Here is a 240,063-nt window from a genome sequence, read left to right on the forward strand (position 1 = left end):
CAGGTAGGCCCACCCTAGTGTAAGCATTACGGACTTTATATCTTTTCACTAGAACATTACCTTCTTTGCAGAATGGGGTAGGATTCGTCCAGGATCCATCTGCGCCCGATCGTTTACATTCAGTATATTCGCTACCGATGAGATCAAAACCAGCGTTGCAAGTAAACTCGCACACGGTGCCGAGTTCTCCCACGCCGTTGCATTCCGTATCACCATTTATCGGGAAATCCGGGAGAGGGTCGCATGTCACTGTAACACGTCAATGATATCGTATATCATTTGATGGGCCTCCTCTTCAGGGCATGCTGCCATAGCGAGGCAACTGCAGGCTTACCTATTCGGCAGGAAGGCGTCTCGAATGACCAATCAGCATCCTTCCCCTTCAAATCGCATGAAACCGATGACGCCCCGTAGAGCTTGTATCCGTGGTCACATACGAAAGAACACTGAGTGCCCACTTCCCCGCGTCCATTACAGAATTTAAAGCCATGTTCCGGAGTTTCCGGAAGTGACATACATATCGCTGCAAATCCAAATCACACAAATTACTGGGTCTGTAATTTTGCTCATTTTGAATATATAGCATCGCACGTTCTCTTTCACATGTTGGCGCGGGTCTGTTCCAGACGTATCTGCTTCCTTGTTTGAGACAAATCGTAACTTTATGCCCCTCCATTTTGTATCCCTTGTTGCATTCATACTTGCAGAATGACCTCGGCCCGTTATCCCCGAAACATTGTCTCTGTCCGTTTTCCGGGATTTTCGGTCTGAGACCACATTCCTCTGCGGGGTGTTAGAAACGTTAACCTTGTTATGAAACACTATGGCATTTTTTACCACAGGCTTACTTTTCTCAGTTGGTACACGGAGCTCCCCGATCTCAGGATTCCGCAGAATAATTGGCGTAGCTGGGACCTCTGAGTAGATATAATCAGAAAAATGTAACCAACGATCATAGGTGGTAGCCTATATCAATAAATATACATACTGCAGAGAAGATATCTGCTTCCTCGGTTGCACATGCTACCAACACAACAACATCTGCATACCGAATTGCGTTCTCGGTCGTTGCATTGCGTGGGAGACCATGCTGCCCCACGATTCTGCAATGAATTTTTTATTCATTATAAAAAGTATGATACGCGGAATCGATCGAATTTAACGAACCTGGTTTTTGTTACTTGTGCACGCCGTGTCTTGCTTGCAACCCGTCTTAATCATCGCCTCTCCCTTGCTTTCGTGAAATCTTATCTCTGTTTGGCACGACTATGTGAAAGAAATCATACATTGACAGTTACCGATCGCATACTATAGAACAGGGGTCATTTAGCCTACTTGTCTAACTCCGGGTCGACACTTTTCGATTTCGCCATGTACTTTGCAACCTCTCAGGTTCTGGTTTTCGCATTTCCAACAACGCAGTGGGCCCGACTTTCCCATCTGTCGTCTTTTTCCAGGAAGGGTGAAGAATGCCGATGCTACAGCAATGTAGGACAGAACCGCGATCGCAAGCTTCCCTCGGTTCATGTCAAGGCTTATACTTTATAAATAGATAAACTGCAGGGTGACAGATGGAAAAAATCTCAGTATATAGTAACTACACCATTAATTTGCTTGTTGAAATTGGAATGGAGTGAGGAAATCCCAAAAACACGAAGATGCATATCCTGACCACGCATTGCCACATACCAGCAGCTAATTTCCATAAAAAACATTCATATTCTATGCACAAATAGCGATATATAGGCTATGTGTACTATAGCCTATTGCAAACAATGTTACATAATATTACTTGAAAGGCGCTTTAGCCTATTGGTTTTCCCTATCATCCACTACGAAGCTCATATTATTGGTAATTCACAAGATTGTCACTTCGACGACTTTATATATGTTGTGTAAAACTGTCAATTCACATCACTTGCGTAAATAAATTAGACATCGGAGACGCATGGAAAGTGGACAGTCACGACAAACAATGATATCGTGACGTTGAGAATGGTGACATGGTGACGGAAGTCGAGAAACCGCTGAAATCGCATTTGATAAATCGATCAACGTGACTTGGTAAGGAGAACGTTCGTTATGTCCAGCACTACACATTTCGCTTCCTGCCAGAAATTGATTCGACTATTATCTTATCCAAAGAACAAAGCATCGGACGTATCATGTTGAGAATATCACAGTTCTATGTGCAATGTGCGAGGACACGATGCGGTCGTTTCAGTAATGCGGAGATATAGCTGTTTTCTCAATTATGAGCAAGGACACTGCACACGAACTAGTCGATCGGCAGATATATGCCGTTAAACGTCTGCAGCACATTTGCTGCTCCTTGTAATGGAGCAAGATATTATATAAAATCAAAATTCGTAAGATTTTGACAACCTGAATAGATTTCACCACTGTCGCGTCCATATGACAGAAAACCCGAGGTTTTTTTTTTCAAAAGGGCTTCCCGCCTATAGTCCAGGAGTGATTATCCCGGTAGATTCTTCCAATCAATGTTGCAATAGGACGCTAATACTATTTTAATTTTCTTGATATCGATCCTTGATTCCCTACGCTCGGAACACTCGTATCCGGTTCTTATATCCATTGTTGAATTGAGGCTCGTGCAAAACTGGACATTCTCCCAACTATTGTCATCATACGGATAGGCCTACTTATTTATATGGTATGAAAGTCGTTTCACTATACCTTCATATAAATATATAAATGGTGTGATTATACATACACAAATGAGACAACAAAACGTGCCAATGTGTAGTTCTTAATCACATTTCATTCCCACTGGTGGTTATCTATATCCATGTAGTATTCATTTCTTATGTAATTTAATGTGACGTTCTCAAGTATAGACGCACTGTCTATTGCGGGGTCGCATATTTATCATGCGGGCACTCTTGGTCTGACGTTGCCTGTCACTTTTGGTTTCTATCCGACTTCAGAAGCGATCGTATCATCAGACCAATTCGTGACAAGACTTTGGGTAGGCACACACCACACATCGATACATGCGTGGATGTCAGAGAGACGTCCAGTTTCATATCGATCTTCTCGTGTTACAGACATATTTCAATCTCTTCCCCGCTTCTTTTAAAGCACTCATTTCAGTTCACGAATGTAAACAACCCGATGTTATATTATACCCTATGACATATATCATTAATATTATATAATACTATATCGTCCCTGGAAATATTGCATTTAGGAAATTCGGCATTTGTCCTAGGTTGTATTGTGTAATGCAGTGGTGCTGGAGGTTTATCTCTGCTCCTCCTCGCCACGTGATCCGCGTAAGCGTGTCTTATAAAAAGCTTAAGTAGGCCGTGATACAAGTCGGTAAATACGGAATCATAATAAAGATTGTCCGTCTGGCGTGAAATGACAAATCTAGTCGAAACACCAAGAATAACAAACAACAGCAACAACTAGGCATGTGCAAAGTTTGCTTCGGGCTCGATATAACGATTGGAGAACACGAATCTAAATTCTCAGTGAGAGACGATTTCTGTCAAGAATTGAAATCATTTGCCATAGTAACAGCGGTTTTAGCTTTCTTTCCTTACCACCGTCGAAACCTTTAAATTTGAACTGACGTATAGTACAGTGGTTAGTGGCCACTGACCAATCAATGTCAGTATGTTAGTGACCATAGTATCAATAACATGTAGCCCAGTGGTTCCCAACCTTTTTCGACCCATCGCCCCCTTTTCAAGGTCAACACCGATCATCGCCCCCAAATTTTTTGTACCGAAAATTGGGCATACAAACTGTAATCACCGGCGGGTTGACTAAAAAAAAAGGTCAAATTTTCGGCTCGATGTCTAATTTGACACACTTTTGTAACTAAATTTCCGTGGGTTGACTAAAAAAGAAGGTCATCAGTTTTGATGCGTCATCGCCCCCCTATCGCCCCTTCGCTATTTTCTCCCCCCGTCGGCCCCTTTGTCCATTTTCGCCCCCTAGACTGCCAAATCGCTCCCTGGGGGCGATATCACCCACGTTGGGAACCACTGATGTAGCCTATAATGGCACAAGACTACGAAAAGAATGCATGTTCTCGAAAACGACTTTTATTACGGGAAGTATAGTGATCCAACCACAACATCGTCGCACAGTGCTATTAAATGATATATGGTCAAGGAATACCAGACCATTGTTGAGCTGGTGTAACCATAGGGCTTTACACTGATGGTCAATAGAGTGGTTCGAACAATATTGATCACTATGTATTTTACAAAATAGGACTGGTACTTACTTATGTGAGCTGAGCAAATTGAGTAATGAGTAATTATCTATAGTCGTTCTCAAAGTGTGGTAGGCTTGTTAGGTGGTACGCGAAGACTGCTGTGAGTATTGTCGTACCTTGAATAGGTGCGCTTCTGCATAAGAAACAGTTGCAATTATCTCATTAAATGGTACCTTCTTGATATCCGTTGGTGTTGCGGTATAGTACTAACAGGAATAACCAACAAACACCGGTACATTCAAGTAGAATAATTAAGTAATTCGGGTGGTACGACCTGTAGTGAAAAACAAGTTAGTGGTACGCCGTGTGGTAAAAAACAAAAACAAATTGGTGGTACGCGATGGAAAAAAGTTTGAGAAACACTGAATTAGACGAAGAAATGCCAAAAGATAAACGTGACCTTGCTTCACTTGCACATGTCGATTTGGAGGGGCGCTCGCCGATATACCGTATGCCCAGAGATGGTCAGTAATGAAGTACTTCTACTTTTTCGAAATACCAAAGTAGTTTTCCTCTACTTCTGGTACTTACTCAAGTAAATCTGATTTTCGCTACTTCTACTTCTACTTCGTAATATTTTGTGATCTACTTACTTACTTTTCGCTATTTTCAGTTTGTCAAGTAGAAGTAGTTTAATCCTCCAATCAGGAAGATAGCCTGAAGAATTTCGGGGCTGTTTTCACGGAGTATCAACATTTAATTTTCAGAAAAGTTGAATAAAGCCCAGAATTTTCGTCGCGCTTCGCGCTCAGTGGATACGGAGTAACCAGTATGATTTCACGAAAGTATCGGTGAATATAACTTAGGTATCAGGTTGGCGTGGTTCCGTTCACACCGCATTTTCGCCCTTCAGGCCTTGACCCATATGAGATATTTCATCATAGTATATACGGCTCATCATAACGTTTGAAACTGACGTTTCCCAATCTAGCATTTACTTATCATGTAGTAATCTAGCAGTCCATGACTTCTCCTAATCTGGAAAAGTGAACTCTCACTTTTTCTTTAGTTTTCGAGCTTTTTTAGCATACCGGCTTCGAAACTTTCTGGACTAAATACATGGAATGCATTTTCCGCTTTTAGAACTAGCATTTATAATTGGCTTTCAATTCCCAGTATCATATACTTTGAGTTTGAATTATTATCAGTTCTTTTGTCTCGACAACATGCACGTTGAAGTATAAAAGCAAGTGTAGTAATGCCTTTAATTTCCGGAAATGAATATACACAATATGGCATTTTTAGAATCCACCATAACGTTTACTAATCCCGCAAAGTGTTTACACTGTATCCTACACAACTTCTCCGTATTGCTCTTCGACTAAACTACGGGCCTTATAATATGGGGGAGTGCGCCATACCATGATATTTTTTAAAACGTGCTGTTCGAGTATACAGAGGATTAGTATAGCATTTCCATATCAATACCATCATTTCATCCCATGATGCGGGCGAATGCTTATGCTGTCGCAAATTGGATAACTCCTGGTATGCATCAATAAGAATCCAGCTTGGCACCTTTCGCATAGCTCAATTTACACCTTTTGACAATCCATACGAACGAATTACGATCGTTTTCACAACTACTTACTTACTTGAGTAGATTTAAAGTCAGTCAATTCTACTTCTACTTCAAGTAGTTTCAGGTTGTTTATGAAAGAAGTACTTCTACTCGTACTCGAGTAGAATTTTTCGTCACTACTTCTACTTTTACTTGAGTAGCTTTGATAATAGCTTTTTAATCTCAAGGCCAAATTCAACAGTGCGTTATAGTGTGTGCCTGTGAATTGGAATTCAATTCTGCGCATGATCCTGTATTGCTGTAAGGATCTGCGAACTTAAATAGAGAAACGCATCCCAGAACGCCGCTTTAGTCCGCGAACAATTTTCGCGATGCGAGCTAGTGAATTCGATGCGTGAACCCCACAGTGTTGGATATAACAGAGAGGAATTAGCAGAGGTGGTCAAAGTAGTCAAAAAAACTACTCATGTAGAAGTAGAAGTAGCGACGAAAAAATCTACTCAAGTACGAGTAGAAGTACTTCTTCCATAAGCAACTTGAAACTACTTGAAGTAGAAGTAGGTTTTAACTGACTTCAAATCTACTCAAGTATAAGTAAGTATTAGCGAAAACGATCGAGATTCGTTCGCATGGACTTTCAAAAGCTGCAAATGGAGCTTTGCAGAAGCCATAGAAAGCTAGACTTATATTGATGCATTCCAGGAGGTGCCAACTTTTGACAGAACAAGCAGTCGTACACATCATTGGATGTAAATGATGGTATTGATTTAGAAATGCGATAATAATCTTTTGTTTACTCGAACACCCCGTTATAGAGAATATCATGACATGGCGCCCTCCCCCATATTCTAAGATCTCTAGTTGAGTAGAAGATAAATACGGAGAAGGGGTGTCGGATGCGACTTAAACACTTCGCGCGTATAGTATACATTAATTAAAGATATGGCAGATCGAAAAATGCCATATAGTGTATAGCTTTATTTTAGGAAAATATAGGGCATTACTACACTTGCCAATACTTCAACATGTATGCTCTCCTGAAAAAAGAACTGAAGCTATAAATAGAACTCAGCGTATACTACTCGTAATTGAAAGAAACTACATGTACTACTTCTAAAAAGCGGATTATATAATTCATGTCTTTTGTCCAGAAAGTTTCGACGGTGGTCTGCTAAAACAGGTCTAACGTTAAAAAAGTAAAAGTCCACTTTTACAGATTAGGACACATCATTGGCTGCTAGGTATAATAGCTAATTGCTTGATTGCGAAACGGTAGTTTAAAACGTTATGGGAGCCATGCTTACTGTGATGAAATATTGGATATAGGCAACAATGCGGTGTGAACGGAACCACGCAACCCGGTACCTAAATTATATTCGGCGATACTTTCGTTTGAACACATGTGTCACTCCATATATACTGTGCGCGAAGCCCAACGAAAATTTTGGGTATTACATGACTTTGATGAAAATTAAATGTTAGTACTACGTGAAAACAGCCCCGAAATTCCTTAGGCTATTTTTCTTACTAGGGGAATAAACTACTTCTACTTGACAAACTTAAAATAGCGAAAAGTAAGTAAGTAGTTCACAAAATATTACGCAGTAGAAGTGGAAGTAGCGAAAAAAAGATCTAATCAAGTAAGTAGCAGAAGTAGAGAAAAATTACTTGAGTACTTCGAAAAAGTAGAAGTACTTCGTTACTGACCACCTCTCGGAATTAGTGATTGAATGCGCTCTTTTCCGTATGTAATCATCTGTTTTGTGCATTTATTCTTGTCTGCTTGAAATAGTCCTATTCCTGAATTATGCTCGCAATGAGCGTGTATACATAGTTTAATTCGTTATTGACAGGTGCACTGCATACCAGATTCTCAATGGCACTAGTTTTGCATTTATTCGGTTCTTTTGAAGGATATGCCAGTAAACTTGATCGACACCAGACGTCGGACCAGCGCGGTAACAAGCGCATCAATATGGCATTTCAACCCCGGGTATCTGGTAGAAAGCGAATTTTACTGACATGGTCGCGACATGCACATTTGCTGCGCTTGGTTTACTTGTGGTTCACAATATGTATTTAACCTTCCAAAGTCATCCGCACCGTTAAAACGTCATAAAGAGTGAAACATAAATACTCTACTGGACGACACGGGCTCGGATTTTTATCTTTATCTTTAATCAATTATGCCAAGCTCTCGCAGCATAGGCGTCGAGTTGGCGTTTCAGTTCAGCCTAGCTCCAACGTCCCAGATCAAGCTCAATTAAATCCATTTCGTAACCGACACCATTTGAAATTGTGACTTTTACGTCGGTAGCACGCCCTTGAGCAAAGGCGTGGGATACTGAGACCCTTTGCACAGCGAAAGAATATTTCATTTAACTTTGACAACTCGACACTCGACTTATGCCCTAATATCGTAAATATCCTGTAGTCTGTAACAAAATTGATCACTTAGCTTGTGATGTTGATGAAGTTAATTATGGTTACTTATCGTTTTTGCAAGAACTATAACATGATGATGTTAATTAATAGTGATTATAAAAGCACGACCCAGGTATATTACATGCACTAATGTGCAAGCCTTCGTGACTAGGGTTGCATTTGAAACAAACGGGTTTTTAAAACGGGTTTTTAAAACAATATTTTTTCAAACGTTGTTTAATTATGCCATAATTGTGTAAATACGTCCGAAAAACCCTGTAGTATGAGCCTAAGGACGATTTGGACCCAAAATAGTCGACCTAAACGATGTGGGGTGGCAGGAACCCTCGAAATCGCCGTCGGTTCAACAGTCTTTGCACGTAGATATAGATAATTGGTACGAAATGGGTGTTCTGATGATGATGACCGTCAACCGTAAAAATGATGCATTACGATGCAGCGCCGGTTACAGATATTTTGGTCTGTTTATGACAGTGCTCGGAAACCCTTTTCGTCGGAGGAGCCATATTTACCCTATATTTTCAACTGCCAATGCTTATCCACTGTGACGTCACAATTAAATATTCGTGGCGTCATGGCTAAAGTACAACAAATATGTTTTAAACAAGGCCTTGTTTCAAACACGTTTGTTTTGTATTGATTTTTGTTTTACATGCAGCCCTATTATTCGTGACGGTGTTGCGACGACTCAACTCAACGTGAGCTGACTTGACTCGAATCCTTTTGCAGAACTCACTTGACTTTGACGCGGCGTTCCAGAAATGTAGGATGACTCAACACTCAAAGCGGAATTCTCTAGTCTATTTCAAGTCAATTAAGTGATCGGTATAGCTCAGTTTTGTACGGTAATCATTTCTGAAGATCCGCAATTTTTTACATGCTTTCCTTGTAGACTGGGGATACCAACGTAAATTCGACAAGTCATTTGTTTGTTTTACTTTAGTTAAACTGACTATAACGACCAACGGACGTTAAGTCTATTCGATAAAGTTTTACGTCCGCATAATTATGATAACGCATCAGTTTGTCACGATTGCTGCGATTTCCACAATGTTTATATTTCCCAGCGTTTCCCTTGCCAATAAAATTGAATGCAAATTTATTGTTCAAGTTGCGACTGCATATACTGCAGCCCTTTTTCTGCATAATTTAAGCAGTCGCCGATGACTATTTATAGTGAACATCCCATAATACATTCTATTTGGAATGCGATTGATCAATCATGTTTTCCTTTGCTAACGGTATAATGTATGTGTCTGCTTGGAATTGGTTGTTATTTTTAGTGTTCATGGTGTTTTCACATCGATGGTCATTCGACAACAGGAGCATGTAGGAGTGTTGCAAGGCGCAGAAAGCCTTACAAGGCTATTTCTGTACATCCCTTGTCCAGGGGCATATGTAGGCTACCCATATGCTGGTATGGATATGCACAGATCGTATGTATGTATAAAATGAGTCGGTGTATGGGCCTAACTGTTTACGACGCAAAACAATCAAGGACAAAATATATAACGTCCTATTCCTATTTTCATTCTGCTACTATATGCTTCGTTACCGGCCAAGTTATAGCACAGCCAACCGCTATTCTACATTTGTAATACACCGCGTATGCGGATCGTTCGATAATGAGGAGCCTATAAAAACCTCCGGACTTTAGGAAGTAATTCTGCAGTCGACCTCGGTCGGCTAATCGCATAAGCTACGCTACTCGCAACCAATCTGCTTGCCATTATTCTAAATAATTCCAGAAATTAGAATTTCTATCATCGCATTAGGCATTGATTCTTAACGGAACGCCAAACATTGGACTATGTTTGGTTCGTAGTTCATACCACGATGTGCGACAAGCTTGTTCCTAAACTTATACAGTTTGAAGTATCTGCAAAATAAGCCGCTATTATCTCGATTAACGAAGCAAGGCATAAATCCATTTCAAACATCCTGTATACCTGCACATTCGGCAATATATATACCCTAATTTTCATTTGCGCGACTGTGCTGCGTGACTTGTCCTGACATTTCTCCTCCAACGTGCAGTGTGCACCTCCAATGCTATTGTAACCCGGGGTGACTTTATAAAAAAAAATTATTTCACAAATAAAATTAATGGATGCGGTAATGTTAGTTGCAAATCGCCACGTGCTTATAGTGCATATTGATCCGTTTTATATGCCGATTTGCTGTTGGTAACGCAACAATACCAAAATAATAAGTTTCGGCGAATCACATAATTTAATGTATCGTTTTTTATTTAGTTTATAATTTCTTTGAATATGTTTCAAATTAGGACGTGACAATATTTGGCGGTGCCGGAATTATCACTTATGATAACCTTATTTATTACTGCGTGAATATTTTACCGCGGCAATTATCCAAGTCTTTTGCTAAAGAAACACGATATGTTAGTGTGACCGTCGTTGAAAATTTTTTATGATCCTTCTGACCTGGACCGAAACACCATTTCGCCATCCCCCCAAACGTTGGTCTTGCTCCCCAGCGGGATTAACTAATCACCTATCTCAAGTCTTCTAGACACCTAGACTGCATTATTTTGAAACTACCTAGTGAACGTGTGGTCTAGTCGCGCCAAGCGCGAATAAATTTTCAAATTTATAACTAAATTTTGTCGATAGTATGAGACATTGCATATATTTTTATTCTCTTTTATCTCACGCGACCAGACCCATAGAGTTGAGGGGATGGTGTATTCGAGAAATTTGAGGCCAGTTAATTATGTATGATACTAATAATAATAATAAAAATAGACATTGTACCGATAGTCATTGGCGCTACAGGGGACGTAAGCAAAAAACTCATGAGACATATCCAACAGATTCCGGGTAACGTTCGATTCGACATGATCCAAAAGATCACGTTATTGGACACTGTGCATATTCTTCGGAAGGCCTTGAATGCACAACTGCACTAAAATTACACTTGTGAATCACAGCATATTTTCTGTAATTTCGATTCTTCATTTTCAATCCCTTCTACCTCTGCTCTGTAATCCTTGCCAATTCTTCATCTACTGGAATTCTGTAATCTGACCATGTATTGCATAGGAATAACAATTTGACTGTATTACTCAAAATTTTAAAAATTTACTCCAATCTCGCCATTTTCTCTTGGGGGCAGGTTGATCCCCGGATTATGTGTGTATTTACCAGTTTTACTGTGAATATAGAATATAATAATTAATTATTCATACATCTACAGGTGGATAGTTGTTATTAATTACTCTGCTCCATATTGTTATATGATGACCTCCGCTGTTATATCGTCAAAAGACATCGGAATCGCTCAAACGTGAGAGACTGAACTGAAAGAAAGGCTTATATCGCGAGAAGCAAATGATTCCAGGTTGACAGTTCTCCACGGGGTGTATCATATTCTCAGATTGCCAAGACATAACTCTTCGACGCCGGCCATTTAGGCGCATATATGAGCATCGGACATATGTCGAACGTCTCGGCCAGTATGCGGCGGTCATTTTCGGCCGACGGCGTTTTAGGCAGCACACTTCGCGGATCTCATGTTGGTGGAAACTTCATTTGTCTTGGTGTGTCGTGGCGCGGTAAATGAAGACAGGCAGCGACATTGAATCGCGCGAAACGTTAAGACGTTTTGAAGTTTTGTAATATATATTTATTTATAACATTATAATTTTATAATTATATAAGTAACATATTATATAATATTTATTTATCTTATTAATTATTATTGAAACTCAAAAATTTATATTCATTTACGAAATAATTTTAGGACTTCTTCGAGCTCGTCCCCCAACTGGGGGGTGCGGCATTTAGGGCCTTGCCATCATCGCGATTGCATTGAGTCGGCACCATTATTGGCATTCAATGTTATCTTCTGAAAATTGAAGTTAGATTTTGGAGCTTGTTACCTTGTACCATGTAAGTCACGTATACGGCATTCCATATTCACAACTCAAACTATAATATAGTTCATGATTTAGAACAAATCATCTGTGTTGTGTAATTTGATTTTTAAATTAACCGATGAACCTGAGATTTTTGGAAACAGATTATTTCACGATCATGATCTGTTTTTGTTATTAGACCGAAGTGATCCCTATCACGATATCATTGTGATACCAGCGCAGTTCGATTATACAATATAGGTCATAGGATATGACGCGACTATTATCAACCATGAAAAGTTGGAACACAAATCCTCTGTACTATCAGGATCCCAAATTAACGTGACAATGTCGCGTACAGCTTTCTTTTGGCTTGATATAAAGTTTCGCTTGGTAGGAGAAGATACCAGGATCTGATATGTATGAAAGTACACGCACTGTTACACATCCGTTGCTTGCATCGATTCCAGGATCGTTGCTGTAAAAACGTCTCAAATCCAGCAATTCCAGCCGGTACGCTGACGAAACTGCCACGGGAGGTGTGGTATCTGACTTGGCTATATTATCCTCGTTCGATTGTCAAAACAAATTGACCATAATTCGTGACATTTAGCGACGTGGTTAGAATGGATTTCGTATCGAGTTTTAGACACGTTTATTGTGGTGATAGTTTTTGTCTGCGCAATTGAAGCGACGTTTCCAACTGGCCGATCGCTTTCGTGTGTGTCTGCATGCGATAGGTCACCTTCGATCATGCATGCTACGCCTTTGCCAATAACATCAGTTAATACCCCGCATGCTGATATACATAAACTCCATATAATAGGTAAAGCATACCTGCTCAGAATTCATGCCAGGCCAACAATAATTATCGATACACCCTAATTTCGTCTAAATTCAGAGCGGTGTGTAACTACGGATGTGAACCTTTAGATGTGTTCTATAGCTTTGATTACAGGATATGCGGACATGTCCTAACGTAACACGGAACCGGATGTGGAATTTCAGAACAAATTGGCTGAGCTGATGTCCTAAAGGAAGCAGACATGCAGACATGACACTATAATAACAAACGATATAAGACAAATGATACATTATATTGGTGTCACGCAATTATGAGCGATAATATACACGGAGCGACATGGGCTCTAGCATGGGGAAATACATTGACAGAATCCATAATTAAAAAAAATAGTGTTGCTCGTTTTGCTTCTCTTTCAAGTCGTTCAATCCACTGATAAAGCTCGACAAATGAGTATCTCCACCCCGCCAAAAAAAGAAAGAAATATTATGATCCATCACGGAGCGAATCACACCACTCGGTCGGAAGCACGAATATAATCCATGGTCATAAGATAAAATATATCCGTTTTAGTCAGAAAATTAACGACGTTCTATTCATGCATACAAATATTTACTTCGTCTTTGAAACATGCCTTTATTTGTATTCTTCTTTATTACCTCACGAATTCATGTCTTCTTGTAAGACATTTATTTGCTATTTGAGCAAATTCTGAGGACAATAACGTGCCAAATACTGTTTCATGTTCTGATTCTTGTTGCTAGCAAACATGTCGGCTATCAATGAAAGACCTGACGGGGGATGTTTTGTGCTATCTTCGTACTTAAATTTCGTCAAGGGCCTAAATACTTTGCGACCGAATAGGCCTGAGTGCGAGTAGAAAAGAAGAGATCCTGAATTTGCGTGAGGGACCGGTGGGATTACTTTTGAAAATATTATTCGAGTATACAACTATCCGGAATTGTAATACATTTTCTATATACAAGGATCATTACTTTGATAATATTATTGAATAAAAATAATGAATATGAACGAGGAAAAAGACTTCAAAATTGTGCAAGTTTGGCCTAACCAATTGGTCCGTACGCGAAAATATGAAGCTGCTTTGCAAGACAGAAATGAAGCCATCAACAGGTTGGCATAAACTATTGGGTCTATTTAATAAGAATGACGCGGTAAACTCGGCAGGACTGCAATCTCTTTACAAATGCTAAATGTTCAGGGAAATCATAAGGGCAAGAGAAGAAGACTTCTTCATTTCAAGCAGAACGTCGTCGCGATTAGGACGCAAAACAATAAGCATCCCATCTCGTCGACCGAGCGTTGTATCATCACGACGACCAAGTCTTGACCCTTCTCGTAAAATGTCCGTGGAATTTTCCAAAAGGTTTGCTATATATGTATTGTATACAGATAACGGCTGAAAAAGTGAGCATGTTGAACAAGGGTGTATAGTGATTGGAGATGAAGAAGCATTCTCCGTAGAACAGAGCCTTATGTTTAGTTCAGTAATAGCCTTTATAATATGAAAGGTATGGTTCAATCGTTATTGGATGACGGATATAGGCTTTCGTTACAACACAGGTCTTGAAACAGCCCGACGGACGGAGCTCATGATTTTGAGCCACAGGGGTGCGACAAAACGAAGGGTTGATCGGATGGCGACAGCGTTCGATGGGAGCGATAGGGGGAGGGGAAAACTGAGAGAACATTCAGTTCATTTACTACGTAACAAAATTGGATAAAAATTTTTCGTAAGGCTTGATATTTTAACTGTTTCTGGATAATTTGAGGGCATTGATTCCGAAAATGTCATTCTCATTATATTTCCGCTATCATCGATAATTATAATTAACCCTCTGCGAGGGTAGGGTGGGGTATGGGTGGAGATAAACTGCACTACATATTGAATAGCGTAAATCTAATTTAGTATTATGTCATCAATGTTGAGCTGTGGGTTCAGTCACCCATACATAGATTTGACGACCTGAATGATTCTAAAGCTCAGTTAACTCGTACACGCTGCAATGTTATTGTAATCTGCAGCAGCAAGCTATCTATTTCTTTGTTCAAGGGTCCGATACGACAGCACATGTTATAATATAAGAGTTACTGTTTTTAGGTGTGGTAACTTGTCATTGCATAATTAATTTAACATATTTTTATATAGAAGTCGCACTTTGTAATAGACGTTGCAAAATTCGCCAGATTTGTGTTGCTATGTTTGTGGATATTTTGTTGGTAGAAGACACATTTCTATTAACATAGTAAAAGACGGCAAGTAGTGGACAGGTTATAGACTGCATAGTGGGATACTTAGTGACTGCTGGTAGGGATGGTGTAAACCTCTGAAAGATTCAGGTTCGTGTGAACGCGAACCTTTTTGAAAGTTTCTGTGTGAATGTGAACGTGAACATGTGACGTCATATTGTAAATTCTAAACCTACATTTCAGTGAAGTGATATATTAATGTAGGGGACATGTGGTACCGATGATACACTGGGACCGAAATTCTCTGTGATAATCCCATGCTTACAGTACGCGACTTTGTCTACAATGGCATACTGGCACAATCTTTCCTCACATGCAAAAACTTCGACCTGGGGGTCTGTGACAAATGATTTACGTTTTAGGGGGTGTAAAATAAATATGACCGACACATACATTTTTCTATATGACCTTCCAGACTAACGAACCCGCAATGATTTTTGATGTGAAGTATAGGGCTTGTATCAGGGTATATAATGGCACATATTTTTTAAATCAATACCATCCTCGAGTGGACTATTTTCAATTCAATTACAATATTTATAGGGTGGGGGACCTGGTACCAGAGCCAAATCACTTAACAACAGAAACACGCCTACATATATAGAGGTTGTAAATCATAGTTACCTGTAGTGTTTTATCGCTCTTACGAGGTATTTGAACGTCAAAATGTCGATTTTCCGGTAATATGTATGTGGCATTAATTATGTAAGTTTCGGCGGAAATCAAAACGTGATGTTATCCCAACATTTGCGTTGATATAATCTATTTTATTCTTGAAGGTGGCGACGAAACATTCTTCATTGGCATGCTGTAGCTTGGATTATATAGTAGTCCACTCAACAAAACAAGTTGAAAAATTTGAGTTTTAAGCGTATGGTCCCATGGTCGTGTGCCATTGGATCCACCGGGTGAGGACCGATGATACGTTCGAGCAACAAATTTTAAACGTTTATAAATATTTTTTGAAAAGAGTGACAGCAAAAGATCCGCTATTATCGGCTGAAGATTTGAGGGCCAGAGATCATTTTACAATTTTTGATCCATCGGTACCACTTCTCTTCTACATGCTGGGGACGACTCGGGCCACTTTATGTCACAATGCTGAAGTAGCCTACATGCTGACTCGCAAGGGAGTATAAGCTTGAGCCTTAATGGTCGAGGCCAGACCAGACAATGTATTCGTCGTCTGACTATTGCTACATTGCTATTGAGCAGAGTGTAAAACGGACTTCTATACTTTCTTTTCTAGTTGAATAGTTTATTCGTATTGAAATGAACCCGAATATTTTCGGCTGACACTCGTCAGGGATAATCGTCAGCAACTAGTAGAGAATTGGAAATAACATTGTATATCAACAATCGTATCACAAAATATGACGTCACCAGCAGGAGCAGGAGTTCGTGTATCACCTAAGAATAGTACATTGAACGCTCTCTCATTCGAAATTTCATGCTGGTGACGTCATATTTTGTGATACGATTGTTGATATACAATGTTCTTTCCAATTCTCTACTAGTTGCTGACGATTACCCCTGACGAGTGTCAGCCGAAAATATTCGGGTTGATTTCAATATGAATATACTATTCAATTGTATATTGAAGTTCTGTACCTCCAAGAAGCTCTTCAACTTAGAGAGTTCAAACGAAAAATCGTATATCATCAATCGTATCCCCCCGAAAACTTTCTTTTCTATACTCTATTACCCTATTAACAAGTTAAAAAGTAGATGATACCCTAATCGCATCGATTTGGTTTCAAGATGAATCTCCTGCGCCTGCTAGATCTTTTGCATTAGACAACCATGTATTCTTTACATCTCATCATTATTTCATTGATTTGTTGAATAAGCATCATTCACTGACTACCTGCATGTACAGTATTTCACTCTTGATATTGTGTGATTTCAGGTCAAGCTCACAGCAGAGAGTCACTAAATATTCACAAATAGATTTCTGGATATTTCGAGTACACTTTTGTAACAAAGCAAGTAAAAATTTTGACAATGGTAAAAGTGCATTCTCGTTTAGGGTAGATTTTTTTTATGAAACCAGCGCCATGAATAGAGTGGTATTAAGATCAAATGCAAATAATTTCAGCCAAAGATGTTTTCATGACGTGAAAAATTGTAATATATGAAAAGAGGTTCACAGTGCAGAACCTACCAAGGTTCGTTTGTGAACGTGAACCTCTAAATTTCTGAGGTTCACACGCAGAACGCGAACGTGAACCTCACGTTCACACCATCCCTAGAGACTACCATAAAATGGGGCTGGACACCAGACGTAACATGTGGTAGATGTTGATATTATCTTGAAGGTCGGCCGAGGATTATGTCATTATGTCGGCATTATGCCATTTGCCATTCTAATAGTTCGGAGAGAAAAAACATAGTCGAAAAACAACTACATACAGAGGAAGAGGCACCATAGGATTTATATCTTTAATAAAGTCCTTCGCTATTGCAAATATGTGAATGCTTTGTTTAATGGTGATTCCAAGTCAAATCGACCAGATGGTCACCATTGGGTCTCAGATTTACATGAACATTTTCGGGTAGGTTTGGTATCTAGCACCGAGTGCAGAAAAATTAACTTCGTCAAAATCGAACAGTCGATCGCAAAGTTATCGCATTTCCAAAATGGATATTTTGTGATCATATAACCATGAAATTCGATTACTTACATATTGCATGCGACAGTAACGGCTATAAAACAACGGGGCTGTGTCGTTGTGATCAATTTATAGTGTGTAAAAATAAGAAGAAGCTCCCGATGCTGAATAGAAAATCTTTACCCCAATATAATGGGATCATGGATCAAAACCAGGTTTAGCACGTAACACTTTTCAAAATCAGTCATGCGTAACATGAATTTCAATACAGCACACTTTAGTCTTAGCGAAAATTAAAAAGTAATATATCATAAGAAAGCTGACTTCAAGGCGGACCCCCTGCAATTCTTAGTTATTAATATTTAATTCCTATAGTTGGTCTTTACACAAACACCACTGAAGCTACGTATTTTTCCGAAGGGTGAAGGATGAGGGGGGAGGGGGTGATCAATTGAAAAGTATCGCCACCCCCTAAAATATATAGTTGCAGCAAAAAACCAAGTCAAGCAAAAATGCTGTTACGTAGTGAACTGTTGCTTTCTTGCTCAGTTCGATTTATAATATAATCGAGGCGGCTCAATGATATTGACTTATCTCAGTCCACGAGTGCTGAAAAGGATAATACCGGGAAATTTTGCATTACATCAGACCAGAGCTTCTCAACATTTTTACCTCACGGCACCGTATAAAAGCGAAAAATAGTTCACATAACCCTGTAGCAATTCGAGTGTGGCGAGTAGTGTAGTGGTAAGTTGCACCATTGCAAATCAAATGGGTTGCGGGTTCGAGTCTGACCGAGGTCGACTCTAGAATCCCTCCCAAGTGTTAGAGGCTTATCTAAGTTCCTCGTCGCCCTGCGATCTATGTATAAGCGATGTCTTACAAAAACTCTGGAGTGAAAGTGCGCCGTACTATATCAGTTGGCATTTCAGAAACCTATAGTAGTACGCAATATCGGTCAGGTGGAAAATGGTCATGTCACAATACCATAAAGACTAAAAAAAATAACTAGTACGATAAGTGCAAGATTTGACAAGAAAATGACTGAAATAGAAATAGAAAAAAGTCATCAACCCACGTCATGTTCAATGTTCACTGTTCATTAGGGCTGTTCAAAAATAACCTTTTTTCATGAATCTTGCTGATTACTTGATTAAATCGTTAGGTTGCCCTAAAAAATGACGCACACCAAATTTGAATTCATTCCAACCAATATTCGCGGATTTCGTAGAGTTTGAAAATTTTGAATTTGCCTGAAAATGCAAAAAAAAATTTTTTTCAAATTTTCCTTCCAACCTTATGAAATTGTTGCGCTGTCTTTAAAAACGATGGAAAACAAATTTGACTCAATTCCAAGCTGCAGAAGCGGAGTTATTCAAGTTTTTTGATGATAATTCTGGGATGATCCACCAATCAAGGATAATCCTAGAATTATCAAAGAAAAACTGAAATAACTCCACTTCTACGACTTCGAATTGAGTCAAATTTGTTTTGCATCGTTTTTGAAGACCGCGCAACAATTTGATGGGGTTGGCAGAAAATTTTGATCAATTTTTTTTTTGCATTTTCAGGCGAATTCAAAATTTTCAAACTCTACGAAATCCGCGAATATTGGTTGGAATGAATTCAAATTTGGTGTGCGTCGTTTTTTAAGGCAACCTAACGATTTAATCAAGTAATCAGCAAGATTCAGGAAAAAAGTTTATTTTTGAACAGCCCTACTGTTCATGTTCAGTCCTTGCTTCTGATGAGGTTGACTGGAAAAACAAGGTCAATACTTTCAGCAAAACCTCAACAGTCAACATCACGGTAGAATTGCCCGAGAAATGACCTTTTGTTTAGCTATCACCTTCCCAAATTCTATCATACGTGGGAGGGTTGGCGTTCCACCCACATTGACGGTGGAGGCCCCACCCCTCGCTATGCTCACAGTGTCGTTACAAAAAAGCCCAGAAAAAGACCCGATCGAGGACGAATTCAAGAAGGAGAATGACAAAGAGCGATGAAGACTAACAAAAGGAAAACAAAGATCGAACACTGCTACATCGGGCCTTAGAGTGAGGAGGTACATATTGAGAGACCGTGTACTTCAGAACTGGGCAAAGTGCGGCCCGCGGGCCAAATGCGGCCCGCGAAGCCATTTTGTGCGGCCCGCGAAAGGTTGCTTCGAATTCAAAACATACAACTTGCTTTTTACATGACTAAAACCATAGTCTGTATCAAATGAACAGGAAATTCGTTTACTTTGGAGCCTGTTCATTAATATGCCACGATTAAGCTGCCTACTTACCTCGCATGCGTAATCCAGATTCAAAATAAAGGCAATGCGGCAAATCATGAGTAGCAATTGAAGTCACAAAAAATCACTCTTTCCATTTCGTTTAGTTCAAACCTTCGTTGCCATTGTCACTGTGACATTGACAGTGACAGTGACAGTGACATTATACGGCATGTGTTTCAAATTGTTATGTGATACGTTGCCAAATCCCTGATTCCAAAAACAAGTCAATCAGAGCTCGAGATTACGATACGACTCGTCATATCTATCACCCATAAAGGATTACCGAGCATGCAATAAAATAAAAGCCGTAAACTGAGATTCCAAGAAGGATTAGGTTTAGGTTACAGCACTAATTATTTGTATACTGGAGTCAGGGGGAACCTGTCATTTTAGTTTTTGCCGAGCATGTCGCCGAGATTAAGGATATTAAGTAAAGTCGGGCTACTTAAACTGCACACTGCTCGGATTTACCACCATCATCTCGTTTTTGCTCTGTGTATTCCCCGAATTTGATATTTCAGAATTCTGCCATCAACAGCGAAAACCTTCCATTCCATCAAAATATCCGTTGGGATTGCTAGCATTCTCGTTACACTTTTAAATATTTTGTTATATTATGATAAGGTGGACGCGAAATTTGCCACTATCATAAAGGAAGGCGTGCCTAAAAAAGCTTGAGAACCACTGTTTTAGAATCTTAATTGAAGAACGAGGACAGGGGTTTAACATTGTTTCCATATTCACTGAGCAACATTTACTAACAATATAATTTAGAAATAAAATTACAATACGCGGGCAAATATAATTAAAAATTTTCACTCGGCCCGCCAACGTTTTTTCTACTTCTCATTTGGCCCGCGGAGGAAAATAATTGCCCACCCCTGGTGTTCTAGGTCGTTTTGACATTCTCCTATCTGTTCTTTCACATTGCCTTGCACATTGTGTGCCCTTGAGCGGGTACAAATAATAGAACCACGCACAATGTCATAGTCATAATTATGATTTCTTAACCTTTGTATAGCCCACGTCAACCTTATTTACCACATTTACAAGAGGTCCCCCTGAGCAGTCCAATCGGCCCACTAGTGTGCCGCAGCACACCGTTCGAGAACAAGTGCATCACACCGATTGAACTTGTTTATACTATGTTTATATTCTCTCAACATCGTAGTAACGCCTCGTTGAATAATTCGGCGAAGCCGTGTTCTCAACGCAAATGGCATTGTGATGACAATATCAGCTGTTTCTGCATAGGCAAATGATATTTCGGCGCTAAGAGGGATACAAAAATAGGATATAAGCCAGTAAGTCTGAAAGAGCCCTTATGTTACGGTAACTGAATATATTTTCAAATATTTCACTGTATATTCGTATAGTGTGGTTAGTCATTAAGCATTCGTTGCGATTATGAACACGTGTCATGACATTTCGAGGGTGGCCACTGGCCACATACGAGTTATAACTGCTAACAATATACAACTCGTCGACTAAATCAAATTTTTTGAACTACTTGCTTCAGTACTTTTCATATCCTTAGTTTCTACTTCTACTTCAAGTAGTTTTAAAATATCCTTACATTTACGGTATTACCCTCTATACTTCTAAATGAGTGGCAACGCCGACTGTACTTTGCCCACCTCAGCTGTACCCTACCTTAACTAAATAGCCTATAGCCTGAACCTGTTCTAGCCCGTCTGACGATTCATTCACTCATAAAAGGAATTCAAATATTGGAAAAACTGTGTTTCACTTGACAAAGTTAACTATGGAAAAGTGAGTATTTTACCATCCGAAACTGTGGTGTGGAATCGGGAGTGTATAAGCACTTCGTTACTGATGACCTGTGACTTTCAGGGGGGGCGATAGAGGTATGTCGACCCATAGAGCTATAGATATATTCGCCATCGCTCGTCGTCAGAGGAGGCGATGAAATTTTGTAGTGAACGCATATGGGCGTACCACATGGTATTGGCCGCATATGAGCGTCTTATCAAAATTCTTGTATCTTGCCGAAGGCTCGCATAAAACTCGAGCAATGCTTAGCCTATTTGTTTGTAACCATATAATAAAAAAAGTCACGATTAAGTCGAGCCTACGGCACTATAGAGATGAAGGACTGTAAAATGTTAGAGGGTCATCCGGCTCTCAGTTGCCCCCCTAGCTGAGTATATACCCAGTGGTGGCTTTTGGGGTGGGCGAGGTGGGCGGTCGCCCGGGGCCCCCCTGGTCAAAGGGCTTCCCCTATTTGGATTATGCGCTTTTTTCAAGGACAATAACGAATAAACATGGAAATATGTGTACCGAGCATGAATATGATTCCGTACAGATGTGTCAATCATCATCAAATCTCTGCATTTGTTAGAAAAGTCCCGTATCCCGATAATCATCACGTCTCTGCATGCGGTAGAATTACTTAGTTTTGATGTAGTCTATCCTTGCACGCATGCAATAATAGACATGGCCGAATCCAGCACCTTGGCAGACCTTGGCGTGGTGAAAGATAATAAGAACAGATGCGAAAGGGGGGGTCTGGGGGGCGAAGCTCCCCATAACTCACGGTTAGCCCCCCCGGTAAGTCTCGCCCAGCCCCCCCCCGTTCGTAGGGCCACCACTGTATATACCTCTCCGTGCCAAATTGCACTGCAAACTTGAGTCTTGATATGGGTGGAAAATCCGTAAGGATCTGTAATAACCGCCTGGCCTGCATGTTGTAGAATGATTTTGAATATGGCAACGTCGCGATAAAAAAGGAACTGAACTACTCTAATCTAGTTCATTCCCAGTAATAAAGAAGTAATCCTAGCCAAACTATATTATAATAGGTCATCGTCATCGTATTGGTACGGGTACGATGAGTGGTGTGCGTTGACTTTTGGTAACCATGCAAGTCTGCCGCCAGTTCTCAGATCAGCAATCAGCATGTCAGCGTACACACTCGTCGCTCGTGCTGTGTGTGATGACCGACAAGTTTTTTTTTTATGTTCACGGCGTTTCGACTACATTGGTCAAATGGTCATTTTACACCAGGCCGATATTCTTTATTATGATTCAGTATTTACAGACTTCTAGCACGGCCTACATCTGGGCTCTTTTAAGACACGCTAACTCGGATTTCGTGGCGATGAGGAGCCTAGATAACCTCCAGCAGTTAAGTATAGTAATTCTGGAGTCGACCTCGGTTGGACTCGAACTCGCAACCCATTGGAATGTACCACTACGCAATCTCGGTACATGACCGAGAGTAAATGCTAATGCATCCATTCATTCAGACCCTCACCCATCCATGTGTTATTCTGATGCAGCAATAGCCTCAAGGTTTCTAAGAGTTTGTGACACCTATATTGATGTTCGATATGACACGGGTGCGTTGTTCTGCGCTGATTGGCACTGTATGGAAGAACCGCGAGCAATTGCGCTCTAGAACAACATAAATAGACATAAGTTTTTTGAGTTACGATTGGTTTATACGTATGTCTAAAGCGATGTTCTATTCATGTATACAAATATTTGCTTTACTGTTTAAACATGCTATTGTCTATTCTTCTCAGTATAGCCCGTAAAATCTCATGTCTTCTTGTGAGGCGTTTATTTGTGTACAAACGAATTTTGAGGACAATAAGGTGCAAAGTACCGTTCCCCGAGTGAAGTTCTGTAGCTAACGAACAGGCTTGTCTGCGGTGATTAACTTGGTGGGAGGTAGGGCTAGCTTTGTACGTCCTTCACATACTTCAAAACTGTCAATGGGATTTAATAGCCTAATATTTCGCGATTGAATGGAGATGAGGGAGTGTATGAATAATGGAAACTATAATTGCGTCATTGCCGAGAGTGATTTGTGTTGAGAAATTGGTCCAACGCTGAGGCCATCTACATCATATATCGATTTCAAATCACATAGTTTTATCACACATATAATATTTATGACAAGGAATAAATGAGTAATGGGGTTACCGAACGTGAATGAAGGTAAAGACTTCAAAATCGTACAAGTTTGGCCAAACCAGTTGGTCCATACGCGGAAGTATGAAGCTGCTTTGTACGAACGAAGTGAAGCTATTCGCAGGTAGGCATATAGATACGCAGAACGGGCCTATATCGAGAGTTGTAGCCTACAATGGACTTGACAAGATCGGGCGTGATCTCGATTTACGTTATATTCAGGGAAATTATAAGAGCAAGAGAAGATGATATTCTCTTCAGCTTAAGCAGAACTTCGTCGCGTATAAGTCGCAAAAGACCAAGCGTCGCATCTCGTCGACCAAGCTTCGACCCATCGCGCAGAACGTCAATGGAATATTCAAAAAGGTTTGCATTATACCGACAAAGGCTATGTGCAACTGTGTATTTTAAACAATTAGGTATGGAGAAATTGCTGAAGAGGAGATATTCGCCTACACTTAAATCACGATAGTGAGGTTACAATAGGGTTACCAATTACCATACTTCCTCTTTCAAGAGGATTTTTCACCGGTTTTGCAAGTTTGAAAATTTTGAAAAAGTGTCCTCTATTCAGATTTCCAAAATATGGTAACCCTAGGTTACAAGAAGTAATATTAGTAGTTATCCTCAACATACAACTATCGATCCTTTAAGCAAAACAGTCAATTGGCTCGATTTGTGCCAAATATATTCTCGAGGCGAACCATTCCCGGCCCGAAACTGAATAGCCAGATCGCTCCCAACTCTGCACCTGTCGAGATTTTTGATCCGTGAAACTGAATCATACCTATTCTCAAAATTGGCACGGGGACAAAAACGTGTATACTTGCTGTTTGCCATTATTGTTTGAATATAATAATGAGCGAGAGAGAAGTTTTTACCTATGGTATATAAACACTATGGGATGAGGAAAGACGTGGAAGTGGAACTTACAAATTATATAAAATATTCGCTTTTTTGGCCCCTGAATATAGACAATATTGGACATATGAATTCAGTCAATAAGCATTGTCGCATCCTAGTCGCGGGCGATATGCGCAGGTCCTTAGTTTATCATGGAGTTATAAATCATCGAATATATTGCCACCGCGCTGCAAAAAGGCCAGATTTAACCACGATGATCATTATAAACAGACTGTTAAAAGCATATAGGCATGCAGAGCATTTCGGGAACCAGCAGCTGCCAAAACTGTCAAAAATTAAATTTTGAATATGACAGAGATGAGGATTTTTTAAAAGTAGATTTCTATGAGTGTATAACTATAGCAGGGGTGCCGGCCATCCTTTTCGTCCAACGGGCCGCATGCCATTTACGAACCATTGCAGGGCCACTTGAATGATAATGACCCATTTAGTCGTCCGATAGAAGCGAGCCGGATTAGGTAACGATGAAAACACGACTTATCTTATTACGCATCAAAATTGATAACATTTATGTCATGAAAACTCAGGGTGTGTAGCTTACAGAGTCCAATAACTTCAGTCCTGGCCGGACCAGGCGCGAAAATTCTTCAAAGTTAACTAATAAATTCGGTCAGTAATATTGTTACTTGCATATATTGCGGGTCGCTTCTGTATGCCGCTGGGCTAAGTTTGAAAGGACAAGAGTAACAATATCAATATTGAAGGTTTCGACCAACTTGCATCTATTAGTTTGTGCCAAGGCTTCTTCGTTGACGATCTTTCTGCGAACGCGCACCCGATGTCGCATGTTAAACGATACGTTCCCTCATAATTGCTAATATAGTTAGACTCAATTCTATAAATTGACGTATTTTTAATTTTCGACAGGGATACCAATATTAAAAGCAAGAGATCGAGGGGCAATAATTTGCGCGATTGTCGTTTTGAAATCATATAAAAAATATACTCATCATTACTATAACCATTGGATAGGTAGTGGAGACTGTGATCTGAAAGTATCATCAAAACTTTTTTAATGGTATGATAAGCAGTATTGTGATGATATGTCTGTAATTTTGACGGACACAGACATATTCGACAATTGCAGCAGCAGTCGATCATTTTGTCTCGAGATAATTTGCTCTGCAAAATCATTGTTAATTTAATATTCTATCAATTTGATATTCTATATGTTGTTTTGGGCACTGAGTGGATATTACACGTTTTGTCATTTCTATCTGATAAGATTGGCCAAACTAAAACGGTTTAAAAAATGATTAATTTGAGTCTGCCAGTATTATTATTATTATTATTATTAATATGTGCTATACTGCCAAAATAAGCAATTGGCATACCTATGCCTGCATATAGCATATAAGCACAAGAAAATCGTAGAAAACATCATCGACCCAAATAGCAGACCCTGGTATTAAATAGTCCGAGATAATAGTCATATCATTTGTCTGTACCTTTGTACCTTTTTCAGGCGTCCATCGAACGTATCTACGTCATATAGGCTACCCCGATTTCCAGAGACGCAGATGACACCTGTAATTAACGAGGAAACCGAACCGGAGCCTTTGCATTTTATATTGCCTCCGCTGCTTCTACCGCCTATCCATCTCGGGAAACCTGTCAATTTAAAAAACCTACAGGCTAATAAATATATCGCGCAAACCTAATCGCTCTATCTATGCATGCAATATATATATGTTATGTGTATATTATATATGATAAGTCACCTGATTGTTATTGCCTATTGCTACGAGTGTAATTTTGGAATGCAGCCTATATAGCTTACACAAAACGTATTAGCTCACCTATAAGCCTAAAAAATACCGATAATTATTCACCAACAGAAGAACTTATTTAGCAATGGCCATTAAGCGGGAAACTTTTTCGAATTGAAGTGTTACTTGTTCGTTCTTCGATTACATGTATCTCGAATAAACTGTGTGAAAGACTATCTCTGGGATATCCAAACTTACTGGGTTGGTTGGAATTGAGTTCTTGGATGATCAATGAGCAATGCGCCTTAGTGAAGCCAGGATATATTCCGCATAAAAATAAAACATATTGCTCACGATGCCGTGAGGTCACAAAAGCAGTCAAGTTTGAAATTAGAGATTCGAAGCTTTTGCGGAACCCCAGGCAAAGTGCCCTCCTCCCATAATGCTATATAGTCAGATATTTTTTTCTATCCGTGGGAGGTTAAAAAAACATATGCTGCTACACTCCTGTGCATGGGGATGGGGGAAATTGATCCACATGAAGCGAGAGCTCCGTTTATTGCGAGCGAAGTTAGTAACTGACGAGTTAACCCATCAACATGCATGCATTGAAAAGGGACGCGGAAACATTCACAAATTGGCAATCAAATAATCACACGATCGACGAGCGCGTCTTGTAGAGCCGCTACACCATCCCCCTCCAGCGGCGGGGATCCTCAGGAACCGTAGCGAGATGGAGGATGCCTGTTGCGTTTCGATCTTCTTGCATTTTGAAGATCGCGCGGTTGCTCGATCTCACTTGGTTGCCGCGGTGGTCTGCCCCGTCTTGCAGGTTGTGCTACTTCCACTGGTTCGTTTAGATCCATATACGCCGGCTTCAGACGATCGACGGACACCACTTCCGTTCTGCCGCCCATGGATAGCGTAAATGATTTCGTCGATTTCTTCAGAACCTTGTACGGTCCGTCGTAAGGTTTGGTCAACGGTGGTCGGTGTGCATCCTTTCGAATGAACACGTATGTGCATTCTTTCAAACTTCCGGGGACTGCGGTTTTTGACGTGCCGTGTCGTGACATAGGACGTGGAAGGAGATTGCGAATCTTTTCCTGCAACGTTGGCAAATCCCGATGTGCGCTTTCTCCTGAAAAAGAAACAAAATCGCCGGGAACCGTCAATGGAGCACCGTACACAAGTTCGGCCGAAGAGGCGTCCAAATCCTCTTTGGGTGTTGTGCGGATGCCTAAAAGAACCCATGGTAGCTCATCCAGCCAGTTTGGACCAGTGAGTCTTGCCATAAGGGAACTTTTCAAATGTCTATGGAAGCGTTCCACGAGGCCATTGGCTTGCGGGTGGAAACTAGTCGTTCTGTGTAGGATCACGCCTAGCAGCTGATTGAGTTGGGCCCATAAATGCGAAGTAAATTGCGGTCCTCGGTCGGAGGAAATGTGTGCTGGAATACCGAAGCGTGCCACCCAGTTGGCGATGAATGCCCTAGCGCACGTTAATGTCGTCGAGTCCTCCATCGGTATCGCCTCCGGCCAGCGAGTGAAACGATCTACTACTGTCAGCAGGTACGTTTTACCTTGTGACATTGGCAATGGTCCCACGATGTCAATGTTTACCGACTGAAAACGAGAAGTTGTGGGTGGATAATTCGCTAGCGGTGCCCGGATGTGTGTGTGTACTTTAGCGCGTTGACACGGAACACATTGTTTTGCCCATAATCCGACCTCTTTCTTCAACCCATGCCATACAAATTTTGATGCCACCAGTTTTCGTGTTGTTCTGATCGAAGGATGCGAGAGTCCGTGTACAACTTCAAAGACTTTCCTTCGCCAAGAGCGAGGGACTACTGGACGTGGCGTACCTCTAGAAATGTCGCAAAGTAAGGTAAGGCCGGCCGTTCCAAGCGGAACGTTTTCGATGCGTAGATTTGATATTGCCGTACGATATGCTTGTACCTCCGGGTCAAGCTGGGCTTTCGCCATTGCCTCATAATCTTAGTCGAGTAACGGGTTCTGTACATTAGAAATTGCAATTCGCGAAAGAGCGTCAGCTACACGATTGTTTTTCCCATCAATGTGCTGAATATCTGTGGTATACTCAGAGATTGCCGACAGGTGACGTTGCTGACGCGCCGACCAAGGCTCTGATATCTTCGCAAATGCGAACGTCAGTGGCTTGTGGTCAGTAAAGGCTGTAAAGTTGCGGCCCTCAAGAAAATACCGGAAGTGTCGAATGGCAAGGTGCAGAGCCAACAATTCCCGATCAAAAGCACTGTACTTGAGCTCCGGTGGTCGGAGGTGTTTACTGAAGAACGCTAACGGCCTCCAGCGTTGGTCTATGAATTGCTCCAAAACTGCTCCAACTGCGTATTGCGAGGCATCGACCGTCAAAGCAGTCTTTGCATCTGGTAAAGGATGATGGAGAAGTGTGGAGCTGGCTAGAGCTTCTTTTGCTTTTGCCATTGCAGTGTCCATCTCAGTTGTCCAAAGTAGCGTTTTTGGATTTCCAGAAAGAGCACCATAGAGAGGCATCATGACTTTCGCTGCCTCGGGTATGAACCGATGATAAAAATTGATCATCCCCGTAAATTCCTGAAGGCCTTTCACTGTTGTGGGCCGGGGGAATTTCAAAATTGCGTCTACCTTTCCGGGTAGTGGTTTAGCACCGTGATTATCGACCCGGTGGCCAAGGAAATCTATGGCGGGTTTTCCGAACTGGCATTTATCGATGTTTATGACAAGTCCGTGCTTGGATAGCCTTCCAAAAAGTTCAAGAAGATGTCGTTTGTGTTGTGAGAGTGATTCGCTCGCTACCAAGATGTCGTCGAGGTAGACAAAGACAAAATCAAGTGACTGGCAAACCATGTCCATCATTCGCTGAAATGTCTGCGCTGCGTTTTTAAGCCCGAATGGCATGCGTAGGAATTCGAACAATCCGAATGGTGTGGTGATGGCCGTTTTCGGAATGTCATCCGGTGCCACGGGAACCTGATGGTAGCCTCGTACCAAGTCGATTTTAGAAAAGACATTTGATCCCGCGAGACGCGCGGTGAAGTCTTGAAGATGTGGGATGGGGTAACGGTCTGGTTGCGTGGCGGTATTAAGACGCCTGTAATCTCCACAAGGCCGCCAACCTCCGGAACCCTTGGGCACCATGTGCAAAGGCGAAGACCATTGACTCGAAGAACGGCGGATGATTCCCAACTCCAGCATTTTATTGAACTCAGTTTGTGCGATGGCGAGTTTATCAGGTGCCAATCGTCTTGCACGAGAATGAATAGGCTGTCCGGTAGTTGAGATGAGATGCTCCACCTTGTGCTTGGGTTGTACATGCGTAAAATGCGGGGTAATAATCTCGGGAAATTCGGCTAAGATTTGCGCGTAGCAAGACCTTCCCGTGCTGACAGAACTAAGCCCAAGCGAAACGTGTTCACTAATACCGAGAGGAACGCTGGTTAGGGAATGCAAATGAATAAGGCGATGGTGTTTGACATCAACCAGCAAATCTTGCGCCCTAAGGAAATCTGCTCCCAGCAACGGCTGGGACACGTCAGCCAAAGTAAATTCCCAACCATATTTGCCTGACGGGAAAACCAAAGAAAGACGCTTGGTTCCGTAAGTACGTATGATGCTTCCGTTCGCGGCCGTAAGCAGCGGACCAGAGGTTTTGTGTCTCCGTTCGAGCCTGGTGGGTGGGAATACGCTCACTTCCGCCCCGGTATCGACAAGAAAAAGGAAGTTGGACCTCAGGTCTTGCAGGTAAAATAATTTATTGCCGGTTGCCCCGTTTACTGCGGACAACCGGCTTTGTCGTTTTCCTGCTGCCAAGCACAGGGAGGGCAACATTGTCGTGCCTTCTTGCCAAATCGTCGATGGTAGAAGCACAAGTTTGAAACCGTTTCCATCGTATTAGGACTGGTCGGTTTGTTCTTACTCAATTTACTAATTCTGTAATCGCTGGATCTCGATAGCCACATTTGATCAGCCCGCTGAGCCAAATCTCGGGGGTTATCTAGATCCTCTTTTGCCAGCACTATCCGTATGTTTTCCGGCATTTGCTGTAAGAATAAGTATTTGAAAAGGAAGCAGGGGTGATGATCTCCTAGCAGTGCGAGCATTTCGTCCATCATCTCTGTCGGTTTTCTGTCGCCAAGAGGTGACATATTTAACAGACGTGCGGCCCGCTCTGGTGGAGACATGGCGAAGGACTGTAATAACCTGCTTTTGATTGTGTTGTACTTCTCTGCCTGCGGAGGATTGTCCAATAGTTCTATCAGACGTTTTGCTGTGGTCTGATCTAAAGCTGAAACTACGTAATAGAATTTGGTTTCATCCGCAGTAACTCCTTTCAAGGCGAACTGTGCTTCCGCCTGTCGAAACCAAACTCGTGGTTCCTCCGCCCAAAAGGTTGGGAGCTTAACAGCTACTGCATTCTGATTGCCTGCTTGCTGATCCATGCTCGTAGTGCAGGAATACGTTCCTGCCTGTCGGGGTCACCAATGAAGCGAGAGCTCCGTTTATTGCGAGCGAAGTTAGTAACTGACGAGTTAACCCATCAACATGCATGCATTGAAAAGGGACGCGGAAACATTCACAAATTGGCAATCAAATAATCACACGATCGACGAGCGCGTCTTGTAGAGCCGCTACACACATGTGATTTTAATCGGACTACAAGATGCAGGTCCCAGTCGAATTGAATCACTCTTTTCAAGTATTTTTAAGAACCGAAATTCACAGGAGCAGCCAACTGAACTTAAATAAATGCGGATTGCACATGTACAGGCAGAAGAGGTGGTCAGTAACGAAGTACTTCTACGTTTTTGAAGTACTCAAGTAGTTTGCTGCTACTTGGGTACTGACCCAAGTAGTACTAATTTCCCGCTACTTCAACTTCAACTTCGTAATATTTTTGGATCTACTTACTTACTTTTCGCTATTTTCAGTTTGTCAAGTAGAAGAAGTTTAATCCTCCAATTAGAGAGATAGCCTCAGGAATTTCGGAGCTGTTTTCACGGAATATCAACATCTAATTTTCATAAAAGTTGAGTAAAGCCCAGAATTTTCGTCCACTTCGCGCACAGTATACTAACATGATTTCACGAACGTATCAGTGAACATTATTTAGGTAGCGGGTTGCGTGGTTCCGTTCATACCGCATTGTCGCCGATATGAAATATTTCATCACAGTAAATATGGCCCATCATAGCGTTTGAAACTACCATTTGGCAATCTAGCATTAACTTATCATATCATAATCTAGCAGCCCATGGCATGTCCTAATCTGGAAAAGTGGACTCTGACTTTTTCTTAGCTTTACACCTGTCTTAGCCAGAGGTGATAAAAGTAGTCACCGTCGCTACTCAAGTAGAAGTAGAAGTACCGCCGGAATTTCTACTCAGGTAGAAGTAGGAGTGGTGGTTCACAAGTAAGTAAGTAAGTAGGTATCCTACGCTTATTTTTGCCTACAAAACTAAAAACTGTCAAGTAGAAGTAGAAGTAGTCTAAAACCATAACTACTTAAATAGTAGTGTGGGTAGGAAAAATCTACTTCAAGTACTTCAAAAAGTAGAAGTACTTCGTTACTTTCCCCCTCTGGTCTTAGCAGACCACTGTTTAAAGTTTAAACTTTCTGGACAAAAGATATGAAATATGTTTCCGCTTTTTTAGAAGTAGTATTTATATTTCTCTTAATTCCCAGTATCATACTTTGAGTTCTAATTATTTTCAGTTCTTTCATCTCGAGAACATGCATGTTGAAGTATAAAAGCAAGTGTAGTAACGTCTCTATTTTCCGAAAATAAAACTACGCTATATGACATTTTGACGATCAGCCAGATTTTTTATTAACGTTTATTAATCGCGCAAATTGTTACCGCCGTATCCGACACCACTACGTGTTGCTCTTCGACCAAACTACGGGCTTTATAATATGGGGAAGGGCACTATACCATGATAGTTTCTAAATCGGGGTGTTCGAGTAAACAAAGGATTAATATCGCATTCCCATATCAATGTTACCATTTTCATCCCATGATGCGGACGAATGCTTATGATTTCGAAAATTTATACCTCCTGGGATTCATCAATATGAAACAACCTCTGCACCCTTTGCATAGCTCAATTTGCAGCATTTGACAGTCTATGCCAGTGGTTCCCAACCTTTTTGGATGTCTGAGCCACATTTCAAGCTTCAGAGTACGTATGGAACGGCTTGAAAACACTCGAGTAGGCTACTTATTAGGAAAATATAAAGGTAGCTAACCTACCTCTGGATCTCACCATCCAGCTAATTCAAAAGCTTGCATATAGACTTCTATAGATTTATGTCGGTTATTTTGGAATTGATAAACGTAGATTGGCGAGTGCTATGCATTGAAATAAACTGAAATTGAAAATACATAACATTTCTACACCATACTATAGGCTATATCGCTATGTGATAGTTCTTCATATATTCTAGCACTTAATGCTCGAGTTTGAGCTGTTATTTTGATGTTAGTAAAATTGTGTCGAAATTTACTCTTAATAGATAAAATATATAAAGGTCTATGACCGGCAGAACTCAAGATATATCCTTCTCTAACGGGTAGGCTTATTTTCTTTCTCTTTACTGGTTCTCAGAAGCGGCCTTTCACGGCTTTAGACATAACTAATATCCCTCATTTTAACATTCATACACATAAATTGACTATAACCATTCATAGAAACAAACAACAACTGTCGTATATATATATAATATTTTTGTGGCATATTTAAGGGTCAATCAGAGTCGCAAGGCAAGAAGGCTACCTTGGAGCCGCGGTTGGAAATCACTGGTCTATGCGAACGAATTACGATCGTTTTCACAACTACTTACTTACTTGAGTAGATTTAAAATCCGTCAATTCTACTTCTACTTCAAGTAGATTTAGGCTGCTTTTAAAAGAACTACTTCTACTGGCACTTGAGTAGATTCGTGCGTCGCTACTTCTACTTCTACTTGAGTAGCTGTCTTGACTACTTTGACCACCTCTGAAAGCCAATAGCTTTGAGTTGCGAAAAGGTAAAATTGAGCAATAATGTTCAAAGTGATATACACATAAATTGCTACAGTTTTAAATTGCACCTCACTAGGGTTTAATGTGGCCCTCGATTCCATCAGGGTATATCCAAGAAATCTTTGTATAAGTTCATATTGCGATAGGCCTACTCGATCCACAGTCATCCTGGGTAGGCTCAGTGAATGAAGAGTAACGAGGCTGATGAAATACAGATATTTTATAATTTATTTAAAGGATCTATAAGCGTGTGCTTTAGACGATGAAGTTACTGCCCAACGAAAGACGCGGCGAAGTATGCATACGTGAGAGAGAATGAAAGAGCGAGGGTGCGTCAATAGAAAAACAGCCGGACCTTGTTATGTAGAACAAAACTCTAGTGAAGTAATGCTAGTTGGCCGAGGTAGATGTTGTATTATAGAGATTGTTGTATAGTTGTATGGTATTCCGCAGTTGCTCGCAGGGTTGTAACCAAGTCACAAAGCTCCGAGTCCAAGTCATCATGTCGACTGCTCAGTTTCCAGTTAAAGTCTTGTTAAACCCACTTTTATAACTCTGCTTTGTGATATCGAATGGTTCGAATTTATAATATATTGATTTCCCTCACTTTTAACAGTTTTTGGTCGCATTTTCAAATACCAGTACCAATAGACAAAATTCCAATATGGTGGTTACCTAACTGTTCTTCGAAATTACAATGAAATGTCGATCTTGGCCGTCTCAGTCTCGAGTCATATGACTTGGTTCGAGTCATGCGCAATGACTCGAGTCCAAGTCGAGTCAATACACAGATTGACTCGAGTCGAGTCGAGTCATTTTCGTATTTTGAGAAAATAACTCGAGTAAAGTCGAGTCATCACAAAATCGTGACTTGAGTCTGACTCGAGTCATTACAACCCTGGTTGTTCGTTTCGACAGCATATTGTGTTTTGTGCAGATTAAAATTCTAGCGCCGATGGTTTGATGGTTTAATGCTTGACTGTTCAACCGCGTATTTCGTACACCCTCGGGTGTACCAAAACTTTAAAAGGGTGTACCACTCGGATGGGGTGTACAGGGGTGCACCAGGTCCGAATAAAAGTAGACCGATGACTATAGCTATCACGATAAACTGGCAAGTTTATGCTTCAAAACATGTCGACCGGATGTGCAATATCGTGTTCATACAAGCTGTACTGATAATCTGTAGGTTTCATTCTTTTGGTGATATCATAAGCAAAAGTTTCTCTTCATTTAAACGTTGGTAATGGACTTCTTATTGGTTTAATAATCCTGCGGGGGTGTTCTGCTGCTACGATCGAGAACTTATATACACAAGGCATATCTCAAAAAATCTGTGATGGCGCAGAACACCACAAGTCCCGCAGCGGTGCGAAGTTTCCCAGTAGCCAATTCAATCAATCAATCAGGTTTATTGATATTTTCATCGTTTCAAAACATCACAAGACTGCGATACAATGAAAAGAAAGGAAGGTGTCGAAACAACTTGGAGTAGCCATTAAGATCAGACACCCACCTTAGCCTATAGGCGAAGGAAATAAGAGGCATGCACACTGAATGAAAAGTAATGCAGAGAATATAAGACGCAAGCGACAAAATGAGGTGGCATGTGGCGGAGGGCGAGGTCGATGTTAGGTCGTGGTCCGGTAATCCTGAAGACTGGCTAGTATTAATTTAGAAGAAATTGCTTGTATTTCGACTTGAATGCGGACATGCTCGACGACCGTCGGATAGCCGGCGAGATGCTGTTCCACATTTGGGGTCCGGCATACTTGATAGAGCAATGCGTTTTCTTGTATTCAGTCCTGATCATATGGTAGTTGTTCTTCGATGACGCGCGTGTGCTGTACTTGTGCGCTTTTGTCTCCGAGGTGAAGTAGTCGTTGAAATTTGAGGGACATTGACCGCAATGGAACTGATACATAAACTTGGCAATTTCTAGCTTTCTCATATCTTCTAAGTTTAGAACACCAAATCTTAACATGAGCATTGAGCAAGAGCATAATTATGACGTCCAGATTGGCCATGACGAGTATCCGCCGGAATGCGGCCGTATGCTATAAATGGAATCGAAGCACGGCTGTGAATAACAAGGAGGTTGAACTCCCCCGGATAAGGCTTACTATACGCAATCAGCGAATTATCTGGTCAGGGGTGTACGAGTTTCGAGTAGACGTTAAAGGGTGTACCACGACGCAAAAGGTTGAAGAGCCCTGGTTTAATGCACACGCAATATATCTTCAAAATATCGTGTTCATATCGTCTATATATCTGATAATTTCGAATGTCCCCAGATATTCAGCTCGACTCAATCAAAAAATCTTCAGGGTAAAATCAACGTATCAAGTATCGCATTGTATCGCATTTTTGTGATGTATTGACCTGATGAAATTGCTAATAAACCAATGATAATGATGATGATGATGATTAACGGATTCAATGATCCTGTCACGATCCTGTTTTTCTATTTTCGTTTTTTTACAAACCACCATAACTAGTAAGCATGATTGTAGGGGAGATGTGGTACCGATGGATCACTGGGACCGAAAATACTTGAAAAATTCTCCATGATAATTCCATGATTACACTCCGTAAATTTGTCTACAATTACATGCTGGCAGAATATTTCCTCACATGCAAAAAAAAATTCGACCTGCGTGAGTTATGGGGTCTGTGCAGTGTTGGGATCAAGTCACTACCTTCGAGTCACGAGTCAATTCGAGTCATTGCACATTTTGACTCGAGTCAAGTCAAGTCAATCGATTTTTGAAGGTGACTCGAGTCAAGTCAAGTCACTCGACTTTTGGAGGTGACTCGAGTCAAGTCACGAGTCAAGTCACAATTCAAGTCAAGTTGCCTTTTCGGAATATGAGGCATGATTACATCATTGAATTTTGCTAGATGTCTCAAATACGTATTGAGTGGTCATTTATTCTGAACCGATGAAGGGATATAGACCTAAATATACACGCAAGAAGGGGCTGTATCGCTCACATATTCGTAGCACTGTCAAACTACGTAAGTAATTGCATAGCCTCAGTTATAGTTACCAGGCGAAATAGAGAATAGAGAACCGAATGGATAAGATGCAATACATACCCCTTTACAAATTGACATGATACAATTCGAGCCTACTCCAATGGTTGAGGACTATATAAACTATATTCCAATTCTATTTAAATAAAACATGAGGTTTGGAACAGAGAACAGAAATAGTCATTTTGCTATTAAATTTCTTTACTATACTAGTTTACGACAACGTAAGCTGTAAGCTTCGATCACTTCATTTGCGTTCAATTTATTTGTGAGAGAACAATGGAGGCGTTTCGCGAACAATCCGAACATATGGAAGATACAGTGATATTTATCGGCACCGATTACTTGATGACTTGAAATTGACTCGTGAATTTTGCTCCGAGTCACGAGTCAATCCACATTTCTGATACGCCGAGTCAAGTCAAGTCAAGTCATTTTAGCAAAGTGACTCGAGTCAAGTCAAGTCATACGAAAAAGGTGACTCGAGTCTGACTCGAGTCAAGTCATGACTCGAGTCATCCCAACACTGGGTCTGTGACGAATGATTTACGTTTTAGGGGGTGTAAAGTAAATTTGGATCGACATTTGCATTTTTCTGTATCACCTTTCAGACTAACAAACCCGCCATAATTTTTGATGTGAAGTATAGGGCTTGTATCAGGGTATGTAATGGCACATATTTTTTGAATCAATACCATCCTCGAGTGGACTATTTTCAATTCAATTACAATATTTATGGGGCGGGTGACCTATATGGTACCATAGCCAACTCAAGCAAAATAGATGGACCAACTAATCACTTAACAACAGAAACTCGCCTACATACATATAGGCTGTAAATCATAGTTACCTGTGGTGTTTTATCGCTATTACGAGGTATTTGAAAGTCAAAATGTCGATTTGCGGGTAATATGTATGTGGCATTAATTTTGTAGGTTTGAGTGTAAATCAAAACATGATTTTATGCCAACATTTGAGTTGATATAATCTATTTTATTCTTGAAGGTCGCGACGAAACATTCTTCATTGGTTTGCTGTAGCTTATATTATAGTACACAACAAAACAAGTTAACAAATTTGAGATTTTGAGCGTATGTCTCATAGGTCCCATGGTCGTGTGCCTTTGGACCCACCGGGTGGGGACCGATGACACGCTCGAGCAACAAATTTTAAACGTTTATAAATATTTTTTTGAAAAGGCGGATATTCATGTAAATGTCCGCGATAGGTAGAGCTTGTATCGAAGTGTTGAGGCAGCAAAAGATATGCAATTCTCGGCTTAAGATTTGAGGGCCAGAGATCATTTTGCAATTTTTGATCCCTCGGTACCACATCTCCACTATGTATCTATATACTTGTTTCTAATCTCCTAGGTTCCGGCTTGACATGAAGATCGCCGGCACCCTTCTATACCGTTATAGAGCCAGTTACACGCTATTATTACTGTGTATGTGTTTTTTTTTGTTTTGAGTATTTCTTTTGCATACTCATACTCATTCTGTATATTCCGGTTGACGAAGAAATAAATCTCTCTCTCTCTCTCTCTCTCTCACGGTTCAGTAATTTGATTGACACATCCTCCGATCATTTGCAAACCAAAACATAACATTGCGGATTGAAGACGAGATTCGGAAAGGGCGGATTTGAGTTTTTGTAGATGGAATATTAAGGGATTGTTCTTGAGGCAATAAATCAAGGCATAATTTTAGATATATCACACCATCATCATCACTGTTTATTCCTCTGTCTTCGCCCTATCTTCATATATGAATTTGAAGTTATGCTTATTGACATGATCGGTCGAAAGTATATGGGGATGGGCTAACGGCCTAGCGGCTAGCGCTAGAACTGTCACCAGTTACTGTTGCGCCATTGTTGTGGTATTGGAAACGGAGAAAACTTATGATGAAGCGGGCACAAATCTTTAAAGACACTTCTCGCAGCAAAGGAAAGGTACATTTTGAATATTTGATTCATTACAATGGCAAAATTTCTACAGGGTTGGTGCGATGACATGCAAAATAAGGTCAGTCACATGCAAAATAAGGTCAGTCGCGACATGCAAAATAAGGTCAGTCCGCGCATAAATCCAAATCTATACTTCTATTACAAATCCAACTTTTTTGTTATGAAAATTGAAAAGTAAATTCAAAATATCTTTCCTGTATAGCAGCCTACTTTCAACATTGAAATTCCTTATCTATATCCTAAATCCTAAGATGTTTCAATCAAAAGATAATCATGATTATCTTGATTACGAAGTCAGTCGCATGTAGAATATTATTATCAGTCCGCGCATAACTCCAAATCCACACTTCAATTACAAATCCAATTCTTTTTTTCTTATGAAAAATAAATTCAAAATATCTTTCCTATATAGTAGTTTCATGATTGACATTCCCCATCTATATCCTAAATCTGAAGATGTTTCAACAAAATGTAATCAGACGATTAGTACGATTACGAGGTGAGTCGCATGTAGAATATTAACAGTCCGCGTATAAATCCAAATATTTACTTCAAATCCTACTTTTTTCTTATGCCACTGACCTTATTCTGCAATCTGCATGTGGCGACTGACCGTATTTCGCATGTGACTGACCTTATTTTGCATATCATCGCACCAACCCTCCTCCAAAATTTGGCCAATGAATGGATCGATTGGCCATGGATTGGGTAGGCCGATACGGTTATTCAATATCATTGGCCTGGGGAGATCGGACTGAGAATCTCAGCCTGCGGAATCATCAATTAGCATTTGAATCTAGGCCCAGGGAAACCGCGAATATATTTGCACTGTGGACTGCATGAGAATGCGTGAATGCTCGCCTGCAAAAAGAAACGGATACATATTGAATACTCCACCAAGTTAACTTGATGTAATTCAAAATTTATCGTTACAATTACATGATAGCAAACATGTCTGAATGTCTATTACTTTATTGTTATTTATTTAGAAATAACATTCCCGTGAATGATGAGTTTACTAATGGTAGTTGTTCGTTTTAACATTACTCTATTAAATTGATTTGGTCGTAATCCCGTAATTTCTTCAACCAAGAATCTAGCATCCAAGCTAATGTAGAAAAATGACACAACACAAGTTATAGTGTTTACTTTATTCAAATGTCTTGTGATGGTTCAGGGGGCCTGTAAACTGTTGAAACTGCAATTGTTAGATGCTCTCTCCGTGTGTGTGAGTGATGGATATAGACTTTTCAAAGAATTGGCCACATATAAATTCTGTACGTCATACATTTGAACAACAAGACGATTCAATTACGAGAAGCATTTGCCAGCTCAAATATTTCGCATGCATCCTTGCTGCGTATCTGGTTGTAACCAGATTCACCGGGATGATTTACAGAAATTTTATTTCACATCTCCATGGCCATGACTAAAACCGGGAAATTTATATTGGGTCAATGTTGTCTCATGTATGTGCCATTTGAGGTGGCCTGAAACAGGCGTAATTGATTGGGTAAAGTGTGAAAATAGCAAGAGATAACCCTTGTTTTTTAATATAGTAATGAATTTGTTCCAGATTTAGTTGGCACATTCCATCTTTTACAATGTGATATTGAGCTGGAGCATACATAGATCAATAAGTTGCATGTCAGCGCCAGTATATTCTAGGCTTTACCCTATACCGGTACCGGTGTTTTTCAGGTGTTTCCAGTTTACCAAAAAGTAGAAGACTTATATGCTGCAATTGGTAAATGGTGTGGTGCGTCAGTGTCCGGTCTTTACACAACCGATGGTGCGGAGATCACCGATGTGGATGTAATAAGGTATTCGCGTTGAAATACAGATGTGTGTAATATATTCAAAGCTGACCACAGCAGAGACGTTACGATGTAGCTTGTGAAAGTTGGTATTCTCGCACACAACCGATATTTATGATTGATTTTAGTCGCAGTATCTTCATTGTTATTATTTTGGAAGCATAGTTCTTTAAACTGCTCAAATTCAGCTGGCATGACAATTAAATTTTAACATTAAATTGACCAAAAAAGGGGACTAGTGAAATTTTCCATTTTTCTGAAGATGTGGTTGGTATGGAATGTATGATATTATTTAGTGTTTTCGAATTGAATGGTATTGACTTCTATATCCCTCTAAAGGCCTCACTCAACTAATATTTTTCAGGGACAATGAGATATTATACATTTCCAAACCTCATCGTTCATCGTCGATGCAATCTGGTAAGCAGGCCCATACTTAATACTTATATTTCTGTCTCTAAAATCAATAGATTGATTTGATGCTGGAATCAACCAAGCGTTACAAACGGGCAAGTTTTGATTGGCATCTGTTATGGTAAGGGCGTTTTTTTTTACCTAAAAAAGGAAAATTTTGACCAAATTTTGACCTAGCGTATGTAAATTAGGTGTTTTCCCAACATAATGTTAAAGATGTACCACTTATTTTCATTTCTGGTTGGAACTGGCTGTCCTAACGAAGTAGTTTGGCCTGTAAAAACGTTTTTGGCTTGGAAACAGGCAACTTTTTACATGAAAAAACCAATATTTCAACGAAATCTGGCCCTATGAAGAATTCCAGTGGTTACAATACGTATTATGGTAGAAATAAATAATAATTTTTTTGTAGCACGAGGTATACTTTCCTACAATATTGGGTAGAAAGTGCATGTCCTTACTAAGATCCTTGCCAAGGACGTTCAACAGCAGTTGTTGGCTCACAACACTCAAGTTGTGCCTACACTGCTGGTGACACACCGTGTTGCTTCATTCTGACAATGTTGTCTACATCACAATTTTTCATCACGCTCTTCTTAATATAAGAATGATGCTATGCCCAAGAAGTCTTTCTTCAGTTAGGATATTGCGGTACGTTGGCCATAACACCATGTCCACTAGGGCTCTTCAAAAATGACTTTTTTTCTCAAATCGCACTGGCTACTTGATAAAATTGTTAGGTTACCTAATTTAAGCCTACACACCAAATTTGGTTCAATTCCAACCAGTAGCCGCATTGCTACAGGAGAAGAAAGTTTCTATTTATTATATAATAATAAATAACAAAAAATTTGAAAATTTTCTGTTCACCCCATGAAAGTGTTGAGTTGTCTATAGAAACTATGTTCATCAAATTTGGTTCAATTCCAACCAGTGGAAGCGGAGTTATCGCCGTCGAAAAATTCGGATTTGAATAAAATAGTATTTACGGTGACCAATTCTTTAATTTAATTATTTATTATAGTGGTGCCCACCGTAAATACTATTTTATTCAAATCCGAATTTTTCGACAGCAATAACTCCGCTTGTACTGGTTGGAATTCAACCAAATTTGGTGAACATCTTTTCTATAGACAACCTAACACTTTCATAGGGTGAACAGAAAATTTTCAAATTTTTTGTTATTTATTTTTATATAATAAATAGAAACTTTCTTTTTCTGTAGCAATGCGGCTACTGGTTAGAATTGAACCAAATTTGGTGTGTAGGCTTAAATTAGGTAACCTAACAATTTTATCACGTAGCCAGTGCGATTTGACAAAAAAAGTCATTTTTGAAGAGCCCTAATGTCCACCTATTTGTTTTATTTGGCCATTTATGATTCACAATGAGCAGACAATTAGCCGTTTACAACGGTAGGCCTATAAAGTAGGCTACAATCTGTAAAATATCGAATGATAAGTTCACCGAAAGTGGAAAATCTACGATACAAACGAAATGCAGACGTCAAAACAATTTTGACTTTATAAACAATTTTGACAAATCTTGACCTAACGCTACAATTTTGACAAATTTTGACATCTAAAAAAAACCGCCCTAGTTATGGTATATTTACCCTTTCTGATTCTGCTTAGATCCAAGCAATCTGGACCAGTTGGACTAGTATCTTGCCTTTTTGAGATTACCCTGATATTTGGGTTTTTCCCATCGCTTCTGTTCAGTTTCCATGGGAAAATTGGAAATTGAAATGTCGTGATTTTAACGGGGCCTCTGCAGACAACCGAGGCGTGAAACAATTACTGGCGGCGCAGGTCAGGGATCATTTGCAACGATTGCCCAATTTAAGTGCAATGTTGTCGCCCATTGTTCGATTCATCACTACATCAGTAGCCCCGCTGAACTTATAATTGCCGAAAATATATTTGATTACGCAGTTGATTAAAAGACCCGCGGCAGCTCCTAAGCATCGCATCGCTGCGAAATGTTTCTAACTTTGATTGCAATTATTGTTCAATCTGTACCTCCAAGACCTTATAATTTGATTACGCAGTTGATTAAAAGACCCGCGGCAGCTGCTAAGCATCGTATCGCTACGAAATGTTTCTAACTTTGATTGCAATTATTGTTCAATAAAACTGTCTCCGTGTCTCTACTTGTCCTATATTGCCATCTAGCGAATATTATACCGACGATTGAACCAAGCATACGTAGAAGTCGTTCGTTTCCAGCTTTCCCGCCATTTCTCCCGTGCCCGCTGACGTGCAGTAGACGCACAGCCGGAACACATCTGAGAACGATTCACGCACGGATCTTGAGCGTGCTTGCAATAAGAGCTCACGTAATATTCTTGTGGTACAGCAAAGCAACACAGCAACAGATGCAATCCATATAATCACGCCAACTGGAGCGTTCTCGAGTATGTCCACATGTTAGTCGTTCACCTTGCATACCAAATGTGGGTTTCACTGATGTGAAACTAGCCTGCGTTTTGAGGCATGCGGATCGGCCTTTGACAGACAAACTTCGCATGTAACGTTTGCAGTAACATACCTCTTCGTCTTCATAGTTTGATCACCTTGTAATAAATCCGTAAGCTATTTCTAATTCAGTGTGTCCTTTGCTCTTTTTAACACGTTCTTTCATTTTATCACTAGATTTGTAGCCAAAGGTGAGAGTTTGATTAGTCCACTTTCATACTTGGTACTCGAACAAAACTACTTAATTTGTACACGTGGTTCAGGGATCAGTTAACATCGTTTTTATGAGCAAAATTGTCAGAAGTACCGTGTGATATAGCTCCGGTATCACGGTGACGTAATACATATTCGAAGGTTGCACCTGTTCGTAGCATCATTACTTGTGTAACGATGGTCCTGAGTACACCCTGCAATTTCGAGAGCGGTCACCTCCGATTAATTGTTGAAAGTATCCGACCTCGCGACCGAATCTACTCTTTGAAACTACTTGAGTACTTCTCGGACGTTTGATTTTCTATTTCCAATGGAAGTCGTTTTGATACGCATTGGAAACCGCTATGTCTAATGGTAATTATGTAGAAATTTACGTCCATACTTCAGTATCAACTTACTACTTTGCAGAGATGAGCGTGCACTAGAAATAGGATTTGGCAAAACCGGGTTTGCGAAATTTGGATTGGATAAGGATTTCAGTTTTTTTTTTCATCTTCGATGGATTAGGATTGGATTTTCGGGGAGATTGATGTCCTGTGGCGAACGGCGACAAAGTTTCACGTCCTACCACAGTTACTTCATGTACTTTGTCACTCATTTAGAGTATATTTCTTTTTACAGAATTATAGACATAAGACGTAGGCTCTCTAAGTGGATTTCTAAGTTTGAATCGGATTAGGATTGAAATATACAAATTTCTGGATAAGGAATAGGATTTGAAGCTTTGGATTGGATTAGGACATGGGAATTTAAAATCCGCTCATCTCTGCTACTTTGACCGCCGCTTTCATTTAGATCCGGACGCGGACCGCTGCGAAGACTGGATCACACTAAACGTCGGCGGCAGGACCTTCTGCACGGCCAAGTATCTGCGAATCGGATTCCAGCCGATTTCTGCATGACCGTTAATACCCGCCTTGGTTTTTGTTTAGGAGCACGCTGGTCGCCGTGGAGCCCGAGAGCATGCTCGCGAAGATGTTCGACTCCAAACGTGAGTTGCGACCTCGGTGAACTCGGGCCGCTGCGTTTTTCGCGCGCTCCGCGTCACGTGACTAGACGCCATTGAATTTGGGTCGGCTTTGTTCTGTTCGAGTTTCCCTTTCCGATCGGCTGTCAATCGCGGCTTTCGGCGCCATTGTATCTCGCTCCGCAATGCATTTGTGTAGGTTTGAAGTTTCATTCCGGTTTTGTAATCTTGATATCGCCACGTCTAGTTTTTTGTGTTGGGAAAGGAAAGGACGTGGTATAGGAGCAAGTCCGCGGGATCGTTTGAGTTCGACTGCATCGAGTTCATTACTGTGATAACTTGACATCGGACGCATTCGACTTTCTATTCTTACTTACAAAGGCTTCCTCATTTAGAATATGATATTCTAGGGATGTGTCGTGTGTGATTTACGATACTGTTGTGATCTTTCTGATTAATGTTTAGCCCGGTGTCAAGCGGGTCAGCCGCGTCCACGAATGTCTCGGCGCCGGGCGTGACTGTGTTGCGATGAAAATTTCCGTGAACACGCGAGACGCTATTGTTTCATTATGTTCAGTCGCAAACCCGATGACACGTTATATTATTTCGGCACGACGATGCCCCCTGTAGCCTTCCACTCTTTCCGATGTCCGAATGTCATATTTCGTACTGTTCATGTTCAAAGAAGTCACCGATGGTGCTGAGGGGGAACTATTACCGTAAAATTATGCGGAGACGGTAGTAGAAGCGGATTTTTCCAATACAGGCTGAAAGTACATGGCGCACAAGGGGCGGTCAATGAATTCTGAGAAGTGCTACTCAGGTGAAAGTAGAAAAATTGAGTCAGAAGTAGCATTCCAAAGACATGGTAAAACTGTTTTAGGTAGAAGTTGGAGACGAAGATCTGTAGAGTACTCGAGTAGGTTAAAAATAGTAGATTCGCTCGACGGATCGCATGCTTCTGGCAGGAGGCGGCCACTTTCGAAATTTCACTGTTTATCGGCGCCACTAACGCAAAACGACTAAGGACACTATACAAACAGGCGTGATTTTCGAAAATATACACATTCCGTGATACAGGATACTTTCGCTCGATTGCCTAGACAATTTTGCTCACAAAAGCGGTGGGAGCATAACCGGTAACAACTTTCTTCGTTACAAAATCCAAAGTCTAAGAAGTTTGTAGTTTTACCAAAAAACTTTATAAGTAGGTAAACCCACAATTATAGTACTCCGAAAAGGTATAAGTAAACTCGTTTCTGGCCACATATGCAGAGTACTAGAAACCGGCAGCGTTGCCCAGTAAGTAGTTTGAAAAGTAATTTACGACTACACGGCTCCAAGACTTTAAACTTTTCAATGCAGTCCGCGCAACTGCGTAGGCTGAGTAGCTTGCGATGCTTCGAATATTAGTTTTACCTCATGTTCCCCCTCTGACAACTGTCGGTGCCGAATACCACATCTAGGGTTGCATTTAAAGCAAATGGTTGTTTAAAACACAGATGTGGTATTCGGTATAATTGTGCAAACACTCCCAAAAACATGTTGTATGAGCCTATGGACGATTACCACCCGATTTAGCCCACGTATAAAATATGGAGTGGTTGGAACCCTCAAAATAGTCGGTTCAGCAGCTGTAGCACGTAGACATTTCGTCAAAGGAGCTATATTTACCCTATATTTAGAATTGTCAATGCCAATCCCCTATGGCGTCACAATTGAATATTCGTGACGTCGTGGCTTAAAAAAACACAATAAAAATCATGTTTTAAACAAGGGCCTTGTTTGTTCTAAATTGATTTTTGTTTTAAATGCAACCCTAACCACAACTGGCTTCGCACATTTATTACAATCACGGTCAATACTCGGTATCGTCAACCGTTGGTGTAAACCTAAAGTCGTAACGTTGAATTCGCAATGCCCTTATAGCGACTCGGGCTTGCTTCGAACGGCAGTAACCCGGGTGAAGTTATTTGCTTCGGAATCTTCGACACGACTCATATGCATGCATTATATTCCGGAAGGTGGTGGTATTGAGTCGCCTCCGCACATCCCACTATCACAAAGCTGAAATGATTACAGAAACAAAAATAATTCGCCCCTGATTAGACAATGACTTGTCAAATTGTTATTGAGCGTTGTAAAATAACTTGGTCGTCGTTTCATCTTACATTACATCCATTTGTGCAGCCGCTCCTACATGTCGCCGGCAGCAAATTGAACTGTTTCGATTCGGCATTTATATTTTGCCCGCTGATTTAGACCGATGGGAGAACACGATAGACCGGTCCGGAGCCTACCTGCTCGACAGATCTCCGGAATATTTCGAAGTCATACTCGGATACCTGCGGCACCGACAGCTGATCATAGGACCCAGCGTGAATCCGAGAGGTGATTTTCATCCTTGTTTGCTCCTACTGAAACCAGTTTTTCCAAACAAACCATCGGTTGATGAAGTATAACGCTATTACGGTAATTTAAGCACCTTGACTAATAGACATCCTGATTTGCTTATAAAAGAGGTGCTTTCGATCCTGGTTTTGCTTTCTAAGAAGGCTATGATAGAGACCATTGATTTCATAGTCTGTTCCGCTGTCAAGTCGCTATATATTTGGCGATAGTGTCCTATTGAAGTATCGCGTCACGTTTTTAAACGGTAGATTTCGAGTTGTCGCACGCTCACCTCACAAGCGAATCCACAACAAAGCTCGTATAATTCATCACGCCCTATTATTCCAATAACTAATAGCTTATTTACCCGGTTCTTACCTTGTTGACTCTGGTACAGATTTAATTGCTTTGGGTGTTATAATCAACTGTTTTGTAATTATCCCCGGCCGAGGCTAGCCTCGCTACAACACAGCGTATAGCGCGTTTCCTTGATGCTGCATAACTAAGAGGCCTATCTTGGGCTTAGACGCTGTCAGACAATTGTTTATTGTCAATAAGCGGCGTGGGCATCGGCGGGGGTCCTCGTTTTTGGCCAAACACAACATTTGTTTAAAGTAAACGCCCGCCCGATAATGTTGTTGCATGCATGTAATTGTGTTTGCGCGCTCGGTTTTCATAACAGATCCCGGCGCTTGGTAACAAGCAATTATGATACGTCACGCCGGCGATGACGTGGCCCTGCGCGCGCAGGTAGATTGCGAGCGCTTTTCGCGGGCGCAATAAATTTCGTGACGGAATTTTTTCTTGCTCATTAAAAATCTTCGCCGAAAAGGCGCGCGCCCGATCGGAATGCGACTTACGGGGGCAGCGTTTTCCGAGCGGGTGAGCACGGGGGTAATCCAATCTCCGATAAATGTTTCGTGCGATGGGTTAATGCGGCGCGCACACAAATTCCGCGGTCCGTCATGCGCTTTTGTGCGTTTAACCCGCGATGCGAGATAACCGCGTGCCGCCCGGGGCCCGTAATTTTCGTGAGAAAGCGCGCGGCCGGAGGAAATTTCTAATTGCCGTGGTTGTTATGGCAACAACGGGCTTCATTGTGCGGGTGCTTGGCGCGGTGATTTACGGGCGAAACCCGAGCCGGGGTTGAGTCGACTCAGGTTGGAAACGAATTGGCGGATGAAAAAAGAATGCCAATTTCCAATTTCCAATTTAGGTGTTTTGGAGGAGGCCAGATTCTTCGGTTTGGACAGCCTGATGGAAAAACTGGAGACTTTGGTTGAAGTAGGTCCACGACCTTTTCCTTTTTCTGATTACGACAGGAAAGATAAAAGCGACTTTGTATATGGTCACAAATTTGCGCCGCCCGCTGGAGAGTTGCGGGGTTGGCTTGTTTACCATTCGTGACTTTGGTCCGGATGGGCTGAGTCACGGGTGTGGGATCTTTCGGGATTGGACTGTCCCATGGTGTCGCGAATTGTGATATGTCTTTTTCGACAGGAGTACCAGCCAAAGACGGATCACACGCCGCTAACTAGGAGAGAAGTCATCGGAGCTCTGTTGGTGAATCAAACCAATTGCGAACTTCGATTTCAAGTAATTTGGTTTTCTGCTGGTTTGTGACAAAAAAGAACGGGCCCCGTTATGCTGTTAATGGGGTTTCGGTGACAGATCAGTCGCTTTTTACATTCGTTTATTGTTATTTGTATTGGTTCAAAACACCGCAAGACTGCGACACCAGGAAGAGATGGAAGGTCTCGAAACGACAAGGAGTAGTCTTTAAATCAGACACCCACCTTGACCATGGCCTGGAACATGCAAACAAGAGTCATGCGCACTGAATGAAAAGTAACAGAATATAACACAGATTAACACGTTCTCGGGGGTCAGGACACGCAACCATGACCCTGAAATGCTGGAGACGGGGTCCGATAAACAACCCTGACCAATCGGCAACGGTTGCCGTGTTTTTCCCGCGTTACTAACCGCCGATATTTGCATGTTACTTTTACGTCAAAACCGCGTCCCCTGTTTTGCCCATCGAAGAGACTTTTCGGGGTATACAAAACTTTAATACACATTTTAGCAATACACTCATAGCGAATATATATTTAAACGTGGGCTTTTCGAGATGAAACTCATCACGCGTAATCGTTGGCACATGAGGAATTTAGCGTAGAACTACATTGCATATAACCATTCATGACATCACATAACCAAGCACAATATAAAATGCACACAGACCGTCAGCGTATTGCTCAGTGCTTAGTTTCAGCTTGATCAAAAATTCCTCCCGTTGGCATACATGCGTTGTGGATTTTGTTGCCTATCGGTAATTGTGAGGGGTATGGCTATTTTGAAAAAGGGGATAGTTCGTTTGCATTTTGACGGCGGAATGTGTAATCACGGGAAAATGTCGATCGAGCTTAGCGATAGGTAAAATCCCGGAATTGATTGGATTTCAGTTATGACGCCGCGATGTACTTGTTTCGAAAAGAAAACAAATTCGCTCGCAGGCACCCGAAAAGTGACCCGTCCTTTGTTACGGCGGAGTTATGTAGACAGAACGTTGAATAACAACGAACGATCACGCGATGACAAACCGGCCGCACTGCATTCCGCTCTTACACGACAACCAGGGTTTTCAAAATCAACCTTTACGAAACTGTAAGACTGTGCACTATGATTCGAGAATTCGCATGCGAATCGCGCATAAATTTTAATGATTGGAGTTGTCTGGTGAGATACATTTTTTTACGTACTGTACCATACGCCGCTAACCATTAAGAGCTATCTTATCAACGAGAATTATAGTTTCGATATTTTTTACCACGGATGAAGCCTTCATACCTCGATTGGTCGTATCACGGCATCCAAAACACGCAGTACAAAGCTTTAGTTGGAAAACATTTTTGTGAAGTCGGTGTCAACCCGCAGTAGCATTGTCGGAAGGTGCAACGAAATAGGCCGGGCCGAAAAAATGCCAAATTTCCTTAACTGGCATTTTCTTCGTTGTGGTCGCATAAAAGTTACGTATTTGAACTTCTCGCATCAGCCATACTCTCATGACGTTATTATGACTGATACGTGAATCCTGGACTCGACTCCAAGCCAATTACTCGATTCGTAATCGAATCACATGGGTATTCGATTTTGCGTAGTCTCATACATAACCCGTCTCTAAATCCGCGGCAATCAACTATACCCAATCCGTTTCGACGCGACCAGCGGGCGCAGGTAATCTCTCCGTGCAAACAGCGCATTTCCGAAAGCTGCGCACCTGCGCTCCGGCCGGGAAATGTAATCGCGTATCCTTAGCCGTGATCTCATGTTTCATTTTTAGCGCTCGGATAGATTTGCGTTTCTGTCTCTTGCGTAGGGTTCCCGTTTGATGTATATCGCCGACTGGAAATTATGATGGATGGCCCGTTCCCTTCAGCGTATCATCGCGGATTCGCCCGCTCGTGATGGATATTGTCTTCAGTCGAGAGCTTCGACTCTCATTCCCAATCGGAGCCTTGTTACTAAAAGCTTTTTATGGGACGGCGTAATTATGAAATTATACAGCGCGCGCCCCCCGACTTTGGCCGGCTTGTTTTCGAGTCGTTGTTCCAACGCCACTTAGAGTGCATTATGCTGGCGCTGCTTAGAAGCGCGACCGCAAAAATGTGACTCCGCCGACCGCGCACAGACGGAGTTGCGTATAGCACGCGATTTATTGCGGTGTTGTTATTCGCGGATCGCGTTCGCACTTGAGCTGTCGAGTGGGTGAGTATGACTTTGTCTCGTGTCACAAGTCTACGCAAACAATCTCCATATTGTAGACGAAGATCTTATTTCGCCAACTACCACCCTGGTGCAAACGAGACAAATACACCAGTTCTTAATGAAGATATATTCCCAGGGGTGGGTTGGATCTGTTTTCAATGTGATACACGTTAACATAACCCACGTCCGTGACTGCACCTCTAGGTTAGATCTCCATAAGGATTAGCTTATTTGATTCTTCACCAATGGGTATGACAGCAAAATTTTGTGCCAGAAAGTTTCAATGGCATGATTTACGCACTTCGCCATAGTGGATCTCTGGTAAATACAGCTATGTTCCACCCGCCTAGAGCAGGGCAAAGCAGTCGACAGATATTTAATTCTCAAGACTGATTCCCGTAACCCATGTTATTGCAGCGCCCAATTGGGTCATTACCTGGCTACATACTCACAAAATTGACTGGAATTCGTCATCTCAAACCTTGCAACCCAGTTTTCGAAGCTTAGATTCCTTCTAACCGCGCATGTGTTCCCAGGGCATGAACTTTTCCGGGGCCGATCTTTCGCGCCTTGATCTCCGTTACATCAACTTCAAGCTCGCCAACTTGAGCGGGTGTGATTTGACGAAGGCCAACCTGAACTCGTGCTCTTTCGAACGGGCCAACTTGACGCACGCTGTTATGGATGTAAGTGCTGCGAGTTCAGACTAGTATAGTAGCCGTGCGACTAAAAGGGGTGCGTTACCAGAAATTTCGAAAATCGTTTCGCAATAACACACTGTGTAACAACAGGCCACGATTTAATACGAGGCATACATCACTTCATTTGTTGCTTTGCATTCTGCTAACGAGACGGATAATTAGGCCGGTGCTGCTTTTGATTACGTCACGAGCGCTGGTATTTCAGCCGCTAACATGATTATGCACGCTGCACCGATTTACGATGGCGAATGAGTTCAATGAAAATCCATCAACGAATTTCGCTTTTCTCAATCATAAGAGATCCGCCAAGAAGCGGAAGTGAACTTCTTGACTTACATAGGAATAAAGATAGCCATAACAGCAGGAGGTGTTCAAAGTATACTCACCGTTGATTCTCAAGTAGAAGTAAAACAATGAAATATCAATCAAGTACAAGTATAAGTGACGATGTTCATGACGTATCGAGACTACTTGAGTGCATGTCGAAAATGAACGGTCCGGGAGTACTCAAGTAGTTTCGAAAAGTATGTTTTTGTGAGCATTTTACACGCGAAAGTGATACAAAGTCATCCCGAAACTACTACTTTTCAAAATCGACATTACAGGGTTGTAATGACTCGAGTCATGACTCGACTCGACCATGAAATCGCGACTCGACTTGACTCTAGTCATTTTTTCAAATGTGTGAAATGTGTATCGACTCGACTTCTACTCGAGTCATTGCGCATGGCTCTAGACTAGAACGGCCAAGACGGACAGTTCATTGTAACTTCGAAGAATAGTAAAGTTCGTCTATCAGTCCTGATACTTGGAAATTACGGCCAGAAACTGTTAAGACTAAGGAACATTACTATATTATGAATGTGAGCCATTTAATAGCACTAGATCAAAGTTGAAAAAGTGTGTTGAACCTGATCGAACTGAAAACTGAACATTGAACATAATGACTTGGACGCGGACCTCGACCCCCCACTCAATTACTTGGACTCGGTCAAGCGGAAGTAGTCCAGAATTATAACCACCCAAGTAGCGCAAGGTCGCAAAATCGACTTGGGTAACTGAGAAAAAGTATAATACTTCATTGCTATCCACCTCTGTAAAACACTTTGAGTGGTGCAAGCACAAAAGCGATTGCAGTCCCGGGGTCAATCCTTGTCCGTGGTCTAGTCGCGCGAGCGCCTCATTGTCGCGGGCGCAATACCCGATTATATCTAATCCACTTCGCTCGCCTCGAAAGGGCGCGAACGTGCAAGGCGTGAAGATGCTGTGCTGCAACGCGGAGGGCGCGTCTATGAAAGGTTGCAATTTCGACGACCCGTCCGGCTTGAAAGCGAACATGGAAGGTGAGCGCTGAGCACTGTGCGCAAGGTTGTAAACTAATGACTCTAGATGTCAAATCATTCGTAAAATAATTCCAGATTGACTGCAACGGCATCAAGTCAATGTTAATGAATAAAATATCCCTCTGTATCAGTGCTTACCACACTTGTTGTATGCGCGTACCAGTTCGAGTATTTTTTACTGAGCTCACGTACCACCTCGTTTTATCGACTGGAACGCAGGCAATTGACTCGAAAGAGCTGACGGGCCATTCTTTTTAGCTTGATCACAAGCTAATGGTATCAAGATCAGTTTGGCACAAATGGTTTGCTGCGAAGAAAAGATTTTGTGCGAAATCTTTTGAAATTGTTGATAATTAATAATCTCCATATAGCAAATTGCGCAAAGCGCAGTTCTTGCGACATATAAAATAAGCGTTATGAGCTTTTAATAGTATGAAGATCTCTCCCGCGGTTGCTTGACTAATTAATTTCAACCACGTGCCTTGATTGAACCGCGATCAATTGAACATACTAGATTGTTTGTGCCATCCCGTCATTTTTACTACATTTAAGATTCTCTGTAACTGGGAACATGAAGCCCCCCTGCGTCACTTGAAAAATCTAGTTTCGGTAGACCCAGCGGTAATTGCATGCAAAGCAAATCTGCATATTTTATTTTTCAATACAGAAATTTGTAGGTTCGCTGAAGCTACAGGCGTGTAACACTTGAGATGCTCCCGCGTATACCACAATTTGGGAACCACTGCTCTATATATAGAAAATGAGTTCTAGCAGTTCAATTACCCCCCGGAATAGGCTTCAGGAAAAAGCTTGCATCTGGGGGAATTCAATAATGTCTTCGTATTCGGTGGTTGAGTTGAAGCAGCCCCATCCACATTTCTCTGTTCCGTCACGCGGAAGAACCGAAAGAGACGTACTGTAATATTTCTCAATATCCTTAAATACGACAGCCAAATTCCCTTGGAGCACCCGCTACTCATCTGATATGAGCCCGAAACAAGTTCTCACTGTGATTGTTGTAAAAGACTGAAAGTGCCAAAATAGAGAAGAAGGTCAAGGTATATAGTCATCGTTGGTACTCTCGTAGAAGTAATGTCAATAATTTTGGCCCGATTAGAACTAGCGATTTCGAAGTAAAGAAAGAAGTATTCTATACGCTTGGTTTGACTGAAAAACTGGAAACGGTCAAGTAGAAGTAGTACAAAATAGTGTAAAATCAAAACCATTTATGGAAGTAGTGCAAGCAGGGAAAAAACTACTTGACTACTGGAAAATGTAGAAATTCTTCGATACTGGGCGCCTCTCCAAAATAGTACCAATGTGCCAAATTAATATCATGGTGCTCAACAGCTTAAAATGGACTTAAAATTTGGAAATATGGCATCAGAACGGGCTAATAGGGAACGCTGAACGTGAATCGAGCAGCCACCACATTTCACAACCCCGACCGCAGAAAGGGCCGTCTCTCCCGTTGCGGCCACGCTAATTTGTTTACCAGCACTTTTCGGCGATCGAGCGGCTACTTTGTAACTGCGCGCGTTCCGCCGTGTTGCGCCAACAAACAGCCGCGGCCGCGCTAATCTCGTTTTCGACAGGTGCCAACATGAAAGGCGTCAATTTCGAAGGCAGCCTGATGGCCGGTGCCAACCTGCGCGTAGCCACGCTGAAAAATTCAAACCTGAAAAACTGCAACCTGCGAGGCGCGGTGCTGGCCGGCACCGATTTGGAAGTGAGTTTCGTCGTTTTCTCGCGATATTTTTCGTGGGGGCCTAACCCAAAACAAAGTGGCGACCCGAAAACGTCGCGTAATATCTGGGACTGGCTTGTCAAGCTCGCGCTCTCACGGTGCTGGCGTTCGATAAGTAGTCGGGATTTCCACTTGGCCGGTTCTCGCGATTGAAATCGCAGTTTCGAGCGACAGGATAATTGCTCTCGCGACCCCGATGCTCGCCCCGCGCGCCCTACTCTATCTCGCGTATTCCGGCGCGTGTTTTGCCGTAAACACAGATGCAATATCGTCAAAGGCCGGTTGCACGGGAAAGGTTAATCGCGCCGGCCGTTACAGCAAAATGACGAGCGCTGCTGAAAATAGCCGCTGTCTTTCCGTTTCCGTAGCGCTCGATCCAGTTCCTTTACTGTAAAATGGATTCTGCGACGTCACGTCACGTCCTGTCTTTGGCTTGTCTTGATAGATAATGCGCGGCGCTTTGCGCATGGCCGCTCGGGTGAGAAATCGAATCGCGTCCCAACCGATCTATCCTCTGTTAGCTATCGTTACGCGCAAGACAGATTTGCCGTTGGACCCTTGCGCTTTGTTGCCGTCGAGCGCTCGGGATTGATAAGGATTATTCATCGGGGTGAGTCACACTTTCGGGGGCTCGATAGCGCGTTCCCGGACGGCGTTGTCATTTCTGCGTGTTTGCGAAAGGGTGCCGTGTTCGGGGGACCACTCAAGGCCCGGTGCCGGACCCGCTTCTGATAAGAACACGGCGGCGTATTAAGTGTCGCTGCCAAATTTAATGGGATTACCGGATCAAAATTAGCGTCACATGTAGACTTGTACAGCCGCCATCACTTCAAGCCCTACGCTTTTCGCTACACGCCGGCGATGTAAATTGTTGCAAAAACAGTTCCGACACTTTAGCATCTGATGTCGTCCCGTTAATCCCGGTTTGAGTAGAGGCGCATTACTCATTAAATCCGGTATGTGTTTTGAGCGTCCGCGTATCCCGGGTGTAACACTAATCGACGCGCTGTTGATACAAGGACGACGCAAGCTGACTGCATTAATGTGGCGCGCGCTCGACTGGAAAAGACGAACGAGGCTAATGAGATGATAGAGCCCGTAAATTACCAGCGATCTCGGGAGCCGACAGGCGAGGCTCGAGTGCTTCCATCTTTGCGATGGGAAGATTATTGCTGTGAACCCGTGCTTTTTCCTCGCAGCGCTACGGACCAGACCGTTTGCGATTCGAAACGCCTGGCGCGTTATCAATTAATCTTACTTACTATGTATTGCTGCCGAAAGATTATGCCGACGCGATCGTTACTGCGAATCATGCGACCAGAAGTTATTGCAAGTTTTTGCATCCTGGCGAGAATCCGCATTAACCCAGCCCCAGCCATCGCTAATAATTGATGTCGTGGAAGATAATGAATAAAAAAAAATCGATGTCGGCTACCGAACACCACGCGATTACCTTAGCCTTGCGGGAATAGGCCATAGGCGAAGCTCACGCTAGGCTAAAATGACAACCGAATTTAGTGGTTTGTGACGTCACATTCGCGATGACATGATTTAGTTGCTCGCCCGTGTCATCTTCCGGGTCTGAACCACTGAGCTATATAAACGCACGCGTCCATCGTAAGTTTCGTGTAGCTGAAATTCGTTTTATGTCGATAGTTAGTCGCCTTGTGCTGTATAATTTGCGTCAATTATGTCGTATTTATAATCTTCATAAGTCAAACGGCTCTCAGCTCGCGTTTTCCCTCGTTATTTGATCTTGAAAGCAGTCAAACGCTCCGTCTCTGTATATCGGTTCGGTGGCATTTTGCGTTGTCCAGACGAAGTGCTGTGCTCAGAATATTTCTCTTTATCACTTAGAACTGCGACTTGTCCGGCTGCGATCTGTTCGAAGCCAATCTTCGGGGATGCAACGTGAAAGGCACCAAATTCGAGGAGATGCTCACGCCGCTGCATATGACACAGACTGTACCATGACGCGGTCTAAATTTGTTTTCTGTAGCGCGCTCGTTTTCCGTATCTTCATATTATTACAGATCTTCATGTACATTGTACTTGTTCAGAGTTTTCTATATTGTGTGTGCTTGTGATTCGAGACAGTCGTTAGGTGGCGAGAGATAAGCATCCTGCAGTAGGGCTCGCCATTTTGCTGAAAGCGACTTTTTTATGGTAACGTCACGGAAGTAACGCATTCGCCGAAATTGTGTGTGCTTACGCCAGGTTTATTAAAGATATATGTTATTACCGGCGTGAAATCATCGGAAATACTGCATCTAACTACGATACACGTACAGATACACTTCTTGCTATGGTTCACGCTGCCGGCAGGTGGATACTGCGTCAACGTGCACTAAATCACTTTGATCTAGGGTTAAATGTTCAGCCGAAGGCATCGTAGCTTAAGTTAGTTGAAAGGTCAGTTGCCGAATTCGATTTTCAGACATCTGGCCGATACGATTTTTACGAACTGCACACACACAGAACACTCGAATTTGTTTGTGCAGTTGTGTTGTATCCTTGCCGCACAGAATGTATACAACCGGTACCCTGAGGTGTTACGTTATTTTCAAAATAATGGTATTGCGTCTTTTCGATGTCAAACCATAAATGTGCGCGTAATAATTGTTTTTAGGGGCATAATTTTCTAGTATGAAGGTCGGTGAGCACTGAGCATATATCCCATCCGCAGATTGCGCTAGCCACGAAACATCTTATAAATAGCCATGATATAACCTGTCTATACCCACTGGGAGCAACGCGGGCGTTCCTAAAATCTAAGTCTTTCCTTTCTCTGTGAATTTTGGCAATTGCAATTATATTCGAGCGCTTTGGAGTCTAGCACCATTGCGTATTCGTTCTATAGTTGCATTCACCAGACTTTTGTTATATTACGCTCATTCCGTACTCACGTGCACTCACACCATAGCACAGATTGGCGTCAACTATCCAGTAGGCTAACCCTATAACAAACCTTCTATTTTAAATTATAGCCTGAATAATTTGCTATTAGTCGACCATCATTCAAGTCCTATTTGCTCACGTTGTGCTAGTTTATTATGGCTTAATATACCGGATTACGACATGTGCCCACTGCCCACTTTATGCATCGGACTTCGGTAACGTAATAGGCTAGCTAATCAATTAATTGCATATAACATACAGTGAATTATGGCTTCTCCGATAACTCCAACTCTGCTAAAGGTCATGCAGGACCGAAACTTGCGCACCCCAAATTAGCCTAAATTATAGAGTAATATTTTGATATTCATATCAATTTTTACAAATGTTTTCGCGCTTTTCCGCGATTTATTGCAGTTAACTGTATTGATATTAATATGGGTACCACTCCCCCAAAACAAGACATAATTTTTTGAACTAGGCATTTCGGCGTCGACCATTTCCGCGTCACGGCACACCAAGACGTTGAAAATGACGTTTCGGCCAACATGCGACTCTGCGCTGTGTGCAGCCAAAAGCTCGGCTTTTTTCGAATTTTCCCTGGTCCAATGTCCATAGGCGCCTAAACGGCTGGTATACGCACTGGTATTGAATGATAAAAATTTTTAGCAATATATTGAAATTGAATTGGTGCCTAATATTCTTGTTCTGGCAATATGAGCCCCGCGTTACAAATGTGATCCGCAGAGAAAAATTATGCGTCCCGTGAAGAGATGTTCGGAGTTGAGTGCGTCTCACGAAAGAAGTTCATCTACTGATCGGGTACGTTTGAGTGATCCCTAAATCTTTTGACTATGTAGCAGAAAAGGTCACGAAATAACAACACACAACATGAGAACGGGCCCTAAATATTCAAAGACATCAATTCCGTCCGTTCTAACCGGAAATCGGGTGATCACGTGGGCATGAGAGTATAGTGAAGTATTTTACAGTAATCCACAAAACTACCAATTTCATTGGCCAAATTAAAACATGAATTTATTTTATTTTCGTGCTTGATGCGACTAGACAATAGTAGCACGTTAACCACCGATAACGATATACATACTGATGTTAAAGCCTACGACGCAAAGGAGTCTGGGGGCGAGGCCCTCGGAAGTATGGTTTATCACCCTATGAGGGGCCCAAGACCAGCGTTTTGGAGGAGGGGGCTGACGAAGTGCTGTTACGGTCCTGCCAAAGGTTATGTAATTCTATTCTTCATATAGTAGTTGTTGTCTGGTGCTGCCATGTTCTGACTCCGAAAGTGTTTTCCAAGTATTATAATATTGTTGGTACCACTGTTGGTGGGCGTTCTCTGCTGATAAGAAACTGGAAGCATCATTTAGGCCTAGTATGGCCGAATGAGTAGTTCATAATTCAACTGGGTTGATAGATAGAGCCTGCAAGTCTACGACATTAAGACTTAATACGCTTTGTCATGAGTCAGATAAGTGCGTTATAGAACCTGTCATACCATGAGCGACAAGACCCATATATATAGGGTCTGCTGTACAGTACAAGTGTAGGTTGATTTTGGAATTTGAGTATTGTGACATCATTACGCTTATTAAAACCTGACGTCGCCTCGTGGCTTCTTCTCTGAGTTCCCTAACATCATTTTCGTGAACTGCTCGACGTGCCTGAACAACAATACGCCAACAATATTGTATTCTAAAAATTCGTAAGATTTCGAGGTTTCAACTCTATAACTATAATCGCACTCGAATATCAGGAAAATACTACAACACGCAGAGTACGTATATATGTCTCAATAACGATGACATACCGGTCAGATCACGAACAAATGTTTTGTAAATACGTAGAAAAGTCCATTAACGAGACGACGAAAATTTGGGCATACGTAAACATTTTGCGGTGTATATGGACGGAACATCGAGTGGTCACTGGCCAGAAATGAACTTGAGCGGTATTCCCTCGACGTGACGATAGTGTAACCTGAATTTTTCTTAATTTATAAAACAATTATGATAATACTTCGACACAGCCACGGCACTAGCAACCCCCGAGCCTTAGATTTCAATTTTATCCAGAACTCTGGTACTCTAGCGTCGACATATCTAAGCTTTCTACCCCGGATTTTACTTCGCTGTGAAATGAAATTTTTGGGTCGCGACGCTAATCGTCACACACTTGAATGTCTCTTGTATACACCTCTAATACCCTCTGTTTATGAGATTGTGAACCGCGAACGATGGATGACCCGACGCGCCCGGTGACGAGACACTTGAGCTTCGGCTACCGGTATCGTAGCGACTCTGTTGGCGGTTCAAAGTGTTGATCATGTGTAGCGGCGACTCATACATGTTCATACAATCCGGGTGTACTTGTTCGTTGATCGGCTCGGACATCAGTCTTCCCGGCCTGCCTCCGTAATAATGTGATTCTGCTCGAGACGACACCTGTGCGGGAGGACTAGCCTGTGGGCCACCGGGCGATATCCGGCGATTTCGCACAGTATCCGGATAAATCTCACTTTTTACAGGCATGCTTTGCGAGCGGTATAGAGATTCGTGTTGTTTCAGGTCGGTACTGTGTGGATGAATCTGGTCCAACGTCTTTGTCGGGCTGGCGCTACCAGACTGAGGTCCGCCATTGTTTTGAATTGAATTGAGTAAGGATTCAGGGGGCGGAATCTGCGGTAGGTTGTAGTCTGGAGTGCTGCTTTTCGATTTCTTTGGAGACGCACATGCTGGCTCGCGACGTTTCCTTTTTCTTCTGAAAAAAATAGAGTAAATGTATGCTGGCGTAGATAGTCATATATATTCTAAGGGGTTTAGTAAAGGGGATTTTTTTAGCATTAACGATATTCTCACGGTTATCATTTCAGTACTTCTCTTTGACGGCAGCTATGGCGTATGTTATTTGCATTTAGCGTGGAGTTCAATAACTTTTTGTCATGTACGTTCAGTGACTATTATAATTATGTATATTTAATTTGCCACCAATTCCATGAAATATCAAAATAATGATGCTGTTCAAAGAAATTCGTTGTGATGCTTCTTCTTGAAGAATCGTAATAACTGTATTAGTTATGGCATAGTGCGCTCTACAAATTTTCGTTTAACATTATCGGCGTATATCTTCACAAACCCCACCTACATAGTTATGTATACAGCGCGACCAATAGAGTAATGTTGTGATGGGATAGTAAAATGTTGGTGGCAAAATACGCGCAATGCTCATTGCCATTCTAAAAACGAGCAATGAAGCGAGGCTTTAGCTTTAGCGGCGGTACCAACCGCTGCCCAATCAGAGTGAATGGTCGATTCACACAATCTACAGTGAGGTATCAGCCATGGTTGATCTGCACCGAGTCCCAACAACACGTATCATGATATTACGCGATGCATTTACTTTACACTATATTATAGTAGGGTTGTAATAAGATTTACCAGCAACAGTTTAAGAAGTGATTTATTTGCTTGGTGTTGGTTGGTAATATATTTCAATAAAGAACTCGAATATTGTCTATCAACAATATTGTTGTATTGCCCGGTAAATCCAAAGATTATCATGAAAACTGATAATTTCACGGCGGTTCCGTAATTAATACATTCGCACAGCTCTGACGCCACACTCTCTCCGTCAGAAGCGGCGTTGACTTGACTATTAGCGTGCTTTCCAAGTGCAATGATAATCTGGCATACCTTTATTGATAATATTGATAGAAGCATGTCTTAAAGGTGTGTCAATACGTGACAAATGCAGAATAGCCTCACTTGTTGACTAATTTGCATCGTGCCGAAAGAAAGCCTGTTGCTGCAACAAGATATCTCTCGAACAAAATGATCGAGTGGAATACAGACAATGGGAGACTGCGATACTGCTGACGTAACAGCGGGATGGTTGACAATTTCCGTTGTTTGTCTCGAAGATATTCGGGCAATGAATGCTTTGTGCAGAAACTTGATTGACGGACGAGAGTTCGGAAGCGGAGGCAGGCGTGGACTACCGCTAGTGAAAACGATTACCCAGATCTTAGAGGCACAACGGGACAAATATCTCATTCTCAACGAATTGCCACGTCACAACTAAACCTTGAAATCGATTCATTGCGGACGTCGTACCACCAGTGAAATGTGCCTGCACAAATGCTGATCCGCAGAGAAAGAGAGTGAGAGAGACAGACATCATTTTTTAAAACGCCATATATAAAACAATTGCCTGAAACAATCTCATGAATTGCGCACATTAGGCTGTTCTTCTATCGATCTACTGCCAAACAATGTTTTGGTTGAGAAAGCTGTAATAATATTATTCGATATAAATTCGAGATGGGTTCGGTATTATCCTCCGAAATACTACCAGTCTTCCAAGTTTCGAGCTGTTGTAGATCGTTGAAAAAACTGAAGACCACAAACGCGATGAAGGTTAATGGAAGGTGCTGATTAAGAACTGCCGGCGCGACCTCGGACTATCCTTCACCATTCAGAATATATTCTCATGGTCGTGTGTGAGTCGCTGCATGTGCCGTAAAAATATCAAGGACAAAAATAAAAAAGCATCCTATTCCTATTCACTAATGATTATGTATTAAAGCAAAAATACATTACAATGTAATTTAGTTCATTTCAATATACATCCCCCCTGTTTTCGGTTGCACACCTCTCGTACAGTCCTGGTGAAAAAGAACATTGTTGGGGTATGCGTCACTCAACTTGTTTCTTGATACACATATATTTGAGGGAAACTATTATAGAGGCACGTGTTCCTTGCACCGAATTTTTGATTTCCTGCATTTTAATTTTATCTCACTTGTGGAAAAAGCAAAGGCATTTGTAATATCGGTTCACGGCTCTGTACACACAATGATGGGGTGTACAGTACATAGCTAATAAAATGTCACGGATATGATGAAACTCTTCTACAATATAGCGCTTGTCTTTCAAAAATATTTCCGCCTTCATTCGAATGTTACGATTGGATAAAAACAACAATATGAGTCAGAAAATTCTTCTAATAATCATTTTCATATCCTATCTGTTGCTTTACAAAATTTCTGTAAGTGTAAATAGTGAATTACTGCGATTTAAAGCCACCGAATTTCTCACACATATATATTCCACGAAAGGTTACTGGATCAAGGGAAATTTTGATGGACAATTGCTTTGTTTCTCGAAATATTTCTTAACCATTGGATACATAAACATCATTCATTATGCACGAAACTGCTGTTGTAGCGTAGCGACTAAATGGATGTTTTGGGTGTCATCATAATCGCCCTAATGTAGCCGTATTCTATTTCAGCTCCTCTGCTTTCGCTTGACGCGTGTCAAGATGTGTAATGACCATTGAAAGCAGAGTTTCACGCGGCAGGCATTGTGACGAGTGATGAATTATAGACATGCCGGAGAGGAATAAAAAAAAACGTACCGAAAATTCCCGTTGTCGAACATTTTTTCACAGTTGGGATCCAACGCCCAGTAATTGCCTTTGCCCGGGTCGTCTTCGTCGCGTGGAACTTTCTTGAAGCAGTCATTCAGTGACAAGTTGTGACGTATGGAATTCTGCCAGCCCGCCCTGCTTTTCTTGTAAAACGGAAAATTCTCGGCCACGTACTGGTAGATTTGCGCCAACGTCAGCTTTTTGTCGGGTGAATTTTGAATCGCCATTGCGATAAGAGCCGAGTACGAATATGGCGGTCTCACCAGCTTGAATATATCTGACTGGCTTGACAAGGATAGCCACGGGAAGTCTGACGCGATGCCGTGGGGGCCGAAGAATTGTCTTTGCGCGTAGGAAGCTGGCGACATGTAAGGTGGACTGTACGGGTTACCGGCTGCGGCGCTAATGCTGGCGGAACCTGCAGCTGCCGCGTTGAACCATAAATACGGACTAGAAGCGCTCGAAGAGTAGTCTAACGCCGACGGGTATGAATGGTGGCCGGTAGCGGCGGCGCCTGCGCTTGGACTTCGAGCTGATACCCCTGCGATTGAATTTTGGTTATAAAAATTTTCGTAAATCGGCGGCGCCGCTGGTCCGATCCCGGTACCGTCCAACAGATCATGGTGGGGCGGGTAAGGGTGATGGTGGTGTGTCGGCATCGAATTCATCGCACCCTCCAAAGGCTTCTGATCAGTCGCGCGTCTGTTGTAGAATTTATCAATGGTTGCTGTTGCGGTGGCTTTGACGATCCACACGTTTGGATTCTCCGGCTCGCAGTAGTCAAAACCTCTCGATCCGAAACTCTGGTATACGGATTCCTGGTTGCTTGGAAACGATTCCGTGTAGGCTTTCGAGCAGAATTGCAAAATATCTGCAGATTGCTTGTGTTCTTCCTCTGTCTTGTATAGCATGCTAGATTCTGCCAATATTGTATCCAACCTGTAATGCCAAATCATAGCCCCATGGGTATATATGAGCGGCTGATTAGCTAATCGTACTTGCTAGTCAACAAAATTATATAATACTAACAATTAGTTTTTATGTATTATCATTCATACTAAATATTGTTGAATTGCAACGTAATATGATCCGAAGTATTTACCGGAATAATCCGTGTTTGCCAAACCGCTACATACAATACAATTCCCTGCTACGTCGAGTTAACTTTGGGTGCAAGTATTCTCGAAAGCCAACGGGCCGCAGAAATTCTCCTTGCTATTGGGCGCCTTCGCTCAACTGAAGTATTTCGGTGCGCTCTTGCATCGGGTAAACATCGTAAAAATAAACACGATATAGGTGACATAACAAGCCGCGATGGTTTATCCAAAAACCCGTTACAGCCGAAATCCCCGTTTCTTGTATTTGTGGTAAAAATAACGATTGCCGCCGGTTAGTTTGTGTTTGCGACTTTTAGAAGGATTTTCATTAAAATCCAGATGAGCTTTATTTAAACGTAAGACAACAGCGACTTAATTTGGCAATAGCTAAAATTGAATATTGCGGATAGCAAAGCTTATTATGATACATGTATGATTGTATAGTTACAGACGGAACATCTTACAGCTAGAAGCATAAAATCGGCATAACATTCAGAAGACTTACCATTTTTTGTTAGCTCGATTCTTCAAATTTTTAGCAGTCGGTTTGAAGAAAAAAACTTGGTCTCGCCGTTTCGATGAGTGTCAAGCAAATGGTTTATATTAGTGAGTGGCAGGATATCTGCTTCCATTACGGCGCTTAGGTGATACGTTGCTTTTTTTACGGCTCGCGATCGGAGAGAGGTTGTTCACAATTGAGAGAAAGAATTAATTACATGGGCCATTCTAATATCATTTTCCCTGCCTTTCCGTATGGCCCTGCCTGTGATAATTGTATAATTTTTTTCATAGAAAAATCAACAATTGCCAAGTGCAACTATACGATAGTTGACTAACCGCGCGCGTGCGCAACTAAGTAATGTATTCAAAATTTTATCACGAGCACAAACTATTACCATTGTATAAATGTAAATACTGCTTATGTGTGAATCGGAAAAATCAAAATACACCAAAGTCTGGTTATTTTGGGATACGGGAGCTTTTCATACTTTTGTGTAGCTGTGATATCCAACAAACATTCGACTTCGTGGATACATCAACTTTAGTGGTCATATTTTGGAAATATATTTTCAGCGCGAAAAACTTCTACTGGTTCGGATCGGATTCATTATGGCCGTGATCTAGTCAGGAGCACTGGCGTGCAGTGTAGGCCTCAATCAGACGATGAAGACCTGAATATTTACGTTTCCGGTATTCTGCTTTGGGTGACTAATCTATAATCCGATAAGGTCGTTATATAAACGTTCGATATTGAAATTCTAGACAGTGTCTCGGGCTATCTTGTTTATAAATCAAGGTGTTACTAGCGATATCATAACTTGTTCTGGCCTGTTTCGCAGTTCCACTGATTATTAGATTTCCCCGCTGATACCGAGTATAGTCCTATCACCCTAATTATCAGACAATCGCCGTTGATTGACAGATCGAGGAGGTTATGTGGCGAATAAGGACATCGTAAAACTGGGAGATATGGTAACTGTGCTGGTCTTTGCAACGATGCTTCATCACAAGTGTTCAATATATTTGTTGCGATCGAATTAGTAACATATCGGAACGCATCTATCTAGCTAAGACGAAAGAGAAGGGTAGTACTCTACTCCTACCTAATTGTTAATTGCAGTACTTCCGACTTTTGCAGTCTGATTGATGAGTGGCCTTAGTTGAAAATGACTTGAAACATTTGTCAGATTCGACTTCTGAACACGCATTGCCTTGCCATAAATTCACAGTATTTGTTTCCGATTCGTTGTTATTGCGATGGAAAAATAATCTACCCGCAATCAGGTGATGCGGTATAATAGAGCGGCGATACTTTTCTTACTCAAATGCATGTGGATGTGGATGCATACCATATTTTCGTGCTGCCCAGTGGTGGTGTAGGCCCCGTATCGAGACATATGTGACGATCGAGCTCACGGGAAGGGTGTGATTCGCGGCATGAGATGCATATAGATGGTTTATGATATCTTGTTAATACTGAGTGGAAAAGACAATATTATTATTGTTGTGATATACATTCCAGTGGGGCTAATAGCCTTTCTATAGGCCACCATGACACCACGACATTGGTGTTATTAGTGAACTACTTTCATGCACGCACTCTTCCACTCACTCGAATCCTTGTCTCTTATATGCATCCCACTTTGGTATCTCAGCTGCCGACTCCTTAGCTCTAACATTCTTACTATGGCCGTTTCAACGCGCTGTTAGAGGCGCAGGCAAACCTTCGACACACGGAAACTTTACAGGGTCGGAACCCGACTTAACATACAGACTTGAACAACTAGAACATTTTCAGCTTTTCCTAATAAGATTGGAATTAGAATTAGAGCTACACAATTTTTTCCAAATTATATTAGAATTAGAATGGGAGCTGCATAGTTTTTTTCCAAATTAGATTAGAATTAGAATTACTGAATTCACAAAAACTTGGAAATTGAATGAAACTGTGAATGGAAAATAAATGCAGCCAAAACCAGTTCATATCAAACCACAGTGCATCCCCATAACAATGAGAATGGTTGAAGTCTGTACACCAAGCTTGGCCCGTTTTGTACTGTACCAGGGGTCACCGCAATCGCGCCCGGTGATCTGATGTGGGATTTTGGAAGAAATGAAATGCTAAAAATGATTTAAGTTTCAAATTATTATTGTTGTTATTTCAAAATAAACTATTCGCCTGTGCCCAACAACACTATTCCACACTAGCTGAAACGGCTTCGGCGATGGTAACAGCATATTCCATCGATGGAGAGTCAGCTGATATCAATAAGCATATATTGCCTTGACGTGCAATGGCCCAGATAGCATACTGCCAAAGCCGAGACGCGTAGAAATCGGCATAGGATGTCCCGACAAGACCAATCTTTAGGATGAGATAGTCTTTCAGCTAGCAACATGTCTCACTAGCTCCAATATATATCCATTAGTCGCTGGAAAGCGTTGTCGGGTATCGTGCGCAGCTTATAGTTCAAAATAAAATTAAAATGACGTTTATGATGAGGATATTTCTTTGTTGTATTTGTATTACTTTAATAAAATATTACTTCCTTCGTGGTAACCACGAGCATCGCCCATGTTAGTCTCTTAGTCAGCACGGCGTTGTACTGACGCAAAGTTTTAAAAACTAGAATCGCATAATGTTGTTCGCAGACTACAAGCTACTATATGCTAGCAGGCTATTATTCGTCACAATACCTACTATGACTGTACAGTGTACGTACATGTGCAGTGCACTTTACACTCTGTACGGTGTAAGTAAGGCGATGGCGGCTCCTTCTCGCCACCTCATCCACGTAAGCGGTGTCTTACAGAAAGACTAGAAGTGGGCCGTGCTATAAGTCGGCAGATACGTCATAAAAACGAAGAATATCGGCCTCGTGTAAATGATCATAGTAGTCGACAAACCCCATAAATACCACAAAACAAACAAACAGGCATGCTGTGCAGTGCACTGTACAGTGTACAGTGTACACTCTGTACGGTGTAAGGCGATGGCGGCTTGGCAGTGGATTTCCCTGCGCGAGAGGATATTCTTGGTAACTCGCTGCAATATGCATCGGACAAATAGGCGTTTTCAGGAAAACGATAAATTAGATTAGAATTAAAATTAGAGCATAGAAACATTTCGCAAATTAGGTTAAAATTACATTACTGGCATTTCGCTCTAATTTAGTGAAATTAGACAACTAGAATTATCTAGTTGTCCAAGTCTGCTAGCATAACCATTTCATCGAATTCAAACATATAATATAACATTCGTAAAGTATCGAAGACATTATATTTGCCCCGATGAGTGACACGTGTTCATGACGAAAAATACTCTCCGAGTGACTTGTTGCATCTTTCAATGGAATCCCAATATTGGTAGCAATTCAGCATCACATCAAAATATTTTGTTTCACCTATTCTAATACGGCGGGCATTTTTTAAATTTGAGGTTTACAGTGAACGACATCTCACGGAGGATAGTGACATTGTGGTTATATCCCTGATATGGCTATGATTTGTATGATTATAAATTAAACAGGCTTGTGCCAATACGCTTCGCTGAATATATTATATTCTAGAGTTTCAGCACGTTTTGATTTGGGACGTGTGTGCCTCTTGAGAATTCGTTAGCATTATCTCATAACATTCGGAGTGGGTGGAAATACAGTGAAGGGAGTTTTCGATGGTCACGTCACACTATTGCAATGACAAACCGCAAACTCTACGAGCACATTGAAAGAACTGCACGGATACATTGAAAGTGACGTCGCAGCCTGCGTGACGTGTCCGCGTATTATGGATATCTCCAGCCATTTTCTGGCGTTTTCAAGTCACTTATCGGTGACTTCATTATGAAATTGTGTGCAAAACAATTGGAATCGCATCAATCCGGCGCTCCTATGTTCGAAGGTGCGCAACAGATATCTCACACTTGGTGAAAATTTAATGAGGCTTATTTGAACATCTCGGCCTGTATGGCAAAACCTTCCAGTGACCGTCACTTTATCCGACATTTTGTCACGTGAAAAAGTGCTGCTGAAATTTTAGAATTCACTGATTGGTAGCGTTTCAACGGCATTTCGAAATTCAGAGAGCTTGTTTTTTCTGTTGAGCTTATTATACCGAAGCTTCAAAGTCCCGCCGCTTTATAACATGATGTTGAAACTAATGAAGTAACGTAGAGATGCCAATACATTATACAGTCGCTCATGGACGTGTTGTCACCAAAAACGTTTTTTGTAATCTTTGTTGACATCGCGGGTTGCAGCTATAATGGGATTTGTTAATGATGGGCGTCTGGTAACACCCTTGTTTGAATCGCAACAGTTATTGGACAAAGAGAGACTCGAATTCCTCCCACCTTCCGGCGGTACCTCAAAGAAACCGCGCAAGCAAACTGTTGTGCATTAGTTAAAATCTCCGTTGAAGTTTACTTAATCTTCATCGGAATTAATTGGAAAGGTGACAGGAGTGCATTTTGCAGACCGACAAACACGACAAGTATTTCGGACATTCTCAGCGATTCACCATTTTTGAATTTCCCAAAGTGAAAGAAACATTGACTATTTGGGTTCGCTCTATGCGACGTCCCCCGCATCACGGGAATATTCGAGTTCAGTGCGCCAATGTTACCAACGTTGGTGTCTAAGTGGTTTGGGATTTGTTGAATTTCGGCTGGTTTATATCTGTTTTGACTGTGTGTTATTGTGATTGTGGAATACTATATTTTAGACATTAAAACAGCATGGATATATGTTGTCGTGGATGGAAACTGAGAATGATCGGTGTCGAGCGTCGCTGAAGAGATGATTCACCCACAATCTGAACATCGTTTAGTCGGTGTAATCCAAGTATGCTCGACAACACAAGTGATCCAAGACATCATTTTCATCGAGTGCAGGTTCTGTTGTGCTTTCAATAATAATTATGCGGTTCTGCATCTATTCAGCGTCGGTCGGAAATTACCGTGTGATGACAACTTGATATACAGTTCTTTTTCCTGCTGTAAGTAATATTATTGAGGAATTCAGAATTTATATACTTATGACAATCTATTTAATTGAAATGCTATGAAATTTGCGATCACTAACAACTAGTTGAGGTATATACCTTTAAAAGCGTGGATTTGTCGCTAAAGGATTGGTACGACCTACGTCTGAAGTGAAATTGTAACTACATGCGTATTACACGAAAACCTAATAACTACAAAATATAAATTAGTAATACACTATATAACACAAGCAAATATATAAAAATACTTTCATACCATTATTATACATTTCAAAAAGGAAATGGAGAACCTTTGATGTTCTAATGCTATTATATCTTACGGATAGTAACGCTCACGAGGTCCTATTACTGTTTGGTGGTAAATCGCGATCTGGGCTTCCGCGTAAACTAAAAAAAATTTGTCAACGTGAGCACAATCGTTTCTTTGTGGTGAATGTTTCTGACTGATATATTTCATTTGATGGTACTAATTAATTCCCTAACACGCGTGTAATCTGTAGAAGTGGAATGCTTTTGTGACAACGTGGCTGTCGTGATAATTCGACTCCGTGCGTTCCTGACAACGTCGAAATCATCATGTTTTCACTATCGCGTGTCGTTTGGTGTAATCACTGAGCAGTTGAATGTATGAATTCATTTTGTCGTTACTTGTAATTATGTGAATATCCAATTTGGCGGATATCTATATCCGGGTGTGATTAGTGGCGAAGAAAAAGGGTACAGCAATTTCACGTCGTTGAAATTTTGCGGAAGAATTTAACGGTCTTTTGGCGAAAGCATCAGTGGTAGACACGGACGCCATTGCCACCTGATCGGTAGAATATGCTTTCAATTGGGTACATCCCAGATAGAAGAGTTTTGCAACGATCGATCCCAATTTCGCAGCAGTCCATTAAGAAAGAGAGATTATACCTGATTGTTTTTGCAATACACGAATTGCTGTCCTAGCTATACTGGGGATGGCGCGAACCCCTGAAAGGTTCTGTGTGATCGCAAACGTGAACACAAACCTATGACGTCACATGACGTCAAATTGCTAATTCCAACAATACATTTCGGTACAGTGATATAATAACATACACGATACCCAGCGATGACTCAGGCAGCGATGACCACGATGCTAAAGCACATGCCTACTTTTTAGACGTCACCAAATGTATCAACTGGAACGATCGAATGCTGCAATAATTCCCTGAAATCAATATCTTTCGTCGCTTTGCCAACAATTTCGACGAGGACTATAGGCTGGATCGGACAGATGGCGCATATAGTCAGACTATTGCTGCATTGATATTGATCAGAGTGAAATACCGGTCTCTATATACTTGCGCCAGATATTATCTCTAAAACATGTTATACAGTAGCCAACTCTGCAATCGGAAGGATTTGTTTTTTATGATACAAGAAGCATATCAAATCAAGATAGATTCCGTAGCCATTAGACAGCGATGCATTCTTTATATCAATTGCATTGATGTAGCCTAAATATAATTGAGTGGTTGTTTAAGCATAATTCGCTGACTTAACTTACATGTAGTGTATTTCGTTGTTGTTATTGTGTGATTGCGGGCAGAGCTCACAGCAGAGAGTCACCAGATATTCACAAACGGAAAGCTGTATATTTCAAGCAAACTTTCGAGCAAATATTTTTTGAAATTGGCAAGGTCCATGGTCGTTTAGTGCTGAGTATATTTACATGCTGCCAGCGCCATGCGGACAGTGGTCCGAAGTTGAAATGCAAAGAATTTCAACCAAAGATGTTATAATTACATGAAGAATTGCAATAGATGAAGAAGGTTCACACACCGAACGCGAACGTGAACCTCACGTTCATACCATCCCTACCGTCTTAGGAAAAAACATTACATTTTAGCCACGTTCGTTACGCCTCGATTTTGTCCTCCTCCAGCTATTGCCCACTTGTCGGTCTGTAATGTTTGATTATTGCATTATAATGCGTTATTGAACTGTTTGTGCGTGCACGTTGAAAACCAGTTGCGGGTGTTACACCGCAATTGGCTGACTTAAATAACTAATTAGATTCGGACTAGTAGTTGTCACATCAACCTCATAGAGCATCAAAGTTTTCTTTCATCAGTGACTTAATCTCCATCGAAAGTTTGGTGTGAAGTCAAATTGTGGCCAAAGCATCAGTTGAAATATCTTAATCACCAAATCAAGTCCCTCAAACTTCCAATCGTTCATGAATAATTGAATACACAAGTTGGCGACAAGTAGGCATATGACTTTTCGACCTTTGAATTTGGAAATCAAGCATATCCGTGTGAATCGGTGATTCTGATACACGCGAAACAAGATATAACTTCTTACCATACTACTACAGTTAGCAAGTGTTTATGTTCGTGACATCAAAAGTAGCGGCTTATATGAGTCTTTTGATGACTCTATGTTGAAATCTGGATATCCAATACGGTATTATATCGCTTGAAAGAATGTGGGGAATCTATTCGGTGCAAAACGCCGAGGAAGCTTGGGAATCATGAGACGGACCCACGCAATATCATATATTGGAATGTATTCTTGCTTTCAGGCAACCCGCTCGCGCGGTCCAGTGTGGCGGATCTAATTAATTCAATGTTATAAGCTATTGTTCGATAAGAACGTTGCCAAGGCAATCGATGTTACGCACTTCCAACTCGTAACTACAGATTTCCGAATAATAAGAAACTTACACTGGTTAAATGTCAGCCATATTTTAGGGTAAGGTGATGTGGTGATGTCAGGGTAATAAGACACTTGAGCAAACCAATTTGTAGTCTTATTTTACGATTTCTGACACCTGGGCTAAATGATGCGAGGCACTGATGCGAATCAAAATCGCCTCGAAATGGCTCAGAGCATCATTAGAGAGATTGGTATGTCATTCCGTAGGCGATGTTTGCATTTGGCACCTGCTGTTTACAAAGGCTACTTCCCACGCGAAGCGGACCTTCCTACAAACTAAAATTATTCTCAACTAAAACATATTATATCCCCAAGCCACGGAATAAATAGCCACCATATGCACAGAACGCTACATCATATAAACATGTCGTCATTATTCTAATTCAGTATCTATTTGAGGTCGGAGACAGCTGTCAGAGACCTATTTACTTAACTGTTTGCTATGTTGCACTAAATCAAGTATACATCATAGTATTGTTACAAAACTACATCATACTTAATTAATTACAATACTTTGTTGTTGTTGTTTTTGGTATTCATGGAATTTGTCGACTACTAAGATCATTTACACCAGGTCGATATTCCTTATTTTTGATTCCGTATCTGCCGACTTGATTAGCACGGCCCACTTCTAGGCTTATTGTAAGAAACCGCTTATGCGGATGAGATGGCGAGAAGAATAATACTTTGTTGTTTCCCTTGAGAAAATGTCATTACAATTTGCATAGTAAGACACTCAAAACCAGGGGTGGGCAAATATTTTTCTACGCGGGCCAAAATAGAAGTAGAAAATTCGTTGGCGGGCCAAGTGAAAATTTTTAGCTATATTCTCCAGCGTATTTTAATTCTATTTCTAAATTACATTGTTAAGAAATGCTATTCAGTGAACGTGTTGATATTAGGTAATGAGAAAGTGACGGTTAATTAATGAAATATCTATTTTCCGTCATGATTCGAAACAATGTCAAACATGATACATTTTTAACTCTTTAAACCCCTATCCACGTTCTTCTATTAAGGCTCTAAAACAGCGGTTCTTAAAGTTTTTTAGGCATGCCTCCCTTTATGATAGTGAAAAATTTCGCGCCGCTAGCAATCCCAACGGATAGTTTGATGGCATGGAAGGTTAGGGCTGTTGATGATAGAATTCTGAAATATACAAGTCAGACAATACACAGAGAAATAACTATTAGCTAGAGGTAAATCGCGCCCCCTCCTGCTTTCGCGCCCCACAGTTCGAGAACCACCGCGCTGAAATGTACATGCAGTAATACACAGGGGTGGTCAAAGTAGTCACCGTCGCTACTCAAGTAGAAGTAGAAGTAACGCCGGAATTTCTACTCAAGTAGAAGTAGGAGTGGTGGTTCACAAGTAAGTAAGTAAGTAGGTATTCTACGCATATTTTTGCCTACAAAACGGAAAACTGTCAAGTAGAAGTAGAAGTAGTCTAAAATCAGAACTACTTAAAAAGTAGTGCGAGTCGGAAAAATCTACTTCAAGTACTTCAAAAAGTAGAAGTACTTCGTTACTGACCACCTCTGGTAGTACAATGCTTATTTTCTTGGTCGCTGCCTTCCGAGCAGTGTGTACTGTGCAGCTCAAATAGCCTCAATGTTGAGCGAAGCTTCCAGTTTTTCTGAACTTCGCCCTCCCTTAACTGAGTGCTTCGTGTTTTTGTCATAAGACCGACTCTAATTAAAATCCTTAATCTCGGCGGCACGATCGGTAAAAAAGGACGGGTTTACCCCTGACTTCAATATACAAATATTTAGTGCTCTAAAGTCTAAACCTTCTTTGAATTTCAGTATTCGGCTTTCTTTTTTTAGCATCCCCGTTAATCCTAATTATGGGTGATAGACATGATGAGTCATATAGTAATCGCTAGCACTGATTGACTTGTTTTATGAATTAGAGATTTGGAAACGTGTATCACGTAACAATTTGAAACACATACAGTATACTGCGCCATGTGACAAAGGCAACAAAAAAAGGTTTGAACTAAACTACATGGAAAGTGATTTCTTGCGATTTTAATTGTTACTCATACTTTGCCACATTGACTTTATTTTGAATCTGGATTACGCATGCGAGGTGCGTAGGCAGCGTAATTGTGGCATATTAATGAACAGGCTCCAAAGTAAACGAACTTCCTGTTCAGTAGATACAGCCTATATGGTTGTAGTCAGTCAAAAGGAAAGTTTATGTTTTAAATTCCAAGCTACCTTGAGCGGGCCGCACAGAAACGCTTCGCGGGTCGCACTTTGCCCAAGTCTGCTCAAAACCAAATTTCATTGTTTCGAAAAACATGCACTATGCAGTCACACCGATTGTTCACTTCTGGTATATAGGCCGTCATCCACCGCGCGTGCGTAATGGCTTGTTTCTGCATATCATATATTTGAAACGGAAGTATATACAATTCAGCGTCTGAAAGTTGCGCAAAATGGACGCTCTGACAGTTACGCTACGTTTATTTTCGTTTTCGTGCTTTGGGGCTCAGCATCTGCTACGCATTTCCTTTCAGTATAGGCTACAGTATGGCCTATGGCTACAACGCGGGCACGGTAAGAAAATCGGATTTTCTCTGGAGAGAATAGCGCGGTTTCGTTCAGCCTTCGTCAATTATTCGGCACACGTTCAAGGCTGCAGACACTAACATCACAAGAAACCGCAAAAGGCTATCGCCCGAAACGTAAACAATGAATTTATCAACGAAAGTGGAAAACTTAACGACCTCAATATGTCTTTTGTTTGATACGCTGATTCGCGGCGACATTGGTATAATTTCTATATCCACCAGGGTCATATAGTCTCTATACATACCTAATCCCGATTGTATCAGGTTCGCGTCAGAAATAAACACTGCGAATATTACCCGAAATTACCGATTTTCTCTAACTGCTATTTGGAGTTTGTTAATAACAACGAGGATTAGAGCCATAGATGTCACGATGCCCTTGGTTAGACCTTTACGAAAAGGGCAATCTTCATCCAAGTCGTCACAATGCCGTGATCTTGATTCTGAGTCCTACGCCCGCATCTTTATAAATCCACAGAGGGCAGGGTGCATTTGGTAGGTATTTTCGTTCAGAAAACATACTCCGCGTTACATCAGGACCCCTCCCATAACCAAAAGCAATCACCTGCAACTGCAAATAGATCAACCCCACAAGCGGACTGATACGAGATGAATGCAGAAGTGCAGATTCATAACCAGTATAGCGTCATTTCATGTTTGGTTAACTGAGAAAGAGAGGCGCAATAAGTTAGTAGTCGGGGAAAGAGTTTGTGCTTCGGTGGAGAGGCTATTTCGCGACAAGCACGCGAACGAAGTGTATTCAATGTCTTAATGTTCTATATAGCCTAACTGCGAAGAATACAAGAATCGGGACATCAACTTTAGCTATTAGCAATATGCATTTGAAACGAAAGTATGTACGAATGTCATTTCAATATGAATATACTATTCAATTGTATAACGAATGTCATGGTAGCATGCGTTACTTCATGTGACAGCAAGAATACATGAAATATAAATTATATCATATAATAAATAAATCTTCCAGCATCAGACATATCAGCACATATCTTAACTGAAATAGCACAAATAACTCTCCAAATGCTACGAGGACTGAAACACGAGAAAAGCTACAGATCCGTGCTTGCGGATGTCTGGTCGGTGGCTTAACGGGTCAGGGTACAACACACATTCAATGATACATTTGCAGCGAAGACAAAGTACGGATGTCATTCCCCCTACAGAACCTGCGCCGTACAATCGAATCATGTGCTTTAAAAATCCAATCACAGATCGACTGAAGTGTAATGCCTGACACACTCTGAACATAACTTGCTGTGGAGTGAAGAATTATCTCTGTGTGGTCGTCGGCAGGACTGGTCAAAATCGAGTGCATGGGTCAAGTATTCAGCTACGGACTCGAGTCGGGTATTTGAGTGTCACCTACTTTGACAAATACTATAGTGGTAATGTTGTTGTTGTTGTTGTTGTTGTTTGTAGTTGCAGTTAAACGAAAGACCAGTAAATGACAGAACACAGGGTATAAATACAACGCTAGGCACACGAGGAAATAATGATTGGCACTAATTACTAGTCCTATACAAAATAGAGTGAAACGATACCAACGTAAATACACGAACATAACAGTATTCATGGTGTTTGTGGACTACTATGGACATTTACGCCTGGCCAATTTTCATCATATTTATTCCGTAGCTGCTGACTTGTAGCCACTTACACGGATGAGATGGCGAGGAGGAGCCTAGATAAACCTTTAAAACTAGGTAGGAATTGCGGAGTCGACCTCGGTCGGATTCGAATCCGCAACCCGTTGGTGTTGCAGCTGTAGATTAACTACGCTAACTCGCCACTCGACTTGAAAGGTTCAAATATACATTTTTGCGGCCACAAGGAACATGAATCCACTCAAAATAATTTTATGTTTTTATCCTATGATTATTTCGTTGCGCTATGCTACCACGGCGAGAGCCGATCTTTACTTCGCAGAAATTTCGTTCCGTGAATGTTACATGCTGAAGATTTTGTGACAATGACTTGAAAGGTCCAAATATACATTTTTGCAGCCACAAGGAACATAATGCCAGTTACACGTCATCCAAAATAATTTTATATTTCTGGACCATGATTATTTCATAGCGCTTTGTTGCCATTGCGAGGGCCGATCTTTACTTCGCAGAAATGTCGTTCCATGAATGTTAGTAGCTGAAGATTTCGTGTCTCGAATCCTCGTGCCCAGCCCTAGTTTTGGCTTGGTCATTCTGACGTTATAATGGAATGAATCGAACCTGAATCGAGGTTATTCATGCATTACCATAATTTTACAGAAATATAATTCAGGACTTAAAGAGAGATAGAGGGAAAAACTTGCGTTGACGTCTATATTGCAATATTCTCTATGGTTGCCGACATTTGAGCATGTGACTTGATAATCTCCAAACTAGTCTTATCAATAACCCGAGTCCCGAAATGAACACAAACCCTAACCCTGCCCAAATCTAACCCTAACCACAACTTTAATCCACATAAGTCATTGTCGCATACTATTATGTCGCATGGTCATATGTCCACGGACCATTTTCGACATCCGTATCGGTCGAAATCGTTTCCAGTAAGTTGTCAATCACTAGTCACAGGAGCTAGCCTATTTGGATAATTGATTCACTGTTTGACCTCGATATAACAATGGCGTCGCCACAAGAAAACGTGCCCAATGTAGCATTTTTAGATGGATTAGCGAATCTTAATTTTTCCTGTTATCGGACGATTTTCAGTAAAAAATATGTTCCGGGCCGTTTATCTGATTCGATCTACACGTTGTTTGACGAGCAGCGCATTCCTAGAGAGACCTTAACTAACGTCACCGTTTACTCGCCAAGTTGAATTTTGTAAGCTGAGAATGCGTCTGTTTATATTAATAGGACGCCAATGACATTCTGCTTACAACGGGCCAATCGCTAACAGACTAAATCAATTAGACATCCTCCATGTTCTCGCGTGTTTTATAAATCATCGTCGCGCGTTACGATTTTGACTAATTTGCGCCGGCTGGAATTCGACTTAAGGCCATTCGCGGAGATTTCGTCCAGACTGACGGAGACACCGATGCGTTTCCACCAACGGGTAAACAAAGCGCCGGATTAGCTGAATTTATTTAGATTACTTTTAAAAAATCGCGACCTGTTTAACTGCGGCAAGCCAAGCCTAGCCTTGAGCTGCTTTGCAGTATTAAAATGTCATCGGAGGGACAGATAAATAACAATAAGCACATGTCATCCGGAACATTTTTCAATGATAATGTTCGGAAATGGCGATTACATATTCTCATCAATGGGTTGAGTTATTATGATTGTTTCCTCGAGTCTGCTGTGGCTTGATGGTGATCTTCCTCTTGTCCGTGACTTTCAGTTAACAATATCAAAATCTCGCTCGAATTGCGAGTTGCAATCCCATAAAATAGTCACTAAACACCAATGATCGTTTCGTTATAATTCACTCACGGAGCTAAATAGAACAATCAGCAGTGGCTTCGTTGCATATTTTCACCTGCTTCGAACCATCATCGTGATGTCATCTCATCGATTCCTCCAACAGTGCCACCAGGCGGATATTCATTTTCTGTATTCACCTTCAACACAACGCGACCGGTGTCCGGTCGCTCGTACGCTAATCTTCTGATTTCTAACTTAGCAGCGAATATGCGATGTGATCATATCACAGCTTTAGTAAACAATCAAACATTTCGTATAGCTCTCTTGTCTATTCTGTCAATTATATAATCATGTAATCTGTTGTCGATTAACCGCTGGAGCTTGTTGAAATATGATATGCCGGCCCGATTAAAACAGAGCGCAATGGGATGGCATGCGTTAATGAGGGATCCAAAAGGGGTGTGTAATGGGTAGCCTAATTCGCGATAGATTTTACACATATGTCTGCTCACTGTCGCGAAACAAACAGACACAAACCAGAACTGTCTGATTTTGCTCATGAACTTTTTATATAAGTTAGCTTATGGGAGTGGGGTAGTATTCAAAATTCTACTTTATAAAATTCCTAGCACAACTTGCCATCACCGATCGAATACGAAGCAGCTGAACGGTAAAAAAACGCGACCCTCGTTTTTGTAATACCAATGACCGTATTTCATCTTCTGGATTCCTTTATTTGTTACTTCGTGCAGAAACCTACAAGAAACTATATGGTAATTGGAAATCTGCCTACGATTTATCAAAACATATCGAGCAGAATATATAATAGAATTATGCCACCCTGGTATACTAGTAATGTTAACTTCTATATTCCATCAATTTATTAATACCATTACCAAATCGACTTTTGAAAAAAAAACGGCAAAATAAAACTATTTTAGTCGGTTTCTGCCGTAAGTAACACTGCCATCGCCCCGTACAGACAGCATTAGCCCAATGTAAATAGTTACAATTCATCATACGATTCGCTGTTGCCGTGTTCTCTCTTCCAAACGCACCCGATGATGAATGATTAGTGACGGAACACATGATCATCCATATCAATTATGCAATTCTCGCTAAGGAGATGTTAAGATGATGTTAATTTAGGAGCAAGACAAAATTCCGTAAGGTCCAGTCCCTACGTAAATTCCGATTTTAGGCTGTGACGTGTTACTGTCGATGGCGTCATCATCGAGGTATACGTCTATTTATTCTAGAAAAGAACCCTCACTTAAAAATATGTATTGTCTGCGCCTTCGCGTGACAGCGAAGAACACCACACGTCTATTCTTCAGTTTCGTACTAAGCTCGCGTATCATTATATTAGCAACTTACCGAAAATTGTCAACGTTTCGTTAACCTATCTAGAATGTAACAAAACACCTGCTATCGGATTTAAGCGCTGCATGCCCCATCAATTTCTACATATCCGTGAATTCTATATCTTGACAGCGCTCCGCGTAAAATGGTTGTTGAAGATCCGTCTCAAGTCGATGCACCATTTAAATATAATGTTAGTTATACAACCTGCATACCTGCATAAGGACTACTGCATACTCTGTACAAACTGTATAATATGCACCAACCTCTGAAATTCTATTTCCAGCAAGCACCTTTCTTTGTAGCTTCGTTTTAATGAAACCATTGATTTTGAGTGAAAACTGGCAAGGAATCAATAAAGCAATGGCACAGAAGATATAAAAATGCAGCAAAATTCCCTTCCAGCCAGCACATTGGATTTACAGTTACACACGATCACGATCGTTAGACTTTCGGGACCCTAGTGATTAGATTATTCACACTAAAATTGAACGCATTGCCCTGAGTGTTATTGGGCGAGTAGTGGTGCGGGAATTGCCCGTGCCCGTCCACATTGCTGCCGCCGGTCGTTGAATAATTAAGAGAGGCCGATTGAGGGTAATAACTAGGATTGGTCGCGTTATAAAAGGCCTGGTATCTTGAAGATTCGTATCCGGGTTGAGTCTGGTTTGGCGAGTGAAAATCTCCGGAACTACCGTTCGGACGCGGTCCGTTCGGATGTATTGCACTTGGCGTGGCGGGAATGCCTGGGTTTTGGTCACGGGCGATATGCTGCGACGGCTGTTCCTGGGATAAACTGTATCTGTGATGATGACCGATTGCGCTTGACGACATATCCACCGCAGAGCCCTCGGATGCCGCTGTATTCGGCGACGCGATGTTTTGCATTTCACCGCTTTTCATGTCGATGTCGGAATTCGCGGACTGTATCGGCGACGTGTGAGAACGCTGGTGATGCTGGTGGGCGGTCTGTTGGTGGTGGGGCGTTACCGGCTCGGAATGGTCGGACACATCGGTGGAGCTATAGTAGCCGGAGCACGCAAGGGAGGTGTTAGATGTCATCGTCGAGGCCGCGGTGTCGTAGGTGTATCTGTCGGTTAGAGACGAGGCCGCTAGCGACGCGGCAGTGGAGTAGTGGTGGGGAATGTGAGGTAAATTGAAATCGTGAGGTCTCTCCACCTTGCCCTCTTGGCCTTGGTTCGGATCCCGCCTTTTCCGACGTCGCCTGCGTTGAACAAGAAAGTGTTGTTTTAGAAGTTGCGAAGTTATAGCCATCAGAATGGCGTACTGAAAATATAGGCGACCACTTTTATCGCACGAACCGTAAATTCACTAATCGTAAGAGCCGAATACGCTGTAAATGTATATGGCAAACAAACTGACTTATACATTTGTTCATTCGGTTCGCTTTTTAACGTGCATCAAAACGTGAGTTCTCGACTCACAGTCCAGAAGTATAGCGGGCACCGGCCAGGAATTCTTTGTCATTCTAATCCAGGACTTGGGTATATCACGCAATGAATTGAGAATTTGTCGCGAAGTCGCGTTTGAATCCACACGCAGACACGCACCTGAGGTGCTGGTATCTTGACGTGGAAACGAACATGGCAATTTGCACTCGCATTTGTAACACCGAGGTCCCTTTTAGAAATATATAAGATGTGCGCATTTCAAACCAGATTGCGACAAGTCAAGTAACCCAAAACGGTTTACATATCATGTCAGCCAAACATTTAGCAACTTCTGCGTCTTCGTACACTTGCGGATCCCGTGTTTTAAAGCTGTAATCGGATTACGGACCGTTTCTTAGTGCCAAATCGGTGTGAATCCGACACCGTATCGGTGTGATGACCATTCCGCGAGGAGAATCATCCGAACGGGCGAATATGCCCGGAGAAAACCGTTGTTTAAAACCTTTCGTGAGATACCTCGCGATTGTTGACATGTTTTCTGGTACCGTCGTTTATGAAACACGGCGATACCTGTCTTATCTTTGATTTAATCCTGTCTGCTGAACTGCAGGTCGGATTATGCAGATGTATTTGCCGATGGGCCGTTGACATATTTTGCGAGGTAAGCCGAAATAGGATGACAATCGTTTCCTTTTTGCGCTACTTTCACACGTTTTAACGAAGATTCGAGAAATAAATCGTACTATTCATGTCACATAATTTACGAGTTTTTGATTTTAAAGTCCCTTGACATCATAATACACACTCGGCATACCATAGACTTATACGTAGGGTTGCATTTAAAACAACAATCAATTTAAAACAAGCATGTTTAAAACAAGGCCCTAATTTTAAACATGTTTTTTATTGTTTTTTCATATCTTTTTTCAAGTCATGACGTCACGAATATTCAATTGTGACGTCGTAGGGGATTGACATTGACAAGTGAAAATATAGGGTAAAAATAGCTCCTTTGACGAAATATATGTACTATTGCTGTTGAACCGACTATTTTGAGGGTTCCAACCATCCCACATCGATATACGTCGGCTACATCGGGGGGGGGGGGGTAATTTTCCGTAGGCTCTTACAACGTGTTTTTTGTAAAGTATTGACACAATTATGGCATTATTTTATAGCTTAAAAAAACAATGTTTTTTTTTTTCAAAAGAGCCTTTTTTAAAACACCGTTCAAAACATGTTTTGAACAAAGTGTTTTAAAACACCGTTTGTTTTAAATGCAACCCTACTTATACGTTGCCATATGCCATAAAGTTAGTAATTTATAAATTAAAGGTTACAGTGCAGAATACTGTATAACTTATAACAAAATCTTTAGAAGATTATTTTACACAACCGGTTGATTACGCATGGCTTATAATCTGAATGTAACAGTGTCATGTGACTAAAGCCTTTATGTGAGAGCCACGCTCAATTAGTTTTCAAAATGGCGTAGCGGTATAACCGACGTAGAGCTGGTAAGCTCGGGTCAGTGTCGTCGTAATTATGGACGGAATTTTCGTTTTTAATCAAGTATACTCGCGTATACGGCCATCGCACGATACAAAGGACTATATACGAAATTTATGAAGAAGCGCAAATTACAATAGGTTGATTGTGTACACAACATCGACCGGATTAGTGGCTAAATAAGTGAAATTAAGTCATATAAAACCTACACGCCCGTAGGAACGAATTTGGAGGATATTTTCGCTTTGATTCATTCGGCGCGTGATTCCGCAAGCGATTTAAATTGAAGTCGCGTAATCTCATAGTATTGAGCAGCAGAATGATATGATTTTTCGCGAAAGAACATATGATTTTAGCCAAATGTTGCGTCAATGTGTGACTACCACCTCGAAGACAACGACAGTGGGCGATGGAAAAGTAATAATTTGCATATTGCGATTGGTTAATGATAAAGCAAAAAATTGTGTGCTATTTTTCGTTGGAACGATTCTGATTAAAATAGCCTTACCATGACTTCTAGACCAATCAATAACCCTTTTAGTTATATATAAATTCATGTGCCTATCTTTGAACATATTGTTTTCATTGGCGAAGTCCAATCGCTCTAAGTATTTCTATCCAAAATTAATCATCAGATTACGGGCCATAATGTTGTTAATTCCTTTGTGGAGTCATAAGGAATGTCGGTTATCAAAACAATTTCATTATTGGGCGATTGCTAACAGCTCCAAATCAAGATGGGGCATCATTTTCTATCTCCAGATCATACAGTGGGGTATGGAGGACATTGGGAATTTATATGCATCATACTATGATTTTGCTTTGGCGCCCAAGACTGCACCACACAGCGTATCTTCAAAATGTACGGAAATACCAAAATTCGGTTGGGAAAGATGCATACTGCATATAATACTTGCCAAGTGTGTAAGCGCAGGAAAAGGTATGGATAATGTAGTTTCGGTTGTTATACTGCACAAATGACCCAGTTTTGCCTTTGTCGAATAAATCCGACCACCGAAGTATCTTTTAACGCATCATTTAATTTCACCCGTGAACTCGGGTTTGAGGAGCATTTTATACTGAAAGTTTGTTTGTTTGTTGTATTCATGGTGTTTGTCGACTACTATGGTCATTTACACCAGGCCGATATTGTTCATTATTTTTCCGTAACTGTCGACTTAGAGCACGGCCCACCTCTAGACTTTTCGTAAGACAACCCTTACACGGATGAGATACTGAAAGTGATGTATTCGAAGACAAATGTACTTGCGCTGCATCGTTTCTCCCGAATCGACCGGGCGCTTATAGTGCGCAATCTGAATGCACTGCTCTCGGGGTTAGCGCGTGATGTCACGGGCGAAAGATATAACCAGCGGTAATGCGATTATTTGCTACAATTTCAAGGAGATTACTGATGCTGTAGAATGGGGACTTTATTTTGATTCGATACGGTAGATTTGACTTCAATATAGTGTAAAATACTCTCGAAACAAACGAGATATGTATACTAATTTTCAGATCGGCGCTTCGTTCAAACACGATAAATCATGCTAAACATTTTGCGTTTGCTATTGCTGCCTTCGTATGATTCGCTATCAACAACAGTCAAAAATGGAACGGACTCTTAGCTGAATTGGGTATGACGCGCGGAATTTGAGATTTTGAACTATTTGCCTGAATTGTGGGAATAGATATCCCGAGATTTCTTCGCGTAAACATCTGCCGTGCCGTTTATTGAATTTGATTCGCCTCGCATCATGCTGTTGCTAATGAAGGTAAACAACAGATATTGGGGAGGATTCAATTTCAAGGCGGTTGCCGTATAGGTTCTATACCGTCTCATGCCCTGTTAAACAATCGTGATACACTTCTAATCTGAAGGATTGTAACCATTGTACGATCGAGCCGTACAGAGCATCCGTAATTCGCGAATTCAATGCCGTATATACAAATGATATTCATCCGCTGTCTCACACACGTTAATCGGGCGTTAGCGCACGATTGCCGTGCACTCATTTTTATAGTTTTCTACTTTGACGCGATGAGTACATAAATAGGAAATTGAGATATAAGTTTAAGCCTGTATACAAGGTGATTCATAATTACCGACGCGTAATTGATTCCATGCTTTCTACTATATTATCGGCATCGCGACTCAGCATGAAATTAAGTTTGCGCGTCGAAATCGGCCGCTACGCATATGACCTTTTCCCCGCCTTTATAATTTCTTTAAATTTAAGTGAAATGTACCGAATTGGGATGTGCATTGTGAGCAATTTCCGGAAATCTATTGATTGTAATGCAAGTGTAAATTACACATCGTAAACGGATAGTGGATATTGCTTTCAGGAAGCACGGATGTTAAGCTGTTACGAAAATCAGTGTCAAGTTCGGCGAATCCAATCCGGACGGAGCCCATCGAGTCTGTTCCGTCGAATTGTCCTTCAACCTCGGCAGGAAGCGTATTTCGAGAATTTGTAAACATTTCCAAGTTATATACGAAACGCGCCAATTAATCCTCGTCACTATCTCGACACAGGCTAAAATCAGAGATGCTTATCACTTTTTGCAGAGCAGACGCTTCGATATCAACAAATACAACTAATGTCACGGCGGTGATCATCCGAACGGCTATTGTCACGGAAACAATATCCAACGCCAAACCGTGACAATGCACGCATGTGGTGGATTCTGCCTGCGCTGACACTGTGTTTTCTTGATAAAATCTCGATTCCGACAGCGATCGCGTAAAGTCACCGCGTCTATTATTACCGACGGGCTAATTGACGTTTTTGTCGGCCGACCGAGATTAGGGCGAGGCTAGAGACGAAGACGAAGATTTAGCGAAAGCCTCGGCCCGCGTCGCCACAAAATGGCGGTGTTTTTCGCCTGATGTGGATCCACGTTCCGCGGATCCGCGTTTATTATCAATTAATATTTACCTGAAATTTCCGTTGTCGAACATTTTCTCACAGTTCGGGTCCAGCGTCCAGTAATTTCCCTTGCCCGGGTCGTCTTCGTCTCGCGGCAGCTTTTTAAAGCAGTCGTTTAGCGACAGGTTGTGTCGGATAGAGTTCTGCCAGCCCGCCCTGCTACGCTTGTAGAACGGAAAGTTGTCGGCGACGTACTGGTAAATGTGCGCCAGAGTCAGTTTCTTCTCCTTCGAATTCTGAATCGCCATCGCGATCAGCGCCGAATACGAATATGGCGGACGGACCATTTTGAAAAGTTCCGTCTGCGTGGACAGGGACAGCCACGGAAAGTCAGTCCCGAAGCCACCTGCGGCTGTGGCGTGCGGGTGATGATGCGCCCCGAACAGGGACCTTTGATTCGCAACCGCCGGATGATGCGGGTGATGGTTGTACTGCAGGTACGCGGATGGTGTGTTGTACGGGTTAGCGGCTCCAATTCCAGCCCATAAGTAAGGGTTTGTGGTCGCTGCCGCGCCCGGGTAATCTAGCGAGTAATGACCGTGGTGGGCTGCGCGCGCCCCCGGCATGTGCATATTCCCGGCCTGGTATATGTTGTCGTACATGGACGGGACGTCCATTATGTCTTGCACTGTCGGCGCGTGCGGCGGGGGTGGGATTGACGAACTCATCGCGGCCGTGACTGGACTTTGCTGGTCGCCAAGCACCATGTCTTCAATAGCGACAATTCAACTTTCTAGCCCGCTTACGAATATCGGATACGTCGTAGTGCCTGAAACATACATCGATAAATGTTGGTTATAGGGATCGGCGATGTTTGCGCTTTTTTGATACTGTCTGATTTACTAATTCGAACTACGTACCATTAAGCAACAACCTAATTTCAAGAGCAGTTTTGAAATGTCAATACATGCTCTGCAAAAGCAGGAAGTTTTTTGTCCCTTTCCTCATATTTAATTATCCCTGTTGCAACGTCAAGCATCATACTAATTACGTGATTACATGATTTACATGGTTTATACGAATCTACTCCACTGCTTCCTGATCTCTAAAAGAAGCAACCGTAGCTTCCTAACCCCTTTCCAGAATGACCCAAGTCAGTCTCTCACCCATAGCACTTCTCTCCCGTGAGATATCACGGAGCAAGATATTTCTCGGAATGAGATTTGTGAGTTTTTTTTCGCTGTTTCAGATTTATTACAACGGCGCGTGGTGCTATTGCTCGCGTGCCCCATCTAACGATTATACTATGGGTGTGTACGGGTAAACGAAATTACTATTATTACCGGCTGTTTACGCTCACTAGCGCAGTCTGGGTCGTATCCAGAATGACAATTAAGCGGGACAGCGGAATATATTTTCTGGTGAATTGCTGTCACAGATTCACGGTCAATTCTCAGAAGTGTTAGCACCATTAGTCTTCAAAATACAAAATGTCGACGTAAGACCACTTTTGCCTCTCTGACTGGCCAATGCCACAATCAATCGAAAATATAACTGACAGAAGACCTCATTGACACAGACAATTGTAAATACACATTTCTGAATATGGCTGTATGATGCTCGGTGCTATTCAGTTACCACTCGGGTCCATTTTGAAGAAGAAATTACAGCCTATAACAGAACAGGTGTTTTAGTTATGGAATTGTCACATTGTGCTTCGACTTGTACGGTATGGATAAAATTCTAAAGTCTGAATTATGCATTGGAAATGATTCAGGAATTTGGTAGAAAAATCCGTTTTGATGTCGGCCGCTTACAAGCGATTTTCCGTAATTGATTCATTACTTCGGCGCCTTCAAACATGGGCCGCACAATAACGATCAAAAGAAACGTGTAAATGGAAAAAATCTGACACTAACACCGTCACTGTATCAACCTGAGTTAGTTGTATCAACCGATAAATCACCGCTCACTATACCAGCAAAGAAGGCCCGCCCTCATACTTTTGTTGCTTTGTAACTTAATCGGTCTAGTTTCAAGGTGTGCGTGGCAATATTTCTCTGATCTGAACGCGGTCAATGTACGGGATATACTAAATGAGCTGCGTTTTGTCTACATATAATACGTCCCGTGACGTAGGACGGCTGATGTCAATTTTGCTCGAATAAATTTTCTATGATATTCGAGGTACTATCAGGAAGCAGAGTATACAAGACTATTAACGAGCAGTGTTGGGATCAAGTCACTACCTTCGAGTCACATGTCCTCTTCGAGTCATTGCAAATTCTGACTCGTGTCAAGGCAAGTCAATCGATTTTTGACGGTGACTCGAGTCAAGTCAAGTCACTCAACTTTTGGAGGTGAATCGAGTCAATTGAAGTCCAAGTCAAGTCGAGTCACGAGTCAAGTCGCAATTCAAGTCAAGGTGTCTCTTCGAAGTACGAGGTATAAGTCATTGCAGTCGCCATTTATTTTAAATCGAGGTCCGGTGGCGAGATAACGCAGTGGTATAATCCGCGGCTGCAACACCAATGGGTGCTAGTTCGAGTCCGACCGAGGTCGACTTCAGAATTCCGATACCTAAGTGTTGGAAGTTTACCTAGGCTCCTCCTCGCCACCTCACCGCGTCAGCGGAGTCTTACAAAAAGCCTAGAGGTAGGCCGTGCTATAAGTCGGCAGTTACGGAAAATAATGAAGAATATCGGTCTGGTGTACATGACCATAGTAGTCGACAAACACCATGAATACCACAAAACAAACAAACAAATCGAGGTCCGAATATAGAATTAAATAGACATGAAAAAAGGCGTTGTACATGCTCGCGCATGCGAATAAGAATTGCAAAACTGCGTAAGAAACTGTATACCCTCCGTCCGACCGAGCCAGACTCCAGAATTCCTACCTAAGTGGTGGAGGTTTCTCTGGGCTCCTCCTAGCCATCTCATCCGTTTTAGCGGTGTCTTAAAAATACATAAGCGTGCCGTGCTACAAGTCGGCAGTTACGGAATACAAATGAATAAAATTGACCTAGTGTAACTGACCGTAGTAGTCGACAAACGCACCATGAATACCACAAACAGCAACAGCCCTCCGTGTAATATTATCCGCCAAAGAGAGAATAGAATATCAAACCTCAGATAGTTGAAACGAACTGATATAATGCACTACCCAATAACATATCCATGGAAAACCTGCGCCAAGGGTTGACGAGCATTATAAACTATATTTGGATGCAATATAAATCATACCAGAGGTCACTGACCAGTCTACAGAACAGAAATGGATACTTTTCTATTATAGTGCTCTCCTACTAGTTATAACTAGGTACGGTATGAACGTGAGGTTCGCGTTCGCGTTCTGTGTGTGAACCTCGGAAATTTAGAGGTTCTCGTTCACAACAGAACCTTGGTAGGTTCTGCACCGTGAACCTTTTTGGTAAATTGCCATTGTCGTTTCATTATAAGATCTTTGGTTCAAATTTATTGCATTTCAACTGCGAGCCCATCTATGCATTACGCTGGCAGCATAAAAAATCAACACTAAACGAGCACACCTTGACAATTTTAAAAGTTTTACTTGCTTTGTTACAAAAATTTTCTCGAAATACCCAGCTTTCCGTTTGTGAATATTTAGTGACTATCTGCGGTGAGCTTGACCCGCAATCACACAACATCACGAACGAAATACGTAATCAGCGAATGATCCTTATTCATTTATTCAACCAATCAATGACATCGTTATCGTTTTCTGATGTAAAAAATCTAGCAGGCGTACGGTGTCACTCTTGACTTCATATCTTTACTGTATCATTTAAACCAAATCCGTGCGATTAAGGTGTTGGCAACCGCTGTATAACATGTTGCTGTTTGTGGTATCGGTAGGCAGTATAGAAACCCGTTTTTCACTCTGCTCAATATCAATGTAGTAATACTCAGACTCCGAATACATTGTCCGGTCTGGCCAAGACCGTTAAGGCGTAAGCTTATATTCCTTGGTAAGTCCTCGTCGAAATTGTTGGCTACGCGACGGAATGTATTGATTTTATGGGATTGTTAAATCCTTGATTCCTTAATTACCGCGGTTGATACATTCTGCGACGTTTAAAACGCCAATATGTACTTCAGCATTGTGGCATTATGTGGCCCGAATCGTCGCTAGGTATCGTGTACATTAATATAGGCTATCACTTCATTGAAAGATAGGGTTAGAATTAGCAATATAACGTCACGTGACGTCATGAGGTTCACGTTCGCGATCACACGGAACCTTTCAAAAAGGTTCGCGTTCACACGAACCTGAACCTTTCAGATGTTCACACCATCCCTAGTTACACTGTTACCGAGAATGAATTCAACATCAAGTTGTAGTAGGCCGAGGCCTAACGTATGCCTTTCCTCTTTGTTAGATTCATGCTGAATGATGCAGTTAAGTTACGTCTGAGCAGGTTCGAGTTAAGTTTGAGTATAAAACAAAGTTTACGAATCAGAATATAGCAGATGCGTTACTTTCTGTAATGTGTGTAAATTGGCGATGACTAAATTTAAAGCTGTACTTTGACAGTGCATTTAGCTAACACAGGGCTGATTGGTGACCGGGGAGGACCCCGTAACACGTGTTTCTACCGTAATACCACAGGTAAAAGGTATTGTAGGAATAAGTTTCTACTTCAGGTATGAGGACATCGCATATTTTATGGTGGACACCAGTGGAGACATTACACTGTATTCTAATGCAGTGGTTCTCAAGCTTTTGTGACCTTCACTCTCCGAAAGGGATAAATATAATTTGCGGCAGAGCACTTTGAGCACTCTGAGCGGCAGATTTGTGAAACTGATGACTAAAAAATGTCACCAACCCGGAACAAGATGATTAAAGGTCATATCACTGTTCGGCCCCAAATGCTGATGCTGGCGAGAACAAAATGATTGCGACTTTCGGTCCAGCCTTAATCACGGCCTCATTTCCGTGAGAGCGTTTTTATTGATGACCTTTTTATGTCATTAGCTTTCCAACTGCCACTCGGAATTTGGAATCCCTTTATTATTATTATATGCAGGCGGTAACTCTCATTACCTCATTAGTTCGCGACAAACTTGATCAGTCCATACGGCACCCCGGTCGGGAACCACTCCCCTAATGTGTATATGCAACTCTTACTTCCCGTACTGATTTTAATGTTTTTAGGCGTGCAGCAAAATAGGATGAATAAACAAAAAAATCTAGTTATTAATACCGAAGAATCTTAACGATGTGGGCGCGTATATTATTTTCAATTGCACAGATACCGTGATCGTTCAGTTTAATTTTCAAAGTCTGGACAGCTATAACCTGTTCGTCCCTTGATTATAAGAAGCCATATTTAAGTTACTCTGTAGCTACACCATATTGTGCATGTAAGTAAATTAAAAATACACCTTGATGCGCATTATACACACTCAAATACGAAACCTTTTCCGATGGGAGATATCATACGCTAGCCTGCATTCTCCAGTTGGTGTGAATGAGCCAAATGCACTATTTCATATGGAGACATATCTCAAGGATAAAGTGGTTTCTCCATGCGTGCATCACTTTTTGCGCATTCTCGTGGAATGAGTGTCCTGCCTCAGTGACGATACGAACATACGGTTACTTGATGGGACAACTCACTCGACCAGTGGTTCTCAAATTCCAACGTGGGGGATACCGCCCCCCATTAGTGGGTGATTTTGAGAAACAAGGGGTAAAAAATACCGAAAGGGGTGACTGGGGGGCGAACATATTAGAACGTCCAGTGAGATATATTTAACATGGCCAAATATGCATATGAAGAGAAAATTTACTAAAATAAGGGTCAACTCAGCGGAAACTGCTCGGAAAATGACCATTTTTCAATCAATTCACCAGAGATAAGAATTTAGTGAATGAATATCCCGTTTGTATATACTCTTTTCCGAATCCGTAAATATATGGGGGGGGGCGAAAATTTGTGTCGAGTGTGATAAGGGGGCGATGACCCAAAAATGGTTGCACTGCAATGGACCGTCCCAGAATGTGTGGCGAGATACCGCAGTGGTATAATCCGCGGCTGCAAACCCAATGGATTGTGGGTTCGAGTCCGACCGAGGTCGATTTCAGAGTTCCTATACCTAAGTGTTGGAGATTTATCTTTGCTCCTCCTCGCCACCTCATCTCCGTGAGCGGTGTCTTCCAAAAAGTCTAGAATGGGCCGTGCTATAAGTCGGCAGTTACGGAATAATAAAAATGAAGACTATCGGCCCGGTGTAAATGACCATTGCAGTCGACAAACACCATGAATACAGCAAAAGCAAACAAACCGTCCTAGAATCACTTCATATACTTTATAAAAATTTAAGATTCACGCAACTTCGCGGTATATGGATTTTATCGCTTTCGTGGTGGATTACAGTCCTTTTTTATTGGAACTCATGTATTAGTTTATAGTTTTGCCTTTTGTGTATGGATCCATAAATTGTATTCATCCTCCCTGAATATAGACTACTTCACACGGTATCACCTTATATTGACGAATCTTCCACGCCCACGTTTGTTCAGAGAGCGGAGCCTCGACCGAAAAACACTGTAATAACATAATCAATCGTGCACTACAGTGCATTCTTAGCAATCGTGTAACAAATACACAAATAGTAGACAGTAGGGATGGTGTGAACCTCTGAAAGGTTCAGGTTCGTATGAACGCGAACCTTTTTGAAAGGTTCTGTGTAAACGCGAACGTGAACCTGATGACGTCATAATGCTAATTCCAACCCTACATTTCAGTGAAGTGATAGCCTAAATTAATGTACAGTACATGTAAATTGTACGGTAGTACACGATGCTAATTCCAACCCTACATTTCAGTGAAGTGACAGCCTAAATTAATGTACATGTACATTGTACGGTAGTACACGATGCCTACCGACGACTCGGGCCACATGATGCCACAATGGTGAAGTACATGCTGTATTTTTAAATGTCGCCAAATGTATGAACTGGAGCAATCAAATTTAATATCTTTCGTCGCTTTGCCAACAATTTCGACGAAAATTTGCAATGGAATATAAGCTTACGCCTTAACTGTCTAGGCCGGACCGGGTAATGTATTCGGCGTCTGGAGTGTCGCTACATTGATATTGAGCAGAGTGTAAAATGGCTTTTACCCCATCATCAAGTTATGCAGCAGTAGCCAACACCCCAATCACACGGATTTGGTTTTTATGAAATAATAAACATGAATGAAATCGAGATGAATTCCGCACGCTTGCTGTATTTTTTACATCAGACAACGATATCAATTTCATTAATTGGTTGAATAAGCATCATTCGCTGACTATCTACATGTAGCGTATTTCGCTTTTGATGTCGTGTGATTGCGGATCAAGCTCACAGCAAATAGTCACTAAATATTCACAAACAGAAAGCTTGATATTTCGAGAAGAACTTTTGTAACAATGCAAGTAAAATTTTTTGAGATTGTCAAGGTGCATGCTCATTTAGTGTTGAATTTTTCTGCTGTCAGCGCCAAGCATAGTATGGCCCACAGTTGAAATGCGATAAATTTCAACCTAAGGTGTTATAATGACGTGAAAATTGTAATATATGAAAAAGGTTCACAGGGCAGAACCTACCAAGGTTCGTTTGCGAACGTGAATCCTCACGTTCACACCACCCCTAATACTAGCAGACAGACGTGTCACGTAATTTCTCTGTGAGTTGATCGTAATGCTTCGAGCGGTTCGTTTCTGCAGTAGGCCTACCTACCGAAACTTTAGGAAACATAATAATGTCTGAACAAAATTTTACTATTTGATTCAAACCGGAAACGAGCACATATGTACTGAAAAAGACGTATATAATAGTCTGAATAGGTCAAAGCTAATATCAGCCAAAACTGCGGGTCATATAACACTGAATTAAACGCAGCAGAATTTAAATGACGTGTAATGATAAGATATAACATTTTTGCATACATTCCAGGTAAAATCCCCTCCCGTGAAAAGAGGGTGAGCTGAAATAGGTCGCGGGATCGTAATCGCTGCGATTTCACTGTTTGATGTGTATCTAACACTGAAATTGGAATGTGTCGTTATTACTGGATTTCGCGGGAGTTGTAACACTAGGTTCTAATTGGTGTTACTTGTTCAGAGATATAGGCTATGCAGAGTTTGCTCTGAAACTAGTATGTATGTATGTATAACTAATCGCCGAAAAATAAAGGATATACACGAAATTGCAACTGACGCACCAACAAATTTTAAGACAGCATGATGTATAATGCATGCTTTGTATAGTAGCCTGTATAGGTAGTCTTCAAAACAGACAAAGGAAAGCGTAAAAGGCAGTGAAACTATAGTTACACGCGTACAGTATTTTTCCACATAATACGCGTTGAAACACTGAGTTAACTGCAGTTAACTGTTGAAACATCGAGTAGTATATGGCCCGATAATTCGCTATAGCTTCGCAAAACTATAGAATAAATACTTCGAGAGCAGCTTTGCACTTGATAATTTACGTCAGCATTTAGTTAGATCAGACACTATGATCGGGTAAATAATTGCACGTGCTCGAACCAAACGTAGACGCCGAATCATGCACGTCAAAATCATATTCCAACAACGACGGCGGGCTGTAGCTCCTGAGCCTGCGATGCGAATTCCGTTTTAAGGGTAGACACGTTCGAATACGACTTAGTCTCAAGAGGAAAATTCGGTGTGGCATCACTGTGACTGCGATGCCGGATTTTGCTGTAGTCGTCGCATTCGGGTGATTGTCCGGTTGTCGACATGTCTGTGACGTCACTGACACGCCTCGCCGCGAAACGGTATTCTCGAATTTCCGTCCTCCGCCGCCGTCTTCTCCTGTAATGTAATAAAACTGGTAGGGAGATATCACGGAATAGAGCTGCCATTTGTCAAAAAAGGTCTAGTGGTAGAGCCTACAAGGCACGAGTAGCGATATAATTATGGGCTTCGCGGGGCGAGTATAGGGACAGTTGGTTTCAGTTCAGACGCCGCGTTTCCTGGTGTCGGTGGTTCAAATGATCATGGTCACTAGTGATTTGATTCCTTTACAAAAAGCCCAGAAGAAGACCCGCAGACGGGCGCAAAGAGAGGAAGAGAATGAGAAAATGATGGAGCATCGAGATATTAAAGATCCCGAACACTGTTATGTTATGGTTACCATACATCCACTTTTACGAGGATTTGTCCTGTTTTTGGGCTTTTTTGAAAGTGTCCTCGGAGGACGTCTAAATGTCCTATTTTTTGAGAATTTTTCCTGTTTTTTGAGAATTTTTGGGAAATGTACGTGGAATTTGGAGTGAGATACAGGAATTCAGCGGCCAAGTAACGGAACGAGGGGTTTTTCATGACTTGAGCCAGAAAAAAATGACCTTTTTTTAGTCAACCGACCACAAAGCCGGATAAAATTTACCATTTTTTCAGGTTTTCACTCCAGTATTGTAAATCTGAAAATTTTGAAAAAGTGTCCTCTTTTCAGTGTCCTCTGTTGGGGGGCTGCCAGTAAAACTACACTCGAGCCACCACAAAAACTACAACATAAAGAACTCCGTATCATAGCTACGGCCCCAAAGGGGCCTGGTTATCCAGTCCATCCAACAAGTCGCTGCTGAAAAGATTCGGTGTCCTAAACATAAAAGATATGCGGAAACTAGAAATCGCGAAGTTTATGTATCAGTTCCACTGCGGTCATTGACCCGAATATTTCAATGACTTCTTTACGTCGGAATCAAAAGCGCGCAAGTATGACACACGCGCATCCACGTCGCCCAATTATCATATGATCGACCAAAAAGATCGTCGCTCTATCAAATATGCCGGACCTGGCGTGTGGAATAGTATCCCGCCGGCCTTCCGACTGTCGTCGAGCATGTCCTTGTCCACATTCAAGTCGAAATACAAGCAATTTCTATTAAATGGATACTAGTCCGTCCTCAAGATTACCGGACCACGACCTGACCTAGCGATCTCGCCGTCGGTGACATGTCACCTCATTATTGTCGTTTTCTTTTCTATATTATCTTCTTTTACTTTTCATTCAGTGTGCTTGCCTACTCTTTAAATCGCCTAGGCCAAGGTTTGATTTCAAAGACTACTCCAAGTCGTTTCCGCACCTTCCAATCTTTTCATTGTATCGCAATTTTTGCGGTGTATTGAACTGATAAAAATTGCTAATAAACCGAACAGAGCGGATGGAAATACTAAGAAGTCTGGTCTATGGTATGCGGGAGACAGAAACCTGCCATTTTGTCATCGTGATGGTATCGCATCTCTATTGCAATATTTGAGTTATTTCAACTTCTACTATTTCCGAAAGCGTGTGTTAGTCACAATGGCTGGACTAGAGTTTTACGTATCAATGCAATTACAACTTTTGTCAAACGCGACCGAGATCATATACGCTCGGTACGGATATTCAATCGCGTAATGATCCAGTTTTGCAGGAGGCAGCACTTTCCGGAGACGATAAGCTTGTAGTGCGCCTCGCACTAACCTCGTGATATTTACATTGAAATCTCTACAATTCAACGAACTTTGTGAGCCTACAGGAGTTTTCCTCGGTGCAGCGCGGTGTTCAGCGCGGTTCACTGCTCAAAGAATATTTTTCCGGAAGTGCAAGGCTCGCGGACGAAGAAATATCAAGAATCGTCGAAACACACCGTACGAATGCATTACAGCGTACCATCATAGCTGCAGAATCTTATGCTACTTATTGTGCAATCATGACCTACTATAGCAGGGGTCGGCAACTCAAACGGGTCGCGGGCCACTTTTCATAGTCCGTAGAAGCCGTGGGCCACAAGAATGCAAAATATCGAGACAAAATAGGCCACACAGTTGAGCAACCGTGTTTTTAAAACTTGACGTCAGTACAGCGCCGTGCTCTCTAATACGGGCGATGGGCCCAGTGGCCACGAAAGAAGTAATGTTTTATTGAAGAAGTACAAATACAACCGAAAAATATCATAATCATCAACTTCATTTTATTTTGAACTATGAGCTACCCAGTGTGCATCATACCTGGCAACGATTTACAGCGACTAAGCAATAGATGTTGGGGCTAGCGAGACATGTTACTAACTGAAATACTATCTCCTCATAAAGCTTGAGATCCGAGAAGCCATAAGTGTATCGGTCTTAGCAGTGTCTGGGCCATTGCACGTCAATGCAATATGCCCGTTCATATCAGCTGGCTCAGTAATAATCATCAGAATATATTTTCATCTGCCCAATACACATACACAGTGTACAATGCGATGCACAGGACACACAATGCGATGTAATGAACAGATAGGGGGATGCCGAATGACCAGTTGGGGTCTCTTAAACTGGCCTTCACCTCGACCTATTGCCCGATGTCACAGTACTCTACAATGTCAATCTTTCGATGTTGTCGCTCGATGGATACTGTTGGCATCACCCAAGCCGTTTCAACTGGTGAGAAATAGTAATGTTGGGCACAAGCAAATAGCTCATTTTGAAACAACATCAGCAACAGCAACAACAACAACAACAACAATATTTTAGCACTGAAATCAATTTCAGCATTTCAAAATACTTTTACTTGGCGTTATTCCGGAATCTGAAATCGGTTCGCGGGCTGCAAAACTTTAGCTCGCGGGTCGCGTGGTCATACCACTACGAAATCTAGCCACGGCCCTAGTACTATGTAATTACGGGTCATGAGCAGACATGAAAATAGGAACAGATTTCATGCGCCCTTAAGACAGGATACACAACCGAAAACAGAGAATGTAATCATTGGAAAACTGGGAAAGTGTTATATATCTCGGTGTGAATGAATACCTGTAACTTGAACTGATGTTTCGGAATTGTTGCAAGCGTACTGATGCTGGTTTGATACCAACGCATATATTGGGCAATATCGCTGGCCAGCCAGTCAAATGCACACGCATTAAAAGATTTATAGAAGGAACAACGTATGAGACCTTACCTTCAATATTCCATGCTTTCGTAGCGAAAAGTGAGCTGTGACATTATGTTCATCACTTCGATGATTATTATTTTGTGTTGCACGAAATTTTGCAGGAATGAATATCGTTTTGACATCAGTTTTGTAAGAATTTGAATGGAGTTGAGCTAATGACGATTTTAAAACCTTCGTAACAATGCCGCAAGCGTCCAAGTTGTCAGAATTACTTCAGATACGGGCTGGGTTTGACCTTGAGTTTTTAATGTCCTGTTTCCATTGTTTCAATACCACCCTGCGAGTGGATATTTATTATTGGAGTTTTTCGGACCGGATTACGGTCATTTCGAGAATCCGGCTTAGGAGTCGGACCTGAGCTATAAAAAACAGTATCGGAGTAGGACCAGAGAATCTGTCGATCCGCGCCGCCCTACAAGGTGTGCTCTTGCCCCGCTAAATTGAGGATTAAAACAGTGTGAATTGAGGTTATTGGGGGTAACTATACTTCTACTCGTTGATTGTCCACCCCACACAGACGCCACATGTGCGCATTATAATAGTCTACACAAGATACCGGTATACACACGCAAGCGACGTTATTTCCAAAATGACGAGAGGTTTTTCCTCAACTACATCTGAAGTTAATTAAACAATACCTGTAGTTCCCGTTGTCAAACATCTTCTCACTCTGCGGATCTAGGGTCCAATAATTTCCTTTCCCCGGATCATCTTCGTTCCGCGGAACCTTGCGGAAGCAATCGTTGAGGGAGAGATTATGGCGAATGGAATTGCGCCAGCCCGGCTTGCACTTCTTATAGAAGGGGAAACAGTCCGTAACATACTTATAGATTTGCCGTAGTGTCATTCTCTTCTCCACGGTGCTTTGGATAGCCAGCGCTATCAGGGCTGAGTAAGAATACGGGGGTCTTGTGGTCTCGGATGAGCAGTTTCCCTCTAAAGCTGTAGGGATATCGCCGATCTGTGCAGACGATGGTAATGCGTTGGTGGCAGTGTATTCGTACCGGCCTAGATCGTTGGGCGGTTGCGAACTGTGTGGACTTGAAAAACACCCAGGTACGCCATCGAACTCGCGCGCAGTCTCGCGGGAACGTTGCTGTTCGAATCGAGGGAAGAAGTTTGACACATCGTGCACCGGGAGGGGGTGGAATACGCCATTGTCCTGACGATTAAATGTTGCGGTATTTGAAACACTTGTCCCGTCCGGAACCATCCGCCCGGAAACCGATTCGCAACGCGAAACCGCAGTAGGGATCACCGACTGTCCACCAAAAAAGTAGCCGTTCAGCGCATTTTGGCTATAATTGGACGGAAACATTCCCGAGTAACCAATAACGCCGGTCGGTGAACTATGATTGGACGATCCCGTTGAATAATTATTATTTCGGAACTTGTGAGATATTTCATCCTCTGGGGAGGATATTCGCTCATACTCATTATGATTGACGTTCTCGGATTTGGTTTTCAAGTGCAATTGCGGTGCTGATTGTGTGTCTCCAGTTGAGCCGGGCGAGTACGGATGCGATGGATGGCGAGGTAACGATTCTGCAGACGGGCTTTCGGCGTTGTACGTCTCGTGGCCGTTTAAAACCCACTTTTCACAGTGTTCGTAAGTCCCCGAATTTCCGGGATAGTTAAGATTCTTAAACGGCGATAACGGCGAGCTTTTAGGAAATGTATTGTGGGATGGCGGAACGATGCGAGACGCGTCATTTACGATATTGTCAAGGAAATCGTTGTGATAGATATCCATCGAGGCCTCTCCGTGGCCATTGTTTACGGCAGGTGTCAATCCATCGTGTGTCGGTACATCTGTAAGGTTTGGCCCGTGGCTACTTCTTTCAGGCGATAGGCTGAGAATGTCGTACACGTCTATCAAATTCTGGTTGTCCTTTTCGCAACTGCTTCGCAGCTTTGTAGCACCCGTATGGCCATGGACCCCTGTTAGCGATTGTTTATCTCTTCGAGATAGATAATGTCCGCATAGTCCCCCGCTTCTTTCCTGTTTTGCGGCATCAAAACGCAGTCTGTCGTGGCATGCTTCGTAATTCGCTAAAAGCACTTCATTGTCCGGTTGAGATTTTCTGTAATAGCTGTCCAAAGCCTCTTGCCCGGTATCGAACATCTGACTCTTTAGCTGAATCATTGGAGTATTCGGTGAAATCGTCGAATGATAAGGGTAGGAATAACAGCTTCCAGGCTGTAGACCTCGAGGGAAAATTGCATCTTGACTTTTTTGAGCGGATTGCACGCCTGTCATGCTTTGCGCTTCATTCAGTCGATGCGTCTGCTCCTGTTCCAACTTTCGCACCAGCTAGACTACGCTACTCTATAACAGCCTTCTGTGGTTGTCATGATCAAAGTTATAAGCTAGCCGTTCGGCTTCAAATCAAATTGCAACAACCTATTATGTCAACCGGAACTTACTCACTGCAACTGTGCGATAACTGCTTCGATTGCAACATGGTGACATTTGGCAGGTTTTGCACGGACGGATTCGCAAATGCTGTACCAATCGAGTGCTCTGGCCTTCTAATCCAGTTACAGGTGCCTGCTCCCCTTGATTGCACAGACTGGGCAAAGTATTGCATCCATATGTTCTTTGAAGAGTGGCAGCTTTTTTCTTTTCATCTCTTCTCTTGTCATTCTCTTTACGCTTGTCACTATTTCTCACTTATCAACCTACTCACTTCCGATGCGTCAGACCGACGCACCGGCATTGACGATGCAGCAGGTCTGCGGCGGTATGCTCAAATCAGTCCAAACAGCCAAGCGATCATTGCAACAATTTCGTCACCGAAACGTCGATCCCCAATGCGATGACCTGTAGGCTCCCAATCTCCCCTCAAATATCTTACGGGGCCCCTAACAGTATGCCCGTCAACGCTTTAGTTACGTAGGACCCAGGTAATTCTCAGAATCCCGCTGAGGCCTATATACAAATCTTATGTGACCATTGTCGTGTGCGAAATCACGTGGGAGACGAGGCAATTAGAGTCGAAACTGCGGACGGATGTGCTGGTACACACCACCCTTACCTACGCGGAAATGTTTAGCATCATTACATCGTGTTCGTTCAAACTACTGTTTTTTTAGTAACGGGAGCATGCCAATGCACGGAGGTATCAAACTTTGTGGAAGTCATTGTATACATCTTCGTCAATTTTAACCCATACTAATTAGACACCGATTATGGGTATAGCATGAAATCATCGCAATTGATACAATGAGATGCACCGACGAAAGAGGAGGCATATGTACGTCGTACGTACGCTTAGAAACCCGATTTGACAGTAAAGCTTCCTTCGTTAGCAGTATCATGATCCTAATTTCCGTTATCTCTAATCTCCATGCGTAAAGAATGGTTACTCATAATATCCTCGATTGCTTACTTCGGCATATCTTCTTCCTAATGAATTGGCTCTTGACATCACACAGGACAGTTGCTCGCCGGTGATCGTGATATGCATCAATTCTAAGCCGCAACTTACACTTCCTATCCAAGTCTTGATCGCTAACACGGCAACTTACCACATGTGTAAACACATAATAAAATCAGCGATATGTATCATTTATAGCCGCGTGACTGGTATGAATGACGCTCTCGAAATTCCCGTGTATGTCTTGCTCGCTAGCAATGAGAGGAACGTATCGAAATGCGATTGGACCAAGATGGAAAAGTCCAGACAAAATTAATTGTATTTTCCGACTGCTGCAAACTCCACCACAGAATCCCGTAAACCTACGTTTCGCAACAATTCAAGCTGCACCTGAGATTATAGTCGTTCGAATTAGCACTCCATATTGTCGCGAACAGGAATGCATATGCCATACAGTCGCTCGCTTATCATTTATTCATATTCGTGTGAATGTTGGAAATTACAGATCAACTCATCCAAAATGTGGAAGCAAACAGACATGTAAGATCATACCTTGACGCGGAGAAAACAGATTCCATTTATCACAGCACGCCGAGCCAACAAAAAACTTGATGATCGAAATCATCATTAGGGTACGGAATCATAATTAATAGGCTATACGTAATCATAATAAAGAATATCGGCCTGGTTTAAATGGCAATGGCAGTGGAGAAGCGTCATAAATACAACCACCAACAGAAACAAAAGTCATTATGCTACTTTGAGTGTGTCTAGCAAGAGTGGAGAAATCATGTCGACGTTCACTGCTAAGCCATGTTGCAAGGACCTGAACCTATTCATTAACGCGTCTCGGTTATACGGAAGTTTGAATTTGGAATTGACTCTTTGCCAAGTCGTAGATAAAGTAGGATTATACATATAGAGGTCTATCAGTCTAATGAGTGTGAAAAGTCCTATGATCAATAGTTGTAAACGCTGAGGGGCAACATCAAGTGATATTTCGATCCGTTGGTGCAAGATTGTTCCTAAGCTCCGAAGATTCTCTGAGATCTCTAAATGTTGCACCACGAATCCACTATTCGCACACATTCTTATGGAAGAACGCAGTTCGAGTGTCATCATCTGGATTTTGGGTCGAATTATCAAAAATATCGCAACGAATCTGTGATGTTATTGCGTTTTCGAAAACCTTCATCAAAATATTTTCAATCAAGTATTGTATATATCTTTATTCATTGAAGAAAAGCAGCCTTCGGCAGCATTGTAACATCACGTGACGTGATGGGTAGTGCTCACGCCTCAGGGATATAGTACATGAAGTGGATACCTTAAAGCAGGGGTGTCAAACTCAAATAGCGTCGCGGGCCGGATTCCAACCTTAAAATCGCTCGCGGGCCGGACCAGTCAATGACGTCATAATGCATAAAATACAATGATTGGTCGGTTGAATACGTCTATGAAGCTCTGAAAGAGTGACGCTAACGACGATATTAGATCGCCTATTTCTGCGCTCCCTTTGTTTTAGCCGTAATCCGGCGTTAGCACTGCGTATGATTTATGATGAATGCAAGAGATTTAACTGTAATCGCGGACATTAGAATTAGGTTTATTATTATTAAATCGCAGGTTTATCCGAAGTCCGGGACCTTTTGAACCGTAAGTGACAGAGCAATGCGGCCAGAGATATTAGAATTATATTATTGTGTATCTAATATATTATCCGTGTTAACTGCATATCACGGTTCCGCATAGCCGTTTTGGCTTCTGTGAATAACTGCTTTTTTTTTCATTTTTTCATAAAACTCCGAACATAGTGTGCACTTTTTTGTCTTCTCGACAGTGGGTGCCAATGTCACCAACTTGGTCCTAGCGGGCAAAATGAGTGAAATCACAATACCGCAGTCAGGTGTCTATAATGTGGCCTATGAAAATGAACATTGAACATGCTCGACATTTGCTGCCTTGAGGGATTATTTAATGGACGTATCTCTTAGAAAAAATTTAAACATTTGTTACACATGTGCTGTATAATATAAATAATCTACTAAGAATTGCTTCGCGGGCCGGATCAAACAGTCTGGCGGGCCGGATGCAGCCCGCGGGCCGGATGTTTGACACCCCTGCCCGAAAGTGAGTGATTTCATCAAGATTCGGATAACGGCTCTATCTATCAGAATGCAACTGTGCATGCCGGGTCACTGAAATGCAACTCACATACGCCCTACCGGCTGCACTATTGTTACTGTCATACACGCATGAACGAGGCAAGGAGAAATCATAAAAGTGATGCTTACGAATATGCCTACTCCTTGAATGAAGTGTTATATTACAGGTAGCAGGCTTCGTTACTGACCACCGAGAGAACACATTAATATCACTCTGCATCCGCACGCATTGCCGCGTCTGCATCGTGTTCCAGAAACATTGTCCGCTATTCGATATACGTTCTTTCATTTGCTACAAGATATCGGAGTGCGGTCTATTCACCATTTGTTGATGCAGTAGTTTTGAACGCTATTGATTGAGTGATGAACGGCACTGCATTAGTCCGACCTCGCAGTAGCGTTGAAAACGCTAAGCTTATCCTCGCCTTTGTTCTACGTTTCCTGCTTCGCCATTTCGTGAGGTGCGCTTCCGCACTTTGAACGCCGTCTCCTTTGCCGCGATGCGCACGGAATAATAATCATTTGAAAGCATACGATAGATTCTAACTGTCATCGCTATTCAATTTCTTGCTCCATTTTCGCTTCGTGGAATGTGCATGTGCAATTCCCGATAAAAGAATTAAACTCATTGGAGTGGTAGTAATTCTGTTTGGGCCGACGCTAGGAATCACATTTACGTTCTGTTTGATCAATGAACGGTATCAAGTTTCTTCGACTCATTTTTATTTTTAATGCAGTCACAATCACTGGATGATATTGTGTGGTACCTATACTTGCAATCACATGAGTTGATTGGAGAATCAATTTAGCTTATATGTTGGAAATAGGTCAGATATCATTAAAATCGCTGACAGACCACTACCAGGTAGGGTACAAACGACAGTGAGGATAATAGAAAACAAGTTTATTCATGATTCACAAGACATTCGATGATATTATGCCTGTTCTTCTTCCTGCCCGTGGGTTACGATGTAACAAAGAGATTTGTAGTCGAGGTTACCGGCGGCATCTATCGGCGAGATATTGAACATCTGTAAGACCTGATGAAAAAGGATCGAATTAACCTGATGAATTGTTCGTATTGAAACCGATCCATTCTTATCATCCTTACCTCGTCTCTCGAGAATCTGTCCGCCTGCGTTTGCATCATATCCGCAAGGCTGGAAAGCAAAATTCGATTGAGGAAGCATGCATTGTGCGGCGGTGCGCGAGTGCGCCCAAGGTCGCTGCCAGTGCGTTCGGCGCTTGGGCGAGTTCAGTTACCTATCGCTCAATATCGGAAACGCTATTGATGTATGGTTACGGGATTCGATGGCATCGTACTAAGTGAGAATGTCGAAAGCCAAACGAAGCAATGCTCCTATATCCTGTGGATTATTTTTGACTGGGATAAATCTGTTCCTCCGTCTGCCGCCGAGCCACCTATGTAGGAACTGACCAATGTGTACTGTAAATGTATTTCAACAACCACATTACAACTTCACTATAATGAGTTTCATGTAGATGCCTTAGTCAATGGGTAGATACGATTTCATTTGATGATACAGCATTACATCCGTGTTTTCATTCATCCAAATGCAGTGATTGTACGTTTCACTGGCCCTCCATTGGTACGTCACAAATTAATTGACCGCAAACGAAATCATCGCAGCTTACGTTGTCGTAGTAGTAGTAGATTAAAGGGACACTGCGCTCTAAAAATGATGTGCATGGTCTCAAATTGAAGGGCAAAACGAAAAAAAGATTTTCGCCGCAGCCATTTCCTTCAGAACGCCACCGTAATGGAGCTGTAATTCATTGAAATTTCCACAGGACCTTCACGCTCCAGCTGTCGCGGCTGCGCGTCATTCCTTAACCCGTTACATGACACGATGTCTTCACTGTTGCACTTGCTCGACGAGATTAGGCGTCACGCAAAGAAGGAACTTTAGATAGTTGTTGACATATTTCCTTCATAACATCGGCTGACAACTATTTAAAGTTCGTTCTCTGCGTGACTGCCTAATCGCGTCGAGCAAGTGCGACGGTGAAGACTTGACTTGCCCTGACTTGACTTGACTCGAGTCAGCTCCAAAAACGCGTGACTTGACTTGACTCGAGTTACCTTCGAAAATCGATTGACTTGACTTGACTTGACTAGAGTCAAAATATGCAATGACTCGAGATGACTCGTGACTCGAAGGTAGTGACTTGATCCCAACACTGTTCTAATGGGAGTTTTGCATGGTTCACTTGTGACATAATATACTTGACGCATGCTCCCCGAAATTGAATCCTTTTCACACACAAAACACGTTGCAATGGGGGAGGTGTGGTGTGGTGTGCTAGTCCTATAAACGTGTCGTCAGCGTCATATCGTATCGCAACGTAAAACAGGATCTGTCGGGGCACCGGTTCTGTCAGGAGGGATAAAGTCGCCTTAGTCTCCATCACGAATTTTCGATATCGATATTGTGACGTTATCGGTGCTCACTATAAGACACTATATGGATCAGTGACGTCAAGTCATTGTTGGAGAATTTTCGCTACGAGCAATTTTCAAATGCCCCTCCCGAATTTCCATCTTGGTTACGCCGTAGCTATAGTGCATCGACGGAAAGGTATGGAGCGCCGAGGTCACCGGATGTATTATGTTTCAAAAATTACGCTATCTTGTTAATTAATTTGAGTTAGTTATGGATTGGAGGGGCGTATAAATATCAGAGCAATCTGAAATCGTGAGCTCGGTGACAAATTTAACAACGGGATGTGTGGTGAAATAAAAAAATCTATTCAACGAAGTATTCAAGTTAAAACTTACTAATCTTTGTGCAAAACTCCCTTGTTATCGGGATCGAGAACCTTGAAGGCTTGCAAAATTGTTTCTTCGGGATCGGTACCTTGAAGATATCGTGTGTGTAACTATCGAATAATTCGAATAACTATATACTGCGCCACTATATAGCGTAGGTGCTGCATGCCGTAAGTGACAATACTATAGAATATATTGGCCCTCGGGGAAAACTAAATGAAGGATATCCTCATTCACGAGTGACTCGAATTTCAGCAACAGCCCGGAGCGGAAGCAATAAGGTGCAGTGCTGTGGTTATATTTATACCTATACTGTAGTTGATTGGCGTTGTATGCAAATAGCCCCTATGCGGTACATCAGCGATGCTATTTCCGCCAAAACGTTTGTGAGTTCATTCGCTTCGTGAAATGCAAGCCATGTGCGGATTTACCCTTGATTTTTTCACCCATCATTGACAAAAAAACGGTGAAGTTGAGCTGGCCCGGCGCGTCGTTCATCATTTCTTCTAAGTCTTTGTCACTTTTCTTAGCGCCTATGAGCGGCACGCACAAATGATTCGATGTACAATGGACATGCAATGTGGTAAGGCTTGAAACGTATTGACGAAAAGAAAAGTAGTCCTATGTCCTGGGCTTCGGGCCATATTGACAATTAAGAAAGAAATAGGCCAGCGAGGACTCATTATGATGCCTACAATATCGTCAAAACATTGTGACGGTTAAAATGCCATGACTCCCCCAACTATGGACACTGGACAGTGGACACACAAGGGCTTTTTTCTGACGGATAGAACAATGGATTTGACAGGTATATGGTTTCAAAATTGTGCATCAATGAGAAACTCTTTTATCGCAATGAACGCTGAAAGAATGAATGAAAGCTCATGCAGTTGCACACATGTAAAATTGGATGGACTGATGATACTGGGAGAATTCCGTGATATCTTCTCACCAGACAGTTTGTCACCAAGTAAACCAAGGAAAACTTGGAAGTTCAATGGTCCCGACGGCTCAGCAAGCATTTCTTTGGCCTTGTCATCGCCAATACTCCTACCTAAACATCGTTTGTATTTCCCAATACTTTGAACTCATCGGTAAGTGGCGTGGGGCGGGGGGGGGGAATTAGAAAATAAAGGCAATCGCCTGCTGCGTTTAAAGAGATCCCTACCTAGAGACGCGTACGTATCCTTCAAATCGTCGAGGTCGACAAACCCGTCGCGATTAGCGTCGATCATCGTGAAAGCCTGAAAGGAAAACCATATAATTTCACCCGGATTTTTCTGCGAAAACGATGCGAAATTATTTCCTGTAATCATCGGATTGGTTCATCCTCGTTAACTTGTGCGGAATAAGGATTAAGTAGTATATAGATGTGTTCCGATCTATATGACATTGCCGTCCGTGGTACTGGTACTGGTACTGGTACGTGATACTGGTACCCGTTAATTTTGCGACGTATAGAATTACGAACTTGTGAGTTCATAGCAATGCTAGGATAACTCAATCAGTGGGGACTACGGACGCCGCCTGCGATCATTGAGAGATTTTTCTCCCCAATAATTTGATAGTAGCATTTCATTATCAATATATGTGTGATGTCACAGCAGAGTGATGTCATTCTGTTGCCGAAATACTTAACTGCCAACCCAGATGTCCCTTAGAACGGGCTTTGTAATCGCAAGAATTAAATATTTCGATGTCAACATCTATGATGACACGACTGCATGGTCTATATTTTAATGCTAGGGTTTGAAAATATTTTTGGATGGTATATACGCGAGATTTTTGGAATTATAGTTCGTGTTTCATATATACATATGATCGCGAAGTAGATATTGTAAATTAGTAATGGTGCCGGTCATTAGCAGTCGACGTGAATTTGAATTGAATCAACCCCTCCTCATTACATGTGAGCAGTTAGCACGGGCGTAGATACCGTTGATTAACTTTTCGTAAGCTTTTTCTGTAGCACTGGGGCGTTAGAGGCTATACTATTGACTAGGGATGGTGTGAACCTCTGAAAGGTTCGGGTTCGTGTGAACGCGAACCTTTTTGAAAGGTTCTGTGTGAACACGAACGTGAACCTCGTGACGTCATATTGCTAATTCCAACCCTATCTTTCAATGAAGTGATAGCCTATATTATTGTACACGATACCTAGCGAAGACTCGGGCCACATAATGTCGCATTGCTGAAGTACATATTGGCGTTTTAAACGTCGCTAAATGTATCAACCGCGGTTATCAAAGGATCAAAGGATAAAATCAATACATTCGTCGTTTTGCCAACAATTTCGACAAGGACTTACCAGGAAATATAAGCTTACGCCTTAATGGTCTTAGCCAGACCGGACAATGTGTTCGGAATCTGAGTATTGCTACATTGATATTGAGCAGAGTGTAAAACGGTTTTTATACTCGCTACCGATACCATAGACAACAAGTTATATAGCAGTAGCCAGCACCTTAATCGCACGGATTTGGTTTTAATGATACAGTAAAGATATGAAGTCGAGATTGACCCCATACGCCCGCTCGATTTTTTACATCAGAAATCGATATCAATGTCATTGATTGGTTTAATAGGCATCATTCGCTGACTACGTATATCGCTCGTGATGTTATGTGATTGCGGGTCAAGCTCACGGCAGAGAGTCACTAATTATTCACAAACGGAAAGCTGGATATTTCGAGAAAATTTTGGTAACAAAAATGCAAGTAAAACTTTTAAGGTTGTCATGGTGCATGCTCGTTTAGTGTTGATTTTTTTATGCTGCCAGCGCCATGCATAGAGTGACCCACAGTTGAAATGCAATAAACTTGAACCAAAGATCTTATAATTAAGTGCAAATTACAATTTACCAAAAAGGTTCACAGTGCAGAACCTACCAAGGTTCTGTTGTGAACGCGAACCTCTAAATTTCCGAGGTTCACACACAGAACACGAACGTGAACCTCACGTTCACACCATCCCTACTATTGACTCTATACTGGAACATATACGACACGTGCAATTCAATATCAAACGCGTCGCAATAACGAATATTATTGTTAGACAATGCGGAGATGTCGTTTATGACGTATGCAGTGTTTATGAAAGTATAGAAGCAATACCGTGGGAATGTTATTTAGTGGGCGATTATACATGGTCAGCGACACTATGTTTCGTTTCGGGCAAAAATCATCGATGAATTTCTAATTTGTTACATATCAAGCTAGGCATTATTCAGATCGTTTAAATCATGTTATGACAGCTTAAGTAAATACGCCTTCCTTCCTGCAGATATTATCATTGAAATGCATTCGCGTCACGTCAAAGCGATCTGCCATTGAGGGCCTACGCATAGTCTATATTTTTAAGTGCCATGAAATAGACGGCCCAGTTCTTGATTCACGCACTGATTACTATATTCACGTTGATCCCGGACAAAATCTTTATATCGTACAATATTATTCGCTTAGAATAGTTCGCAATAATGGTATATACGACATGATGCAATTTTGTGGCACGCCAGTGTGAGATAATGACATGACAGTCACGGCTTCCTCATTCTCGAATTTCATTTTTTCTCAATTTTCATCCGAACAATAAGCGTTTTGAGTGTGTTTCCTGTGAAAGCGGAAATGCCGTTTTAGAGGAATCTATGAATTGCAGATCAGACGCGATTGCCTCAAATTGCAGAGTATTGCATTATTCTTTCGTGAATCCCATTGCTTCACGCCCCGGATTAAATGTACGATAAGCACAATTTAATATCGTGTCGTAATTGCTACTTGCCTTACAGTATATCGGGAGAAGGACCATTAAATATCCTGTGTCATCAAACTGCGACTGCTTTCTAAAACGAGAATATTGTTTGTCGCTGTATGGCCCGTTTGTATGTACATTGTACAGGTACACCTGCTAGCAAATTGCGCTCATGAACCCTCATGATGAACTCTATTTGGTATGAATGTCCGGTAAAATGTTGCAGCGTGAGTATCGAAAGATGTTGCAGAATGACAATTGGATGTACTCGCCTCCTTGAATTCTTGGATCTGCGACTGGTCGAACATTGAAAAGACATTGGAGGTGGCGCGCTGCGCGCGCTGTTTTCCTCCCTGCTTCTTCTTTGCTTTTCGGCTGGCCTGTGTGAATGAAACGTATGAGTGAGAACACCAGGCGCGGTGTCACGATAAATGGTTGGCGTAAGTCGCGAGTGAGTTGATGCTAACGCCGGATGCCTGGATCAATATTATGTTTCCTCTGATTCGGAAACGTGCGATACTTTTGAGTTTCACGGCGGCTAAATGCTACGTAATCTAGATCCCATCACGGCATCTACACACGGCAGCCTTTTGACATCCTCTTTTTTTGACACCCGCAAGCGTAGACGGCTTGGCGTCAGCCTTCCTGCTCACGCTGCACAGTGCACACCGGTAGCGGATTTTAAGAATCCACGCTACATGTTACGATTCGTGTAGCACGAGATGCCGAAGACGTAGAATTGATCAAACGCTGAAAACGCATCGGCCTCGCTTTTACTTACCATTTTTCTCAGTTAACTTGCTTGCTTGCTGATTCGCCGAGCTTATCAAGGCACTACGATCCCAAGGTGACAAGAACTACTTGAGTCTGTGATAAGCTGAAACCTTTTCTCTGCGTACGCAAGAGCTGTGCACTCTAGGGACGGGGATGATTACGCGATACCGATCGCCCAGCTGTTCCATACCTTATAAGGTAACGGAAAAGCGAGTTCATTCTCCCTTTCATTTGAAATCAGTAACCATCTACTTTTAACAGGTAGAGTGCAGTTTCTGTAGGTTGTTTGGCAAATTCATGTGGCCAAAAGTTATTGACTTATGAGAAGTTGAAAGTTTTTATGCAAATATTTGACGCCATGAAAAGCATCTGTCTTCATCCATCGGCTGCTCCCGAGGGAGGGAGAACTGAGCAGCCGTGTCGTTTCACTTTTAGAGACATGGTCGTATTTCTAGTAAGAAACCCTAAGGCTGTTTTGGTCTGTCTGCCATTCATTGGGTAGAGCGACGCGTAGTGGAACGAAGATAAGGATAAACTACAAATCTGGCGCCTTTTTGTACCGATACCGGACACTGCGAACAGTGATACGTTCTCGCATGTACGACACAAAGACACGGGAATATCGGATACGATTTAGAAGAGGTGATCAACACTCTGACTGGCTACTCGTTCAAACATCAGAATCCAGTGCTGCTGTTGCTCCGACATGGGCATAAATATCCGTCTTGGTTAGGTTATCATATATGACTACACATAAAGTACATTAATTCATTTTAAGAATTCAATATAAACAATTAATTCGAATAAAATAAATTACCTTTTGGCTAGACATTCTGCAGCTCTAGCAATGGAAACTCGCTATCACAAACCAACAATTCTACCACAAACCAAGCTCGTAATCACAAAATGCAGGCCGGTGACACGCTGTTTGGTTATATATCATTGTAAGTGCCCTTATCAGTTACAGTTTCTGTTATTTGATGTTAAGCAGACATGATAGCCGGGATATGCTCATTGCTCAATGCTCAATGCTCATACAATATCCAAGTATTCGTTTCAAGGTCATTCCATGACAAGTAAGCGGTGTTTATATCGGTACTGTCATACGACATATAGTTTGCAGAAGAGACGCAATTTTGGCACTATCTGTTTGGGCGGCGCATCAGCTTTGTGTTGTAAAGTTGTATGCATTATATCCACGTGGTTGAATTTGGACTCGGAATATTTACCATATGTGCCATTACTGTTCGAGTAAAATATCAACCGCAGCAGTTACTCTATTTACAAAAAGAATTAGATGAGTAATAGCAACAACCCTCTGACCAGTTAACAAGTTGAGCCAACACAGGCAACTGTTCATTGTTTCAACGCTGCACATGTCGTACATGTGTGGCTAATGCTCTTTTGATTTGGTTGAAAATAATGTTAAAAACAAGTTAAATCGTTTACACATCAAGATATTCGCGCGGAAGCATGATACTCGCTTTATTTCCTTTGTTAGGTCAACAGTCACCTCTACGGGTTTTTCGGGAGACTTTGTTGATACCGCATATCGACTAGATACACTAAACAGTGCCAACCCTCGGTGCCTTTTGTCTGGATGTTGATGCGAATTGAATTTATGATGTGACGATAGTGTAATGTTTCTAAAACAAGGTTTTTCAATGCAGAAGGAATTTTCAATCGAACCATATCGATGGCACCTGGATTTCAAATCGCATAGTATATTTACAAAGACAATGTTTTGGGTCGCTTTGCTCCCACAGAAACGGTCACCGGAACAATTAGAGACTACGAATTAGCGCCCCATGGCAGGATATCGAAATAACTCCCATCAATAAATCAGACAACGTTTATACCACAATAGATAATTGTTACATTAGTTTACCCTACAAACATCTTTCGTCCTACACGAATTACGGTAATGGCGAGGAAATGGCCCTCTCACGAATTGAAGACCCGCTATGTATCAATATGACTGTTAGTTTTCTGCGCGGTGTCGAGTGTCGGTCTTCAAAAGCCCTTCCGTATTGTTCCGCGGGATTGTTACTCGAGTCTTCTGACTCGTGAAAGCAGTTGACGGCTACCTTTTCATCGTTGCCTTGTCGTTCACTTCAAACGATTCGCATCTGAAAGGTGTACTAGACGCATTACACGATATCACTTGTTCTGACTTCGATTAGTGTTTCTAATTCCTTCATCTCACTCTATTCATGTATACCGGCGCTGTTCAGAATCCGCGCGCATTCTCGCGATACCATCGTGGCGCTATATCCCCATCTAGCGTTAGCAATGGAATATTGGTAAGTGGGATTACTATAAGAGAGAGAGAGAGAGAGAGAGAATCTTTATTCGTATACATTACATATAAACATAACACTACAAAAATGTAACAGTGAAATGCGACATGCAAGGTAAACGGGAGGCTCGATATGACATAGTCTTCAGAGCCGAGCCACCCGGGACAGGAGCAATTTTCACAGTCGATAACTAATGAAAAAGAAAAAAATTAAAATAAACTAACGAACGAAAGGAAAAATAAGACACAGTATCATGGACCAATTTGAAATACAACACACAAATACAATTTGGCGGTAGTTAGAGATAAGAGTATGAAAACATTGTTTTTTAAAAGCACAAGAGTCTAAATTGCGGAAATTAGGTGGCAGCTTATTCCAAACATTGACACCAATAAAACTGATTGAATTTTGTACTAGACTGGTAGAGTGGTGTTGCACAGACAGAGACAGGTTAGAAGAAAATCTGGTATGATGTTGGTGGGTATCTGAAGGTATCTTGAACAGATTATCAAAATATAGTGGCAGTTCACCCTGATGATAGCTATGCATGAATTTCATTACCTCAAATTTGAAAATGTCTTCCACTTTCAATATTCTAACGCTACGATACATGCTATTACAATTCTCATATCTAGATTTCCGACAGAGAATAACCATATCTACAAAGCTAGAAAGAGGTTAGTTCAAGTCCGTATCAATAGTAAAGTAAATACGAGCTTTTATTGAAGATCCTCTGTGAAACTATAGATTACTATTCTAATCGTAGGTTAGTAATCTATAGTAAAACGAACATGATCAGGAGCGGACGAATTCACAATGGTAATCGAAAATAAATGAATGTACAATGTGTACCATGACACTAGGGTTATGACTTGAAAAAAAATTGCCTGTAGCAGGAATTAATGAACATTTTGGTATAAATTAATAAAATTATCACCATTTTGTTCAAATGGAAAAAATGTCCCGCACAAACTAACTTTGATTTTCGACACTTGTCCAAATATAGAATAAATTTACAATTCAATGGTATTCTTTGCTACAAATTATTATCTTCAAATATATGTCCTTTTGTATTTCTGGTTAAGTTCATATATCAATATGACTTTCCTCTCTGGTATTATGTTAGTGTCACGGACATCTACGACGGACATATCCGACTTCCAAGGGGGTTTTAATTTAAGGCACGTTATCGCTGCACGACATTCGAGCGCAAAAATAGCAGCAAATAATCTTTGGTATATTCTAGAGCCCGACCGATATTGGACTTTTGGGTCGATACCGATAAAACCGATATTTCACACTTCGACCGATAACCCCAATCCATTCTGCCGATATTCAAAAGAAGTTTGCAATTAAATAGTATATTCATATTGAAATGAACCCGAATATTTTCGGCTGACACTCGTCAGGGGTAATCGTCAGCAACTAGTAGAGAATTGGAAAGAAGTTTGATATACAGAAGCAGATTTTCAAAGCTTCAAAGCATTTATTTCAACATCTTTACAGCCATTGTTATACTTGAACATGATATAAACTAGAAATGCTGCATCTGGACACTGGTAAAGTGTAAGCCAGGGCCGGCCAACCCGTGGCTCGCGAGAAGGTTTTGAGTGGCCCACGAGGTAATTTCCGAAATTAGTAAAATTATAAAAAAATGAATTGCACAGATTGTGAACTTGCAAGGCCAACCAAAAATTTGATTAGTCTGGCCGCAACACTTGAGATTTGATGACTAAAATATCAGTTCCGACGCATTGGCAGATCCATGAGCCAGTCACATTTTGGTAGATCTTCTTACACCACATTAAAGCAGAATAATTTGCGATATATTAATCATAAGTAAAAATTTAATACATGCTTCGCACGGCATGTTGTCACTCGATTTCTTGCTTTTAATATTGTTACCCCTTTGTGAAAATGAAAGAACGACTAATGTATCAGATTGAGTCTAACTATATTCGCGATTGCGAGAGAAAGTGTCGTTCAACATATGCGACCTTGCGTTTGCGCTCGCAGAAAGACCGTCGACTATGAAACCTATAGGCACAAAATGATTGACGTATGCTGGTCGAAGCTTTCGATATCGATATGTCCAGGCGCCCAATAGTCCATTCCTTGCGAACTGAGCCCAGCGATATACAGCAGGCCCGCAATATAGTCAAGTGACAATATTATTGTCCTATGAACTTCGAAAAATTTTCGCGCTTGGCGCGGCTAGTGGCCCGCGCAATAGTTCGTCAATCAAATGTGGCCCTTTGGCTGAAAAGGTTGGCCACCTCGGGTGTAAGCTATATGAAATATATCAATATTCTCAGTCTATAGCGGTCAAACGTTATAGTTTTCTGACTTCCTACCGCCATGTTGTGACGTCACGAATATTGCCGATAATTTTTCAGCTCCAATGGCCGATACCAATAATTCTTTCAAAGTGTGATATGGTCTCGATATTATCGGCGAACCGATAATCGGTCGGGCTCTAGTTTATTCCATCTTTAGATATCTGGTTAGAATGCCAACTTCCTGACACGCATTTGCGATGAATAAGCATGATATCTCCAGAGTTACTCTCCATCTGGGGATTTGGAAGTACGCAATCATGGCCCTTGAGCTCCATCTCGCATTGCGTAGAGATGAAAGTTTATGCCATTTGATTATTGGTAATCTACTATTTTCTTTGAAAGAGCGGCATGCTCTGCACAGCTCATAGATAAACTTAAAATCATCCCTCCATCCTCGGTTTTCTATTATTTTCATCTAAACTTCTGGCTTGGTGGATTGTACCAAGTTTTCGTAGTGTTTTACCACATCATCTCCAAATTTGGAGCTGAGAGTTGGATTTGTTGAAGACGTGGGATTGAAGAACTCTAATATATGCTTTAAGAATCGATAATATGATGTTGGCAACCAATATATTGTGGTTTATGAAACCCCTTGCTCATCATTGCATTTTGCAGTTTCGAAACAACGTCATTCCGCCGTCCAGTATCAACAGATGCTGTGTCACATAGGATACATGACATTTTCAAATTTTCCTATACATCATATTCTAGGCTTACCATATTTTGGAAATCTAAAAAGAGGTCACTTTTTCAGAAATTTGAGACTTGCAAAACCGGAGAAGAATTCTCAAAACCCGGTGAATTTTTCCCACTTTGAGATCGGTCGACTAAAAAAAAAAAAAAAAAAAAAAAGGTCATCTTTTCGCCCAGAGCTAAAGTCACCGTTTTTCACTCCGAAATGCCCGCCGGAGCGTCACTTCTGTGCTTATTTACGGCATTTCACTCGCAATTTGCTCTAATTCTGACCTAAATTTTCAAAAAAGAGGACAAAATCTCGAAAAAGAGGACAAAAGGGCATCCTCCGAGGACACTTTCAAAAAAGTCACAAAAGAGGACAAATCCTCTTAAAAGAGGACGTATGGTAACCCTATCATATTCCTGTAATCGGTTTTCTATGCCGCTGAAAATATCTTGAGTTGTTCTACTTTCGCTTTTTCGAATGAACACGCAGATTGATTTGTGTCAGACAAATTGAAATTATACATCTAAAATCGAAATAATACTTATTTATTAATTATTTAATTTTGACTGTAAACAAGAGCACCATAGGATTAATTCATTCTGGGCAATCGCAATTTACCAAAATACTATTTTAAATCTTCGCAATTGGAATTGTGTCAGTTAAATGCAAATTTGTCGCTATATATATTATATAGTCTGTATCTAGAAAAGAAAGCCTATCCTTCATACAATGGAAACTGGAAAAAAAAAATTGTGCGGGAAGTTTTTGTTCAAACAGTTTCGACTTTTGTGAATTTTGAAATCAGACCACAAAAGTTCATAATTTGCGACTACAGGACACACAACATTTTGATTTTTTTTCAAGTCATAACCCTAATGTACACAGCGACGTAAGACGATGCACTGCACTGATCCCATGAGTCAAAGTTACAAATATATAAACCTAAAATGGTAGCTGATTCAGTTGGCGACATGTTTTTTACTACATTAACACTCTTCACACGCACACTACATGAGAAGCTACTACATATCTACAATTGAAGGTAGGCATTAGACCAGGGGCGACCCGCGAGAGGGTTTTGAGTGGTCGCGAGGTAATTCTTGAGATTAATTATAATATCCAAAAAAATTAATTACCCAGGTTGTTTGTTGTTTTGTGGTATTCATGGTGTTTGTCGACTACTATGATCATTTACACAAGGCCGATATCTTCAATTTTTCCCGTAACTGCCGACTTGTAGCACTATCTCTCCCAGGTAATTTATTGTGAACTTGCAAGGGCAACCAAAAGTGAACGTGTCGCCCAACATGCGACTTCGCGTGTGCTCTCGCAGAAAGATCGTCGGCGATGAAACATTTGCACAAAATGATAGACGCATGTTTGTCGAAATCTTCAATATTTATATGTCCAAGCGGTGAATAATCCTGTCCTTGGCAAATGAACTCAGTGGTATACATTCGTGACCCACAATATGACAGAAACAATATCATTTACATAACTCATTCATTAACTTTAAAATCTTTCGCGCTGCGCGCGGCTAGATCGTGTGTGCATACTGCTTCTTCATGTCATAGTTGTTATCAAATTAGATGCGTTATAATATTAGTCTTGGTTTCACCGTTACCTAACCCAGTTCGCTCCTATCGGACGACTAGATAAGGTCTTCAACATTCAAGCGTCCCGCGCAATGGTTCGTAAATCTCATGCGGTCCTTTGGCAGAGAAGGTTGGTCACCCCTGTATTAGACCACAACATGGATATTCTACAGACTGCTCCGGCTCCAGCTCCGGAGCCGCATTATTACCACTGCTCCGGCTCCAGCTCCGGCTCCGGCTCCGGCTCTGAAAACTAACAAAGGTGACTGTCTATATCAGGGGCGGGCAACTCGCGGCCTGCGGGCCATATGTGGCCCGGGAGAAGGTTTTGAGTTGCCCGCGAGCTAATTTCCCATTATATTATCGAAATTCCATGTAATATTATCGAAATTGAATTGCTCAGATTGTGAACTTGCAAAGCCAACCAAAGATATGATTAGTCTCGCCGCGATACTTGGGATGTTGATGACTAAAATATCAGTTCCGACGCATTGGCAGATCCAGGGTCCAGTCACATTTTTAGTAAATCGTCGTACATTACAATAAACTAAAAACGTAGTAAAATTTTTCTTCACGCATCGCGTGTTTAATTTTCACACGATGTCTTTCTTTGTAGCCTACCCCCACCGAAAAATGAAAAAACACCTTATTTAGCCGATTGAGTCTAACTATATATTCTCAATTACGAAAGAAAGTCTTATCGTCGACGATGAAATGTAGGCACAAAATGATTGTCATATATTAGCGGAAATCTTCGATATCGATATTTCCAGATGCCGAATAGACCTGCCCTTGCAAACTGAGCCCAGCGGGCGGTATACAATAGGCTTACCAAATTTTGGAAATCTAAAAAGAGGACACTTTTTCAGAAATTTGAGTCTTGCAAAACAAGAGAAGAATTCTCAAAAACCGGTGAATTTTTCCCACTTTGTGATCGGTTGACTAAAAAAAAAAAAAAAAAAGGTTTTTTTTCCGCCCAGAGCTAAAATCACCGTTTTTCACTCCGAAATACCCGCCGGAGCGTCACTTCTGTCCTAATTTACAGCATATCACTCGCAATTTGCTCTAAATCTGACCAAAATTTTCAAAAAAGAGGACAAAAGGGCGTCCTCCGAGGACACTTTCAAAAAAGTCAAAAAAAGAGGACAAATCCTCTTAAAAGAGGACGTATGGTAACCCTAGTATACAGTCGACCCGCAATATACCCAAGTAATAATAATATAAACTTTGAAAATTTTACGCGTCTGGCGCGACTAGTGGGCATCGCACTCGTTCGTCAATTTCATGTGGCCCTTTAGCCGAAAAGGTTGGCCACCCCTGGTCTATATAGACTACTAATTTACCCGTAGGTTAGTTATCTATAGTAATCTAGAGTCTGTCAGCCGTCAGTAACATCGGATGCATGAAGACATAGGTGCCACCGTGCCGGCTTGTGTCGACATAATGAATACTGGTCAATTGTCGATAACATCATAGTTGCACTAGAACGCTCAGTACTCCGTGCCATTGCTGTTGTACAGCATTCAAATTCTGATGCGGCGTTTTAACACTGGCACTGTACTCGTTAATATTAAGCCATACAGCTCAATTCAATCTTTAAATGTGCGATTATTATTCAACTGTAACTGTAGTAAGAGCAATATGGGCGGATATAACGACGTGATCAATAGAAATTCGATTCGTACCAAATGGCCAATGGTTTGACGTTCGATATTGGTGCACTCGTTACCAGTCCATCCGGTGTCGATCAAGTTTATCGGAATATAATATTTTCCCATTGAAACGAATCGAATAATCGAATTAAACACTGTGCCATGCACATTGCGCCATGTCCATAACGGATTAAACCATGCAGTAGGCACATTGCATATTTACAAGTCACAGTGCGCGATAATCCGGGAATACTGGAGTATCAAGCAGACATCAAGAATGAATTTACGAAACAGATGATTACAAATTGTAAATCGCGTATCAAATCAGTAATTTGCCTCCAACATAAAATACCATGGGGTTTTGGGCTACTCTTCTGCCATCCCCTACTTACGCTCGAAAATCCTTACTGGAGTGAATGACGATGATGCGCAGTAATGAATTCCAATTAGCATGCATAATTGCACACTCAATAACACTGTCCAATTTCGATTCCGATTCATAGCAACGATGAGATGGAATTTCTCGGCTCGTACTCGTCATATCGACATGTGCAACGATATCGCGTTTTTATCCTCTCTCTCTCATTTCACGTAATACATAGTGATCATTATTTTCGAACCGTATACCAATAACAAGGTTATGCTGAGGATGAAATTGCGGGTATGCCGAATACACACAATATTCATAGGCATATTTTGCATACCGAGGTTCGGCACTCATGTATGAAAATTGAACATTGAACATACGACTGCTCTGCTGTTAAATCCCCAGGAACATGGTTAGTCGGAAGAGGTAGCGCCAAAGAGGAAAAGATTCTTAATTACGCGAAGGTCTGCTGTTAAATTATGTGAACTCAGCAGATATGGTTGTTGCATATAAGCATCTTATGAAATACGTCGGAGCCGGAGCTACCCCTCAAATAACTGGCTCCAGCTCCGGCTCCGGCTGAATTTTATGTAGAGCTCCGGCTCCAGCTCCGGTAAAAATACACGGCTCCGGCTCCAGAGCCCTGGGGCTGAGGTCTGTTGTCATCTAAGTTTGATGTTAGTGAGTGACATATATTTAGTTTCGCTGATACAGTAGTGTCCATTTCAATCTTGTACAAGAAGAGTTTGGACGAGCAAAGGACAATATAGAATATAAAGCGGAAATTAGGACCATAAAAGAATTATGTATTGTACAATTGCAACGGCTAACTGTGTTCAGAGAAAACGTTCTCGCCTACCCGCTTTCTCGTGCTGTTGTTGTTATTCACATCTTTGGTAATATTTATCAGGTAGCCTATACTTCACGCGTGTGTGTGAGTCTGAGTGTGTGTGTGTGCGCCTGTGCAGGGAGTCAGTGCGTCTCCAGGCATGAACCTCACCCCCACATCGCTGCAGTCAACAGAGTAACGGATATTGTCATTGCAAACATATTACATATTTAGAAACAAGATGAGTGACGCACATCACACTAATGTTTTAGCGTCACGACTGTACAGGATCGTATGATGACAATGTCGGTTGTGTGGAAAAATTATATTCGTAATACATTGAACAACACGGACCCAAGTAAGGCATTCGTGAGTGTGGCTGCGTTGAAGTTGGTCGCATGTTTTTCTGTACCTACAATTCCATTTGCCTGTCTTATTGTGTTCAGTAGGATTCGCGGCAGCTGCTATTGAATATCAATTTTTTTCCGAAAATGTTGCTCAAGATTTGGATTCTTTTGATGTTCGGATTCGTGATATATCCGCGCTCGTCAGGTACGAAAAATTCGCTTCCGAATTTCAGTAGGATAGTATTTTCTTTTTTGCAGCGAAATTCTGCATGAGAAGATACGCCGATGGTAAATGGATCTCAGAGGGGGATTGTGGGGTTGGTACAAGTAGTTTCACACTATACCATGTAGCCTTCTATTCTGTGATACGCTTCATGAAGGGTCAGGAAAGGATATCGGGGATAATGAAGGAACTTCATTCCAGAGCAGAAGGTGAACAGAAATGGATTGCAGTGGAAGGGACTGTGAGTAGATTATGAAATGATTCAAAGGTGAATCGTTTGCACTATGATAAGCAAGCAGACCCGACGTTCATCTCCATCGCCAAACGTGCAAAAGCTTCTTGTGTTTCCAGGACAATTCGCTGAAATATTGTCGGGAGCATTTTTGTGACTGGGACGAGACTACTAAAACGTACGCGAGATCGTGCGGATCATTTTCGGGTAAGAAAGATCCCTGTTCAGTGAAAGCGCGTTTTCTGCCAGCCGTAAATTTTTCTGTTTCAGCCAATCTCACGCTTGCCTGCCTTAACTGCCGCTACACCGTATCACAACCTTGTACGTCTTTCGAACCTTTTCTGTAGAAAACACGGATATAAAAAAGTTAATTTCCTCAATTGCCTAGTTGTCATGACGGCAGTAGATATATAGCAAGTAGGGCTGGGCAAAATCGAGTACCTGAGTGATTCGATTCTGCATCGAGTATTAGGCTTCAAGTCGAGTCGAGCATTCGAGTACCACTCGCAATAACGTCATGACAGTATGCAAGATATGGAGTTCCAGTATGCACCCATTTTACCACACCAAAGAATACAATGTCCGTTGTACACAACAGATGTAATTTGTAGAATTGTAATGCATGTTTTCTATGTTATTCCACGACCAGTCATGTTTTTAAGGCTAACGCAGAGGGAAATACTATCGGAATTATCATTTACGTTTGTTATGTTTTAATGGCATGGAATGGATAATTTTGGTACTCGAAAAAATATATTTTTGCCACTCGACTCGAATCATTGGAATTAATGCTCGATTCAGATTCGAGTACTCGAATCATCGTGCCCAGCCCTAATAGCAAGCATATCGGTCGTGTTACGTCACACCCGGATACGTTTCCTATTATAGAAGTTGCTGAGAAAGCACGTATCTTTCGTGACACTAGAAATCAGCAATTTTGCGTTTTCAAGTCACTATTAGTAACAAGTCGGTGAATGAACACCAAACACGGAGAAGGTGACAAAGTGCACAGGAAGTTTATAGAGTTTTCCAGAAAAGTCAACCGACAGGTTGTTTTTCACAAAGGCGAAAAAAACAATGATAAAACATTGTATGGAGGTTATATGGTGATCAAAAATATAATACAAATATATGTCTTGTCGCACTGAGATGTAGCCTAACTTCTGGCTCAAATATGGTACATTCTATCCATCAAATGTGCACTTTTAAAACAATTCTTCACATCTCCCAGACCCTTTAGTGTGGCGAGTCCGTGAATTGGTTCAGTGCATTGGAGAAAAATCTCTTTTCATGCCGTAACTCAAATCGTATCCGTGGATAGGTGAATGGTGATTACTAGGGCAGATTTTGGTTGCACTAAAATCGCGAGAAAGTTGCACTTAATTTTAACGAAAGTTGCATTTTTGATTTGTGTTGAATTAGTAGGGTATGGGATACTCGAAAGGTTCCATTGTATAACCTACTAGTTCTTGCAGAGCTGTCAAATTTGTTACTTCGCCATTTCATGGGCATTCTGGCGAGACCTCCAAAAATTACATTTTCCCAGGTAAACAGCATGAAAATTACGCAATGCGGGAATAATATCCCACCCAAAAGCCTAAAAGCATAGCGATAACCCCCTCCCGTAAAAATGTCAAATAACACTCCCCAAACACCTAGGTCTGCAAACTTGACCCAAGGCGTTGCAGAAAAACTCAATCCTGGCGACTTTAACAAAATCGATAGCCTGAAAAAGGTGAACCAGTGAGAATGTAATTTCCCGCGGTCTCGCCTAAGCGTTTGTGAACTGATCTCAAATTTAAAAGCGAATAAATTAATAAAGCGATTTATTTGCATATTTGCAGGCCCCTGTCGTGCTTGGTAGGGGTATTTGAACTTCTTGCACGCGAGCATTGCGTCATAGATATCAGAGAGATGCAGCTAATCCATCATATAGATCATCATTATGCAAATCAAAGATAATAGAAACATACTGGAAATAGTTTATAACATGTTTTTAATTCACTCCTTTACATTTTTACGCAATATTTGATAAAAGTTGCAGTAGAAATTGGTATGAAAAATAGGGAAAAGTCACAAGCAGTTTCACTATAAAATCTCCCCAAAAACCTTAAAACATCATAGTACATAGATTCTGAGTACCTAGGAAGCTGTAAAAAAAGTTGCAAAAACTTCAATGAGCCATATTGGTTCTATATTTCCGATTTTAATTCCTGATTAGCCATTGTCAATGAAAATCACTGCGATATGTCACAAGGGGAGATTAGTGACATTATACGGCATGATATCGAAGTCAATACAAGGGATTCGTCATCCGCACCGTATAACGTCTAGCAGTAATCAAGCCACGTACTCGGACTTCGCATCATCTCTGCTCGATCAGTACATGGTGCCTTCCAGTAAATCCCCGAATGTTCGATTCTTGTTCTTTCGTACAGGTGAATTCAATAGTAATTCGTGCTTTGGCCAACGACTTGAATAGGAATATCGAAAGCACTGATTATATTATTATCACTACTAAATAAATTCGGAATATGCAGGCACATGACAAAATAGCTCATTTTTACAATTTTCAAATATTATCGTCGGCATCGCTATGAATTCATATTTGAGCCGAATTTTCCAAACGTTTTGCCGCCACACCACCTTACCACGTCCCGGCTACCGACTAAAGAGGTCATAGTCAGAAAAAAGACAGGATTTTTATTTCTCTTGAGAGCCATGCGGCTAGCGTATTGAGCCCTTTACTTTAACAAGACAGTGGAAACAGACCCTACCAAAATTTGTAAATAATACGTGACACGGAAATTGTCCTTTCATTGTATTTCATGAATTCGACTTGGGGAATACGACAGATATCTACATAATTTATACTATATATACTTGATACAAATATTCGCCACTTTACAAGTCATTTTATAATATCTCAGAGGAGTTCTCAACAACGCAACTAACTAACTACAGCACAACTCCTCTTCATGCCACAAGGAATGAACTTGATTGCATTGTCAGACAATTCTGAACGAATTAGTTTCACTACAGCATCCAAATTTGAATGTTGCTAAAATGAAAACAAATCTACTACAGAAGATGGTCAAAGTAGTCACTCTAAACGTATTGCTGCTCCAGTAGAAGTGGTGCCTTAAATTTCGACTAATTTACAAGTATACAATTAGAAGTAGCGGTTTACAATACACGCCAGAACTAATTTAAGTATAAGTTGCAATTACAAGGCCTGAAAAGTACTTATGTAGTTGTCCCAAGAAGTAGGTTTGATCAAGTAAGTGGCGGGTTGACTACTTTCGAAATTTCAAGATGCATCCTCGCACAAGCGCGAGATGACTGATGACAAGGTGCAATTTACGAACATATATTTAGTCACCGTATTACAGGGACTGACGACACTACGAATAGAGCAATTTTCGAAAATGTAAGTTACGTTACCACGACACAGCGTATTTCTCTTGGTTGTTATGACTCATAAAGTGTTGCAAACCAATCCAAAAACATTTATACTTTGAAGTAGTTTTGCGTCAAAAGTAGTCGCAAAGCAGAAACATTTGAGTATGTAGTGAAAGTATGCAAAACATTTTTCTCTGCTACTAACAAATAGAAGCGCTTCGATACCGACTATCTCTGTATACAACGCACGCATCAGTTTGTATGTCGCGAGAAGATACGGACGAATTGACTTCCACATTAGCTTCAAAAATCTTCGCTAAACGAAATCTTCCTCCCGGGCCGCGACGGATTCAAACGCGGTAGACAACATTCTCGACCTGCGAGCCGCGGAAGGCCTGACTGGAGACGCCCGCCCGTCGACAGAACACGACCTTCGCTGTACCGGCGGTGTTGGACCCGTTACCTTCGTCAAGGGAATCTGTTTCTGTCTCCTATCAATGAAAGATTTCTTCAGTAATATGCTCTTTTCGCTTTCGCTACGTCGTTCGAACCTTGCCGCTGACGACAGGAAGGCTCTCGTCTCTTGTTCCATCACAAAGACGTCGTCGTGCAACGAAATCGCGTCGTTGTCTGCAATTTGATAATTTATACATCTTATAATTCGAAAATGCAGGATGTATCATGCAAAACTATCGCAAAATGACTAGGCCTGATGGTGGATAGATTCAGCTGTCATGATCGAAGGGCTATTTCACGCTGTTCTTGAGACAGTTTCCGTCATAAAAATAATGTAACGTTATACCAAAACGAAATTGTGCTTTTCAAAATCCAAATTGTACGGAGTAAGTAGTTTTTCCTGAAAACTGTTCAAGAAGAACTGATATCCGAACCACTTGAATAAGTAGTGAAGGTAGGCAAAACCTACTTGAGCACACCAAAAAAGAGACGCACTTCGTTACTAACCACCCCGAATGGCCAAAGGAGAGTGATAGGCGCCAGTGGCTTCGACCTGGACATCGTGTCGTTGTCGCATGCAGCGCGCCACGGATTTTCGTGGCGTCATGTTATGACTGTAAAAAAGTCCCCCGCCCAACTTTCATATTGGCTTCACCTGGAGATGCTTTCCCGAAGTTCATTCGAGTTTCACGATAATGAGCTTTCAAGAGATTTGTTGGCGACAATTTGCGAACAAAACCGCTCGCAAAATTATACACGGTCTTCGGTCAGTATATTGTAGCTTTGAAAGGATGGGTTTTTGACGACTGAGAGACATTAAAGACCGTTAACGGAGTTAATATTACGTGTGAGTAAATGGAAAATTCGTAACTGACATTATAACGAAGCAAAAGTCGTGCAGACAATGAATCATCTGCTACCAGGCTGACATACTACCTGCTGAAAGTTTTCATTGGAAAACACTACGACTCTCACCTAAGCAATCGTCCGATCCCATAGTGAAATCACCGCTGAAAAGGAAAGTCGAACGCATTATTCGCAACCATAACGCGGTTATCATGTCAACCATATATTCGCTTACTCTTTCGATAAATGAGTCGACTGCGTTGAAGAATCGAGAAACGACCTGCGCGATAGAATGCACACGAGTGATTACGCACTGACACAGAGACACGCGGTCTATACCCACCTAACGGATTTAGTAATCATCGGGATGCTCTCCACGTCACTCGCGTTCTGTGTAGTCGAAACGCTGTGGCGCTTGACCTTTGATTTCGACAGAGTCGGCCGGGATTTGTGTGGTTGCTGATCGAATCAGAAAGGAATTCATTTGATACGGCGACTCCAGTAATGCATATAGCACGATGGATTTATATCATCGGCTATATATTCATTCCGTATATCTAAATTGGTGAAATTCGACCGGGCTTGGTCAGTATCAAAGTACTTCTACTTTATAGGAGTAGTCAAGTTGGTTTTGTCTACTTCGAAGAATTACTAAAGCGGTTACATTACTATTTCCACTCCTACTTGTTGTTTAGCAGTTTAACAGTTTAACAGTTGTTTAGGAGAAAGTACTTACTTTGGATTTTGAAAAGTAGAAAGTAAATTTAGTATAACTGTGCATCAGTTTTATGGGTGAAGTTGACAAAAAACGATTACGATGACTACATATGTATACTTGAAGATTGCACCTATGCTTTGAGTGTCAATAGTCGTTTAGCGCGAGTCACGAACATGGATATTGCAATTTGGAAAGTAGCCGCCTTCGATTAACTGCAAAAACACCCTCGAGACCCTTTGATAGACAAGTGGGCGAAAATACCAGAGGGGACGATAGGGGGTGTAATGTTAGAACGTCCAGGGAGATATAATGAATTTGCACAGCCAAAAAATGCACGTTAATACGGCTTATTCTGCATATGACGCGAACAAAAGGTCAACTCAACGGAAAGTAGACGCAAAAACCGGTTTTTCGAGCATCTACTCGGAGAAATGAACTTTTTTTAGTCAATTCATCAGTGATCAGAGTTAGGTGAATACATTTCCCGTTTATATTTCCCCCTTTTTGGATCCGTAAATATCGGGTCGAAAATTTGCGTCGAGCTTGATAAGTGGGCGATGAGTCGAAAAAGGTTGGGAAGCGCTGGACTAAACCAACCGTTTGCGTGCGACTCCGTTTCAACGTTATGTTTCGAAACTGCGCCATCCCGCGCGCGTCCATCTCAGAAGCATTCTCTCTGTGTGAACAGATCATGCGAGTCACGATACGCGTTATTTTTATACGGTTCCATCACTGCGCATACCGAACAGACTTCATGCTGTCGGACAAGGCGCTGTTCGAATTTGTGCCGACGGAAGGACGTTTTGCGCGGGCGCCTGATTCCCCGGATTGTTTCCGGCCCAGTTGCATCACGGAGTAGCGAATCGATCTTTTTTCTCGGGAGTGTTTGTCCATCAGAAGCTGTCGCGAGCCGGCTGCAGAGAAATGCAATAAAAATGTTCGGATGGCCGCATTACTCATTTATCGCGCTGGCTTATGTTATGTTTTGAAGAAACTAGGCGGAGGGATATCAATAAAAGCAACGCCGTGCGACTGTACTCCAGTGTAAGTGGAAGTTACGATAAACAAGACATATATGCTTGACAAGTTGAGACTCGAGACAAGCTGCATGGACTTCGTTTAGTCGACAGCTTTATAGCGCTGGGAAAAACCGAGTACGCATGACTGATTCAATAATGAATCGAGATATGTGCTTTCAATATGTTTTCCCATCCTTGAAACCTCGATCGATCGTATCACAATATGCATAGCACAAAGTTACGCACATTACTGGGAATGCCATTTCTTTGGTGAAGTCATGTTCAACGCACAGCATTGTCACAAGTGATATGAAATAGGTTAAGCCGATAAAATAGCAAATTATCCTGAATGTGGTGACAAACTGGCAATATCGTCTTTGCGATTGTATAAATCTAACCTTTACGTAATCCATGCCCTTATGACGTCACAAAGATGGACACTCGAATTATAGACTCGACTATAGAAGCCTGTAATTACTCGATTCGGATTTGAATAACTCAGGTACTCGGTTTTGCCCTGCCCCACGTAACACATATCCCAGGTGAGCACTTAAAACCTACATGCCATTATATGCTACTTACGGGCATATGAAACGATTTGGGCTTTCAGCTGCGATACCGCCCGCTCGAACTCGAGGGTATAGTCCGAGATTTCAATATCGCTCAATTCGACAGTCGGAGTCTTTGCCTTCATCCGGTCTAACATGGTACCAGGGTTATACCCGTCTGGCTTTAATTTCGGCATCTATGACAAAATAAGTCCGAGTCTTGAAATCAAATGCGGATGCGCAATGCTTATCCAGAAATCTGAACCTGTAAGAAGCATGATAGCAATGGCAGGGTCGAATACTGGTAATTTCGCACTATACAGGAACCGGGCCGTTAATCATTACTATGATTACTCAGATACCGACGACTGCGGACACTTTCGTTCAAGGATTTTTTAAGGCATCGCGTTCGTTGATCGGGTTGTGATGAAAGAGGAGCGTAGCGGCATAGATGAGACTGCACGAGAAGGAGTGCCAAGTTCAAGGGTTTTGTTTTGAATTGGTATAGGCGATGTTCAAGCCACTTGTTTTTCAGCGAAAATAGCCTGTCATTCAAGTTAGTGATCATCAATAGTGAAAAAAGACACAATGCAAAACGATTGCCCATGTTTCCCGCAAAACTATAGCCGATGAAAATACATTAATCATAATTGGGTTATTCTGCCACGTGGTTACGTTTTGGGTATATATATCCCAGCTTCTACGTCACAGTTTTTTACTTTTTACAGTGTGGGTATTGTAAAGTAGGTAGTTTCAGGAAATTTTTGGATCCCTTTATCGCCTTATCAATTCTATCGTGGTATCTGAATATATTTTTGAAAATCGCACCTATATTTGTAGTGGTTATTCTGCATTAGTAGTGAAGGTCCACTCTATACAAGTATGCCATCGTCGATCAATTGCTAAAACTATTCGACCCCTTGACCAAATCTACTTTTTTCAAAATACTCAAGTATTTTGCAGGCCTTAATTTTTTACTTCCATTTGAAGTAGTCTTGAAGAGCCTTAGAAATCGCTACTTCTATTTGTAATTGAGTATACTTTTACAGCGTTATTTCTACTTCTGTTTGAGTATAGCGATGCTGAATACTTCGACCACCTTTGGTCAATTATTATTAGTCATCTTGTCATCGCTAAAATCGTGCATCGTAATACCTGCATCAGTACAAAGGGCCTCAAGTATAAAATCAACGGGGTGTTGAGCGACAGGAGATAATCGACGAGATACCAAGTGTCTTTGATGTCTGCAAACAAAGTTATTAACAAGATTCGCACGCAGTCGATGCGCGTGCGCCCACTGACTTGGTCGTTGGAACACAACCTTCTGCAGCGACGCGGCTATTCGAAGCCAGTGACGCTGCAAGTTGCCATGAAAGCAAGTGATCAGCACTTTGAGCAATAGCAAAGAGCTCTGGTGAGACAGTGTGACTCGTACGTTAGTTCCTGAACAAAACGCAGGCCGTAAGAGCTATGATTGCTTCGGAATGGCGCAGTGTAAACCTGGAGAAGCGAACGTTATCAATTGACTGACTCTGCTGTTCAAGCACCCCGCGTCGTTCGCCAAGATGTTGAAGGCGTAATCGAACATATAGATGACGTCTGACTCACGAAGAGGAAATCGCTCTGTGAAATAATCGCCATGTCGCTCGTCTATTGTGATGTCACACGCGCGTTACCGTCCGCTCCATAATTGACATAGTGTACCTAACTTTTGCTCTTTGATATCCTTCCGTGACGCCAGTGCTGATACGCTTATAGAGAGCGGTATAAACAGATTCAAAACCACAAAGTCCCTTCTCTCCTGCGGCAGGTCTTTTACGAGATTTTCCAGCGAGACGGTGGCGCGCGCGGAATTCAGATATGCCACTGCGGTACCAATGAATGCGTGACCATGAGAAACTAAAGCACAGTCCAAACAGTATTGGGTTTGCTATCATATAGGCGTAGCCAGGATAAAATCTGTATGACGACTAATTTTAAACTATGACGTCAGAGATTAATTGTGGTGTATTGAACATGAACACAGTTGACGTCGAACAATGACCTATAGTCTAAACTTTTCAGGTTCCAATAATAACGGTACCGCTGATCTAAAAGTGTCATGGTGCACACTATTTGTCATAAAATCCTGACATGGATAAATCGTAATGAAATAGGCTTACAACGATGCTGGATAACAATTATCCAGTAACTATCTTATAATATTTGTTCCACTGCTATCTATGCCTAGGACAAATGTGAAAATAACTCTCTCAGTACAAATATAATGTCAATAACGGTGGCTCAGGCTATGAAATGCTACACTATATTCAAGAAGGACAAAACAAATCAAGCATTTAAGCCTAGATCAATGCTAATTAAAAAGAAAACTAACAAATAAAAAATACGGATACGTGTGAATACCGAACAATGTGAACACTGAACAGGAACATATATCGTGGCCAACAATGAAACATTTATACACACAACACAAATTTACTTGTCAGTTGTAATATGACAGGCTCATAAAACTGAGGAACGTTCGCCCCGGTGGTGGCCAAGAACGTGTCGGATTCCGCCTGAGTCGCAGAGCCGATCAGGAGTTGTAAATTACCCTGGACATACATATATAGAGAGTGGGGAATGATCAGGAAAGTAAAAAATAATGCGATTTCAAAATCGTGTAGTAGAAAGAGTCTGCCGGAGCCTACGATATCGTCAGGCACGAGTCTGCAACCTGCTTCTGTAGGCAAAAAAGCAAAAGCATTTCATATCACAAGCCTATGGTTTGCTAGGACTGTAGCATGGACAAGGGCAATTCATTTGCGTTAATCGGCCCCACCACTCACCAATACGATTGCTTTTATGTGCGGGATCACAGACACAGCCGGGTGTTCGAAAAGGAGATTCGCCAAACCCGTCGTGATATCTTTTAGATAACTCCAGTCCAATGTCTCCCTGCTGAATGTACCAGCAAGTGATTATTTATTGATTCATGCGGCGATTGAACGAAGTCTGCTACAGCGATGACAGTATTGCTCCAGTTAGGGTTGCATCTAAAACAAATGGTGTTCTAAAACACTCTGGTTAATGCATGTTTTAAAAAGTGTTTTAAAATCTGCCATTTTAATAAGAACAATTTTTTTCAAATGTTGTACAATTATGCCATAATTGTGGAAATAATTTCGCTAAAGCATGTACTATTAGCCTACATACGATTTGTACCCGATGTAGTCGACGTATATACAGTGTGGAATGACTGGAACTCCCGAAATCGTCGTCGGTTCAACATAGGATAGCACATAGATATAAATCAATGGTACGGAATGGATGTTTTGATGATGATGAACGCCGTCCGTAAAGCTTCTGCATAACGAACTGTATAGTCTTGATCAAAGATTGTTTTAGTCCGTTTATTACAGGGGTCGGAAGCCTTTACCCTATATCAGAGGTCTCAAACTCAAATGTGCTCGCGGGCCAATTTCCTACTTTTTGATAGCACCGCGGGCCGCAGCACGAATAATTGCGGAATTCAATGTATTTCAAAGTACGCCTCATTTGAGGGGACCTTGCAGACTGACATTCCACACGCACCGTGAAAATGTGATTTACGAGTTACGATTGGCTCGAAAAAAGATTTTTTTTAGATATTTGAATAAAATTGTTGCTGTACTTGGATAGTTTGTCACAATAATTAGTTGTAGACACCATGCAAGAGTACCAATGCATCAGGGCATCGTAAAAGCTGTCGCATTATTATTTTGCAGCCGGTGGACAATCGACGTGTCGCAATTATAGGTAGAATATTAGAATTTTACAAAGATTGATCTGATATCAGAGCATTGGAGCAGTACAGTCTAATCCGGGCCTCGGGTATACGCCTGATAACTAGGCTATTGATCATGTCATTACCAAAGTCAAATTTAATCTGTGTTACATTTACCTTCAAATATTTGAACAAATCAATAACAACTTGAATATAATGATTACTGTGCCATAGCAATAGAAATGTCAAATCGCCGAAGAATCCATTTGTGTTACAGCTGTGAAGCGTAGACTGCGACTACTTTATACTCTCCACATTTAATTGGCGATATTAACATCATGGATAAAGATACACAAGATGATACAGGATGTAACCAACTATACATCAAAAGGGCAACATAATGCCACTGATTGTCATACCCTCCTGCTTAGATAGCTAAATAAGCTACGAAACGCAAGTTACGACCTTTCAATATTTTACTATTTTCCATACCAGTTTGATAGTTTGTTGCGTCCATGGTTGTACCAAGTAACGGCGTTCCGACTTCCGAGTCACAACAGTCCTTCTCTGATTGTATCTTTGGACGCGACTCAACTCGAGTCATTTTTATTTTATCACCCGTTGAGTCCGAGTTCGAGTAATTCCACAAAAGGTCGCGCCCAAGTCCAAATCACAATTTTCAATACGAATTATCAACGGGTCATGTTTAACCAACCATCATAAACAAGTAAATGTCACGTAATAGGTAATCTTTCACTGCGTCGTTTCTTTTGAAAGTGATGTAATAGTGAAGTTTGATGAGTAGTAGCTTCTGGAGCAGTTTTAGAGCGAATTTTAAGTTCTCAAATTAAGAAAGCAATTGGTAGTTAAATATTGCCGAATACTTCGAAATCCAAAATGACGTCGCGGGAGGCACAAAATGGTCTCGCGGGCCGCGTGTTTGAGACCTCTGCCCTATATTTTCAATTGTTAATGTTAATCCCCTGTGACGTCACAGCTGAAGATTCATGACGCCATCGCTAAAATAAATATGAAAACAATAAAAACAAGTTTTAACAAGGGCCGTGCTTTAAACACGTTTGTTTTAAATGCAACCCTAGTCCCTGTACAACGTCGCAATACGACAGCGTCCACTGAACCCGAAATTGGAAGCGTGTTAGGGTATTTAGATACACACAATCATAGCATTTACTTGTGAAAGTATATACATTCTCAATTGACTTGAGTTCTTACCGAAATGGAAAATGTTGATATCACATAAATAGCATCTAACCTCGATTCCAGCGTGGCATTCAATCTCTGAAACAGCCGATCAAGGCGCTTCAAAAGCAGAAACAAGGTCGGTCTAACGTCGTTATCCGACCAGTCTACTTTCGGCAGCATCTCCGTGAAATAAGTAATGAGACCGGGACACTTCAAAAAGTACTTATTATTCTCGCCGAAAACACCCTGAAACACAACGACGCTCCGTGAATTAGTACTGACAGGCGCGCAAATTCTTGCGGGAAGATTTTTACTTTCAGTGCCGATTGCGCGATCTCAGCTATTCTCATGTGGGACTTTTCGTTCAGTATCGGAGCTTGCTGAAGTAACGAACTAACAGTGAGTTCTTTGAGTCTGTAACAAAGACAGTGATATGTAATTGCATACGTGGTAATCAGATATGGTCAAAGTAATCAGCATTGGTACTTAGAAGTAGAAATAACACTGTCAATTCTATTGAATTACAGGTAAAGATAGCTATTTTCCAAAACACGCCAAGACTACCTCAAGCAGAAGTAGAAGATAGAGGTCTTTAAATTACCCAAGAAAGTAATTTCAAAAAGTACATTCGGTTGAGGGTTCGCATTGGTTTAGCAGAGGAGACTGCTATTTACGAAATTACAGGCTGCATCTTCGCGATTAATGCAAAGCGACCAATGGCACAACAAATGGGTGCAATTGTCGAAAATATATTCAAGCCATCACGATACAGGGCTATTTCGACCAGCAGTTACGATGATTCCACTCATAAAACGAAATGCACCTGCTTTGAACGGAGGTAAAATAAGTCGATACGAGTCGCAGTATCACGTCACGCGACGCCAAGAAATCAGCCATGTCTTTTCTGACGCGGCTCTCTTCTTCTTGCGCGTTTACGTTCTTCGTTCGCAACGCGTCGTCGTGAGAATTCCCAATAGGCTCTCTCTCGGCAAGCCTACCGCATCAAGTAATCATAGTAGGAAGAGTTTGTACGTAGAAGTAACGTGATGAATTTTCACTCAACTACAAGTGCAAGTGGAGATTTGTAAGACATGTCAAAATTACTTCAAGTGCGCGAAAATAGAAAAAAACTTGTATGTAATTTGAAACAGTAGATTTGTTCGATGAGTCGCATATGCTTTTGACAGCAGAACAGCGGTTTTTACTTCCAAAATGAGAAAATGCGTCTATTATCAACGAACGCAAATGACCAATCACACTGTTATCAGGTAAAATTTTCTAAAATTAATTCAGCTACCGTGATACAGGGGCTATTATCCGGTCGCTACGAAATTCCAGTCATCAACGTGATGCAAATATACCCCAAACAATTGCCTACTTCACACAAAATTGGAAGTATAACAATTTACCTTAAAAACCGTAGTAGAACAACGAAATCGTATATAAATACAACGCTGAAGTGGTTGCACGAATGGTGCAATTTTCGAAAATAAAGTCAGATATCCTGATACAGAGGCTATTCCACGCTGTTGGCAATGTCACACATTAAAGCGACACAAATATAGCTCAAATCAACTTTCTATTTCACGAGTCAAAAGTCACATTAAACACTGTAGAAGTCGAACAAGGAGCTATAGTATAAAAACATAAACCCCGAAGTAGTGCAAGCAGGCAAAGCCTACTCCAGTACTCCGATAAAGTAGAAGTACTTAGTTGCTGACAACCTCTGTTAATCAACCCAAGTCTTGAAGTAAACGAAATTTTCAATGCCTCACCCGGCTGCTGTATCTCCATGTCGGACTTGGTCGCCGAACGCGCCATCTTCGCGCTGCTTCGCGGTGGCGGTATGCGGCGGCTGTTGCGAAGGCGGATTCCGCACGAAGTATTCCAAGCTCACTAACAGCGAATGAACGCAAACGCTCACTTCCGTGAGATGCGTTATTTCTGAAACGGGTGAGAATCCAGCCTTGGTGTTTACTCAATTACAAGTATAAATAGCAATTTCCGAGACATGTCAAAACTACGTCAAGAGGAAGTAGAAAATGGTCTGAAAAGTAATCAATCGAGTTGTTTCAAATTGTACGCTTAGTCGAGGGGTCGCATATACTTTTTAGCAGTTCATCGGAGGTGGCTATTTTGAAAACTGCAGCACATATCTTCGCGGCCAAAGCAAAATGACTGATGGCGCTACACATAGATAGATCCGTCGAATGTATATTCAGTTGCCGTGACACGGAGGCTATTTCACGCGGCTTTAATGACAATTTCGCTCATAAAGTGATGCAAATCTTTCCCCCAAACGGCCCAAACTACTCTTTACTATTCAAAATCAAAATTGTTAAAAACAAGAAGCTTTGCCTATACAACTGTTCAAGTGGAAGTGGAAGGAGTCTAAAAACATAACCACTTGAGCAAGCATAATTTCTGTGATTTCGATTCTTCATTTTCAATCATCTCTACCTCTGCTCTGTAACCCTTGCCAATTCTTCATCTACTACAATTCTGTAATCTGACTACTCCATGTATTGCATAGGATTAAAAATTTGACCGTATATTACTGAAATTTTAAAGCGTTACTCCAATCTCGCCATTTTGCTTTGGGGGTAGGTTGCTCCCCGGATTATGTGCGTATCTACCAGTTTTACTGTGAATAAAGAGTATAATAATAATAAGCAGTGAAATTAGGCAAAACCTATTTGAGGAAAAATCGACTTGACTACGCCGAAAAAGTAGAAGTTCTTCTTTACCGACTACCATGATTAAGAGACCGCGCGAATTCGTACCTTGGTTTGTGTCGCGGACATCACCCTCCGTTTCTTTTTCGAGGTGCTTCAAATAGCAAGGAATGATGTGCTCGAGTGCCACAAGCATCTCCAACGCTCTGTCGCTTTCCGGAGTTACAGCGATCACGGTTATGCACAGTCTGTGATGAAATCTGGCATTAGTACAAGAAGATGCTTATATCTTACAAATCGGACTACAAAACACAAGTGGAATTGATCCAACGATGGGATCATAGGTCATATCCCTGAGATCATACAATCAGCTGCACCGGCGATTCGAGAGCAAGAAAAAACAAATGCAAGGAAGTGATAATAAAGCTACTGCTGGTAATGGGACTTGAAGTCATGCCGAATGTTAGTAACTTATGTAAAATGACTTTAAGTCTTCATAAATCTCGCGCTTATCCAGTCAGCTGCCAATGACAGCAATATGATTCTAACCTGCAGCAGTCCAATATTTTGATGGAACGACTGTCATTCTTGTAAAAGAAGTCAAACGACCGAAGCGGTTGCTCTGACTTCACCAGTTCCAAAATCTAAACAACAAATCCGGATATATCTTACCATCTAAAGACGGTGTAAGATACGCAGATTTGGTCAAAGTAGTCTGCATTGCTACTTAACTAGCAGTAGACGTACGAGTAGAGATTTCAAGCACACCCCATATAATCGCTTCAAGTAGATGTAGAAAATGAGAGGTCTGTAAATAACTTAAGTAAGTATCTTTGAAAGTAGATTTGGTCGACGTGTCTAGTAATTTTAGTAGTAAATCGGAACAGGGCATATTTTAAAAATTGCAAAATTAATCGTCGCTGCCACACAACACGACCGGTGACACTACGAATTGAGGACATTGTTGTCTGGTTGTTATCGTAATTCCACTCAAAAAGTGATGCAAACCGACCCAAAAACTGCTTGTCATTTCACAAAGGCCCAAACTGTAAAACCATAGTTGTTTTGCGTCAAAAACGGTTCGGTAGAAGTAGAAGTAGCCTGAAAACATAACCACATGGATATGGAAATAGAGGAAACCTATTTCAGTAATCCAGTACTGACCATATCTATAACACAATGGTTCTTAACCTATGTTTCCTGACCCAGTCACAAGGGTTCCGATGAGGTCAAAACACACACTAAACTCATACATATGATTTCTGATGACACGCCAGTGTCTTAGCCATCATTGGTTGCAGGCAATAAGGTCCGATCAGTAGACGAATCGTGATTGTTGTGAACTGTGGTGGTACGTCATGTGCAGCAACGCACACAGACAAGGTTGGGGTTTGATATCGAAACCCCGTCCTTCTGAAATGCCAATTCTATCTCCAATATCTATTAGCTCAGGGGCCGCCAACTCAAAACGGGTCGCGGGCCACTTTTCAAAATTTGTAGAGGTCGCGGGCCGCAAGACTTCAATATCGAGATAAAAATAGGCAAAGCAGTTTAACAGCCACGTTTTATTAACTCCAAGTTAGTAGAACACCGTGTTTTCTAACATGGGCGACGGGCATATAGTTACCACAAAGGAAATAAATACAAATGCAACAAAAAATCATGATCATCACTTTCATTCTATTTTGAACTATGAGCTGCGCACGAGACCTGACAACACTTTTCAGCCACTAAAGCAGGGATGGCCAACATTTTTTCTGTTCACGGCCGCATTTCGACTACTTATGTAGCCTACGGCCGCATTCCAGTGCTTAGCCGTAATGAACTAACTGGAGGCCAAATACCCACGTGAAGCTGTCCATGTCGAATTGTCCATTGCCATTGAGCTCCGGACTAAACTATTTACTCATATTGACTTACTATTCGCGGAGAAATTGTGAATAGTCATGTTATGAATAAACACAGTTAACCCTTGTCTACTTGCGCAAGGCGCAAAAATTTTTTGCTATTCATGAGTGCATTTCGTCATTAATATTAGTATCGTTTCACATATTACTTCTCAGCCCATGTGATCAGATTTACAGGTAGACTTGATGCAGCGGATGTCTTCAAAAATTTAGGTAAGGGATTAATGCTGTGCTGCATCTTTTGGTGCGCCAATTGTTATTAGTCCCCTTTGTTGAATGCTGCTATTTCTTGACATCCAATCCGGATTGTCAGTATCTTGAAAAGAAATTGGATTCTCCCAAACGTAGGCCTAGCAGAAACACATTTCCTTCGTGATGAGGTGAACACGATTACAAATTGGTATTTCTTTATGGGGCGGATCATTTTCCTCTGATGTTCGCATCTGTACTGTGGGGCTCAGATTACAAAGGACACTACCATTATCAAATCGAGCATCAAGCCTTATTGAACCTCGCGTAGCGCAAAGAAAATTTCAAGAATATTTCAAACCTCTCATTGATTAGGGAGTCAATTCGTACATATTGACATACATATTGACGGCCGCCAACTCATCGAATTAAGTGTCGACGGCCGCATCACTTCCGTTCTACTGCCGTAGATTGGCCACCCCTGGACTAAAGAATCGATATTGGGTTTGGCTATGGACACGGTAGGCAACTTGCTGGGAAACTATCTCCTCGTATGGCTTGAACTTTTGAGGAGCCCGAAGTCGTTTTCTAAGCGTCTTGGTCTTGGTAGTGGTTGGTGGGCCATTGCACGTCAAGGCAATATGCCAATTCATATCAGAAAGTTCTTCCTCCATGGAATGATATTACCATCGCCGAAACCGTATAGCAGCCAGTGAGGAATATTGATATTGGGCACAGGAGAAGAACCAACTTGGAGCAACAACAACAATATGTTTGAACTGAAATCAATTTCAGCATTTCAAACTAAGCGTTCTTCAGAAGTTTCAAATCAAGTCGCGGGCCGAATGCGGCCCGCGGGCCACTAGTTGGTGACCCCTGTATTAGCTCATTTGTCATTAAGCAATCAGCATCACGTTGTTGCGTTTTGACCCCAAAATACGATGACACTTCCCAAGCGAAGCTGATTCAGAATAAATATTCATTATAATGCTTTCGTTTTGTGTGAAGATCATATTTAACGGTGTTGTTCTTTCAACACTCTAAGGGCGGAGATAATAAAGTTAGCTGATTTCGTAAATACAGTGGTTCTCAACCGTCGGTCCGCGGGTATTGTGGAAGAAATAAAAAGTTTGATTACTGAAGGTCAATCACGGTAACTTCGAAATGTTTACCAAAATCCATTTTGATGATGTGCATAACCATTTCCCATAATAACTTCAAGATGAGCTGCTATATATATATGGGCTTTTCGGAGTACAGAACTTCAATATTGCAGCAAACAATACGTTCATCTATTGTTTGCGGCAATATATAGAAATGACCAGGCTAGAGGTTATATGTTCATAACAGAAAAAAATTTGAATTTTGGTGCGATATTTGGTGTGATTTTAACCAAATGTGTCGTCGGAAGCATGGCGGTAATATTACATTCGCCACCACCTATCTTTGTGGAAATGGATTTTCGGCACTCGTTCATAATAAATCGACGGTGCGGAATTTCAAGACACGGTCAGGTATTTCAATAAATGCAGTTGCAGAATTCGCTTTGAAATAAAAGTCAACTCAATTTCTACATAAATAGTGACGTTATTTTCAAGAAAAGTCATTTTGTTGCTGTTTATCACTATAGCCTACGGTTATTATTTAAACACGACAGATGACGATTGCACGATAATTGAGCTAAATTTGAACTAAAACTTCGGGGTGTCCGCGGGGGTCTGTGACAGTCCAATAGGGATCCACGAAGACAAAAAGGTTGAGAACCACTGCTGTAGAATGCTAATCGTGTGATTAAAAAACCGTTAATCGTTACGCATTATGGGCAAAGCTAATAAAGTTACCTGATCCGGAAGAATACTAATCGTGTGATTAAAAACTGCTAATCCGCACGCATAAAGTTTGATAAGGTTACGAGCGATGACGAAGTGAACGGGTAATGCGAGCTGACGGGGGATCGTTCTCAAGATTTTCCAACAGGTTAACAAGGTCCACAACGTTATTTCTGGCTATCTGCGATTGACGTGACGCGGAATTGAAGTCGTGTGTAATCAGTACGTAAACAGCGACGAAATGGCATGGATTACAGAATATAGATACATCGCTCTGCAATCGTGCTAATGTGCGTGCATAATTGGTTGATTGTTGAGTGGAGCCATATTACCTAGGAGACAATCGTCACGGTCATTATAGGAAATATGTGCGAGTACGAATGTTACGCAGTGTACACTGTACACTGTGTACATTTTGTTTATAGATACTAGTTATCTGTAGTTTGTTCCAGTTTGCTACATTATGAGATTAAGTTTACGCGCTGCGATCAACCGGCTTTCTTAATCCTGGGTTGTTAAGTCGTAAGGAGCGCGAGAATCGACTTTATCGATCATCGAACTTTATTAAGTCCGTGTATTATGGATGTGTAGTTAGATGCGTATTATGGTAGATTGTTGAGTTTATGACTCCGAGAAAAATCGGGGTCCCCGAAGGCTCGCAGATTAGCATACGTGTTCCCCAGATTATTAAAAGTTGAGAACCACTGATCTAAAATAGTCTCGTGTATACCTGAAGTCTGTCGACCGAACATTCCTGCTCCAGCGACTGCAATAACGAGTAAAATGTTCCGGCGTTGAAGTGTTTTCGGCTACGAGCGCCGTCTGGTAACTGAGAAAGGCGCAACCGCGATATGTTGCAAAAGAAAATGGAGAGACTTAAATATTAAATTCCATACCGACAAAATCGCAGCCGCAGTTGCCAAGAGCTCAAGGATGAACGGGTGGCGGTGAATGATGCAAAGCTGCTTGCACAAGAATTCAACGAAGTCTTTCACGCTGGGCATGTCAGAGTGCTCGCCGTAGACCTTCCGAACAATATCATTTACAAGAGCGCACACAAAGAGTCGATGTCAAATCTCTCAAACCTCCAGCAACGTAGGCAGAATCAGCGAATATCCGGCCTTTATGAATTGGTGATTCATTTGAACCGCCGCGTCTATTATAGAGGCGCCGTACATTCGCAAAATCGGCCTTTTCAACGGATGGGTCACCAACGCCGCGTTCCAGACGTTGAGAAAGAGCATAAGCTCATCTCCCCAAGGTACCTCCACTGCGAAATATTGTCGTAGCGATCAAATTGGCTGGCTCGCAGTAAACAGAGCTGGTCAAAGTTGCTAGCGTTGGTACTCACGTAGAAGCATAGTTATAAGTTTATATACTCAAGTATACAAGTAGCGATTTCGAAAACATGTAAAACTATGTTTCAAATGTGTATGGAAGTTTGATAAGCAATCATGTAAACATAGCTTCCAAAAGTAGATGGGTCGAGGGGTCGCATACTTTTAGAAGTCCGAGCAATTGGAGGTTTCTATACTTCCGAAATGTCGAATCGCATCTTAGCGACTAACGCCTACTGACTAATAATAACACTACAAATAGCTGAGATATTCGAAGACATATTCAGTTACTGAGATACAGGGACCCTTTCGACCAATTGCTATCACAATTTCACATATAAAGGCGATGGAAACATATTTCACTTTGCAAAACTGTAACAAGCAAACATTTTTCGTTTTATAAACTGTTAGGTAGAAGTGGATGTAGTCAAAAACAACCATTTGAATTGCAAGTGGGCAAAATCTACTTGAGTACTTTGAAAACGTAGAAGTACTTCGTTACATTAACCAACTCTGGTGGCAAATAACACTCACGAGGTAGATGGTGAAATATGGTGGACAGTAATTCAATCCATTTAGTTTTGTGAACCATGTCCAGATCGGAAACTTGTCGACCGAATTTTCCCTTGAACTGTTGAAACGGGGTTCGGATGGCCTGCGGAATTGAAAGAAAGAAACTTGTACCTAAGTCACCAACGGATTTCCGATGACAAGCCCCGGTCTCACCTTGCGAGGGAAACTCTGAAGTCGCAATAGCTCGACCAAAAGAAACGACGCGTTAACTTGCTTGTCGTCCAGTTTTCGCCTGCTGACGAGTAGCTCCAACGTGAAATCGAGTTTATGAATCTCTTTTAGCATTCTCAATATGGCGGACTGATTCAGTTTCTTGTCAGCTTCTTCGCGATCCATTCGAACAAGTGTCAGCTAAAAGGGAAGAAGTTTGACGGGTAGATGCTCACCGTATACTGCACTATATTCAATAGAAACGCGCGGGTGTTGATTTGAACTCTGAAACAGACCGGAAGAGCTTTTTGAATACGAATATTTTCATTTTCGGCATGAAATTTCAAATAATCGAGGCTAAGAGATCGTTTGAACTTAATGTACTATTTTAGATGGTGCACGAACTCCTTCTGTTGGTAATACAGTAGCGAATTTTTATTTTGATATTTTGACTTTGTAAAACAGATTAGTGTATGTTGGTTTAGATTTATCGAATTCCGCAACACCGGATTGGAATAAGTAGATGACATGGATATAAATAGGATTTGGAGATATTTAATCATCCCATCTCTGTACCGGACATGATTCATTGTCACATTATAGAATGCGTAATCCCGTCAGAAGTTACCTTTCAATTTCAGTTTGTTAATGGCGCGAAATCAAGGATCGCGACTGGCAAGAGCCTGCACCGCACCGGTTATGCAATATTTCTTAATCTTTTCAGCTTGCAGATCAGTATACTTCCAAAAATCAAAATCAAACGAAAATGTCGTTACGACAAGAGTATGCAGGTCAAAACAAAGAATTGATGCTTTCAGTCAATGAGAAAATTGCAGCTGTTTTTTTTATATTACACCGGTTATGCGTAGTGTTATTGAAGTTTATGCTATCGCAAAAGATATGTGAAAACTACCAACTCGATTGCGACTGCTTGGTATCTTATGGAAGGAATTCGGCTTCGCTGTTTGCTAGATTGTATTACACTGTCAAATGTCGCTCGATTGTACGTACAGTATAATTCCGTTCAATTTTGTTCAAGAAGTCATCAATGCTTTCACATATTACTGATCGAAACGAGAGTTGTAGGCTATATTTAAATAGTTTGATTCGACGCTTGCAACATTTTGACGTAGGACAAGTCGAATGTAGACTAGAAAGCGTTCTAAATTTCTAAATCAGTTTAAAATTTGGTGTTTTATTTCTCTACAATATATATGGGCATGACTTCAGCCTCTTACATTTGGCTATCAGAAAGATAATTGAAACATATTTGGCACCAGTCTGAAAGTTAACGTGTACCGAGACCGGGGCACATAAAATGCACTATGAAATAGTATATTCATATGGAAATGGACCCGATATTTTCGGCTGACACTCGTCAGGGGCAATCGTCAGCAACTAGTAGAGAATTGGAAAGAACATTGTATATCAACAATTGTATCACAAAATATGACGTCACCAGCATGAAATAGTTGCTGACGATTACCCCTGACGAGTGTCAGCCGAAAATATTCGGGTTCATTTCAATATGAATATACTATTCAATTGTAGATTGTTGATATACAATGTTCTTTCCAATTCTCTACTAGTTGCTGACGATTACCCCTGACGAGAGTCAGCCAAAGATATTCGGGTTCATTTCAATATGAATATACTATTCAATTGTATATTGAAGTTTTGTACCACCTATAGAAACTCTTTAAATACAAGATATTGTTATGATAGTAACATTATACAAACATCCAATGTAGATCTCCCGAAACAAACATCTCCAATGTAAGCGTGCGGGCCCGTTACGAAGTTATAGGTGTCGTTCTTCAATTGATAAGACGCCACGTCATCCAACTCTTCACCAGTGTGACCGAACACTTCCAAGATCACATCTCCAAAAGTGGTGTCGTCGTTCACTTCCACCTGTCCGCAAAATGCATTCGCCAATCGCGCGTCGCAAAAACAACAGCGTTTGTTGCGCACCGGTATCGGCAAGTAGTGTTCTCCCACACAGAATATCTGCAAATACTTCGGCGCCGCCGATGCGCTGGTGGTGAGCAGGCCTACTTCGCTTTGTTCCTTGCGCAGTGCCTTCTTCAGCGATTTGAATTCCAGGCCTTCCACGAATCGCGTTACGGCGGTCAGCACTCCGATACAAACCACAATGCTCCTATCGGAGCCAGGCATCCGCGCCGCTTTATTCATAATACCAAGCTTTTGCAAAAACACAAATTTGAACACTTGTCGCACATTCATTATTCAACATACACCTTCTGTGGATACTCACCACATTAACAAATATGGCGTGAGCAACGTGCGGCGATATCCGTCCTAATTTGTGCGGTAACTTTTTTAGCAGTATGGCGGTTTCTAACTGCTTCCCGTCCTTGCCTGACAAGCGCTCAAACAAATGGCGCAGGAACAAGTTGGGATCTTCGATCATACAGGATTCGACAACGTTCAATGCCACTTCGCCCACTGCAAAATTGTAGAGGAGTAGTTATATCAACGTCGTGATTGTTGATATTCAAGTACAAGTAGAAGTGGCAATTTTAAAGACATGCTTAAATCCCTTGACGTATGAGTAGAAAAATGAGGCCATCATGGTGATGACTGCGGTAGTAGTTTTGAAGAGTAGGTTGGGACAATTGATGTTGTTTGTTGTTCGTGGTAGTCACGGTGTTTTTTGACTGCAATGGTCATTTACACCAGGCCGATATTCCTTATTTTTGACTCCGTAGCTGCCGACTTGTAGCAGGGCCAACTTCTAGGCTTTTTAATACACTGCTTACGCTGAGAGATGGCGAGAAGGAGGAGCCTAGATAAACCTCCAAGACTTAGGTAGGAATTCAGGAGTCGACCACGCTCGGACTCGAACCCACAACCCATTGGTGTTGCAGCTGTGAATTACACTATTACGTTATCTCGCCTCGGAAGATTGGGACGGCGATTCGCCGTAATTTGATAGTCCATCGCCAGTGCTAAACACACACTGATGCAATTTTCGAAATCATATTCAGGTACTCATAACCATAGAGCTATACCGTCAAGTCCTAATGTGAACTTTGCACATAGTCGTGACACAAATCTGACCAAGCTATACTTTCTAATAGACAAGATCTAAAGTGTAAAAAATGAGAAAATAAACCTCAAAAACTGCAGTAGTTGATGTTTAAAAAGCAGTACCAATTGAGTAAATAGCGCAGATCTATAAAATTTACTGGAGTATTTCAAAGTAGTCGTAGTTCGCCACTGACGATCTCTGCATTTGTCTTGTATTTTTCATTGTAAATACTACCTGAAAGTCTCGAGTTTGTGATAGCCGTGTCATCGCAGGATTTCAGCAACGTAGGAATACAGGCCGCGATGCAAGGAGGAAACACAGCGGGCGGTCTAGCCGCAACCTCCCGACAACTTGTCTGGTCCTGGGTTTTGTGATCTGCAGATTAGGTATACGGTATGGTATGATTAGGTTCGCCTGCATGCGAGTAGAGCTGCATGACTCCAATATTAAAACTCAACTAACCGTCGTGTTCTCGCTTTGTGGATCGTCCGAATTGCCGGGTGGAATGTCTCGAGCTATCTGTGAACTTGAAATCCTTTGTCGACGAGTAATTGGAAGAAGCTATGCTGGGCGCGTGTGAATAACGACGCATCGCTGCGAGGCTGTCGGCTGAAAATAAAATTCCGAGCTTTTCTGTGATGCCATAGACACTGCATAACATATGCATTAGACATGCGGCCCTGCATATAATTCCAGTTGATACTTCTATGCAACATGTTCAGAGGGCAGAAAGACTTATATATGTTCAATCTGATAAGCAATGCAGAGATGTAGAAAACACACAGAGGTGGTCAGTGTCAAGGTCCAGTGAAAGTAGACGTAACGCTGTAAATTTGTACTCCGTCACATGTAGGAATATCGATTTCTACAACATATCAAAGCTACTTGAAGTGGAAGTAGAAAATTAGGGTTTCAAGAAGTAGATCCAAGGTGTTGCTGCTGTTTGTAGTATTCATGGTGTTTGTCGACTACAATGGTCATTACCACCAGGTCAAGTTTCTTCATTTTTCCCGAAGATGCCGACTTGTAGCACGGCCCACTTCTAGGCTTTTATAAGACACCGCTTACACTGATGAGCTGGCGAGGAGGAGCCTAAACCTCCAACACTTAGGTAGGAATTCTCGAGTCTACCTCGGTCGTACTCGAACCCGCCACCCATTGATGTCGACGCTATCTCGCCACTCAAATCCAATGTGGTTTCTTCAAAATTGCCGGGTGCATTTTCGTCATCGACGTGAGATGACTGATGGCACTACATAGGTCCCATTTTCGAAAGTATGCTCGTTTACCGTGACATAGGTGCTACTTCTTCCAGTCGATATGACAATTTCACTCGTTAAGCTGATGCTAACATAGCCCAATACTACTTCCTGCCCTTCAAGATACGAAGTCTGAAAGATAAGTAGCCTTGCCTAAAATCCGTTGAAGAAACCGTAAAAGTAAAAGTAGTCTATAAGAATAGCCACTTCAGTAAGTATAGACATTTACTTGAGAAAGTAGAAGTATTCCGTTACTGACTACCTTTACAAATACAGATGAGGTAACACTGACAATAAATGAATAATTGAAGTCACCATAGAATATTGGCTTCGCCAGAGGTCCTTCCTGTCCCGGTTGATAAAAGTGTTGTAGAGAAACTCACCATCTTCATCATCCATCACCGATCCAACCGATTTCTGTATTTCAGCGGCTGTCAACTGAATCACGGGCACGTCGTTCAGGTGGAAGTTTCGTCTCTCATTTTCGCGCTGCTCCTCGAGCCTTTGTATGGCGGATTTCATTTGCTTTTCTTTTTGATGAGCCCTGTAAGCAACAATTCAGAAGGATTAGTCACTAATGAACGATGGAAGCAATAATACAAACGGACGTTGTATCGGTGGTGAGCAACGCTGAGCTTTCGGTTACGGTCCCCGAAGCGGAAATCGACTCTTCCAAGGTCACGTCAACCGGCAGCCACGGCGCATCGGGAACAGGCGGGAACTCATCGCCGATTTTCTCTTTTGGTACAGTGTAGTTTATTCCAGAGTGGCAGTGCTAAAGCAAAGTGCCATTAACTAGGTTCAACTCTTATATTGTTGCTGCGTAAGTGTTCTATTAAGGCTTGATGCAATCTGGCGATGCCTCTGAGATTTCAGTGCGAGAAATCCTTTCAAACACGCTCCGGCCAGATAGGAATGAGCTGAAGTTCGAAGTGAATTAAATTGCAGTTCATTCACTTTGAACGATATTCGTGTGTTTCTATGATTTTCAACGTAGTACAGGGTGCAAATAAGGTAAATGACGATTTCTGATACAGAATATTGCTTCCACAGTCGTTCCAATGCGTGAGAACGAGTCAATAACTATGGAAGGTTTAAGTAGCTTATTTGTTTGTGTACCACCACAAGAACGTGAAAGAAGGTATTACAGAGAACCCGTTGCATTCCCAGTATGTAGCTTCATCAGGATTGTTGCATTTGGCTCGTTCTTGCCCATTGAATTGGGTGTAAAAGCGATAGTTTGTATAGTACCAGAAAGAGTTGATGGTTTGATTTGCACCCTACGTCACGGTGAAAATCTGGTAAGCATACCTACTCCCATACATGTATTTATAGTGAAGCAATGCATCAACTATGTGGAGGGCATAACATAATCGTCCTGGTGACCTAGCATAGCTATAGCGTAGATCTAAATACATATATCTCAACAATAATAGTGTGGGAGACAAAGGAAAATGTAGGACGCAAATGAAATAAGTACATTGCTTAAATTTGCCCGACAAGACCGTCTACTGTTAGTCTGTTACAGGTAAAACAATGACTAATGCAATTTATACTATATCAAAAATGCAATAAATAAGGTATCCAATTCAAACAATTACGCACTGATGGAATGTTCCATCACTAATATTCCAAGAAAAATAACCGAATTTTAGAAAAAATGCGACGGAACATTCTTCCAACGTTTGCGGATATGGTTACGTCTCCTTTCCGTTCCCGTGGTTGTAATAGGTTACGCAAGTTGTAGCAAACCTTCATTGACTTTGCAGCCCCATCCTTAGCACTGCTCCAAACTGCATATCTACAGCTCCACAACGCTCTGAACTTCAATATTGCGTCCAATCGTGCGTCCGCTTCGCTGTGACCAAGTTCGCTTGTGACCATGCTAAACGCTTGCTGAGGTGATCTTACGGCGCACAAGAGGAATAAGGACGCTGCAATAGATCGTTCGTTATGATTTCCTGTGTGTCCTTAGCGCCATGCTGTTCAGTGCGTGCGGATCAGTCAGCTACCTGCAGATACCGCGATGTCCTTATTATCATCGAGAATCATCTCCCAACAGAAGCTCTGAGCATCTTGTAGCAAGTCTTCGCTTAGAATCGAGACCGATTTTGTCAGCACCCGAAGAGGCGCGCACATGAGAGAAGATCCACTGGTTTTCAAATATCTGTAGAAAGATGACGAACGCCGAACAGTGTGTGACTGCGTGTGTGTGTGCGTGCCGCCCCCGCCCATATTCAGAGTGATTTATAAGCTCACCTTGTAACAAACGCGCTACTCAAGAACTGATACCGTATGGATTCCATGCAGTCTTGATTTTTCTAAATATCGAACGGGATTAAATGAGAGACGGATAGGGACAAAAACTCGATTGGGGTATCGAAAAGGTTGCAAAACTTGCTGTAAGGACTATATTTGCGTCGTAAATTTTTTTTAAAAAATCGTAACAAAGGCAATTAAATATGGTAACAACATCAAATGGAACGTAAAAACCTCATTCTTGCATTATTTCTTTGATATAATAATATCGTAAAATAACGTATACCTCCAAACTATGTTGAGTGTCATCCAGCACTTTACACAGAGAGTGTACCAGTCTTCCACACGATCTCACTAATCTCTGATGACAGTAGGTATGGCAAAAACCCCTGTGCTTACAAATAAAATTTTGCTGGCCGGCAATGGTCAGCATTACCTGAAATGAAAATGTTACAGTCTCAACACATTCCATTGAAATGATATGACTTCAACGATAAACGAAAAAATGGTACTAATATATGATGTTATTGATTGCTATTACGCAACGAAGTATAAGTATCAGTTTATTAATAATTTCATCATTTCAAAACACGACAAACCTGCGATTAAATAAATAGATAGGAAGGTGTCGAAACGACTTGTAGTCTTTGCAATCCGACACCCACCTGGGTCTAGGCGAAGAAAAAAATAGGCATGCACATTGCACACTGAATGGAAAGTAAAGCAGATAATATAAAAGGCAAGCGAAAAAATGAGGTGGCATGTGGCGGAAGGTGAGATCGATAAGCTAGGTCGTGATCCGGTAATCTTGAGGGATGACTAGTATTCATTATAAGAAAGTGCTTATATTTCGACTTGAATGTGGACATGCTTGACGACTGTCGGAAAGCGGGCGAGATGCTGTTCCACAAGTGAGGTCCAGCATATTTTATAGAACGATGCGTTTTCTTGTATTCTGTTCTGATCAATGATAGTTCTGCGAGGACGCGCGTCTGTTATACTTGTGCGATAATACCAAGAATTCTAGTTTTTATCCACCAATAGGCCTACAGAATTACTATGCACATAATAAACACCATCACCTTCAGCCAAGGTTCGTCATCAGATTTCGGTGAAATGCCATCGTTGCTGGATGTGATGCTTATGTTGGAAACGGAAACGTCGAATAACGACTCCCCGTCACACGCATCCCCAAAGTAAGACACGCTGCCCTCGGGAGACGCTACATTTTGAGCGGCAGACGGTAGAGTTGCAATATGCACCGGGGGAACGGTGAGAAAATTAGTGGGCGAATTGACACGCGCGCTCTCTCTTCTGTATCTAGCGTTATCCTTGTCGTTATTGGAGTTTGGTGGATAGACAGATATCAACGGGCTGTCTTCCTGCACCTCCGCCAACGCTGATCCCGTCGACGAGCTACGGGCTCTGTTGTCGTTGAGGTAATCTAGAATGAGATACAGCGTTACTTAACCTCTGAAACGCCATTAGTGCCAATTAGTGTCAATTCGTTCGTAAAATAATGCAAATTTAACTGAAACAGTGTCAATTCACAGTATACATTCTCGATATCCCTAAGAATGTGTTGCAGTAGTTTAATTAAGACTAAAGACTAGGGATGGTGTGAACCTCTGAAAGGTTCAGGTTCGTGTGAACGCGAACTTTTTTGAAAGGTTCTGTGTGAACGCGAACGTGAACCTCATGACGTCACGTGGCGTCATATTGCTAATTTCAACCCTTTATGGCCTATATTTTATGTAGGCTATTGTACATGTACAGTTGTACACGATACCTTGCGACGACTCGGGCCACATAATGGCACAGTGCTGTAATACATATTGACGTTTTAAACGTCGCCAAATGTATCAACTGAGGCAATCAAATGATATAATAATCCGATAAAATGAATATCTTCCGTCGCTTTGCCAACAATTTCGACGAGGACTTGCTAGGAAATATAAGCTTTCGCGTTAACGGTCTCGGCCTGACCGAACAATGTATTCGGCATCTGAGTATTGCCACATGGATATTGCAGGTTTCTATACTTGCTACCAGCATTACCCCACTAACAAGTTATACAACAGTAGCCAACACCCCAATCGCACGGATTTGGTTTTTATGATACGGTAGGCCTATACATATGAAGTCAAGATTGACCCCGTACGCCTGCTATATTTTTACACCAGAAAACGATATCAATCTCATTGATTGGTTTAATAAGCATCATTCGTTGACTACATGCAGTGCATTTCGCTCTCTCATGTTATGTGATTTCGTCAAGCTCACAGCAAAGAGTCACTAAATATTCACAAACGGAAAGCTGGATATTTCGAGGAAACTTTTGTAACAATGCAAGTGAAATTATTGAGATTGTCAAGGTGCATGCTCGTTTAGTGTGAACCAAAGATGTTATAATGAAGGGAAAATTGCAATATATGAGAAAGGTTCACAGTGCAGAACCTACCAAGGTTCTGTTGTGAACGCGAACCTTAAAATTTCCGAGGTTCACACACAGAACGCGAACGTGAACCTCACGTTCACACCATCCCTACTAAAGACTACTATAGAAAACATCGTGTGCCTTTGGGAATTCTTTCTATCTGCTCATGGTGGTTGAGTTGACGCAGCCTTAAGTGCACAATTATACAACCGGAGCGGCCAGAGGATGAGCTCAGAGCGACCAATCTTAATTATTCTGAAGAACCTCAAATACGATATCTCCCTTAGCGCACTTGCTCGGCTAACTATCCAAATTGTGCAGAAAAAATGATTAATTTAAACAAGTCTGAAAGTATCAAAATAGTGCCAACGTGCCGAACTTACAATTCTAGTGTGAAAATTCTTGAAACAGAGTCCTACTTTTGAAATTTGGCTCACAAAGGTGTTACCATAGTGTCCTACAATGGTGTGGACACAAGCAAATCTCACGGCTCACTGCGATTGGTCTACGTCACACTTTCCATTTGGCTAAAGGCAGTTTGACCGTAATTTTTGACCGGCTTGCCGAGCGCGAAATTTGATAAAATTAGTATCAATCGAAAGGTGACGAGATACTGATTACGAAAATATTTTTTTTTGTGCTCGTGGTCCTAGAACCGCCCAAAATCAGCCTAGAATTTTGATTGTAACCGAGTTTGGTATTGTGACGCAGCAATGCCGTGTGGAAGCAAGTGAGGAGCACCGCAAACCGCAAGCGTATTGGCCATTGTTGCGCAAACGATTGAGCCTTCACACTCTCACTCTCACTGCGCACTTGCTCCGAGCTGCGGCTGCTTGTTCCAAACGAGATTGTTGCGTCTCAATGAAAAACTCCGTTACAATGCAAAATGAAAGGCTGATTTTGAGGGGTTCCAGGAACACCAGCACAATAAATTTTATATTATCGTAATCAGTACCCTAGTAGATTTCGTTTGATACCAATTTTATCAAATGGTAAGCGGGTCGAAATTACCGCCAAATTGCCTTTTAGCCAAAAGGAAAGTGTGACGCAGACAAATCACAGTGAGCCGTGAGATTCGCCATTTCCACACCATTGTAGGACACTATGATGTTACTGTCAAATGACAACATTGACTAGTGATCGTCCGTGTGTAGCCGTATAGTTATGCGATTATTACGTCATAAATGATAATGAGATTACCGGAAACCGACGACGTCTTGCGAGGCCTCGGCGAGTGGAAAATCGTGCGTTTCAAATCGCTTCTGAGCGACGATTCCGGGGCGCTGCGTCGCGCCGCTTTGCTTTCGGTCGCACGCAAGCTGCAGCCGGAATGCTTGCGAAGTTTGTATTCGGGATCGTCGAAGAAAGTAATGCCTTTCCGTCCCGCGGAATGTGGCGAATGGGACTTCGGAATCGACGAATCGCCGGCTTCCATATCACCACTCGTCATAACTGTCACGTACACATAGATGGAAAGAGTGGTTTGATGCGTATTATATATTTATTTTACTGTTTTCCGGAATCGAACGATGTCGAACTTGCTTGCTGGCCATTGCTCTGCACTGCGGCGCCGCGTCCCGGATGAAAGATGTGATCTCGTAAAGAAGCTGACAGGCCATCATTTTGAGAGGAACAGGACAAGCCGTGCCTGTTCTATTTACGAAGTCTGTAGTGATTAAAAGATGAGTTGTGTGTTCGGCAAGCGATTTTTACGGCTGTTACACTTACTTTCGCAAAAGAAGTCTTCGCGTACGTCTGTGTCCCTTAACCGAATTTTTTCGGCGTCACTGCGAACGTTTGGTAGCACGATGGTTGCGCCGCTTTCAAGCGAACATAGTTGGTCTAGTTTTTGACCCAGTGCCTAAATTTAAATAGAAGTGAATATGTATGAAAAATATTGAAAACGGATAATGTGTTCTTACTATTCGGGAAATTTACGACAAAGTTGGCACCAATTAGTTCTTTCGTATGGTTCAGTTATATATCATAGATATACATGACATGTTTTTCCAGCACATTGGGATCGTCCTTCTCGTAAATTTACAAAATTGTACAGTTGATGTTACAATATAAGCGGGTCGCTTTTTGTACTCCAAAGGGTAGACATATTTTCAATGATTATTTTTGTCCGCCGATAGCTATCGCTCATACATTATAAAGTCTAATTCAGTGGTTCCCAACGTGGGCGATATCCCCCCCCCCCCCAGGAGGCGAATTTGAGAAACAAGGGGGCAGCAGGTGGACGAAAATGTAAGAACGTCCAGTGAGATATATTTAATTACCACATTCAAAAAATGCACGTGAAGGAGGCTTATTCTAAATACGACGCGGAAGTTGACTGTAAAAACGATCAAGTCAACAAAACGTAGACGCGTAAACTGGTTTTCCAGGCGCCTACTAGGGAAAATGACCCCTTTTCTCAAAGTAACATGAATAAATTTCCCGTTTATATGTTCTCTTTTTCGGATCCGCAAATAAAGGGGGGGGGGCGGGGGGGGCGAAAATTTGTGTGGAGTTTGATTGGGGGAGAGGAGTCGAAAAAGGTTAGGAAACACTGGTCTAATTGGTCGGATGTTGCCCGCCGACCGTATTTAGCCGGTATACACTCCAACATAGCTTCTCATTATGTAATCGTGTAACATAACAAAAGCCCATACTGAGATATCGATGACGTCATCTCTTCAGCAACCGCGCTCTTCCACAACTACGATTGTGTTATATTCCGTGATATGACAGCTACAAAAATGTAGATTATAACTCTTCGCTGCTATCAACCATTTTACGATGCCCCTGCCAGATCGCGTCTGCGGTAATATAGACTCAAAGAGTCTTATTTGGGGCTACCGTGACGGATCAATAAAAAAAATACTTTGCCTTGTTGACGTTCTGCTTTCATGTTGTTTGAACGTTTGAGGGCAATATTGGTACTTTCGATTTAAAAGCAATTTATGGGAGTAATCTGCTTTGAGTACGGTAGGACTGATCTACAGGCATAGTCGTGGAAAGTTGAGTTTACTCAACTATAATATAATATATGTTTTTATTCTATCAGTCATCTCCCGGTTAAGTACGCAACTTGATCCTGAGTAATTTATGCGAACTTATGTGGTAGGGCGTATTTAGCAGATATACAGCCACCTGGGGTACCAAATTCACAAATTTTGCATTTATTAACGTAGTCATTCACGGTGCGTTGCCCATGTGCGGTTTTGTATGCCATTCTTTTATGCTAGTGCACAGTACAGCACAAGTAATTTGATGGGTACAATTTTCTCGTTCACATGATGTCAGGTAAAGGTAAGTGTTGAAGGAAGTGAATCCCAAAGATTGGAAGTCAACGCCAAGTTGTGTGTGTATAGGGATTGTATTGTGTGCCGTCCGCTCCGAGTAGAAGACGTCTCGCAAGATAGTATGGCGCGAGTGCAGCTGCTATCCGAAAGATTTTGAAAAACCGGGAAGTTATTCGAAAGCGTTCTGCTTTGATGTCTGAGGAGACAACGACAAAGAGTTTCGAACATAGTTGGTCGGTTTTCTGAGCTGGAAGATATTCTATATTTTAGGATTGATAGCATGCACCGTGCAAGTTTTCCCGTCCCCCTCACTGGTCTTTGCAAAATCAAAACATCGCTCAACAATTATCGATATCAGGAGATGATTTTCAGGCATCGTGACAGTGGCTTAGCCGATTCATATCACATCAAGGATTGCAGAAATATCTTTTTCATGGCGAAGAAGCTGGGATAGAAACGAAGACCCAGAGCTTTTGGCTGCATCGAATGCTTTACATGTTATAATTGCACGTATAATCCTGAAAATGTCGTCTGCTACCTACATATACCTTGCTGATGCCATTCGTATATCTCAGCAGCATCCGAGGGAAGAAGAAAGCTGAACACCGTATGTCTCTGGTTGTTTGTGCAAATGCCACAGGAACACACAAAGGCCCATGCACATTGATTGGGACGCCTAACTCTCCGGCCTGAATAAGACATCGGCGATTCACATGCGATTTTGGGTGACGTGAATGAGGTGTTGGAAACGATGCAGGATGAAAACGACACTGACGATGACGCTGGCCCAAGCAACAATTGTGCACCTGTCGAAAACACCATCATTTTTCATGACTTTGTACAACTTTAAAAGAAATTGTCTCAAATTGAGGATCAGTTGAGTGTCCTGCCTTACAAGATCAAGCAGCAGATGCTTACAATAATCCTAAAAGCACTCTGGAATGCTTTCAGCGAATACTGTGACGGGTGACGCGGGAAGTCAAGCAATAAAGAACGCAAAATATGCATCAAATGACTGTGCACGATATGTTCAGGCAGTGAACTTTTTTTTTAAGTTGACTTTCAACTTTTCCTGACATCTAGTTCACAGTTTAAAATGAATGAATTGTTGAACAAGTTGAACCCAGAATTTGTGAATAATTTTTGCGTACTTATCTGGGATGCGAACTTAAACGGGTGCGTACTTAACCGGTAGTTAACTGTACTTCCGTTTTATTGTAAATAAATTAGGATGATACGGATGTCTTTTTCAGCAGGAGTGTAATCAATCAGTTTTATTAATATTTTCATCATTTCAAAACATTGCAAGACTGCGATACAATGGAAAGATAGGAAGGTGTCGAAACAACTTGGAGTAGCCTTGAAGATCAGACGCCCACCTTAGGCTAGGCGAAGTAAAGAGGCATGCACATGCACACTGAATGAAAAGTAATGCAGAGCAGGGTTGTAATGACTCGAGTCATGACTCGACTCGAGTCAGACTCGAGTCACGATTTTCGGATGACTCGACTCGAGTCATTTTCTCAAAATACGGAAATGACTCGACTCGACTCGAGTCAATCTGTGTATTGACTCGACTTGGACTCGAGTCATTGCGCATGACTCGAAGCAAGTCATTGACTCAAGATTCAGACGGCGGAGACCGACATTTCATTGTAATTTCGAAGCCAACACACTATTGGGATTTCGTTTGTTGGTACTGGTGCTTGAAAATGCGATCAGAAACTGCTAAAAGTGAGGAAAATTGATATATTATAAATGCGAACCATTCAATATCTCCAAACAGAGTTAAAAAAGTGGGTTTACGAAGACTTTAACTGGAAACTGAGCAGTCAACACAATGACTTGGACTCGGACTCGAGTCATAATACCATGACTCGGACTCGATCCTCTGTTCGCTGACTTGGACTCGGACTTGACTCGGTGGGAATTGAAAATGACTAGATTTGACTCGAGTCGAAAAGATAAAAGTGAGATTGACTTGTGACTCGGAGCCTCGTAACTTGGTTACAACCCTGATGCAGAGAATATAAGACGCAAGCGACAAAATGAGGTGGCATGTGGCGGAAGGCGAGGTGGATATTAGGTCGTGGTCCGGTAATCCTGAAGGCTGGCTAGTATTCATTTGGAAGAAATTGCTTGTATTTCGATTTGAATGCGGACATGCTCGACGTCTGTCGGATAGCCGGTGAGATGCTGTATTTTTCAAATTAGTGTTACTAATTGGTAGTTCTACTTTGATATAAGACGTATTTTGATATCGACAGAAAATATCGGTTCATCGAAAAATGTTTCATGACGGTATCGGTCTAAAATTCTGATAACGATCGAGCGCTATAGTCTGGAGCATTTCTAGACTCCGTGAGTGCGCATGAGCAAATATCGCATCTGCTGCGTGTCCGAACATGCTGAACTCGACTCACGCACAGATACCAGCTCCGGAGCGTCTGGTTACAAATAATGCGCATCTATCAAGTATACGAAGCGTATCTGGGTCCCTTTGATGAGTAGATGTCAGCTCTGGAGCATATCTGGCTACAAATGGCTTAAGGATATCAAATCCAGAGCCCGTCTGGCTACAACTCGCTTACAAATATTACCTTATGAACGATGTTTGAATCTATTTGAGATGCGCCAGTAAAAGGCTTTTGATATTGTATATATCTGGAAATTGCATTTTACTTACTTCGCCCCACGTCCTAAACAGGGACCCGGCCGTTACTTGCAGTTTCAGTATACTGCGCACTTGACTCCGCGAAAACTTGGTATTCATTTTAGACACCACAAGATCAGTCGACATCCATTGAGGCCAATCGAAATTCGTACATTTGTTCACGAAAGATGCAAGTTCAAGAAAAAACGCCGCTCGACACACGATCGGCGATTCCTGTTGAATATGAACCATTATAGAGTCCGGGTATATACTGAAATCATTAAAGTACTTACTAAATCAAGAACAGCTGCGACTAATCGCGCTTCGGGAACAGTTCCTGGAGGACAACAGTTCATCAAAAACCGCAGTATTTCCAAGCCCTTGAATATGTCATTTCCATCAACGATAAAATTCTTTGGTGGCTCCTTGTCTTCTTCTAGGACGTTCAGATCGCTCGCAGGATAGTCATTGTCAGAAAATTGGCTGCATACAGATTCTGCACGTCGTTTATAAAGAATTTCCGCGTCAGGGCGATATTGAATGTGCCAGTTTTCATATTCGAATATTACCTGTCTGGCTGCTTTGCCTCATCAGAATATCGTCTTCTGTGATACTCGTTTGCTTTTGGAGATCGTGATATTGACTTGTGTGCGATTCGATCGACTTGTCGTCCTGGGCAGAAATCAACCGATCTATTTACTTTACAACGTCCGATGAACATCCATTACACGTCGGATACTTACATCATCTTTATTTTTCTTCCAGTACGTGAGCGGAAGCTTTCCGAACACGGATCCCGTTCGTCCCGAATCTCGAATGACAGAGAAACTGTCGTGACGAAGCGTATTGAATCGATTTCTACATGAAAGATGGTTTGTACTGTGTGATAAGCTAGCTAGAATCCTTATAAGCTATGATATGGGCTACTTATATGTAATTACCGAAGCTTGGATGTCTTTGTCGCACCCTCATTTGCTCTCTGTGGCAATGGACTGTGCGAAAGGACAACTGCACCTCGCCTGCAAAGAAAATAATAAATGAATTACTCTGAAAATGCCGTTTGAACAAATGATAGTGTGTAACCTTCTGCTGTTCGTGCTTGGGTTTTTCTGAGAAGACTGATCGCTTTGCTTTTCGTTCGTCGATTGCGGATTTGCCTGATAATTGGAGAGAATAAACGAGAGGAAAGTTATCCGTTTTTAGCCACGCTATTCTATAATTAGAAGCTGGTCTCGTTCGGCACACAGGGAACGTTCATTACTAGTGTATCTCGAGTCAACCTTTAGCACCGTGATAAACTGTAGTAAATCTGCTCCCGAACTATATATGTACGTACAAGACACAAAGATGGCAAATAAATTTATAAAAATGCACACATAACAAAAATTGAGGAGATGCTTTGAAGTAGAGAATAGTTCAAGCTCCGCACTGGGAGGAACATCTTGGATAATATAGGTTGAACTATTAGCTCGGTAAGATAAAGCTACATATGTGTTTATCAATTAGAGCAGTGCTTTTCAACCTTTTTGAGCTTCATTCGCACTTTTGTTTGGAAAATATATTTCATTCGCACAAGCCAACTGAAAATTGTTATACAAAAAGATGAAGATACTTAAGCATATCTGTTCAGATGTGCAACAAATTGGCTACAATAGCTTTTAGGCCATGAAGTGTCTCAATAAAAAGGCAACTCATATCCCTCGTTTTGATTTCAACTAAAACGCCTCTCGGCCCAAAAAGGTGTTGGGTTTTGTACAATAACTTCTACCATATATAGTGCTTGGATAGCCAGGTCTTAAGAACTTTTCTGCACTCCTATCCTAAATACAGCGTACTTTCCGCGAATGAAAAACGCTTGCTGGTACAAATCATTTTTGAGAGATGACACAAAGGTCCCGGAGGCTTCAGTTTGTCGAAAGGGTGAAACATCCACATGCTTGTGTTGAGGCTTGTGCCTGATGTCTTGGAAAACAAGGTCCAATACCGTCAAGGAGAGTAGGCACAGTAGAGCTCGCTACCTCATGATAAGTTGCTCCAACTTGTGTTGTTTTTTTTTCTTTCGATTTCTCACTTTATGTCACGCGAGTATACGAGACGAGCATAGTCACCATACTGTTTGTTCGGCTCTTTAGCTCAATCTAACTTGCAAATTAATAACAGTTTATTAACCTTGAAGCAGCTTTTTAGACTACCTCCAAAATCTGAATTTTATCTCGCGACCCGAGCCTCACCCGCGAAAAGAAGTTCATTTTTAGTATTACAAGTATGCTACGATTTTACGGATATGAATGACACACAGAACGCGCACACCACTATTCTACCCAACACAGCTCTATAAAATATGTCTGACGCACACGATTTCAAATGAGGGTGAAGTAAATCCCTCTGCGTGTCGCATTTGTACTGCTGTCTACTCAGATTGCAAGAACGGGGACTATTCCGTGTCGACAACGGAGAATACCCATATCGAAAGGTTTGGCCATCCAGCGACGGTCATTTTTGGCCAAGGTTTTGTTTCCGCTGATGTTTTTGGCAACTTATTTTATCAGCGGCACCGCGTTTTATCAGCGGTATGTTGGCCAAAACTTCACGTCTTATGAGCCCCAAGGCAGAAGGGGTTGGCCTCGAAATGAATGAGTCTAACAGGCCTGGACTAGCTCGTTGCACACCCCTAAACTAGTTCATCCCAACGGTCTTCGTCCATGTTTTCCAGAAAGAAAACAAAAACATTCGGACAAATCTTATCATGAATTCAAACCTAAGAGCGGCTGATCCTCATTATCAAGCCATATTTTCTGCATGTCTCGCTTATTGACTACAGTACCCAATACAGTGACCTTGGATATGTGAAAACAATCGCAGGACTTTTTGCAATAAATTCAACAAATATTACATCCATATTAACAGATAGCTCTCGCATCGTGTCGACCCAAAATTATACCCATGCGCACCATACTTTAATAAACCATGAAGTGGTAAAAATTTGCTTTACACTAACTTGCAAATGTGAGACTGTAATGATGATATTTACTACTATCCTCGTGCCTCGCGCTAATCGAACAGTTATTACGAAAATGTGATGATTGTTTAGCGAAAGAACGCAGACAGTTAATTTGACGTCATTTTTCAGCCTGTCACATGCTCATACGGGCTGATATACTGTATGTCTGCAGCTACACCAGCTTCCAAACCAGGCGTTTCATTACGTAATGTTTATAGTGCGAAAATAATAATTCACTACGGCTTGTGAGAGCTACGATTAGTGGTGCGTCAAGTTGAACAAGTTTTTACAATTGCGCCCTTTAATTTCCTATCAGGTTTATTTGAATTATTCCACGTCAGAAAAATTAACAGTTATTCACGATTTTCATTCGCACTTATCCGGATTTTTCATTCGCACCATTCGCACCACCTTCGTTATTCGCACTGCAATTTTTTTTCATTCGCACCAGTGCGAACCGTCACACAGGTTGTAAAGCACTGAGTTAGAATATATGACTACATTTGTAAAATAATTTTTGATGAAATCGTGTAGAAATTATTCGAATCCCCATTGGGTATTGCTATATCTACAGAATTGAATCTCCCTTGCGCGTCTGTAATCCCATTTTATAGATAGGCTTACTGTCCGGGTACTATTGACTTGCCAACAAGTAATAAGACGAAAATTCCATTTAGGCTGTTGGGCACGTGTTTTCATACACGTCTACACGCAAACCTTTTGTCTTTTCCATCTCTTCAACTTTCTTGTTGATTCAAGAAGCACAGACAAAACATGTTGATTAAATATTGCGGCATGTTTCCGCTGCACATATTGGATCACTTCGCGTACTCGCACATACAGATCCTGTAATCAAACTTGGCTTATTTATTAGGAGTTCCAATCACGACAACTGGCTTTCTACCTCATTCTTTTTGTCGAGCAGATTATTTTCGGCCAAACACGCGCCTACGAAGTCTCCAAGTGTAGTTTGCACAAGGTCATGTATCACCTTCAGTTCAGGATTTCCTTCCGGGGACCCTCTGATCCAATCAAAATCATCGTCCAACCCTATGCATATACATTGCGCTACTAGACTAAAAATACATGTTTAACTATTTAAGAGTTTACAATCTATCTTATGTCACCCCTTAAATGACGAGAGGTGAATGAAGATCGCGGGAGAGAGTTTCAGAGGGAATTTCCATCTGTTTTTCTATATAGTAACAACTTGTTAAACCACCCACATTATTCCTGTTGCTTTCTGACCATGTGATCAATTTCCCATATTTTTTTAAAATAATTATTATTATTAGCAGACCTTTTAGTGGGGACCAATCAAAAACTTCAAGATTCCTTACAGTTAACTGTAGGCTACTTCACAACATTTCGTCAAAATCCATGCCATATGTTTAAGCAGAAACAAATATACGTAGTATGTATTTGAATAAATGCTCGATAGACAGTTATACATGGGATGCGGTGTCACCGGTGCGGCAATGACCAAATTAACATGAACAACCTATGACCTATATCAACATTCTTCGAGCTTGTGATGTCGATCAGGCTGGCTCACAAATATTGCGAATCATTTTGTTTCATTTTGTTTCATAATGTCCGTAAGTTGCTGGCCTGCCAGAAGTTCCATTAGTTTACATACTCAAAATATACGCACATCGCATAGGTGATTCTGGTAAAGGACAAATTCTGTTATGTAGCCACAGAAGAGTTCTTACTTGGGATTTCGGTGCTGTTAAATTCGTTCGTGCATACCACGTACAGAAGGTGCAAAAGCTCGGTGGAATCCTTCAACGGTAGATTCCGCAAAGATGATGAAATGTATTCGGATAGTATTTCTGCGAATTGAATGGCTATTTCAACAAATAGCGACCTCGTCTGGAAATAATTGAAGGACATAGGTAAATCGCCATTTTCAAGAAGTCTACATTAATGGCAGACCTTGAGACGAATACGCTCGCTAGCAGATTGTCTGTTTCTGATTGATGGACAGCATCTGACGCACCCTTGTGAGATTAATAACTTCACCGCGATATCGATGAGTTGCAAGACATCATTCTATAAGAGATAACAGACGGAGAGTACATGAAAATTATTACATCGATATTAACATTATATCACCACGGTAGTGCAGACAGGCAGATGACTATAGGTGAAGGTTTTAGAAAAAAGCGAACAATTAACCTTCATCTGCAAAACACGCTATTATATCGGCACTAAGATCGCCAGCAATTGAACTCGGTCTCAGATATAGTGCGGCAATAAAATACAGCGAGAACCGAATATATTCACGATGATGCAGCGTAACGGTTGCGCGATTAACAAGACCACGGTGAACTCATCGTGTTCGACCAAACGCGTGGTACGGATGCCACTTACTTTATCCGGCTCCGTCTTGCCTTTACCGAGTTTCACCATTAATGTTGCGATGTTACTCGACGCAGTTGAGCGCTGTAAGTGACCTTTCTATTAGTAATTATTAGGGATGGTGTGAACCTCTGAAAGGTTCGGGTTCGTGTGAAGGCGAACCTTTTTGAAAGGTTCTGTGTGAACACGAACGTGAACCTCGTGACGTCATAGTGCTAATTCCAACCCTATCTTTCAATGAAGTGACAGCCTATATTATTGTACACGATACCAAGCGAAGACTCGGGCCACATAATGTCGCATTGCTGAAGTACATATTGGCGTTTTAAACGTCGCTAAATGTATCAACCGCGGTTATCAAAGGATATAATAATCTCATAAAATCAATACATTCGTCGTTTTGCCAACAATTTCGACAGGGACTTACCAGGAAATATAAGCTTACGCCTTAATGGTCTTAGCCAGACCGGACAATGTGTTCGGAATCTGAGTATTGCTAGATTGATATTGAGCAGAGTGTAAAACGGTTTCTATACTCGCTACCGATACCATAAACAACAAGTTATATAGCAGTAGCCAGCACCTTAATCGCACGGATTTGGTTTTAATGATAGAGTAAAGATATGAAGTCGAGATTGACGCCAGACGCCCGCTCGATTTTTTACATCAGAAAACGATATCAATGTCATTGATTGGTTTAATAGGCACCATTCGCTGACTACGTATATCGCTCGTGATGATATGTGATTGCGGGTCAAGCTCATGGCAGAGAGTCACTAATTATTCACAAACGGAAAGCTGGATATTTCGAGAAATTTTTGTAACAAAAATGCAAGTAAAACTTTTAAGGTTGTCATCGTGCATGCTCGTTTAGTGTTGATTTTTTTATGCTGCCAGCGCCATGCATAGAGTGACCCGCAGTTGGAATGCAATAAACTTGAACCAAAGATCTTATAATTAAGTGCAAATTACAATTTACCAAAAAGGTTCACAGTGCAGAACCTACCAAGGTTCTGTTGTGAACGCGAACCTCTAAATTTCCGAGGTTCACACACAGAACACGAACGTGAACCTCACGTTCACACCATCCCTAGTAATTATCCCCAAAGCATATATGATGATGAGCCACTTTTATCATTACCGTATCAAGGAATATGTTAGCTGCTATACATTCCATGATTTGGAAGCAGGCATCACATATTTTGACTCCTGGTCCTTTGTCTAATGTTTCCCCGATCGCGCGAAGCAGCATATCGCATCGAAAATACCCATCATACGTGGCGTATGACGATATCGCCTCAGAATCGCTTACTTTGTGGTGACTGATTCGATCGTAATACACACACGAGTCTGACGCCCAGCGACGCCTCGTCGGTAGTGGCTTCTGTATGGAAAAGTTGTGGTAAAACCTGGCAACGTAGTAGACGCCTTGCTTTCGACACAATGACATGGGGGGGGGGTGGTGTCCACGTCTTGAGAGATGATGTAATAATTAGCAATCAAACGTACGATTTTGGTACAGATGGAACTATGCAAAGATTCCCACGACATCCAATATGAAAAATTAATCTCGTGAATCATAGTTTCTATTCAAACCTGGTATTCCTCCGGTATTGCGACATTTATCGAGTGCATGTCATCCGAGTTGGAAGGTCTAAGAACGGTTGTTCGGAGTTTCATGAAAACTGAATAGTGAAATAAATTGATAAAATATAATTATAGCCTTACTTTTCGATATCTTTCTCCGGATCAGTGGAATCTGAACCAATATGTAACATAGGTTAATTCTAGTCTAATATCATCTGTATCAATATAATAGTGCTGCTGAATACGGAATTTTCCTCTTGGAATAAACCTTCTCTGGTATAGGCCTAGTTAGAATGTATGCATGTAGATAGTAGATTATGGATAGAATTAAATATGTAATGCCCAAAAACTCAGGTTTCCCACGTACCGAAAACAAATGTTAGAAGCCCATGACAAAAAGGTCTAGATATATTGGCCCAATCTCGATTTAGGTTATATGACGTCATCACATAGATCAGGTATTCCATGCCTAAAATAAGCAACAAATGACCATACTATAGGTAAGCACTGTCCCACGCAGCGCTGGTCACTCCCGACGATTAAATCAGGTTTCGTAGTTTCTTGATTATGTATTTAAACATTGGCCTTACAAGGAACCTCCAAAACTAGTTCGCGAACCACTAGGGGATTTGAGGACCCCAGGTGAAAGCAAACCTCCATAGACTACTCCAAGTCTACTTCCTATCTTTTCATTGTATCGCATTTTGTGGTGTATTGAACTGATAAAATTGCTAATAAACCAATGATGGTGATGACCTGCCCTAAAATTAGTGTCATTATATGAAAAATGTCTTGTAGGCCTACAATTAGGGCTGGGAAAAATCGAGTACCTGAGTGATTCGATTCTGAACCACGCAATATGCTTCGAGTCGAGTAATCGAGTAGCACTCATTATGACTTCATAGCATAGAATGTAATATATCAAAGTTCAAATGTGTACCTTTTATACGACCACAAAGAATATAATGCCTGTTATCTAAGACATTAAGGATACTTTGGTATTTTTTCGACCTTACCGATTTCATTGCACTTTGTGACAATGTTGTAGGCTGACCATGACTTCGGAAATGTGCTATTTCCAGTAACGTTCGTAGCTTTGTAACATACGTTTCGTGCGCTACGATACGGTCAATCAAGGTTTCAAGGCTTCAACAGTGAAAATTAGTATCGAAACTATAATTCTCATTGAAAAATTAACTTTCAGTGACGACGAGCGTATAATTTCAGTACTCGAAAAAATCGCCTTTTATTACTCGACTCGAATCATTAAAATTAACAATCGATTCAGATTAGAGTACTCGAATCATTGTGCCCAGCCCTGCCTACAATTAATAACGGACGTTGGAATTGAAATGCTGATAAATATATATGAATGCGGACACCAGACAAGAGATATCTGCACTGTATGAAAATCCAATGCACCACGTCAATCCGATATATTCGTCAAATATGTAGTAACCGACGAACAATAAGAAAAGCTCACCGTCAAGATCTACTGATCTGCCCCGTTCCAATTTGTGTCCAGCCTTCTGTAGATATATTTATTATGTGTGACACAGTGACATTTGCAATAAGGAACACTTTATATTGGGACACACGTTATTGCGCGGAATAAAGCAGATTGGGGAGGGTTTTCAGGTTGTGTGTATCATGTCCTTATCCCACCAAGAGTTATTCAAAACTAAAGCAAAAACTTTTATACAGTAAGCAGACAATGGATCATTTCATGTTGTTTTACTGAGCGGCACTGAACTACGCTACGTTATAATACAGTGGTTCTAAAACTGGGGGTACGCCCCCCTGTGGGGCGAGGGGCGTAAAAGCGTCTGAAGGGGGCGCGAAGCTGCAGTCAACTGAAAAATCGTTCGAGCTTCGCGCGATTTACCTTCATTTCATAGTTATTGCTCTGAGTCTGAATGTCATATTTTAGAATTATCTCATCAACATTCATAACCTTCCATGCCATCAAACTATCCGTTGGAATTGCTAGCATTCTGCTGCATATTGTCATATGACGATAAGCGGGGTGCGTCATTTTTCACTATCATAAAGGGGGCGCGTCTAAAAAGGCTTGTGAACCACTGTAATAATAGGTACATGTAACCCATCCAATATGCTGCTCTATACAAGTGTGCAATGTACATTAGGGCTCTTCAAAAATGACTTTTTTTTGTCAAATCGTACTGGCTACTTGATAAAATTGTTAGGTTACCGAATTTAAGCCTACACACAAAATTTGGTTCAATTCCAGCCAGTAACCGCTTTGCTACAGGAGAAGAAAGTACCTATTTATTATAAAAAAATAAATAATAAAAAATTTGAAAATTTTCCGTTCACCCCAGGAAAGTGTTAGGCTGTCTATAGAAACGATCCTCACCAAATCTGGTTCAATTCCTACCAGTAGAAGCGGAGTTATTGCCGTCGAAAAATTTTGATTTGAATAAAATAGTATTTACGGTGAGCACAACTATAATAAATAAATAAAGAATCGGTCACCGTAAATACTATTTTATTCAAATCAAAATTTTTCGACGGCAATAATTCCACTTCCACTGGTTGGAATTGAACCAAATTTGGTGAGCATCGTTTCTATAGACAGCCTAACACTTTCATGGGGTGAACAGAAAATTTTCAAATTTAATATTTATTATTATATAATAAATAGAAACTTTCTTCTCCTGTAGCAAAACGGTTACTGGCTGGAATTGAACCAAGTTTTGTGTGTAGGCTTAAATTAGGTAACCTATAACAATTTTATCAAGTAGCCATTACGATTTGACAAAAAAAGTCATTTTTGAAGAGCCCTAATGTGCATACTGTATAGTGTATATCTATGATACGCTTCATCAAACTCAGCAATGGTTTTGAAATAGAGTAGGCTACCTCGAAGTGAGTAGTAACAGAAATATCGAAGGAAGCTTGTCTCACTAGTGTACGTCTCATCACGACTTCATATCTCGGCGGGTCATCCGAAGTCGCCTGTAAAATCACGTGGAAAGAATCACATCGTGCATTCATCATGGTATCAGCATTCATTTACGACTGATGACGCTTTCGGAAACTTCTTCCGATGAGCTGGCCCTCTTTTCGAGCTCATTCGCATCGACTTGTTCGACTTGGCCGATTTTTCCTCGGAATCTGACAGGGTGCCAGAATCTTTCGACGAAGAGAACCAGGGCGGTTTCGCGAGACTTGGCTTAATACGTGGATCGGTTTGAGTCTGATTATAAAAAGCAACGTAATTGGTGACCAAGACACAGGCTAGGCTACCTTCGGCTTGCGACGGAACTCGCTGATTCTGAATTTATCGAGGAATCGTTTCGATCTTCTGGTTTGACCGACGTCGCCTTGAATACAAATACAAACTTGCAATCAATTATAATAAAAGTTAATATAGATAGGCCCTACTGAATCCCTTATACGCACTCAGGGCCATTACCGAATATTAGGCTGCGTAAAGTACAATTGTACTGTACAAGTACATGTACAGTACATGTACATTGTACATTGTACACATGTACTGTACAGTTGGTAACAAAGGAATCGTGCGACCACACATGAAAGGTTCTGGTTCACTGTGAACACGTGCAAATTCCAAGCAAATATGGATTTTGTATATGATTTGTCTCTCATCGGATATATATAACTCTACTGCTGCACGGGAATACCAGGGATTTGGAAAACTGGATAGATTGATATATATATATATATCCTGGGGAATATATATAGGCCTAGGCCGATCATGTAGCAGCGACGGCTGTAAGCGAATCATTTTATTGTTAACAACTAAAATAACGGAGTCAATCTAAATCACGAATATCGGTATAATATATTACGTCACAAGGTTCCTCTCAGTTTTGTGTTGTATTTTGTTCGCTGGAAATCTATACATTTGATTAGTTCGCGTTTTCATGAATGATGCTAAGACCGCGATGAAATATATCGGTATTTCACAAATATGGTAATACGGTATACAACCTGACAAGTTTCATTTGTGAACGAGAATCTCTGAATTATCAAGATATACGCACCGCGCACGCGAACATGAACCGAACGTCAGCGCCATTCCTATTACTAATGAAATATAACCAAATTATCCACGTCTATGTCGGTGATGTATATTATATCATACCTATATACATACATATGTAACCAAATGTTTATTCGTATCTTACACGTTGAAGCTCAATTATATTAGAAGTGATCACGTAGTTTGCTTAATATCTATATGGTTTTGAGCCGTAACCTCGTTGCGATGACGAGAGAGAGAGAGAGAGAGCCTACGGTCAGTGAGATAAATATTATGGAGTGCATACACGTTTCACTTTTACACTTACGCTGTACCGAAACTATAATAATCAATGTCAAGAAAATACTTGCTGACCCAAATGCAACTTTTTGCCTTCCAGTCTCGCAGACGATTCTGCAATTGCGTCTGTACCTGAAGAACCTTTCGACAGCATGTTGTCCGCTACAGCTATCGATTTTGATGCGCACAAAGACTTGCTTCTCCGGCAATGAGTTCTAATAATTGTGGAGAAGACGTGTCGGGCGCAGGACTTTACATGAACTATCAGACCAATTATGAATAACCCACTTGGAATTGCGACCTTTATGGCGCTCTAATTGGTGGGGAAGCAGTCTCTTCAGTAAATACGTCATAGCCCATAGCACCCCATCTTCCGACCATCGATAGAAGAATAGGCATTTTAACACAGTGACATCAAACGCAGTCACCTGGTGCGATTTTGAGTCATCATTGTCGCTGTGACAAGAATGTCTCAATATGATGTCATCTTTTCTATAGTATGAAATCGCCACACCTATCAGTTTCGGTGTCGTCCGCTTGCATTTCAAGCACGCATGTTTCGATGTCTGGTGTGATGAAAGACTTCATTGCGGCTAAATCCGGGATATCATGGCTCCATAGCGGCCCCCAAATTTTCAAACCACTGAAAGAATGAACATTTTCCGTTACAGTGGCGGCGAGGGCTTCACCGAGAAGACTCACCTTGAAAGTTTAAAAGTAAGATCAGACTCTTTGATTGCGTTCGCCAGAGGCGCAAATAGATAGACGAACAATCCGATGTTGGATATGACGCCACTTCGGAGAGGAAATCTGTTTTCGTCGTCGCCTTCAGGCCGAGTGTTCATAGAATCCTGCAGTAAAACGTGGAGCGTGTGCAGCAACTTGGTGGAGGGTACATTCAGCTTATCTCCTTGACCTGAAAAAATGCGGCAAGAACGCTTGAAGCACGCATAGCTATTCTTGCAAATTTATTTCAAAATGTGAACACCTGGCACAAGCTCTCGACCAAGACCCCTTTCCTTCTCTAACGACATGGACCGAAAAGGATCCCATAGGCCCGGCGTTCAGAGCTGATGCACACGGCACAATGCACATTCGTTACATCAGAAATATGCTTTGTGCGCTTTGTCTACTGCAATCACTACAACGTTTTATGAGCCTATATACTTGAAAATATGCAGTGTACCCACTTGCTAGTGTTTGTAACTAACGCTTATCATTGATAATAATAATCGGCGATCGTGGACTACAAAGAACGGAATACAAATAATTCGTCCTGTATACGGGATCAGACTTTAATCACGTTCAGATTCTGAGCAAGATTAAATCATATTGGAAATTAGGATCACCCTTATCCTTTCGTGAATCCGCATCGGCAATATGGTGCTGACCATAAAAAAATAAAACAGCGGTAGTATCAAATTAAATCGCCAAACAAGGTCATTCGTAGTTCTATCAATACTCGCTCTCGGCACTTCAGTGCCAGGATTATACATATTCGTGATCATGGTGCGGACCAACGAAGCATCATCAGATGATGGACTACATTTAGGATAAGTTACAAAATAACTATATATCGCAGGAGTTTGCAACCTGAGGCCCACAAAACAAAAACAAAAATGTTGCCGCCCACGAAGAAAGTGTAAATTTGGTATTGTGTGCAGCCGGCCAGCTCTCTGTATGGAAAAAGAGTGGGACGAAAAGACGACTTTGCGCATGAATACTTTGACCAAATTTATTAAATAACCTTCACAAATGTCCGCGCCTCGCAAGATTTGCTTTCAGGAATCCACGTCCAAGTCGCACCCGATCGATGTTACTGTATGTGTGGTCCGCGGTGATCCTCAGTAATCGTATCTAGCTCGCGTAACAGCGAAGTTGCACACCTCTAATATAGCTTATAGTCCATGCATGCGGATTCGCCGCCACTGATAGCAATATTGGATTAATAATTGTACGGGATACATGACACAATAGACGTGTGCAACGGAAATTGTGTCTGGATGCTTGTTCGCATGCGATGCATCTACGAGGCGCATTCTTCGTAATGAGCAATCAGTTTTCAATCACCTCATACCAAGCGTAAGATTGATTTTCATTACTTTTTCATTAGCTACGGCGATCCCACGGGAGGCAAGTTCAACGTAGAAAGATTGTATTCAACACTGCCTGACATAACACATGTGATATATTGCGTAACGCCGCATAGATAGGTACACGATTGGTGGAAATCCTTCGCAGGAACTAACAGTTGCGATGCCCTTTCTCTGTTATTGCTTTCGTCGATTGCTATTCGATTTATTTCTCGTTTGTATTTTCAAATGAGATTCCGTGAACTCGGCAGGTGTTCGGTTCTCTTCGAATCTTGAAATTTAGGCGGCAAATTGGATTTACGTGAATCTGTATCGATCGGGCTCAACGTTTTGAAAATATATCACAGAGACATTTCGGAAAATGTAGATATAGCGATTCATTTTGAAAAGCTTGAAAATTCGTCATTATATCGACGATACCACCTCCATGTTGCGAGGAGAAATGTATATTTTCCTTACCACTTCCGTATTGCTGCACTGCATCTTATTCCGCGAATTAAATTGTGACGTGCTGTTATACACGCGCGGTTATCCTCAAATATTACACGATGCAATTGTAAATATACAATGTCCTCTCCAATTCTCTACTAGTGGCTGACGATTACCCTTGACGAGTGTCAGCCGAAAATATTCGGGTTCATTTCAATATGAATATACCGGGACCTACGATACTTATCATAGTATCGTAGGCCCCCAATATACTATTCAAAGATTGCACAGTATATTGTTTCTAGGGCTGGGCAAAATCGAGTACCTGAGTGATTCGATTCTGAATCACGTAAAATGCTTCGAGTCGAGTCGAGTAATCGAGTATCACTCATTATGACGTCATAGCAGAATAATATTTGTCAAAGTTCAAATTTGTACCTTTTAAGCGACCACAAAGAATATAATGCCTTTTATCCATCATATTAAGGATACTTTGTTATTTTTTTCGACCATACCGATTTCATTGCACTTGGTGACAATATTGTGGGATGATCATGACTTCGGAAATGTGCTATTTCCAGTAACGTTTGTAGCTTTGTACTTCATGTTTCGTATGCTACGATACGGCCAATCAATGTTTTGAGGCTTCAACAGTGAAATTAGCATAAACTCGTTGATCGTTGATAAACTCTTCGTTGATAAATCAACTTTCAGTGGTAAGGACCGCATAATTTCAGTACTCGAAAAAATCGTCTTTTACTACTCGACTCGAATCATTAAAATTAATACTCGATTCAGATTCGAGTACTCGAATCATTGTGCCCAGCCCTATTGTTTCTACAACCTACAAATATCCACTTCAGTGAGCTATAGCTGCGCGATCATCCTGATTTAGCTTACACGCGATGTCTGAGCGAGTATGAAAAGCATAGGTAAATAGGTATAGTTCGAACAAAATTGGCATAAACGCAGCCCATGCAGTCTCAGTATTGGGCCTGTACGCGAAATCTATACAGCGATAAAAGCCGTAAGCCCGGGAAGCTCCTTTACGAAATATTTACGCTTGATACACCAAACTAAAGCTGATACCTGATTCAACGGATTTGAAGTCTTGGAAGCAGATACCAGCAGAGCCTTATAAATCAAGATCTAACCTGTTTTGCCTACCTTCACTCATGATCAGGCCCCTATCTGTCGGCAAAAGCGGTTAGATTTGAACCGAACAGAAATAGAAATTAGGAAGCATCGTGTCGTTTTATCTTACCTAATTGATTACGTCTGCTCAATGTAGCGGCCACGCAATGCATTACGTACGGCAACGCAGCCTCGATTAGCTCGAGGATCGATGTCCTTTTGACCGCTTCGCACAGAGACGTTGAAATCCCGTGAAATTTATGCTCCACCAAGATCTGCTCAAGGGCCTAAACATGAAGCAATCACCTAGACATCACCCGGCCCACTGCACGAGAAAGTAGATATATTTATTACCACGCAAGCGCTATTTGACGATTTCGTGCCAACTTCCTGTTTCAAAAATGACCTGGGAGTAGAAATATTTGTGAAATCAGTACTTTCACGATGATAATTTCATTTCAGATATGTGATATATGATAACAGTTACATTTCGAAATGAAATCATACAATGATACCATTCCCAACTTACTTGGTTAGCCCCCAGAGGACTATTTCAATCGCCATGGAGACTGATGTGGAATCCGCGGTCGACGTCAAGAACTCAACAGGATGCTTGACCATTTCTCTTGTCTTCATGTGTTATGCCTCGCTGTAGTCGTATTTGTCAATATGAAATGCAATTCATTATTGTTGTGGCAGGTAGCGTGCTTTTTGGTATCGATAACGGTAGTCGAGTCGGTCATTAGTAAGGCAAGTTTTTGCAACTTTTGCAACTTTTTTTACAGCTTCCTAAAGACTCGTAAGATATGTAGAATGCTGTTTTAAGCTGTTTAAAGGAGTCTTATAGTGCAACTTTTTCGATTTTGGTGAAATACACGGCCAGATTCGACTGAAACATCGTAAATCCGCACCGAAGTAACGCTTTTACGGGTATTTCGGGAGCTGAGCCGGAAAATTGACCTTTTGTTTAGTCAACCGAGCAAAATGCAACTTCTAGAACTTTTTTCAAAAATAAATGCAACTTTCCACGGATTTAACTGCAACAAAAACTTGCCCTAGTCATCAGTTATAGGCTACCCCATAGCATAGCCCTATACATCGTATGAAGTTACTAATAAGACTGAATCAACTTTTCGTTGTTTTAGTTGTCAACCTTCACAGTCTTGTATCCCTATATCTTCTACCAGGGTGCCCAAATGTGTGGCACCGTGATAGCCCCTATCCACGTCCGCAAATGCAGCCTGAATACGGGCAATGGAACATGCAGCGGTATGTCTACTTCTAGCCTGTGAAATGTCGTTCCATTGCGGCACCGAATAATAATGACGAGTTATAGTTAAAGCCAAGGCTGTACCAATAGCCACTGCGCCTTGCAACTGTAATATATGGTAATTCTAGTAAGAACTCCGAAGCAATGAAATATCAAATAACATAAGTTCCAACAATCGATTCAAACAAATGCTGTTCTTCTCTACACAGCGACAATCATCAGAAGTCCAATTGTCGAATTGATATTCCTGACTGAATATTTCACTGTTAAATTCTTGAATCCCTTTAATTTCCTGATTTCGTTGGCCATTCACACAATCGCGTGAACGGGGCAAACGGTGGATCAACCGCTTGTGCAGAGTTGCGCGACTGACTCCCTACGCATTGGATTTGAAGTCTATAGTGTGTTTACCGAAGAGTTCGGCCCGCTCTGGGGAAGGTAAATAGAATTAGATCCGTCGGATTTCGCAGAACGTACGTTATAATTGAATGAAACGCTTTTTCGCTCGATGCGATCAATACAAGTCTCAGGGACGTTTCTCAAAGCAGGGCGTTTGAGTGAATCCTAACCATATTTTCCCATTACATAGAATTTGATATTCAGATGAAAGCGTGTCAAATCTGTATCGTACACAAATATACTAATGCTGTATAGTGGCTCGACCCAAGCCCAAGTCATTTTTTCTACCTTCCTTCGCATCGATTCTGCATAGACCTCGATCGATCTGTACGAAGCACCGGTGATACTAGCCTACATCTAATGCTCTTAATTCAGTGTCGCATTTGATAATGACCGTACAAGTGATCGAGACCAAATCAATAATATGATAGATTACTAAGCTACAATATCGCCTGGGCTGTTCAAAAAAACCTTCCGAATTTTACTGACATAGGAAATATATCGATAGGTTGCATAACTTGCGCTGCAAACTAAATTTGGCTTAATTCCAACAAGTAGCAGGTGCCCAAATCCAACTTGAATTTTTGAGCACTTTTTAAAATAGCAGCATCTGTGGCAAATTTGGTCACCTCGCCATTGACAAGCAACGTAGTGCTAGGCATGCTTGATATGAGCTGTTGATTTTTTCACGTGTTTTCATCTTCAGAAAGGATCAGTGACAAAGTGTGGATAAATACTTAGATAAATAATTACGCTGATTTGCTGGAAACTTCATTGAGATAGCCACGTTAAAACGATGCTCATAGAATTCGAAAATAATTTTATTTCCACATTGAAGTAGCCTACATTTCCCAAGTGATAGTCACTATGTGGAAGTAAGTTTTATCGCGGCTCTTCACAACGAATTCCCAGCAAATCAGCGTCCGAATGTTTTTCATTAATTTTAGCAATTTGACGGTGATTTTTCACGGGTTTGACGTGAGCGAAATTTGATGAAATTGGTAGCAATCGAAAGCTACTGGGGTACTGATTACGATAATATAAATTTTATTGTGGTGGTGTTCCTGGAACCCCTCAAAATCCGCCTTTCATTTTTCATTGTGACGCAACCATGCCGTTTGGAATAAGCAGCCGCAGCTCGGAGCAAGAGAGTGTGAATGCCCAATGAGCATTGCTCATGCTCAATCGCTTGCGCAACAATGGCCAATAGCAGACAACTAGAAAGTTTTCAGCTTTTCTGAATTAGATTAGAATTAGAACTAGAGTTATACAGTTTCTTCCAAATTAGATTAGAATTAGAGCTACACAGCGTTTTCCAAATTAGATTAGAATTAGACCTAAACATTTTTTTCAAATTGGATTATAATTATAATCACTAAATTCGCAAAAACTTGAAATTGAAAGAAATTGTGAAGGGAAATGAATACAGCAAAAATCCGTTCATAACAAATCACAGTGCGTTCCCATAACCGTGAAAATGGTTAACGTCTGTACACCAAGCTTGGCTCGTTTTTTACAATACCAGGGGTCACCGCAATCGCGGCCGGCGATCTGATTTGATATTTTGGAAAAACGCGAAATAAAGCATTTTGAAATGCTAATATTTATTTCAGTTTCAAATTATTATTGTTGTTGTTTCAAAATAAGCTATTCGCCTGTGCCCAACAACACTATTCCACACCAGCTGAAACGGCTTCTGCGATGGCAACAGCATTCCTTCGATCGAGAGTCAGCTGTATCAATAAGCATATTGCCTTGACGTGCAATGGCTGGCCCAGACACTGCCAAGACAGAGACGATTAGAAAACGGTATAGGACGTCCCCACAAGATCAATCTTTATGAGATAGTATTTCAGCCGGTAACATGTCTGGCTAACCCCAATATCTAAACTAAAGCGTTGTCGGTTATCGTGCGGAGCTCATATAGTTCAAAATAAAATGTCGTTCATGATCATTGATCATGATATGTTGTATTGTACTACTCTAATAAAATATCACTTCTTTTGTGGTAACCATGAGCACCAACCATGTTAGTCAGAACGACGTTGTACTAACGTAAGTTTTAAAAACTAGAATGTTATTCGCTCGCAGACTACAAGCTACGCTAGCAGGCTGTTATTCATCACAATAACTTCTATGATTGCACGCACGTGCACGGTATAAGTAAGGCGATGGCCGCTTGATTTCCATACGCGAGAGGGGTATTCTTGATAACTCGCTGCAAAATGTCTCGGACAAAGAGGCATTTTCAGGAAAACAATAAATTAGATTAGAACTAAAATTAGAGCATAGGGTCATTTCACAAATTAGATTAGAATTGGAGCATAATAACAGTTCGCAAATTAGATTAGAATTAGATTACTTGCATTTCGCTCTGATTTAGTAAAATTAACCCAACTACAATTATCTAGTGTTCCAAGTCTGGCCAATAGAATTGCGGTTTGCGCTGCTGCTCATTTGCTCATAGACGACATAGATGCGTCACAACACAATACCAAACTCAGTTAGCCTACTATGAAAATTGCGGATGGTGTTTTGGGGTTCTAGGCCCACGAGCACAATAAAATTTATATTTGCGTAATCAGTACATTGGTAGCTTTACCAATTTTATCAAATTTCGCGCTCGTCAAGCCGGTCAAAAATTACCCTCAAATTGCCTTTAGCCAAATGGAAAGTGTAACGTAGACCAATCGCGGCGAGCCGTGAGATTTGCTTGTGCCCACACAATTGTGGGATACTATGCTAACACCATGTTTATCGTTTAATTATTATGGCAAAGTAACGGGGAAGTTGCCACCCTACATTATAAGCAATGTTCCCTCTAAGCTGCGCACTGCTGACACGGTCTCTGCGCACAGAAAACCCGAAGTGATGACCTTTTTTTGTCGTTACGCACTTGCTGTTCAAGGGACCGCGCAGTGCGTTGGTGAGTGCGCGCAGACTCGTCAAAAATTAGAGGGAACATTGATTATAAGGTTGTGAAATAAACATATTTGCACAGTAGTCTCGTGAATTATTAGACCAATATATCTATAAATTATCGCCTTGATAATTTGACGCTGAGAAACACATTTGAAACCAACCGGAATTCAGTTCGGATAAACATTATACACGTCTCACCAGGACATGTGTTCACGCTCGCCAGATCCTTTCCAAGTCGTAAAAACCTGCCTACAAACTTATCTGCGGGCCTTTATGTACCCCTCCTATTCACACCACACTTATACGCCGAGACAGCTGCTCAATGAAGCAGTTCTCATCTTACACAACAGAGACGACTAGGGCTGGGCACAATGATTCGAGTACTAGAATCTGAATCGAGTATTAATTTTAATGATTCGAGTCGAGTAGTAAAATACGATTTTTTCGAGTACTGACATTATAGGTTTCTCACCACTGAAAGTTAATTTATCAACGAAAGTTATAGTTTCGATACTAATTTTCACTGTTAAGCCCCGAAACCTCGATTGGCGGTATCGTAGCATGCGAAACATATGGTATAAAGCTATATACGCAGGTTACTGGATGTAACACATTTCCGAAGTCATGATTATCCCACAACATTATCACCAAGTGGAATAAAATCGGTATGGTCGAAAAAAATACCAAAGTATCTTTTAAGAGATGGATAACAGGCATTACATTCTTTGTGCTGGCATATAGACGGTCTATATTTGATCTTTGACGTACTACATTCCGTTATGGCGTCATAATGAGTGATACTCGATTACTCGACTCCAAGCATATTTCGTGATTCAGAATCGAATCACTCAGGTACGCGATTTCGCCCAGCCCTAGAGACGACCCGATAGCACCCGCAAGTCCGCACGTTGAAGGTCCGGAAAACCAGCAAAAATTGTTCATGCTCACTTTGTTCACACTATCCTTAAGGCAACTTCGACATAACAAGCGATAGACTTTCAGAACATTGCACTCTTTGCTAGAGCCTGACCGATCATATCGAGTCGATATCGGACTTTAAAAGAAATATCGGCAAAGGCCATTTACCTCTAAAATGTATCAGCATTCTTCGTGCCGTCACAGAATTGCAGCAAGTGGTAGCAATACTCGGTAATTTCGACTGCTAGACTGAAAATATTGTCAAATTTGTGATAACTCACAGGGGCCTAGTTTATATCATATCCCGGCATATCAATGGCTGTAAAGCTGCTCAAATAAATGCTCTGAAGTTTTGGAAAGCGTTGCAAGCTTAAAGGGGCACTGCACTCTAAAAATGATGCGGTCTCAACTTGGAGGGCAAATCGAGAATTTTTTTTGGCCGGAACCATTTTCTTCAGAACGCCACCATAATGGAGCTGCAATTTATTGAAATTTCCACAAGCGTTTCACGCTCCAGCAGTCACGCAGAGATTGAACTTTATATAGTTGTCAGGCGATGTAATGAAGGAGATATGTCGTACAAGCCTAGGTGGTTTAGATACCGCGGTGAACGGAAGATGTCCAGTCAAGAGATTCATGTCAAAATCGGGCCCAGTGTATTCCATTTCTTTAGGACAGAAACAGATCATGTCCTATTATGATTTATAAAACATTGTTAGACATGAATCATTTCCTTCATAACATCGGCTGACAACTGTATTAAGTTCGATCTCTGCGTGACTGCTGGAGCGTGAAACACATGTGGATATTTCAATAAATTGCAGCTCCATTAAGGTGGCGTTCTGAAGAAAATGGTTGCGGCCAAAATTCTTTTCTCGTTTTGCCCTTCAATTTGACACCACATCATTTTTAGAGTGCAGTGCCCCTTTAAGGCCATATCATTTGAATATCGGGGTTATTGGTGAAGGCGCTATTTAACCATTTTATCGGTATCGGCTCAAAAATTCGATATCGGCCAGGCTCCACTCTATGCTACAGGCCGCGAATGAGTCGTCAATCGGCAGAAAGCTTCAAGTCATTATCAATCGCCTGTCCCCCTAAAGTAAAACGTTCCTGATCCTTCCGTTCCGAATTTACATCGCTAGCCTTAAACTCGCCAGAGGTTATTATCCTGCTGTCTTCGCCGTCGAGAGTGGCCAAGTCGGTCAAAGACGCGGCGCTGCTGATCATGGTCATGTCAATAGACGGCGGTCGCATCGACCGTTCTTTCGCCGGCGTTGTGACGGTGCTCATTCCGCCGAGCGCTTCACCCGGAGACGACGCATCTGCTGCCGAGGCCCGGTCAAATTCGGGAGTGGCGGAACGGCCTTCGGGAGTTTCGTGGTCACGTGAGGCTTTCGGCCGCCGCCGCAGAGTGTATTCATCGTCCGAACTGGATCTGGCGTCGCAGAACCAGACACTCCTTCCCGCCACACGCCGCCTGGTGCCCCTCATGGAGCCGACAGTCTCGGCGACAGCGGAGCCCACGTTTGTCAAGCTGCCCCCGGCTGGAAAAGAGGTTCACAGTCGTTTCCTATGTCTTGCTGTTACTTCCATCGGGTGTGGTTTCACTTTCTACCCCAGTAGAAGTAAATAAATTTCTACTCAACTACAAGCACAAGTACCAATTTCCAAAGCGCCCCAAAACTACCCCAAGTGGAAATAGAAAATGAAAGGCATGAAATGTGTTAAAAGTAGTTTTAAGATGCAGATTTTGTCGGGAATTTCCATACTTTCGGCAATTAATCAGAGGTGGCTACTTTCCGAATTGCGACTAAAGACGAATGCCACGACAAACTGGTAAAAACTTTGATGATATCTTCAGCAGTTACCGTGGTGGCTCTTTCACACGTTTTCAAACATACAAGACATGAGCAGATATATCCCAAATCCAATTTATACTTTGAAAAATACGGATGGTTTGAAGTAGGTGGTTTTGCCTAAAACTGTTCAAGTAGAAGTGGAAGCACGCACAAATCATAACCACGTATGTAGTGTAAGTAGGCAAAATTAACCCGGGTGCTCCAAAAAAGTAAAGTAAGTCGTTACTGACCAACTTGCCTTTCACACACTGTTGCTGCCTGTGGCGCTCAGCAACGAAGTACTTTTTTGAGGGGGTGTTAAAACAATAGTTACCATAAACGCGTTGCCTTCTAAAACTATGAAGTAGATTTGCGACGGGTTTGAATTGCATCTGTCAGGTAAATTGTTTCAGCTTTTGTCAGCGAAATAAATCATATCATCGTAGCGAAATATATTTTTGAAAACGGCTCCGTTGGAGTTGATGCATCTTGCAATTTCGAAAGCAGCCTGCTTCTGATTTACTGCTGAAGGTATGCGAAACCGGGCCAGATCAACTTCTTCGAACCACTCAAGTTCTTTTCTACTACTTGATTAGTTTTGGAATGTCACAGAAATTGCTACTGCTACTCGTAATTCGGCACAAAGATACGACATCACATCTACGTCTGCTTGAGTAGCAATGCTGAATACATTTGGCCACCTCTGGTCTTGCTATCGATTCACTTCTTCAATCAGAGCTTGTGAATCATTCAAGTAGAAGTGGAATTACTCTAAAACGATGGAGTGAACTTGTGTCAACATTTGAGCGAGTGCCTCCGTCATAAATCTCGTCACCTACCTAAGAACAGCGATAAAAAAAATCACAAAAATAGCCACGCACCCGACTTTGTAGCAGCAACAGAGGCTACTGGCTTCAATTTCTTCGATCTCTGTACCAAAATCGTCTTGGTACCTCTTTGCTCAAAGGGATCGATGACGCAAACATCTCCGGATTCCGATTTGGTCGCAGACGCAATGTCTTCGTCGATGTACTTGGCTGCTTTGCCCAGCAATACAATATTAATCAACACCTTGACCAGATTCAATCTTAAGACAGAAAGAGAGACGCCTAAATACCAATCTTATGAGAGAAGAGTGAAGGTATCTCACATCACGAATCCTAGGAAAACCGCGATCACCCCACCGGCACCATGGAAGTTCACAGATATCCGAATGATGTGGAACAGCTGGAAATCATTGCTGTTGTAATTTAAAATTTCCAGGAAGAAAATCAGTTCTATCTCACCAAAACTGATAGCGGCAGGGGTATGAATCCCATCCGGCGTGATATGACGTCATAATGATCAGAAATCGATCCTTTCTGCCGTCCGTTGACCAAGTCATAGGCTAGAGTCGTTCTGTACTCCATGTATGATTCCAAGGGAATATGATTGAATTTTAGCACAAACGCGTGTTTGAACCAATCAACTAAAATGGAAAAACATGGTTTCAAAATTAATAGATAATGATAACTTGGAATCAGAACCATCCATAAAGTGCACAGTGCGATTGTCACAAGTATTATCAATACCACAAAATACATTTTTTCATTTGACGTTGTAAAAAAGCAAAGTTAATGCTTGTTGAAGAAGTCGAGTCACAGTTGTCTCTTGACTGCATTGCACAATGCACAGTACACACTTTACCCACATTGTTTGCCATTGCAAATCACCAGAAGCTTGCATGTATGAGTCGTCCATAGTCACTATAGAATCCACATTGGACCGTGGACATTTATGCCCTGATACACAGTGATAACTGAGTGATATGCTAATACGGCTTCGTCAGCAATACAAACCTAGGTATTCTGCAAATATCACCATAAGCATATGCGGCATAATTTCCGTGAAGTGTTCATAACTCCATGAATATTGCTGCATGTTCCTAAGCAGTACGACGAACAATAAAGCATAGTAATGAAATCTCTCACGAACATCAGAGCACGATATCTGCAAAGATAAACATCTGGCTTTTGAACATTTACGCTCAAAGATGTGTTAAACTAATTGTCTTACCTGAAACAGGTTATTTTTGTCATACTTCTTGAAAACAGTGCCTTTGATTTCAACGAAATTATTAGCCATCATGACAGTGAGCAGAACCTTGTTGTGAGAGTTGAATGCACAGTTGATAGTAGTGGCTTCAAATAGTACCAAAACTGTGTGAAAAACTGATGATGCATTGTTGTTAAGAACATAACAATTCCAATTTCCACTATCGCAATGACAGGCGTTGGGCAGTAATGTCTTGATAACCAACTAAATTCTAAACATGACAAGTATTATACAAAATGAAACAAAGCGACCTCAGCTGATTTTCAAGGATACAGACATAGATCACGGCCAGAACAGTGTGAAGGAATATCCTTGGCAAATTATCCCGCGTGGATTCTGTCGCCGTCCAGAATAAAGCGTCTAAAATATCTTGCCCGAACGATGAGAACAAGCGATCAGCGACCTTAGCAAAAGAAACAGCGATGTCAAAATTCACAGAGATGAGATTAGGCTACCCTACAGTGACGTTTACCCACCTCCAACATATTGTAAATAATGTACAACTTGATTAAAGTTTGAGCGCGCACCAAATGGTAAATGAACGAAGTGTCGATGTATGACATCAGATACACAGTTACAATGAAGATGAAAGCCTTCAAAATATCACATTTCTGAGCTGGATCGAGAAACGCCGTCCTGAAACGAGAACCGGTACTGTGAAGGCTTGTAAATTCTAGGTGAATTGAACAATAAAAGCCTACCTGTTCCATCCGCTGCAGGAAAATATAGCCAATACTAATTTCAAGAACGCAAGTCCGATTCTGATAGGAAGCAGAGTGAATGTGTAGAGAAAAACATCCAAACATAAGAAAAATCCATACGTCATCATCTGTAAGTTTAGTACAAGAATTTTAATCCATGTGGGTATTCACACTGTAGAAAGCATATAGGCTTATATATTCGAACTATATACCACAAAACTGTACCCGCCTAATTACAATTGAATGTGACATACCTTTTCAATTTCTATGGGCTGTCGGAGGAATGTATACACTCGCTGCCGTCTCTCGGTGTATCTCGAGTCATTTTCATCGAGAAAATATCCGTGAGTCACTTCACGAGAGAAGTATTGCATAAAGGACATCCCTGAAAAAAAAAACAAGGCTTAAAATCCACATTTAGGCCTATCCTTATTGTTATAGAGTCCCATTCCCTTGTTAAAGCAGCAGGAATCACATTAATACCAGAGCGGCAATGGCGTAGAGACACTGCAATTATTAGCCACCTAGTCTATACAGTTGGTAATGGATACGGATAGAATGTAATACTTCATACTCTTTTATTTTCTATTCATCGTTATACAAATGACCTGATTTGTGCAGAGAGTCGTTTTTAGTGCTTCTATATTCGTAATATTTATGACTTTTTTGAAGATTTTACATGGGAGGAAACAATTAGGGCCCATCCAACTGGATTGACCGGAACACAGTCACTGACAAGTAAAATCTATTGCAGTACCAGGTCCTCGAGCCAGGGAAAATGTGCAGGGTTGCAGCAAGATGGCCATCCAGCGTAAAAAACTTCTGCCATGCTTTAGTATAATGCCCCTATGGAATCTCAGTTCCACTCTGGGTATAATGCAGATCCCTGATCTACCATAGCTCATAGCACCTGTATAGAATCGGTGTCATGTGCTCACACTCTTGTTTATTTTTTTTATTTTTTTTCATTAAATCACGGTACTTCAACTTGGAAAAACATCGCTGCTCACATGTAATATTAGGCACAACTTACCGACATTCCAGTATAGGGCCATAGCAATCCATACACGGGAAAAGAGGAATGAAAGAGAAACCAGATTGATTGTTGGTGCCTGTTTCTCTTGAATTTCACAATTTCTAGCCTCTATCAATAAGGTCTTGTACTCATGTACACAAATTCGAAAGTAAGCACTATATATCTTATGCTTTGGGGTTCAATCAGTTCATTCCTTTGATGGTTGATGTGTTCACCAAGCTGAAACACTTCCATCACATAAGTTTCTTTTCAATTTCTTCCACTTCGCGTTTTTACAGGTTTGCGTAGTTTCGCTACCAGAGTGGCAAAACAGAGTGGTAAAGTCATGCACTACGGGTACTATCCGTTTATTCACTTTAATGAAGAAACACGGGGTCGGTTTCTTTTCTTGGACAAACACGGGGTAATTCAGAGTCTGTTAACTTGCTGGCTGGGGTAAGGAGAATTGTTCGTAGCATGTCGGCACTTCAATACAAAATTAACGTAACGTAAGCAGTCTCCTAAGTCTTCGAAGCCTCGTGCCTCGATTTGGAACAACTAAAAATCAGTCTACGATTTCTTAATATCTTACTTTCTTTCATATCGTTTCAGAGTCTTGTGACTTATTCTCAACTGTACATGGCTATTTTGGTTCCATCCATGTGAAGAAACGAAGTCTTCTCGGGAAGAATTACGGTAGCAGCTACGATGACCCGACGACACGTCCGACCACCCGGCAATTTCAACGGCTTGAACGGGGAATACCCTATGTCGAGTTATCAGGAAGTTGCCTCTAGATAGGATATGGATTTCACAACGCTAGTCTCTACTCTCTATTCCTTCGGTACTGGAAAAATAATTTCCAAGGCTATTCGTCTGGCAGACGTGTCAGCCACCCTAAATATTAAAGTACGCGAGTAGGACACCCATATATAGGTAGAAGATATATATCGACACGAAGTGCTACGCTAGATTAGGGTTACCATATTTTGGAATTCGAAGAATAGTAAAATAGACACTTACGTGACCTTTGACACGGACCAATCAGGTTGCAGCAGGATGTAAACAAAGATCAAGCCCGGGCAAACTTACAATGAGCTCTTATGGAGAAAGGGTGAAAAATGAAGATTTTTAGCAAAATGACATTGAATTGGGGATAGCTGGCTTTGATGAATGGTAATAACGCATAGCTAGTATGTTTTTACAGTGTTCTAACCTAGAATAAACTTGAATGGTGGCAAGCACGCATCAGCATGGTGTGTCCAAATGCATGGAGTTTTGACAATTTTTCGGATTATAAGCAACGATTGTTGTATACTATACTCAATGATATATATACAATGATTGGAAACTGCCACGCCCCTTAACGCTATAAGATAGTTTCCCGGCGAAATCAGTCCGTCGCGGGATATGCTTGAGTACAGAAACGGGATTGCGTATGTCGACTGTGGTGGGGTGCTGCGATCGGCCTTGCTGGCATACTAATTCACTGATTTTCCCCAATCGGTTTAGTTTTTGTTGGTTTCTTGAGCATAGTGAGGCAGTGCTGCATAATAGGATGTAATACAACTTTTAACAATGCACATTTATCAAAGTACAGACTAGCTGCGAGGCATTTTAGCATCAGTTGCAACCATGCATGTACGACACAGCCTAAAGAATTTATAGATACTGTGGGTGAGCGTCAATATAGATGTGCAGAACCTGGAAGGATTGTTGAAAGAGGATTTGAAATTTTTCTGGCAGCATTTACGTCACCTGATTTTTTAAAAGAGAAGGGTTGATTACGATAATTGTGTGAGCAACTAAGTTGTTTTAGATAGTATATATTGTAATATTGTGAGGCCGAATTCACCAAGGGCCGAGTTAACTGGCAACTATTGTACCAATATAGCGATTGTACCTTCATAATATAAAATCGGAACTAACCGAAAACTATCATTGTACTGATTGCTAAAATGCTAACATATATAACTTTTTACTTGATCAGGCCGTTGAATCCACATCAATGATGAGAATCGGCATTGTTCCAAAGAATATACCATCGGCAAAACAATGCACTAGAACAGTGGTTCCCAACGTGGGCGATTTGGCGGTCTAGGGGGGGGTGAAAATGGCGAAGGGGGCGAAAATGGACAAAGGAGGCGATGGGGGGGGGGGCGAAAATAGCGAAGGGGGCGATAGGGGGGCAATGACGAGTTAAAACGGCTATGTTGGAGTCAAGTCAGAGAAATAACCTTTTTTTTTATTTTTAGTCATCCCACGAAAATTCAGTTGCAAAAGTGGAAAATTCGAAGTGGAACGGAAAAGTTGACCTTTTTTTTTTTAGTCAACCCGCCGGTGATGACTGTTTGTATACCGGTTTTTCGGTTCACAAAATTTGGAGGGCGATGATCGGCGTTGAGCATGAAAAGGGGGTGATGAGTCGAAAAAGGTTGGGAACCACTGCACTAGAATGACATTTAGGATAATCACTCCATAGTTAGTATTGTTCACATCGACCTGGCGTGATATGTCGTACTTCTCTCAATAGTTGAATCTTTCACACCGGGGTGTCCGAAAACATCTACCAATGCCCATTTATTCAAAATATACCTGGTAAACGTTTTGGCACTTCTTTGATATGAACTACCCGTTGTGAGGTGCTCCCCATGAATTGCCTGTAAACCTTGAAAATTAACATGGAGTACTCGTTAAGATTGATAGCTGGAAGGATTGTACAAAATAGATGATTTATGCATTTGCGAGCAACATTCTATGGTGTCTTATTCATTGAAAGGTTAGGAAATGATTTTGTAACCTTCGTCATTGTATAGTGTGTACGTCTATGGTTTTTTATGTATAACCTTCATAACTTTTCGCCATTTGCATCACGCTTTATGACCTGAGCATGAGCATCAACTTGCATTGTATGTGCTGCTACCCAGGTTATTTTTCCAGCAATGTAACTCCACAATCATCCAATGCAACATCTCTCTTGAATATGCACATTGCTCATATATATTGCATATGCGGCAGTACGGAAAATACTTGACGGATTGAATAAATAACTTGATTTCAATTGTAGTTGACTGGCAAAACTGTGACATAACAAATTCCCATTCTGTAAATGTCTAATGCATAAATTTTTTACAGGATCGTTAACATTTTTTTATAAATTATAGTCCATTTTAACTTTCAAGAAAAGATTGTTCGTGTATTGAAACAGCCGCAAAGCAACCCAAAGCCGCGAGGAAATTGAAAAGGATTCAGGGATCTTAATAAAAGTGCAAATCATTATCTTGTGGGATTTCGGCACGCCAGGCCGTCCATGAGAAGCAACCATGTCATGTTCCACTTTGCTTCAGACATTAAGATATTTCCAAAGATTGTAGTCAAAATGAATAATACTTTGACGAATGGTGCCGGATTGGATTGATACTCATTGGATCGATTGATGCAGAGAAAAATAGTCTTGCTGAAAGAAAATACATATTATTCGAGTACGAGAGGTGAAGAGATGGACACTACAATGCAACCTGTGGATAATTTCGTGTGCCTTGTGAATATGACAACCAAGTTCAGCTACAACTGCCATATTACATTCCAGATAATATTGCTTCACTTGTACTAGCTGGAAAAAGATATGCCGCTACTGCAAAACTGGAGATATTCTTATGCCGCAGAAACAGCAACGAAGTTCGTGAGCAGGGAAGCTTATCAAAGAGACAAGAAAACAACAACAATGATAAATTTGATACGGACATTTTTGCCAACCATCGAGCAGACTACCTCATTATCACCAAGAGATTGAGTCTTGATCCGTTATTGGAATCATTTTTATCCTGATCAGGAAATCTGGCCGCACCTGCGATATGGTAATTTTCAAAGACTAATTGATTTCTAAAGAGGCTTGAAACATACTAGTGTTCAAATGCCATGGTACTTGATGCTTGAATGCCCTCCGATGTTCAACGTCATGTGAGATCGCTGCTCTACCATCCAACTGCTGTCCTGTTATTGTCATTAAGAGAGGATAAGAAAGCTCGAAAAAATAACATTTGAGAATATATATTTTTGTTACGTGACAAGAAACATTGACGTTATCAACTACTAGGCACAGTTATTCGATTGTTCATAATAGCACAGCACAGTTTCACAAATTACAACAAAAATAGATGCAGACAGTACATTTATCGAATGGCTTAAACCAGGGCTGGCTGGCCAACCTTTTTGGCCTAAGGGCCACATTTGATTGACGAACTTTTGTGCAGGCCACTAAGTGCGAAAATTTTTTGAAGTTCGTAGATCAATAATATTGTCGCTTGACTGTATTGCGGGTCTGCTGTATATCGCTGGGCTAAGTTTGCAAGGATTGGGCTATTCGGCGCATGGACATATCGATATCGAAAGCTGTGACCAACATGCGCCAATCATGTCCTGCCTAGGTTACATGGTCGACGGTCTTACTGCGAGCGCAAACGCAAGGTCGCATATGTTGAACGACACTTTGTCTCGTAATCGCGAATATAGTTAGACTCAAGCTGATACATTAGGTGTTCTTCCATTTTCACAAAAGGGCAACAATATTAAAAACAAGAAATCGAGTGGCAACATATTGCGCTAAGCTTGTAGAAATTTTTACCTTTGATAAATCTATCGCAAATTATTCTGCTTTATTGTAGTGTACGAAGATATACCAATATGTGAATGACTGATGGATCTGTCAATGCGTCGGAACTGATATTCTAGTCATCACATCTCAAGTATTGCGGCCAGACTAATCAAATTTTGGTTGGCCTTGCAAGCTTAAAATCTGTGCAATCCATTATATTAGAAATTTCGGATATTACCTCGCGGGCCACTCAAAACCTTCTCGCGGGCCACCGGGCCACGGGTTGGCCGGCCCTGGCTTGAACATAGGTATATCTGATATTGTAATTTGCATAAACAAGAAAATCCCTTTTTGCTACATATTCACTTGACTTAAATGCTTTCCGTTGACTAGGATTTTGGTTCTTGTTATTCTGAATTTAGATGACAACAAGTCTGACATGATAACAAAAGTTGTTTATGCAGTTTTTAAGTGTTATAGTAAATGAAATATCCATACCCTGTATAAAATTTTCAATGATATTATGGTGTTGGTATCCTCATTGAAATTTAGACACGACTAGTATCAGAGCATTTAGGAGTCCATGAAGAGGTGAGGTATTTAAGCTGTTCAAAATCCTGCTTCTGTAATACCCATGCGATGACACATTGTTATGATGCTCGGATTCGATCAACTTCTTCCATGATCACCTCGACCGTTGAGGGCATAGATGGTGATGTGGAGATGGAGATTTGTTGAGTGAAGGGGATTGTTGGATAGTCTCTATCCCGTCCCATTCTTCGAAGTCACCATCTTGCAAGTCAACTATGACTGTAAGAGTTGACAAACTGGACTGGACATGGACAACATCACAATTTAATGACTATACAAAGTATATGCTGTGAACAATCATTTATAGATCATTGGCTGTGCACAAGTCTATCAAACCTGACATGGACAGTGGCAGGAACTTTCTACCTATTGTGGGTCGCTCTTGCGCACACATACACTTATAAGATATACCATCATATCATGGTAAATTGTACCGTAGTTTGAAAAAGTAGGTTAAGACCAGGTTTTGCAGACGTTTCTTAGTCAATTGGATGTTGAAATCTACTTGTTGAAGCAGAAAATGAACGGTCTGAAAAGTACTCGAGTAGTATGAAGAAATGAGTTAGACTTTACTTTGTATTCATCTGTTAGTCAATTGTATACTGTATCTACAAGCTGCTGACGATTACTCCTGATATGTATCAAACAAAAATATTTTTATTTTTATTCAATTGTATATATGAGCATTCGGATCACAAGATGAATCTCCGTAACAAAGGAATAATGACTATTATTACTTCAAAAACGTGATGCTTTATGCGATATCCTCAAGTAGGTTTTGCCTACTTTCACAACTTCAGAAGGCCTGACTTCAGAGTCAGTTTTAGAACCTGCCTGAATTGACTTGAAAAAATTAGAAATGACTTCGTGACTAGATTAAAAATTTGCAATGACTTGAAGATAGTGACCTGATCCCAACTCTAGCTCGTACTATGAAGTATATCCACCTTTATTTGATACTGCGAGACCACCTCCGATCATAGTGTTCATCACGTAGGCACACTGGTACATCAGTTTCGTCTGAATATTAAGCCATGCTACTGGTATTGGCCAAAACCTGTACAGTATGCACACATTTCACGTGCAAAATAGGTCTCGATAAAAAACTTTTCACTACATTAACGCCAGTTCCTGAAGAAAGATTGCTGGCGAACCGTTTGTTTACATCGATTTCATTCCTGTAGTGAAGCATGACTCGCGACGCGCTCAAACGCAGAGCTCACTGGAGTTTCCAATCATTGTATATATATCATTGACTATACTACAAGATTGTGGTAATGCGTATTTTGACGATTTCATAGGCTCAAGTCACGAGCAAAATTTTCAAGCTTATCTCGTGTTCAGAAATATATGGTAGAAAAAAATATAGCTGCTGCCACACAGCACAATTTTGGCGTATATTGATGATATGATGATGATATTGATTGAAAGCTACATGGAGAATCTATCGGATTTTTGGATTTGAGTGGAACAGTATTTTATTTTACCTCCGCGGAGAAATCTACGAAGTATTTGATGGAAGGCTACGTACACGAGGGATAAAGATTGAGGAGACAATCCTCTCTTATTGTGGAAGCAATATTCTATTGTGAACAGCCAATGTTATCACAATTTGCAGAAAAGTGAGATACCACACCCAATGGAAATATCTCAGAAAATGTAGTATTGATTCACCTTACACTTGTAAGTCAGGGTAAGTAAGGAAACAGACATTTCCTCAGAGACTGCGATGATGCAGTAGATATTGTAACCATGATTTATTTTCAGATTATAGGTTCTGATATATTATGGTTACCATACGACATACGTCCTCTTTTAAGAGGATTTGTCCTCTTTTGACTTTTTTGAAAGTGTCCTCGGAGGACGCCCTTTTGTCCTCTTCTTTTGAGATTTTGTCCCCGTTTTTGAGAATTTTGGTCATATTCATAGCAAATTCGACTGAGATGCCATGCACCTGCTCAAGTGAAGGAAAAAACAGTATTTTGGTCGCTGGCGAGAAAATTGACATTTTTTTTGGTCAACCGCCCACAAAGTAGGAAAAATTTACCATTTTTGAGAATTCTCATCCGGTTTTGCAAGTCTGAAAAAGTGTCCTCTTTTCAGATTTCCAAAATATGGTAACCCTATGATATATGCTATCATGTATATGCATGGATTAAGACGCTCCAACACCTGAAGCTACAAGGACTGAAAGACATACATTGTGATTTGCATCATCATCAGTGAGCTCCATCGTGATTGCCAAGCCATCTCTCGACCGTACTCGCTACCCATCAACTCCTGCCTCAAGGTAGATTTTGGTGTATCTAGTGTCTTCGGGTTCATAACATTTCACCCACACAAATAATCCTACAACATCTGCACCTGGAAAAATGTTCATTCAACAAATTGGGCATCTAAATGAGATTCAATGCACACCACTGGAATGAATAGACATGCACTGTTGGTACACACTGACCATGGAACCGCGCAATTAGGATCTGTAGCATGCTATTAGGCATTACAATATTCGCAATGGAACTGAATTTGCACAATTGCCAAATATGTTGCGTCATTCATTTTTAATTTTTAATCTTGAATTAGAGTAAGCCAATTAGTCCATAATTGATACACAATGTTGCATAATATGACAACGGACAAAATTTTATACTCCTTGATTCTTCCGATCAGTTGTTTAATATGAATACGATGTCTCGCCATCTTTCTTGTTGTGGAACAGTTTGGCCCTGACATTTGACGGTGTGTGGCAATCATGTGCAGGAATATTAAAATCTAGATTTAATTTCTTGATTTCAGACTCAATGGCAAATCCCTTTTCTGCCATGGTAGCATCTCTTGGTGCACCATAGCTCCATGTGAATAGTTCTCGCACAAAAGTTAGTGCACCACAATCCATCAATCCTTTTAAAGTTGTATGTAATTTTATTGTGAATGTAATCGCAATGAGCAGGGCGTTTTTTTCTTAATCAGTTCATTACAGTCAATAATCATTCTAGATTTGAGAATTCACGAATGAATCAAATGGTGCATTTTTAAGAACCACATCTTTACATAGCCAAATCGAAATTTCATGAAGCAGTTACATACAGTTCACCCAATGGTTTAACACTATGCTTACTACAATGATAGAAATTTGACTTCAGTAGGATAAGTCGGGCAATTCAGAAAGAATTTAATGTAGTCCAGTATGTAATTTCATCAGCTTCTCCACCTCTTTTGACACTATGGTGCTATGAGAGCTGAACTTCACTAGCAATAATTGTCCGTCAATTTGTAATTTTCTTGGACGAGTTTCCTGTTTTGTGCTTCTATACTTCTTCCAGAAATTTGATTTTCTTGCGTTTTATCCATCAACTTCCTCTTTCTGCAGCTTCATAGAAGATATCCATCAAACCTGCACAAAATATATAATATGTTTATTGTTTATTTTACAGAGCAACACTGCTGTGCAGGCACCTATCAAGGCGTACTCATCCGACTCATGTCGACCTCTACCAATGTCATCAACTATCCATCTCATTATTGAATATATTGCTTTCAACAATTTCAATCCATTGCACACCATCAAGCACTGGAGTGGAATAATATGACACACACCTAGTTTCAGTTTGGACTCATTTTGAAACGCAAAATTGTGTCTAAATGTGACGATTCAATATTTTTGGTACAATAATGCATACATCATTTTATTAATAAAATGAGAATTCAGATGGCTATAGAAAGTCCACATGCCTTTATCCAGATTTTACATTCTTCCGTGCATGTTATCGGCTCTAGGAAAGGTACAAGCGCACACCAGGAACGGTCTGGGTAGCAATCTCCAAGTTACACAGGCTATTAGCACAGTGTTTATGCGGCATTTAACCTGATTGATTCAATACACGAGCTAGAGCAGAAAATGACGATTTCAGCTGGGAACGGATCATGTTCCCTAACATATATTATATTAATATGTTGATTATTGAATATGCAGACAAGTGCCCAGTGTAACAGTAATTTGCAAGATAATGATACAGACTGGACTATACCATATACCAGGGTTGTAACCAAGTCACAAGGCTCTGAGTCAGAAGTCAATCTCACTTTTATAGTTTTGACTCGAGTCATTTTCAATTCACCACCGAGTCAAGTCCAAGTCATCGAACAGAGGTTCGAGTCCGAGTCATGGTATTATGACTCGAGTCCAAGTCATTGTGCTGACTGCTCAGTTTCCAGTTAAAGTCTTGTTAAACCCACTTTTATACCTCTGTTTGGTGATATCGAATGGTTTCCATTTATAATATACTAATTTTCCTCACTTTTAACAGTTTCTGGTCGCATTTTCAAGTACTATAGTACCAATCGACCGAATCCCAATAGGTTGGTTCCTTTACTATTCTTCGAAATCGCAATGAAATGTCGGTCTTGGCCGTCTGAGTCTTGAGTCATATGACTTTGGTTCGAGTCATGCGCAATAACTCGAGTCGAGCCATTTCCGTATTTTGAGAAAATGACTCGAGTCCTCAGAAAATCGTGACTCGAGACTGACTCGAGTCGAGTCATTACAACCCTGCCATATACGATTCTATAAATAGAACACATATAACACCGAGCACACATAATGAATACCCCACCTATCCTGTCTCAAGATTCCTCTAATACATGCTATTCGGTACGAAAATCTTATAGTATTGCATACGACTAAGGATAATACAGCAATAGTTGCTTCATCCTAGCGTTGTTAGAAATCCATTAATTTGGACATGCCATGCTTATGCGTGCTTGCCACCATTCATGTTTATTCTGGGTTAGAACACTGTAAATACATACTAGCTATACGTTATTAACATTCATCAAAGCCAGCTATCCCAATTTCAATGTCATTTTGCTAAATATCTTCATTTTTCAACCTTTCTCCATAAGAGCTCATTGTAAGTTTGCCCGGGCTTGATCTTTGTTTACATCCTGCTGCAACCTGATTGGTCCGTGTCAAAGGTCACGTAAGTGTCTATTAACCACGCTATTGATATTTCGTCTACCCGTACTGGTACATGAAAATGCGGCAAAAAACTGCAAGAAAGTGAGGAAATTTAGTATATTATGAATGCGAAGCATTCGATAGGACCATTGAGAATTGCAAAAAACGGATTTTTTAGACTTGAACTCCAAACTGAACAGTCAACACAATGACTTGAACGCATACTCGACCCTCTACTCATAGACTATAGATTACTAACCTACGGATAGATCAGAGGTGGTCAGCAACGAAGTACTTCTACTTTTTGAAAGTACTCAAGTAGTTTCCCTCTACTCCTGGTACTTACTCAAGTAGATCTGATTTTCTCTACTTCTACTTCTACTTCGTAATATTTCGTGATCTACTTACTTACTTTTCGCTATTTTCAGTTTGTCAAGTAGAAGTAGTTTAATATTCCCCAGTACGAAAGATAGCCTGAAGAATTTCGGGGCTGTTTTCACGGAGTAGGCCTACCAACATTTTATATTCATAAAAGTCAAGTAAAGCCCAGAAATTTCGCTCCGCTTCGCGCACAGTAGTTATGGAGTGACAAATATGTTTCACGAAAGTATCAGTGAATAAAGTTTAGGTACCGGATTGCTAGGTTCCGGTCACACCGCATTGTCGTCCATATCAAATATTTCATCACAGTAAATATGGCTCACCATAACGTTTGAAACTATCTTTTCGCAATCTAGTAGCCCATGACGTGTCCTGCTAATCTGGAAAATCCGGCTTTTTATAACGTTACACCTGTTTCAGCAGGTCACCTTTGAAGCTTTATGGACAAAAGACATGAAATATATTTTCCGCTTTTTAGAAGTGGTATTTGTATTTCACTTTCAATTCCGAGTATCATACTTGAGTTCTAATTACTTTCAGTTCTTTGTCTGCAGAACATACATGTTGTGGTGGCGAGATAGAGCAGTGGTATAATCCGCGGCTGCAACACCAATGGGTGCGGGGTCGACTTCCGAATTCCGATACCTAAGTGTAGGAGGTTTACCTCGGCTCCTCCTCGCCACCTCATCCGCGTCAGCGGGGTCTTACAAAAGCCTAGAGGTGGGCCGTGCTATAAGTCGGCAGTTACGGAAAATAAGAAGAATATCGGCCTGGTGTAAATGACCATAGTAATCGACAAACACCATGAATACCCCAAAACAAACAAACAAACAAAAAACAAACAAACATACATGTTGACCCATAAAAACAAGTGTAGCAATGCCTCCATTTCTCGAAAATAAAGCTACATTAAATATGACTTTTACGATCCACAATATTTGTTATTAACATATGCTAATCGCGCAAAGTGTTGAAACCATATCCGATACAACTTTTCCGTATTGCTCTTCGCCAAAACTTGGGACCTTACAATGTGGGATAGGGCGCCATGCCATCATATTCTCTAAAACGGGATCTTCTAGCAAACAAAGGGTTAGTATCGCATTTTCATATCAATACTATAATTCAAAGTCTTAGAATCGGCATTGTTCTGAACATTGGGCAATCACGCAAGAGTCACTGTTATGGTCATTGTACTGCGTCACGGCGATTGTTTGGAACGATGCCTATTTTAAGATTTTGAAGGCTATTTCGAAGGGGTTTCATTGCCTTGATGAAATTTTAATATATATTTTCAGAACCAGCGCGACAATAGCTTTCAAATAAGATCAACTTTACTTAATTTGAGCGCCGGGTCGTCAGCTATGGGAATAGCAATTATGTTGCGTTCAGATTGCTGAGCAGTAATTTTCTCCGGGCAAGCAAGCGTGACGATGGGTGTTGCGCATCAATCCGTAGGTTAGTTATCTAATCTATACTATACATAGACTTGACTCGTAGGCGAATTGGAAATGAAGCGCGTCTAAACTATAATTGTGAGATTGACTTGGAACTCAGAATCTGGTGACTTAATTAAATACAACCCTTTTCTTCCTCGGCCGCCATTCTGTGGAACAATCTTCCAATTTCTATCAGACTATGTGACTCGCTATATGTTTTCAAACGCAAAATCGAGACCGTTTTATTCACACGAGCGTTCGAACTAGAGTAGTGTTCATTCCGCCCTACAACTATGCACTTCGAGCAATGTTCCCTAGTTGTTGGTTTACGGCACACAAACTATTCGTCCGGTAAAGTACCGAATGGACACTGCCTTTCACATCAGGAGTTTCCCTGTGCGTGAGTGACCCGAGATGAGGAATTCTCAAAATTATAAATAGACATCCATCCGGCACCGGCTCAAAATCTGAACTCATATGAGTTCAAAAATACTGTTGGGTGGAATTATTTTATATTCCTGCGTTTCGGAAGAATATTCTCAGGATAATTCAACGCAATTATATTCAAGTTCAAGTTCAAGTTTATTCATAAAATTTCATCACTTCTAAACATCACAAGACTATATTATGCTTAAACTGATGATACTCCATGACTGCATATTAGCTACGTGGGAATTGCTACCTGATGCTTTCTAGATGAAGCCACACCAAACCAATCTACAATAACTCCGGAATATCTAGAATCTAGATTCTAGATAGACATATCCCTGGCACAGCCTTGAGCGGTATATTTCACGAGCCATAGAAAAGAAATTGAGCTCATTTATCATGCCCCGTCACCGCATGGAATCAGTTTAAAAAAGTGACAGTGATGTCTGAAGAATATAGTAACTATATCCTGTACCTATATACACAAACACAGCTTATACATTCATATGATAGTGATGATATCTTACAGATTTCCGAGACACTCAGCGGTATCAATGATTGTGTGTTTCCCAGCAGATGTCAGAAGATTATCTGGGCTCCTCCTCGCTATACGAAAGGGATAGCGTACTGAAAAAGCGTTCAGATTATCCATTGGGAGGTTGCTGTTTCGATCTCACAACCGGATTAGAAACTACCTGCTATAACTGGTAACCCATTTTTAAATTTATTGTTTGAGAAGTATGACATCATATTCTTCCCCGGTGTCTCTGTGACGTCACTTCATTGTTGAAAATTTATTGCCCCCTCACATGACTATACGCCCCTGTGCGCGGGTCTAGTGGATGCAATAGAGCAAGATATAAGTAGACCTGTTTTCTGCTTCTTAAGGGACCCGTAGATGGCGTTAGCAGTCTATCTATCTTGGAGTTGGGCTTTGTCTGAAGACTGATTATCTTCTTTTACTTTCATTCAGTGTGCATGTGCATACCTCCTCTTTACATCGCCTGGGCCCAAGTGGGTGTCTGATCTTAAGACTACTGAGAGTCGTTTTGACATCTTCCTATCATTTATTGTATTGCGGTCTTGCGATGTTTTGAAGTGATGAAATTTTATGAATATAAACTTGAACTTGAACTTGATTGAGATTACTCTAATATGCCGTCAATTGTTCGCTATATTTTGCAAAGAAAACAGAATCTCTGAAATAAATACTAAGGCAAAGAAAGTGCATCAGTCAGTCTGTGCCTTCGTTGAACTCATTGCCTGCCCATCACTCATCGCTGTCGTTACATTCGATCATCTTCCACACCATATTCGGACACGGACTCATCTGTACGAAATTACGGTACAATAACACTCTCATCATCATCATTGGTTTATTAGCAATTTTATCAGTTCAATACACCACAAAAAATGCGATACAATGAATAGACAGGAAGATGTCGAAGCGACTTGGATTTGTCAATGGAATCGGACACCCACCTTGGCCTAGGCGTAGTAAAAAAGGAGGCATGCACACTGAATGAAAGTAAAGAATACAGTATAGAAAAAGAAAGCGACAAGAAATAGGGCGGCATGTCATGGGAAGCGAGATCGATAGGTCAGTCGTGGTCCGGTAATCTTGAGGATGGACTGTATTTATTTAGTAGTAATTGCTTGTATTTCGACTTGAATGTGGACATGCTCGTCGACTGTCGGATGGCCGGCGGGATACTGTTCCACACATCAGGTCCGGCATATTTGATGGAGCGATGATCTTTTCGGTCGATCATATGATATTTGGACGACGTGGACGCGCGTGTGTTGTACTTGTGCGCTTTTGATTCAGAGGTAAAGAAGTCATTGAAATATTCGGGGCAACGACCGCAGTGAAACTGATACATAAACTTGGCGATTTCTAGTTTCCGCATATCTTCTATGTTTAGGACGCCGAATCTCTTCAGCAGCGACTTATTGGATGGGCAGCCAGGCCCCTTTGGGGCCCTAGCTATGATTCGGAGCACTTTATGCTGTAGTTTCTGCAGTGGCTTGAGTGCAGTTTTACTGGCAGCCCCCCAACAGAGGATGCCATAATGTAACTTCGATTGGATTAAGGATTTAAAGAGTATCAGGAGAACCCATACTGGCATGAAGCGCCCAAGGCTGTAGAACAGGCCGCACTTCGGTGATAAATTGGTTTCTAGGGACTGAATATGACTCTTCCAGGACATGTTCGAGTCCAGTAAAACTCCGAGATATTTGGCATTATCTGTGTTGGAAACGGGCTGACCAGCGATATTAACGGTTAGGTTATTTTTTGAATTGAGTGTCAGCAATTGCGATTTCGAGGCGTTTATGCAAAGGTTGTTCTGGGCCGTCCACTCATGGACTTTGGGCATTTGGTCACCAGTCAGGGCATCCAGCTCTGCCGTCGAAGATGCGGAAGAGAGGAGGTGAGTATCATCAGCGAACAGTGTGGTGTTCAATGAGGAGGTTTCAAAAATGTCGTTGACATATAAGGTGAAAAGGACCGGTCCAAGTACTGAGCCCTGGGGCACACCACATGTCACCGGGTGAGGAGAGGACAAGGTGTCTGAGATCGCAACCATTTGTTGGCGTCCAGTGAGGTAACTTTTCATGAGCTCAAGTTGTGGGCCCCGAAGTCCGTAACGCGCCAATTTCGAGATTAGAATTTTATGATCTACGCAGTCAAACGCTTTTTTTAGGTCAAGAAAAATGCTACATCCCACATTTTGCTTCTCTGAGATATCATAGTACTGTTCGGCCACTGTTAGGAGGGCATGAGCGGTTTGGTGTTTGTTTCGGAAGCCAAATTGTTGAGGGGAAATGACAGACATTTTGGCGAGGAATGAGGACAGGCGGGAGAGGAGCAACTTTTCGAATACAATCCCGATGCATGGGAGAACGGATATCGGACGGTAGTTGGTGACGTTAGTTCTATCCCCAGCTTTGTGTACAGGGACTACTCTGGCTTTTTTTAGATAGCTTGGGTAAACTCCATTTTCTATCATGAAGTTGAAAAAATGGGCCATATATTGACCGATATGCAGGCTTATCATTTTTAAAAACCATGATGGGATTTGGTCATAGCCTATGTTCCCTCTAATTTTTCACGAGTCTGCGCAAATACGCCAACTCACTGCGCAGGCCCTTGGACAGCAGTGCGCAACCAGGCCCCCTATAGGGTGATAAACCAAACTTCTGGGGGGCTTCGCCCCCCAGACCCCCCTCGGCCTACACGCTTTTCGCTGCTACTAGTCATCTATATTCGGTCTTCGTTTAGTGGGCGTTACGGCTAAACGCGCGAAATTTTATCTATAATTCATGATCAAATCGGTCACTATCATCGGGAATTTGCGTATATATTGCTATCAATTTTGATCCTGTCTCTGCTCACGTAATCAGATTTACCGGTTAACCTGATTGAGTGAGATGTGTTGGAAAAGGTAGGACCCCTAAATAATAATTGAATATCTTCGGGCGTAGGCCTACCCGTTGGTATAATGACTTACTTACTTGATGCTATTTCGTGACCTCCAATCTGCTATGTCAAAAGATATTGAAATCGCCCAAACGTACTAAACTAAAAGACGTACACCATTTCAAATTGGTATTTCTTCTTTGAAAAAGTTGCATAAATTTCCAAAAACATACTCCATGATTTATGTTAATTCACGATTTGATTTCAATAATTTGCGGCCCCTTCGAGCTCTGGGGTCTGGGTGCGGCAGTTACGGTCCTGTGCTTAAAACCAGACGTGCGTGTATTCATTCAAGTCACATGATTTATTGATAGAATCACAGTACAATATTTACATTTAGTTCTATTGCATGGCACCAAATAATCTCATTATGAGTGAAGAAGGGGAACTGCGCTCTGAACATGATGTGGTTTTGACTTGACGCTCGGCCATTGAGGGCATTTTTTTCAGAAAGCTACCGCGTTTGGGCTGTAACTGAAATATTTTCGGGATATGCACCATAGCACACGTGCGAATCTGTGAGATCGCAAAGGGCTAAGACGCATTCATGTGCAATAACGATAAATCTAGACATCATGGATATCACACGTGTGCTGTGGCGCGTATTTTGAGGGTGTTTTGGCTTCAGTTCGAGTGCGGTGCCTTTCTGAAAAAAATGAGTGCTTCCAACATTGTTCACAAATTTATCTCAAATTTAAGACCCCGTCGTATCTAGATCGCAGTCTCCCTTTACATTTAATCCTTATTTTCCCGTCTGTCCTTTTCAGCTCTCCAATGGTTGTATACATTGTCCAGGTCAATGGCATCTTCTGTATTCAGTTTTGACTTTATGCGCATCAGCTGGTCCAAATGAGCCACTTGAAGACGATTTCTCGATGCTGTTTTGATCCGATTCATTAAACTAAAGCCTCTTTCGCAATCCTCACTGGATGCTTGAAATGTAGCACAAATATCCACAAGCTGTGAGACGTGCTTCAGCTCCTCGCATTTTAGTGTCGCAGCCACCATATCGGAAAATGTTCCGATCGATCCTTGTTTCAATTTTTGCTTCATAACATATTTGAAATCAGGATATTCATCGTGAATGGCCTCCATAGAATTTGGCTGGTGGAAAATGTCCTCATACTTCTTTGTTAATATGGCAATGTCTGCTGCTCCGTACTCGAAGTCAGAACTGATATCTGAACTCAATGCCTCACAGTCCAATGCAGACCACTCCTTCAATTCATTCTCTGGAAATCGAGCATCCAAGTGATCGCAAAGATTACGAATAAAACAAATAATCGCGTCGGTATCTATGACTTCAGCTGACCCAGCCCTCATCACCTCTTTGACGCGGTCACTCCACTTGATAACCTTTCCTTCTTTCAGATACTGAGAACGCAGCTTCTCAATCTTTGCTCTTGCAAGGCAGTGTCCCTCCATCACAGTCAGATTGCGTTTTTGAAAAGAAAGACAAAGTTGTGCCAGGTCATCCAAAACATCTCCCAGAGCAGTGAGAATAAACTTGAATTTTGAATCCGTCAGCTTTTTGTAACAGTATTTTGTCACTGCTGGATCTCTATAATTACTGGATGATTCTCTCCTGCAGTATTCTTCGAGAACTGTGTAGTTCCTCAGAACAGCCTTCACAGCTTGGTGCCGCGAAAGCTACCGTACTTCGTTCAGAGGTCTGAATGACAGCGAATCCTCATCAAGAATCTTCGATAGGTCTTCCAATTTCCCCTTTTTTACAGTGGATCTAGAGAAAGTGGAATACACCGTTCTGAGAAACGTTTCCACGTCACGCATCGCAGGGACGTCTTTCCATGCATCAACAATGCCCAAGTCTTCTATATGGGCAACACAGTGCTGTTCTGTTAGATGTGGTATTTGCTGCTTTAATAACGCTGCAACTCCGTTGTGCTTTCCCAACATTACTGAGGCACCGTCGGAGGCCAGCATCACCATTCTCTGCATGTCTAATGTATGCTTGGCGTAAAACTGAGTTATTGCCTGCACAATATCCCGAGCGGTGCATCCAGTCAGCTGGGAAATGCCTCCAAACACAGTTTTGTAGTCGACCTCATTTTCCTCTCTATATTTAATGTAAAGCACTAGCATTTTGTGCACTGTTATGTCTGTGCTCTCATCCACGATCAGAGTGTGCCAATGTGCATTTCTAAGTTTGCACATTGTCTCATTCTGCACTATTTGATTGATAGAATTCACAAACTCAAAGGCATAATTTTTGCTTCGCCAGCTCTCTGGAACACTCCACGTACTTTGCCATGTGATCGTGAATTTGTTGAACTGACAGCATAGAAGTATTCATGTTTATGGCTAGGAGAATATTGTCGACGAGAACCTTAACTTGCTCGGGGTTGGATTTCTTCACGAGTGACAGCTCGCTCCTCTTCTCTCGATCGTTGATGCTCTCAGTCAGTAATGTACCGATTCCAATTCTCATCTTGCACCTTCTTACGATTCCGACCGCTTTCTCGTGGGTTTTGCTCTTAATGTGACGCTTAAGGTAATCCAGCCTCCATGCTTTCCACATTTTACCATCCGAAAACTCGTTTGATATTTTGGCTTCTCGACATATTTTGCACATTAGACCTTTCTCGCTCGAGAAAGAAAAAATCTCACCTAATTTTATAGTTTTGTCTTCCGTTTTCACGTGCTCCGACAACCATTCTATTTTAAACGAATCACAGCTCTTTGTCAATTTGGCTTGGTGGGGAGATGAGAAACCACCCATTCGTTTTGCCATCATTAAAAGCGGTCAGTAGAAACAGTGCTAAGCAGAATTAGTGAGTATTCACTCAACGCTGGCCCACCGGCAAGCAGCTAGCTAAAACACTTATAGCGACACAAATGGACGCATGTAACCGCAATTACTATATACGGCGAATCGTAATGCTGTGCGACTGCGTGTGACGTCACAATTAATCAATGTACGTATGTTGATATACTATGGATTACTAGAAGACAGACATACACGCACGAGAACGCACCCGAAATCAATACATGCGATCGATGTAGGCCTATCGCGTTAAAACACTGATGTGACGTCTTGATACCGGCAACGCACTCATTACTTTCAAGACATACAGTCAGATATATTGATACGAATATTCAAGTCTGATTGAAGCAAGAACAAGATCACCGTATGACCTTATCTACAGAAGATACCCGTTCAAACCAATCGAATAAAATCACAAATTTGTGCTGCTGAGAAGCTGATCCAACGCAACGCCTTAAAGTGCATATAGTTGCTGCATTTCCTGATCAACGTTTGCAAAGGGATGGATTTTTTCAACAATATTAGTGCTTGTACTTGCATATTCTGCATATTACCCTATATCACCATACGTGATCAGATTTGCCTGATAGAAGTGATGACTTCAAAAATTCGCGACATGCAATTGTAAAGTAAATCTTACATCAATCTTACAACAATCATGCCACGCGAACAAGACTATTCGTTAGTTTCTCGTAGTTTAACTTCGAGCTAGAGCCCATTGTTATTTACAACTTCGTTACACCATTTTATATCGCCATTCCCACAAGGAATGCGCTATTGAAATGATATCAGTATCGCTCACGCGTACGATATCATTCTAAAAAAAAATCTGTTTCGTGAGGCGCACACGATTGCAAATTCTCATTGCTTCACAGAGCGCAATATTTACCTTTGCGGGCTGCAGGCTTACCTCGGTTTCAGACTTCAGCGATAGCACTATTTACCCCTGGCAATGTTTCCTCTCATTTTCTCGAGTCTGAGCGCCTGCGCGGTGCCTTGGACAACAGTGCGCAACGATTAAAAAAAAAGTCATCACTTCGGATTTTTTGTGCGCGGCCAAGATTTTCTGTGCGCGGAGACCGTTTCAGTACTGCGCATTTGCGCACGCGCGCAGCTTAGAGGGAACATTGGTCATAGCCGTCGGCCTTGTGCGATTTCAGTTTGTGGATGGCTACTTCTACTTCGTATTTGGTCGTAGGTTCAAGCACAATTGACTGGGATATCGATCTCACCTCTGACCTGGCCGACACAGGTTTTGTGATAGAAGAAGCAATATTTGGGCCTACGTTACAAAAATATTCATTGAAGTGATTCGCGATGGCCGCCGGGTCTGAAAGTTTGTTTCCGGTATCCGAATTCACAATTTCCGAAACAGACTTATGGCCTTTTTTTCGATGTAGGAGAGAGTTAAGTCCTGACCATGTTTTTCGAGTGTCCTTTATGTGTCTGTTGAAAAATCTCTCATTGTACTTTGCTTTTGCCTTGGCAATGAGATGCACGGTGCGATTCCTGAAACGTCGAAATCTTTCTCGTTCATGTTCTGGGCAGTTCTTGGTGTCTATTCGGTTATGCCACCGGTTACGTTTACGGATAAGTTGAATCAGCTTTGCGGTCATCCACGGATTTCGCTTCAATTTTCTTTGACTTCTCGAAAGGCGCTGTAGAGGTGCAAATTGTTCCAGCAGTGATTTGATAGCTGACATAAACTCTACAAATTTTTCGTCAAAGTTGTTTACCGAGATGTGGGGGATGGCTGATGTTTTAAATTGATCGAATGCGGCATCATCGAGCGCTTCTTCGTCCACTAACTCTCGTCGTCTGCAGAGGTGATATGTTTCGGGGGGTGTCCTTTGTTGTTCTTGTGATAGAAAACCAATATGGTTGTGGTCACTGATTTTTGCCGAAATGACAAATGGAATGATTTCCATGTCGCGCGAGTTGGTATATATGTGGTCGATCAAAGTCTTTGACTTTTCGGTTATGCGTGTAGGCTCGGTGATCATTTGGTAAAGACCGGCGGATTTGGCGGCGTTGGAGTATGCGTTGCCTTTGTGTTTTAGAAGGTTTATGTTAATATCTCCCGCAATGAAACACATCTTTTTGTCGCTGTTGACTTTGTCCAGTGAGCGCTCCAACGCTTTTGCGAATTGGTTCATGTTTTTCGTGGGATGACGGTATAATACCGCCACAAGAAAAGATTTATGAATTCCAATTGGGTGATCAACTTCCAGCCATAGCTCTTCGCAATCTTTGACATTCAGATCGTAGTCCGTGCAAATTTCGTAAGGAATTTTTTCTTCAATGTAAAGACCAACACCTCCGTAAGATTTCTTTGACTTCGGTGCCGGAGTATACTCGAAGTTGTAGCCCGATATATCAACGTTTTGCGTGGGTTTGGTTGAAAAGTTTATTTCTGAAATTGCTACGAGGGTAGGTGACTTCAGGTCAACGATAAGGTCTTTTAACTCATCAAGGTGGGAATTAGATTGCAATCCTCTGATATTTGTATGAATCAAACTAATTTGTTTACCCTTCGGGGCTTGCAGAATTGATGCCGTCTCGTTGATCGATATTGAGTTACACTGACAGTTTCTGACAGTTTCTACAGGATAATCCTAGTCCCAACTTACCGCAATGGTCTAAAAGTGTCTTCTTCGCTTCGTCAATAACATTCTTCGCAATAAAATGTGGTTTTCCGCATCTGGAAAACTTGTAACTTTGAGACGCATTTTCGTTTGCAGCAACGGGAAACCCGTCCGCCGTTTCTACGGTGTAGAGACCATTACGAATCACCTTCTTGATCATTTCCAAGTGCTTGCTACGCTTCGTCGCAAATAAGTAGTTGAATCTAAAAGAGTCAACAGAAAAGACAGTTTTTCTGTCGGTGATGGCTGTTAACAACATCAACATGCAGTTGAGTAAACATGGAATACGCGTTCTTTCGGATCAAGCACTCGCGCTCACGTTGATTGCAGATGCACAGGTAAAACGTATCGTATAGCTTACAAATTTACAGATGAAGTTTATAGCAATCAATTAATCGTCACGAATTCAATGAAGTGCCCTATATATTAATAACATTGCGGATCAAGGGATGAAAACTTATGAACAAGACCAATGAGCTGTTGTCGCGTAACCATTAACGAAATATCGAATCATGTGACGTCACGTATCCAACGCGAAACCCTGATCACTACGGTATCGCAATGAATAAGATGAAAGTTGTAAGATGAAAATTTAGAGAGCTATTTCAGCCCACGGTCATAGCTTGCTGTTGTTACTCCATGCACCTTTGTTCATTTCTCTTTCTTAACAGGTCACTCTTTTCTTTTATCATTTGGGAAGATAAATATTTCCCGGATGTGGTTTGAGACCTCTTTCTCGTATCTCTTTCCGAGCTATCAGCATCATCATCCGGAAAGAATCCGTAGTACGTCTACAAAGAAACATAATTTCTCTAGGTAACAGGTTGTGCTGAATCGCACAGCGATTTTACAATGATGCTATTCTGTAGGCACATTATTATGATTACGCATCCACCGTATGCGCACCGTTCTCACAATTTGCAGACTCAGTGCCCTGTTCCCAAAATTTACAGGCACGGGTTGAAATCGCATCGTTGGCTTTCACCCTATAATATCTGACTATAGCCAAATCCTTTCTAGTAGCGGTCCCAAAGCCTGGCAAATGGCTAAGGTTGTGACAGGATTGGCATCAGACGTATAAATTCAGTCAATCTATAATACAGATCACTGATGTGCTCTGGCAGCCCATACACCGGAAAAGCCGAATAACAGCGAATAAAAAGTTAAGGCGAAAAATAGTTGATCAGTAAACTGTATCTATTTACGTAATACTCCGAAGGCAGACCGTAACTTTTGCGGTCGCCTTCTTTGCCACTGATGGCGTATTTCCATTTCACATGTTGACTGTTCAATCGTCGGTTTCTGATACTTTCATGCTTGTCTCGAATGTATCGCAGCTGTTCAAGTTGCCTGCAAAATTGAAAAGGAAATGTTGGGTAGATAGTTGTACTAACCTATTTGCTAGGGATGGTCTGAACCTCTGAAGGGTTCAGTTTCGTGTGAACGCGAACCTTTTTGAAGCGTTCTGTGTGAACGCGAACGTGAACCTCGTGACGTCACATGATGTCATTTTGTTAATTCCAACTCTATATTTAAATGCAGCGATAGCAGCCTGAATGTACACACGATACCTAGCGACGACGTCGCTAATTGTATCAACTGGGGCAATCAAAAGGATATAATAATCCCACAAAATCAATATCTGCCTTTGCTTTGCCAACAATTTCGACGAGGACTTGCAAGGGAATATAAGATTTAAGCTTTAAGCCTAAAAGGTCTAGGGCAGGCCGGACAATGTACTCGGCGTCTGAGTATTGCTACGTTAAATATTGAGCAGAGTGTAAAACGGGTTTCTATACAGCAGTAGCCGACACCCCAATCTCACGGATTTGATTTATATGATACAGTATACATATAAAGTCAAGATTGACCCCGTACGCCTGTTAGATTTTTTACATCAGACAACGATATCAATTTCCTTGATTGCTTGAATAAGCATCATTCGCTGACTACATGTAGAGTACTTCGCCCTTGATATTGTGTGATCGTGGGTCAAGCTCACATCAGAGAGTCACTAATTATTCACAAGCGTTAAGCTGGATATTTGAGCAAACTTCTGTAACAAAGCAAGTAACATTTTTGAGATTGTCAATATTTTTATGCTGCCAGCGACATGCATCGAGTGGCACGCAGTTGAAATGCAATAAATTTCGACCAAAGATGTTATAATGAAGTGAAAATTGTAACATATGATAAAGGTTCACAGTGCAGAACCTACCACGGTTCGTTTGTGAACGTGAACCTCTAAATATCTGAGGCTCACAAACAACGCGAACATGAACCTCACGCTCACACCATCCCTACTATTTGCTGCTTTTAGGGCTTTCCATTATCGTAACGACTAAAGGGAAACAGTTACAAGACAACAATATAAAGAATAACGAAACTGCCAAATATCAGTCTATTTACAGGACAGGGACAGGGAGATTCATAATCAGAATTTGTTTCCGAATTCCGCATATCTCAACGACGTACACGGCAATCAAAAATGTTTGCCGTTTTACGATCGTTTGATATGGGTACGACTAATTGGGTTTGCTCTGAGAATGTTTTCAATATATTTGCATGTCATCTGCTGAGTTTTATCAAGTGATATACCTTTCCCTGGATTCTCTAAGGTTCGCCTGATGACGTACGGCCATTCGCCTTTTTTCCTTCCATTGTTTCACTTGCACTTCTTCGAGAGTGCTGTAAAACCTCTCTTTCCTGCTGTTCTTCCATCCTTGACCCAAGTACACTAACACCGTGCCGCGGTAACGTGCCAGCTGCTCCAAACTGGTGAAATTGCTGCAAATAAATGGAGCACTGAGAATGGCTGCCCTATTGAACACTTTGGAAAAGTGCACTATTTCATTATGCCAAGGATATCCCTGCAAACGGAGTCAATTTGGCTATGAAAGAGACACTTTTCGTTATTCTTGGGTTAATAGAAAATTATGTTTATTGTTCTGTGACCCGCATCTAGTACATGGAGTGCTACACAAATATATTATGTATACGTGCATAGCAGTTTTGTGTTAACTAATCTGAATGCTTGTAAATTTGCACGAAGTAGCCTATACCACGTGAACCTCTCAGACCCCATTACAGTGTGTCGTGCTATTTTCAATAAGGGCTCACATATATATTTGAAATATATCATTAGGAGAAGACGGCAATAACAGAATAGGTTACAAAGGGAATAGAATTATATTGCTATCGCTGATCAAGAAAAGATATCATAATATAGGCTACATATGTAGGCTACACATATTAAACGCCAGTCCATGCCGTGTTACATGGTAGGTTAAGGAGAATTAGCCTACTCTATGATCGGATAATCGGATTAATCGGAATCTTTATCGGAATGGGATGCGGCGGGTTATCGTATGAAAATATTGATAACGTTTGAAATGACTTTAAGGAACTCGATATCGAAGTATTTCTATTGGGGTTAATGCGAACAAGAGGTAGGCTAGACATCGAACTTTACTCTACTTGACGATGCTGATCACAGTCTGCTTACTCCCCATGGAGTCGAATTTTCGAAACTGAAAAAAAAAACAGCGAGGAACTGTTGAGTCGAAGGACAGGGATACGCACTACGCACTGCTCAGTGTTCAAGTGGTCACTGCTCACACCTTGTCATTATGCGGTCCGTTCGAAATGATCTATACCTACACCACATCACCCAAATCTACTCTGAGATATTGGGTGGATTGGATCCACCGTGAAAATTTCACTGGGTTTTTATAGCAAACCCCAGTTTGTGGAGCCCGGACTTAGCCATTGTAGCTCGGTAGGTATATATGTCAAGACATGGAGATTCAAATGTTCAGCCTATATACCGTGCATCTACAGACGATGTATACATAGAAAATTTGGCACGAACCGTGACAATGAAAGATATTACCTTCTGTATGGTGTAATTTCCGATCTGGGTGTTGCTTTTTCCTTTAAACCCTGTCCACGAGTGCGTACGTCTCCACCACCGATTTGATGAGCCTGATCCAGATGTCTTTTACCGGACATTTTATGTTGCTCCCCGGATACCAAGCTGCGGTGCTTAGTATCAGGACAGTAGCTAGAGAAGGAGGGGTCTCTGTGCTTGAGATCGCGGTCGATTATTTGATGTTGGGACGCTCTGTAGGGAGACGATAATTTAGCTCTCGCTATTATATGAGTGTCTTTTTCATTCTGCTTCCACGTTTGGATTTTATCCCCTGACAGCACTTGTCTCGATAATAAATTCGCCTTCGTGGAGTGATTAACGGTTCGTGGAATCGAATATTCCCGATAGGCATCGTTGTTTCGGTCCAGTATTCTTGTCTGTGAGCCCGCTTTGTGTGGAGAGGGTTTGGGCTTCGATATCGATGACGCTGGTGAAGTTTCGCCACGAATTTCAAAACTATCAGCTTTCCTGATATTCCTCCCGGAAAATTTATCGACCTGATGGGAATTATCGGCTACATGCGGTTCTCGATCTAGCGTCATTCGAGGCCTATCTTTTATAGGCAATCGATGTTGCTTGTTTCTGGAATTCTTCGGTGTACTTCGAAAATCCGGGTGACCATTCACAGGATGATCGCCGTTTATTTTTCTGGTCGGTTTTGTTATAGCTGGGAGAAATGAAGTCGAATTGTCTTTATTCCAATTGCCAGAAATGACCCCGCTTGTCATTGGTTGGTGAATTCTTCAAAGAAATCAGCTCTTTATGGATCAATGCGGTCGTAAAAAGTATAAAAATCAAAGTTGTATGTCGTTACACACCAACGCCAACAGTCCAGAAGGAAAGTTAGAATTATTTCAGTGTCAATGTATGATTGGAGGAACATGCATGCACAAACTTGCGATAAAAACAGATCGTATTCGAATCGTAAATTTTCTAAATTTTGTTGTTGTGTCCTCGCAACATTCTCGGCCTGGTGTGTCATAAAAATCAAGCTGTTTATATATAGGGAAAAGTCCTGTTGTATATAGTTGTTGAAGGTTATGGGAATTGCCTTGGCAATCCACTAACGTGCTGCTGTAGGTAGTTACATCTCGGTTTCGAGTACAATCGCACACTTTTCTCTCACATTTTGCATATTCGGTGACTTTTGACATGATTCGCCTCATCTTATTTAACTAAATAAACTAACAATTTCTTTTCAATATGAATACTGATTCTAGCTGATCGACGCGGTTCAAATCCATCTATATTAATAGCTATACCTGATTCCGAGACAAGCAATAACACAAATTTTCTAAATCAACCATTGAAATTATTTACGCAAAGAGACCTATGAGTCAAAGGAATTTCGGTCCAAAATTGGCATCCTAGTTCCATCGACACAAGAATCCCTCATATATGCCTCTTATGCATCTATACGCCGCGTCCACTCCGCAATTGATAGTCACCGCAACATAATTCCAAAATATGTATGTGCTGTGTCAGGGTTGTAATGACTCGAGTCATGACTCGACTCGAGTCCGACTCGAGTCACAATTTTCTGATGACTCGACTTGACTCGAGTCATTTTTTCAAAATACGGAAATGACTCGACTCGACTCGAGTCAATCTGTGTACTGACTCGACTTGGACTCGAGTCACTGCACATGACTCGAACCAAGTCATTGACTCGAGACTCAGACGGCCAAGACCGACATTTCATTGTAATTCCGAAGCCAACGCACTATTGGGATTTCGTCTGTGGGTACTGGTACTTGAATATGCGACCAGAAACTGCTAAAAGTGAGGAAAATTGGAATATTATATATGCGAAACATTCGATATCACCAAACAGAGTTATAAAAAGTGGATTTACCAATACTTTAACTGGAAACTGAGCAGTCTATACAATGGCTTGGACTCGGACTCGAGTCATAATTCCATGACTCGGATTCGACCCTCTACCAGAGGGAGCGGATTTGAAATTTTTATGTCCTAATCCAATCCAAATCCGAACCTTCAAATCCAAATCCAAATCCTAATCCATAATATTTTCCATGTCTATGTCCAATCCTAATCCGATTCCAACTGGAAATTCAGAAAAAATACTAATTTATGCAATGGAGAGATTCGAAAATTTTCTTTCACAGCCAACGATTCACTTGATTCAAGATAACTTAGTAACCATAATTACAACAATAACTGATCTGAATAAAGTTTGTCGCCATGCGCCACAGGACATTTCAATCTCCCAGAAAATAGGTAAATCCAATCCAAATCCTAATCCGTTCTGAAAAAAATGTCTAATCCAAATCCAATCCAAATACGACGAAATTTCACAAATCCTGTTTTTTCAAAACCTAATCCTAACCCATGCTCATCTCTGCCCTCTGCTCGCTGACTTGGACTCGGACTTGACTCGGTGGTGAATTGAAATGACTCGACTTGACTCGAGTCCAAACTATAAAAGTGAGATTGACTTGTGACTCGCAGCCTTGTGACTTGGTTACAACCCTGTGTTGTGTATACTACTGTATAGTCGTTTCGTCGCGTACGCAATGAGGCCTATATTTTCCAGCCTCGCATAGTTATTTCCCGTCTGCGAGACCAAACGAATGATCTGAATAGCTACAACTATGATGGTGCCGACACCGAACAGTGACCGAAACGCAATATATTCACCGAGTTTATTATTACAATACGACGTACATTTTGTTTAGTGTCTACTGGCGCACAAAAGCGACGAATGAGGACGAAATATCTCAGTGGAATAGATTCTGTGAATATAGAAGTTGTTTTGATTTTATTCTGTTGGATGGGGTGTAGAAGTTGAAGTAAAAAACAACAATCCCTTGAAATGAGAAGTCCCTGAAATCACAATCAGGCAAAGTCAATTGTATCCATAGTAACTAAGATCGTGGTAAATGGATCCGTCTCGCTTGTGAATGATAAAACCCGAACAGACCTTTTCATAACACTGGACAAGTTTCGATTGTAATCTGATTGTAATATAGCGCGGATCACAACGATAAAAGATAAAAACATTATAATGATTCATATACGGAAGCGATTCTGTATGATAAATGATAATAATCGACAATGTTCGAGACGATCTATTTTTATCTTTAAATTGCAAACGCAAAATGTGATTCTACATTGGTAAAAGTATCCTTTTGCGAATTTTAAGAGTCGTAAAATTGGATCCGCCGTAAAAATGTCACTGGGCTTTTATCGCGATCAATATGATTTCGCAGAATTGTAAGAAGAGCTAATATCGAGTTAACATAAGAAGCGAAGACATCATAGGGTCTTAAATAGTATCTTGAATAAGAGGTGCTTGTCCGCAAATGCACATGACTAATATCATTTTTATCTAACTCGAGTTTCTGATCGTATATAGTACTACGTCGCAACTAGCAAAAATTCCTTCTGAGCTGAGCTGGCTAGATTCGCAAACTAATGTGCGATTAGGGATGATGATGAGCAAATACCTAGCCCGACGGAGTATCGCTAGATCAATTATAAACACCCATTCTTAATTCCCTGCCAATAATTTGACTCAGCAATATACAACTTTCAATATGGTGTTATGTTGCTTCAACATATCGGAGCCCATTCGACACGATCATTTCCAAATAAGGTTCATGATACACTATACTAGCAGTTCAAAGTTAAACAATTTACCGACCTTGGCAGGCGAAGTACATCAGTAGACATTCTGTACAGTTCTTCAGTCTTCGAAAATATGTAAAAACAAGGCTTTATCTATCTCATGGCAAATTAGTACGACACTTCAAGAAAACACGAAATAGACCCTCTTTATAATACACTTACCGCACATGTAGTGAGTCTTTCGAATTGAATCAATACCGGTTGTTATTTTGAAAACGCGCAAATGTTTTTGTTATTTGATCTCTCTGCGTAAATGATGTATAGTGAAGTTGTTGACGCAACGAATCTATTTTCTAACTTGTATGGTTAGGTTACCGTTAGATCAAACTCAGAACTTGAGGATGTTGCAGAATCCTAGCGTATAAGGATAAGATCACTGATGGATCGATGAATATGACTAATGGCAATTTGTGAGACGTGTGTAAACAACGTATGTTAATAAATTAACACAGATGCAACACAAATGGCTTGCGAGTTCGAGTCCGACAGAAGCCGAGTCCAGAAATTCCTTCAAAGGGATGGGGTTTATCTAGGCTCCTCCTCGCCAGCTGACCCGTGCCAGCGGTGTCCTAAAAAGAATAAAGTATTAGGCCATGCTATACAAGTCGGCAGATACGGAATCAAAATAAAGAATATCGGCCTAGTGTAGGGTTACCATATTTCAACAAACCAAATTCCAGACACTCTTTAGCGCCCACTAGTGGATTTCAAAATGAGTTATGACGTCACACTAGCAAAGTTTTGCTCATAAACCAGAGGTGGTCACGGTCCGGTTCAGGAGTATGTGGCTGTGTGTTGTGTAACCGGGACCGAAAGCACATGTTTTCATCCCCCTCCCGTCCAAATAAACAATGATTTTGAGCCCACGCTACGGGATAATCGATGCAACTTCTGGGCGGGGGTGCTTGCTATATGAATCTGGTTTCTATATGCATCTGGTCGTTAAATTATCTGAATAAATTCTGTCAATAATATTGGTCGTTCCATATATAGATAAGCCTACTACTCTCCGCCCTCACGATCAGAGTTAGCGGTAGTGTTGGTGGAGGATGATGATGAGTTCGACAATACAGGGAGCGTAATTGCACATCGTTAAATCATGTTCATGTTCTACCTATAAGATGGTTTATCAGCCTTATGCCGGTGCGCATCACGGAGCTTTATAAACACCCCAAATCCAGTGGTTTCCGAGCTTTTATGGTCGCGACACCATCTCCAATTTGAAAATGTTCCGTGACCCAGATCAAAATTTTACGAGCTGATTACTAAAAGAAGTCAGCACCGTTGCCCAGACTTACTCACGGGCTATTTTGGAAGCTGATTACGTTCAACATTTTCGCAAACCCCAGAATAAAGGAAAAATACCCCCCCTCCGTTTGGAACCACTATCTTTGAATAAAGCATTTGAACGGCCTTAACGATCTCTATAGGAATATACCGTTCCCTATAATTGTGATTACAATTAGGCTTATTTCAGTAAATGAAGGTCGTATTTATTTATATTTTTTGGCAGTTATTGCGAGGGTGGTATAGTCTCCATATTAAAATCAATAAATGTGATAGTAAATCGCGCGCAGCGCGAAGAAAAATATGATACATCAGCATAAATATTCCAAAAAAATATTGTTTTATGCTGATCTACGAAAAAATTATGAGCCTACGTCAAAATTCCGGACATTTGGCATATTTTAGAAATTCCTCCCGGACGCTAGTTTGAACAGTGAAATTCCGGACATGTCCGGGAAATTCCGGACGTATGGCAACCCTAGCCTAGTGTAACATGACAAATGTATAGTCGAAACACAATCGGTACCATAACCTAAACAACAGCAACAATTTAACTGTATGCATACAAATATACTATATTATTATATAGTATATATATTGACCGATGACCGTTCAATGACGTATGTGATGTATTCAGTTCTTCAGTTATACGGCCCGAATTGTCCAATGTGACTATGACTAGAGGGAGCTGATGACCAAGTCAATGTTTCAGAAAATAGATTCGGCAACATAAATCGAGTGCTGCACTTCAGCAGATTATCAAATGCCATAATTGCCATATTCACTTTCATTACTACCAATGACGTCGCCAGGAATTAAAAATGGTAGTTGAAAGGCGAAGCTTGTCATACAATATTGCAATACAAATGAAATTGTGAATACACAGAGGTAAATCACGCCATGCGCGAAAAACGTTTTCAGAATATTGGATGAACTTTTTCACAAACTTCACGTGGAAAATCAGCATAGGCGTATTATAGTGTTTTTGACTTTTTTTTGCTTGTCTCAAGGTAAATATGAAACCCTGCATAAATCATTGAAAATTGATACTTCTTGGTACAAATTTTCATAGTGGGTCAAAGGCTGCACACCTAAATTATATTTGCGATATTTTTACTCATTCCATAGAATCATTTGATCAGTGCCCAGCCCATTTATTATTGCATGTATATAGTGTTATGCTCGATTCCCGATGTACTTAAACATTTGACACGTTTACAGATATTATGGGTCTAATGTGTCAATCCGACAGCTACGCATTACAAAATAATTTCAAAGCATTGTTTCAAATTTTATGTTTTTCGCTATATACTCAGGCGTAGAAATTGATTGTACTTCCGGAATTCGCCGAACTGAGATTAAACGGATAGTCCGCAAAAATCATACACAGTTAATTAAAACGGCATTAAGGACGTTCTGTGTCATCGTTAAACCACAAGCAGTCGGCAATCTGATTCCAAACCAGTCTGGCCGTTGTTTATCACTCTGTATTCGCCCAGACGTTGGTCCTCTTATGATTATCATCTTGTAAGAATAATTATGCAGACCTGACCTGGATTAACATCTGCAGCTGGCGTTAGAGAGCGCAAGTCTGAATGGATATTTTCATATTGCTACCGGGGGAGTCATGGAAACAAATTATCAATCAACCAAGGTAATAATCCCCGCCCAGATCTACTGACAGCAGATTTCGGAAAGCTGGTTTCTACAAAAAGGCCCGGCACCGTCGCAATCACATAGAAAAGCTAACCGATACTCTCCCGGTAGAAAGCTTCAGACCCATATAAAACTCGACTTCGGTCGAACTCGAGTCAGCAACCCATTGGTGCCACACCAGTAGACAACACGATTGTGATGTTATGCACCGATATACGGACTAATGATGCATACTTGCAACAACTTCAACGTCGGAATATATGCTTCAACACTACTGAAATACAAATGTAGCTAGCGGCGTTGACTTGACAGTACGCTTCTCAGTTTTGATGCAAATAGCGTTTGCATACGCGATCGACGAGGACGTATATCTTCTGCAGTGTATCATAAATGCTAGCATATAACATCGCCAGACTAAATCATCTATATATCTAATGCGTACATCAACTCTGCCAAGTACTTATGAAAGGTAAATTATTTTCAATCATTTTTGCCATCTATTTAGTCGAAATCAATTCGCTTGGTACTATCTCGCCTAATCAAACAGAAGTTTCGGCTTCAATCTTGCAATTGCAAATATTTCAATACAACATCAATTTGACGAACATTGGTTGTTGGTGTCGTTTGAATATTAATGATTTTTCGACTTCTTAGGTCCTTTTTACGCCAGGTCGACTTGTAGCAGCACGGCCCACTTTACTTCATAGCTTTTGGAAGACACCGCTTACGTGAATTTGCGTGGGTCATAAATTATTCATTGTAAGCCTACTGCGCATATTTAAATTGACGAATAGTAATTGCTAGTCATACTTTATATATTTGTAATTGGGTCAACTTACATGTTGCAAAGTCACAATTAAGTGACCACCTCGAAACACCAAAAAGACAAGGTAAAGTTTCGACAAGTGTTGCGAGGAACTAAAATAGCTTTTATCAGCCACGATTTTTGTCTGACTGACATTTGCAGCGCGAGTTGAGTAAAATTTTGAGCGGGATTGCGGTTGTTTGAGGTGACCTTGCGCATCAATTACGAACCATCGGTAAATATATTGGTGATATGACCGATGACCGTCTTATTAGGTTGCAAGTTTTTAATGAGCCTTATCGGAGCTACATAGATCAATGAATTACAGATAGAGCAAGGTTAAAGTACCGAATTTCAGTTTCGAGGGTTGGCAAAATGAACAGTAAACAGTGAGCACCAATCCATACTAAAGTAAGCAGTTTCGTTTTATACCTTTCTGCCAGTATCCCAACAAGCATGTGTTACTTGAGAGGGTAGTGAACAGAAGACAAATATAAGCTATGGATCAACATGCTTAGTAATAGTAGTGTTACTATATATCTAGGCAGCGAAAGTGCACGTGAAAGGACTACGTGGATTTCATGTGAATTGTTATCACTTTATGATCTACTTGTGGTGGAGTAACAAGCGGTCGATCATGATCAATCGCGTTACTTTGTTTATGACGTGTGATTCTTTTGAACTATGACTCATCACCGTATTGCCTGGGAATCCTGAGAACAGATGGCACTCTGACACACAAGGTTGGTTCGAGAAGGGGTTATGGAAAGGGAACTGCAGATTGTTGTGCTGGTTCTCGTGCTTCGAAACTCACACACTTACGCGTGGGCGTTGCGGCAATGGCTTACCGCAAAAGCAGACTTCGGCAGTAGCAGACCGCCTGTCTACACGGAGTGTCGTACAGAGTTGTTTTTCGTATACTCAAAACAGTTACGTGAATACCAGTTTTCGAAAGCCGACATTTTCGTATACAATTCTTGCTTTCGTGTAAATAAAGTCCCAGATCCTTTTTAATGCTAATCGAACAATGATCTCACTGTGCCAATAAACGAGCAACGCTTCCGCGGTTAGAATTTCTCGGATTTATCGTTAAACCGTCATTAAGTGATTGTGCGGGTGTATTAACACCGGAGTTGTGAGAAAATGGTTCATTATATGCGAATACTGTTTGAACTTGTAATCCATGTTTTAAATATGTATAAATTGTATATATATACTTCTGCAGAGATCCGACAGATTTATGACCGTCCGTTGCTTTGATAAGAGGCATTGCATATATCCGGTTTTCAAGTAATTCCTTCTGTATGGCCTAGTCGTGAATTGAAAACAATGTAATTCTCCGCTATTTTTAAGAAGCTCAAGTGCGCCATTTTGTAGATGTCTAGAATTATTGTTAAAATTTCTACAGGCGACCGGTGCCGTCAGCTACCACGTGGCACGTGCCGACAAAACTTTGCAGAATAAGCATGTAGCGATTTTTTACCCAGCTACTAGTCAGCCAACAGTTTCATAATATTCAACAACGTCTAGAATTACTACAGGCCAGCAAAAGTTTGCAGGAGAATAACATCTAAAAGATTTGTACCTAGCTTGTAGCCAGCCATCAGTTTTATGACAATAAAATCTACTAATAACACGCTAAACTATCAGCGATGATGATAGAAAAATCCACGGGATATCACAGGATGACATTATTGAGTAGGCTAATACATTAGCAAATCTTCAGAGGACTGCGCGACATCTCACATCATTGGATTTGTCTGCGTCTGTGGCGTTTCCGCACCTGCGCTCATTTCACAGCACACATCGTTATTCACCCACTTAATGCCCTGCTCAGTTCTCACATTCTATCTGGGCTTCCGAAAACAATGTTATTACCCAGCTTGGGTGGATATGAACCTGCAACACCTAGCATATTCCAATTATGGCCGGTGATGAAAAAAACTAGATGACAAGCGTCACCTCAAACTACAATAAAAATAATAATACTAAAATAAATATACTTATGGACGCATAGTATCAATACGTCACGGTCTGCATATGTTGTCTCGATTTATCGTCATAGCGTTTGTCCACAAATTTAGGCGCGACCCATTGTCGCTTATATCTGACTTCATGTATCAGGGGGACAGAAGATCCACAAAAGGGCGGCAATCGATTTCTTGTCGCAAAGCAATTTCATATTTCAAATCGAGTGAAGTTATAATCTTTGAGACTTCAAACTTGAGCAAACATGCGTATTGCATGTTGATCATCAAACAATCAAAGCCAAATAACTGTTGGACGAGTGCGCAGGAACAATAATTTGCTTGATGAAGCCTATGATTTCGTCAGTATTACTGTGATATTTCTGTGAAAGGTGATTCCCGAGCTAAATTGGGAGTCGTCCTAATAAAAAGCTGAAACGCTAATTACACCGGCGTTGTCATTGCTACCGCGTTTTATCGTGTTAATTTTGTACTAATACCTGTAGATTTTAGGAAACCGTGGGTCAATTTTGTAATTGGTGATGGTATATGAGACAATTGATAGAGGCGGGTATTGAACAATCGTAATTTGTGTCCGATCTCCTTTGCAAGCACAATCGTTCGCGATTGACTGTCTGGTTGAAACATTGTACGCGCGTGACACTGACTATAATTGCGAGTCAATGGGCTGCTAGTGACACCTTTATCATGATTCAGCAACTGCAAAAAATACAGCTAAACTGTCTCGCATGTATCATACGCATCACCATTAGGACAGTGAGTCATTTTGAAAATTCGATACTAAAATCAGTATAGCCTTGTGCGGCGCACGCATATTTTTCAATATTAGATTCTTCCGATTACTAAAATCGAACACTTCAATTCATCGCGTAAATATCACAAAACACAGGGGCGCGTATCAATACGGACCGACAACGAACATTGATACAAAAATATAGTTTTTCGAAAAATCCCACTATTTGGATCCACGACTGTTCGGTATCTCCGTCGCTTATTGAGGCCATTGGCAGCGACGCTCTTCCATCAGTACTGTATCGTGTTATTCTTCTGATCTGCCTCAATCTTGTCAGTCCACGAATCCTGACCTTTTCGGACGCAGCTCTCAACTCACAGACCCACTCATCGTGCTGTCGAGGCTTAGCTGTCCCTTCCACATTTGATGTTAAGATAGATACCGCTAGCAATGAGATATCCATGTAGCTCATTGCAGAGCCTCGACAGTTCTCTTTGCAGTTTGATCTTAATCAGCCTGCTATGAGAATTGGTGAATCTTAGATTCGAAGTACGCAAAATGTCAATTTCTGGCAGTGGCAGGTCCATTGTTTCCGACCTAACACGAAATCCGGCCGGAATCTCGACTTCATTGTTCATCCTTAGGTGGTATGGTTCGATTGGCGGCAAATTCGCATGCTCAACTCGGACAGCGAACGCCTCATTTATAGTATTAACAACTTCGCGTTCGATTTCCTCCCGGATATTCCCATCTCTTTCGATTACTCGAGCCTGGAAATTTTCTTTCAGCTTCTTGACAAGTAAACGCAATTTTGCGACTTGTGTCTTCAGGTCTCTCCGCCCTCTGTTGACATGCCACTGCGCACCGGATTGGCGTCTGTAAACCAGAAGGGAAAGTATGTTTAGGTTCATCTCCATCACGATATCTGTTGTAACTCTCTCTTACTTTCTGATGGCATGACCACTGAGTGTAGAAATGCAAACAGCAAGTATCACGTAGCGCGCGACAAACGTCTTCATGGCTTGAAGGTTGTTAAAGGCTTATTGATTCTTGTTGTCACTCTAACTGATCACACTCACGTTGATATCGAGCAATTCGAAAATTTCGAATTTATACTGCTTGCCTCCTTTCTTCTACCTTGATCGTGATTCTTTTTTTCACATTTTTACTTTTTTTCAGAACAATGTCGTCCGGAAGCCTGTGAGAAGAACTGGGTATTTCGCACGCACGCAAGGGACTGCTTGCTGCTGATTTACTTAACTTATTCATCAACACGTCATTAAGAATATGTATTTAAATGATACTGCTTAAATATAATGTATGTATTCAATTTCCCCTCTGAAATATGCTTTTGTGTGTCGACCCATGTCTATGCATGCATTGCTCATATCTAATTGTCCATATTTTAATTATTTGATCGGTCAATAAAATGCTCAGGGAGTAATGTGTTGGCAGAGTGGATAAATCTAACAAGCATTTGCAGCAAGGTTGTTACAACGATGCTAAATATGATGTATTAATTTATGTTTTTAGAAGGTCGGAAATATTCAAACATTGTTGGTGATCAGGAGGAACATATTTTATAAAAATCGATAAACGATAAAATTGAGAGCGGTCACGTTTCTTGATTCCGTTAAATTTGGGTCATAATTATAAAGTAGTTGGTCATATTTGCAGGCAGTTATTAAATTAGGAGCCTTTATAAACGTCCAACAATTAGGATGAGATTCGACCTCGGTCGAAATTGAGCCTTGCAACCCATTGGTATTGTAGCGTAGTGGAACGTACTTATGCTATACTGCCCAGTGGCTATCACGAACAACGGCATTGATATAACTGTTGTATGGTCATCCAAAAGTTGAAGACGGTTTGTTCACCATTCGCTAAGGATAATAGATAGCCTAGTAGGCACGCAGTAACTGATCGAAGACCAGGACTTATGGATGCGGTCCAATTTGTGACCGCCCATGTCAAGGTGTTCTTATTGTCAAATCCAGCACTTCTATTTGCATTCCGAGAAGTTGTGCCTGTTTTTAGATTTCTTCTATAGAACAATGAGCTATGCTGAAATAAACTATTTGTTTCCGCGAACCAAATGGATTCGCGGGACAAATCACAAGAAGTCTCAAATTTCCGTCTTCAGTGGATCTCATGCGTGGGTGATGTGCATAATCCAATTTACACTACAAAGTTCGTTGCCGTCACAATCCAGACTTGTTCGCCTCAGATACAGTGATATCAAGGTGCTCCACTAACGTCAATGTATGCGGTCGAACTACGTCAGACACACATCTGAAAACACACGTTGACGCAGTGACCATCACGTCATTGGATTGGATCAATTGTCAGCTGAGAACTGAGTACCAGCTTGCCAAACATGATTTATTGAGTCGGCAGCATGTCATGAGAAAAGGTTTTGTGTTTTGCGACTGTTATTATGTAAAATGTGATGACACCCGGTAAAGATCGAATGAGCATTTAATTGTTATGTAGGCCTATTGCAAACAAATGCTACAGCCGCAAAGAATTTCGTTGGTCTCCAGCAAATGGGGAGTTTCTTGATCCTGTTGTAGAGACTGTAAGAAATGGCCAATGAAGTTATTATATGCGTTAAATCAACTACATGTATGTAAACAGTTTCAAAAGTACAGATAAATCTCCCGGGGTAAAGGCGGAAGACTATATATTAGAACAATATATTGAGCATGAATTCATTCGGGCCGGCGAAACGAGATTGGACGAAATGAGCTGGTTAATTTCAGACAACAAAATCGTCAACGTCAATCATCGTCAGTATGTAGAACTTTGACGGACGATAGAGTAAAGTCATTTTCTCAGTTCAGCGCAATGAACGCCATCTTTTTATATTTATTGCACTGTACTGACGATACCATCGATTCGATAGTAATTATCAAAGTAATTCGGGATTGTTCGTGTGTGGAGCAAGGACCTATTACCGCAGGAGCAATACCTCCCGCAATACTTTTGAAGGGGCTCCTAAATGACCATTTAATCACTACCTGGCATTTAAAAATCCTTTGCTTCTCATCTTGATTATACCACGGAGAAACGACCTTGATTCAATCGTCGAACTTTGAACTATACAGTGACTATTTCTAAACATCGTACTCCAGTCACTTGGATACGTAGTATTGGATACATAGATTTACCTATTTTGATTGCTAAGGTCGCGACATGAAGTCGCACTTTTTCTGGGACTTGGTGTTGATTAAAAAATATTCGGTGAATATCACATGAATGGTCTATTGGACCACGTTCAATGGGACCATTCAAAAGGGCTATTTAAAAATGACTTAAAAGACATGCTTGCTACCCAGATCGCATAAAAGACTTCTGATCTAACCCAGCGTGCATACAAGACGGAGAATTGCAACAACCATGAAGAATCCATTGCAATTTCCACAATTAGGCTATATACGGCATACAGAAGAAAAGGGGTTCATATCGGACGACGAATATGTCGTCACATATCGCGTGGTAAATGCTGATTTGTTTGTAATCGGTTGGCCCACTCTGCGTAGCGAGATGAAAAGATATTAAAAGACAATAATGAACAATTGTTCCTGGTCGCTTCCTGCGTTGTGCCTAATCTTATGCGGTATCATATTAAGATATATAGAACTGGAACGCTGAAGATGTACTGTACCCCATTGTGTGAACCCTAACATTTATATCATTGTAGTAAGGGGTCTTCATTAGTTGCTCTTGATAAGTGACGCATGTCGGTTGTCCTGTACAGCAAGTGGAAGAATAATGTAGAGAACAAAACATATTTACTTTATTGCTGCATGAGACAACGTCTACGACACATTTAAGCCGACGAGAGCCAGGCCGTATACTCCAATACGTCCAAATCTCGCCCAAGCTTCAACGCACTATACGTAAAAGCGGTACAGATGGATCGCGTCAATCTCATACTACTAACCACCAAGTTTGTGTTGACAACACCGAATCTAGTGATGAATTCATGACGCAATTACAAAGCTTTCTGCTCTATAATGCAGTTATACTCGTGGTGGAAACGGGCTATTAGCGATTGATTGATTTTCCTCATGTAGCATCGCATGCGAGGCCAAGGTCAGAAACCGGGTCCACTAAAGACATGCCCGGTGCGATTATCTGAACATTTAATTACACATAACACATTAGACATGATTGTTCGTTGATAATTTTTCCAATTCGGCAGATTTCGCCCACACTGATATCCATCTCACCGGCACAAAGACCAATTGTCGCGACGAAACTCAACACCGCAGCGCACAGATTGTAGCAGATAGCCAAGGCTGCAGGGCTGTGTTTCTCCATACGAGTAAATGCAAACGCCGATACAAGTGAGATAAGGACGAGTTATTAGAAAGGGTTGAAATTGAGGCAAATACCAGGTTCTAAAGAGAGTAATCACGATATATGCGCAGAGAGGTCCTTCGTTTACACAAAAATAGACCGGCGTGGCATGAAAAACCAAATAAATAAGTCCTTGTTATATAACCATCGATGCGTTTACTCCCCTAACACTCGAGATTCCGCTGTCGCCGAATACGCTTGATACCATCCAGTCCACTGGTCCTTGCATGAATTTGCCTTTTCACGCCAGTAGGCTCGGGTGGTTCGTCCAAAATTCTTGGCCTATGACATCGGTGTGCATTACGTCGAAGCTTTCTGAAGTATTCGCGTCGGCTTCAACGTCTTTTCCTGGCGCGCGCTGGAAACAGAATGTGGTTAAATCATCACCCTAAAACTTGACAACAAGCTGGCTAATTCAAACTGATAAATAAGTTCGAGTCTCCTTCAAACATCCGCTTCGAAAATGTCAAGTTTCGGCAGAAGCAATTTCAAAGTCATCTGACAAGCATGCAACTGAGCAAGTAATTGTAACCAGAATAGCAGATTGCGGTCACAAGTTCATGGCAAACACTACACATTATTACGCACCAAGAGTGTTGTTATTTCACACCGGGCCGATATTCCTTATTATGATTGCTGACATTCCTCTATATCAGTGGTTCCCAACCTTTTTCGACTCATCGCCCCCTTTTCAAGCTCCACACCCATCATCGCCGCCTCAATTTTGTGAACCGTAAAATGGGCATACAAACTATAATGACCGGCGGGTTGACTAAAAATAAGGTCATTTTTTCGGCTCGATGTCGATCTTTTACACTTTTGCAGCTAAATTTTCGTGGGTTGACAAAAAAAAAGGTCATTTCGCCGACTTGACTCCAATAATGCCGTTTCAACACGCCATCGCCCCCTTCGTCATTTTCGCCCCCCTAGACCGCCAAATCGCCCCCTGGGGGGCGATATCGCACACATTGGGAACCACTGCTCTAGATAGACGTTCTGTATGATACACTTACTGAACTCGGATGTGGAGAAGGAGCATATAAAGCAGGCCTGTGTTTCTTAACCTGGTCGCCAGCGCCCCCAGGGGGAGCTTTGGATTTGAAGGGGGCAGAAACGCTGAAGGGGGCGATGGGCTCAGGGGGCGGTATAGGCGGCGCTGAAGTAAAATTGCGTCGCAGTAGAGGGTACAGTAGGGGCATATGATTATATTGTAGAACAACAGTTCAATATACAGTTCTCATTGCAAATTAACATTCGAAAAAATCTGTCAAATCTCGAAATTTTTCGTCGTGCTTGGCGCGAAGATATGCCGACAATGTTTGCAAATATTTTCATGTACGCAGTGGTTTGTTATATGTCATGTAAAATGAATTGCGCGTACTTTTAGATCGCCAATTACCCGTTTAAATACGCCCATCACCTAGCTCGGATTATTTTCCACAAAATGTTTCGAACTAGGTATTTTATCCCGCGGCAAACAGCGTGTCGAAATCGAAGAAATAGGCACTGTACCATGTTTGAGAGTGAGTGCCCTTTGTACAAAAGATACTTTGAAGCTTTTTGATCAAAATGATATATTGGTATTTGAGAGCTACAAAATTAAATCTTCAGAATATGTCTTTATTCTATCATAAAGGATGATACTGTTCAGTGTTGTGAACCGCAACCTTACATGAACCTGAACGTTATATAACATGGGTTGCTTTATTTGGAATACATTCATGTGATAGTTAATAACTGGGTGCATGACTAAATTCAATGTGAACAAAGATCTCTACTACTATCCCAGTCGATTTACTAGTCATAGAAAGCAATAAAACAAAACGCAATACAATTAACGTACCCGCATTGCCAGTCGCGGAGGTTAATTCGGGATATGTACATGTACACAGGGCTCGAACCAGATGGTGTTAGCCCGTACCGGATGGTTGTTAGAACAACCTTGATTTGATCTCGAATAGCCTATAGCACATACAATTATTATAGCGTTAATTAGTCGAGTGGTCCTCGGGCGCGATTCAAGTTATTTCCAATAGTGAAGTCCCAACCCGAAAAGACCGACCGGACTTCGAACTGTTACTTGTTTTTCTTACCGTCCTTAAAATATGGGGGAGGGGGCAGACGTAGGCAATTTTGGAAAGGGGGCGCTGCAAGAAAAATGGTTAAGAACCATTGGAGTAGACAAACCTCCTACAATTAAGTAGATATTCAGGAGTTGACCTCGGTTGGTCTCGGAATCGCGAGCCATGGGTGTTGCAGCTGTGGAATACACACTACCGTTTCGCGAAGAACTAAAAACACAAACTTCACTGACACAGTGACTTGACCAGTGCGCACTGGCCTGGCCTGACATCTCAACGACTTTGTGCGAAAGGACTGCAATTCCATCCGACAGGTCCTGGGTTCGCTATATGTCTATGAATTCACATTGGCTATCGCTTTGTGAATATTTTCGTAACCTGTATTCATTAGATCATGCACACTGCGCAGCACAATGTGAATGTAAAGCTAAACAGATGATGTAATCGGCATCCGCGCACCTCGCATACTGTTTCGTTCACGTTTCACACTACGAAACGAGTCGCAGTTGGACGCCAACAAAAATATCCCGCGAAAAACGATGAACCGGAGTCGATGGATTATGTGATAATCTTTTCCCATAGAGGAGCGAGTGACCTGTATATGTAATGACAACAGCAGAGGTCACGCTCGTCTATATTTGGCAGATTCGACAGTTGCTAGACAAACTTCGCAGGTGGCGCTTCGCCGTAGCTTGCTCGAGGCAGCGCGCTGTGACCGATTTTTTGATTCGGGAAAGGTACGACCGATATAAAACGACTCATTGTCCGAGAACCGCCAAGCGCGTCCAAACACGATTTTGCAAAACCCGATACATTCAAATTACCGGGATCTCTTTTGATCTCGCGCAGATGTTGACCATTTTGGCCCGATGAATTACTGGGGTTATGTTTGAAAATACGCGTGTGGCCCAAGGCGGAAAGCGACGACGCGATACCCGTAAACAAGTAACGTGAACGTGTTAGATCGAAGAGCGCGCGGCTCCACGGGTGGCTACATATGAAAGGACGCACAACTCTGATCGCAGCGAATATCCGTGCCTTGACTTCGCAGCTGAACCGTCAAGCGGCGAAACCGCCCGGAGCGCGATCACAATTACCTTCTTTCTCAAAATAACGCTTCCTTTGCGGTACAGCTGAGGCAGGTCGTTGTAATTGGTGCCGAACTTTGAAAACAATAGTTCATTCTTATCGGCGGATGTAGTGCCCTGCAGAAACGAAGGCGACAAATACTCATTCGCGAAGACAACTTGTGAAACACTTTAGCGACATCTAGAGATGGTACGGAAGCCTTCCGATCTTTTGTTTTCGGGACTCGGGAGTATTGGTACAGTAGCCCGTAGCCACATGGATTGGACTCGCGTCTTGTCCCATGCTTCATAAATTGAAATAAATCGACCGAAAGGTTCGTATTTGAACATGGGCAGATAGTTTTCGAAATCTATTTATTGCATTTTTGTCATCGTGCTCGTTACTTGAGCATCACGTGACGATACAATTTTAATAAAGACGATGCGAATGTCAAGAGCGACGTGAAATTGTAACGGCATTTGCACATGAAGTCAAATAATTCTCTGTATGCCAAGGTGGGTGGGTGTTCGATCGATCGACTTTGCAAAGCATCCCCTCATTATATCGCAACTCTTGTGGCATTCTGAACTGTTCCACTTGCTAAATAATTATTCAGAATCAACTGGTCTGTTGTGTTTGGCATGTTACAGCAATGCGACTCTATAATATAGTCAGGGGAAAGCAACCTCTGAATCATGAACCAAGAGTGTCAAAATCGGTTTCACAGTATAGTGACGTGCGGTTCATGGTTACTGAGGCATTGAACCTTTCGAGTTAGAATTACATATACATATACCGGTACCCGAAATGGTAGCTGATTCCGTTAACCACTTGTTTCTTACCACGTTAGCACTCTTCACACGCAGGCTATGCAAGAAGATACAGGGATTGCATCACAATACCAGAGACCAAGCATCAATAAGTGCAAAATTCTGGGGAGGAAGCCTGGCTGCCGACCACCTTAAGATGGCACTCGTGGGCCCGCCATCTGAAATTTGTCAAATGGCGCACGGCTGCTGAGTACGTTGTCATTACCATTACAACCATGTCCGCCCATAACGTTTCCTATTCGACTATACAATGGCAGAACAAACACGCCATTGCCCAGCAGCATCGTTGTCATATTAAACAATTACCCGTCATTCGCGATGTAGGATCATTGTTCTACTATAGATTAATAACCTATGGAGGTTAGTAATCTGTATTTCTCGGTAATTACCCGCAATTCTAATTCCGCTTCGGTAGGTGTTTTGCCATCGTGCACCAAGTACCAAAAACACGTGTTGTAGAGGTTATTGATATGGCCTGGAACATGACGAATTAAAGGTATCAATACAACACTACATGTATTAAAGCATCTTACAATCAGCTTGTCTCCAGCTCAAGTAATCCCGCATGTTTTGGTTTGATGGATATAGAACAACCCTAGAATCAAACGACGGTGGATACAACAACTTCTGTGATGGAAAGTACTTCGTCCAATGGTAGACATAGCAACTTGAAAATTGCGATACCACAGTGGACGATAGTTTGCTGCAGTAAAAATACAAGAATACAGGACGGAATTTCAATGGACATGCAATGACACATACCTCGCCCTTCGATTGTACGTCTTCGTTTGCTTTCTAAATACAAACGAAAACTCATCACTCTGACCGTACGCGATAATTATATCATGAAAGAGGCCCATTACACCTTTTGCCGATTCATTCATCAACGTTAAGGCATTATCGTCATTGGGTTTTGCGAACTTGTGCTGTTTCGAGAACTTGTGAAAATTCTTTCCGTCCACTCTCACCACGATCCAACAATTTTTGAGGCATTCGTCCAATATTTCAAAGTGTTTCACATATTCAAAATGACTTTTTGCCATTGTTAACTTGTAAAATATTGAGTAATCTTTTCAACAAGTACGCTCTATGTAATGTAATTCAAAAGAAAAATATATGAGAAATGACACTAGATTCATTCCAACATTTCAAGAAAAAAGTCTTATCTATTGAAACAAAAGACTGCTGATATGACACGTTTTTTTCATATAACAAATAAAACAGTATCTAAATGTGTATTCTCATAGATCAACGATCATTGCATATAATTAATATAATCATTATAATAACAATTGAAATGATTTTAAATATGGCAATGGGAAATGCATGTTGTTGGCGGTGTCTAAATTATTGCATATTAGCAATGACCGCAATTTCACAATTCGGTATGACCTGGTTTTTGTTGACTGGCCAAATACTCAGGCAATCGGTCAGCCGCACAGCGGAATCCAAGATTTGACGCAGAACTGTCCGGAGTGTTCTGGCTGCGTGCCGCACATCTATAACGGTAACAGTATTCTCTGTGACACATGTAGGAGCCGCCTTTTTTCACTTTATCCTTGCCGGTATTGGGACCTTTGGGGTTAGTCACTGCGTCAGGGCTGTGATGAATCGTCCACCAGTCCTGCACCCATTCCCATACGTTGCCGACAGTGTTGTAAAGGCCGTATTTGTTTGGTTCATAGGATTTCACAGGGGCTGTAGCACTGTATCCGTCTTCTTCGGTATTTGTCTTCGGGAACTCACCTTGCCATATATTCAATCGTTGCTGATCTTTGGGATTTTGTTTGTTACCCCATGGGAAAAGTCTGTTGTGTAAGCCACCACGGGCTGCTTTTTCCCATTCTGCTTCAGTAGGGAGTCTTTTACCAGCCCATTTGCAATACTCAGTTGCATCGTTCCACGAAACATGAACCACAGGGTGATCCAATCTTTCTGCGACATCAGAGTCTGCTCCTTCGGGATGCTTCCATAACGCATTGTTGACTGGTAGCCACCACGGTGCCTGCGCTACAGCTTGAGTTATACCCTTCTTTGTCTTTTCGCTAATGAAATTATCAAGAACAAACGAATTACCAAATTTTTCCGCTTCTGTTTTGTAACCTGTCTGGTCAATGAACGTCTTGAATTGTGCATTGCTTACTTCCGTCTCATCAATGTAGTAATTTTCCAGGGTCACTTGTCGAACGGGGCCCTCTCCGTCGGCTGGTAATATATTGTCCGCTGAACCCATTTGAAAATTTCCGGCAGGTATCAAGACCATGGTTGAAGTACTCTGTGCTTCTGGAGATTCAGGAGACGTTTCAATGACAGATTGATCAGTGACATCTACATCCCTCTTCGCGCGATTGAGACTACTACATCCACAGTCTTTCGGTTCCTGTTCCTGACCCGTTGCTGAATTACCAGAGCCGGCACTGGTTTCACCCGTGTCCTTATTTCCTAGATCGTCTGCATTCGTACCCGAGTTGGTACTGGTGTCACCAGAGTCCTTAGTAGCTACCTCCTCGGCATTCGCAAGTGCTGAATCCGTATATATGATTAATACAACAAGGATAGCCAAGTGTCCTACACGTAAACCCATGATGACGGTAATTCCACGCATGATTTCCACAATCGACTCGTATCTCTAAAGTTACGACAGCTTTTGCGTAATTGACGAGTACGACGCATTCGACGATGACAACGGCAAACGTAGGAGCAACTCGGCCGATGCGACGCGAAAGACGGACGCAGATGCAGTATTTGTGACAGAAAAAACACGGCAGAAATCACATCGTCGAACCGAAGCAAGATAATAATGTGTTGATTTTGTTGGTCGTGTTGGTGCCTTGCATCTCTAATCTGTGATTGAGATTACTGTACCACATCGACTTCCCCTTTTTCCGACACATGCAACTTTATTTTAATTTTTGTCCTGTTTTATGCCATATCTTCTGTCATAACATTCCTCATTTACTTTCTTTTATCAATACTGGTGTACCTGACTGCTTTGCAGGAATGCCGCAAAATGTTGCTGCAATCGTAATCGCAAGGGGGCGTTGCAGTCACCGATGGCTATGCACAATTGCACATTTCACAGTGCAGTTTGGCGCGTAGCATAGGTGGGATAAATAGGTGCTCGCGTAGTTATGAGTCTTATGACTATAGTTAAATTTAGTTGCGAGGTCGGCAGCCAACCAGTCCATACATCTGCCAGAGATCTCCATCCTCAAGATTACCGGGCCACGACTGACCTATCGATCTCGCTTCCCATAACATGCCGCCCTAGTTCTTGTCGCTTTCTTTTTGTATACTATCTTCTTTACTTTCATTCAGTGTGCATGCCTCCTCTTTACATCGCCTAGGCCAAGGTGGGTGTCAGATTCCATAGACTACTCCTTGTCGCTTCGACATCTTCCTGTCTTTTCATTGTATCGCATTTTTTGTGGTGTATTGAACTGATAAAATTGCTAATAAACCAATGATGATGATGATGATATTTAGTCATCGAAAATTTGACCTGTTTGTTGTCGAACAAGGTCGCCAAGGGTATTAAATCATCAGTATAAGTAAGCCACGATTTTTTTTGACATAGTTTTTAGAGTTAAGATAACTTTTAGAGCCTGGGTGAGGTCAATTCATTCTTATCAGCCTATTCTACTTTAAGAAGCGTGCTGTTCTCATTTTAAAATGAATGGTGGTGGTATCAAGCGCCGAAGAAGAATTTCAAATAGTATCCCAAGCAAGGTCAAGTTCTTTATTTTTGTCTGCAAAATCGTGGTGCTTTGACGATGGAGATACGAAGGAAGCGTGAGGTTATCGAGTGACCTTCACCTAGTCTTATCCCTGTGTTTCCTGGAACTTGTATTTTGTATACTCTCTCGCCAAATTTTGGAAACCGTGTTTTTCTTCATCCCTACACATACCAATACAAAAATTGATTTAATTGTCACATTGCCATGTTTGTTCATTCCTTGTATACTATATTTTTAGCAGAAATCCATCATGCCAGGTAGACTAAAAGTCAAGATTTTGTCCGGTCGCCACTTACCTGTTATGGACAGAGCCTCAGAGTTGACCGATGCTTTCGTTGAAGTGAGTATTGCTATGCTTCCCAATTCTGTCTCTGGCTACTGTTTCAGATTAGTAGGATACATCCACGCAGACTCAGCTACAACCAGAGCAACTCCTTTTATTCAACAGATAAAATTCGGAAGTATCACTCACAAAACTGATGTTTATCCAAAGTCATTAAATCCGTCTTGGAATTCAGAATGGTACACTTTTGAGGTAAGATATTACTTGATGTCAAGTCAACCGTCATGTTCCTAGTTAACACAGTGTGTTTTAGGTAGACGATGAGCATTTGCAAGACGAGCCTTTGCAAATTCGTATTCTCGACCATGACACATACAGTTCACATGATGCTATCGGGAAAGTTTACATTGATATTGACCCTTTGTTGTCATCCGACTCAGCAAATGCTATACATGGGTGGTTCCCTATTTACGATACTTTACATGGTAAGATGATTTCTTTGATAACCATTGTAGTTTTGTAATGTTTCATATCCATTCTTCTATTCATTAACTATACTGTAAAGCTATGACAAATATATTTTGATTTGCTTTCAAGCTAGCAGTGCCGAAGCAATTCAAATAGCCTACTTACTGACCAAAAGAGAGTGCATTTGATGCTTTTATGACTTTGATGTCTCTGGAAGAGCGTGGTCTCATTTTTCGACAATACTACCGTAAATTTAATGTGTGCCCAAATACCATATCCTCAGTATGTTGAAATTAATAAATTATTACATTTGACCGTCATAAATACGGTACTGGAAACACTCTCGAGCATTCCTTTGCTCTAGTAGAGTAGGCTATTGATCAACCTTAAGCAATCTGTATCATCATTGAGACACTGAGTGACGTCTTGTGGCCTCCAAATTCTGCTTGCACAATTAAATAAGGACTTGATAAATATTAGGGTTGTGGATTTCATGCTATTATTGTATTTGGTATCTAATTTATATGAGAAGATGTTAAAAATTGTATCATGAGTTCGCCACATCTGGGAGTGATTGCATCTGAAATCATAAAAACTGACTGACATTGCGACTAGGGAGTAGTACAGAAATTGATCCAAATATCGGATCACCAAAACTTCTTTTAATATGGGAATTTCGGTATGATGTCATGCTTTTGGATCTTGCGATAAATAGTAAAATTCCAATCATTATTGAGCTCATACCAGAGTCCTGAACATAATATGTTATCGTGTCAAAGTAATTTCAATGACATCAAGTTTCACAAACTGTTGCTCATCAATCAATCAATCACGTTTATTTTGTTATCGTAAGAATAATGAATAGAGAAATGATGAAAAAATGATAAAAGGACTGCAATAAAGGGAAACAAAATCCTAAAGTTAGCTGCAAACCGTGTACAACATGAAAATGTGTTGAAAATTCAAAAAAAATCATAATCTAATCCAATAATGAACAAAATATTTTGATAAATAAGGCGAATAATAGCCCTTTAAGAATACAGTAGATCAATAGATATGGAGCTTACGTAACACCACCACTTGACATTTGATTTCAAGGTATTCGCGGGGAGATCCAGCTGTCAGTAAAACTGGAATTGTTTGCCGACTTCAATCGCTTCAAAAAGTCATCTTGCGGGATAAAATTCCTGCGTGGTAAATCGAAGCTAACAATTCTATGTTCTTTTCTCTCGTATCGCCCGATTTATTTCTTTGTAGGTACAGCCACGCCGGAATGTTATCGGATCTCTGGTATTCAAGGATTTGTGGAGGAACTCATCGTCAGCGAAGATCCGGTTTATCAATGGATTGATAAACTGAGGACACCGCGTGCTACAAACGAAGCACGTCAGCGACTTTTTTCACAAGTGTCCGGAGAACTACAGAGAAGAATAGGAATGAAGGTTTCATTTATTCTTCATACGCCATACCATCAGTACGCAAATCCGATCGGAGATGCACGGTTTTTACACTAAGATTTTATCATAAATTAGCAGTGCTGGTTTTCAAAACATGCAAAAACTACTGACAATTAAAGCAGAAATCAAAATGTCTGGAAGATATTCAAGCGAGTAGTTTGCAGAATTAGATATAGACAAGGCGTTTCTTATGTTAGTCGATCGCCGGCGAAAGCATTCAAAAATATTGCAGGATGCATCTTCGCGACTAATGCAGATGAATTGATGGCGGTCAAATTTCCGAAATTGAACATGGTTACCGTGACATGCAACGTTGCTGAGTTCCTACATGATAGATTTACTAATAAAATATGTGAATTAATCCAAATACTAATTGGCAACGTCTTTGCAACAGATAATTTTAGCAGTTTGATTTCAAAAATTGTTGAAGCCTAGTTATGGTTTTCTAAAACACAACCATTTGAATAAGAAGCCTAATTAGTTAAAACACACACGGTACTATGGAGAAGCAGAATGGTACCAAACAGTGACCAGCTCTACATTTAGGTTATCGAAATGGGCGGAAATGCCGTTGTCGGTTATCACCAGCACTTTGACATCGAAGGAGAATTCGGTGTTGTAGTACGGGCGATAGGCACGGCCGTTACTCTGGACACAAATCTTCGAATCGTCACATCGCCCATCCGCCCCACGTGAGTAACTAATGCGATATATGATTTTGGTCATGGCCTTGGTAGACTTGATGTTGTTTTGCAGAACACCGACTTCTCAGCACAGCTGTTCTCCCGGTAACAATACTCCGTTATCGGAGTCTCCTGTTAAGGTAAGCTATTGTGTAAGCTATTATGTAAGCTAGCTATTGTGTAAGCTGTTATGTATTCAGTACTTCGGAACCGGTAGATCATCGTCTTTGGATTCAGATACCGCTACTGGACCAGGAATCACAGTGTCTCATGCAGGCACTGCTTGGAACACGGCAGGGAATGTTCAGGATATGGCACCGGTAAGCTCCCCTGTAAGTATATGCACACTAGGGTTGTTCAGATTTGAAAAATTGTCAGAAAACTTCGATGCTTGTGACCCAAATGATGGTTTAGTACATAAAAACACTTTTATGAGCAATTTTGGTCATCTTCGTCGTGATCTTCTATCCCCGAAAACCCCCCAAAGATCCACCGGGCAATTCTACTTACTACTGGATATGCAATGTTGACCACGTCACCGGTTTATAGCTTTTGTGACATCAGTTGAAAACGGCCGTGTAGAGATGATATATTGCAATAAAATAGCCATGATTTCAAAATTGTACTTAACTGCAGTCCCATAAAGGCCACATGCGTAATGATTTCACTCTGCACAACCTGTCTATCATGCTCATGGGAATCATGTATTGGTTGCACCATTGACATCGGCTTGTTTTGGATCGTATATTGAAGAAGCGCCGTTGGGTTGCAATTTGTGAACAAATACTGATATTCCCAGCTAGTTTTCATCCATAAGATATTATTCAAAGGTATGTAATGTCAGTAATACTTTTCTCAACTTCAAATCATCTGTAAAATACCGAGTTATCTTATTTTATGGTAGACTGCAATTTAGTTGAAGAAGAATGCCTGAAACAATGCATCAACACAATGTTCAGCGCTTGCCTTATAGATATTCTTGTCATATTCCATACGTTGTCAACCTCTTCAACAGTTAGAAGGACACAGTCCTGCGCTGTGGTAGTTTCGGGGCGATTTTCTTTCAGATATGGCGGGTGTAGTAGAACCTCATCTAGAGTCGGTAACTTGGAGTGACTAATACACTCAGATAAATATCCTTCCGAATAGTGACCAGAATATCAGACCAAATAGTGGACAGACCTGAATCTTGTTCATGGTTGGTCCGCAAAACCCATATCCGCTTTGTTTCAGACTTTCCTCTGCAACTAAATTGCAGTCTACCATAAAATAAGATAACTCGGTATTTTACAGATGATTTGAAGTTGAGAAAAGTATTACTGACATTACATACCTTTGAATAATATCTTATGGCTGAAAACTAGCTGGGAATATCAGTATTTGTTGACGAATTGCAACCCAACGGCGCTTCTTCAATGTACGATCAAAAACAAGCCGATGTCAATGGTGCAACCGATACATGATTCCCATGAGCATGATAGACAGTTCATGCAGAGTGAAATCGTTGTGCATGTGGCCTTTATGGGACTGCATTTAAGTACAATTTTTAAATCATGGCTATTTTATTGCAATATATCATCTCTACACAGCCGTTTTCAACTGATAACGTCACAAAAGCTATAAACCGGTGACGTGGTCAACATTGCATATCCAGTAGTAAGGGGAATTGCCCCGTGGATCTTTATGGGGTTTTCCGGGATAGAAGATCACGACGAAGATGACCAAATTTGCTCATAAAAGTGTTTTTATGTACTAAACCTTCATTTGGGTCACAAGCATCGAAGTTTCCTGACAATTTTTCAAATCTGAACAACCCTAATGCACACCTATAAGATTTCGTGAATTGCACCTGTGCTATGCAAGCCAATCATTACATTTTGGTGCTAACGAGCAAATTATTATGCCCGCAGGATTCTCCTTTTCTGACAATGACCGAATTCCCTATGAAGTTCTTGGTTCATATCGGCGGCGTGGTGAGTGCGCATTCTGTGAAGCTTCTTGATAAAATCCATAACCCAGGTATGGTATACTTAAAACTGGACATATTTATTCCTGTACTGTGACTTTAATTGCTAAAATTTACCAATATTACATCGAGTGGCACAAATTCCCTTGCCTGTAGATGCTCCGGAGACTCGAGATGCTTGGTGGAGAGAATTGCGACAAGAGATCAAAAGCCATGCGTTTGCCCTCGAATGCAATGCCATCGTCGGTTATAAAGAATTCACATCCATATGGTATGGTAATGAGCTGCTATTGTCGGCACAGGTGCATTTTGTTTAATTGAAAAACTAATGTTGCCTGTTTTGTCTTTGCAGTGATGAATTGATCTTGCTGTCAGCGCAAGGAACGGCCGCAGTTGTCGATGGCAGCATTTTCACCGTACCTGGCCAGGGAAACGAAGCGCTGTCTCTAAAGGGTCTGTTCTCCTCTGTGCAGAGATATAAGGATCGTACCATTAAGCACTAGCTGTATTAGCCCACAGTTTGGTGGTCGGAAGTAGCTAAGTAGGTTGTAATTTAAGAAATTGCGTATGGGTGGAATCCATTGCCACGTTACTATGAGTGTAACAGCAATTTGATGATGTATTGTTCACTTTTGGTGAAGGCATGGGGAACTCTTGGTTCCTTTATTAAGTAGATGAAGACAAATGTGTGCTATATTGCTAATATTTATGGAAGGCATTTTGTGGAGCATCTTCCAAGTTGTCCAGCATCAATATACCTGGGTTGATCGCAGATAAACCTGTTCCACCGCATTCGGCCGCATTGATTCTTGACGCAAGTAATCCGTTTGAAAAATTCGAGTTTAGGAAGAGGCATAACTCTGGCAGCGGATTTGCCATCACCCCACCGAGAATGGTAGCGAGGTGCGTTTTACATGTTGTGAGGTGCGTTTTTTCCAACTAAAACTATCCGTTTAACATGAAGTATTCCAGTAGATCCCGCGCACTCGAACGCGAGATTGTTTCAAGTTCCATACAGTGCCGATCCGCCTTTTCCTATCAAAGTCGGTTATTCTACCCTTGATCCAACTATTCAGGTACCGTTATTTATTGGTACGGTGTCACATAGTTCGTGATTTTATTGTATATGTCTTCTAAAGGTGCCTGAGGTTTTGTTCACAACTATCGATGTCCCTCGAGATGTTCACATTACTGGGAAAGGAACTTTGATTCATGCAAGGTCTGTTGCTCTTTTCAATGTAATTGTGATAGCATACTATTTCATGTCGTGCACATTGCACCAGATGATGAAATTTGATATGTAATCATTGTTTTGGTTAACTTCACATTTTGTAAGACTTATTTACGTTGAGATGATAATCATGGTCAATTACTTTATCAACTTGTGGTGAAGATTATTGGACACACTTTCACAGCTGCATCAAGCAATATTATGTGTTCCGCCTCATGTCTTTATGTTGATCTAGGTTTTGCCGTAGCAAAAAGAAATCGCAAGGGGAGTCACATGCTGTAATTGTTGGTGATATCATTCCTTTTATCGAGTATGAACTTCACAAGCAACTGTACAATAAACTCAAGGTACCATAGGCCATAAGTCATTTGCGTCTGTGCACTGCACATTTACATCTTCTCAACATATTTTAGCTACGAGGAATGAATGTGTTGTTTGGGTTACAAACCCGGATAAATGTGGGGGAGAATATTGTGATCGGGACCGCCATCGCCACCGCAGCTTATGTAACAGCCCTACCTGGAAAAACTAGTGAAGATTTTTCTGGTGAGCGGTGCTTCTTAATCTATGTAGTTGCTCGCACTACTTTGTAATCACCAACCAGGCATAGGCAGGTACCTGCACCACTTCTTGAGTAACTAAATAGCACTTGAGCACTTCCGTTGATCCTACCGTGTGAATCACTGAACCATGAGCACCAAATTATTACATCATGGGTATTGGTATAACAAAGGCAATGCGGTTGAAAATGCATACTAAACGAAGCGTAGTTACACTATTGTATACGTACCCAAATGATTCTGCATCCGCACACCCCTGGTTACCAATCACTAATCTAGGGTAATTAGTAGGGCAAGTTTTTGTTGCAGTTAACTCCGCATTTATTTATTTATTTTTTACAAAAGTTGCACTCAAAGACCACATTTTGCTCGGTTGACTGAAAAAAGGTCAATTTACTGGCTCAGCTCCCGAAATACCCGTACTTCGGTGCTGATTTACGGTGTTTCAGACGAATTTGGCCGTGTATTTCACCAAAACCGAAAATACTGTCATGAAAAATCGAAAAAGCTGCAAAATGCTGCAAAGAGTTGCATGAAAAAAATGGACAAAAGTTGCAAAAAGTTGCACTATAAGATTCCTTCAAACAGCTTAAAACAGCATTCTACATATCTTACTAGTATTTAGGAAGCTGCCGGAAGCTGTAAAAAAAGTTGCAAAAACTTGCCCTTAATTAGAGCATCTGTAATTTTTCTCAGGTCAAAATGTGAGCAAAGTATTGTCAACATGGGAATCGCTCGCTCATATATTTGACGGAGAAGTCGAGAGATGCAAGGATTTTTTCGATCTGCGTCCAGTAATTTTCATGAAATTAAGTTTTGAAGTCACTCTTCATTGTGTATGTTTGTATTTACAGAATTTACCAATGGGCAGCGCTGCAGAAAACGCCGACACCTTATTGCTTAACGTCTCGTCCGAAAGCAGACAATCCCTACCTGTTACGGTAAATCCTACAGTCGCTTGCCTAGGTTTGACTGATTTCTGAAGTGTTGCATTCAAATATTTTGACAGATTGACGACACTGATGATATAGAACAGTTAAAAGGAATGGTCGATCCTTTGCCGCCAAAAAATTGCTGCATTAGTAATTGTGCATATGTACCCGGAGTGCGGTCGTTAGTGCGCAACTTGCAGGTATATCAAAAGTTATTTCTAATAGTAGACAACGTAACCGTCACCATAGTATTTTAAATGTGTTTGTGCAGACATTTTCCATGTTCTGGCGGGTGCAATATCGAGAGCGTGCTGGGGACCGTGCCTTAAATCGCGGTCTGAAGAATTCGTGCGAGAAAATGTTCGCTAGCTTGTGGCAGCGTCTCGGGCGGTTATCGCCTTACCTGTCGATTTGCGGAATGAATTTTGACTTGATTGTACCTGAGGACGACGAGATTCACGTGAGTTCTGTATACTCGCAACATCAGGTTGAATTTTTTGAACTGCTATTAAACTGCTGTATATGACAACCGTTAGGTTTGATACTAAGCCTTTCCTCGTTGCCACCTGCAATCGCCAACCTTACCCTTTCCTGAATGACTTGGTATTTTATAACCTAACAAATGATACTTTCCCTCAATGAATGAATTTTCCGAAATGACATTGATCAGCTCAAGCAGCCTAGTGCAAAATGTCTAAAGCACCGATCAGACCGAATACCAGTTAGAAGTGATCTTTGAATAGAGTATCGACTTTTTTTTATTGATAAACATGGCAAAGTCAGGATTCTTTCGTCGTGAAGTAACAGTTCTCGTACCCATTGACAAAGAATTGCTGCTAGGTTTACTCAGTGCAGAACTTATTTCGTTAAGAAGGACAGTGGTATAAGAGCAGGGCAGCCTTGATTAGAAGCACAATATGGGGAATGTTGGTCAAGTATTTTTCACAAGGTCAGGCAAATGAAGATAGATCAGCTGTTTAACGATATGTGTCTATGGCGAATGTGTGAACAATATTCGCACCAATATCGACTCAATTTCTCCTTGCTTACAATTCTGATACCATAATCACACATTTCTACCACACATCAAACGTCTCACTATCAGAACACCTTGAACTTTGGCAGAACTCTTATCCATGTAGGATTGCAGGTATAGGCTGTAGAGTGCACTTTTAGGTGGTGACGGTCGGTGATGATACGTAGTGTGTTTACAGTATCGGTGGGTTACGTTCTGATACTTCGGTACTAAGCAGTCTTTGGTGTACACCTTCAGATGATCAGGTGTTTGCTGTTCGCACTACGCGCGTTAGTATGATGCTGCAGCGGTATCGGCTAAGAGGTGCGAAAGATTGATAACTGAGGCAGCGATCTACGAGGAATCATGAGATCCAAATTCAAATGAGGTGCTACCGTGAGCTTTCTCACTACCGTCCGTACCTCACTGAACATTGAATATTTTACGAAATGTCCGAATCTTTTATTTACATTGTCCATGCTATCCTGTATTATTATACATTGACTGTGACGCAGCAAAATATCGCGTTTGTGTATGATGATGGGGGTGACGACCTTTTTGCGTAATAGATACTGTACGTCCATGGCCTATTATACATGCTTCAACATTGCATTTGGCGACATACCTCTTTATCGCTATTGCTAGATATGGATCTCGGGAGCTGCTGCAGAATACAAGCCAGTCGCCGGAGTCGGTTATCGCAGTGGCGAGAAAAAGTCATTAATGGAAGACTTGCAATTTCGTCTGGACATCGACGACGGGAAGAAAACCCCAGACAAGGAGAAACAATCCAAGGGACCGAACCAGTCACCTTTTTCCATCCGCATTCCCAAACCAGATGGGCTCCACGCTTCCAGCAGCGCAGATGATTCGGTGCTTAGTGGTACCGCTCGGCAGAACGATCGTTCTCGTCACGTCAGTGGCGGCTCTGGCCACGGAACCGCGACGCGTCACATTGAAATAATTCCGACCAGCCATGTACCAGGGAGGCGCGTAAGACGACACATTGGCTTCGTTAACATATTTCTTATTCGCGAGACCTCCGCTGTCCGCGGCGGCGACGAAGGCCTGCCCGGTACTGAGCCGCCGCGGGGTACTGGATCGTGTTGGTTCACTCACACTGTTCTTGCAGAGGTGCAAGCGATGCTACGAGCCCACGTGTCGGCCCTCGGCGGCAACGCGCTCACGTCTTATCGTATCGAACAGATAGCTTTGAGCGAAAGTGTTGCGAAAAACCAAGCTCTATGTCTAATACATGTATGCGGCGATGCAGTAGTGTGCAGTTCTTTTAGGTAATTTAGACTCTGTAACGATTTCATTGTGTCCCTTGAAACCCATGCGATCGAATATATCCTTCTCGTTTATAATTCAGAGTATGAGGCAGTATGTGCAGGTACAGGTTACCAATTTGCCTTAGTTTAGTTCAGATTATCATTAACGATTTTATCAGATCAATGTCACGATAAAAAGGAATGTGGAAGGAATGACCAGGCGGATTCAACCTTTTTGCTATTCACGGCGGCATTTTGGTTACATGTATGACTTAAGGCCGCATGCCTATAGTCATGCGCAATGGACCACCTGAACGGCAAATATCCGTATTAAATTGGCTATGGGTGGGGGGGACTTATCGTGGACGGACAGCCATTGTTGTGTTATGAGGCATCAATATTTTCTTGGGAAATACGGTACGCACGAACGTTTTAAATTGCAGGCGCCCCTGCAAGCTTTCCGTATGCACCG

The 240,063-nt window shown here is 41.4% G+C and overlaps 15 protein-coding genes and 3 long non-coding RNA genes across 41 annotated transcripts in view; 6 read left to right on the top strand and 12 right to left on the bottom strand.

The window, feature by feature from the left end:
- LOC145441547 (complement component receptor 1-like protein) overlaps positions 1-1,578 on the bottom strand; it is a 4,748-nt gene extending 3,170 nt beyond the window's left edge. The window contains exons 1-7 of the mRNA XM_080319432.1: positions 1,336-1,578; positions 1,168-1,266; positions 989-1,103; positions 849-917; positions 592-783; positions 335-523; positions 61-249 (exon numbers count right to left, since the gene is read on the bottom strand). Coding sequence (XP_080175558.1) covers positions 61-249; positions 335-523; positions 592-783; positions 849-917; positions 989-1,103; positions 1,168-1,266; positions 1,336-1,527 — 1,045 coding nt within the window. The 5' untranslated portion in view covers positions 1,528-1,578. The remainder of the gene's footprint in view (positions 1-60; positions 250-334; positions 524-591; positions 784-848; positions 918-988; positions 1,104-1,167; positions 1,267-1,335) is intronic.
- A 12,284-nt stretch (positions 1,579-13,862) lies between these two features.
- LOC145441544 (uncharacterized) lies at positions 13,863-26,870 on the top strand. 2 transcript variants are annotated; one of them, XM_080319430.1, is made up of 4 exons: positions 13,863-14,032; positions 14,121-14,285; positions 24,224-24,367; positions 26,391-26,870. In XM_080319430.1, the coding sequence occupies exons 1-4, from the start codon at positions 13,920-13,922 to the stop codon at positions 26,584-26,586; spliced, it is 618 nt and encodes a 205-aa protein (XP_080175556.1). In that variant the 5' UTR covers positions 13,863-13,919; the 3' UTR covers positions 26,587-26,870. The 2 variants fall into 2 exon arrangements, with proteins under 2 accessions (XP_080175556.1, XP_080175557.1); XM_080319431.1 differs by lacking the exons at positions 13,863-14,032; positions 14,121-14,285 and adding an exon at positions 23,182-24,125.
- Positions 26,871-38,341: 11,471 nt separating this feature from the next.
- LOC145441551 (BTB/POZ domain-containing protein KCTD9-like) lies at positions 38,342-56,722 on the top strand. 2 transcript variants are annotated; one of them, XM_080319438.1, is made up of 12 exons: positions 38,350-38,668; positions 40,385-40,506; positions 40,865-40,920; positions 44,400-44,469; positions 44,537-44,595; positions 46,834-46,962; positions 48,179-48,246; positions 48,463-48,558; positions 51,267-51,416; positions 52,669-52,774; positions 54,370-54,503; positions 56,379-56,572. In XM_080319438.1, exons 1-12 carry the CDS (start codon positions 38,618-38,620, stop codon positions 56,493-56,495), a joined length of 1,158 nt encoding a protein of 385 aa, XP_080175564.1. In that variant the 5' UTR covers positions 38,350-38,617; the 3' UTR covers positions 56,496-56,572. The 2 variants fall into 2 exon arrangements, with proteins under 2 accessions (XP_080175565.1, XP_080175564.1); XM_080319439.1 differs by lacking the exon at positions 54,370-54,503 and having other exon boundaries at positions 38,342-38,668; positions 56,379-56,722.
- On the bottom strand, positions 53,400-54,371 carry LOC145441554 (uncharacterized). The gene is made up of 2 exons (XR_013915851.1): positions 54,187-54,371; positions 53,400-54,116 (listed from the first exon to the last, which is right to left on the bottom strand). It is a non-coding gene; the product is annotated as an uncharacterized LOC145441554 (long non-coding RNA).
- A 2,387-nt stretch (positions 56,723-59,109) lies between the features above and the next one.
- LOC145441549 (forkhead box protein I3-A-like) lies at positions 59,110-64,614 on the bottom strand. Of its 2 annotated transcripts, none has more exons than XM_080319436.1 (3): positions 64,467-64,614; positions 62,853-63,803; positions 59,110-60,191 (listed from the first exon to the last, which is right to left on the bottom strand). In XM_080319436.1, the coding sequence occupies exons 2-3, from the start codon at positions 63,773-63,775 to the stop codon at positions 59,633-59,635; spliced, it is 1,482 nt and encodes a 493-aa protein (XP_080175562.1). In that variant the 5' UTR covers positions 63,776-63,803; positions 64,467-64,614; the 3' UTR covers positions 59,110-59,632. The 2 variants fall into 2 exon arrangements, with proteins under 2 accessions (XP_080175562.1, XP_080175560.1); XM_080319434.1 differs by having other exon boundaries at positions 59,110-60,194; positions 64,467-64,613.
- A 15,157-nt stretch (positions 64,615-79,771) lies between these two features.
- Positions 79,772-86,392, bottom strand: LOC145441550 (uncharacterized). Its single transcript, XM_080319437.1, has 2 exons — positions 85,341-86,392; positions 79,772-80,702 (listed from the first exon to the last, which is right to left on the bottom strand). Exons 1-2 carry the CDS (start codon positions 86,036-86,038, stop codon positions 79,922-79,924), a joined length of 1,479 nt encoding a protein of 492 aa, XP_080175563.1. The 5' UTR covers positions 86,039-86,392; the 3' UTR covers positions 79,772-79,921.
- A 6,660-nt stretch (positions 86,393-93,052) lies between these two features.
- On the bottom strand, positions 93,053-100,097 carry LOC145441548 (uncharacterized). The gene is made up of 2 exons (XM_080319433.1): positions 97,880-100,097; positions 93,053-94,132 (listed from the first exon to the last, which is right to left on the bottom strand). Exons 1-2 carry the CDS (start codon positions 99,499-99,501, stop codon positions 93,877-93,879), a joined length of 1,878 nt encoding a protein of 625 aa, XP_080175559.1. The 5' UTR covers positions 99,502-100,097; the 3' UTR covers positions 93,053-93,876.
- A 3,578-nt stretch (positions 100,098-103,675) lies between these two features.
- On the bottom strand, positions 103,676-111,071 carry LOC145441552 (myosin regulatory light chain, smooth muscle-like). Of its 4 annotated transcripts, none has more exons than XM_080319441.1 (7): positions 110,916-111,071; positions 109,597-109,704; positions 106,746-106,821; positions 106,009-106,110; positions 105,587-105,665; positions 103,898-103,946; positions 103,676-103,826 (listed from the first exon to the last, which is right to left on the bottom strand). In XM_080319441.1, the coding sequence occupies exons 1-7, from the start codon at positions 110,928-110,930 to the stop codon at positions 103,722-103,724; spliced, it is 534 nt and encodes a 177-aa protein (XP_080175567.1). In that variant the 5' UTR covers positions 110,931-111,071; the 3' UTR covers positions 103,676-103,721. The 4 variants fall into 4 exon arrangements, with proteins under 4 accessions (XP_080175567.1, XP_080175566.1, XP_080175568.1 ...); XM_080319440.1 differs by lacking the exon at positions 106,009-106,110 and adding an exon at positions 106,530-106,631 and having other exon boundaries at positions 110,916-111,065; XM_080319442.1 differs by lacking the exons at positions 106,009-106,110; positions 110,916-111,071 and adding exons at positions 106,530-106,631; positions 110,106-110,261.
- Positions 111,072-120,084: 9,013 nt separating this feature from the next.
- On the top strand, positions 120,085-130,417 carry LOC145441556 (uncharacterized). The gene is made up of 6 exons (XM_080319452.1): positions 120,085-120,414; positions 120,468-120,526; positions 120,590-120,673; positions 120,784-120,871; positions 120,935-120,985; positions 128,012-130,417. Exons 1-6 carry the CDS (start codon positions 120,354-120,356, stop codon positions 128,050-128,052), a joined length of 384 nt encoding a protein of 127 aa, XP_080175578.1. The 5' UTR covers positions 120,085-120,353; the 3' UTR covers positions 128,053-130,417.
- Positions 123,469-171,982, bottom strand: LOC145441555 (protein unc-80 homolog). 10 transcript variants are annotated; one of them, XM_080319447.1, is made up of 65 exons: positions 171,661-171,980; positions 171,486-171,537; positions 171,262-171,418; positions 168,178-168,391; positions 167,990-168,118; positions 167,764-167,931; positions 167,551-167,690; positions 166,437-166,513; positions 166,207-166,362; positions 166,050-166,145; positions 164,650-164,695; positions 163,308-163,338; positions 163,176-163,233; positions 162,721-162,963; positions 161,592-161,663; positions 161,154-161,270; positions 160,931-161,090; positions 160,120-160,265; positions 159,933-160,061; positions 157,298-157,371; positions 157,156-157,233; positions 156,958-157,072; positions 156,784-156,886; positions 156,508-156,710; positions 156,248-156,448; positions 152,000-152,132; positions 151,782-151,937; positions 151,472-151,723; positions 148,917-149,278; positions 148,121-148,270; positions 147,835-147,896; positions 147,588-147,742; positions 147,328-147,509; positions 146,184-146,350; positions 145,959-146,119; positions 144,779-144,925; positions 144,551-144,691; positions 143,540-143,730; positions 143,236-143,466; positions 143,002-143,175; positions 141,265-141,462; positions 141,073-141,193; positions 140,287-140,471; positions 140,098-140,226; positions 139,932-140,030; positions 135,826-135,920; positions 135,385-135,524; positions 134,377-134,545; positions 133,425-133,595; positions 132,916-133,015; positions 132,672-132,847; positions 130,482-130,593; positions 130,133-130,247; positions 129,358-129,519; positions 129,154-129,276; positions 128,956-129,096; positions 128,809-128,897; positions 127,688-127,850; positions 126,829-127,000; positions 126,684-126,762; positions 125,712-125,827; positions 125,604-125,648; positions 125,498-125,532; positions 124,618-124,696; positions 123,469-124,557 (listed from the first exon to the last, which is right to left on the bottom strand). In XM_080319447.1, the coding sequence occupies exons 1-65, from the start codon at positions 171,765-171,767 to the stop codon at positions 124,383-124,385; spliced, it is 8,925 nt and encodes a 2,974-aa protein (XP_080175573.1). In that variant the 5' UTR covers positions 171,768-171,980; the 3' UTR covers positions 123,469-124,382. The 10 variants fall into 10 exon arrangements, 7 of the variants coding, with proteins under 7 accessions (XP_080175573.1, XP_080175572.1, XP_080175571.1 ...); XM_080319446.1 differs by having other exon boundaries at positions 164,650-164,692; positions 166,207-166,386; XM_080319445.1 differs by having other exon boundaries at positions 162,721-162,960; positions 166,207-166,386.
- A 4,672-nt stretch (positions 171,983-176,654) lies between these two features.
- LOC145441587 (transmembrane anterior posterior transformation protein 1 homolog) lies at positions 176,655-183,048 on the bottom strand. The gene is made up of 11 exons (XM_080319490.1): positions 182,884-183,048; positions 181,531-181,661; positions 181,277-181,404; positions 181,052-181,211; positions 180,849-180,978; positions 180,537-180,691; positions 180,320-180,470; positions 179,768-179,949; positions 179,632-179,708; positions 179,363-179,568; positions 176,655-178,187 (listed from the first exon to the last, which is right to left on the bottom strand). The coding sequence occupies exons 1-11, from the start codon at positions 182,891-182,893 to the stop codon at positions 177,694-177,696; spliced, it is 1,824 nt and encodes a 607-aa protein (XP_080175616.1). The 5' UTR covers positions 182,894-183,048; the 3' UTR covers positions 176,655-177,693.
- A 790-nt stretch (positions 183,049-183,838) lies between these two features.
- LOC145441594 (uncharacterized) lies at positions 183,839-188,723 on the bottom strand. Of its 4 annotated transcripts, XM_080319501.1 has the most exons (4): positions 188,424-188,723; positions 186,195-186,284; positions 186,063-186,138; positions 183,839-185,748 (listed from the first exon to the last, which is right to left on the bottom strand). In XM_080319501.1, exons 1-4 carry the CDS (start codon positions 188,485-188,487, stop codon positions 185,568-185,570), a joined length of 411 nt encoding a protein of 136 aa, XP_080175627.1. In that variant the 5' UTR covers positions 188,488-188,723; the 3' UTR covers positions 183,839-185,567. The 4 variants fall into 4 exon arrangements, 1 of the variants encoding a protein (XP_080175627.1); XR_013915863.1 differs by lacking the exon at positions 188,424-188,723 and adding an exon at positions 187,384-187,524 and having other exon boundaries at positions 183,839-186,138; XR_013915861.1 differs by lacking the exon at positions 188,424-188,723 and having other exon boundaries at positions 186,036-186,138; positions 186,195-186,332.
- Positions 188,724-188,819: 96 nt separating this feature from the next.
- LOC145441595 (uncharacterized) lies at positions 188,820-191,213 on the top strand. The gene is made up of 2 exons (XR_013915864.1): positions 188,820-189,766; positions 190,911-191,213. It is a non-coding gene; the product is annotated as an uncharacterized LOC145441595 (long non-coding RNA).
- Positions 190,379-211,361, bottom strand: LOC145441592 (uncharacterized). 2 transcript variants are annotated; one of them, XM_080319499.1, is made up of 7 exons: positions 211,192-211,361; positions 207,486-208,265; positions 206,192-206,380; positions 204,799-204,943; positions 204,239-204,384; positions 203,579-203,796; positions 190,379-190,870 (listed from the first exon to the last, which is right to left on the bottom strand). In XM_080319499.1, exons 1-7 carry the CDS (start codon positions 211,218-211,220, stop codon positions 190,827-190,829), a joined length of 1,551 nt encoding a protein of 516 aa, XP_080175625.1. In that variant the 5' UTR covers positions 211,221-211,361; the 3' UTR covers positions 190,379-190,826. The 2 variants fall into 2 exon arrangements, with proteins under 2 accessions (XP_080175625.1, XP_080175624.1); XM_080319498.1 differs by lacking the exon at positions 190,379-190,870 and adding an exon at positions 195,839-196,012 and having other exon boundaries at positions 211,192-211,359.
- A 3,895-nt stretch (positions 211,362-215,256) lies between these two features.
- On the top strand, positions 215,257-219,088 carry LOC145441561 (uncharacterized). Of its 2 annotated transcripts, none has more exons than XR_013915856.1 (2): positions 215,257-216,391; positions 218,824-219,088. It is a non-coding gene; the product is annotated as an uncharacterized LOC145441561 (long non-coding RNA). The 2 variants fall into 2 exon arrangements; XR_013915855.1 differs by having other exon boundaries at positions 215,257-215,852.
- A 2,903-nt stretch (positions 219,089-221,991) lies between these two features.
- LOC145441560 (putative tRNA(His) guanylyltransferase) lies at positions 221,992-227,031 on the bottom strand. Of its 3 annotated transcripts, XM_080319457.1 has the most exons (6): positions 226,751-227,031; positions 226,522-226,691; positions 226,378-226,463; positions 225,188-225,295; positions 224,550-224,685; positions 221,992-222,367 (listed from the first exon to the last, which is right to left on the bottom strand). In XM_080319457.1, the coding sequence occupies exons 1-6, from the start codon at positions 227,029-227,031 to the stop codon at positions 222,345-222,347; spliced, it is 804 nt and encodes a 267-aa protein (XP_080175583.1). In that variant the 3' UTR covers positions 221,992-222,344. The 3 variants fall into 3 exon arrangements, with proteins under 3 accessions (XP_080175583.1, XP_080175584.1, XP_080175582.1); XM_080319458.1 differs by lacking the exon at positions 224,550-224,685; XM_080319456.1 differs by lacking the exon at positions 221,992-222,367 and having other exon boundaries at positions 222,374-224,685.
- A 38-nt stretch (positions 227,032-227,069) lies between these two features.
- Positions 227,070-228,606, bottom strand: LOC145441558 (formylglycine-generating enzyme-like). Its single transcript, XM_080319455.1, has one exon. The coding sequence runs from the start codon at positions 228,591-228,593 to the stop codon at positions 227,364-227,366; it is 1,230 nt and encodes a 409-aa protein (XP_080175581.1). The 5' UTR covers positions 228,594-228,606; the 3' UTR covers positions 227,070-227,363.
- Positions 228,607-229,092: 486 nt separating this feature from the next.
- LOC145441557 (C2 domain-containing protein 5-like) lies at positions 229,093-239,687 on the top strand. 2 transcript variants are annotated; one of them, XM_080319453.1, is made up of 21 exons: positions 229,093-230,065; positions 230,174-230,260; positions 230,322-230,493; positions 231,575-231,670; positions 231,734-231,918; positions 232,480-232,625; positions 232,690-232,756; positions 232,817-232,948; positions 234,527-234,635; positions 234,739-234,853; positions 234,935-235,035; positions 235,356-235,485; positions 235,547-235,658; positions 235,722-235,801; positions 236,049-236,160; positions 236,227-236,359; positions 237,070-237,167; positions 237,228-237,314; positions 237,383-237,505; positions 237,577-237,765; positions 238,966-239,687. In XM_080319453.1, the coding sequence occupies exons 1-21, from the start codon at positions 229,976-229,978 to the stop codon at positions 239,614-239,616; spliced, it is 3,015 nt and encodes a 1,004-aa protein (XP_080175579.1). In that variant the 5' UTR covers positions 229,093-229,975; the 3' UTR covers positions 239,617-239,687. The 2 variants fall into 2 exon arrangements, with proteins under 2 accessions (XP_080175579.1, XP_080175580.1); XM_080319454.1 differs by having other exon boundaries at positions 232,817-232,936.
- Positions 239,688-240,063: the final 376 nt, after the last annotated feature.

Source organism: Botryllus schlosseri, chromosome 6, assembly GCF_051294905.1.
Source record: "Botryllus schlosseri isolate E-star chromosome 6, Bs_hap1, whole genome shotgun sequence".
NCBI classification, from domain to species: domain Eukaryota; kingdom Metazoa; phylum Chordata; class Ascidiacea; order Stolidobranchia; family Styelidae; genus Botryllus; species Botryllus schlosseri.

Bases quoted from the DNA above. Each gene is read 5' to 3' on its own strand.
- LOC145441548 (XM_080319433.1), bottom strand. From the start codon at position 99,501: ATGACAGGCGTGCAATCCGCTCAAAAAAGTCAAGATGCAATTTTCCCT. The intron at 94,133-97,879 runs GTATTGTTTAAT...ATTACATTACAG, and splicing joins TTTGACAACGGGAACTACAG to GAGAAGACGGCGGCGGAGGA.
- LOC145441592 (XM_080319499.1), bottom strand. From the start codon at position 211,220: ATGTCTACTGATGTACTTCGCCTGCCAAG. The intron at 204,385-204,798 runs GTAAATAGATAC...GTTTCTTTGTAG, and splicing joins GTCTGCCTTCGGAGTATTAC to ACGTACTACGGATTCTTTCC. The intron at 190,871-203,578 runs GTAAGTTGGGAC...TATTTTGTGCAG, and splicing joins GACACTTTTAGACCATTGCG to GTTTGATGGATATCTTCTAT.
- LOC145441560 (XM_080319456.1), bottom strand. From the start codon at position 227,031: ATGGCAAAAAGTCATTTTGAATATGTGAAACACTTTGAAATATTGGAC. The intron at 225,296-226,377 runs GTAATTACCGAG...TCGTTTCTGCAG, and splicing joins AAGCGGAATTAGAATTGCGG to GGCACTACATCCGCCGATAA. The intron at 224,686-225,187 runs GTAATTGTGATC...TTACATATACAG, and splicing joins GCGTTATTTTGAGAAAGAAG to GTCACTCGCTCCTCTATGGG.
- LOC145441549 (XM_080319434.1), bottom strand. From the start codon at position 63,775: ATGCTATACAAGACAGAGGAAGAACACAAGCAATCTGCAGATATTTTG. The intron at 60,195-62,852 runs GTACGTTTTTTT...TATTTTTTTCAG, and splicing joins TTCGACAACGGGAATTTTCG to AAGAAAAAGGAAACGTCGCG.
- LOC145441587 (XM_080319490.1), bottom strand. The intron at 180,471-180,536 runs GTAAGACAATTA...TTATCTTTGCAG, and splicing joins ACAAAAATAACCTGTTTCAG to ATATCGTGCTCTGATGTTCG. The intron at 179,950-180,319 runs GTTTGTATTGCT...TTTCCATTTTAG, and splicing joins GATATTTGCAGAATACCTAG to TTGATTGGTTCAAACACGCG.
- LOC145441555 (XM_080319444.1), bottom strand. From the start codon at position 171,767: ATGAAGACAAGAGAAATGGTCAAGCATCCTGTTGAGTTCTTGACGTCG. The intron at 157,073-157,155 runs GTAATTACATAT...TCTTTCATGTAG, and splicing joins ACAAAGACATCCAAGCTTCG to AAATCGATTCAATACGCTTC. The intron at 151,724-151,781 runs GTAAAATAAATA...TGTACGTGACAG, and splicing joins TCGTTCGATTCCGGAAAACA to TTATGACGAGTGGTGATATG.
- LOC145441552 (XM_080319441.1), bottom strand. The intron at 105,666-106,008 runs GTAAATCCGCAC...GATATCTTCAAG, and splicing joins GATGGGTGAAAAAATCAAGG to GTACCGATCCCGAAGAAACA. The intron at 103,947-105,586 runs GTAAGTTTTAAC...TTTGCTTTCCAG, and splicing joins GGAGTTTTGCACAAAGATTA to CCTTGCGGATATGATGCAAA.
- LOC145441556 (XM_080319452.1), top strand. From the start codon at position 120,354: ATGTTGCTCAAGATTTGGATTCTTTTGATGTTCGGATTCGTGATATAT. The intron at 120,415-120,467 runs GTACGAAAAATT...TCTTTTTTGCAG, and splicing joins GATATATCCGCGCTCGTCAG to CGAAATTCTGCATGAGAAGA. The intron at 120,872-120,934 runs GTAAGAAAGATC...TTTCTGTTTCAG, and splicing joins ATCGTGCGGATCATTTTCGG to CCAATCTCACGCTTGCCTGC.
- LOC145441558 (XM_080319455.1), bottom strand. From the start codon at position 228,593: ATGCGTGGAATTACCGTCATCATGGGTTTACGTGTAGGACACTTGGCT.
- LOC145441594 (XM_080319501.1), bottom strand. From the start codon at position 188,487: ATGTACCAGTGTGCCTACGTGATGAACACTATGATCGGAGGTGGTCTC. The intron at 186,139-186,194 runs GTATGTTTCAAG...ACCATATCGCAG, and splicing joins ACCATGGCATTTGAACACTA to GTGCGGCCAGATTTCCTGAT. The intron at 185,749-186,062 runs GTAGTCTGCTCG...ATTTTCTTTCAG, and splicing joins AATCTCTTGGTGATAATGAG to CAAGACTATTTTTCTCTGCA.
- LOC145441550 (XM_080319437.1), bottom strand. From the start codon at position 86,038: ATGGTGCTTGGCGACCAGCAAAGTCCAGTCACGGCCGCGATGAGTTCG. The intron at 80,703-85,340 runs GTAAATATTAAT...TGTTCAACGCAG, and splicing joins TTCGACAACGGAAATTTCAG to GCGACGTCGGAAAAGGCGGG.
- LOC145441544 (XM_080319430.1), top strand. From the start codon at position 13,920: ATGAATATGAACGAGGAAAAAGACTTCAAAATTGTGCAAGTTTGGCCT. The intron at 14,033-14,120 runs GTTGGCATAAAC...CTAAATGTTCAG, and splicing joins AGAAATGAAGCCATCAACAG to GGAAATCATAAGGGCAAGAG. The intron at 14,286-24,223 runs GTTTGCTATATA...CGTTATATTCAG, and splicing joins TCCGTGGAATTTTCCAAAAG to GGAAATTATAAGAGCAAGAG.
- LOC145441557 (XM_080319453.1), top strand. From the start codon at position 229,976: ATGCCAGGTAGACTAAAAGTCAAGATTTTGTCCGGTCGCCACTTACCT. The intron at 230,261-230,321 runs GTAAGATATTAC...AGTGTGTTTTAG, and splicing joins CAGAATGGTACACTTTTGAG to GTAGACGATGAGCATTTGCA. The intron at 234,636-234,738 runs GTATGGTATACT...CCTTGCCTGTAG, and splicing joins TGATAAAATCCATAACCCAG to ATGCTCCGGAGACTCGAGAT.
- LOC145441551 (XM_080319438.1), top strand. From the start codon at position 38,618: ATGATGAAGCGGGCACAAATCTTTAAAGACACTTCTCGCAGCAAAGGA. The intron at 40,507-40,864 runs GTATTCGCGTTG...AATATTTTTCAG, and splicing joins ACCGATGTGGATGTAATAAG to GGACAATGAGATATTATACA. The intron at 40,921-44,399 runs GTAAGCAGGCCC...GCTTTCATTTAG, and splicing joins TTCATCGTCGATGCAATCTG to ATCCGGACGCGGACCGCTGC.